Below are 243,681 nucleotides of genomic sequence, written 5' to 3' on the forward strand. Positions count from 1 at the left end.
TATTTTTTTTAAAAAGCCACAAAAATGGAATTGTAGAAAAACACGCTTATTTTGACTGTGGCACCAGGTAAGGAAAAACAAAAAGAAGGAAAATTCTTTTTGAAATTTGTATCATAAGCTGACCCTAAAACTTATTTTTTATTCATCATATTACCTGTGTTGTCTGAAAAACCTCCTGTAAAAAATTTAATGTAAAGTGGTTTGGGGTTGGTCATACCCCCAGGCAACTCTCCAAAGCAAATGCAAATCCTCTCTGAATGAATTCAACCTCAATCCTGGCCTCAAAGACATCCCAGAAATAAAGTTCTCCCCCAAAAGTACCTCATAGTCAAAAATCATAAAACACACAAGAAAACAAGACAATATGAGTAAGAGCTAGTAGTAATGGATTCAAATATTTTAGACCGGTAAGGTAAGATACAAAATAGAAAATGACTATTATTAATATGCCTGAAAATTAAAATAAAAAGTTAAAAGGGAAGCTTGAACATTTTGACAGAGAAATAGAAATTATATAAAATGACGGAGATAATTTGAAAAATAACCAAGGTGCACTTGAACTAGATATATCCTCTTGGACAAATCCTCCATTCTCTCTAAGCCTGGGTGTCCTAATCTGCCAAAAGAAGCTACTAATAACACCTGTTACACTTGCCTCTCAGGGTCTTTCTGAGCCTCTAAGGAAATAATGAAAGTAGGTACCAATGCTACACACAGCCTGAGTGATCTTGGACTTTCTGAGACTTCATTAAATTTCATTCCTAGTTCCATTTTCCTTTCTTTGGGTCAGGAAAAATACTGACCCATTCAATTCAGGCAAGAATAAAGGCTATGAGTAAGGTTTTCAGCAAAAATAGCAAAAAGTTTCAAGTTAAGATGAAATGATTACTCATTAATTTAATGAGAACTATGAAACACTTATTAGGACTAATAACCTGAGTCGGAGTACATAATTCATCTATGAAACTCAATTTGTCAAAAATACAGCAAATGGTTTTTATGAAATTCAGATGGAACCTGGACAGAAGAAGGATGTGGGTCAGTATTAAATGGATAGCCATAGTAAAGTAAGACATTAATGTGAAAGTTATGAAAGTGGAGTGCAAATAAAAGATTTTAAGAATTATAAAGTCTGTATACTATATATGTATACATATATATATATATATAATTTTCCCTTGTCATTTCCTCTATGAAATCAAGAGGTTGGGACAAATTCTGTGATCAATTATTCTTAGAACTTGGTGGAAAATGGAAAGAATCTGGAATCAGTCACCTTGAGTTTCGTTCCAGTTCCCCCACTTAGAAGCTATTTCCCTCTCTCCAAAGAAGGCAGTACCGTTTGCCCCCCTCCCAGTAGCTGGCGAAGTTTTCGAGGACCCGATGTGCTGCTCAGGAAAGACAGGTACAGACGCGGCCCTCATCACCCACCACCGAGTAACTACGGACTGAGCCAAGAAGTTAAAGGAAATGCAGCTCTTCCCAGCTGGAAGACACCTCAGTGAACAGAGAGAAGAGCAACTCTCTTTACCCCAAGTCTATTTCTTGTCCACACCATTTCGAATTTGGTTAAGAGGAAGGCAGGCCGTGGGGGTTGAGGGAATTTGGAAGCGGAAGTCCCCAGCCATTTATGTATCCAGACTTGGTTTATTCACTCCACAAACATTTCTCGGGCGCAGACGGGCTGGGCAGTGGGACGACAAAGAGGAAAGGGCCGGGAGCGCGGCCACCTCGGTTTAGTGCGGAGACACGAGGCGCATCACCGCGGGACAGCGAGGTCGCGCCCGCGCCGGCTCAAGTTTGCGGCGGCCGAGGAGCCCCCACCAGGCCGCACCCATCCCCCTCCCCGCCCGCGGCCGAGTTCGGGACGCGTCGCCACGGCAACCAGCCGGTGGCGGCGCCGCGGGCGGGGAAGGAGCCGCACCAACGGCCGCGGCGGGCGCGCCGCGGGAGGGCCAGGGCGGCGGGTGGCGGCGCCCCTCCGGGCGGGCCCAGTCGGGCAGGCGGCGACCCCAGCAGTCCTGCTCCCCGGCCCTCAAGACCTCTTGCGGAGAGCGTAGGTAACCGGACCCTCCTCCCCGGCCTGCCCTGCCCGGCCTCGCCCCTGACCCTCGCCCTCGCCCCTCGGCCGGGCTGGCCCCGGGCTGGCGGGGGCCGTGGAACCGGGCGGGCGCGGGGACCCCGAAGGGCGGCCGCTGTGCGCGAGGCCGGGTTTGACCCGCGCGCGCGGGTCCGGGCGTGGGCGCGCGACGGGCGGCTGGAGCCCGGGATGGGAGCACGGCCCTTGCAGGATCCATAGCAGAGATTCTCCCTACCTTGGAAGGTCTAGGTTCTAGTTGTGCCGTCCTGGGCAAGTCGCTAAGCTTGTCTCTGCCTCAGTTTCCCTGACGTGAAAGTTAGGGATTGAGAGATTGAAATTTTTTTTTTCCACCTGTTCGTTCTGGTCAAGTTTGTCTTCACCATACTCGCTCCTCGCCCAGCTCCTTGGCTGTGCCCTTCAGTTTCATTCAGGGTTACTCTTAAATTCCTTTTTTTTTGGAGACAGAGTCTCGCTTTGTTGCCCAGGCTAGAGTGAGTGCCGAGGCATCAGCCTAGCTCACAGCAACCTCAAACTCCTGGGCTCAAGCAATCCTGCTGCCTCAGCCTACCGAGTAGCTTCTATGGCTAATTTTTTCTATATATGTTAGTTGGCCAATTAATTTCTTTCTATTTATAGTAGAGACGGGTCTCTTGCTCAGGCTGCTTTCGAACTCCTGACCTTGAGCAATCCGCCCGCCTTGGTCAGCAGAATGCTAGGATTACAGGCGTGAGCCACCGCGCCCCGCCCTTAAATTCCTTTGACTTGGAAGTGATGTGAGCCTCAGCCTTCCTCCTCTTTCTACCACGTTGGGCTGTTTAATTGACAGCCCAATTGTTTAATTGTTTAATTCGGAGGAGTTGAAGTCCTTTTCTATACTTTGTCCAGATTATTTTTTAACTAAAATGGTGTTGCTCAGAAAAACATTTTTTTTTACTTTAGGCAAGTACTAACATCCTGTTTTGTCAAAAAGTGAGCCAGTTCACAGAGAGCCACTTAAGACTTTTAAGATTTCTATTTTAAGTCGATTCTTAGTATTTTTTCTTAAATCTCATGGGATATTCATTCTAACCAAACACAGAAAGGGCCAAAGAAAGAAGGTACTCAAATAAAGGCAGACCTTTAGGAGAGCCACCAGAATAGAAATTTTGAGAACATCTAGCTAGAACTCCTCTTGAATAGGAATTCTATTTTACTCATCCTTTTGTACTGAGCACTTTGCAAAGTACCTACCGGTAGTACCAAGCTGTTGTTCAGTAAGTAGTAAATGGATGTTCATTTCAGTCAGTACCACTTATTTCAACTCATCACTAAGCCAATACATAAGTGCATGAGAACACTTAAAAAAAAAAGCCCAAGTTTCTACATTTTGTAGATCCAAGGGCTACTGTACTCAGAAAAACTCATACTAAATGGTTTTTTCCAATAGCAATATTTTCATGTTTTATAAGTTAATAAATGTAAGCATTTTAGGAATCTAGATTATTTTTCTCCTAACAGATTAAAAATCAAGAAATATAAACTAGATGTAGCAGTTTGTTGACATGGAGAACCAAGCCCATAATGCAATGGGGTAAGTGTTAAGAAATTTCTGTTTAATAAGTGGATACTTAATTATGCCAAAATCTCCCTGATGAAACATGAATTTTCAAATTTGCTATTAATAGAAGGATGTTCCAATTATTTTTGGTGAGACAGGTGGGGACAAATTTCAAGTGACTATAATTAAGAATGTGAGTCTTTCCAACTTCAACTCTGTGAATCTGCACTTAAAAGCTACTATTTTCCATCTTTTAGTGACTCCATCCAGTGTCAGGGTGATGAGTGTCCAGGCCTCCTGTGCTCTTATGTTACTATAGTGCAAGCAACTCTTGGCCAGGTTGCCCCTTTTTTGCTACATCAAGTAACACAAGTTTCCCTCTACTCTTGCCCCTTAAGGGAGAACTCAACACTTAAACACAGCTTCAAAATAGATCCAGCACCACAAAACAGCAGCAGGAACTGGATATTTAACTAAAAATTTCAAAGAGATAAGGAATAGAATTTGTATAGCATTTTCCATGGTAGAAAATGAATCAAATTACAAATATCTGTCTCCAACCATTTCCTGCTACTAGCACCACAAAGGTTTCTCTTCCTATTGCTTCGCCAGCCAACTGGCCACTGGTTGACCCCAGAGATTAGGGGTTGAGAGTTGAATGGGTGGTGCTATATTGCCTAATCTTGATTGTGAATGACTTTGGCACTGGTCACACCCCTCCAGGTGTCTCATTTTCAGTGATCATGCTCAGACTCTGACTTTGATGTCAAGGCTAAAAAAAAAACTGTACACGTCTGGATAATAATAACTATCACTTCTTTAGCTTCTACTCCATACTCCTCCTTATGACAGCCTTGCTAAGTATCATTCTCATTTTACAACTAAGAAAACTGAGTTATGTTTGAGTACAGTCTAAGCTCTTGTAACAAAGAGATTCCAAAATACAGTGGCTTATATAAGACTGAAAGTTATTTCTATTTCATATGCTAGTCCAGAGGTAAGCAGAGCAGGATTGGTATGGCAGCTCAACCATCCTCACTAAATGATCTTCATCTCTGGGAAGGTGATTGTTTCAGCTCCCACCGTAATGACTGTGCTCTGTCATCATGACTCTACTCCTGTCAGACGGAAGGGGAAGGGCAAGAGGAGAGAGTAAGACTTTTCCTTTTAAGACTATGACATGGAAGTGGCAGGTCTCACTTCTCTTCGTTTTCTATCGGCCAGAACATAGTTCCAGAGGTACAGCTAGCAGCAAGAAAGGCTGGGTAATATGGTCTTTAACTGGGCCAGATGAAGCTTAGAAGTTCTACAATAAAGGAAGAAGAATGGATATTGGTGGATAATGAGCAGCCTCAGAAAAGTGAAAAGAGAGACAAAGAAAGCAGGAACTTGCCCCAGAATATACACCTGGTTTTGGAGGAAGTAGGGTTTGAATTCGGATATGCCTGGCTTGTATCCCTGTATTCCTCCCCACGTTAGGAAGTGGATAACCATGAGATGCAGGGAGTGGCCTGACTAGTATCTAGTAGCTGAGTCAGGTTAGGATTCTAGATTGAGCACGTGTTATATTCTTGGTATGACGATGGCACTAAGGGCTAACATGCAGATTGAAGGTCTTGAACCTAAGGCTGGGTACCAGATACCACTTCACTCCTGCAAATCTGAGGCCATGGGGAATGCTATTTTTCTTTATGCATTCTTTTGAGAAGAAGTGCTGAATATATGCCAGACACAGTTCTAAGCCCTGTGGTTCATACAAAGATCATTAAGAAAGATACCTTTCCTTAGAGAACTTAGAATTTAGTTAGGCACTCTAGAGTTTGAGTACAATGTAATTACAAACCAGAACTTAATGAGAATTGCTACAGGTTTCCCTGAGGAAGTACTCCACTCATCACAGCAGTCACGGGATGAGACATTGTCTACCATGGTCTCCAAAACATGGACAGCTCAGATTGGCTTTGCCTCTGTCTGTCTCACATCCTATTGAGAAATATGTAAAAATCTAGACCATGAGTATAATAGAATCTCATGATCCAGGACTTGTTACACAGCTTATCAAATCGTGCCTCCTAAATACACAGAAAGGTTTTATGTAGCAGCCTTCCTTGAACAAATATTTATTTCGAGTCTGCTATGAGCCACTCATTGGTCTAGGGACCAGGAAGATAGCAGTGAACAAAATGGACAAAAACTGTTTCTCAAGGGGCTTATACCTTAGTGGAAGAAACAGATGATAATAAACATGTATCATATGGTGATATAAAGAAAAATGAACCAGGCTAAGGATGAGAGGAATAGAGTGTGAATGGGGTGGTCAAACAGATGCTCTGGCGGCATTTGAGCAGAGATTCTATCTGGGTGGAGAGAGTTATAGAGAGTAGGAACAGAAAGTACAAAGGCCTGAAGTGTGAGCTTTTACACAGAAGTGTAGTGTGAGTGAATCATTATTCTCTGACATCATAGTTATAATAGGGTCTGATTTTAATTTATCTATGATTTCTCCCAATTATAGGTATTTGTATTTGTGCCATAATAATCAATCTAAATTCCTTCTAAAGTCATCTTTATATGTTTTTCCTTTTTGTTTTTAGAGTGAATTTCTAGGACATAATTATAATATATACCATATATTACATATTATGTATTTTATATTGTACATATTATATAATTATAGAAAGAATACATTATCTATTTTATTGGCCTTTTTAAGAGAACTCTCTCTATATTTTGCTTTGCTTTTGTTTTCTTATTCTACTGTTTTTGTTTTCTAATGTCTACTATTACTAATTTGCCCACTTATGATTTATTTTATCTTCTTCCGATTGTTGAGTTGAAAAATTTACTTCAGTAATTTTTGTGATTTCTGGATTTCATGATCTATTTAAATAATAAAAACATTTAAGGCTGAAGTTCCTCCTGAGCACAGCTTTGCTGCTTGCCATAGGGTTAGTGTTCTCACTGTCATTTTCTAAATAATTTGTTATTTAAAATTTGATATCCTTTTTGACTGAAGAGATATTTAGGAAATGTAATTTCTAAGGGTATTACATTGTCTTTTTATTATTACTTTCTAATATTTCTACTAACATGGTCATAAAACATGGCCTATATGATTTTGACTGTCTGTTTCATTAAGATTAATCTTGTGGTCTATTGCATGAACTTTTATAAATGCCCTTTGGGTATTTGAACACAAGTGTATATTCTCTTTTGGTTGAATAAAAAGTTTAACAAGTTATACATATATAACCAAACATTTTAATTGTTATTATTATGTTTACATTGTGTTTTTCAGATACACTATTATCTTGATTTTGTCTATTTGATCTATCAAATTCTAAGAAAGATCTTCATTTTGAATGTAGTTTGTGCAATCCTTCCTTGTATTTCTAACAGTTTTTGCTTTACATATTTCGGTGTTCCATTGCCTAGTATGTTAAGGTTCATGGGAAGTATATGATTTAACATTATAAAAAAATCACAATTATAAGCTAATGTTTTCTGTTTGAATTTGTTGGCTGATATTAATATTACTATCCCTCCTTTTTAAATGTACTTAGTCAATAATATTAATATCTTTATTCACTGCTTATTTTCAGCCTTTTTAAATATCATATTTAGTGTGTCTCTTATAAATAGCATATGGTTAGATTAACAAATATATACCCCAATTGGAGAATCTTTGTCATTAAAAAGAGGATTTTAACAATTATTTTAACAATAATGTAACCTTTTTACTTCCCCAACGTTTGTTAGGCTGATCTAGTTTTTTTTTTTTAATCCTCTCTTTCTCTTGGAGGTTCTACACCCAAGTTTATAAATTATTGATTTATATTTAAAAAATTTTTAATTTGTATTTATCTTTTGGCAACCTGAATTAACCTGAATTTTAACTATCTTTGACTACTCTGAGCCTTTATAACACTTGATGTTTAGTAATGCCTTTGCTTCCCCATTTTCTTATCCCACCTCTAAGCTTTTGTTGAAGTAATCTATATTTCTAATTCCTGATTGCTATTAATTTTATTTTATTCCTCTTTTACTTTAAGAATCCTTTTTTAAACAGCTGTAGGTTTGACTGCATTCCTCATTACTATTATCTGTATACAAAATCTTGCCTGTTCCTGATTTTTTAAAAAATGGATTCATTTTTAATTTGAAATACTTCCTTAGTTAATCTTTTTTATAAAAATGAACATGAATGATATACTTCTTAATTTCTTATGTGTCCACAATAGCCTGTTTTTACTCTCTTACAGGAACTCTGTAACATTAATACTGTTTTCTTAAAGCATTCAAGTGTTGCAGATGGAAAGTCCAATTGTACTCTCATTCTCTCTCTTAGCTTCTTTCTTTCTTTCTTTCTTTTTAATGTCTGGAGGCCTACAAGATTTTCTCTTTATTCTTGGAATTCACAAATTTACCAGGATAATTTTTGAGGTATTAATCCTTTTCAAATAATCCTGCACAGCATTTGGTGTGCACTTTTATGCTAAAGATTCAAATCTCTTCAGCCCAGTAACATTTTCTTCTGTTTTCTTTGATTAATAATTCTCCACTATCTTGTTTCATTCTCATCTCTTGGAATTCCCATGGCTTTTTCTTTTCTCTCATAATTTCCATCATTGTCTGTTTTTTCTCTATGTTCAGGAGGAATTTTTTATGTTTTCTCATTTTCAGTTCAGCAGTGATTTGTTATTTACTGCCTGTTGGTTTGGCAACCATGTTTTTATTTCCAAGAACAATTTTTCTTGTTGTTACTTTTATATAGTAAATCACGTTTGTTTTATTAATGCAACGTACCCTTGACTATTACTAAAAATATGAATTAGAAATGTTTGAATTTATCTCTTGCTTCTTATGTCAACACTTTTCAGTTATCAACTCCAATTTTTTTATTTTATTTTATTTTTTTTGAGACAGAGTCTCACTTTGTTCTCCAGGCTAGAGTGAGTGCCGTGGCGTCAGCCTAGCTCACAGCAACCTCAAACTCCTGGGCTCAAGTGATCCTCCTGCCTCAGCCTCCCAAGTAGCTGGGACTACAGGCATGCGCCACCATGCCCGGCTAATTTTTTCTATGTATATTAGTTGGCCAATTAATTTCTTTCTATTTATAGTAGAGACAGAGTCTCACTTTTGCTCAGGCTGGTTTCGAACTCCTGACCTCGAGCAATCCGCCCACCTCGGCCTCCCAGAGTGCTAGGATTACAGGCCTGAGCCACCACTCCTGGTTTATTTCTTATTTAACTCCAATCAGTCATTCTGTGGGTGTGGCCCTGGTGTGATTCTCCTTGTCCTTCAATTTGTGCCTCTCCTCAAACTGTGTCAACTGCTCCACAGCTCAGCTTTTCTCCCACACTCTGTTACTCCAAAAGTGAAATCAATTAGCTTTTTCAGAGAAATCTGTCCACCAACTACAGTGCAGCTTCAACTCTCTAAGTGCTAAGCATGGCCCCAGCCAATGGGCTATGCAGTTTAATATATTTAAGATTATTAAGGCTTATGTTTAATAAACTTATCTCTGAAGGCCACTTCTAAATAGGAGTTCCACAGATGCATTAAGCAATGCTAGAGTCAATGAGAAACACTCATAGAGTCCCAAAATATGTGAATTCTGGAGTGTTGTTTTAAAAATGTCATTTTCCCTGCATAAGTAGATGCATATGTGATGGATTACTTCTTTAAAATATCTTTTCTAACTGAAAAGAACATTTATCCAGGTCTTTCTTTACTTAGTTACATGTGTATGTAATTTAAAAAGTCATTTGCTTCTTTGTCACTGTTACCAAAAAACAGCAATTTCCTGTTCCCTCCCCAGTTTTCTACTCCCAGAGGCAACCAGTTTCAATTCTGATTTTTTTTTTACTGTTTATCTCCATATCTTCAAATAACATGCTTATAATGCTACTTCTTGATTTTTCAGTTTTAAGCATTATCTATTGACTTCCATAATGGATATTTTAAACGCCTACCACTAACTTGTTTCTACCACAGGCACGCACACTCACACTTCCCAATCTTCCATCCTCCCAATACACTATGATTTTGATTGAATCAATATTCTATTTGCCTTACTATGACTTTACAAGTACTACTCACCTCTGAGCCGTATTGTCTACTGTGATTCCTTTTCCTTTCTGACACATTTTGTTTTTCCTGAAGTTAGTAAATCTGGTATCTTAATTATAAATTCTTTGGCGTTTTCTTCTAAAACTGTTTTTCTGTTTGTATTTGTCCTACCTTGTCCATTGTGTGAGCTGCTTTCCTGGAATGTCTGAGATCCCTGACTGCTTGCTTCTATTTGAGAGTGGTGGATTAACAGCTGGTGGGAAGCTTGTGTGCACATGTGTGTGGCATATAGGCAGCAGTCTTCACTGATCACCAGGCTAGGCAGTTTCCTTGCAGGACCCCATGTCACTCTATTGCAGTCTTTTATCTCAGGCTAATCAGATTCCAGAGACCCCTCTTTCTACGGCCTGGAGGGTATATTATAAATTGGGCTGCTAGCACTCTGGGAGCTGAGAAGGAAGGGGCTGGGGAATGAGACTTGCACTGTTGACTTTAACCCCTCACTTTCCAGTATAGTGGTCCTGTCTGGGATTCTCCCAGTCTCTCTATTTCACCGTCTCCAGAGAATACACTTTGAGTCTAATGCTAGTGAGGCAATCTAGGAGTTGAACCCCTTGTTAGCCATTTCTCCTGGTTTCAGGCTCATGCTCACCCCCTACTTCCAGAAGTACCAGGATGAGTTGCTTCTTGGCTTTCTCTACTGCCAGTTTTCATTATTTTTGTCCTTGTAGGTTTAACTTTCTGAGTTAAAAATATTCCTTTGCTTTATTTTAGTAGTATTTGGGAAGAGAGTAAAATGTGTGTATGTTCGTCCATCTTCAACCAAAAGTCTCACTTTTTTTCTACTGAATCTCTAACCTTTGTTAGAGATTTGATCTCTAATCTCTACCCTTTGTTCTGTAAATTATACCTTGGCCATTGATCTCATTCATAGAATCTTGTCGAATCCAGGACTATTTTCATAGATACATCTGGGGTATCAAGGGCTTGCCTTTTTAATTGCAGGACGTATGGGGCATGGTTATATAGGAATGGCTTCAGGGGCAGAGACAAGACAGATCAGAGTTTGCTTTCATGGAGTCTCTGAGAGTAACATACCAAGACACACTGTTTTCACCTTTCAATGTTATTTCCGTTAGGTTGTATCTTGAAATCAGAAGGTACATTTGGCTATTATTCACTTTTTCCTCTAAAAGCAATTATTAAGTTGTCCTTGCGTCTTATAAAGTGTTACAGAATGAGGGAAATGTTTTTCATATTGCCATACTAAAGCACAAACACATATGGCATAACTATTTATGGGGAAATCCACTAACCAACTCATAGTACAATGGAATAACCATAATCTATACAAATGCTGGAGTGTACAGATGGGCAGCATAGAGCTCGGTGTACTATAGAATTGATACAACAAAATGGCCTTCAAGTTTTCTCTAGAAAAGGAAAATTGCAAATACTTAATGCTAATCTCATAATTCTCAAGTTATATACTATTAATACTTAAAATGGTTCAAGAATAAGAAAAAATTGATGGATCAGCAAAACAGCTGACTCTTAAGGGAAGCTGACCAGATTATCTATAGAGCCTGTGTTCATTTATATGAGAAACTGAGGGTGGGGTATGAGGCATAGCTCATGCAATAGCCCAGGAACCCACGAATATCCAGATCTTGCCTCAAATCACTGATAACCCCAAGGGAGACTTATCACAGCAAAGGGAAGCAAGACATTTTGAGTGGTGATAGTCACGATGCCACCCACCTGAAGAAAAATTAAGCAGATTATGGAAATAGAGAGTTAAAGAATAAATCTGATTAGGTAATCTTTAAAGAAAGAGCTAAGGAAAGTGAGAGATCTAGACATATGGACATCCTGGGGAACGGTATTCCAGACAGAGGGACCACAAAAGCACAGGTTCTGAGGCAGCAGCATACGTGGTGTTTTCAGGGAGAGGAGAGAGGTCGGTGTGGTCAGAAGGGAGGAAGCAAGGATGAAAGTGGTAGGACATGAGATCAGACAGGCAAATAGGGCCAAATCCTGTAGCGCCTTGCAGACCTTAATACAGACTTTGGATTTCACTATGGAAAATGGGAAGTCACTAGAGGACTTTGAGCAAAAGAATGAAATTTTCTGACTTACTGTTTTAAAAGGCTTACTCTAGTTGCTATGGGAAGAATAGACCACAGGAGGGCAAGGTTCGAAGAGAGAGACGAGCTGAGCTGTGGCAGTTAATCCAAGTGGGAGATGACACTGTTTTGGATCAGGTTGGCAGAGATAGATATAGTGACAAATGGGTCTGTTCTGATGAAAAGAACTAACTGTTCTATAGATCATGGATTGAATACGGAGTGTGTGAGAAGATGATGAGCAAAGGATGGTCCAAAGACTTTTGGCCTAACATCTGCAAGGATAGGCATGGCATTATTAACAAGAAATATGAGTGAAAATGCAAACTTTGTTTGAGATGCCTGTTGTATGTCCAAGTGAAGATGTCTGATAATTAGCTATATATACAAGTCTAAATGTATCTTTCTCCTTCTTCACCCTTAGTGTATGGCTTTATTGTTTGTGGTCACTTTATGATTGCAAGATGGCTGAACCATCTCCCATCTCATCTGCCTTTCAGGAATGGAGCAGAGGAAGGGCAATGGGTGAAAACAAAAGAGCATGTGCAGCAGTCTAATTTTGGGTTCCTACAGAAGCCAGCTCTGAGACAAAGATTTGGATATAAATAATTTATTTAAGATATGAAGATATGGTGTATTAGTTTCCCATAACTAATATAACAAATCACTATAAATTTGGTGGCTTAAAACAACCAAAATTTATTCATTCACTCACAGTTCTAGGGATCAGAAACCTGAAATCCAAAATCAGCATCACTGAACCAAAATCACAGTGTCAGCAGGGCTGCACTCCCTCCAGAGGCTCTGGGAGAGAACGTTTTTCTTGCCTCTTCCAGCTTCTGGTGACTGCCAGCATTCCTTGGCTTGTGGCTTTATCACTCTAGTCTTCAAAGCCAGCCCCTTCAAATATCCCTCTTCTCTACCTTCATATTTGCTTCTCTTCTGTGCGTCAAATCTCCCTCTGCCTCTGTCTTAGGGCCAGCCTAGATAATCTACAATAATCTCCCCATCTCAAGATCCTTAACTTATTTCCAAGACCTTTTTTCCAAATGAAGTCACATTTACAGTTTATAGGATTAGGGTGTGATTATCTTTGGGGGCCATTTTTCAACCTGCTGCTAGGGAATGGGGAATTGAAACAAGGAAAGGCAGTTTATCCAACCAGCTACCACTGTGGGTGACTGGAGCTAACTCCTGATGGGAAACCCTGGAACCCAGCATAAATCACATCTCTCAGCCTTCGCCCAGCCAAGGAAAAATAAATATTTATATATTAATCACCAACAGTCATTGGTTGAAGGTTGCTCCTGGGAGGGCTTCAAGTCCCTGTCACTTCTGACCTGTCACAAGGTAGCAAAGAGGACTCCAATGGCGAGGAAAGACAAATCAGCAAAGGAATTCACGTCCTGTCCACAGGAAATCGGGCCATTTGTGCCCTGCCGTGGTCAGCATCAGGGATGTGTAGGTACCGACAGCATCTGCTGCAGCCCTCTTTTAAGTTGCCTCATAGCACCTTCCCCTCACATTTCACAGGATGGATTTTGTTACGTGGCCATGCCTAGCCCCAAGGCAGGCTGGGAAATGTAGTTGTTCCTTCTCTAGTTGGACACATTTCCATTGTGAATATCATCAGAGCTCTCTTACAATGGGAGAAAGGAAGAATGGCTATTAAGTAGGCAACTAGCAGACAAGTGATAAGGATGACTCAGACTGGGGTGTTATCACTGGATATGGTGAGAATTGGTCAGAATTTAGGATGTCTGAATATATTGGACACAGTGCCAATAGGACTTACTGTCATTGTGAGGTTTGAGGGAAACACGAGTCTAGGATCATGAAGGATTTTTATCTGCAGCAACTGATATCATTGGTGCCAATGAAAGACATGGAGTGGACTAGAGTTGGGGCAGGCTTGTGATGCAGGGACTCAAGTGCTCTGTTTTGAACACGTGCAATTTTGACACACTTCTAACCATCCTAGGGAAATGCAGTGTTGAAAAGGTGGCTGCTGTAGAAGCCTGGAGCTCAGAAGCTTAGGCTGCAGATAAGGAAGTAGAATTAACCAGCACAAGCTGACATGAGAAATTTCATTGGAAATTTCTGACCTTCAGGAAGCAGTATCTTCTTTAAAAGTTGTCTAGTGTTGGAAAAACAGATTTTATCAATGTATGCCTAATTCTCCCCTGTTGGGATGTAGTGAAACAGCCAACTCCAGGTTTAAATAGGAAATGGATAAAATGATTCCTCACATGCACCAACACCGTAGTCTCTCAAATAGACCTTATGGCAATAGGGAATTTTAATTGTCCTAGAGACTGGCTTACAGGACCAAGTAATGCATGTGTAGATAAACATTTGTTTATTATTAATTGTATCATATGTTTGTATTAATATGCAGTAAGACTTCAGATACACAAGTTTATGAGGAGAGTGAAGCTATTTGTATTTCTAGATAATTGTAAAGATCACCCTGAAGACAGAAGTTAGTGCCTACTAATATTTCACTGTCGCTGGCTTCTCTCCTCCTTCAGTCTCTGGACCACGAGGTTACTCAGAATGTGAAAAGCTATGACAGAAAAAGTTTATCTATAATGGAGGTATTTTAACAGACCTTCTGCTCTTTTTAGAGCATTAAAAAATGAGATTTTACATTTGTATGTGCCTACAATTCTGACAAAGCATTGATAGGGACTTGGAGTCTTTGGCATTGTTCTTTATTTCCATAAATGTCTTCCTTTTGTGATTATGATGAAGGCTTTAGAACAAAGCCTTTGTTAGGTACATTTAAGCACCCTCTTTTTGGGATAGTGAGGTTTATACTTTATCCAAGTCCCAGCATTAAGCTCATTGCAAATGAGGGAAAAGAATGGACCACACATGAGCCTCCATCTCAATTATGCGGTAAAAATAGGCATTTTAATGCTGCTAAGTCAGCAAATGCTAATGATGACAGTAAATAACATTTTTTGGATAACAAGAAAAGTGCTTGAGGAAAAGCTGTATTTATCTACGATTCAGTAATTAATTTTGAACAAGAATATCCATGAAACTGTGACCTAAGTGTCATAAAGTAATAAATCCTCTGTTTTACTGTTTTAGGAGAGACAGCTGATTAAAGAGCAGATGACATCACAGATGTGTGTACGAAAGTGGGTTCAAGGACTTCTGGAGGCTCTGCCCAGTTTGTCTTGTTTCTGTCTCTGATTGATATAGAGTGTAACATGCAGAATAGGGTGTGAGCCACCATGGAAAAGTTAAATTATATTTAGTATAGCCTATTAGCAAAGGCAAATAAGTATTTAATATATTTTCCAATGAGTTTCATTAAAAGATTTTGAACAAGACCTAATGATTGTGCATCAGCATTTTGGAAACTCATTTTCCTAAACTATTCCATGTCTCATGAAACAGTCCCCTCTCCTCTCTCTGTGCTGCTCTCTCTCCCTTTTTCCCTCCCTTCCTCCCTCCTCTTGTGTGACTTACATATTTGTCTTTTACACCCTCCTTTCTCTCTCCCAAGCTCCAGACTCATTTCTATTCAGATATTTCACATGTCTCAAACTGAATTCACTTCTTTTTTTTTTTTTATAAACCTGTCTCTGCACCTCTATTTTCCAGATTGGTGATAGGTAGGCTCACCCTACATCCCAGTTTGCCCAGAACAATCACTGTTTACACCCAGTGCCCTGACATAATTATTATTAGTGCCCCTTTCACTTTCACAGTTGTCCTGGTTTGGATAACAAGTGATATGGTCATCAGAGCAATCTGTCTGATGAAGGTCTGTCCTTTTAAGAACTGGTACATAAGCCCATATGTTAAAGGCCCTTGGGTTGAATGAAAGCCCACAGGCCACAGGATTGCTCTGGGCCACCTCCATACATGTCCATGTATCTTACTCTGGCTCATTTTACTCTGAATGTGACTCTCTCCTGCCTTCTCAGACCCCTTCCCAATATACCAGCCACTATTACCACTATATCACCAGTTTTCTGTTTTGCTCATTCTTCGCCTCCAAAGTGGATATCCTGATATTTAGACTGTAGGTTCCCAGATGGGTATGTCCCCTGCAGGTCTGTGTGCCTCCTCCCTCTGGCTTAATGAATTGAAGGGTTAATGCAGGAGGCTTTGGCCTGACCCTGGGATCCTTCCTTTGTGAATTGTTCCCAAGGATAAACCCAACAGTAAGGACTAGAGTTTGCCTGTCTTAAGTAGCATATCAGACACAACCCACCCAGTCTCCAAAGCTGGAAGATTCAGAGGATTTTTCTTTTTCTTTTTTAGCTCCTCAGTCAATTTTTCTAAAATTAGGTTAATACCCACTTTATGGGGACATTGTGAGGATCCCTGAGAGGAAGTACAGGAAAGTACTTAGCATAATATTAACATTTGACTAAAGGAAGTAACGAAAATATAAATAATGTTATTGCCCAGCTATGTGAAAGAGGCTAAACAAAGCCCTTTAATTTTATTTTAAAGTTTGCTATATTTAGGAGCAAATATTAATGATAGTGAGACAGCTGAATTGCTGGTAATTATCTGAAAAAAGGGTAGAAGAGAGGCTAGAAGACTGAACAATTGCGTTTCAAAAGGGAATATTAACTTTGACAAAAAGCTGAGTCTGATGTAAAACTGAGTTTGGGTAAATCTTAGGTAAGACTTTGGAAGAGATTATGTGTGGTCTGTGGGCATCCAGAGGAGGAAGCAGTAGCTGTCAGGACTCGGTGGGGAGCCCAGGCCCCCTGCATAGCAGACCAGCCTCACTCAGCTCACAGGGTTAATATGCTGGGGCATCAGGGAAACATAACAGATAGAGTTGTATTAAGGCTTTGGCATGATATTTTACAGGGCTTTCCATGATATTTTTGTGGGAAAGAAAAAATTGCAAGGTTAATTAAATGGATTAGTATTTGATTATAATTTTCAAAAAATCAACAGATCACTGTCACTCTGAAGAGCTTAGTAGGGAATGCCATAGGGATCTGTCCTTTATTTTGTTTTTTATGGCATTTTATTAATGACTTGTATAATATATATATATATATTTCATATATATTTGTACATATTATATATGTATAACATTTTATAAGTATATATGTCATATATATATAAATGATATGTGTGTGTGTGTATATATATATATATATATATATATGAAAAACAGATAATGCTTATCAACCTGCAGCTGACACAAAGCTGGAAGATATAGTGAATGTATTCTCTGGCAAAAACAGGATCTCAAATACAAGCTCAGATGTTACCTCACTTGGGAAGATTTCTGTGGTAGCCCTCACCAAGCCTGTATTCAGCACCCTTCCTTTCTAAGGAGCCTTCGTGTATCCATCAGTCTTTTATTCTGTTTGCCTGCCTGCCTTGCAAGTCTCTATGTACAAGCAATTGATCTTGTGTCTTCATTTTCCCAGCACCTAACACAGTGCTTATATGAATGTTTGCTCCGAGAACAGTGATGATGACCCACATTGAAAGGCTGAAGCTATCAAGCTGAAATTTAATAAGGATAAATACAAAGCCCTACCCTTAGCTCCTCCCCACCCCCCCCCCAAAAAAACGAGCACAAAATAGTGAATAGGGAGCTTACTCATAGCATGCATGAAAAAGAAATAAGGTTGTTAGACAAGAATAAACTCATCTTCAAATGGTGTATCACTGCTTTATTCTTCCCTCTCCCAAATTCAGCTCGTGAAATCTTTGTCTGGTTGAATAAAAGTATAATGGCACCTGAAACAAAGGTTGTGAGAGACTCTGTCTGAAATAATTAGAACATACCTGTGGCATTATGTTAACATTCTGAATGGTACATCTCAAGTTTGAAATCTATAAATAAGAACTGGTTCAAAGGAGAGCCACCAGGATTGTGAAGGGTCTGAAAATCTTACCATAGTTATTCATTTTTTTCATTCATTCAACACATGTATATTAGACATCTAGTATCTTTCAGGAAGTGTACTGGGTACCAAGTCTAGAGTAGAGGAGGAAAACCATCTTTAGAAGCAAAAGAAGGAAATAATATTTGTGAAAATAAACAAAGACCACCCAAATGAGAACAACTGAAGTCTATTTATTCAGAGCTTGCTAACCCAAGGAAGTTATACCTCATCATTTGCTTTTGGCAGAGACTCATAGGCAGGCAAAGGAGTGGGACACCTTTATAATGAAAAAAAGGGGAAGGTTTCAGGTCTGCTGTGACTGGAAGCTGTTGGCATCAGGAAACTGGAGACATAATAACTGGAAGCTGGGCATCCTGTGTGATTGGTTTGGGGAACAGATTTGGCAAGCATATATGGCTTTCTCCAGTTGATCCTGAGTTGGAAGTGGGGGCAAAAATTAGAGAAGCTGGCAGTCAGTTCTGGCCATTCTGAGATGATTGCTGCAGACTTTGTGGTTTGGCTTTCAGGACTGGCTGTTGCAGAAATTGTAGGTCAGTGTCTACTATCATATAGTCTGGCCATCGTCTGTGTATTCAGTCTCTAATATTGAACACTGACAAGAGAAAACTGGAGGTACACTGAAAACTGTATTCAGCATATTGATGACTGTGTTCAGCTACTTTAATGTCTACTGTGTTGAAAAGGCATTTGTTCTGAATAGACTTAATGGATCAAATTAGGACCAGTGGGTGGAACAGTTCTTCAATTATAAAAAAAGAACTTTCTAAAACTCATTGCTATCTAGATACAGTCTCAGACAGTAGTTACATATTATGGAAAGAATTCAGACCTAGGCTGAATGACCTCTTTATAGGGATATTGCAAAACAGTTCACAAACTTCGGCATCCATCAGAATTGTTTGATGTCTTTATTATTGATGCAGAATCTTGAGCTCTGTCCTAGACCTGCTGAATCTGATCAATGGCATATGATAGATGATTCCCTTAAGAAATATTTGCAAAAGGCATACAAATACTAGATGACTAATTGGACTAGATGACTTGCAAGAGTCCTACTATCCTGAGAGTCTAATATTCTAACTTTTGCATAGCATAATTGTAATGAGGAAATAAACCATAATAAACCATTCGTTCATTTAACAATATTGATTGACTAGATTATGTTATGCCCACACTCTACTTTAAGCATGTGTGTGTATATGCATATATATGTATGTGTATATATGTGTGTGTGTGTGTATATACATGCATACATACATACACACACACATACACACATATATAATTTTTTTTTGAGACAGGGTCTTGTTCTTTCACCTAGGCTGGAGTGCAGTGACATGATCACAGCACATTGCAGCCTAGAACTCCTGGGCTCAAGTGATCCTCCCACCTCAGCCTTCTGAGTAGCTAGGACTACCAACTACTACTACTACTACGTGACACGGCATCTGGCTAACCTTTATTATTATTATTATTATTTGTAGAGACAGGATATTGCTATGCCACCCAGGTTAGTCTCAAACTCCTGGCCTCAAGCAATCCTCCCACCTCAGCCTCCCAAAGTGCTGGGATTAAAGGCATAACCCTATATTTTAAATTTCATTAGTATGCTGCATTCCTACATGCCAAGGAGACAGCAATGAAAATAATTCTTTTATTCATTTTTCAAAGATTTATTGAGCATCTACTATGTGCTGGGACACTATGCTAGCCTCTGGTAAAATGGTGATGAATAAGGTTGATAAACTTCTTTTTTTTTTCTAAAGCTTACACCGATATAGTCCTTTTTTTCAGAGCAGAAAAAATAGAACGTATTTACAGCAAAGGATGATTATGTATTATTATGAAAATGGTGTGAAAACACCAGGCCATAGTGCTGTTCTTTCTCCCTATATCATGACTCTGATTAAAATTCAATCAAGTTGGCCGGGCGCGGTGGCTCACGCCTGTAATCCTAGCTCTCTGGGAGGCCGAGGCGGGCGGATTGCTCGAGGTCAGGAGTTCGAAACCAGCCTGAGCAAGAGCGAGACCCCGTCTCTACTATAAAATAGAAAGAAATTAATTGGCCAACTAATATATATAGAAAAAATTAGCCGGGCATGGTGGCGCATGCCTGTAGTCCCAGCTACTCGGGAGGCTGAGGCAGTAGGATTGCTTGAGCCAGGAGATTGAGGTTGCTGTGAGCTAGGCTGAAGCCATGGCACTCACTCTAGCCTAGGCAACAAAGTGAGACTCTGTCTCAAAAAAAACAAAAAACAAACAAAAAAAAATTCAATCAAGTTATTTATAGAGGAATTAGTATACTGCTTTCCTCAGATTTGTTTTAGGTTTTAAGTAAAAATGGAAAGGCTTTGGGCTTTAGTCCAGGAATGCTAACAGAAGACTTCAGAATAGCACTTTGTACCTAAAACCTCTCTGATGTCAAAACTGGTGAATGGCCAGAGGCTGGGAAGGGTAGTGGGGAGAAGGGGATAAAGTGAGGATGGTTAGTAAGTATAAAAATACAGTGGGATAGAATGAATAAAATCTGGTGTTTGGTAGCATAGTAGGGTGACCATAGTTAACAATAATTTATTATGTATTTTTAAGTAACTATTATAAAAGAGTGGAATTGGAATGTTCCTAACACAAAGAAATGATAAATGCTTAAAGTGATAGTATCCCAATTACCCTGATTTGATCATTACACATAGTATGCTGTATCAAATGATCACATGTACCCCATATATATAATATATATATATTATATATATATATATAATCATTATGTAGCCATAATAACAAAAATTTTTTTTAAAGAATTTTTAAAAATACTAGGGAATGTACTGTTTCGTAAACCAAAGCCACATCCCTTGTTCAGGTTGACTCTGAGTATTTTAGAAAGTGATTCTGGAAATCTTGAATTCTTTCTTTCAATGGAGCGAATTTGTACTATATTTTCAAACACATTCTTATTCAAAACACCATGTCTTTTGCTGCGTGGTATATAGGAAGGCACATAAAATAGGAAGCAGCTGCCTAGGATCTAGTTCTGGCTCTTCTGTTAATTAGCTGCATGACTTTGGGCCTCAGTTTTTTCAAAATGCTAAATGATCTTTAATTAGCCCTAAAATTCTGATTTGGTTAAACTAAATGGAGGAAATGTTATCATTTTGCACCTGCCTCTTCCTCTTGCCCTCTTCTCAGCTACACAAATGTATCAGAAGCCTCTTCACCACTATTGAAATGGATGCTGAAACAATCTGCTTTTCTAATCTTGGCATTTGTATGTTATTTAGGCTGAAGTCTGAGGCTTTAATGTTTACCTGCTTCCTCAGTCTGAATGACCGAACTTAAGACAGCTTGCTGTGGAATAATTCAGTTTCTTTGAAAGATAACCCTGTACTGGGAGTACCTAGCAATCTGTCTTCTTAACAGCTTTCAGTCTCTGTAATCCTAGCTGTAACCAAGTGCCCTGTTTCAAACTCAGTAGACCCTCCTAGCCCTAAGATACTGCCACCTATGTGACTAAGAGTATCCCCACTGTCTAAAGACTTACACTGCTCTGCCCAAACTTGCCTGATCAAATTCCTTCCAAAGGGATACCAGCCAGATCCTGCCAAATTCCTCTCCTTGAGGGGCAGCACTGTAGCCCAATTGGTACTCTTGAATCTGGTCCTACCTAGCCCAGGCTTACTCTTCTGTTCCTGAACAGTATGACTGATGTCCCAGTTTGCCTCTGTCAAACCTTCTGAAGTTACGATAGACATAGGTATGTGTGTATCTACATGAAAGAGCATTGATCCTTAAGCTAAGTCCTACTGTTTTTCATAATTAGCATATTCCCTAGAATTAGCCCACTCTAAAAAAATGTTATTTTAAAAAATTAAATATACATATACACTGTTAGCTCTGAAATTAGCTTCTTTAATTTTAAAAAATTAACCTCTAGGTTTTGAACTTCTTCCTATTTAAATAATTGAACAACTTGAGAAATAATGATCAAGCTATGCAGGGCAGTATAATAATTTTTCTTGCCCTCACATTTCACTCATTTGAAATGTATTTTATTTTCCTACAATTGCCAGAACTTCTCCTTGTGAGGCTGAGCTTCAGGAATTAATGGAACAAATTGACATCATGGTAAGCAACAAAAAATTGGATTGGGAAAGAAAGATGCGGGCTTTGGAGACACGATTAGATCTTCGGGATCAAGAGTTGGCAAATGCACAAACGTGTTTGGATCAGAAAGGTCAAGAGGTACAGAATACATGTGTTAATAAATTGTCAATTCACCAGACTCTTATAAATAGTATTTCTTTGGTCAGTTTTTATTATATACTTTTTAACAGGCATCAGCAACAGCATTAATTGCTTGAAATTCAGTCAGCTGATAGTATGCTAAAGGTATTCTATCAAATAAATGACAATCTGTGGATAAGCCTAAATCCATAGATATTCGTTGATGAGAACAGACATATTGTGTCTCTCAGTTCTATACCTGTAATGACACAGATGTGTAAACAGGTGCCTTGTCTGCTTTTTAAGCAAATTATGTATGCCAAATCCTTAAAAATTGCTCTTAGACATTTTTCTTTTTAATATGTTAGTTCTTGTAAAAATGTGACAATTATTCCATAATACCATTAAAGCAGAGATCTTCTTGAAGGCACTGGAGCAAAAAAAGAGAAAAAGTAGAGGTTTTGCCTGAGATGGTTTAGCCTCCCCAAAAGATAATGCAAAGTAAATTCTAAACCTTCATTTACAATGTGATGGTGATAAGGATCTTTTGTTAAATATCCATACTGTCTTAATGTGGACTTTGTTGAATAGTGCTAGCAATGTTTGGTTTTTATGAATTTAATTTTTAATAGCTATTTTAGGAACTGCAGTACAAATATTTATTCTTGGTTTGGTACAGCAGTTTTGTTTGAATTTTGCTTCTCTTTTGTACATTTTCTGATTTCGTCAGACAACATTTAGGAAAAGCAAAATTAAATTTTATTCTTCATGCAGGTGGGGTTACTTCGACAGAAGTTGGACAGTCTGGAAAAATGCAATATAGCAATGACTCAGAATTACGAAGGACAGCTACAAACCCTAAAAGCTCAAGTAAGAAAACTTATTACAGTTTAATAGCTCACATTTTGATATGTTTTGACCTATAAAATTGTGTTAGTTTTATTAAAACCAATTGTTTTTAATGTAAGCAAAAGTTCTTAAATTTTAATTTTATGTTGTTTCCTATGTGTTGATTTTTGTCTCTTCTACTAGATTGTCAGCTCTGTATACCTTCTGTACCTCTCTAACTGCTCATCACAGTACTAGATGCATAGCTTTCTACTTCTCAAGAGACTTTTGATTAATTAGATGATAACCATTAGCTATGTGAGCAACAACAAAAAACAAAATTATCTTTTGTGGTTATTACTACCTAATAGAGATATCCTTTATTCTATGGAAATGTAAAATGTAGAAGTTTAGGTGGGGTGCAGTGGCTCACACCTGTAATCCTAGCACTCTGGGAGGCCAAGGCAGTGGCAGCAGGATCACTTGAGGTCAGGAGTTCAAGACTAGCCTGAGCAAAAAAAGCAAGACCCCGTCTCTACAAAAAAGTAAAAAATTAGCCAGCTACTTGGAATTCTGAAGAAGGAGGATCACTTGATCCCAGGAGTTTGAGGTTGCTGTGAGCTATGGTGATGCCACTGCACTCTAGCAGGGGCAGCAAAGCAAGACTCTGTCTCAAAAATAAAAATAAGATAAAATAAAAACTTTGATGTTATAAAATAAATAACTGAAAGAATAAAACTGGTCTTCAATATTAAATACTTTGTTACTGGTAGGGCTATTTCTTAAATGACAGTGCTTTAAAATAATAAAAAATAACAAGTATTGGTGAGGATATAGAGAAATTGGAGTCTTATGCATTGTGAGTGGGAACGGAAAATGGTGTAGCCATTTTGGAAAACAGTTTGGCTGTTCCTCAGAAAGTTAAACTTAGAGTTACCATATGATCTAGCAGTTCCCCTTCTAGATATATACTTAAGACAAATGAAAAACTATATCTATAAAACTTTTATACAAGTGTTAACAGCAGCATTACTCACATTATCCCAAAGTGGAAGCAACCCAAATATCCATCAGTTGATGAATGGATAAACAAAATGCAGTATAGTCATGCTATGGAGTATTATTCAGGTGAATTTTAGAGTAGGTGAATTATATCTCAATAAAAAAAATATATGAGGAAAAAAAGCAGAAGTGGCTACTTTAATATCAGAAAAAGTAGACACAGTTGTTCATAGCTTCTTTTGTAATCCCCCAAAACTAGAAACAATCAAAATATTTCAATGTGTGAATGGTTAAACAAACTATGGTACGTTCATACTGTAGAATACCACCCAGCACTAAAAACCAGTCAACTATTGATTCACACATGGATCTTAAGGACATAGAGCTGAGTGAAAAAATCAATCTCAAAAGGTCATATACTGTGTGATTCCATTTTATAATATTCTCAAAATGACAAAATTATAGAGATTGAAAGCAAACTAGTAGTTTCCAGAGGTTAGGGGTAAGAGAATGAAGGGACTGAGTATGACTTTAAAGGGATAGCACAAGGGAGATCTTTGTGGTGATGGAATAGTTCTGTATCTTGATTGTGTCTGTGGTCACACAAATCTACACATGTGACAGAATGGCATAGAACTATATGCATGTATTGATCCAATTTTAATTTCCTGGGTTTGAGGTACTCAATAAGATGTAAATACTGGGGAAACTGGGTGAAGAGGACCTGGGACCTCTCTGTAGTAACTTCACAACTTTCCTGTGAATTTACAATTATTTCAAAGCAAAAAAGTATAAACAAAAAATGTTTAAAAATAGGCCAGGCATGGTGGCTCACGCTTGTAATCCTAGCACTCTGGGAGGCTGAGGTGGGTGGATTGTTTGAGCTCAGGAGTTCGAGACCAGCCTGAGCAAGAGCAAGACCCCGTCTCTACTATAAATATAAAGAAATTAGGAAACAACTAAAAATAGAAAAAATTAACCGGCATGGTGGTGCATGCCTGTAGTCCCAGCTCCTGGGGAGGCTGAGGCAGGAGGATCACTTGAGCCCAGGAGTTTGAGGTTGCTGTGAGCTAGGCTGATGTCACGGCACTCTAGCCCGGCAACAGTGAGACTCTGCCTCAAAAAAAAAATTGATACATGACTATAAAAACTTCCTCACAGATGTTGATACAGTGTACTAAGCTGTTTTTAATCAATTTTCTGAAAGTAGAACATGAAATGGAAAAAAAAATACAAAGTTGCAAAAAGAATTATCAATAAGGAAAAAATTAAATCAATTTTGATATTTAAATTTATTTAAACTTATATCCACATGAATAAGTGGTTTGTGTTGTTTGTTTCTTTGAAATTAAGTATATATTGTATTTTCTTAAATAAGTATAAACTGGTTATTTCATAGATCAAGTTACTGAAATTAAAATTGTCAACACAAGATGGCACTAAATAAAAGTAAGAAAAAAAACTTGGATTTTTTTTTTTTTAATTATGAGTTTCACTACAGATGGTTAAAACAAAACTGAACAAACCATTTGTCAAGTGAATCATTGTTTAACTGTGCATTTAATGAAGTCTTGAGTTTACATGAAAGCTGAATTGTGTTCAGCTTCAATAATTTAGCTTTAATAACTGGTTCTGTCTTCACTAATTGGAACATTTAAGCTTTGCTGCACTTTCTAATCATGATTTAAATTTTCAAAGAGGCACACAAGAAAAGAAGTACGGTGAAATCAAGTTAGAAATAACTGGTAATAGTAAAAAGTTAGCATTTTCTATTATTTACAGTTTTCCAAACTAACAAATAGCTTTGAAAAACTGAGGTTACACCAGATGAAACAAAACAAAGTTCGACGAAAAGATTTACCGTACCTCAAAGAAGAAATACCCTTTGAACTGAGCAATTTGAACCAGAAATTGGAGGTGAGATATATTTTCTTAGTTTCTTCATGTGTATTAAAGATTGATTTCCATCATTGTTGTGGGCTGTTTGTCTTTAGTGTACATATAATGGCATGTACAGCTGTGATAATAAACACTATTACAAATCAGCTTCTCATCGAATATATTTTCTTGGTGCACCTTCCCTTCAGGCACTTAGTAAATTAAAGTATCACTTTAATACTTTGATTTATACATCTTTTCAATATATCAGTATTCTGGGGGAGCCAAAAAAATAAAAGAAGAAGAAACTCAAAAAAGTTAAAAGAAAACTGCAGCTGTTGAGTGAAATTGAAGGACACCCCTGGGGTCAGTTAAAGCGAGTATCTAATAAATCTTTTAATGGCCATTTAGCTATTAGGTACTTAAATCCCAATAAAGCCTCATAGCACTTTTCAGAACAGGGCTTAAAGTTTCAGGGTTTTTTCTTTAAAGGCATAGTGACATTCTAATTAAGTTGTCCTTTATCACCCAGAGCTTCTAAAATCTCAGTCTCTAAAAAGGTTCACTGTGTCATGAATGCACTTAGCCTTATCCTCTTAACTTTCCAATCTTGGAAAAAACAAGCCAGCTATTTTTCTTCCCTATGCTTTTGAGCATTCAACCTATAAGTCAGATAACAGCAGAAAGATTCTGCTGTAAATTCCTATTATCTAACCCCAGCTGGGTTCCCAGTACTGCTCAGTTATTATTTTTTAGCTGACCCAAAGTTGACTTTTATGTTATCCCACTTAATTTCTATTCATTCTTCTCAAACTCTAAACCCCAGAGTCCCTCACCCCAGCCAATGATTTCACTTTCTTCTACTTATTGATAGGTAATGGTCCTACACCTTCCAGTCATCCAGGATAGACACCTCTTTGGTTCCTTTCTCTCACTTCTGCAGCCCAGGTCTGCCCCTTCACCTTGTCCAGCGCCTCTCATCTCCTTCTGTCTAGTTGCTGTTGCCCTTTTTTATATGTCATCATCTTACTCTTCAATTAGCAGTCTTTCGGCTTTAAAATATCTTTAACAGCAGGGAAAAAATAAAGCCTGAGGTCACAGTCCTTAAATGAGCTTGTTATAAGAACTTTGTAGGAAGTCAGGTTGTGTCTTTAAAAGTCCTACAAATTTTACATGCTACTGAATAACATACAGTTTTTTTAAATACAAACTTAACTATTGTTAAGTTGGCCCTCTAGGAAAAGACACTATATAGTACTCTCTGGCTCTTGCAATGGTATAACCAGACTGGCTTCAGAAATATACTGGTCTCACAGAAGATGCCCAAAGCTGTGCACTGTAATATACATATATGCTTTCACTGAAAATGCAGAGGTCGAGTCATGATTATCCATTTGACTGGCTTTTCATGGAGAACCACATTCATATAAATTGTTCAAACAAACAAACAAAAAAAGCCTTACATTAATATTAAGTACTTTGTATGTGCACATTTTACATTTAGGGAACTAAATATTTACATGAAATACATTTCATGAAATTATAGTGGAAATAAGTAGCAAATATGTTTTGATATGTTTGTACTTACACAAAAATTTTTAAGCAAACTATGTAGATATAGTTTAACTTATATAATTATGAAAATATTTTAAGTACCTATTTTTACTTTTAACCATCTAAAAAATTAATGTGTAAGAGACAGACTTGTCTAGTTTTAGTCTGCATGTAAACATGTTTTTCATTTGGAGCAAACATTTATACACTGGTATAGTAATGGAGTGGAGAGCAGCATGTGGTAGTGGGAGAACATGGTAGCTTATAACTCAAACAGGCCTTGACAATTCACTTACTTGCCCTGTGACCTTTAGACAAGTTGTTTGCCTCACAGAGATTCCATTTTTTAATCAGCAAATAGGGTTAAAAATACCTTTTAGGTGACACTGTGGTTTGGGGGGAAAATATATATATATATATATATGTATGTATGTATGTATGTATGTATTAGCTGCACATTGAAACATTGAGGGTTTAGGGATGAAAATACATGAGCTCTGGAAGTTGCCTTAAAATACCCCAACAAAAAAGGGTAGAGAAATAGGAGAAGTAAATATGGACTAAGTTGATGGTAGTTGAACGGGGTGAAGTTGAACAAGGTTAGTTTTATTCTCTACTTTTATTTCAGTATGGAAATCTTCATAATAAAAAGTTAAACCATCTTATAGGTGGAGGTCCTTGACGTATAATAATCATTAAGGACCATCTCCCAATATTTAGTGGATGGCTTTTAAAAAATCTAATAAGTAGCTATCACTAGAAACTCTAATTTTAATGACCCTAACCACTCTCAAGCTTTAAGACACAGAAAAGCTTTTCCAGCCTTGGAGACCTTACTATGGAAATCTAGGCAAACCTACAGACTCTCTGAAACCTAAGCTGAAATCTCCAGTCCCTAAAAAAACCCTAATGAAGCTCTCTTGGTCTCTGCGTGGTTCCATACTACTGCATATATTGTACTGACTTGCTAGTCTTGAAACCGATACATCTGTAAGACCAAGGAAATCAGGATTGTTACAGCACCTGCTGATACATTGCACACATTTCTAGCTGTTTTGGGCCTCATTTCTGCCTGTTGTAGCATTGGTAAGCAATTGAGATTAATGTTTCTGCCTCTAAAGCATGCTGGGAAATATTTATTTTCAAGATTATTTGAAGTTATTGAGTAGGTGATGCTAAAATATTTGTATTATCTAAAAGATGTGAACTACTTAAGTCAACTTTGCCCAAAATTTGACTTTTAACTCCAAAGACTCCTTTCTAAATTAAAAGTAAAAAGAATTTTTTTTTGCTTAGTTTGCACTTATTTTGAAATGTTACCTATTTTCTACTAGAGCTTAGTTTTGTAAATGTGTCACTATTACTGAAGACCATGTTTTCATATACCCGATTTTTGTATTGTTGAATGTCAGAATCAAAATCAATAATTTTAAATGGACATCTCCATTTATCCTAGTAAATATAGTCTATTTATCACTAGGCACTATTATATAAGGAAAGTCTTTTCATATTTCTCCAACCTTAATACCATCACTCAATTTCAGCTCACCTTTAATTGCTATAAAAACTTCCTTATTTATGGCCTTCCTTCACTAATTGTCTTAGGACTTATGAATTTATAAAATTAAAATTTCCTCAAATGCTCTTTAAAATCATTTCTTATAGAATATATGAAATGCCATGTTCTCACTGTAAGCAAAATGTATCTTTCATTCTCTAAATTAGCATTTTTTTCAGCATAACCAATCCAGCCATTTCAGCCATCTTCCAAACAATACAAATCACTCTGGCCATATGAATTGTGTTCCAATTTGACATATTATGGGAAATAGTTAAGATAATCACAATATCCTTTGCATGGCTTTTATGTGTCAATATTATTATACTTAACATACTATAAAATTATTTGTATATGCATTTCCCTATTTTACTATATATTCCCTTTTTTTTAAAGTAAACTTTTTAAAATCATGAAATAGTTCCAAATTTCCACTCCACAGGACCTGGTAGATATCAGGTGCTCAGTAAATATTATTGAATTGATGATTGAAAACATCAATACATTCATGCCATGTTTCTATATGCAATAATATATCGTCATATAGTAGCTCTAGAGTTTATTTCCAGCCATGTTGTTTTCTTTACAAAATTCAGTGAGAAATGTTTAAATTCTAGGAAATAATAATGTATCATGTTTTGTTTGTACATTTATGGAATATGAGTGGTACTTGGTACTTTGTCAGGCACTGGGAACATTACAAAAGTAATAAAATAAACAACTCTTATCCTTAAGTTTCTTAAAGCCTGGACAGAAAAGATATAATGGCCAGCCCTAGGCAAAATTGGTAAACAGTGAAGTTTTCTTTGGTTCATATTATTAAGTTATGAACAGATAATCAGGCCCTATAATTGCATTACTTGAGCAAAACCTTGAACTGAGCATGTTTTATCAAGCTACTCCCATCATTTCTTCCCTGACTAAATGAGGTCAGGCCACAAAGGGGACAAAGTCACTGTCTTAATTCAGGTTGCTAAAACAGAATACTTATAGACTGGTTGACTTATACAACAGACATTTATTTCTCACAGTTCTGGAGGCTGAAAGTCCAAGTTCACAGTGCCAGCATGGTCAGATTCAGATTCGGGTGAGGGCCCTCCTGCTGGTACACAGGCGGCTGTCTGCATGTTGTATCCTCACATGGCAGGGAGAAAGAAAGAGAAAGCAAGGTCTCTCATATCTCTTATAAGGGCACTAATCCCATTCATGAGGGCTCCACCCTCATGACCTAATTACCTCTCAGAAGTCCCTACCTTCTAATATCATCACATTGGGGATTAGGTTTCCACATACATGTTTGAGGGGTGACACAAACATTCAGTCCATAGCAATCACTAAATAAGTTCAAGCACCACCCTTTAGAAAACACAAGAGTAAGTTTAGCAACTGAATGTAGAAGATGAAAGAAGGGGTCAGGATATAGAAAGGAAGTACTGGTTGATGCAAAAACATTGTTGGGAACTCTTGATTAGTAATCAGCATTTGTTATCAGAGAGACTTTTCACATTTTTAAATGATTAAGTTATAAATTCCATATTTCCTAGTGAAAATGAGAAGATAGTTAATCCAACAAGAGTGATTTGATACTTGTTTTTGTTTTCCTAATAGGTAAAGAAAGGACTTACTTTTCTTTTCTCAGAATGAAGATGTGCAAATAAAATGAGCACTTTTCATTGTGCTTTAAAATGAATAATATTCTTTATGTTTGTTCCCCCACTTTTTAAAAGGAGTTTAGAGCAAAGTCAAGAGAATGGGACAAGCAAGAGGTACTATATCAGACTCATCTGGTTTCTTTAGATGCTCAACAAAAATTATTATCTGAAAAGTATAATCAATTTCAGGTAAATTATCTAATACTATCCTCTAAATTAGAAGAAAGTAGAGGTTGAATATTTGTATCTTTGCCACCAAGCATATAATCTATTTACAGATGGAAATGCCAACTAAGGTAAAGTAACCAAAGTAGGTCCAACAGTTAGTATCATAACAAGTGCAAGAAAAACCTACAATGGTGAATTTAGTCTACAGGTCTCAAAGAATGGTGCCATTAAAAATTCCATTGTTGTTATATCATTAAATAACACATATTTGCATGCCTATGGGCAAGGGACTTAGGGAGTCTAAGATTGTTTACTTTGCTTTGCATTTCTCTGACCACTTGTAAGACTGAGCATCTTTTCATATATTTCTTAGCCTTTTTCATTTCCTCTTCTGTCAATTGCCTATTCATAAACTTTGCCCATTTTTGTGGTGTTTGTCTTTTTCTTATTGAGTGTAGAAGTTTTTGTACATTAGGAATTGTTAAGTCTGTTATATGCATTGGCAACTTTCCCCCTACAATCCAATTATTTGTTTTATGTTATTTGTTTTTAGTCATGATGACATTTTTCAACTATTGTGCAACTGAATTCATAATTCTCATCTTTTTATAGCTTCTAGATTTTTTTCTTGCTTAATAAGACTTTCCTATTCCTCACCCCCTTCCCTACTTTACATCTTCACTCTGAGGTTATACAGATATATTTTCTCTTTATGCCATCTGAAATTGAGATTTTAGAATCAATACAGGACTGAATTACAAAGGGCCAAACTTCATTATCTAGAATATATTTAAAGATATTTTTACTAATTCATTTCTATCATTCTTGAACTTTATGTAAGCTTAAATACGATACTCTTTATTTAATTTACACAGTTTCATATTTTTCAGAAACAGACAACAAGTTGCCAAACTCAACTAAATGGTCAAAAACAGGGCATCGAAAATAGCAGCTCTGAAATTCCTCGTTTGATATGTGAACCAGATCCCAGTTGTGAAACCAGTGAAAGGGATGAGTTCATTATTGAAAAATTAAAATCAGCTGTGAGTGAAATAGCATTAAGCAGGAATAAGTTACAAGATGAAAATCAGAAGCTCTTACAAGAACTGAAACTGTACCAAAGACAATGCCAGGTGAAGATTTAATTTTTATTTTCCAACTAATATTGTCCATGATTGGTATAAATGGTGACTCAACAGATATTGGGATTAGAAAACTAGTTTTCTATTACATGTATGAATTCAGTTCATATTTCCTTACTTGATGAGTAAATTCAGTAATCTCACAGGTACTTCATCCCACTAGAGTGCATTTTGGTTGTGCAATGGCACAATAATAATGTATTACCAGTGCAGTGTAACAGCAATCACTTACAGACCTCTGTGTATAAAAATTATGGTCCTTTAGCCACACACCACCCTCTTCCCCACTAACTTCTCTGACTCTGTGCCTCTTTCACTCATAAGAATCCTGGGTTCGAAATACAAGAAATCATGAAGGATATAATGATCTAATAACCTCAGCTTATGGGGTGAGTTATAACTGGTAACCTTATTATAATCATTTACCAAACAATAGCCTAGAGTTTGTTTTTAAGTAACTTTCACATTGGCAAATATGACTGATGGTTTTTTCAAGCATTTTTTTCTTAACCCAACAATGTTTTTTGTCTTTTCACTTCTTGCAATTATTAGAAAGGTTATACAGGATTCATCAAAGTTGGTCATTACTAATTTCTTTACTAAATATATATTTCTTATTCATGCATATCCAATTACTTGAGACATTTTATGATTTTATCTCCCATTTTAGATATTCTCTCTCACCTTCAAACATTCCGCATCTTTCTGTCATTTTCTCCATGACAGTTGGCCCATCTTTTCACCCCTCTCTATTCCATCCTCATCCTAAATTACACATTTTGAGGTCACTACGTGGGCAGACTTCTGCTTCCCTGAGATATTCCACCCCAGGACCTTCTGCCACTTAACCTCCCAGCGTCATGTCTTAGTGCTGGGCCAACTCCTCATTCCCCTACCCTGCCACAGTATATATGAGATTAGTCCTTTAACTTCTTTCTCTGCCAGCATTTGTTCTTCTCCTGTGTTCCTCTTTCCCCACGTTTGGAAGGGGGCAGAAAACAAGGCTCCTAGCTTCTCCCATTCAGTGGCATCTCTAAGAGATGTACATCTCCCACATCTCAAACTCCAATTTTGCTTGACAACGGAGGTCTTACTCTAATACAAATTAGAATACAGATGTAAATAAACAAAGCAAGCCAAACTGCAAATACTAAACACTGAGGAAGCCAGAAATTGTCTATAAATAGAAAAGGTATTGATGGTGTTTTCTTCAGCTTTATTATATTACAAATGAGGTTAACCCTTTTTCTTCTGCTCTAGAGGGTATCCAAAGGCTTCTAGTGTTTAGCTTGCCGGTCAGCCTACCCTGTGCTGTAGGAACTGTTTGCATGATTGCTGGTAATGCACTGATGAGGTTCCTACCCTCTCAGAGGCTGCTGCCCATTACTTCCCTGAGTAGAAGACATGCCTTCTGTTTAAAGACAACTTAAACTTATATTTTGCAGCTTTCTTTGTACTGCTGGAATCTGCACCAGGATCGTATTCAATAAATAAGAAAACGATTTTTCTGGGTACTTCCCAGATATTCTCCCCTGGGCTTTCAAGTTATCCTGTGAAGACTGAATAGTTCTCTGCTTTTTTCCTTCTTTTCGTCTTTTTGGCTCTGTTCCCTAGAAATCTACTCTCTGCTCAGGCCTATTTTTCTCTGCTCTGTTTAGTTTGCCTGAAATGTATTTCATTAGCAGGTCCAGTTACACGTTTGGTTCTACCCTTCAGTGAGGTTCAGCGTCTTCACTAACATCAATTCCTTTTATTCCTCCCCCAAATAATTCTATTTGAACCTGTTTACAGTGCCCCAAATCATCCTTTTTTATAGGGTGAGGTTCAGCTTTTGTCTGGCTCACTTACAGAATAGAAATGGCTACTCCTACACCTGTATTCTAGGGGGGAAAAGAGCTTCTGTTCCCTGCTGCTGTTCTTGGCAGCATATGACTTTCTCTGCAATGCTTTTCCTTGATAAACACCCCTTTTCTCCTCCTCAGAATTTTGTCGTTTATACTTTTCCAGGACATAGGATGGAGAATCTTTTTAAAGAAAAAATGTTGCAAATGTAGGAAGTATGTACATCGAAGAACATTAATAAATTAACATTCCCAGTTTGGATCTACCCTCCCTCTAAATAAATGCCTTAAGCCTGTTCTGTACTTACTTATCACAATGACACATTCCTATTGGCGAGAGGAGAGAATGCATGCAACCTGGGAGCCCAGGGGGTAGCAGGAAATGAGAGGACTCAAACCAGCTCCTGGCCAAGGTCACCCTATCCTTTACTGATATTGTTTAGTTGACTTAACCTGCTGACCCAAGTCAACAGGATTTGACTTACCACCCTTCTCACTCTCAAACTCAAAGATTTCTACAAACTTCCAGGGGCTTACATGTACTCCTGAGAAAGCTCTGTGGGTTGCCTGAGCTAAAGAAAGTCCATGTTATCTACTTTAATTTTTCCTTATATATGCATATATTAATGTACTTAATAATTCATTGATGTCCTTAATAATATAATAACAATAAGTAATATAATAAATTATATTAATAATAATAAGTAATATAATAAAATTAAAACTAGCTCTTCATAGAAGTCAATGTAATTGTGAAATATTTTTACTGATATTCATTCTAAAGGTTGCAAAACAACAGCACTAATTGCCTAATTATTATGACTTTCCTTTAAATCAGTGGCTCTCTACTGGGGTGATTTCGCCCCCTGTTGACATTTGTCAATTCTTGGATACATTTTTGGTTGTCACAACAATGGGAAGGAGTGCTATGGGCATCTAGTGGGTGGAGGCTAGAGATGCTGTTAAGTGTCCTACAATGCGCAAGACAACCCCTACAACAAAGAATTACCCAGCGCAAAGTGTCAATAGTGCTAAGGCTGAGAAACCCTTCTTTAAATTTTGAAATGTTATTTTTATTATATTCTTCACCAGTAATTCTCTAACTTTATTTTGTGATGTTTTCCATAGTTAATGATAAATTTTAATGTGACCGATATTCATACTGATTGAGGAAGTTTACCAAAATTATATTTTTACAAATTTTTATTCATTTAAAAAATAATTTAGCTATCCTTAGATATAGGAACATTATTAAATTTAAACTAAGAATCTCCATTTTATATTTTACAAAAAAATTGCATGTATGATAAAACAAACCAAATTATTCTGGAGCATGTTTTATACACAAAAAAAATCTGTTATAGTCACGCTTGAGGCTCTGACTCAAGGGGGGAGGGGGGCATGGGCAATATACGTAACCTTAACACTTGTACCCCCATAATGCACTAAAATTAAAAAAAAGAGAATATAAGACAAAAAAAGTCTGTTATAGTCTTAATAAAAAGATTTTTGAAAAGTAATTTCATTAAGAAAATTTTCTGGCAAATAATTTTTTTTAATTTCAAAATATTTAAGAAGGTACAAATGTTTTTGTTATATGGATACCTTTTATAATGCTTATGTTGGGGCTTTTAATGTGCCCATCACCTGAGTAGTGTTCATGGTCCTCAATGGGTGAGTTTTTTTATGATAGAAGTAGTCTTTTATTCATTTATTTATTTAATTAATTTCAGAATATTATGGGGGTGCAAATGTTTTGGTTACATAAATTGGGTTTGTACCGTTTGGGTCAGTTATAAGTGTGCACACCCCCCACATAGTGTGCACTGTACCTGTTAAATGTGAATTTACCCATCCCCTCCCCCTTCCCACTTGCTTGATTTCTGAGGAATGTTGTTTCTATGTGTGCATGTAAGTGTTGATCAATTAGTTCCAATTTAATGGTGAATACATGTGTTTGTTTTTCCATTCTTGTGATACCTTAATTCAAAAAATGGTCTCCAGCTCCATCCAGGTTAATACAAGAGGTATTAGTTCACCCCAGTGGGTAAATTTTTAGCCTTCTCCTTTCCTTCAAAAAATTTAAGATGTCTAAAAGATAAGATTTCTACTCCCAGGAACACCCTAAGTATTTTTCATCCATTTTGGAAAAAATGCTGAAAATAATGCTTTTACTTAACCTTTTTCCTGTTTTATTTCTGAATTTTACTCGTGTTTCATTCTTCTGTTTAGGATAAATACTAAATAAGAAGATAGCAATTATTTATATTTGGTAGTTGATTTGAAAGTTTAAAAATCACTGCTCCTCTCAAGCCATTAGGCAAATTTCTAACTAAACAGATGGGCCTTAAACACATTTTATAAAATTTATATTTTACTAAGGGGGAATAATTAGAGGTAAATAATACTGTAACCAGTGTATGTATTTAGAAAGAAGTTTCTCTTCTTTCTTTACAGAACTGTCATGACTGAGTGTTTCACATCTTGCACATGAATGGAAAAAGACAACCATTTCAATCTGAAATATTGTTATTTATTGTATATAAAATTCTCTTTAGTTTACTGCACACTTTAGTGCCAGATGCATCTCAATTTTCACATGAATCACATCTTTTCACTTGTCTTTCTACAACCTTGAAATGTGTCAGTGTACATGTTAATTTCATTGCATATCTTTATTTACTATGCTACACTACACTCACATTTTTTAAATGTGCAATATTTCCCATTGGAGGTTAATGACAAAAATAGACTGTTCTGCATTTTTCTAATGTCTATGCTGTAAAATTTAACCTTTTTTGTTTGCTTGTTAATGTGTCATTAAGGTACTAGAGAAACACTGTCCAATAGAAATATAATGCAAGCCACAAATATAATTTAAATTTTTCTAGTAGCCATATTTATAGAAGTAAAGAGAAATGAATGAAATTAATCTATAATAGTAACATATTTTATTCAAGTCCATATATATCCAAAATATACTAACATACAATTAATGTATAAAAAATTATTGACATATTTTACATTTTTTTCATATTAAGTCTTCAAAAATCTGGTGTGTATTTTATGCTTACATACATATCTCAATTTAGATGTTAAGTATTCATCTGAAATACTTGATCCATATTTAGATTTCATAAAATTTTACCACCAAAAAAGTAGATTTACATACTTAAGTTGTTCCAATCAAACTTGAAAGTGTTCCAGTAACTGAATCAAGTACCAAAGAATCATTTTCCTGAATATTTGCACCCAAATTGCCAAATAATTGATTTAACTTTCATGCAAAAGCATACTAATTTCAAAACTATATCTCAGTTAAATAAATTCACTAATTCTTGTGTCAATTTAGTATTATTAACCTTGAATTCAAAGTCAAAAAATAACTTTAAATATATTGATATAGACAAAGCTTTCAAACTTTTCTTTTACTTTTCCAGCCAATTTATATGATGCTCTCAATTATAATTAAAATCTTTTGCATATGCCTTCCTGTATCAAATCATTTTTATTTATTTGTATTATGGAAAGTTTCAGTTTTAGCATATATTCTCATTCCTATATAGCTAGGTCACAAATAAGCATTTTTCCCCTCAATGATGTCTCCAACTGTCATTCTTATAAATACTGTTTTCTAATAGCAGTAAACAAATATTCTATTATTATCACATTTTAAAGAGTTTCATTATGTCCCATACTTTCTATACAATTGTTCTTCTAGGATTTATGAATTTGGGGGTAAGAATTAATGAATAAGAAAACATATGTCTGCATAAAAGTGTATACATTAATTTCATAGCAGCATTATTCATAATAGCCAAAAGAAACAACCCAAATGTCCATCAGCTGATGAATAGATAAAACAAATCTGTTATATCCATATAATGGACTATTATTCAGCCACAAACAGAAATGAACTACTGACATATGCCACAGCATGAATGAACCTTGAAAGCATTAAGCTAAGTGAAAGAAAGCAGTCACAAAAGGCCACATACAGTATGATTCCATTTGTGTGAAACATCCAGAATATGCCCTTCCATAAAGACAGAACATAGACTAGTGGTTACCAGGGGCTGGAGAAAGAGGAAAATAGGGAATAACTGCCAGTGGATATGGGGTTTCTTTTGGAGATGATGAAAATATTCTGGAATGAAGTAATGGTGATGGTTGTAGAACTTTGTGGCTAAACTAAAAACTACTGAATTGTACACTTTAAATGGGTGAATTTATGATATGTGGATTATATTTCACTAAATGTTATTGAATATGTTTATATATTAAGAATTATTTTGAACAAATGATTTTTTTAAAATATCTGAAATGTTTTCTACAACCTTTATTAGCATAGGGATCTCCTGCCCCCAGAACTCTCCACCCTATCTTGACCAATATGCTACAGGTCTGTTTAACTTATTTTGAGTGACACAAATTAGTTTTGCATCTTGAATGTTCTGATTGAACTAGGAGTCAAAAGATCTGGATTTTTCTGTTCCAAATTCTGGCACTTATGAATTATGCAACTTTGAGTGAAGTCTGGTCTTCAGTTTCCTCATCTATAAAAATGGCAATGGATTTGATGACCTGGGCCAGGTGCTCCTAATATATATTAGTTTCCATATATAATAGAGTGTAAGGGACCTGATAATATTGCAGGATTCATCCATTCTTCTCTGCTAGAGAACAGCCAAGAACTACTGCAGGAGATGGCTCACCAGGCCATGGTCACGAACCTCAAATGGGTACTCAGCACTGCCCAGCAATCTTACTGTGTTCCTGCAATCAGCTAACTCTCCCATTCCTGTTGTAAGCTACTTCAAATCATCTCCACTACTCAGCCACAAAAAAATAATGGTGAACTAGCACCTCTTATATTATCCTGGATGGAGCTGGAGCCCATTCTACTAAGCAAAGTATAACAAGAATGGAAAAACAAGCATCATGTGTACTTACCATCAAATTGGTACTAATTGATCAACACTTATGTGCACATATGGTAGTAACATTCATGGGATGTTGGGGAGTGGGGAGGAGGGGATGGGTATATCACAGCTAATGGGTGTGGTTTGTGCTGTGTCGGGGGGATAGGCACAGCTTGTAGCTCTGACTTGGGCAGGCCAAAGGCAATATATGTAACCTAAACATTTGCACCCCCATAATATGCTGAAATTGAAAAATAAAAGGAAAAATATATGGAAGCAGAAATGAAATTAGGGCCTAGAAATTCACAATACCCTGCCTATTTGCCACCAAAATGCAGAGTGGCTTCCATACATTTATATGAAGAATTGACACTCAGGTTGCAATGTCATTCTTAAGGATAATAATAGACATAGAGGACTGACTCTGAAATGGTGTGTGATGTACTTGCATTAATTCACATTTTATGCATTGCACTTTATTCATACTTTTATGTTTAATTCTTTCAAATTTTACATTCAACGTAATCATATTTGTTTGATAACTTGATTTTCTTTGCCATTAGACCGTAAACTTACAGAGGACAGGCTCTGTATTTGTATCCCAAGAGCCCATAATAAGAGCTCAGTAAATATTTGTTGAGTAAATGAATGAAGGAATGGAATTCTGTAAGACAGCAAGCAAAGGATTAAATATCTATTTGTTTAAAATTAGGGTCATTTGTAGATGTTAAATATTTTGAAATGTATCATATATTATCCAAACATGAGCATAGAAACTCTTTTATGTTTTTATTCAGGCCATGGAAGCAGGACTCTCAGAGGTGAAAAGTGAGTTACAGTCACGAGATAATCTCTTGAGAATTATAGAAATGGAACGATTGCAGTTGCACAGAGAATTATTAAAAGTAGGAGAGTGCCAAAATGCTCAAGAAAATAAAAAGAGGTATAATATTTATATTTGATAGTCTGAGAGAACCTGTTCAAAACATGATGTTTAAATGTTTTTATGAGTTTTATATTTGAAACTAGAATAAAAAGTCTATCTTGTACAACATGGTGTTAATTTATGGATATATTAAATATTTAAAATAAAATTCATGGTAATTTTATCTTTAAAGTTAACATCTTCACTTACTTAGAAAGTTTTATCATGTTCTGATTTATGGATACTTCTGCCACAATGAGTCAGAAATTTTCTTAGAAGTTTTATACTTCAGGATATCATAAAAATAATAGTGTAGAGCTGATATTTAGTTATACATATGTAAAGAAATAAGATGTATTCCATATTTTTCAAATGTTTTTGTTTTGATTGCCTATAAACTAATGTTAACTTTTTCACTTGTACATATTATATTTATTTTGGCCTCTACACTCACCACCTTTTCAGTTCCATTAAGGTTCTTGTTAAAACAGATTTTTTTTCCTCTTTTAAAATTAGGTATTGTGTACTCCATAACCACAGAGGAAATGGGATTGCTGAGGATTAATAAATGTTTATGCTTGTGAACAGACAGTTTGCTTTAATAGTTCATTGATGCTCTTTCTCTCATTAGAACTCGAATCTTTCTCAAAATCAGAAAGCTAATGCCAGACCAATGATAGGATTTTTAAAATTGAAGAGCCAAATGGTGAAGGATATTTTATTGAAAGATGATTACATTGTTTTAAAGGCAGTAATTATTTCTTTAAAGTTGTGGGACCTGCTAGCATGTCTTTGAGGTCAATGCTTAACAACAAATGGCAAATTAAGATCCCTAAAAATGACCTATTGCGTGTCTCACCAAAGATGGCAGAATGCCTATTGGCCAGTCAGCATTACTGAGTGCTCTGTGTACAAGCTATAAGTCATCGTCACTGATCATTAATACATCCTATTGGCTATTTATTATGTGTAAAGTGCAGTTTCAGTGTGTTGAGTTGGTGAGAAATGTCTTCATGCAAAGGCAAGAATGTATACACCTGAAAACATAAGAAGTTTCATAGAAAAACACACCTTTCAACCCATGTCTATGCTGGTTTTGTTAAGAGCATTGTAGGTACAAAGTATGATGCACTTACAAGGCCAATGCTGAATTCTAAACATTGTCAACTTTCCTTCAATACATTATTTGATCTAAAATCTTGCACTTATTCACATATTTGGCCAATACAAACTCTTTTATTCTGCCTGTTTGCCATCCTATTTAACTGGTATTTATTTTGGTCTCCAAAGTACATACATCTTTCTTATTTGGAGGGTATCCCTCAGTTCTAGTATTCTGAGATTTGATGAAAAGGTGTGTATTTAACTTTTCATAGCTACTTTTGTAGACTTCTCAGCCTTCATCTTTCTCACTAAAAGTTTCAAATGCTTTTAGTTTGTTCTTATATGAGTGCTGTTCTATCTGTACTATTGTTTTGGTTTCTTTTGTTTGGACTGTGTCTTCTTTACAGTTGTGTTAAGGTGAAGCAGCCCAGACTATTCAGTAGATGCACAGTAATTTTATAGAAATAGGATAGTAATGTTTTTATTCATTTTCAGAAATTTTCTCAATAATGGCAAGATTTTGTTAGCTTTTTCTTTCTTCCTTTCTTAGTTATAGAAGCACCTTTGGTTGACATGTCCTGAGAATTATTAAAGATAGTATCAAAGTGGGGCGCAGCGGCATGCGTCTGTAGTCCCAGCTACTCAGGAGGTGGAAGGATAGCTTAGGCCCAGGAGTTTGAGGCCAGCCTGGGCGACATAGCGAGCCCTCAGCTCTAAAAATAAGTAAACAAATAATTCCAACACTCTTTTTTCTACATGACAAATAATTGATTCTTTATATATTTTATTAGCCTTTAATATAACATGATTATTGTTTTCTTCTTTGCATTTGTCCACATTGGAGATTGACATTTGTTCCAATCACTCACTGAACTTTGCAAGATCACCATGAGGCTTTTAGCATTCATTTCAGCATTCTACTCCCAGAAATTGCTTAGGGAGAATTGAAAAATAGGGAATTTTATTTTTCACTTCTTCCAAATCATAAGAAATAAGAAAAAATTAAGACAAATCCTGGAATGTTTTAGGAGAATTTTGGACAAAGTGGAGAATGTTCACAATATATTACTAAGTGGGAAACAAAAGGAGACTGAAACAAATAATGTGGATAGTATATTCTAACTGTACGGGAAATCTATATTTATTTATACATATATATGCATAGGGGAAAAAGACAATTACTACACACAGAAATGCTGAAGATAGTTTTTCCTCCATGATAACATATAGCAATATATTATATTCTGATGTACTTTGTTGTCTATAGTTAACATATATAACATTCAGAAAAAAGCAGTCTAGCCTAGACATGTGAACCTCAGGGATATCACTATCAATTCATACCTTTTGAAAGATCTTTTATTTTCAGTCACTATATTAGTTATTTCTCCATCATTACTCTGATTTTGGTTTGTTGTTTTAATTGTGTGCTTTAAATTTTTGATGTGTGGAATCTGTTCAAAAGTTTTTTTGAAATCTGAAATTGTACTCACTAACAAATGGGTATATTCCTCAAAACACCATCCTCCACCAGAATAGTCAAGCCTGCTTTTCTGAGAGAAAGCATGCTATTTTCCCAATCTTGTTATCTTTATTTCTGTGTCTTGATGATTTTTATTTTATCGATTTTATTTTACCAATTTTACCAATGTTCATATGAAAGTCAACATTATCTGCTTATACTTCAAACTTCCTGTGGGAATTGTATTTTTTATACCACTTTCTGCTTTTCCCTTTTAGTTTTAATATGTGGTTGCAATTCCATTTTATAAATTGAGGAGCCAAGGAATAGATGTATTTGAGCTCTCTATGGTTAGTCTGTCAGATTTAATCATTTTTTATCTCTTTTATGGAGTGGTTGTTCCCCTTGGACTTCTCATGACATAGTTCCTTTCCACAATGCATTAGCAAGTCGGATATGTTTCCTTCTTTTAAAAGGGCTCCCAAGCTATTTTAATATAGGAAGTCTTTTCTTTTTATCCAAAATTCTTATCTACATATGCAATCCTAGTATTCTACCAATTTTTAATGTCTAATTGAAATTCCATATTAATTGCTTCTTTTTTTTTTCATTAAAATCATTTGCACTCATCAAAGATGTAAAGACTTATGGGATCTGAATGTATTAGAACTTGAAAGTTCTATAACTAGAAATGTTTCCAATAATGATTTATCTCTGATCTATCTCTGCAACCTACAATGGTCTAAATTGACAGTATAGTCATAACAATTTATCAAGTTAAGCTTAATTTTTATTCATTTCATTTTTAATGTGTAGAATTGAAACATCTTACTCACCTTCTATTAAAGAATCAGAAAGGAAAAGGAAAGAGCTGTTTTCAGTGGTCCAAGACCAACCAAATCATGAAAAAGAACTGAATAAGGTATGGAAAATAATGAGCTCCCTTCTTCTGGGTAGATGTGTTTACGTACAAAGTTCTAACAAAAATCTTCCTTCTCATTCTCTTCTTTTTCTTTTTATATTTTTTCCTAAGATGATAATTTACCAAGCTGCTAATTCTGTGTGAGACTATTACAAAACACAAACTTTAGGTTATCACTCTACCGTTGGGAGACCGCTCATGGAATGTGGAGGTCTGGTGGCTCCACGAGACGAGGCTTATATCAAGAAGGTGGAGAGCACAGACTCTGGTGCTCAACCACTTGCGTAAACTTGGGGAAGCTACCTGTACACGTTGTTCTGGAGCCTCCTAGGATGCGGGCAATCAGTGCCTACCTCCTAAGGTTGTGATTAGGATTAAATGAGCTAATAATAGCTGCTACTGAAATAGCACTCACCATGTGCCAGGAACTGTTCGAACAACTTAACAAATCTTTCTTTGTTTATTCCTCACAACCGTCTTGTAAAGTAGGGTTAATATCCCGTTTTTTATGTTTGAGGAAACCAAGGCACAGAGACGTGACCTCCCCCAACGTTGCATAGCTACTAAGTGACAGAGGCCAGATTTGAATCTAGGCAGTCTGGCTCCAGAGTCTGTATCTTGCCCTAAGTTAAAATCCACGGGATAACGCATATAAAGTGCTTAGAACAGAGCCTAGCTCAGAGGAAGCACTTAGTGAGTGTTGGCTACTACTGTTATTGGTTACACCCACATTTTTCATTGTGCCAAGTACTCTGCCAGGAACTAGCAATATAAGGATGAGAAAGACCTAGGCACTGTCCTTAAAGAGCTTGTGGTTCTCAACTCTCATACAAAGAGTATATTCTCGGCCAGGTGCGGTGGCTCACATCCGTAATCCTAGTATTCTGGGAGGCTGAGGCGGGAGCATAGCTTGAGATCAGGAGTTTAAGACCAGCAAGAGCGAGACCGTGTCTCTACTAAAAATATAAAAAAATTAGCCGGGCAACTAAAAATGGAAACAAAAAATTAGCCAAGTGTGGTGGCGAGCACCTGTAGTCCCAGGTACTTGGGAGGCTGAGGCAGGAGGATCGCTTGAGCCCAGGATTTTGAGGTTGCTGTCAGCTAGGCTAATGCTATGGCACTCTAGCCCAGCCAACAGAGACTCTGTCTCAAAATAAATAAATAAATAAATAAATAAAATCCAGTAGTGGCTTTCTGTCCATGAGTCTATCATAACTTTTATCTACCTTTCTGGTCTTTAGGTTTGAGGATCAGACAGAATATTCACATCTATAAAATCTAAGCAATTGTTAAAGATTAAACAAACCTGGGCATGGCTTTGAATTATCAACTAGTACCCTGTATAGTGCTTGACATACGGTAAATGAAAATAATTATTTAGAGAATGAATTACTATTAAAGCTAAGTTCTCCCATAAATATGTAGGGTCATAAATTCAGTTGTTTGTATAAATTCAAGGAACATTTTTTTGAGCATCTAGTAGGAGTATAGCTATTTTGCTAATTTCTGTGGGAAATACAATGATATAAGGGACAGATACTGTCTGCCAAAGAGTTGGCTGTTAGAGAACTAATAGAGGTTTAACATAGAAAAGGTAATATGAATTAATGATCAGTTTTCTTATATTTGGAACACATTAATACTACTAATCCCATGAAACTTATTTTACTGATTTAGAAATAGAACTTTAAAAAACTGGTTTTCACTGGTGAAAAAATAGTGACTACATTATGATAAAGATTGATTAAAGCCACTTAAAGTTTGGTTACACCATTCTGAACTACATGAGTTTAGATAGAATAATAAAATTTTGAGTAATACAAAGAATCTACTGCTTTTGCACAATTGTGACGTGGCGACAGAGAATATGAAGCACAAATCTCTTTATAGGCTCTTGGAGACCACTAGATAGAGCAGTGCTGTGCAGAAAAGGTAACAAATGAATTGTATATAAATAACTGTAGTTTAACAGGAAGTGTATGTGGAGAGCATTTTCATTCTCTTTTAATAAAACTAACAAGAGCCATGTATTATGAATCTTGCAAGTGTTTTATTTCTTTTCTTGTTATCCAGTACAGAACTATTTTTATGCATTTATTTTGTGATAAAACTTGCACTTTTAATAAAGTCAAAGTCACTTGGAACTCAGGTAAATTAATATCACTGAGAAAGAAGTTTTGCAGTACAGTATGTTGTTTTAATCTCTAAACATTGTGAAAATAATAAAAATAATTTACTCTTTTTTCATAGTGTATTAATTTTTTACATTTTAAAATTTCCATTTTAAGATAAATATGTTAAACTATACATGGGGATGCAATCAGCAAAACCAGATTGGGACAAACTCCAGAACAACCCTGTTGTTTCATCAAATAAATTTTAATTGTAAAACTTAGAGACAGAAGAGAATAAAGGAGACTTGTAATATTGTCCTCAGGGTCAGGATACTTGTACTTCAGTCTCTAGTATCCTCTTTATTCTCTTCCCTGTAAGTCTTTTTCTTTTTTTCACCTGTTAAACGATGGAGTTAGACCATGTAACTTCCAAGGTCATGTCCAACTCTGTAACTCTAAAAATGTTAGTAATAAGGATAGAATCAGACGAAGGGTTGGTGACATAAAGCCTGATGATGGATCACGTTTGCTTCTGGACATGTATACTTTCCATGTTAGCTCATCCCACTCTAGGTGTCATCCCTGAAAGCTCAGCTTTTCCCAGTGTGTGAACCATCTTCTAGGGCCATAAGAGGTTGTAGAGCACAGTGGGTAAAGTCACAGGTCTTGGAATCAGACTGCCTTTCACCAGGGACGTGACTGTGAAAAGTTATGCACCTAAATTTTCTAAACTGCAAAATAGAGAGATTATGGTGATTAAATGAGATGATGCATGTAAAGTACTGGGGACACACACAAAAAGAAAGGCTGTAAAAAGATATGTGAGCCAGTCTCAATGGGAAAATCCTATTTAGATGCTAATTCAATTAAATAAACTTAAAGAACATCCATTTTATTTTTGAGACAATTTAAAATTTGAATACTGCCTGGATATTTGATGATATTGAGGAATTGTTAAGTTTTAGAGACCTCATACTGGTATTCTGGCTATGTTTAAAAAAAAAAAAAGAATGAGAGAGAGCCCGTATTCTTTTAGAGATATATACTGAAATGTTTAAAGGTTAAATGAAAAAAATATCAATGTTAAAAGTAAGTGACCTGGGGTAAATGCATATAAAATTCTTTCATGAGTGGCCTCTATTTAACTCTCTAGCCTTATTTCTCATAACATAGTAAGTCCTATTCCAAATTCCTTTTAGTTCACCAAGCGTGCATTACTCTCTCTCATTCCCGTGACCTCATTGTGTTCTCTGCCTGGGAGCCCTTTTCCATCCCTGTCTTCTGACTGGCCTCCATTCATTCTTCAATATTGAGTATTATGACCCATTCTCTGGGGTCCTGACATGACCAGACTGGGTCAACACCCTCCAAGCATATTGCAGACATCAGTTGCTACACTGTGCTAGAATTGTCTGTTTATGTTTTTGTTTCCCCCAATGGATTATGATTTCTTTTGAGATTGATGATTGTGTACTTTACCTCTGAATATCAAGAATTAGAAACAGTGACTGGTTTCTAGAAAGATGCTAAGAGGCTGAACTAAGACAGTGGTAGTAGGAACAAAGAACAGAGGCAAGACTTAAGAGACGTGGAAATAGGATGGATAGAATTTGCGCCTGACTAGATGTGGAGAAATGAGGATGGGTAGGAGCCCAAGAAGATCCAGAGGTTTCTAACATGGAATGCCTGGCCAAGATTAAGAATATAAGAGACTCCCTAGGCTTAAGGGGAGGAGGTGATGTTTTCATAAGTACATTGTTTGAAATTTATTGTAACACGATTCTGAAAAACACAGTGTTTATTCACAAACAATACAGCCTAATTTAGTCAAAAAAAGACCTGAATTCAAAGCCAAGAGTCCTCAGTTCTAGTCTCAGCTCTGCCAGTTATTAGCTTTATGATTTTGAGCAAGTCCTTTAACCTCTTTAAGCCAATTTTTTGCTCCATAAAAAGTACTTGATTATACTTTCTCCATCTTCCTGTCAAAGTAGTTATCCAAGTAGTATCAGTGGAAGGTAATGATTTGCATACAGTAAAAAATAGAAATGAGAAATGAATTTTTGGAATTGGAAGGGAAAAATTAATGAGTCGTTATTATAAGTATCTGTGTTTAATTTAGTATTGATCAGAAAAGGGTCCTGCCAAAGCTTTAGGATATCAGGACTGAACATGGCCAATAAAAGCTTTAAGTTGCTCTATAAATAAAAAGATTCATTAATATTTCTGGTCTCTGTCTGCTGCAGATAAAAAGCCAACTCCAACAGAAGGAAGAGTACCATAGCTCTGAGCAGGAAAGAATGAGGAATGAAATCTCTAACCTAACAGAAGAGCTTCATCAGAAGGAGATCACTATAGCAACTGTCATGAAGAAAGCTGCCCTTCTGGAAAGACAGTTAAAAATGGAATTAGAAATAAAGGAAAAAATGTTAGCAAAACAACAGGTATGCAAACCGGCAGAACAGCACCTGCCCAGGGCACACTTGCTCAGTGGTGATAGTAGCCTTCATTGTGGTGTAATGAAAGCATTGCATTTCTTGGTATTATTTCTGAGACTAGGAACACAGAAATGTTTTATGGCATCACATAAAACCTTTGTGAGATAATGCAAAGTGTCATCAAAAAAGAACTAGGAAAATAAGTGACAGTGCAAGATAATTTCATTAAATCCCATCTTAACATTTTCTTGTAACCCACATTCAGATCACCAACCACAGCATGCTTTGTTCAAAGATTTATTCCTGAGTTTGTTTTCTCTAGTTCCTTTCTATTAACATTTTTACCTCTTAAAAAAAAGTCTTTAATTTCAATTCTTCTTTGATACTTCTCACCCTCTATTTTATGTGTATCTTTTAGTGTTTTAAAAAAATGGTTGTTGAAACATGAAAATTAGTTCATATTTACTAAACATTCACTCAATGCACAGCATGGTAAATGAGGAAAAACAGCAATTGTAACATTCTACTGTTAAAATATTACAAGTAACTCCTTCCTTCCCTGCCCCTTTCCCTCCTTCCTCCCTCCTTCCTATTTATTTTTTCAATTCCCTCAGTCCCTTACTCATGATCAAATTGGTGGCCTACTACTGACAGCACAGGATTTATCTGCCCTTTTACTCTAAATCTAGAGGTTTTGAGAGGACCATTCAATAACTTTCTAGGCATAAAAGGATCACCTTACAAATAGCACAGCTATTTAAATCCTGTGTATTATAAAAACAAAAGATTCAGCCTTTGCCCATCATAAGCCTTAAACTGTCATTAATTTGTATAATACATAGGACAGCAGCACAGATGGGATAATCACATTGGTTATACCTGTATAGGGAAGGATATTATACAGGTGTTAATGGTGATCTGGGTAGTTGGATTATGAATGATTTTTATTTTCACATATACTTAAATATTTTCTAGGCTTTGTCAATGAGCATATAGTTAGTAATTTACAGAATTAAATCTTAAGGCAAGTGTTTTATATAGAAACTATCCCTAGATAAATAAAAGGATACGTACTATATCCAAGTACTGTTTTTTTTTTTTAATTTCCAGAGTATTATGGGGGCATGAACACTTTGGTTACATAAATTGCCTTTGCACTGCCCGAATCAGAGCTACAAATGTGCTGCTCCCCCAGATAGCAAGCACTGCACCCATTAGGTGTGGATTTACCCATCTCCCCCTCCCTCAACGTCCCTAGCACACTAGGAATGTTACTTCCATATGTGCACATTAGTGTTGATCGATTAGTACCAATTTAATGCTGAGTACACGTGGTGTTTGTTTTTCCATTCTTGTGACACTTCACTTAGGAGAATGGGCTCCAGCTCCATCCAGGATAATATAAGAGGCATTAGTTTGTCATTTTTTTATGGCTGAGTAGAACTCCAGGGTATACATATGTCACATTTTATTAATCCACTCATATATTGATGGGCACTTGGGTTGTTTCCACATCTTTGCAATTGTGAATTGTGCTGCTATAAACATTTGCATGCAGATGTCTTTTTTTATAAAATGTCTTTTTTTCCTTTGGGTAGATACCCAGTAGTGGGATACTGGATCAATCCAAGTAGTGTTCAAGTAGAAGAAAAAAATCAATTAGGAAACAAAATGAAGTTGTCACACAAAAAAAGATAGAAATTTGGCAAAGAACAAAATTAAACATGAAAGTCATATATTGCATATTATAAAAATCAGAAGTTAAAGAAATTTAATGAACAGTCTTATCAAGCATATTTTAAAAATTGTGATTTTCTGATGATAAATTGCATACAATAGAAAATAGAAATGAGAAATAGAATTTCTCATTCTAGGAATGAGAAGGAAAAAAGTAAATGAACCATTGTCAGAAGTATCTACTTTTAATTTAGCATTGATCAGAAAAGGAGGGTAAAGTGGGGCCTGCCAAAGACAGGAGACCTGACTAAGAATACCTGATTGATAATGATCATACCCAAGAAGTGTTTTCCTTCACTATACTCAAAAAATATTTGTATTCTGCCAGGCATGGCAACCTGGCGTGGTGGTTAATACTTGTAATCCTAGCACTCTGGGAGGCCAAGGCGGCAGGAATGCTTGAGGTCAGGAGTTCAAGACCAGCTTGAGCAAGAGCAAGAGGAAGACTCCATCTCAACAAGAAATAGAAAAATTAGCTAGACATAGTGGCATGCACCTGTAGTCCCAGCTATTCGGAAGGCTGAGGCAGGAGGGTCACTTGAGCCCTGGAATTGGAGGTTGCAGTAAGCTATGATGATGCCACTGCACTCTAGCTGGGGGCAGCAGAGAGAGACTCTTTGACTAAAGAAAGAAAGAAAAAGAGAGAGAGAGAGAAAGAAAGAAAATATTTGTATCTGTAGAACAAAATTAATTTTAATAGAATTATGAGTTTTATTATAAATTGTACATTTACTTTTTGTATACTAATCTTTCAGGTCTCTGATGTGAAATATAAAGCTGTCAAAACTGAAAACACACATCTAAAAGGAATGATGGGAGATTTAGACCCTGGACGATACATGGTAATAAAGCAAAACCATCCAATAAATTGAACAAAGAGATTACTTAGTTGGTCACGATTTACCTAGATGTTATTTACTGAGCACTGCTACAGGTTAGACATGTAGGAGGAGTTGGGTGGCAAATTATCTTGGACCTCAGTTGCATTTAGCTTTATCCTCAGGCTGGAACATTTGAATTTCTAGTATTCTCCCTTGTTCTTTCTTGGATTGGTCTCAGTTCTGATCATTTCCCCACACATGGCAAACATGCTATTTCCTTGTTTTTTTACTCTTGCTGTTGCCTCTGAAGCCCTACCTCCTACCTGGCCCAATTCAAGTGTCAACCTTCCCCTCAATGAAGCCACCCCTGAAATCCTAGTCAGAATGAATTCTTCCATCCACATGTGGTTTGTGTTTTGGTCTGAATTGTTTTGTAGCTTGTCATTTTCCCAGTGGATGGCAAGTGGGGACCATGTCTTATTAATGTTTGTTTCACCAGCACCTCACAAATCAGGTATAAAGTGTTTGGTGAGTGTTGATTGATTAACACATTAACTGCCATGTGACTTGTATTTAACTCACACTAGTTTTGAGCCCTCGACCAAGTGAAGCATAGTAACTCACACGTCTCTTTACCTTGGGAGCCACATGGTGTGCATGCAACTCACACTGCCATGCTGTAACATACAAATTATGTGATGGATGGCCCCTTGGGTAAAAACCTGCTGTTGGTTCGTGAAAATCTTACTTGTTAAAGTTCTTAATGTTACAATTAATATTGAAAATTTAATCACATATAACTCACCCACAGAAAACAATAAAAAATAACAAATTAAATTAAAAAGGATCATTTTGTTTTTGAGGTTTTTATTCTATTTTTGTAGTAAAACACCATGGCCCCAAGGAAATTTTTTTTTCTAGTGTGGCAGTCAGTGTGTTAAAAAGAGGGATAAATAAATGAATGATTGAGGATAAGAACTTTCAGTTATAACCAGTGGCTCTGCAATTTAAACAGGCTCTCCACCTTAATGAAGTTAATGTGCTTCTCATTTCAATTGTTTGATGTACACAATTGGTTGATTTTTATATAAGAATCTTTATTTTATTTATTGAACAAATGAAATATCCTTGTTACTTGTTTATCATTTATTTGCTCTGAGAGGAAATTCTAAAATAATTTTCCACCACTTGAGGAATAGAGAGGATAAGAGATGAGCATGCCAATGCTTAACCAGGCCTCAGTTTCTTCAGCTATAAAATGAAGGAGTTGAATTAGACACATTCCTTTCTTAAGCTATGATACTACATTTCTGTGATGTTACGTACTTGTTATAATGGTTCATATTTTTGCATCAAAAGAGTAGGCACATTCTGGAAGCATTCTCTCTTCTTCTTTGGGCATGGTTATGGATCCTGTGACTGGAGTATAGATGGGTGAAAAGTAAGGAGTATATGATTTCCCTGTTTACATAACAAAATCTGTGTCACCTAAGACATTTTATTTATAAATGCTGGACACATAAAAAGTTAAATCAGATCCTGCCTCCATTGAGTGTCTCCTTTTTGCTCACAAAATGGTGTGCTTTTTTTTTTCTAATATTAACCCGAATGTTCTTAGGTGTATTAGTATATTCTGAGTCATCAGAGCCCTCACTGAGCCTGCTGCTTTCTGGCTCCTGTAGGCTTTTGTCTTTGTTCATTTATTTGTTTTTCTGTTTGTTTTTTGTTTTTTGTTTGTTTGTTTGTTTTGAGAATAGAACCCACAGCTGTATAAAGAAGAAGCTAATTATCCATACCCCTCGCCCCAATCTCAGTTTGGATTCCAGAGATATCCAGTGCTAACAAACCAGGCTTTATTGTAGCATTTTATAACTTTTTCCTTGCTATGCACACACATGGAGTGGATGGGTTGAGTGTTCTTTTACAGAAATAAATGTATGATATATACATTATTCCCAAACTGCCTTTTGACTGTATATCATGGGTATCTCTACACGTCAGTACATAAACACCCTTTAATTTTCCTAATTTCTTAGAAAAAGTAAATACTAATGTAAAATATACATAATTTTTAATAAATTGAATAACTCACATACTGGTATTTTTAGTACAGTCTTTATTGTTGCTTTCTTTACCCCTCCTCCTTTCTGTCATTCTCCACCCACGTCATACTCCATCCACAAGATAATACATGTTAACTACTCGGGATGTATCATTTTGTACTTTTTCATATATATGTAGTTACATAGTACCTATTTTGGTATTTTATCACTTTTAAAAAATTGGATCCTATTATATGTACTTCTTTGTGTCTTGTTTTCTGTTCACTGAACAATGTCCCTTGGAATCTATCCAAGTCAATTGGTTTCATTACATTTCATTCTTTATAATGGCTTAATAATATTCCATGGTATGTATCAAAATTTATTAAACTATTTTTTCATAATTATTTCAACCATAATTTACTCAAATTTGTTTCCAGATTTTTGCCCACATGAACAATACTGTAAGAAAAATCCTTATACATATATCTTAGAATACCTTCCTAGCAGTGGAATTGCTGATTCATGGTATATGTGTTTTAATTTTAATAGCAACTATCAAATCATAGTTCTATTATCTCTGTATGAGAATACCTTTTTTCTTTTTTCTTTCATTTTTACCAGCAATAGGTATTATTGATTTTTAAAATTTTTGTCAGTCTCATGGTTATAATTTCTCAATAATACTTTAATTTGCATTTCATTGACTACAGGTGAGCATAATTTTGTATATTTATTGGCAATGTATACTAATATGAATTAGATATATCCTTTCCTCATTTTTCTATTGGATTATTTGTCTTTTTCTTGTCAATTTATATCAACACTTTTTAAATTTTGTGGTTTGTAACTTTTTTAATGACATAAATTTGCCATTCCACAAGTTTTAAACTTTTATTTGTCAAACATGTATATCCCTTTGTTTATAGCTTCTGAGTTTCCTCCCTTGAGTAAAGGTTCTCCCAACTTCTAGACATATATATAGCCTCATAGGTTTTTTTCAAGGATTTTTATATTTTTATCCATTTGAATGGTAATTTTTCATATGATGTAAAATAGGAACCCAATTTAAATTTTTATATGAACATTAAGCTCAATTTATCCATTTTCTCCTGATAACTTCCTGTTGGATTCTACTTGGAATTGAAAAGGTTTATATATTAACTTTGAGTGATTTTTATTATAGTGAATTTTTCCATCCAAGAATATGACACAGCTTTCCATTTCTTCATATTTTATGTTTTTCAATAAGATCTTATGATTTTCTTTATATAGGTTCTGTGCCTTTCTTTGAAAATTTATTCTCAGGTATTTTATAATTTTTGTCACCATCATGAATAGAATTATTTTCCTTTTTCCATATATAGGAACTTGTTAATATAGAAAAATCCAAATTATCTTATTAATTCTAGTAGGTTTTTTACTAGAGTTTTCTTAGAGTTTTTTGAGACTCGCAATCATATCAACAAAAATAGTTTTATCTCTTCTTTTCCACTGTTCATATCAGTTGTTTTGTCATACATCATTTGCTAAAACCTCCAAGAAAATATTAAATTATAATAGTGATTCACTGGCAAATGTGCTAGTTACAGATTTTAAATGATATGGTTTTAGAGAGCTTTGCTGTTTAATATATTATTTGTTCTTGATTTATGGGCTTTATTATATCTTTCTATTCCTGTTTTACTTAGAGTTGCTATTAAGGATTTCTGCTGATTTTTATCAGATGCCTTTTCAACATATATGACATCATGTAGGTTTTGTCCTTTAATTTGTTGATGTGTAATAGACTGTGGTTAACAGTTTCCTGCTGTTGATCCACCTTTGAATTCTTGGAATACACTTTTTAAATCATTGCATTAGTTTGGTAGGGATGCCATAACAAAGTACCAAAACCTGGGTGGTTTGAAACAAAAGAAATTGATTTTTCTCATCATTCTGAAGGCTTGAAATCCAAAATCAAGGTGTTTGCAGGACTCCCTCTGGAAGGGAGTTCCCTCTGAACCCTGTAGGAGAGGACTCTGCCTTGCCTCTTCCTAGCTTCTAGTGGTGCCCACAATCTTTGGCATTCCTGAGCTTGTAGATCCATCAGTACACTCTTTTGTCTTCGTATGGCATTCTCTCTGTATCTCTGTTTTGACGTAGGCGTTTTCACCTGGTTCTCACATTATCTTCTCTCCATGAGTGTCTGTTTCTGTGTCCAAATTTCCCCTTTTTTGCAGGACACCAGTTATATTTGATTAGGGCCCACCCTGGTGACCTCAATTTAACTCAGTTAGCTGATAGGATGGCCTGACTACTAAACTATGTAGCAGAGAAAAATAAACTAACCAAAAAAAGAGGAATAAATTCACAGCACATAATTGTCCCTTTAAAGGGAAAGATCACAGCACAACAGTTTCCTTGTTTAATTAATCACCTACAAAGTTTGTTTTCATAGCTTTGAAAATCCCTGAACAGACAACAAGGGTGTGAGCTCTCCACTCCAGCTCTTGCCAGACCACATTTCAAGGACTCTGATAAGCCGGCCTCAGAGAAGAGGAAAAAAAAGGAGAAACAGACACAGCGGCTTCACAGCTGCCTTTCTGCTATCAGCTAACAGCAGTCACTCCTTTTTTCCTTTTACTCTCCACAAAAGCCCTAAACACCTTACCCTCTCTGCCAACACCTCTCCTGTCTTACTCTTGTGTCGTGCCCTTCCCCCTTTGGGAAGAAAAATAAACTTTCTTTCTTTAAAACTATTCTAACCTTTGTGTGGAGAATTCTTTCTGAGCCTGCGCTGTGAGACCCTACCTTAACATTACCTTTTTAAAGACCCTATATCCAAATAAGGTCACATCCTAAGGTACTGGGGTTCAGGACTTCAACATATCTTTTCTGGGGGGACACAATTCAACACATAATTGTCACAGTATAGCAATTTTTTTGTATTACTGGATTCTATGTGATAATATTTTATTTAGAAATTAAGATCTATGTGTATAAATGAGATCTGTATATCGTTCTCTCATTTTCTACTTGTTTTAAAGTTATGCAGGCTTTAAAACATAAATTGGGAGCTTTCTGTCTTTATGAGTGGTCTAGAATAGTTTAAATAATGTTGGAATTTTCCATTCTTTAAAGGTTAGAAAGAATAGCCGTGAAACCATCTGGACCTGGTATATCTTCAATTATCTTTCCAGTCTCTTTTAGGGTACTTAGTATACTCAAAGTCCACTACTTCTTCTTAGGTTATTTTGGTAATTTGTAATTTTCAAGGAAATAGTACCCATTTCAACTTGTTTTGTTGTTACAAAAGGTACTGATGTTCTATAATTCTTTTTATCTCTTCTGTTTTCTGTGTTTATGTTTCCTTGTAATTTAGCACACTCTTTTTTGTTTTAACTCTGACTCACAAGGGGTTTATTTTATTATTATTTAAAATATTAGCTTTTAGATTTATTATTCTTTTCATCCATTTTTCCTAATTTTATTATTTTTAGCTTTTATCAATTTCCTCTTCCTGGTTTGTTTTATTTTATTGCACTTTTTTCCCATTTTCTTAAAATGAAGAAAACATTCTCATATCTTTTATGTACTAAAATCCCATAATTTGAGGTGAGGGGGAAAATCCCATAATTAGATAGCTAATTCTTTCTGAAATAATTAAAATGGATAAATGTTTTAATTATTTAATTGGTGTTGAAATTTTACTTCAGGCAATAAAAAACAAAATATTTACATCATTATTTTTAAGCTTTCTAAAATATGTGATATTTAGATAATATTAAAATAATACTTTCTCCTTTCTAGGTAAAGAAATTACTTATCTTAAGGTTGGTCATTTCTAAGTAAAAACAGCTTTGAGAATTTTTCTACATGGCTAACTATGAAGCTCCCTGCTATTTTTATGTAGAGAAAGAAAGTTTACCCCAGGCCAGGACTAGCAATAGCAACCTGCACTCAATCATCAGCCAGTGTATTCATGGAGCTATGCAACTCCCATTTTCCTTTGATGGGACTAACCACCTGGTATCTCAATTTTCCTGGGTGTCAGTGAGATATGTAGAATAGTAAAAGAACTAGCAAGAGGCTCCTAGCTCTTTATATATATGTATATATATATACATAGATTTTAGTTATCCAGCTAATTTCTATCTTTTTAGTAGAAACAGGGTCTCACTCTTGCTCAGGCTGATCTCGAACTCCTGAGCTCAAACGATCCTCCCGCCTCGGCCTTCCAGAGTGCCAGGATTACAGGCATGAGCCACCACACCTGGCCAAGACTCCTGGCTCCTATTTCCCTAGATTTTGTGCAGAAATTTTACTGCAAGGAAAAACGTGAGCCGTTTTCTTTTATTCTGCTCCTGGGTAGCTGACAAAGAGTCAAGTTTACCATGGTAGTTTTTTTTTTTTCATTCCATATTTGCTTAGTCCTATAATTGTATTATTAATTTTTCTTTAAGAAAGCATTAATAAAATCAGATTTGATCAGAACTCAGAATTTGTGGTAATTTTTAAGAAGACTAATTTGCCATTCACTGTCCATAAAATTTGCTAAACAAAATACTAGCATAAATAACTAGTACCTTCACAATGATTAAAAAATCCATTTGCATACTGAAAATTAACATGCTAACTATAAAATATGATTAAAGCCAATCTTTCCGTAGAAATATTTTGTCAGCCTAATTGTTATTGTTGGGTACACATAAGTAAAAACAAAAACTATACATGAAAAATGTTGTTATTCAGACATTTCAATAATTCAACTGGCCTCATCCTAGTCTGTTGAAGTAAATAAGCAGCAGGAGGTTTTGCCATTTCAAGAATTAAAAAAATGGATTAAAACTATGACACTCTAAAATTTTGAAAGAAACAGGAACTGAGTATATAAAAAGACCCATCAACAAAGCAGAGGTAGGTTTAACTACTGTGTATTTCCACATGATAACCAGCTAGTGGGGGATATATTCCTGAAATCAGTAGAAAAGTGTTTAAGAAAAACATGAAACGAGAGCCCCCCAAAAGGAATATTTAAGGAATATGTCCTTAAATATAAAACATGTAAATACATTATTTGCATAATTCTTTTGGGTCATGCTCACAATACTTATTTAATTATAGTACATTTGTCAAATTGTGGGGTTTTAAAAAATCATACTATCATTCTTAATTACTTTAAGCCAACACTGGATCAAAAATAGTCACAGGTGAAATCTAATTTTATAGAAAAAGCTTAAATAAAATTTTAATTGAGCAGCAGACCATAAAGAATTATATATTTTGCCTGTTAGATGTCTTATTAGGAGTCAAATTTTGAATCTTATCCACAACTTTTTTCAACCAGATCTGCCCATATGAATTTTTTCCTTAAGTGGGGAAAAATTTTGTAAGATTCTGCCTCCTTTCTATTTATTGCAAATCTACTCTAATTTTAGAATAAGAATTTCTTCATCTTTTAAAGCAAAAAACTATGGATTGCTCTTTTATCTGCATTTGTGTCTCTCAAAAAATAAATGTTGAATAATCCTAAAGGCAAGGGCCTAACAAGCAGAGAAATACCTTCATGACCTTTTTTTAAAGAGCACCTTGGTCAATAGACTTAGAAACATATAACCCTTCCTATATTGTTTAGTGGAAAAGTTTACCCTCCTGGAGCATTTCCTTCCATTGAAAAGTGAGACCCTGTTACATATTTTCTAAATTTCCATAATGCATTAGGCAGCAAACAGAAAATGTAGTAAGTGGACTTGGCCTCTGATACAAAACATGAAATAAGTAAACATTTTTAATACCTAATGTGTATGTATTTCCACACATATTTATCAGTATTGATACTAATATGATAGTATATTAATAATTTTCAAGGTGAAATTAGTCAAAAATTTTAGAATATGCAGGATGATTTTATCCGGTGCCAGCCCATGTGAATGGCACTTAAATCCTTAAATTTAGGAACTTCAGAAAGAAAATCCTAACTATAATCATTTATAGTCTTACAGATTTTGAACCATAGATATTTGGAGCTTCAAAAATTATTTTACTCAAGTTATACTTTTTGTGAAAAAAATTACACTTCTGAAAACAGCAAACTGTTGTTTAATCAGCAGCTACACAACTCATGGATGATCAAATTAGAGAATTTAAAAAACTGTGCAGAGTCATTTAAAGCATTTTCATGATCATTTATTATGAGGCTACCTTTTAAAACTTTGAGAAAAGAAAAGTTTAGACACTCTATAGGAAACTTCTTACAGTGGGGTATTTAATTAAAACAGCCTCAAAAATTTTTATTCTTACTTAAATATCTCATTTTGTGATTTAAACATGTTTCATATTCTATTCTGAGGATACACTAAAATTGAGTGGCCTCTATGAGATAGTAAAACATTATAATGAAGCTATATTGCTCAAGACTGTGTGGTACTGGCACAATTTCAATTGTAACATAAGTAGGACAGAATAGACCCCAATCTATGTGGATTTAGTATATAATTTCTTGCATCATCCATGGGTGGAGAAAGGATGTTTTAGTCAATATGTGATTGGAACAATTGCAATAATTGATTGTTAATTTTTAGCCTCCTCTGTCATTTTCTACAAAGTTAATCACAAGGAAACTAAAAAATTAAATGTATAATAATGAAATTATAAAACAAATAGAAAATACAAGTTAATATTTATTAACTTTTAGAATGAAAAAGGAAACTGAAAATAAAAGCAAGGAAGAAGTCACAAAGGAAAAAGACTGATAGATTTAACTGAATAAAAATAAAAAACAAAGCTTTCTGGATAAAATACAACACACTAAAATAAAAATTTAAAAAACACATGAAAAATTTACTTTCAACTAACTTAAGAAACAACATGCTGGGCGTGGTGGCTCACGCCTGTAATCCTAGCACTTTGGGAGGCCGAGGCAGGAGGATTGCTTGAGATCAGGAGTTCAAAACCAACCTGAGCAAGAGCAAGACCCTGTCTCTACTCCAAATAGAAAGAAATTTATTGGCCAACTGATATATATAGAAAAAAATTAGCCGGGCATTGTGACGCATGCCTGTAGTCCCAGCCACTCAGGAGGCTGAGGCAGTAGGATTACTTGAGCCCAGGAGTTTGAGGTTGCTGTGAGCTAGGCTGATGCCATGGCACTCACTCTAGCCTGTGCAACAAAGTGAGTCTCTATCTCAAAAAAAAAAGAAACAATTTAGGATTAGTATACCTAATGTAAAAAAAAAATTATTTTAAATTAGTAAGAAAGACACAAACACCCTAATGGAAAAAATGACCTAAGGACACAAATAGACAATTAACAAAAGATGGGGTAAAAATTGCCAGGAAATTATATATGAAAATATATTCAACTTCACTAATAATCAAATAAATAAAATTACTATTTTTATCTAACAGATTAGCAAATTACACAAATTGGTAATATTAAATGGTTGTGAGTGTGATAAGATAGGCCCTTTAATACATTAGTGGTAGCAATTTATGAGATTGAGAATTTATGAGATTTATAGGGAAACAATGGACACTTTTTATCAAAGTCCTCAAAAACATTCATACAATTTAACCCAGTGGTCCCAGTCCTTAGAATCTATCTAAAGAAATGTAGGCCAAGACTTATGTATAAGGAAAACAACAATGTTATTTATCATTTTGAAAACAAACTAAATATTCAATAATAGAAGAATGGTTAAATGAATTTGTACCTCTACCAAGGCAGACATTAAAAATCTTATTTTTGAAGAATATATAATGTTAAAGGGGAAAAAATAGTCCCTAAAACTTTATTCATTTCATACATTACAATTTTGTAATTATAGGTACAATTCTGTAAGTATGTATATGTTATATTTTATATTGATTATATTTCCTATTGATATTCATACAGTCATGCACTGCATAATGATGTTTCAGTCAACAATGGACCACATATGTGATGGTGGTCTCAAAAGATTATAATACCATCTTTTTACTGTACCTTTCTATGTTTAGAAACACAAATACTTACCATTGTGTTACAATTGCCTACAGTATTCAGTACAGTAATATGTTGGACAGGTTTGTAGCATAGGACCAATAGACTGGCTATTCCATAAAGCCTCTGTGTGTAGTAGGCTATACCATCTCGGTTTATGGAGGTACACTCTGTGATCACAGGATAATGAACTTGCCAACGACACATTTCTCAGAATGTATTCCATCATTAAATGATGCATGGTTGCATATCTATATATTGATTATAATTTTATAAGTATCCATGCATTATAATTATATTGACCTTTTATGCTGTGTATTTTTGTATTGTATTTTCTATTGATAGAAAAGACTAGAAAGATATAAATATAAATGTTAATAATAGTTATCACAAAATATTGGTAGTATGGAGTATTTATTTTGTTCTTAATAACTTATCTTCTATAATGACACATAGAAAATACTATATAATGACATATATAGTATTTTACATGTCCATATATTATTACATGCCTATATATTATTTTATTCAGAAAAAAATATTCTTTTAAAATTGAAATTTATGTTATTTCTAGTTCCATTATTAATCAACGCTAGAAGGTATATCCTATACACACAAAAAAACTTTAAGTCTAGCTAATTTGTTCTAGATACAGAGAGCAATAATGCATAGAGTAAATCTTTTCTGTACTAGAGCATGGGCAATATTTATGCATTGCTTTTATTGCAAATGTGTTCAGCAGCAGCTGTCCTTGAGAATCTGCTTGTTGTGAGGAGGTGAGAGGGCTAGAAGGATCATTTAGGAGGTGAGCAATAGTAGAGCCACATCACTTGGTTCAAATGAAAGGGCCTTTCCAACACAGGTGTCCAAACACACAGAAAATATGCATTACTTACAAGGGACAATTTATTCAATGATAGTTTATTTTATTCTCTAGAGTATGGACTTCACTAACAGGGAACATTCCAGGTATACATCTATTAACAAACTGGAATATGAGAATGAAAGGCTCCGAAGTGATCTTGCAAAACTTCATGTCAGTGGCCAATCAGCATGGACTAATCAAAACACCTATGAAGAAACAGGAAGCTATGCCTATCAAAGCCAAATGAAAATGGAAAAAAATGACGATAGGTATGTGGCTCCATTATATAAGGACATCAGTTTAAAACCATTTAATTGAAATTTATTTTTAAAGAGTTCAAATTTGTTTTTAAAGAGTTCAAACTTTATACACTTTCTCTTCAGTTGTTTAAGATTTACTTTATAGTGATAATGCAGTAGGCTAGATACATTGTTTTATAAGAAATTCTGTGTTGTCAGTGGCTTTCAAAATATAGTAGTGAAATGGGCAGAGTGTTATAGTGGATTTTTGTTTGTTAGTCACTTCAGACAATTCTTGGAAGCTGATATGGTATCCAAAATATACAGGTAAGTAATCTTAACTTATTTTTGATGTCATGGCAACAGAAAAAAACTAGCCTTTAATAGATTAGGTATATTGTTTAAACAAAATAGAAATATAGAAAGATGTCACCTCTCACTTATCTTCAATAGTAGACTTTCTTTCTCTTGGCATTCTAACAGTGGCTGTTGGTCATTTTATAAGGAAGGAATCTATAGAAGTATAAGAGATTTTGTCCAGGTAAAAAGAAGTATATGGACAATCAATATCTCCTATACACATTATCCCAATGCTCTTTAAAAATTGATATATCAACCATAAAAATAGGCTAATTTACTAATTTTTTAAAAAGATTTATGTCTCTTAAAGTCTTTCACTATTTTCCCAAACTTGGAAAATGCTCAACAAAATAAACAAGTGGTGGCAGTGGTGGCAGCAGTGGCCATATAAAAGCCGCATGGGAGGAATGGAAGAGGTGCTGGGCCACAGGCATGGACCAATTCGCTGGTGAATGTGCCCATGAGAAAATCTCTCCAACAAGGTCTAATCTTGATTTGGGTTTAATACATAACAGGCTTTCTCAGGGCCATTAACATGTTAATTTATACCATGAGTTTCCAAGAAGGGGTATCATATGCAGCATTCCCCAAATTTATCTGACACCAGATTTATTAACTTCCATAGTGCTGAGAAATGGTGACTTAATGGGTTCAAACCCAACTTCATTACATTTGCTCAGAAGCTCAAAATACTTATAATGAAAAACCTTATGTATTATTTTTATATGAAAGAATTAATATTTACAACCTTGGAAAATTTGCTTAACCTTGTCACCCTCAATTTCCCATCTGACAAGCAGGGATAATAATTGTACGATTTTATGGAAGATCATAGGAGAAAATCCATGTAAAACAGATAGTTCCATAAATGTCAGCCATTACTAACAAAATTGCTAGTATTTATAATAATATTAATATTTTTCCAACAACTTACAGTGCCTAAAAAGGATATTTTGGTGAATAGACAGACAAAAATGGTTGAATCTGACATTTCCTCAGAGATAGTTCTGTTGGGGGGTGAGGGGTGATGCCAGCTCATCTTTGTAACTAAGCATGCCCAGTTCTACAGGTAGATAAATCCATAAGTCCATGGAAAGTATTTAAAAATATGTCTGTTCAACATCTTGTGGGTCTAGTACAGCTCTCTCCTATTTTCACCACCTCAGTCCTGTATATGTTAGAAAGATGTATTCTAGTTCCATGCAAGAAACAGCAACCATTCAAAAGTGCTAAATTAATAACCCCTCTTCAGGTGGCTAAGTAAGGTAATGAAGGACTGGCTGCCACCCCAGAAGAGCATGGTGGTGGGGTGCTGAGGTGGGGTGGTGGTAGCAGCAGTGGCCATATAAAAGCAGCATAGGGAGGATGGAAGAGGTCCCTGGGCCACAGCCATGGACCAGTTCTCTGTGAATGTGCCCATGAGAAAATCTCTCTACTGGGGTCTAATCTTGATTTGGATATAAGAATATATTTTCTAACATAGAATAAGTAAATATTTTACAAACTGCCTCCCTACTATATGGATTCAGTTCTCCATAGGTCAAATCGTGACTCCCATATACCTTATATAGTTTCCTCTCTGTAAAAGAAAAGCAGGCCCCTAAGGATGCTATAAAGGGTCTTCCTGCCTATGCTAGTCACTGATCTGTGCTGAGCACCCATTGAGTACAGAACACTGTGTCCTATTCTTGCTAGTTGGGAATAACTTCTAAAGCCTTAGATGAAAATGCCAGGTGTTGTTATTTAGACAAAAAGACAGTTACCTTGCCTTTTATTATTTTTAAAAAGTATTTTTATTGTTTGGATTGCCCCCTTTTTTCTCTTTGTTAGGCAGTGCAAAATGTGTTAAAAGTGTCCAACAAAAACAAGACAGTAGGGGACACAGAAAGCAGCATAAGAGGTAAAATGCTCAGCAGGAGATTATCTTAATAAGCAGTTTAGACTGCTATTCCTGCCACAAAGCCTGTGTCCTGCTAGTTTCATTTGTTGAAAGTTTCATTAAATTTGTTTTAATGCCTCATCTGATTTCAGTGTTCTCCAGTGACCTGGTTTTTAAAAGAAACAGCATTTCAAATGTTCTGAATAAATTATTACCATGTACAACTCACTACGGGAAGAGTTGTTGAGATGCAAGGACACTGTGAACTCACCATTGGAGAACTGTAAAGCAGATATCTCTCTATTAAGTTTAGCACATGAAAAATGAAATCATCTTTCTTTCCCTCATAGCACAGCTCAGTGAAATCAAATAGTGAAAGCTATATATGTATATATTTATTAGGCATAAATTAATTTAAAAAACACAAATCATCTTTACATATCAATGGTTAACACAATAAGATCTTATTTAACTCTTTTAGGAAGGAAAAAGCTTTTAGGTGAAGGTATATGAATATAATGTGCTACAAAATGTGTAAGTCCATAGTCTAATTTTAAGATAATTCTTGCTTTTAACTGAGGAAGATTTGTGTAATACATTATAAACATAATCTTTCATTCACTCTGAAGCAACTCAGTTTTGTTGTTTCTCCCTCCCATTCTAAGAGGTAAGTTTTTAATGCTTAATCACTTAAAATGTGAAGCATTGTAGCATATTACAAACCAATAAGATAGTTAACCAGCACTTTAAAGAAATTATGAGTGAGATGTAATTGAATTTGGTGAGGATGTTTTGAATATCATTTTTAAAAATTAGAGTTTTGAAGTTTCAGGATAATTTGCAAGCTAATTTGGAATAGTGGTATCTAGCGCTATTAATATGTAACTAATTTTAATGACAAAGCAATTTTGTAATAAGTGGAGTTTTATCTCTATATAAGATACGTAAAAGTCAATTTATGGTTTTAAAATTTGTATCATGAGCTAGAAAGATTTTAGCAATCACAAACATTGATCATTAAAACAGTTTCAAGTCTAGCTAATAAATTAAGAGTTTCTAATACTAAAAAAACCCACAAAGTCAGCAAGTTTGTCATCACCACTCACCTGATCCCTTGTCAAGGAATCGGTAGTCATCTAGAAGCCAAAAATGAGTTGAGAATGGTTCTCCCATGGTATTTCTCAAGAAGGAGCAAAACCTAGCAGGTTGAACACTTCTTGGCCAGGAAACAATGAGCAGTTCATGGAACCAGGAGTTTGCCAGGAGTGCTGCAAGGTGAGCCTAGGAGAAGGTAAATTAGCATAGTTTGTGAAGGGATCTTGTTCCATGCTAAGGATGTGTGTTAATCCTATGGCCCGGGGTGGTGGGGGGTGAATTTAGTGGAGGGACAGGATTAGATGTACAGGTCAGGCAATGCTGAAAACTATGGGAAATTGACACAAGTCTCAAGTAGGTAGAGTTCTACTCTCCAACAAAGCAACCAGGGTCCTGCTCTCCTGCAAAATTAGGCAGCGGCCTTGAAGTAGGGCATGTGGAAAAGCTAATCGAACAGATCAGCTTGTGAGAGGATATTAAAAGCTTTCTGAAATAATTTTTGAGATAGCTTTTAAATTGATATACATACATTTTATGCAAGGTGGTTTTATGAAGTATTTGAATAGCTATATTCTGGAAGAAGAACTTGTCAGATATAAAGATAATTTAAAACAAAAGTACTTTACTTCGTAATGTAGTCTTTCCTTTCAATCTCTACATTTTATTGATCTTACAATAAAAAAAATGTTCCTACATAAATTCTAGTAATTAATATCATAAAACTGTATCTATACATCCAAAGCAAAATGGATAATTAAGATAATTATTTAGATAATTTAGGACAGTTAATACTTTGCCTGAAATCTCTATATAACCAAGATTACAGAGAAGCATATATTTCTTGAATCGCTTCTATAATTATCTTAATTTTTTCCAGTGTGCCTTGAAGTATAGAGAGTAGCCTCACTCAAATTAAAAGGTTCAGCTAAAGATTATATGCAGATGTACTATGCAATTGTTATAATTCTATTTGAATCGCAAGATGTTTCATCTTATTGTGCACATCATAAACCATGTTATTTCAATTTCATTTGCTGTTCTGTTTCCATGGTAATTATGGTTTGGGAGAATGGGTTAAAAAAAGGATATATTTCAAGATAAGTAAAAATGGAAAACATGTTGTGTTTGTTTTATGTACTAATTTACAGATGCCTCACTTAACTTTTATTGCTATTTGTATGCATAGTTTTAAAATGTTTGCATACATTTGGGGGATGGACTCGCTTGAAGCTCTTACTCGAGTGGGTAGGGGGGCATGGGCAATATATGTAACCTTAAAACTTATACCCCCATAATATGCTAAAATAAAAAAATAAAAAATAAAAATAAATGTTTGCATAATAGGAAACAAGTCTATATAAATTAGATAGTCTTTGGATAAGAACAGAGAAAAATAATGTGACTTTTTTTAATCGTGTCAAAATATGAAGGCATTGAAAATGGTTAATCAATACCCATGGGGAATTTGAATTGTTAGTAAAAATAAATAATTTTAAATTGAAAATATTTTTGTTTTGATGGTCTTTGATGATTTGATTACATCTAAACACCATTTTCATGAAAGATATTTATTTAATCCCAAACAGTCTATACTGTTAGGAACTTTATGTACAATTTTAGGGTAAATTGGTTTGTTTCTTTGTTTTATTATTCATTTGTTTAGTCAGCAATCCAGAATTTAAAATCTCACTGTTACTTTGTTCAGTGTCATCCTCTCCCCTGTATTATAACACAAACAAATTCCATACCACGACTTTTATCCAAATTGTAGGGTTTATAGTCAAGAAAACCTATTTTGGAGTCAAAATCCAAAATTATCATTTCTTTACAATTTATTCTGATTCAAAAAGTAAATGATTAGATACATAATTTAACTTTTTAAGTCTTACTTTCCTCACCTGTGGATAGTTTTCACCTCGTTAGGGTTATTTTGAAGATCAAATTAATTCAAAAATTATAATAATACATATTATTTACTAAGTGTTTACTATGTGCCAGGCATTGTGTTCTAAGTGTTAAATGTCCAACTCTCATAACAACTCTTTTTTATAAGTGAGAAAATTAGAGTCCCAGAGAGATAAAGTCATCTGCTCAACGTACACAATGGATAAGTGAAGGAGCTTAGGCAATGATGTAAATTGAAAATATCTTATAAATTATTATACCCTATAGAAATTAGAGTTACCGTTTTACAAAGACTTGTTTCAACATCAAAAAAAAAAAAAAAGTATAATTCTGTTAAGAAAGCCAGTAAGGTTAAGTGTAACAGAGAATAGAAAAAGAGGATCTATTTAGAACTCTCAAGGGCAGCTGTGTTACTGTTTTGAGATTTTTCTCAAACTGGCTCCATGTTATTTAATTAAATGGCAAAGAGGTATAAAAGTCAAACACAGAAAAGGAAGCAATATAGGCAATAAGGATAGCAAAATATTTTTAACAACTAATGAGTTTTCTGCTTCATTTTTAATCATTCTGTCTTTTAAGTAGAAATTATTCATCAGGAAAGTCATTTTCAAAGAAATACCCAGATATCAAGCCCAAACATATTGTTGTGTTTTCCCCCTATTTAGACATCTGAGAAATTAAAACCCTTAGCTACACAACATGTGTTCCTGGTAGCAACAATAACAACTATCTCTTCTCTTTTAGACTTAGCCAAGATTGTGAGCCAAATAGAAGTGCAACGCCTTCACTGCCATCTCTGACATTTCAAACCAAAGAAATAAGTCCTTTGGTCAGCGATGATGAAGTATTCCCACTGGTGAGTTGCTGGTTGTTAGATTATTTTTTTCCTTTAAGGAGTGATTACTTTATTCTTACACTAATGCCAATATACTGATGTGCATAGTGGTGTTTTTTGTTGTGTTTTTTTTAAATGTGGCTCCATGAATAGAACTCCAAGATGGGTCTGTGAGTCATCTAGCCATACCTATCTAGAGAAGGAAAAGACATCCATAATGTTTCATGAAGTATTCCAGTCAGTGGTTATTAACCTCTCATGCAGGACAGAATTCTTGGTGATGCTTTTTTGAAAAATGCAAGTGCTTGGACCTCACCCCTGGATATTCCGTGAGCTCTCTCAAGGATCTGTACATTTCAAAGAGCTGCAAGTGAACTTTTGTACCTGTTTACAAACATCTTTTAATTAACTCTGACATACATACAGACACATGTACAAATCAGAAATGAACAGCTTGGTGAATTATCACAAAGGGAAGATATCAATGTAGCTACCACCCAGGTGATAAACAGGGCATTACCAACACTCCAGACACCCATTCATGTTCCCTTCCAGTTCCCTACTTCTGTTTCCTCCCAAAGTAACCACTGCCCTGACTTTTAGCATTATCAGTTTCACCCATTTGTAAAGTTTATATATATGGTATAATACTATATGTGTTCTTTTGTGTCTGGCCTCTTGCTCAACATTGTTTCTGAGATTCTTTACCATCCATATTGTTTTTCACGGTGGTAGTTAATTGATTTTTGTTTCTCTATAATAATCTATTGTATTACATATAAATACCACACACAATCATACTAAAATTCATTTATTTATTCTACTGTTGATGGACATTTGAGTCAGTTCCAGTGTGGGGCTATTACAAATAATGCTAAAAACATTCTTGTGTGTGTCTTTTAGTGCACGTGTATACACATTTCCACTGGCTGTATACCTACCGTGGAATACCTGGATCACAGGATGTGGATATGGTTAGCTTTGGGAGGCACTGCCAAACTGTTTTCCTAACTGTTTGAGCCAAAAAATACCCCAAGAAGTAGTATATGAAAAGTCTCCTTGTTCTATATTCTTTTTTAACACTTGGTATTGTAAGTCTTTTTAATTTTAGCCATTATAGCCAATTGCGCAGTAATATCCTATTGTGGCTTTAATTCATGTTTCTCTGGTGACTAATGCAGTTGAGTACCTTTTTGTATATTTATTGGCAATTTTGATATCCTCCTTTGTAAAGTGCCTAATTTTCTGTTGGATTGTCTTTATTATTACTGATTTATAGGAATTCTTTATATTCTGGATATAAGCTCTTTGTTGGTTATATATTGGTCTCACCTCGTATTAATAGAGACTGGAAGTAAGATTTAAGCTATTGTGGTAGAAGGACAAGGTTTAAAACCACTAACTTTTGAAGTTTTGGAGATCTCTATGGCCCCAAAATGCTATTTTGTGTTCATCTCAACATAAAATGCCAACATTTAATATTTAATTTATTAAGTGGAATAAAATTTCATACCAATAAAATAAACTAAATAGACTTTCTTGTAGTTGCAAATATTTTCTCCCACTTTTACTTGCCTCTTCACTTAATGGTATTTTTTGATGAACAAAAGTTCCTAGTTTTAGTAGAATCAAATTTAGTAATCTTTTCTTTTATGGTTAGTGTTTTTGCAGTACTATCTAACACTTACTTTTGCCTATCCTAGGTTATAAAAATATTATCTTGTGTTACAATCTAGAGGCTTTGGTTCTTTACTTTTCATATTTAGATCTATAATCCAACTGGAATTAATATTTGCTCACAATGCAAGGTAAGATTCTCGATCTCTTTTTCCAATGGAAACGTTCAGTTAACCCAGTGGTACTGGAATACATGGTACTGAATTCACAGGTGCTATATTCACAATCATAATGACAGTTTGATTTCCTATTTTCAAATCTTTGTACCTATGCCTTTTATTCTTTTCCTTGCTTATTATACTCACTGTGACCTAAAGAAAATGTTGAGTAGAAGTGGTAAACTTCCTTTTCCCATTCTTAATTACAAAAAGAAAGCTTTCAGGGCCTGGCGCGGTGGCTCACGCCTGTAATCCTAGCACTCTGGGAGGCCGAGGCGGGCGGATTGCTCAAGGTCAGGAGTTCGAAACTAGCCTGACAAGAGTGAGACCCCGTCTCTACTATAAATAGAAAGAAATTAATTGGCCAACTAATACATATAGAAAAAATTAGCCGGGCATGGTGGCGCATGCCTGTAGTCCCAGCTACTCGGGAGGCTGAGACAGCAGGATCACTTGAGCCCAGGAGTTTGAGGTTGCTGTGAGCTAGGCTGACGCTACGGCACTCATTCTAGCCTGGGCAACAAAGCAAGACTCTGTCTCAAAAAAAAAAAAAAAAAAAAAAAGAAAGCTTTCAATATTTCACCATTGTATACTGTATTTCCTGTAGATATTTTATAGATTCCTTTTAAATTATTAAGGAAGTTCCCTTTTATTCTAGATTGCTAGAATTTTTTTCATGAATAGATAGTGGGTTTTATCAAATGCTTTTTCTGCTTCTATTAAAATGACCATAAAATTTTTCTCCTTTTCCTTGTTAATGGTAACGTTTTATCTTGATTTTAGATTGTCAACCCCACTTTTCATTCTAGGAATAAACCTCACTCAATTGCTGGATTTGGTCTGTTAATGTTTGGTCTAGAATTTTTTTCATTCTGTTCATGAGGCAAATTAGCCTATAATTTTCCTTTTCTGTCTTTGTCAGGTTTTGGTATCAGATTATGCTAATCTCATAAAGCAGGTGGGAAGGGTTCTTAATTTCAGTTTTAGTTTTCAGTTCTTGAATTTTCATGGGGCTCTTTTTTATAGTTTCTAGTTCTCTGCTGAAATTTTCTGCTTTGTGGTTTATTAAGCATAATAATCAGGTTTAAAAAGATATGTAGATTTTTCACCTCAGATAGTAGACAGCGATACTCTTAGCAATTGCCTTCACTTGTATTCAAAATATACTATGTAATTCTTCAGTGCCTCTTCATGATATACTAATATTGGATACAGACTACAAATACATAACAGAAAATATGTAAACTGGATGGGGTATCCCGTGGATACTCTTCTGCTTTTCCAAAATCTATCACCTTGTATTGGTAGAGAATGAAAATAAGATTTAAACTATTGTGGTAGAAGGAGAAGCCTTAAGCTATTAACTTTTGAAGTTGTAGAGATCTCTAAAGCCCTGAAATGCTCTTTTGTGTTCATGTCAACATAAAATGCTAACATTCTTTGAATAGAATAAAACTTCATACGAGGTTACAGCAGCATATTTTACTGGTATTTATATCCATCGCTTTCCTCAGCAAGGCATGGTTACTACTTTTATCATCTAAGGAAAAAGGGAATTTCAGTGAAGCATTATTTTCATATTCCTAGGATTTGCAGAATAGCTGTAGAACTATTTAAGTTTAGATCTGGGTTTGGTAGTTGTTTTGTTTTTAAGGGGAAAAAAGATTTTTTAAAAATCTTCATACTAATAAACAAAATGAACTTCCTCATTTAAGTTCTAGGAATCTCTAAGAGAATTTAGCAAACTCTTCACCAACAAAACTTTGACCTTTAAAGACTCAAAGTAAGCATATACTCCAGTCAAACAATAGGAAAGAAAAACTGATGAGCTGCTAAATACTCCAGGGCTCTAATATCTAATGATTTTAGGATTTTAGGATCATTAATTTGTCTCTGTTCAAGTATCACCTCATCAGGGATACCTAAGCAGCCAGCCTACAATAGCACCTCCCTCTGCAGTCTCTTGTCCTGCCTTTTCTTTCATAGCACTTCACCATGAGATGGTTCATTTGTTTGCTTGTGTGTTTGCCTCCCTCCTCTGGAATGTGAGCTCCTGAAAGCAGGGACTTTTTCTATGTTTGTTTATTGTGATAACCCAACACCTAAAACAGTGCCTGGCACTAACAGGCACATAAAAGATATGCAAAAGTACCTGTTGATTTAATTTAATGAACACTGGGCTTCCTTCCACCTCTAAAATTCTACATTACTCCTTTGAGGAATTCCTAACCTCCAGAGTAACCAGGATAGACAATTCTTGACTGTTCTAAGATTGGGCATGGGGAACTTAATCTGTGATGGAGGACTTAAAAGTTCTCTGGGAGACATGGCCCAACCCACTGTTTGCGGTCCAGTGGCTTCCATCCACTGCTACATATTGACTTCCACATCAATAGCATTCCTACCAAGACCACAACTAACCTTGTAGTTACTAATTAAATGCACACTTTTAAGTATTCATCTTCCTTAATTCTTTTTTTCTTGAAACTTTTATATTCTCTGGATTCTATGACACTACGTTCCACTGATTCTCCTGCTCCCTTTCTGTTTACTCTGTCCTAGTCTGTTTCCAGGGTTCTCCCTCCTATACCTGTCCCTTAAATATTAGTGTCATTCATTCATTCATAAAATAAACACGTATTAAGTATCCACTGTATGTCAGGCTCCGTTCTAAATATATCTGTGGATAATATAGGGAAGTCTACAGTATGATGAAAAAAAAGAGGGAACTTCATCAAAGGATGAATGGATAGACAAATTGTGATATATATACACAATGGAGTGTTATTCAGCCATAAAAAGAAGCTGTGCCCCAAAATGCTACAATATGGATGAACCACAAAACATGCAGAGTGAAAGAAGCCAAACACAAAAGGTCATATAATGTATGATTCCATTTATATGAAATAGCCAAATCCATGGAAACAGGATGCAGATTGGTGGTTACCAGGGGCAGCAGGGAAGGGGAAATGGAGAGCAATGGCTTCTCAGGTACAGAGTTTTCTTTGGGGATAATGAAAATATTTTGGGATTAGATAGAGGTGGTGGTTGTACAACACTGTGAATGTACTAAATGTCACTGAACTGTTAATTTTAAAATGGTTAATTTTATTTTATGTGAATTTTACCTCAAAAAAGAAAAAAAATTAGTGACTGGGAATAATGAACAAATAAGAAAATATTAAATAGTGATAAATGCTGTGATAAAAAGAAAAACAGGTAATGTGATGAGAACTGAGGGATTATAGGTTGAGCAGCCAGGAAAATTATCATTGGTGGGGGGGACATTTAAGGTAAGGCCTAAACAATGAAGAAAGAACCAGACTTGCAAAAATCTGAGAGTTTCAGGTGAGGGAATGTTAAGACGGGGACAAGTTTGGGCAGGTTTGAGAACCAGAAAAGGTGTGTGTTTGAAGGGCCCTTCTGGAGCTTACCAGGGAAGAGAGAGAATGGAAGGAAAAAGAACATAGAAACAGGCAGGGGAAGTCCAGATACTTAGGGACCTGAGACCACGGGAAGGAGTTCAGATTCTATTTTAAAGCAATGGGAAGCCATTGTAAGGTTTCAAGTAGGGGAGTACTGATCTGTTTACTCTGTTTAAAATTATTTTATTCTGTTTAGTAATAAACAGATCTGTTTAAAATTTTTTAAAAGATCCTTTTAACTGCTAAATAAAGAATATGTTATACAGGGGCAAGGATGGAAGCAGGGAGAACTATATAAGGCTATTTCAGTGAGAGCTGATGCTGCTGGCTTGGCGCAGGGAGGCAGAGTGACACGCTGGATCCAGGAAATATTCTGCAGAGTACAACGGACTTGACAATGAATCAGATATGGGGCATGAGTGGAAAAGAGGGAGCAAAGATGCCTCCTGGATTTAAGCCTGAGCATTGGGTAGAGACGGGGTTAGGAAAAACCATGATTTCTAGGTTGGACATTTAAGTTTAAAATGTTTATTAGATATCCAAATGTAGATATTAAATAGACAATAGGATGTGTGAATCTGGTATTTGAGGAAGAGGTCAGAGCTGGAAATATAAATATGGGAATAATCAGTGTGTCACTGGTATTTAAGTCTATAGAACTAGATGAGAATACTTAAAGAGTACAAAGGAGAAATTATCCTGAGACAAAGCCTTGAGTCATAGCGTTTAGTGGCCCAATGAGAATCTTCAAGGAGAGGAGGAGAGTCTGGGAACCTGCGGCCTTGGGTCACATGTGGCCTTCTGGATCCTTGAGTGAAGCCCTTTGACCGAATCCAAATTTTATGGAACAAATCCTTTTAATAAAGGAGTTTGTTTTGTGAAGTTTGGATTCGGTTGAGGGGCTGCACTTAGGGATCTTGAGGGCCACATGTGGCCTTGAGACCACAGATTCCCCACCCATGGGTGGGGCTCAAGGAGAGGCTGCGGTCCATTTGCAGAAGCAAAGTCCTTGAGAAGGTAAAAAGAGATAGGACCCGCAGTATAGGTGGAAAGATGAGTGTCTGAAACAGAAGGGTGTCCCGAAATATGACTACAGATGCATATGGATGTGGAATGATGAGAGAGGAGGCCAGGTCATGGGGTAATGAGGACAGTGAACATACTAGGGGAGTGTGGTAGAGTCACCTGGCAGTTCTAACTGACCATTTGACATCTGTGGTCATGCATGTAAAGTGAAACTAGTCCATGTAGTCATTTAGTTCCCTGCTCTCCCCACCCCCAAACCTATCTGTTCCAGCATTCAGCTGCTCGGGTACAGGCATGACCCAGGCATATGGGTCAATTTAGTTAGGGATGGGTTTTACCTGGTAAGTAGGATAGAGACCAGATACAGGGAGGGATGAGCTGCTGAGTGGTTATAATGATGGATGTGGAATATAAGCAATTAGAAGGGAAAGGAGGAAATGAGGAAGAAGATGGATAGTGGAAAGGAGGGAGTCTAAATGAGTCAAAGAAATGCTGGAGTAGGAGCACAAGGCTAAATAGGCTGGAAGGAGAATGGGTGGGTTGCTTTCAATCTCAATTAGTGCAATGCAGTGATCATTCCTGACAAGGTCAAGGACATGGCTATAGGAGTAGGTACCTGAACTGTAGTATTTCCCAGGGCCCCATTTTTAAACTTATTTTTCTTCCTATTTTATTTACATATCTTGAATAATTTCAGTCAATCTCATGGCTTTAATTGCCATCTACAACTTGCAAAACTATATCTCTGATCCAGACCTATCTTCTGAGATCTGGACTGATATATCCTGTCTGTCTACTTGATAGTCTGAGTCCCAAGTCACCTTAACCTCAGCACTATTCAATTCTGAACGCATTTCCTTCATTCATGTACCAACTCAAAATTTTTATTGAAAACACACTCTGGCCCAAAGTATGTGCCAGAACCTGGAGAATCAGAAATAAATAAGACCTTACCCTGATCGGCTTCTTTTATCTTTTTTCCTTTCTCGGTGAATGGCATCAGTGTCACTAGTCACTCAGGCCAGGATCTAGGAAGCCAGCTGTCCGAGGTCAGGTTCCCTAGAACCTGAGATGAGATTCTTATGAAAGTGATGGATTGAGGGAGTATTCTCAGGAGAAGGAGAGTGAAGGAGGCAGGGGAGGAGAGGGGAGGAAAGCTAAGCAAGGGCATGCTCTTAGCTAGAGACTACTGTAGGCTGGTCTCCCAGGGAGCGCAGAACACGAATTGCACCATGAATTGCACCACAGTGTTGGTTCCTCCTGGAGGCAAGAAATCTGGTGTTTTGGCTGCCTGTGTCAGGAGTCATTGCCTCCTGAGGGGAGGGGAGGGGCAGAGAGAAGACTGAAGCCTCCCAGATGGGACAGGAGGCCCCCGTGCAGCCCAGGGTGGTTCTCCAGAGGAGGAGTCAGCTGTGAGCTGTTAGTAGCCAACACCCACAGCCATGGGAGGAGAGATGTACCAACCTGATGCAGGGGTCCAGGTAGGGCTCCAGCATCATCCACTATAGCCCATCTCTTGCACCACTCCATTCTACCTCCTTCCACATTGTTCATTGTTCATTAGGCATAGCTTCTTCAAGATTCTGGCAAGTCATAATTTCTGGGAAATTTTACAGGAAGAAGATCAGTGGGACAAACTGCAGCTCCTGATGCTGTGGTTGGTCCCAAGGTCTATCCTGATGCTTACCATCTCCTCACCCATTTTAGATTCCTCTCTCCTCAGCTAGCTCTTCTGATGCTTCAGGTGGCTCATCTTATGGAGTGAGCCCATGATTACCATGCGCTAATTAGGATGTGGTTTCTGTACTTGCCATTTATGATTAAAACTGGGCATGAGAGCACCAAATGATACCTCAGTGGATCATCTTAGTACCAAACATATTCCTCACTGCCTCTATTATGTAGCAGCATTCTTACCTCTTCACGATGATTAGGGTCAGTTACCTCTGCCAGTCAAGGAACTCTATTCTGCGCATCTGATCTATTGGCATGAAGGAGCCCAAAGGGACCTTGTGGCAGCCAAAGCCCTAAGTGCTCTTGGTGGAAGCATTCTCCCTCTAAGACCCAGAACCTGTAGATGAACAGAGGTACAGAGAAAGGTACAGAGACAGAAAGCACAAATTCTCCAAGTGGATCAACAGAAATAATAGAGAGTGAAGTTGTTCCTACTTCCTCCCATTTGTTCCCAGATCCATGTATTCTACCTGTTGGAAACACAGCACCATATAACAGCCATTGGCTTAAAGTCTACACCACATCCTGAAGAATGGCACCCCATCCTCACAGGGTATGATCTCCAAACTGTGCCGTCAAGAGGCTTTCCCAAAGCTGGGCAGTGCCGTATGTGGTTAGAACCAATGCATACCAGGGTCGTGCCCCAACTGCCATACTTTCCTGTTTGTAAAGCAGGTTCCTTTACTATTCAGTGGGAGCCCACGTCAGCAGATCAGTCACTCTGTGAGCCCTCAGACAGTGAAGGCCCTGCAGGCAGGAAAGGCAGACCCACAGAATGCATATCAATTCTGAAAAGGATAAAGCATTGCCTTTTCCAGGGTATAAGGGACCTGATGTAATCAAATTGCCACCAAGCAGCTGATTGGTCTCCTTGAGGGATGGTGCTATATCAGGAGCTCACCTTTTGTTTCTGTTGCAAGCAGGCCAGACGTTCAACAGCAATGGTAGCTAAATTATCCTTGGTGAAAGAGGAGACCATGCTGTTGGGCCCATTTATGATTTCCACTGGGGTGGACAAGGACAGAGGCTGGATCAAGTCATCCTGTCCACTTCCTAGATGCTCTGTCTCAATCAGGACTCAACAGCATGACAGGAACTGTTTTGCAAATAGTATACATGTTTGGAGTTGCCTATTTTCAAGTGAGAATCATTGGCTTTGCAAATTAGTGAAGCACGTTTTAGGCAGGTTCTGTGGTGACTACATTGTCCCTGCATTTGCAGTTGGACACTACAATAAACATTTCCAGGACTTTTTAATGTAATGGTGCTGTGATGTCTTACTTAGTTCCTTGAGGATTTCATTAGTGCTGACTGCATTACACTGGTAGAGGGAGTTCAGCTCAAGATATATTCTTTCATTAGGAGCTGCAGTGTTTGACAATATGTCAGAGATGAAGCATGCCTGGAAATAGGAAGATTTTAAAAGGCTCTATATTCCTCATCTCACTTTTCTTTCTCTCTTTAGTCTCCCCCAGATATATCCTTCCCAGCTTCTTTGGCTGCACAGCATTTCCTTCTGGAAGAAGAGAAGCGAGCAAAAGAACTTGAAAAACTCCTAAATACACATATTGATGAACTGCAAAGACATACAGAATTTACCCTTAATAAATACACCAAGATAAAACAAAATAGACACATATGACCTTTTAAACTTTTTTTTATTTGCTTCCCAAGAAAAAAAAGCTCTGGCAAAATATTTACAAAGCTGATTAATGAAACTGAGAAATTCTGTTCTGTTTTCTTGAGTAAATAATTTCTGTAAGGCAGCTAGAAAATAGTAAGTATTTTGTTTGATAAAGGTGTTTGCATTTCTGCATTGACATAGTAAATTGTTCTGCTGTAGAGTCACTATAAAATAAACATGACTATTCAAAAAGAGATTTTTTTTCCAGTCTAAGGAATATTTTGGAATTAAATATGCAGTTTTCCCCACTTAATCATGTATACTAAAAACCCATTTCTTCTACAACAATACAAAATAAGAGAAAGGAAGTGCTATATTCTAAATCCAGAGGAATCAAGTGCAGCTCAGTTGTACTAGGTTTGAAAACTTAACATTTTAAATGAAAAAAAATGTTTAAATATTTTGAGCTATGTAAATATCCTAAATATTCTTTTAGAAAAAAATGATATAGCTTTACTGTTTTTACATTCACTTTCATAATGTCTGTTTTAACACAATGAAGGTATATGGAATGTGCAATTTACACATTTAAAATATATGTTCCAAAGATTAATGCTTTCCTGTTAATATTTTTTTTCATGGACAAGATAAAGAAAATATAATATGTTACTGTTGCTATACTCTCCTTTGTAATCACTTCTGTTTTTAACACAATAAAGGAATAAAAAATTCAATGGATTTCAAACATAAATGCCAAATCTGTAATAGATTTATATCTATATCTGCAGTAATAGCATGGTAGTGAACAATAAAATTGAAGTTACAAATATATAATGATAATCTAATATTCTATTCTTTCTTTAAACATTTATATATATAAATAGAACAAGAAAGGATATGAAAAACTCAAGGTAAGTCCCACAGCTTTTATAGCTATTTCTCTTTAAAGAAATAATCTCAACTACTGAAAGATATTTCAAAATGTCTTGAGATAACAAGTGTCATTTTCACGTAAAAAATGTAAAGCATTGTTCATAACCACGTGTATTTGTGTAACTCCTGATGTTTGCAAAACAGGATTCTGTCTTAGTTCAGGCTGCTATAAAAAATAGCATAGACTGGGTGACTTAAACAACAAACATTTCTCACAGGTCTGGAGGCTGGGAAGTCCACAAGGTGCCAGCTGACCTGGTGTCTAGCAACGGCCCACTTCCTGGCTTGTTGACAGCCACCTTCTCACTGTGCGCCAACGTGGCAGAAAGTCATCTCTATCGTGTCTCTTCTAATAAGGGCATTAATCCCGTAAAAGAGGGTTCCACCTTCAAGACCTAATTACCTCCTAAAGGCTTCATCTCCTAATACCATTCACACTGAGGGTTAGGATTTCAACACAGTCATGCATTGCTTAACGATCCGGATACATCCTAAGAAATGTATCCTTAGGGGATTTTGTTGTGTGAACATCATAGAGTGTACTTATATGCCTAGATGGCATGGCCTACTACACCCCTAGGCTATATGGTATAGCCTATTGCTGCTGGGCTATAGACCTGTACAGCATGTGACTACACTCAATACTGAAGCAGTTGTAACACAATAATAAGAATATGTGTATCTAAACATAGAAAAGCTGTAGTAAAATACAGTATTATAATCTTATGGGACCACCATCATATATTCAGCCCATCATTGACTGAAACATTGTTTTGTGGCATGTGACTGTATATGAATTTGGGGGACACAAACATTCAGTCCATAACATCTTCACAGAGCATTATTTTAAACTCACAACAAGCTTGTGAAGTCAGCCAAGCTAATACCCTTGTCCCTGGGAAGCAGAGCTGTAAAACACCCTGGCCTTCTGATTTCTGGCTCCAGCTCTTAATACCTCCCAGTATTGCTTCTTGTGAGCAGCCAGATGGTGAACAGACCTATCTCTGCAGAAGCCATCTTTGATGACAAAACATCAGAGAGGCACAAGGCCTTTAGTGTACCCACAAAGCCCCATGTTATGCTATTTTTACATTATCTAGTAATTTGTAGCCTGGACACAAAGAAAGTAAAGTATTTTTCAGTGATGTCTTTAGAAGATGGACAGAAAAATTATGTTTAGGAAAAGAGCATTGCATAAACAACATATAGCCTTTATCTCAAATAATCATAGTCTGAGCCAACACATCAGGAATTAATGTGGTTCTCAGGGTTTAACCTGACATCTGGCCTTGTCATCATTCTTATCCAGCTAAAAGCTGGGATGTGGGCTTCATGCACATGGACTCAAATTATCATTCTGATTATAGCTGAGATTAGTTCTTACCACGACCACAGGTAATGATAAAGACTGTGAGGGGGGGCCAACCCTAACTTGAAGGAGGAAGTACAGTGAGTACAATATCCTTATTTGGATAAGGAACCTTCTTCAAAATCCATTTTCTCCTGTTGTTTTGTTTTACTTTTTTAATACTAGCATTTGGGGCCCATCTTCTCCAGTTGCAGGCTCTCTTAATGCTAGATACTCAATCAGGATCTATCAGGGTGACACAGGAAGAGGTCACCTTGATGGACCTTTTCAATTCTAAGGTTCTAAAATTCAAATAGGTTTTTTGGGGATGGTCTGGAAATCTAACCATGAAATCTAGACCTTTACTACTATGTGAAAATGAGCTCTGTGTTCCATGCAGCGAATCTACGGTATCAGCAATAGACTAAATGCCAGCCTGGGGGAGATACTCCCTGGGGGACAGCAGCACAGTGGAGCAGAGGGACAGTGATGGGCAGGAGCAGCTAAGCAGGGATCCTGGGGGCCAGTTCAGGACAGGGCTGGCCTGTGTGCTGGATGTATCAGGACAGGCCATCCTGCCTGGGGGCGTGCCACTTGAGACATGAAGGGAAGTTGGGATGTGACAGCACAAAGCAGTGCCTTTGGCTGTGGGCAGGAGGGGAATGGGAATTGGAACTCTCTGTGTTAACAATTCTGCTTGATATTTTACAAAGTTCACAAATTACCCAGGTATGCATTTATATATAAAGCAAAGGGTTTAGAGTCTGTTACTTTTTTTTTTATTTATTTTTATTTATTTTTTATTTCGGCATATTATGGGGGTACAGATTTTAAGGTTTCAATAAATGCCCATTTCCCCCCCTCCCCCCAAAAGTCTGAGTCTCCATCATGACCATCCCCTAGATGGTGCACATCTCACTCATTATGTATGTATATACCCGCCCCCCTCCCCCCTCCCACCTGCCCAATACCCTATTACTGTAGTACCTATGTGTCCACTTAGGTGCTACTCAGTTAATACCAGTTTGCTGGAGAATATATCTGGTGCTTGTTTTTCCATTCTTGGGATACTTCACTTAGTAGTATGGATTCCAGCTCTAACCAGGAAAATATAAGATGTGCTATATCACCATTGTTTCTTAGAGCTGAATAGTACTCCATGGTATACATATACCACATTTTATTAATCCATTCTTGGATTGATGGGCACTTGGGCTGTTTCCACAGCCTTGCAATTATGATTGTGCTGCTATAAACATTCGAGTGCAGGTGTCTTTTTTGTAGAGTGTCATTGGATCATTTGGGTAGATGCCCAGCAATGGGATTGCTGGATCAAATGGTAGATTCACTTGTATCACTTTAAGGTATCTCTATATTGCTTTCCACAGAGGTTGAACTAGTTTGCAGTCCCACCAGCAATGTAGGAGTGTTCCTCTCTCACCGCAACCACGCCAGCATTTATTGTTTGGAGATTTTTTGATAAAGGCCATTCTCACTGGGGTTAAGTGATATCTCATTGTGGTTTTGATTTGCATTTCCCTGATGATTAGAGATGTTGAGCATTTCTTCATATGTTTGTTGGCCATTCTTCTGTCTTCTTTAGAAAAATTTCTGTTCAAGTCCTTTGCCCACTTTTTAATGGGGTTATTTGATTTTTTCTTCCTAATTTTCGTCAGTTCTAAGTATATTCTAGTTATCAGTCCCTTATCGGATGCATAGGATGCAAAAATTTTCTCCCATTCTGTAGGTTGTCTGTTTACTTTCATGACTATTTCTTTGGCTGTGCAGAAGCTTTGTAGTTTGATCATGTCCCATTTATTTATTTTTGTTGCTACTGTGATTGCCTTTGGGGACTTCTTCATAAACTCTTTGCCCAGGCCAATGTCTAGGAGAGTGTTTCCAACTTTTTCCTCTAGAGTTCTAATGGTTTCATACCTTAGGTTTAAGTCTGTTATCCAGCGTGAGTTGGTTTTTGTGAGAGGTGAAAGGTGTGGGTCCTGTTTTAGCCTTCTACAGGTGGCTATCCAGTTTTCCCAGCACCATTTATTGAAGCGAGTCTGTTACTTTTTAAAAGCTTTGCCAATTTGGTAGGTAGGATGATGTACTCTATTGTTATTTGAACAGAAATACCTTTGTTTATAGAGTTGTGCTTTTTTTTTTTATGAGCTTACTGGTCATTCGTATTTTTCTTTTGTGAATTATGTGTTCTTTCACTTACTCAAAAATATTTATTGGTCACTGCTTTTAGTTCCTGGGGAAACAGAGTTAACAAGACAGACAAGTTCCTTTCCCATCTCATGGAGCTCATGATTTAGAGCAGGGGTCCTCAAACTTTTTAAACAGGGGGCCAGTTCACTGTCCCTCAGACTGTTGGAGGGCTGGACTATAGTTTTTAAAAAGCTATGAACAAAGTCCTATGCACACTGCACATATCTTATTTTGAAGTTAAAAATCAAACGGGCAAAAGCACCCGTATGTGGCCCGAGGGCCATAGTTTGAGGACGCCTGATTTAGAGAAAGTAAGCAAACATTAAATATATTTTGTAAATGTTTTTGAAACTTGAAGAAATATGTAGCCTCTGTTTTTAGGAACAGAGTTTGATATGTATGAGTCAGATGTATTTTATTGAGTCTTCTAAACCCTTATGTTTCATTTACTTTGTCTGTCACAGGTGAAAACTAAAGTCTCCATTTACTAATAGATTTCTGCCTATCACTCCTTGTATTTCCTATAGTTTCTGTTAAGAAAAATTTGATCTTCTACATACATATTCATAATTTTTAGATCATTATGAATTATATACTTTATCATCATAAAGTGCCCTTTATCTCTTTTATGCTTTTTACTTCTGTTCAACTTTAATAGTTAAGGTTGTGACTACTGCCTTCTGTTTGACAATTTCATTTTTGTTTATAGGTATAAATATTTAAATATGAATTTTCCTCTGAGCACTCCCTTAATGGTATTTTTTCTAGATGCATCACTAATATAATTTTGCCATCCTTTTATTTTCAACTATTTTGAGTCACTGTACAGTGTATTTTTGTTTTTTTTAAGAGATAAGGCCTCACTCTGTCCCCCAGGCTAGAATGCAGTGCCATCATCTTAGCTCACTGCAACCTCAAATTCCTGGCCTCAAGCAATCCTCCCACCTTACCCTCCCAAGTAGCTGGGACTACTGGCACTCCACCAAGCCCAGATAATTTTTCTACTTTTTGTAGATACAGGGTCTCACTCAGGCTGGTCTTGAACTCCTGGTCTCAAGCAATCCTCTTGCCTCAGCCTTCCAAAGCACTAGGATTACAGGCACGAGCCACCACACCTGGCCTGTAGCTTTTAAAATAAGATGCATATTGGATTATCCTTTATAATCCAATTTAAGTATTTTTCTTTAAATAAGTATATCCAGGCCATTTACACTTACAGATATGGCAGCTATGTTTGGTCTTATTTCTGTCATATCTGTCATTATACTATTTCCACCAATGGTTCCAAATAACTTTCAACATATAGCTTGTGTTTCCTTTGCTCATGTGTGTGTGTTGCTCATTTTAAAAGTTTTGCTTTGTCTTAGTTTTTCCTGTTACCTTTATTTTTGATTTTTTAAATTGACAAATAAAAACTGTGTATAATTATCATGTAAATGTTGTTCTGATATACGTATACATTGTAGAATGGCTAAATGGAGCCAATTAACATATGCATTACCTAACATAGTTGTCATCTTTTTGTGGTGAGAACACTTAAAATCTTACTCTTAGCACTATTAACTGTAGTCTGGTTTATTGTTTATAATCCAACATAATGTCCTCCAGGTTCATCCATGTTGTCACAAATGGCAGGATTTCCAACTTTTTTATGGAAAAATAGTATTTTTCCATCGTATTCCATTGTGTATATATGCTACATTTCCTTTGTCCATTTATCTGCTGATGGACACTTAAGTTGATTCCATATCATGGATTGTGAATGGCATTGCAATGAACATTGGGATACAGGTATCCCTTCAACATACTGATCTCATTTTATTTGGATATATACCCATTAGTGGGATTGCTACTATCATACAGTTCTATTTTTAATTTCTTGAGGAACCTCCACACTAATATCCATAATAGCTGTGCTAATTTACATTCCCACCAACAGTATGCAAGTATTCCATTTTCTCCACATCCTCTCCAACACTTATCTTTTTGATAATAGCCATTCTAAGAGGTGTGAGGCAGTATCTTATTATTGTGGTTTTAATTTACATTTCTTTGATGATTGGTGATGTCGAGCATTTTTTCATATACCTGTTGGCCATTTCTATTTCTTCTTTTGAGAAATGTCTATTCAGATACTTAGCCCATTTTCTAACCGGATTGTTTTCTTACTTTTGGGTTGAGTTCCATATATAGTTTAGATACTAACCCTTTAACAGCTGTATGGTTTGCAGATATTTTTTCCCACTCTCTATCTCTTCACTCTTGATTGTTTCCTTGGCTATGCAGAAACTTTTTAGTTTAATGTAATCCCATGTGTCTATTTTTGTTTTTGTTGCCTGTCTCTTGGGGCTCATATGCAAAAAATCATTGCCCAGACCAATGTCATGAAGTTGCCCCCTATGTTTTCTTCTAGCACTTTTAGTAATCAATCCTCTATTTCTTTAGCTAATATCTACTGACAATATACATAAGCAATGACAAAATAATAGTACACTTTTACTTCCACATTCCTCTCCCTCCACCAAATTAGATGGTTATTTCTATTTATTCTTTCAGTACTTACCCTTACACTTCAAAATATATTATCAGCTTTAAATAATGTTAAATCCTAACAATAAAAGAGCAAGAAATCAGACTGCATATGCCACCTCTTACCTTCTCTTCTCACTTCCAACTTCTGTTAAGCATTTTTGAAACCATAATTTCCACAGTTGATTTTTGTCTTACTCCTATAGCAAATTCTTTTGCTGTAGTTTCTCCATTTCTCTCTTAATTGTTTGGACTCTACCATCTTATAGTTTCTTCATAAAATTCTCATGATTTAGTCCCTAATTTTTCCATGTTTGGAAAGGTTTATGTATTGCCTTCATGCATGTTATATAATCCCTTGCTAGAATATATACTACACAAAGACAGAAATATTTTGTTTTTCTCATTGATGTACTGCCAAGAATAGTACCTAGCATATAGTTGTTGCACTATATTCGTTAAATGAGCAGTATACAAAGGAAAAATACAAGAGCTTTTAGGCCAGGCTTTTTCTTCCTGAGAATTTTGTAGGCACTGCTCTTTGAGACCTAAATGCAAGAAGTGTGAGATCTATCTGATTTCCACACCCACCACATTTTATTTTTGATTTTCATCAATTTGACTCTGAGACGCCTAGGTGTGGTTTTCTTTGTTTACCTTACTTAGAGCTTGTTGAACTTCCTGAATCTTTGAGTTTATATTTTTCATTAAATTTGAAGATTAAGCCAATTTTTATTAATGTTCCATGTGTACTCAAAAAATGTATATTCTCCATTGAAAAGATCTATTTTTATCAGATCAAGCTTACTAATTTTATTATTCAGTTCTTCTAGATCTTTGTTCCTTTCAGCTGCTTAATGCATCAACTTTTAAAAGGGATATCTTAAAAACTCCAACTAAAATTGTGATGTGTTTTTTCCCACAGTTCTGTTGATAGTTGCTTTGTATAATCTGAAGTCATGTTGCTTCAGACGATATCTTTTGTCTTACATCACTAGTATAGGTCACCCTTTGTCCCTCATGGCATGTTCACCTTGTATTTATTTTGCTGATGTTAAAACTGCTGCCATGGCCTTTGCTCACATTTGCCAGCCATATCCTTTCCATCGTTTTTATTTTCAATCATTTGTAAACTTTTGCTTTAAATATGTCTTTGTAGATATTGTTACACCTTTCAAACTCCAGTCTGGGAGGGCTGTATGCGGAGGGGAATGCCAGTGTCTCTGGATGGATGAAATGGACAGGCAGACCTTCCGCAGAGCCGGGAACACAGGTGGAGGCAGAGGTATTGCAAGGTGGAGGAGTCTGCAAAAGTTCATAAAGGGCTTTCTTAATTTACTCCAACCCACACTTGCTGGTGCTTTGGGAGTTAGGTCTGATCCCACATGGCTTAATAGGCTTTCTGAAAGAGCTGAGGTGATCAGCATGTGACCAGTTGTGCCTCATTTCAACTGGAAAAGGAATATTCAAAAGTTGGAGGAACTTTCCTCCTGTGAAAAACAGGTTATCTTATCTTGCCTTAGGATTGTTGGATTAAATTGAAATAGTATGTTTGTAATGCTAAGTCTAGTGCCTGGCACATATTCATAGTTACTGTACAAATCACAGTAGTAGCTCAGTATTTTACTTGTGTTAATTTATTTCTCACACAACCCTATGAGATAGGCACTCTTGCTACTCAACCTTGCAAACGAGGGAGCTGCTGCAGGCCAGGAAACTTGTCCATTCACACAACTGGTGGAAAGTTTCCCTGTGGGGAGAGTTCACAGGCAGACCACCTTTATGGAACAAGGGGGAGTGAATGACAAGGGAAGGAGAGAGAGATGCTTAACCATGACATTACTGAGCATCCAGATGCTCTCTCGGCTGTACATTCCTTAAGTTATTACTCAAAAGCTCATGGGACTAAAGGCCTTTTGAAAATACAGGCTCTTTTACAAAGGACTGGCAGGTGGGGAGATAATACAGATGAACCAACTGAAAATAAGAAAGTCAGAGACATTTGCCTTGTAATGAGAAAATACTCAGAATAGAAGGACTGCCCACTAAATAGCACAAAGACCCATAAGAAAAGATTAGGGACTGACAAGAGTGGGTGAGACAAACCACATGCACAATTGCTCTGCTTCATATCTGAAGCACTGGGGAATGGGGGAACTAGACCCAGAGAATGTGCAAACCCTTCTCCGACTCTAGTACAGATATTCTGGAAGGATTTAGAGGAAGCTACTCATATATTTCCTTGATCCAGAGATTCTGCATCTCCTTTCTAATGTTAAGCAACAGTCTGTGGCAAATACTGTACAGAACACCTAAGTATCCATAGTTCCTAAAAAAAGAAATAGCATTCGAAGTAAGGCAGACATGTTCAGAAGACATGCCATGTGGGACATCTTCCAAGCAGAGCTATAGGGCCTGGATATACATATGAAGATAGACTTCCAAAAAGAAATCTAGAGCCATAATTTCAAAAGACTTCCTTTATTTTCTTACTCTAGCAAGTAAACAATGACATGAGGTCCTTTTGGGGAAGCAGGAAGGACAATGATCTCTTTAATCTTCCTGACCACCCAAGGTGTGTCTCTACCCTCTCCAGTTTGCAGGTGGGTCTGGCTGTAGCTTCCTTCCTGTTGTCTCATGAAGGATGCAGGAAGGATGAGTGCACGCTTCTGTCTGTGAACTGACCAAGAGGGAAGGTCTACTGGTGGCCTCAGAACCAATCAAACTGAACTTGGCCTTCACAGGTTTTGACTCACTGCCAGACAGTCGCAACCCCTGCATTTGTAGAGCACCAGACAGGTCACAAGGAGATGTGCAGGCTCCTTGTAGCTCCTGTCCTCAGACCTCTTGTCCCCAGAGGTTGTGGTTCTGAGTGCTAAGTAAATCTACTTAATTCAGGTAGGTACTTTGTTAACCCTACAATTGCAGGATCTCTGAGATACAAGAGCTCTTATGAGAATCTAGGGTCTGACACACCTATAGGAGGGGCCAGGCCAGTGTCACGCTCTGAGTGGCAGTCTGGGTCTGCATTCTTCGCTCTCAGTCTCATACCCTCAACAACTGCAGTGACGCATCACCAAGATTTCAGCTGGCCAGGCAATGGACAAAAACACAAACACATTTTGGTATCATGATTTTTAAAATACATCAAATGACATATTTTAAACCAATGACAATTGTTTCTATTCCTGTTTCCCACCTAATTTCTCTTTTGGAATATGTTCTTCAAAAAACATGAGGCTTGGTAATGAGGACTTGGCAAGCCAAGAGTCCCAGATCCTACTGCAGCAACCCCAGCATGACTTCCTGTGAAACTCCTAATAAATCATTCAGTTTCGCCTTGAAGCCACTGAATGACTGGAAATAATTTGGAAGCTGGTGTTTCCAATCATTACCAAGTACACCTACATGAGAGTACTGTTTACCCCGAGAACTGTTAAAATTCCACCCAGCAAGTCCACAGTAAATTGGCATCTCATCCCTGCCAGGAGGGGGCTCACATCAAACTCGTGTTAACTTTCAATAGTCCATTTTCATCTGCCTTCACCAAACCTGTCCAGTAGTTGCCTTGTGAAAAATCCAGTTCAAATCCACTAGGCCTCCTGACGGACAACAATGAGGAAAGCAGCGGTGAAAGGAAGAGCCCACGCAACCTGAAGGCTCTATCACAGGGCGGCAAGGAAAGCCTTGGGGAGCCGGCCCCCTTTTTACCTCTTGTGAGGTTCTGAACACACCAACAGGATGGACTGGCCACTTGTGGGGCCTCTACAATGTACAAGGCATGATATGATGCCCTTTCCACATGCCAGTCTATCCTTGGAACACCCCTTTGAAGGTAAAATAAACCTTGATAGATGCGGGCAGCAAACCTAACTGAAGTCATTCGGCTAGAGAGGGGCAGCATTGCGATTCCTGCGTGCCTGTGTTTTCTGAAGCTCATGCTGTTTTCACACTCACACACAAGATCTCTAACACCATAATGTTTTAAGTACTAGGAGCCCACAGAAGAGATGTTTCTATTTGACGGCTACGGGGATGAGGCTCCTCTTCCTCTGAGCAACAGACCAAAGGCTGAGTGGAGTGTCAGATGCCAGCAGGGCAGGCTGCATTCACAGCCGTTTGCCTAAAGACGGCAACCAAGGCTGTTCACCGCCACTGCTACCAGTGAGGACTGTGCAAACACACCTGGCAGCCCATGTATATTTAGACCAGGAGAGTGGAGAGGAGGACATTATTTATGGAAAGGCAACAGATTTCAATGAAGGGCACAGATCTAGAGCCAGATTGTCTGGATTTATTTATTTATTTAAAGAGATAGGACCCTGGTCTGTCGCCCAGGCTGGAGTGCAGTGGTGCAATCATAGCTCACTGCAGCCTTGAACTCCTGGGCTCAAGTGATTCTCCCACCTTAGCCTCCCAAAGTGCTGGGGTTACAGACATGAGCCACTGTGCCTGGTCTAGACTGGCTGGGTTTAAATCCCATCTCCTGTTTCGCTTTGGAACAGTCCAACGTGCGTGTGCACACAAGGGTGTGTGGGTGTGAGGTGGTGCAGACGGAGCGGCAGGAGGGGCTGTGTGCTGGACTTGCTCAGGCTGGTCAACGGGCGCCAGAGGCATGCTGTATATTCTATTTTGGGGTATGTTTAACATTTCCCATAACAAAAGCTTAAAAATAAACCTGGGCCCCTCTGCTTCCTATTTGTGTGATATGGACAAGCCTCCTGACCTGCCTCTGCTCCATTTGTAAAATTGAGTACTAATAGTGCCTACCTCCTAGGGTTGCATGAGAAATAAATGAGTATGTGTAAATACTGAGCTACTATTATTATGTAGACAGTAACCATGAATGTATCCCAGGTACCAGACTTGGCAGACAAATATACTATTGCAACTTAATCCTCCCAACAATCCTGAGGCAAGATAATCTGTTTTTCACAGGAGGAAGGAGACTCCAAGGGGTTCCAGCAGCAAAATCTGCATAAAAACCTAGGTTTGCTCTAAAAGCTTGTTTTTTTCTAGAGGGCTCACTTCCCCTAAAAGTGACTTCATCAGTTATTTACGGACAGGGAAACTGAGACCGGGTGGGCTAGCCTACGACTGTGAGTGGTGGTAGCTGGGAACTAAATGTAGATCAGGCAGTTACAAAACATGCAGACTGGGCTCTTTCTACTAGAGAGGACAGGCTGTCCTTGCACAATCCTCTCAGCCTCTGCCCTGGGAGGAGGGGACTTGCCAGGGGACTTGTGAAGAGCATGGGTGGCCACAGAAACCACCCTCCTCCCTCCAGCCCACATGAATGGGTGCTCAGGGCAGCGTCTTTCCCAGCCCAACAAGCACTGAAGCTCCTAGCAGAACCAGATAAGGGGCAGGAAGACAGAAACCTCACAGGAACTTCATGCTGGCAACCCCCGCATTTGGTAAGTATTCCAGCAAATCTCTTTCCAGGGCCACCCGCATGTGAGTGAGCACGAGGACCACCGTCCTTCCTCTCAACAGCTGCGTCGTCTTCCTGAGACACTCACTCCAAGAGGCCCCAAATCTCCACTAACAGCCCGTGCCATCAGTGAGCGAGCACGTCACGCAGCCACCGAGATTAGAAGAGCGCCGCTCTCCCCACAAATCTCTGTAATCAGCAACGACAGCAGAACAGACACCCCCAGCAGTTACCGTGAATCTGACTTCCAAAACGAGGCTGCTCCGTCAGGGACCGGCACTGCACATGCAGCGCGTCAGGATGAAATGAGGAACCTTTCCAGCCAATTTGTATGGAACACTCGGCTGGCGCGCCGGCAATTTGCATCCTTTCAGCTAAGAACAAACCAAGCCTGCCCTCTATCTCCAGGACCACTCTGGTTGTTGTTTGCACATTCCTATGCATTAAAGTAGAAAAGACTAATATAAAAAGCACTTGTGGTCATGTTCCAATTAGAACTCTTATTTTTGCTAAAACAAGCCAACTAACGCACCCTTTCTGTCCTTCTCTCGAGACTTCTTCAATCTCAAAATGATCCAGTGAAAAAGCATATTTTTACTGGAAGTGCTGAAGGGAGGGGAGGGAACGGAAGAGGGGGGAGCCCCAGGAGTGGTGGGGAGAGGGGGACCTAGGACGGGAGCCCCCTACAGGCAGTACCTCCTGGCAGAACAAGATAAACATCCAGTTTAAGGCTATTATCTCCTTTATTCAAAAAATAAATATTTCACTTTGAATCAACATATTTCAAATCACATTAAGCACAGAGAAGAAATACAGTCCCTTTGGAGAGTGTGAACACATGTAGGAAAGAGTCATGTTCCAACAATGGGGATGAGGTGAGTACTGATTCCAGCTGCTGCATGACCCGGAGATGCCGCCTCTCACCAGGTGGAGCTGCTTATCGATTTTAGGAGAGAAAAAGAAACACGCACTGCTTTGAAGTCTGAAAGGCACATGAAGTGGACCATAAAAGGTATATGGCACATTCACTGATAAAATGTTCCCTATTCCCTCCCAAGAAAAGTGGAGAAATTTTAATCAAGTCAAAGACCAGAGAAGACAGGGTGCTCCTGCTCAGAGCTCAGCATCATGAAAATCTCTGCATGTGAAAGCCATTTTTTGTTCCGCTCCCCCTCCCGCACCTCCTCTCCCTGCCGATGGAGTCCACGCCGGCCGTGGCGCTCACTCGGTGACGGTGGGGCGCGTGGCCACGTACACAAACACCACGATCAGGAGCACGACCACGGCCAGCGTGGGCAGCACCACCGTGGTGATCTGCTGCCGGGCCTCCTGCATGGCTTGCTTCCGCTCCTTCTTGTCCTTGGACGTCTCCTTCTTGGGCTTCCCTTTGAGCTGCCGCATCTTGCTAGGAGGGCGTGTCCAGAGGGCTTCCAGAAAGGGCCACACTCCTCTTGTCAAGGCGTGGAACCTCCTGTAGGGAGAACAACTGTGATCAAGAACGAATGGAGTGAAAGAAAAAGGAAATGACAAAGGCAAATAAAGAAACTAGAAAAAAATATCTGCAACTTAAATGACAAGGGGCTAAGAACAGTGGTCACACTGGGCTTTTAAGTTCCCTCGGGATCAGCCTCTCTAAGTGGCAGGCACTGGGAACAGGGGCACCTGTACAGGGTAGGCTGCAGCCAGGCGGCAGGTGCTGGGAGAGGGGGCCATACAAATACCGTGTTCTGTGTGTGCCACGAGGTGCAAGCACCAACTACACAGCCCCCACCCAAAGGAGTGGAGAGGGAGGTCCTTTCTCCCTTCCAAGGTGCTACCGCCTGCTTCCCTGCTCTAAGTTCCTCATCTCCCCGGCCAGTCTCCAGGCTGGAACCACAGGCAGCCTGCACATGCCGGGCACGAGGCTCCCTTCCTGCCCATGCCCAGGAGAGCCAACTTCTCTCTTCGTTGGTTCCCTGCCCCTTCACCCAAACCCTCCCAAGCACCTGCTTTGTGCGGGGCCCTGCTGGGCAGCGTGGACACCTAAGTCCGACTGACGACGACCGGAGCTGGCGGAGCCCACAGTCCTGCCCACGCGGCCTGGGATCCTCTCGTGGTCAGATGCTCAAGAGGCAGAGGAGAACGGTCAGGGGCTGGGGAGTGGAGAAAAACCCTTGGATGACTACAGAGCAACATCTCTACAAAAGTCTGCTTCTTAGTTTTAAGCAAGAGAAATAGACTTTGGCTGATTTAGACTGAGTTTACTTAAAGTTCTCTGACATCTCACAATAGAAAAGCTAGAGAAACAAACTCAGAAAATGGGCAGGAGAAGGGACGCCGTGCCACTGTTACCAGAGCCTGTGCTCCTAGGGCAAGGATGCCACAGCCTCCTCCTGTGGCAAGGATGCCACAGCCTGTGTCACTGCCTGCTGGCTCTAAAGCAGGAGGTGCTGAGCCACCACGACCGCCCCCGGAAACTACATGTGGCTGCTGCCATCGTCCCCAGGATGAACCCTCCACCGCCCCGGCTTTCTGCATTGCTAGCTCCATGTGCGTGTGACTACCCAAGCCTGGGCCCCGCGTGCCCACAGCCTCCCCACTTCCCTAGCAGGGGGAGTGTTTTCCAAACGCAGCGGAGTGGGGGCTGGGCATGGGGCAGGGATATAACAAAGACGAATATCCATTATAATATGCCGGAGACTAGCACAGTTAGGGACTCTTGGTATACCAACGTTCTGTTCCTCTAACAAAGGGACTTGTATGCCAGATGTTGTATGCCCAGTTTTGTCCTGGGGCACTGGGTAGCCTGTCACCATCGTGATGGGGACGGTGACATTGACACCTGAGTGACTGTGTTAGGTGGCAGACTATGGATTCCCTGTTGGGAGAGGTTTTGTTGATAACTATTGTTTTTAATAAGGGATCTTCATCTTTTACCACTCCCTCTTGTCCATATAGAACCCAAAACCTTTTTTGTGTCATTCACAGTCTGGCAGAGTTTCTTAAGGAATGAGATGATTAGCATTATTGTGCTGGGATGACATACTGCCAGTAAAAGCAAATACTCTGAGCAGCCCCATTTGGGCCAATGTACAATTTCTACCAAGCAATTAGGATTAAGGGGTAAAAAAATACCCACTACTACTTTATTAAGGCCTGACAGTTGTAGGAACCCCCGGCTTTATTCTCCTTTTCAAATCTTTCAAGGACTTTCAGAAAGACCTGGGTTCAAATCCAGGACATACCACTTACTGGCTAAATGGCTTTAGGAAAGTCACTGACTTTGCTAGGCCTCCATGTCATCATCTGAACAATGAGAACAACTTCTGTCTTAAAGGATGACTGTGAGGATCTGAAAAGAAAACGTCTGGGTTACGTGCTGGTGCCCACGCTCCACAGGGCTGTGGTGGAGACAGAACAGGGCTGTGTAACTCGGGGTGGCACCGAGCAGGCACTGGACTCGCGCTGGCTGGCACAGCTGGACTCACCCCAGCAGCCCTGATGGACGGGCAGGCTTTATTACCCCCATTGCAGACAGGAGGAAAACAAAGAGCAAAGCGGGAAAATGTCTTGCCAGTGGTCACTCGGTCTGTAAATAGTACCAAATGGCTTCTAATAGAGCAATGGACAGCACCTCTCATCCAAAGCGGCAAACCACAGCCCCTTCTCTCCCCCACACGGCCTCATAAAATTGTTTAAGAAGAAACGAGCCATTAGCAGCACTCTGACTCGTGGCCACTTCCCCGTGGAGCTAATGACCTGTCAGACCCTGCGCTGCTGTCTCTCCCAGGGCTCTGGCTGTGTGGCCTGCCTTCATCCGGCTCCTCGAGCTGCCGTCTGCACCCTCCCACACATGTGCAGGGGACAAGCGAAGGCACCAGCCTCCACCACGACCAGCTCTCACACCTGTGAGATGCACTCACAAGTTCCTGGAGGCTTCGGAAAAAATCTCAAGTTGCTAGAGACAGTGCGGGTCTGCTCAGGATTTAAAGGACAGACACGCTGGTCTGACTCGTGGGTTCTTGACCAGGCTGCGGTGGGCAGCCTCCCTGCTCGTGTGCACGTGTGGGGCTGGGCAGTGAGAAAGCATTTCTGAGATGACAGCTAAGGAAGGGGGGTCCTCTGGTGAGGACAAAGGCTGGGGAAAGCAGGCAGAGGGCAGAGCAGACTGAGCCACGTAGGGCCAGGCTTCCTGAGGAGGGAGGAACAGGAGGAGGGGACAGGAGGTGACACGGGCAGCAAAGCCAAGTCCTTCAGGGCACTGCAGGGCCTCTGTGAAGAGCTTTATTCCAAGAGCAGCACAAGGCACTAATGGGCTTGGCATAGGGAAGCACAGGTGTCGCACAGCTGCCTCTGGCTGGTCAGAGGGAGAAAAGGGAGTCTCTGGAGCAGCCCGGGGAAGGGGGTGGTAGCCCAGAAATGGGGACAGTCAGTGGTGATGCAGAATGGAGTTATGTTCTGAGGGTACAACCAGCAGGCCCTCGGGACACTGGGCGTGGCAAGTGAGGGGAGGGGAGGCAAAGATGAGCCTAAGGTCTGGAGCCCGAGCCACTGCATGGGTGGTGATCCGGCCTCATGACGGGAGAGGGAAGGGGCATGGGGAAAGCAGGTTCAGGAAAGAACATGACGTGTTCTGCTCACACCTGTGTGCATGTGAGGATGCCTATTAGAAATTGCCATGGAAATATCAAGGAGGCAGCTGGATAAATGAGCCAGGAGCTCGGCCTGGGCTGCAGATCTATATTTGGAAGTCATCAGCTGCCGGACTAGGTGAGATCTCTATGTGCAAGGTGGAGAGAGAAAGGGCCCAGGACTGAGCCCGGGGCACTTGACAGCTACAGGCCAGGAAGAGGAGACACAAGCAAAGGGGACAAGTGAAGAAGACAAAGAGAACCAAGAAAGTCAAGGTCACTGCTGAGAAGACAATTAAGATGAAAATGGAGCAGCAGCTACCGAATGTGGTGAGTGGAGGAGACCAGCCACCTCGAGTAACTCCGGGGAGTGGGAGGCGAGGCTCTGACAGGACCGCTAAAGTGTGGCAGCAAACTGCTTGCTGCTTGTCTGGGGAGGCAGAGGGGACTGTGGTGGAATGTACATGAACACGCTGCTTCCTTCACCTGGGAGATTTGCTGTGGAACGTGCTCAGGGCACAGCTGATGTACTGCCTGGTGCAAGCTCCTCCATCTTTCGGCAACTGTGGTAAACGGTTTGCAGGCCAGCACCCCACAGAGCCCTGGGACAGCCAGGCAGTTTGGAGCCCTGTGGAAGGGCATGTGTGGCCAAAAGGACTTTTCCTTCTTTCAATAATGAGAGAAACCAGAGGATGTTTGAGGGGTCTAACAGAATGGGAGAAAACCTGACGCTGAAAAAAATGGGGTATCTGTAGGAACGAGGTGACAACTCAAATGGACGGACCTGCCTTTGAGAGGCAAAGGAGTACCTTCAGACTCAAGGAGAGGGAAGGCAGGGCCGGGAGGGGTGGCTCTACCCTGTGGCAGCGGGAACAAGTTTCTCCACGAAACCAGAGAGGGCTTCAGCGTGAAGCCTGGGGCATTGGGAGGCAGCCCTGAGGAAAGAGAAGCCACGACACAATCAACTCAGAGGGTGGGAAAGCAATTTGGCAGAGAAACACCTGTCCTGATGTCTCCCCTGCCCATGCCTGCCTCCCTCTGAGGGTGAGGATGGTGTCCCCACGCACTCTGACCTCACCGCTGAACCAGGTGGCCTCGAGGGCCAGGGCGGCTCACACAGACTCTGCCGGGACCTCTGAATTGTGGACTTGCCTCAGAAAGCAGCTGGGACAACTGGCCTCTGTCTCAAGAACCTAAGAAACATGAAGGGACCCTGAAGTTGCACAATCACGCAGATGCAGGCACTGGGAGGAAGGCCAGGTGGGAGACGACAGGCTGAGAGAGGAGACTCTTATCTTCTCAGTCCGGACTCCACCAGGGCTCCTCTCCTGCCGTGTTCCTGCCATGAGGAACGCCTCCCTCGACGTGAGCTGGCTCCAGTGGATCTCTGTGCTTCACACTGAGAAGAGCCCTGGCTAAAACGATTGTTCTGGGTATATGGTAGGAAATCCCAAAGCCTTGCCACTGTCACAAAAGTAGGGGGTGGCAGGGTCAAAGGTCAAACCACACATCTGCCTGCCTCGGAAAACCTGAACAGTCCCATCTTCCCAACCAGCCCCACACATCTTCCTGCCCTTTACCCTCTCTGTGGGCCCTTCGTTGCTCACCAGCCCTAACAGAGAAGAAATAAAAATGAAGCTCACACGGCTCGTCTGGCTCCTTCCCAGCAAGCAGCGCAGGCAGGACGGGAGCTGACGCCACCGGCTGAGTTCCAGCTTTGCGACTGCCACCGCCTCTAGCTCCCCTAATCGGGAGATGGAAACTTCACAAATGCCTGAGTTCCACCGGTTCTAACTGCCCCCACCCCCACCTACATGAGCCCATGGCAACAGGTCAGCACCGGAACATTCCACCTGGTCCCCAGCGTGCCTGGGCAGGAGAGTGGGAGGCAGAGAAAAAAGGAAGGGAGGACACATTCTGTAACACAGAATGTTTTAAGTTTAGGCATTTTTCTCTGATTATAACTTTAAAGTCCTTTCCTAGTGTATGTGTATACAGATATCCATGTATACACACATGCTGATTTAAGTTCTTTATATGTAATTGTATAATCTCCAATTTAGAGATTATAATGTGTGTAGGGTGTTGGATCCTATTAGGGAAACAGCCAGGAGGAGCGGTAGGAAGACAGGTTTGAAACCAGGTTTTGAGCCTCGGCTCTGCCATGTCTGGTTATACGACCTCGGGCAAAGTACCAAATCATGTCCTGACTCTCCTCCTCTGTAAAACGGGTAAGGAACCCTGCTTTGTAGATTTACTGAAAAACAAGAAAGAATGGATCATCTGAAGTACCCAGCGTGTGAACGGGCCATCCCAGATGCTCAGTGAATGGCACACAGCAACCTGCTATCCAGGGAGCTTGCCCATGGAGGGGCACGTGAGGCTGGGAAACACCAGGGAATCCTATCCCTTTTTGGAGGGGACACCATATAACCCATGGGTGATGGAATCAATCCCCCAGTTTTTTCTCTTTCCCCTGAGTTACCAATCAGTTGTTGGCCAGGTTTGTTTAAAAGTTGGAAGGGAGAAGCCTGGCTCCAGCTACCGAGGGAGGCTCAGGATTATGAAGATCATCCCCGGCTCCCGACCCCGAGCTGCTCAGCACGGCAGCTGTTAGCCACACGCGGCTGCTGAGCACTTGGAATGTGGCTGTGGTCCACGTGGGCCATGCTGTGGTATAAAACACACAGGAGATTTTGAAGACCTAATACCAAAAGAAAGAATGTAGAATATCTTATTAAAGGTTTTTTTTTTTTTTAATACTAATTACATGTTGAAATGGTCATATTTTGAATATACTGGGTTAGATAAAATATATTAAGATTGATATCATCTTCATTTTCACTGTAGTTAGCTAAAAAAAAAAAAAAAAAAAAAGATTGATATCATCTGCTTACTGTTTTAATGTGGCTACTAAAAAAGTTTTAAATTCCAGGAGTGGCTGGAATTACATTTTCACTGGACAGCACCATGCTAGTCCCGTCCAATACGGAGCGCATCCCACCCTCCTGTAAGCGCATCACAAGCTCAACCCACAGTGCTGAGCACCCCCTAGGCTTCACAGCCTCTTCCCAGTCCATGTAACTCGCTGCTACCAACTGCGACACCTCCCTGCCAGCTCTGTGCCTTTGCTGACGGGGGACCTCTGCTGGCATGCCCTCTCGTCATCCACCTGCCGCGGTCTCTCTCACCCTCGGTCAACCCTCGTGCCTGGTCTTCACCAGCTTCTCTTGGCAGAAGCAGCAGCTGCGCCCTCAAGTGCTGTCTTGGGACACGCGACAAGCCTTTGCTGCAACGCGGGCTGCCGGCCACTGCCTCGCTGGCTGGCCTGACACCCCGCTTCCCTGGGATTGCAAATGTGCCTTGCTGGTAATGCTACCCCCCACCCCGCCCCGGGCTGGCATGACGCCTTTCACGTAACAGGTGCTCCATACACATCTGCTGGACTGAATATCAAAGCTGGAATATTTTAAGACAAGCAGTTCATCTTAAGCAACTAACCATGGAGTTGGAACAGAAAATTCTGTAATAAACAACTACCATTTATAGATACTTATTTCATTCTCACCACAGTCGTTCAAGATTGGTATTTCTGCCCCCACTTTACATGACCAGACGGAGATTCAGAAAAGTATGCTGATTTGCCCAAGGTCAAAGGTTATACTGAGAACCTGCACGGTCTCAGCTCCAGTGAAAACACTCATTGAGTATTTGATGAATGAACAGCTGAATGAGGATCTGAGCCCAGCGCTGATTCCAAAGCCCACCCACCCTCTGTGTGACCCCACATGCGTCCCAACCACCCCACAAGCAGGGACAGCGGCTGCCGCTTCCTGGGTGCTCACTTCCTGTCGGGCTTGCGCACCAAAGCCCCCCACAGACACGCAGGCCTCCCGGCGGCCGGCAGCCCCACCTTGCAGACATGGGAACTGAGGCTCAGAGCAGGCGTCGGTGGGTCAGTAAGGCGACAGTGCAGCCAGAATTCCAGCCCCGCGCTGTCTGGCTCAGAAGTGCTCCCCCACTGCACACAGCGGCTTCCGGGGCCTGGGCCACCTCCTACCAAGCACCGGACTGACGGGACACAGGTCAGGAGTCTGTGCCTGGTTCCCGGCCCTCAGCTCCGGAGGCTGAGGACACAGGCAGGGCTGGGGGAGGGAACACAGGCCCTCTGGGCTTGTCTCACTGGCAGCAGATAAAGTCTGGTCTCACAGTCAAGCTTGGTGGACTCCTGGAAGGTATGGCTGCACGACCGCCCTGGGCTGGGCAGTCCTGTTGAAAGATGCGCCGTATCTCGCTTAAATTCTCAACACAGGGCCAGGCTGCTCCGAACACGCCCGGGAGAAATGCATCTCTCTCTACCCTTCCCTGTACTGCCCAGGGCCAAAAGCACCAAGGATGTCACAGACTGCTGCAGGGGTGCCCGCTGGGAACAGCCTGCCCCGACCTGAGTCCACGCTAAGTCGCCGTGTACTGTGCCATTACACCCCACCGCACACTGTGCGAGCCCAGACCGGGGCTCGGGCGGCTCACTGCTGGCCTAGTCCCAACCCGTTCTCCTTTGCTAAAGCGCCGAAGCTCTCCTGTCTTCCCAACAGACGGTTTAAGGTGCTACCTAAGAAAAGGACTGCATTTTTCTCCCCAGGAACGCAAATGAGTAAACAACTTATGAGAAGAGTGTGAGGGGGAGCGCTCCACCGTCTCCTCTCACAGCTGTGTCGTTACAGCGGGAAGCATTAGAAAGGCCACGCTGCTTTACGCTACGCGCCTGGGGAAGCTGCCCTGGGTTCAGGGAGACATAAATTCCGCACTTGAGAACCGCAGCTCTGTGGTTCATCAAGTGTGCTCGCTTCGCTTTATGTCCCTGGTATTTAGCCATTAACGGGCCTGCGATCACTTCACTCCAGCCTGCCGCAGAGTGGGGGTGGGGTGGGGGCGGGCAGGCTGCCAGGAGAGTCGTGGGAGATGGGACTCCTGGCACCCGCCGAGCACCTGCTGATGACATAAGCATCTTCCTGAGAACACATACGTGAACAAGCAACGGCGGCCACGCAGGTGCCGGCTCTACTGCCCCGGCTGTTGACAGGGTCAGGGAAGCTCCAGACCTGACAGCCAGTGGAGGGGGGCAGGTGGCAGGAATCTGAGCTACTGACTGATAGAAGCAGACACAGACAGACAGACGGATAGACAGACAGACAGACACACACACACACACACCTCCAAGAGCACAAGGAAGAAGCAAATATGTAATCTGGCGGCAGCAGCATCAGCTGCCCCTAAATAAAAATCCAGGAACACAAAAGAACCTTTGGCTGGGCTGCTGCATAACACAGGCATGAAATGCTAGGACTCTCCACAAATTAGATAAGTAACACTTCTTTGGCACACTGGGGTTTACAAAGCACTTTCCTGTGCACTGCTCGTTTCATCCTCCCAATGACTCTGCATATATATATTGTTGTCCTTTCTTTACGAGAAAAAGCAGCACACAGAGCAATTAAGCGCATATTAAGGTTTCAGTCCCCTCCTGGCAATGATGGGGTCTGTGACCCTGGGCAAGTAACTTAACCTCTTAGACCTCCAATTATGCTACTGTCAAACAGGGATAAAAATACCTATCATTCAAATATTTTTTAAGCATGTTCTGTATGCCAGGGAACGATGTTGGGGATGCAGCTATGAACACAGGTGAAAATGTTGCCTTCAGTAACAGAGTTGTCTTCATTCACAAGGAAGGAGGGGAGACAGGCAACTAAGAGATGAACAGAGCATGTGTCAGAAGATGCTATGTGTCATGGAGAACAAAGACTGGAGGCACAGAGTGACTGACGGGGAAGGCTTTAGGAGAAAGTGACACTGGAGCAGATCGGAGGAAGTGAGGAAGGGACTGTGCCGATTCCAGGCAGGGCAGGGCACGTGCAAAGGCCCTGGGGTGGGCATCCCTGGCACACGAGAAACATGACAGTGGCCAGTGTCATGGCCAGAGCCAGGGAGAGCTGAGGGGTCAGAGTGGGAGCAGCAGAGGGGAGAGGGGGCCACTAAGGATGCTGCTTACATTTTGAAAGAACTCTGTGTGGACAACTGACTGCAAGAGGCAAGGGCTGAGGCAAAGACATCAGTGACTAGGCTCACGAATTACTCAGGTGAGACCTGGTGGCTGGCCCAGGGCAGACGCAGATGTGGTGAAAAGTGGTCAGATGCTGAGTGCACTTTGAAGGTACCACGTTTCCCCGAAAATAAGACAGGGTCTTATATTTATTATTCCTCAAGAAGACACCTAGGGCTTATTTTCAGGGGATGTGTTATTTTCCCCTCAAAGCCTCAGCTTGCAGCACGCACAGGATGGCTGGGACCTGACAGAGGGAGCCGACCTTGTTGGGGTTGCCTGCACCTTTCTGGTCACCTCTGGGATAGTAGCTGTCACGATGAGGCAGATGAGAAGGGCTGCTTGTCTTCTTTACTGCTCCATGATGAAATGCATGGGTTGTGCAGATGCGCTGCGTAGCCACGCCCATCACTAGGTCTTATTTTCGGGGTAGGGCTTATATTGAGCAAATGCCTAGAAATCTTGCTAGGGCTTAGTTTATGGGTAGGTCTTATTTTCGGGGAAACACAGTAGAGGCACACAACTTACAGAATTTTTGGAAACAGTGTGGAAAAGGAAAATGGACTAAAGATTCTTTGGCCTGAGCAACTAGAAGAACAGAGTTGCCATTTAGGGAGGTGGGAAGATGCGAGGGGGTGACTGGGGGTGTGGGGAGAGCGGGAGTCTGAGATCCTACCCGACATCCATAGCAGAGCCAGGAGCGGGCAGCTGGACAGGCGTGGCGCAGGCAGAGCTGCGCTGGAGACAGGACTGTGGGGCTGTGAGTACAGAGAAGGGGCCTGAGGACCCAGCCCAAGTGCAATTCCATGTCTAGGGCTTGGGACATGGTGTCAGGAGGAAACTGGAGACTCCAGAGACTGGGCTCAGGAAGGAAACCAGGAAGAGCGTGGAGTCTTAGAAGGCAAGTGAAGAAAGGGTTTTGAAGTAAGAAAGAGCTGACAGTTTGGTTTGGCCACATGCAGATCCTCAGTGACTTTGAGAGCAGTTTTGATGGAGAGGGGACAGGGGCAAGATTTGAGTAAGTCCGAGAGAGGATGGGAGGAGGGACACGGGAGGCAGTGAACAGGCAGCTCTCCAAGATATTGCAGTAAACGAGAGCACAGAGAAGACACGGAGGCAGCGTGCCTGGGCTGAAATCCCAGTTCTGTCCTTTATCAGCCTGGTGACCTCGGGCAGGTTATTTGCTCCTTCTGTGCCTTAGATTTCTCACCTGGAAAATGGGGCTACTCATCATACCTAGTGAACTGATACGTGAGAACAGCGCCTGGTACATCACATAGAATGGAAGCACTAGCTTTCATCACCATCACCGTTACAGGGAATAATGACAGAATAACCACGCATGAAAAAGTAACTACGGGAAGAAAAGCGTGGGCTCAGGAGGCAGGAGCACGGGAGATGCCGGAAGTCTGAAGAAAGAGAAGACATGAAAGAGCTGCCCAGGAGGGGACGTGTGGGTGAGAGGGTAGCAGTGCAACAGCTGGCAGCACGGGCCACCTGCAGTTAGAGCCACATACCTGGAGAGAAGCAAGCCAGGGTGGAACCAGGTACAGGTGCAGAAGCAGCAGGGATCAGATTTAAACAGGCTTGGGGGTTCATTAGGCCAGTATGACAAAGTGAGAGAGAGACAATGTGAGGATTACATGAGATTACAAAAGGAAAGTGCTTGGCATAGGACCTGGCATCTGCAATCTGACCCCTGTGCAAAGTGCTTAAGTGGCCTGTCCAAGGAATCTCCCCTCTCTCCACACCTGCTCCCAACACAGTGAGTTTAGGACCAGAAAACACTGCTGGATTCTCAAGGCTGCGCTTTCCACCAAGCCACGTCCCTCCCTTTTCAGTCTGAGTTATTATCACATTTCTCAGGCCAAGTTGTGAGACTATTTCTAGGCTCAGAGCTGTCTGGAAACGGAAGCAGCCCACATGTGCACAGGCTGGTCCTCGTATGTTCCTTCCAAGAACCTGCAGCAAAGGAGACTCTTCCAGCCTTGAGGAAACACTGCCTTTCCGGGACCCGCCCTAAGACTGCGCAAAGCTCTCCAGATGCTCACAGCCAACTCCTGTCCCTGAAGATGCAGCGAGGAACGAAGGAAGCAGAGCTTTTGCAAGGATCTTGTTATTTAACACAGGACAGCAGGCGCTGCCCTTCTTTATAAAGGAATTCGAGTTAAATTAGTAGCAATCAGCAACCTCACATGCAGCAACTTTGTTTTTAACCAGCTGACCTGAAGCAAATTCAACCACGGAAAAGACAAAGACGACAACTAAATAAAAATGTAACTTGAAATTCATGTAAAAGGGTCCAAAACAATGGTTATCATGCACAGAAAGACATATATAACAACAGCACACACAACACAAACTGAAATCAAAATTTAACATGTATGTATCATTATACACTCTGATATCTTCTTTTATTTCTTTAAAAAAAAAATGTTGGTTGTGATCCACAAAAGAGATTTCATAATCAATGAGTTGTGACCTGCAGTTGAAAACTACTGGACTAAGGGGACCTACCAGTGAGGGCTGCCTCTCAGGGACACTGAACACATTTAATGGTTAAATCATGGCCCAGGCGAGGTGTGGAAACACCAGCTCCAGAGGTCTGCCCGTCAAATGGGCGTAGGCTGCACGCTGAAGAAGTGCTAGGTTTAGCTCTGGCTCTAGAAGAACCTGAGCCAATGGGCAGAGGTTACAGGGAGCCAGACTGGATGGCCTTTGGGGCAGGGAGCTCTCCATCTCCAGGAGAAACTAGGCTAAGTCTGGAAGATGAACGGGATGCTGTAGAAGGCATTCAGGAATCAGATTAAAGAGACGAACCCAAGAGTTATCGAAGTCTCTTTCCACTGGCAGTCTTCTCCACCTTGATATATGGGCTACTATAAGAATGAAATGGAAGTCATGTGTGTGAAAACGCTCAGAAAAGTTACAAGCTCTTCTAAGCGCTGTCATTCCTTAAATGGCAATTCTTTATCCAAACCTGTAGGTTTCCTCAACTTCATTTGCTATTCAATTAGGTATTTTAAGACACCAGGTACTAAAAGTAAGCATCACTAATTTATCACTTCCTTAATGACAGCTCAACTCTATGACAGCTCAAGACTAAGACAAGGTTGGGGAAGAATTCCTGAAAGCATGCAAGCCAGCAAATTGTGAGCACTGGGTGGTTTAACACATTAACTGCCGGGTGAGTTGCATTTAACTCACACTAGTTTGGAGCCTGGGGCTTTGCAAAGCAAAACCCTGCAGTTGGTTTGTGAAAATCTCCCTTGTTGATAATGTTACAATTAATATTGACAACTGAATTCTGAGAATGTGGATTGCACTGCATACAGTTCATACACAGAAAACAATAAAAAAATAACAATTTTTTCATTAAGTTAGAAAGGATCATTTTGTTTTTGAAGTTTTATTCTATTTTTGTCATAAAGCAGCATGGCCCCAGGGGGGAAAAAAACTTTTTTTCTAGCATGGCAGTCAATGTGTTATAAAAGGCAGTGCTTCCCTAACTTTTCCATCCAAAATATGCAGAGGCAAGTGAATGCCCATCCCTGGAGGCCAGGTCTGGGGCACAGCCAGCACGAGAATAAAATTTCCTTTGTCTCCTCTGTTATCTTAAAATGTCAAGTGATCATGTGTAACATTTGCCTTTCTGTGGCTCTCACTGATCCCGGACCACATCCCCACGCTGCCGGCTCTGCTGCGTCACAAGCCCCCACCTTAGCGGGAAGAAATGAGTCTTTTGTTATCTGTATAACTTCATGGTACAAGTGCAATCTTGTCACAGGCACAGATTGCACAGTGGTGAAGTCAGGGCTTTTAAGGTGTCCACTGTATCCATTAAGTAATTTCTCATCACCCACTCCCTTCTGACCCCCACCTCTGAGTCTCCACTGTCCGTCATCCACACTCTGCCCACGTGTACACATTGTTTAGCTCGCGCTTCTAAGTGAGAACATGCGGTATTTGTCTGTGTCTGCGCCGCGTCACTTGAGATGATGGCCTCCAGTTCCATCCATGTTGCTGCATAAGACGTGATTTCATTCTTTTTCATGGCTGAATAGTGTCCCATAAACAGTACAGAGGTTTCTCAAAGAACTGAAAATAGAACTGCCATTCAAGAAATGAGTTTTGAGGTTACAGAACTTGCCCAGGACCACAAAGCGAGTAAACAGAGGAAAAGGGTCCAGCCCAGGCCAAGAAATGACTTGTGTTTTTTTGTTTTTGTTTTTTTTTTTGAGACAGAGTCTCGCTTTGTTGCCCAGGCTAGAGTGAGTGCCATGGCATCAGCCTAGCTCACAGCAACCTCAATCTCCTGGGCTCAAGCAATCCTTCTGCCTCAGCCTCCCGAGTAGCTGGGACTACAGGCAGGCACCACCATGCCCGGCTAATTATATATATATATATTAGTTGGCCAATTAATTTCTTTCTATTTATAGTAGAGACGGGGTCTTGCTCTTGCTCAGGCTGGTTTCGAACTCCTGACCTTGAGCAATCCGCCCGCCTCAGCCTCCCAGAGTGCTAGGATTACAGGCGTGAGCCACCGCGCCCGGCTAAGAAATGAGTTTTGAGGTTACAGAACTTGCCCAGGACCGCAAAGTGAGTAAGTAGGGGAACAAGGTCCAGCCCAGACAGTCTGGTTCCACAGCCTGCTCTTTACTAAGCCACGCTGAATTCTCCTCCAACAAATATATTTGTTTTAATATCTTTAAATGTTATTTCCTCCAAGTCTTTGGGTAAGACACACCCCTGGAGGAAGATGCAGCACACCTGCCCCCTGGCTGGGCCCCCACTCTGGCATGCTGTGGAACCGCAGAAATGCAACTTAGCCAGAACTCGCCAGCCTGCCCGCACGTGTCAGAGACAGGGCGTGGGCTAACAGCCCCTTCTTACCACAGCCCTCATGCTCTTCTAGGCACGAACTTCATTAACAACCAAGTATCACAAGCGCCAGTTGTTTATAGCATCTTTAAAATGAAAAATTCATCTTTAAGCTGAATTATAGCAAGTTAATTACAGAGCCTGGCTGATGGCAGACATACACAGAGAGAAAGAGCGAGGGACTGACTGAATTTACCAAACAGGAACAGCAACAGCACACAACAAGGACTGCACATCTGGACCCCTTCCTCCAATAAAGAAACTGGGGGCTAGCCCCACCTGGAGGGTGGGGGTTCGGTGTTAGAGAGGCGAGTAAGCTCTATCATCCATTCATTTCTTCAACAAACACTTGCTGAGCACCCGAGAGTGGAAGACTAACCATGCACAGATTCATTCACTCACTTGCCAATTCATTCAGACTCTCCCAGTGCACCAACCACATGCCGCACGCTGATTAACTGTTGGGAACACACAGGTTCATGAACTGACTGGTCCACCTGATCATTCACTGATGCACCAAATACAAGGCAACCTCAACATGCTACCTACTGTCCTGGTGGTGGGGAAAGAATAATGAAAACAAAGTTCCAGGTCTCATGGAACTCACATCCTAATTGAGGGAGACGGACAATAAACAAAAGCATAGGACATCAAGGAGCAAAGTGCTATGAAGACGACAGAGCAGAGTAAGCTGACAGGTGGGGCCATGCTGTAACACAGAGTGTGACAAGCGACAGCCCCTCTGATTAGAGAGCAGAGGCCTGAAGGAAAGGTAGGAGCAAGCCCCGAGAAGAACCCAGGGAAGAGGGTGCCAGGGAGGGACCAGGCCTGGAGGCAGGAGGGGCCCGACAGGATCCGAGGAGCAGCAAGGGGCCAGGGCCATGTGGGAGGAAGAGCACAAGAGCTGAGACATCAGTCCAGAGGGACTCTGCAAACCCACCCCGAACGCCTACAGCCCATCATCTGCGCTTCGCTGCGGGCCTTTCATTCCTGATAAAATTCAAATATTCTGCAAAAGACAGGCAGGAAGCTAAGCTGCTATCAAATATTTACACAGTGGTGTGTCAGTGTTCCCTGGAGTCTCCTAAAAGTTGATTTTGGGTAGGGGAAGGAGAATGACCCCATTAGACAATGAACTTAAGCTGCTGAAGTTGTGTTTGTCACTAGCAAAGTGATAAAAATTTGATCTTTAATTTAGATGCCCTCTTTTTTGCTGAGCCTTAAGCTGACTTTCCAAACTGAACGGTCAATGAGGGTGGGTTCGGCAAAGGGCTCAGAACGTGAAGGCTCTCGACCACTGCAAACGAATTGCACTGATCTTGCCACTGGCCCACGGGCAGGCTCCAGGGTTCTCCAGCTCAGCAGTGGCCACACCAGGTCTGGCCTTGGTCCACTCAGACCACCGTGGGGCCACTGTCAACTAAGGCAAACCCAGCCGCCTAAGTGAGAGAGAGCTCTCCAGGTCAGCTTTCCCTCACTTTCCCCTCGCTGCCCCTCCCTGCTCCTGGTTAGTCGCTTCCTAGGGCCTGATTATCCTCCTGTACTGACTCTAGAACCCAACCCTCAGATAAAGGCTGCACACACACCTCGCCTGCGTGTTCTCCCCACCATTGCTGAGCCCTCACCAACTCTCAGCCACATGCCTTCCCGCCTCCAGCTTCCAGGGTCCCCAAGCTCCAGAGAGAAGGATTTTACAGAAACCAAGGTCTGATCCTGACCCTCCAACTAAAAAGCCTCGTGGTTCCCCACTGCCAACAAAACACGGCACAGACATGACCTGGCCTTCAGCCCCTCCGTGTACTGAGCCCAATCCTGTCCCCTCGCATCACACCAAGCCTGGCAGCTCTGTCTGTCTGCACGTAGTAGGGCAACAGGCTGCACGTATGCCTGCTTCAGAGTCTCCAAGTCTTGGTCTGCTTTATGGACTTGCTGAGTGATACAAGCCTGTTCCTCTCATCGGTGTTACCCAAGCCACAAGTTTGGGGGTCTCCTAGACCAGCCCTTCCCTGCTGTTCCCTGTGTCACACCGTTCTTCCTTATTCTAAACATCTCTCAAACACACTCCCTTCCTTCGTCCCCACAGCCCTCATCTTCATGAGGATTTCTCCAACTGCCTCCTAAACTGTGTTCCCCTGCCTTCACTGTACACGCTCTCAAGCCCCAACTAATGCAAACATTTCTAAATCCTCCTAAAACCACTGCCCGTGGAGGCAGGGCAAAGGATGCCACACTTGCCCATCCCACACATTTTCCCCTTAACAGCAAAAAACAAAGTGGTAATGACAACAGTGAAGAATCATGTAGAAGCAAATGTGGGAGAAAGAAATACATCTTCTTTAGCAAAAGAATATGGATGACGACACATCTAAACCTCATACCTGTTTTAAAGTCTAGTTATCAGAACTCTTAAGTCAAAAAACATTCCTGGCATAAATATGCATCTATCTATAGTGCACAGTGAACCAACCAAATCATGTTAACCTAATTATGAGAAAGCCAAGCTAACACTAATTGATAATTATACATCTAGATTCCCAGCAACTAAAAATTGCCACAAATCCAAGACCTCGCTGAGGTTGCACTGTTAGAGCGCCGTTTCCGCCTTTTCCAAGACTGGCAGGAACTCTAGCCGCCGGAGTGGGACCGCTACTGAGGGAGGCCATGCAGCCAGCCTCTACACCAGGCATCCTCAAACTACGGCCTGCGGGCTGCATGCAGGTGTTTTTGCCCGTTTGTTTTTTTACTTCAAAATAAGATATGTGCGGTGTGCATAGGAATTTGTTCATAGTTTTTTTTTTAAACTATATAGTCCGGCCCTCCAACGGTCTGAGGCACAGTGAATTGGCCTCCTGTTTAAAAAGTAGAGTCTACACAATAGAGTCATCCAGAAACTCCACCAGGACACTAACTTAACACCAGTCACAGTTCGGTTACTTAACAACATCATTTAATTATTGGTAGCTAGCCTGTAGTCATACCTAAAATTTGGAAGTCTGTGGAATTTTCAGTCTCACACTCATAAAAGGACTTGCATGTCTGAATCAGATCACTGCCTTTCAGAAGTCTTAGGTGTGCAGACCACGCCTACGGAGTCTCTATTCTGAAAGACAAATCTGATTCAGTAGTGTAAAATTCTACCACGGTGTTCCACTGCCTTTAAAATAAAATTCAACCCCCTTGGCTCGACCTGGTCCCCAGGGAAGGCCTTGCATGATCTGGCTCCTGCCCACCTTCTAGCACTCACCGCCCCGCCTCCAGCCCCCCGTGCCCTTCATTGCAGGGCCACAGCGACCCTCCTTGTGGCTCTCTGACTTGCCATGCTCTTGCTGACCTCTGGCCCTTCATCTATGAGTTGTCTGAAATGCCCTTTTGCAGACCTCTTTTCTCCCAACCATTCCTTCAGCTTGGCAAAGAAATGCCGAACACCTGGGGTCTCTTCCAAGACCCTCCTCAAGGGTCGCAGGACTTTCTACCCCCCGAGGTGAGTGAAGAAGGCCTGTCGCTGTGCTCCCATGACCTTGGGTGATAAACTCCATCACCGTGCTCATCACACTGTACTAAGACCACCCTGTCTGGTATTCCCATGACAATCTTTGCTGTAACTCATCAGGGGATCCACCAAACTGGCACCTTAAAACATTTCAAATTCAAGATCATAGAAAAATTATCTTAATTTGAAGCTACAGTACACAAAAAATCCAGCTAGGATTTCAGTGTTCCCATGAATGACCTTGAAAGGAAAGCTTGAGGAGAAGGGACAGTTACAGCTGAGATGAAATTCAGGTGTATGCCTTCCCCCACCCACCACCAGAGGAGTAAAGCTCGAGGCCAAGATAAGGAAAACAAATAGGCTTCAGGATAGGAGAATGTGTTTAAAAAGGAAAGCTCTATACTAATACGTAGCTTTGTTTCTTCTTCCGCTGTAGAAAATCAGTCTTTTCTTGTAACAGCCTAGAACCAAGTTCCATTCATGATTTCCTGAGCTAAAATGCTGTCGCACATTTTTATGTGAAAATATTTGGGAGAAAGGGCTACTTGGAGAGTAGCAGGGCTATTGCAATTTTAGTTAATTACTTATTGGCTACTAATTTATTAAGGTTCCAAATGAGACAGTGGTCTACTTCCGTGTTTTAGAAGTTGATATTCTGAGGTTTGGAGGAACAAATCACCCCCTGTTTCATTTCCCAGAATATAAAATCCATTCTAATTATTCCTTTGAGAACCTGACAGTTGCTTTATTGCATTTGGAAAATGGAAGTCATTGCAATCTTTCAAGAAAGTCAAGAAGGAAGGGGAAAAGTGTCTCACAGGCTACAACAATGTGACACCAACAACACTATGGACTCTCTGGCTAGATCTGGGGCCCAAATGGTGCAGTCCCCTGTATGGGCCACACTGGGCCTACCGGCTTCATCCACCAGCAGGGCAAGGTCACTTACGGGTTTCAAGCAAGGGAGTGAGCTGCTAAGACAAGAGTCTGTAAAGATCACTCTGCGTCCAAAGTGATGCTGGAATGGGGGAGGGGAAGCAGAGAAGCCAGTTAAAAGGGACTGGCAGTGCTCTGGGCAAAGGATGGTGCTGGCTTGGACTTAAGAGGTGGGCATGGGGAGAGCACAGTGGATGAATTCAAGATCTCCTGTAGGAGAAGTAGCGTTAGGACTTGGTGATCAGAAGAAAGAGAAAGGTGAATAACGACAGATGACTCCTCCATTTCTGGCTTGAAAGAGTTAACAGCTACATGCCTTAATGACATAGGAGAAGAGAGGTGGTCTGGAAAGGGGCTGGAAAGGAGGCCAAGAGCTAAAATCAACATATTAAGCTTGAGGTGCCCATGAGATGCCAAGTTTCCTAAGTTTGCTATAAAAGGTATAAAGGAGCTCACGGGACCAAACTCAGCCGGGACATGGGAAAGTTGCTTCTATGAGGATCCACGCTAATGCAGATATAGTTTCAGGGCTAAGAAAACACCCACCTTAACAGAAAAATGATGTTTGCATCATGCCACAGCTAGAGTAAAGAATGTGGCCTCATATTTTCTTCAGTTACAAACCTCATAAAAGGTTTGCTGATTTCTTGATACTGACGTTTTCAAGGATTCCCTGTAAAAGGTTGGTGCCTGGTCTTGGGCCTTGACACTCACGCTACAGGGAGAACCATCCTGTTTGGGGGATTCCAGATTAGTCTCCCATAGGAAAATGTTAATCTAAGGTAGTATCAGATGCAGAGGAAGGTCTCACAACAAAAGACCAGAGAGAATGGCCTATTTTAGGAAAACAATGATTCATTAAGATCACATCCTGTTCTTAATATGCCTCCTTCTAGACTAGACCTGGTTTCTTATTATGATGGGTCTATTTTCCAATTTCCCCATCAAAGCACAAATCAAAATGTCACTTGATAATCTGCTTTCTAATTAAAAATTGAGCCATTTAAAAAAAAATCACATTTAACTGAAATAATTCCACATAGCAATAAAGCACTGTGCTCTGCTGCCTGGACTGACAGAAACAATTTGCAATCATTTAAAAGAGGAAGGGAGGGACGGAAAGAACATTAGATACAGCTAGATTAAGCTGATCAAACTCCTGTTAGCGTCTTCCAGCTTACTCAGAGTAAGATGATGCCGCATTAATGTAAACTGATTAAATTTCCTGTATTTAAACAAGCCAAAACAACAATAAAACTTTCAAGACTGACTGGAAGGTCTCAGGAAGAAGGTATCTGCTTTTTCAATGAAGCTGCCTGGCCCTGGGCATGGGGTCAGACTGCATTTCTCAGCAGGAGACCAAGGCTCTCCTCCCCGAAAAGGAACACTGAGGGTGGGCAAGAGATAAGAGTCCCTAGGTTTCCAGCAATTTGCCATGGCTTCCAAAGGGAGGGACCAAGATGGTGTGGGGAGGGAAAAACCGAACTCCATTCACATTGGCTCATGACCTTCAGCAAGACATTGAACTTCGGAGCTTACTTCCTGACTTTGAAAATGAGAAGTTACCATTTGCCCCTGCCTGCTTCCCAGGATTAGAAGGAGAAGAAAACCTGGTGCTGTGTACGAGGCACCCTGCAGAAATGCAGAAAAGCACTCTACAAATGTAAGACAACACTGCTGGTTACTGTTAGGGAGGAAGGGCTGGGACAAGTCTTCCAGGGGGACGGCAACCAACAAAACTGATAAAATTAATAAGAAACATCTTTGTTTTTGTGCAGTAAACAGTTTGAGAAAGGGAATCTGCTGACTTGTTCATTTCAAGCAAAATGGTCTGGGTCAGTGAGGTGGGTTAAGAGACAGTGGTCCATGGGTTGCAGCAGACTGGAGGATCATGGGGAGGAGAGGGTCTGCCATGCAGCAGACAGGAGGGGCCACGACCACACTGAGACCGACCCCCACCCCGGGCAACCCCCATTCAACACCAGCCCCAGAGGCAGATGCAGGCTAGGAGTTGTGCTCCCACGGCCACCGGCTCACGGTGCTGCCTGTCACCTCCCTTCCCTATTCTGGATTATTGCTTTGAACATGGGCCCAAGTCAAAAAGAAGAATCAGATACAAAAATCTTTGCTGTTAGCTTCGTTTCACCAATACCCAAAAAGCGAAGGACAACTAGAGAAGACTAGAAGACGCGTGCTCACAGAACAGAGTCAATTTAAGAGAGATTTGTTCCTAGCACAGGCCTACAAGGGAGGAGGGGGGACATGCAAAGCAGACCCACAAAGGAGCTGACCTCGAGGAGGGAACGTCAGCCAACAAACGTTCATGGAGCAGCTCCTGTGTCGGGGCACAATTCAGGTACGCCCCGAGGAGCTCACTGGGACAACCGGGCGGACGGGCAACTCTCATGACGCGTGGAAGCGGTACGATGGCGGGCGGCGGTCACAGAGCAGCCCTGGACCGGCCAAGAGAGAACGGCAAGGAGGTCAGAGGAAGGGCGCTAACGGTAACAAACGTCAGGAAGGAGGAGAGAGTGTCACGGGGGTTCGGCAGCAGGAGAAACCACTGCCTGCCGGGAGGGAGTCCGAAGGGGCTTCACTTGCAGGGAGACCCGTCTGCTAAAGGCCCTGAGGGGTGCGTGGGAACCTGGCCAGGCAGAGGACGGGTAACCATCACACACTCGGCACATCTGAGGAATGTCGGGGCAGTCCAAGCGTGAGTTTCCCTTATGAGAGAATTTTTTTTTTTTACCTTGTCTTCAACTTCAAGAACTGTGTTTCAATAATTTCAGCAAACTAATTTCCAGTACAGGTGACTTGAGTTACTCCTGTTGAGAAATCAGAAGAAAAGGTATAATAGGCACTTCAAGGAAGAGGGGTTATTCCTCCATAGGCCCCCTTTTTTGGGATATCCTCCCCCACCCCATGCTGAGAGGGTGATCACACGCCCCACCCTAAACTGACAGGCTCAGGGACAGATATTTGTCACTGGCAGCTGCTCTGCTCAAGAGCGAGTGAGCTAGAGACAGACAGACAGACACACACACACACACACACACACACACACATGATCATGATGAAAGATGAGCAGGACCATGCAGCTCTTGAGTTTGAGGGGCTTCCCACACCTATTCCCAGCAGGGGGTCAAGCTTTGCTCCCTGCAGCCCTGTTGGAGATTCCTGCAACAACCTCCGCTAACCTAAGATGGCACGAGAGCACTTCTGTCCCCTGCAGCCAAAAATCACTGATTTAGAGATGAGAGATCCAGGGTTAGGACCAGAAAAAGAAACAAAAGTGGAGGGTGAAGGAATAGAGGCTTCTAAACTAAAGCCTTGGGAAAAATAAGATGAGAGACAGTGACCTGGGCCTCTGAACTGCTGTCCCCAGAGCAAGAGAGAGACATGCGAGGCAGGGAGCACAGCTGACAAGTACTCATAAACTCTCAGTGGCATTCGATGTTCAGATTAAGGGCCAGATCCTGGGGGGAAACGGCTCTAACACGGGCATTACCCATAACAAAGCAAAATGAATAAGAATTTCACTGAAAACATAAAGGTGGGAGGGAGGCTCTGGAAAGCATCTACAGCTGAGTAATAGAACAATGCCTATCATTACTAAGATGAGTATAGTTATCTCAGAGATAAATCTTGGTTTACAATGCCACCTCTTTTTTTATTTTTTTGGTATTAAATAATAAACATTTCTTATGAAGCTCAGCTGGGTGGTTTTTCTTCTGGTCTCGCCTGGTTTACCCATGTGGCTGTCGTCATCTGGTGGCTCAGCTAGATGGTATGAGATGACTTTGCTCCCGTGTAAGTGATTAGTACTGGCTGCCTTTTTATTCTGCTTTAATGAATATAAACATTTTTTTTCCTGAGAGCTTCAAAGAGTTATGCCCAACCTCTATCCTTGCCATCTTTTTTCATTAGTTGAGTTACTTGATCAAGAACTCACCTCCTATGGGGATTCAAGAACCTAGCCTTTACTCACACCCTCTACTAGGGAGCCATGATTTTGGTGAGGTTCACAGACTATGTAAAAGGGCAGGAAGATGGGGAGGCAGAAGTGGAAAGAAGAAGGCAGTCGGTTTTTCAGGGGCCACGAATGCCAAGTTAAGGAGTCTGGACTTTATTTTAGCAGCGGTGAGAGTCAAGGTGACTTTAGTCTTGTCCGTATTCTCTAAGAGATAATTATCATTCCGAAAATATACAGTTAAAATTGGGCTCCAGAAAGAAAATATGACCCAAACCACAAAGACTGAAACGTCAGCTGGAAATTAAGTTGACAGCAAGCCACAACCTCTATCCTTGACAGGGTCCCTTGCTTGCTGCTGCTGGCTCATTAGCTACAGCAAAGGTCCACAAGTTTCCCCTGGGTTCTGGGCTTCTGAGCAGCCTGGCACTCCAGGGGCATCAGCCTTCACTGAGCAGGGTACGAACGATGACAGGGACAGCAGCTGGCCTGCAGAACAGACGAAGGGCAGCCCTCCTGTCTGCTCGCCCGACTCCTGGCCTGCCTGTCGATTCCAGGCAGCAGAGATACCTGTTGCTTTAATCCAGCCCCGCCACTCCTCTCTGCAGGCCCCGGTTTCCTCATCCATAAAACATGGGAGGGAGACTAGACCCGTGGTACTCACAGCATAGTCTGCAAACCAGTGCATTCCTCCAACTCTGCTGCCAGTTCATAACCAAGTAAGTATGAAATTAAGAGTGCTTAGAAGCTGTTATAGCAATATGATAGACACTGCTATATAATCAAGCATATGATCAGTGGAACAGAGCACAGACTGGTGTATGCGTTTCCTGAGGCTGCTACAAGCTTTGCTGTAATGAACTACCACAAACCAGAAGGCTTAAAACAACAGAAATGTATTCTCTCTCAGTTCTGAGAGTCAGAAGTCTGAAAAGAAGGGACAGGCAATGCCACGCCCCCTCTGTAAGCTCCAGGGGAGAATCCGTTCCTTGCCCCTTCCAGCGTATGGTGGCTGTTGGCATTCCTTGGCTTGTGGCCACATCACTGCAATGTCTGCCTCCATCTTCACACTGCCTTCTCCTCTGGTGTCCAGTCCCCCTCTACTTTTCTCTGGTAGGAACATTTCTGATGCACTTAGGGCCTACCAAATAATCCAGGATGATCTCAACTCAAGATCCTTACTTAATCACATCTACAAAACCCCTTTTTTCAATTAAGGCAACATTTACAGGTCCCAGGGATCATGAGATAAGTATGTCTTTGGGGCCACCATTTAGCCCACTACCATGGGCTTGAATTCACGTGGGACTAGCAATGCACGGCATACACTGTATGTTCATGTCAGTTACCAACTGAGGAAAAAACAACAATCATCTTGTGTTTCCAAACAGCCTGAGCAGCAATGGACCACATGACCTCTGATGTAGTAGGTCCCTTTGAGCAGACACACCCCACACTCCTGCTCCTTCCTCTAGAGCACAGAGGCCTGTGCTGGGCAGGACCAGACAGCAAGGGGCCCCACCAGGAGAGGAAAGCAGGCTAGCAGGTGGCAGGGGTGCAAAGTGCAGCTGCAGACTATTCCCTCGGCCCTTCCCCACATGGGTCTCCCAGCCCATCTAGCAGGCAGTGCAGGGGCTGCCGGCTCCCCACTCCATCCTCCTGTCCCTCACATGGCTTTAGTGGCACTGTGATTGAACTGATACATTTTCCGTCCCAATGTGTCTCCTTCGTCCCATCAAATGCTCAGAGTTTTAAATGTTCAAGTTTGAGAACAGAAGCAAAACTGTGTCACTGAAATCCTTGTACACCTAGCACTGCCCTGCTATTGGCATAGCCTCTCCCTCCACACTCCTCCCCTTTAACCTTGAAAACACGCATGAAGTTTCCAGGCTTCGTAACAGAATGGAGAAGGTATACCTGGAGACTTGACGAGGCAAGGATTTCATTTTGCATCTTGCCTTGCCAGAAGACAGCTTACTAAAGAAACCACGATGTTTTGTGTCTCCTTGCTGTTACATTTCAACCGTAAAGGCCAGACTCTGTCAAAATACTTGAGAATGTTTAAAAGCATAATACACAATAACAGGTATGGCCATGGTAAAACAGGCACTTTTCATCACTCAACTAGTGGTAGGAGTATAATAGGCATAGTCTTTCTGGGAAGCAATTTAGCAAATTCGTATTAAGTGGCTTAAAATTGTACACAACCTCTGATGTTGCAATTTCATTCCCAGAACTCTACACGGGGGAATGAATCTGAAGTAGAACGAAATTTAATGCTCAATGATATCTATGACAGTTACATATGAGACAAAAAGAAACAGCCAACAAAAGGAAACGATTAGATAAATTATGGTAGATTCATAAAGAAAATCTTATGCAGCCATCGAAAAAAAATTTTACAAAGAATTGTTAATAAAAATAACAACTACTATAACAGCAGTTAATCCTTACATAGGCCAGGCACTATCCTAAGCTTTTTAGGCATTTTATGTATATTAATCCTTTTAATCCTCATACCAACTCAAGGAGGTAGGTACTGTCATTCCTATTTTACATATCAGAAAGTGGAGGCACCAAGAGTTAAGACACTTGCTCAAGGCCATCATGCTAGTAAAAGATAGCACTGGGATTTGAGCCCACACAGTCTAGCTCCAGAGTCCACACTGTGGGAGGCTGAATAATGGCCCCAAAGATGGCAGGTCCTAACCCTGAAACCTGGAAACGTCACCTTAATATGGGAAAAGGGTCTTTGTAGATGTGATTAAGAATCTTGATGAAAGAGATATCCTTAATTTTTTAGGTAGGGCCTCAATGTGAGTGTCCTTGTAAGAGAGGTAGATTTCTCACACACACATATACACAAGTGATGTGAAAACCAAGGCAGATAATGGAGGGATGGAACCTCGTGCTCAGGAATGCTAGCAACCACCTGGCCACCAGAAGTCAGAAGGGCAAGGAATAGATTCTCTCCTGGAGCTTCCAAACACAGCACAGTCCTGCCTATACCCTTGATTTTAAACTTCTGGCCTCCAGAACAATGAGAAAATAAATTTGTTGTTTCAAGCCACTCAAGTCTGTGGAAATTTATTGTAGCATAATAGGAAACTAATACAAGTCCCTGTTCCGTGCAGCTCTCAACACAAGAAAAAGTATTCATATGTTGCATGGAAAAAGAAATCAAAATCTGTACACAATGATCTTAATTAGGCATATGAAAATATATGCAAATACAAAATATTTGTAGTGATTATCTCTGAATGGTAGAATTGTGAGTAATTTTTAGCATTATGCCTTTTTCTATTTCCCCAAATTTCTACAATTAGTATGAATTATTTTTACGAAGAAAAGAAAGTTATTTTTTAATTAGCAATTCATGATATTTCTGCAACTCTAACTCAATCAAAAGAGATTAGAAATCAAGAGGTCCAAAACCCCAAGAACTTTCCTAATTCAATCTCAGAGCAACACTGGAAAACGCAGCAACCCAGATGGCATTCTCTCTAATGCCAATGCCATGCCAACCCATGGCATTCTCTCTATTTAACCGTCAGTCTCTTGAAAGCCTGTTAGTTTTCAGACTCTGGTGGGAACATGATGCAGCTCAAGAAGTTCCTCGCTGTGAAGCAAGAGGATAACCTGGAAAGGTAAATGTTTTCCTGCCTATCTACCCATGCAAGGGGGCAATGGGAGATTTTTATGCATTTCCAGAGCTCATCTAGCCCAAAGTCTGTGGCCAAACACCAAGAACCAAAAGCATCTGTTAATAAATATGTAAATGTTTGATTCTCTACAGGTGACTTCACAGAATGAAACATCAAATTAAACACTAGCCAAATCTTCTTTAAAAAGTCTTGACTCCAAAGCTATTCTCTTGCAAAACCCTCCCATCATCTGTCCAGGCAGTCACAAGACGACAGGCCAATTTTACTGTATCAACATCATGTCCTTTGATTAAATATATTCATATAAGTAGTGTATTAACATTTTCCCCAACACGTGGGCAGTAATGGTTCAAAACAGAAAATAGGATGGGTTTTTCTGTTTTGCTGTGCATGCAGAACTGAAGACTCATTGGTTCCCAGCTCAGAGCAGGGGTGTAGGAAATGCATGTCGGATGGTATCATTCAATCACCCTATCCAGTGCAGTAAGTTACAGGGTTTGTCCTATAGTCCTAGGTCTTTCTAAACACATTTATGCATTCTTCATTCAGCCCATCAACACAGATAAGCACCTACTATGTGCCAGGCAGTAAGAGAAGGTTGTCTCATACATTAAAAGACCATCCCTTCAACACGCTACACTCTTGGGTGATAGAGTTGGGCAAATGATCAATATCTTTACTGATCTTCATCAGTTGTTTGGGTCACAGAGATGCCAGCAGTAACAGATCACTAAGAGAAAGACCTAAGCAGGCCTAGCAGAACTTTGAAAATGGGCAAAACAAAAAACAAATGATGTAGCACTGTGTACCTTCCTACATACACTCACATAACACTTGCAAGTCCAGTGATTACTTGATGGCTATTGTATCTCTAACTTAATCACCCACTTCATATAAAGAGTATACTAACATTTCCCCAACTGTTTTTTGTTTCACTTGCCATTGTATTTTCACATCTAGCAGTGTCTAACTTTAAGAGGTATTCATTAATTATATGAGGTATAAGTTAAAGCAAGTATGAACATAGGTCATTAATTTCCTCATCTGTAAAAATGAAAAGGCCAGGTTACATGATTATTCCCCAAGGAACCTAATCCTGTGAGTTATGCCAAGAAAAGAAGGCTTACAAGTTATTCGGCTTGGGAAATATTACATTCTGTGGCCTCCCATTCCCTTTAAAGATTCATAATGCACAATATACAATAAGGGATCTTAGAAATCCTGCGATTAAAAACCTGTGTGAGCATTCCTAAATCTAGTTAACTACAGATACCCTTTCATCAAGACTTACTGATATCACAGAGAACCAATGTTCTAAGGAAACCCTAGGAATACTAACCTAAACTCTTTGTTTATTCAAATGCCATTTATTAAGCCCTTGAGATGATGATGATGATGGTGATGAAGATAGCTAACATTCAATGAGTGATTACCTTTGCCAGACACAGTACTTGGTGCTCCTGCCACCAAGATAAATACAAAACCTGGCTCACAGTCTACAGTTTACTAGAAGAGACCACTGCACACATGATTACTACAACCAGTATTAGCTGAATACACACACACCTAATACATGTATACGTATGTGTATATATGCATCCATATGTGTATATGTGTGTATATGCACACACGCACAGGGATGGAGAGGAGGTGCCGGTAAAGATGAGTGTTCCAGGCAGAAAGAGCATGAGCCAAGGTACGGGAAGCAAGAAAGTCTAGTGCATGCCAATGAATGATGAGCAGTTTGGTCTTAGCCAGTGGTTTTCAAAGTGTGGTCCAAGACCCTTTCCAACGGTCCTGCAAAATCAAAACAATCTTCAACTGTGTATACATTTGCACTGATAGTACAAAAGCAGTGCCAGGTAAAACTGCAGGTGACTTAACATCAAGGCAGTGGCATCTTTCTATTTTGTAGTCATTGCATCCTCCACTGCTACGCAATCACAGTTCTTTTTCAAGTCAATTTCACCTAAGAATGTCCTTGGTGAAGCAGCAAAAATTACTAATCTTATTAAATATCAACTCTTGAGTAAACATCCCTAATACCCCATGTGACAAAATGGGAAGCACTTATATAACACTTCTGCTGCTGCAGCCAAAGTATGACGGTTGTCAGGAAGAGAAAAGCACTTCGGTGACTGAACTGCTGTTTTCCGCAGAACACCATTTTTACTTGAAAAAATAACTGACAGAAAAACCACGGTTACTCAGATGTGGGTATTTATAAACATTTTGTCAAAAATGAATATGTTGAGCCTGTTATTTCAAGGAAAACTGGCAGTATTTGTTGCTAAAGAGAAAATTTGAGCTTTGAAGCAGAAATTAAAATTTTATAAAACTTGTATCCACCACTGTGAGTTTTAAAGCATCCCAATACATAAAGACTTTTCAAATGAGACTGTTAGTGACATTAACAAATGTGATACTTAGATATTTTTCTAAGTGGTGACATTAAATGTGATATTTTGGTATTTTCCAATTGACTAATACATGATGTTACAAAATGATGCGTAAAAGAGCCTATCAAAATGCATGATAGGTCACAGACTTTAATGTAACAGAGTATGAAAAGTTCATTGATGTGGTTTCAGATGCCACATTGCCACAAACCTTTAAGAAATTGCTGGTTAAGTTCTGATGTAGTTTCAAAAACTATCCACAATTACTTGAAAAGGCTATTAAACTATTCCTCCCTTTTCCAACTATATATCTGTGCAAGGCTGTGTTTTTTCCATATAGTTCAACCAACACAACATATTGCAACAGAATGAATGCAAAAGCATTTGTAAGACCCCAGCTGTCTTCTATTAGGGCAGACATTAAAAAGATCTGGAATCAAGTAAAACAGTGTCACTGTTCTCACTAAACGTTTTATTTGGGGAATATTTATTTTTCAGTAAAAACTTTACTTATCATGTAATGGGTTTATTGTTATATTTCAACAAGTTCAATAAATATTTTTAATCTTTACAATGTCTAATATAGCAAATACTACTAGATACAATCTATATAAATAAAAGCTCCTTGGGGAATCTCGATAATAGTTAAGATTTATGCAAAGGAGTCCTGAAACCACAAATTTGAGAACGGCCGGTCTAGTCTATTGGGGGCAGGAAGCTGAGGTGTAAAGAGGGCAGCAATGGTCTCCACACCATGAGGGGTGTTCAGAACTGATCCCACAAAAGCCAACGAAGGGTGCCAAACACCATGGTGTGGACAGATTTGCCTTTTAGAAAGAGCAAGGACTCCATAAAAGTGCCCTCTGCTCTGTGAACATGTGATTCTGAAAACAAGTAGGTACAATGGGAAGTCAAACTGCAGGGCATTGAAGATCTATTAATACAATGTAAAAAATGAAATACGCATTTCTGCAAAAGAGAAGGAACAGAAAAATATTAAAATTTAATGACGGCAGTAAGAAGAAAAGCAGGGCCTTGCCAAATAGACTCGCAACCAAATGGAATTCTGCAAATTGAGGGAAATCATCAGTAACAAAGTGCAGGGCTTTAAACTTCTAAAGATGCCAATATCAAGACGCATTTCAGGCAAGTCTGGAAAATAAAAATAAGGGAGTCAGCAAAGAGCAATAAACTGCAGCAGTAAAGACGGAAAATGGATGCAGCCCAGAGAAGACAAACAGAAGCATTTAGAAATAAAAAGAGTAGCGAGGAGAGGAAATCAGCTATTTCCAGAGCATGGACCCGCCCCATCAGCACGCACTCCACCACCCAGGAAGGAACCACCTCCAGAGCCAAGGAGACCCCTTCAGAGCCTGGACAAGTACACCTCCTGCTCAATTATCTCACCTGGGAAAAGTTAGGTTGCACCAATCAAGAACAGAGACCATATAAAATGGACAAAAGACATCTATTAAAACTTGCTCTCAAGGAGTTTTTAAAAAGCCATTCACTGGGTAGTTGTAACTAAAAAATGAGAAAGGCATCCTATGGAGAACTCCAAAGGGAAGTCACAGGCAAGTTTCTCAAACTCACAGGGCCTCAGCTTCCTCTTCTGTAAAACGGGGAGTCCACCACCTATGTGACAAGGTTGGTGGGAGAGAGGGAGCATGTCGTGGACACTGTGGGCACCATTCTGCACAGGGCAGATGCTCAATAAATGAAGGCTGCAATTATCACCAACTGTAGTGACCACTGCAGGGCCAAAGCAGAATCTAGAGATGTCACCGCACTAACCTAGCCCAAAAAGCTCTCCAAGATCAAATATCAAGGTGACACAACTGCCCCCAAGCCCAGCTGCATGCATCACAAAGGCACCGTGTCAAGCATGAGGAGACCCAAGTAAGAAGAGATTTAAAAAAAAAACAAATAAAAAACAAACGGCCACCTCTGGAACAGCCGACACTGCTCTGCCAAGGTCCCTTTCACACACTCTTTATCCCCCATTGTCACCATCAGCACAGATGCACGTGTGTCCGCTGTTACTACCTTCTCCTGACCTGGGTTCCGGGGCTGCCCCACCAGACCACGCTGCCCGCACTCAGGGCATGAGAGCCTGGCTGGGGCAGAGCCCTGGGCATCTGCCCGATTAAAAGGCAAAACCAGAGAAGCCCACTCGGATTTTAACCCACCTATAGAAATAAACATGTCCAACTGAAGAAATGCTTTCTAGCATTCTAATGAGACAAGAAGACAGGAACGACTATTTTAACAGGAATAGTCAATTTAGCCAAAAATGAAGACTCTCCCCTTTCTCTGCCTCCCATAGCTAACAGAATGAGCAGTAAGTATTCATTGAATGGCATGCCAGGTGCTGCCCAGGGACTGAGGATGTGGGCCAGCCTATGTGCCCCTGCCCTAAGTGAACTAGGAACTGCAGCAGGTCCTCCAATAATGTCCTTTCGATCAACACCATTTTGTAACAATGTTGATGAGGGGAAAAAAAATCAATTCGCAGCCCGGGCCACTGTGGACTTTGCACGTTTTCCCCGAGTCTGTGTGGGTTTTCTCCAGGTACTCTGGTTTCCTCTGGCATCCCACAGATGTGCACTCTAGGTGAATTAGCGTGTCTAAACTGTCCCAGTGTGAGTGAGTGTGGGTGCGTGTGGGCACCCAGGGTGGGCTCCTGCCTCACGCCCAGAGCAGCTGGGAGAGGCAACGGTCACCTGAGACCCTGAACTGGAATAAGCAGGTTGGAAAATGGATGAACACAAATTATTGTCAAATAAAAATTCATTAGGTGTAGGACAATCATACAAACGCACGACAACAAACAATATGATACAAAATGCACTCAGCAAGCCCGCTGTATGTGTGATTGTTTTTGAACTGTGTGACAGCAGGAGGTGGCTCCTTACAATTTTCAATTTGCAAATATTTATTCTTTAACTTAACCCACCACCACGGTGACTGCCATCACCCACTGATCCACCAAAACATGGGTAGATGATGATCTTACTTGATCTTATGTTTCTTAAATTTATATATAGCTCCCATTTATTTCAATGTTTAATATTAGAAATGTTTTCGGTCTTCATTTAGAAGTATGGTAATGTTTCTATGCCAGAAATATGCCACAGGAATTTGACTCATTTATATCAATTAATTAGCATTTGGGAAAATTGGTTTTGTTATGTCATTTCACTTAAAATCACAGTTTCTAAGAACTCATCAATGACGTTAAATGATTGATGACTCACTGTACAGTCATGTGCCACATGACGACATTCCTGTCAACAAAGGACTGCATATAAACAGTGGTCTCGTAAGATTACAATGGGGCTGAAAAATTGTCCTACTGCCTAGTGATATCCTAGCCATCACAAAATTGTAGCACAATGCACTACTCATGTGTTTGTGGTGATGCTTGTGTAAACAAGCCGATAGCACTGCCAGTCATATAAAAGTGTACAGTATTGTCCTAGGCCTTCACATTCATCCACCACTCAGTGACTGACCTAAAGCAACTTCTAGTCCTGCAAGCTCCATTCATGGTAGGTGCCCCATACAGGTGTACCACTTTTTATCTTTTATGCCATATTTTTACTGTGCCATTTCCATCCTTAGGTATATTTAGATACACAAACACTTACCATTGTGTTACAGTACTCAGTATGGTAACGTGCTGTACAGGGTTGTAGCCTAGGAGCAATAGGCTACATAGCCTAGGTGTGTAGTAGGCTATACCATCTAGGTTTATGTAAGTACACTCTATGTTTGCACAAGGATGAAATTACCTAATGACACATTTTTCAGAAAGTATCCATCATTAAGCAACACATGACTGTGTATTTTTATGGATATAGTAAAGTCCTATGAACTTGCAGTACAGGGTCATATAAGAGTAGGTCACAAAAGAGCCTACCTAACTCTGAGAGGTCACAGAGCATATGCAAAGGCCCTGAGGTCTTTCAAAGCCAGGCACACCTAGAAGCCAAAAGGCCAGTGGAGCAGGAGTATAGTCAGTGTGGGAAGAGCATGGAGGCCCCTGAGATGCAGAGAGAAACCAGATGACACACAGCCTTGTGACCACACAGATCTATACTCTCCTAAGAGCAGGGGACCCCTCAATAAAGAAGAATCATCCAATTTGCATTTTATAAGGTCATTGTGGCTGTAGTGTGCAAGTCTAGATGAGATAAGAATGGATATATAGGTCTGTGAAACAGAAACTTCCAAACATTTTTTTAAACCACAACCCAGAGAGTAAGACAGTTTACTTTGCAACCCAGTACACATACACACGTGTGCAGGCACGCAGGCAAACCCAGTCTATGAGAGGCAGGCCACCAGCATGGGCTGGAGCCCTGGCATGCTCTGCGAACCTGGACCAGGTTCTCAACTTCTCAAAGCCTCAGTTTCCTCATCTGTAAAACAAGGATCATAGCAATGTACCTACTGTATATGTTGTTGATCAATAAGTCAATATACATAAAGCCCTTAGCAATATTAGCCTTTTTCTGTAAAACTATTATTGTATACAAATACACAAAACAAAACTCAATCTTACTACATGCAACGTACTCTAATGTTTTCCATTCTACTTCTTTTTCTTTTTTTTTTAAATGCTTGGAAAGACCCCCTAAATTTCAGAATCCAGTAACATGGATCATGACCTGCAGTTGGAGAAGATGGCTTGGACTTGGGCAATGGCAATGAGGAGAGAAGCAGAGGACCCGGGGGTGTCAAAGATGCTCTCAAGCCTCTGGGTTGATGATGGTGCCATTTTTGGGATGGGGAACCCAGGAGGAGGAGGTGTTAGTCTGCGGAAGAAGAGGAAGACTAGACTTCTCAGTCTAAACTGTCTCTTTCAGTCTACTTTCTGCCTGGAGGATTTGGGTGGAGGCGACAAAAGGAACCTTCACTCAAACACTTTCCCAAGCAGGGCACTACACAGAGAGATTTCGCATCAGAACCATAGCTACTAATGAAGGATGCATTTGCCCAGACTGTGCTCAGTGAGGTGGACAGCCTTCATGAACCCAGCACAGCAGCAAGTGGCTGACGGAGGACTCAGGGATTTGGGGCTCCTGCCAAATGTCTTTCCCTATCTGACCAATATAAAGCACTAATCATATTTAATTAGAATCCGTTTGCCCATCTGTTCCCTCTACTAACCAAGCTGCTTCAGGGCAGGGACCACCCTGCTTTATCAGCCCCAGTCCTCCCCAGCACACTGCCCTGCGTGCTGCCTGTAGTAGGTGCTCAGCAAACATCTGCTTGATGAAGGGCAGGGACACAACATGGTAAAACTCCCGAGAAGGCTATTTACGGTGCAGAAAATCAAAATTAGGTAGAGGAAGGGGAGGGAGGAAGGGAAACAGAATCTGTCGGGAGAATTCTCATCACTTAAGGATGTGGGCCAACAAAAGGCAAATGGTTCACAGCAAAAATGAGTCTGCAAAGAAAACGTTAAACTCTGGAATGAGCAATAGACATGGATCTTCACTATAATGATCAAAAACACTAAGTATGACTGGGAAGAAATCAGAAAGACAGGAAAAAATAACAGGAAAAATGAGGCTATCCACACATACATGTATCAGTAAAATTTGGTCTCTTCCAAAGGTCACCCCAAATGTTTAACTGTGGACATCACTTCCCTTGCTATGTTTCCCATCAGCTGTATAGCTTCTCTATGAAGCATCCCCATTTCCAATCCCCTGCCATCCTCCAGAGCCCAGCTGCCTTGTATGTCACCTCTTTTTTCTATATGTACGTGACTTCTTTCCCCCTACAGCCAGGAATGGTGTTACACACCTTCTTACACACTCCACTCTCACCCCTTGCTCAGAGGAGACACCCAACAGTGGCTGACTGGCTTTTATATTAACTGATGTTGGCATTACATGCCAAATTCAAATTCATGTTTTCTAGCCTCACACCCTTTAGCTGCAAATGGTTACTGAAGTCACCATTTTTAATCATAACAGTTGCATTTGTCCAGCACCTACCATAATACCAGACAGAGCTAAGGACTTTAAACACATCATGTCCTGTAATCCTCAATCTGATTATTCCCATTTTACAGATGACAACACAGACGCTCAAAGAGGCAACACAGTTTAGTAAGCGGCGATACTGGCATTCAAGCCCAAGGCACTTAACTCCAAAGCCAAATAAATATGCAATCACTCTAAAATGTGAGCACCGTTATCCCTGGCACAGAGACACGAAGAACAGCCCATCTGACTTGGAAAGCCACAGTCTGCTCCCCAGGACATAATTAAGACAAAACTCAGAGAAAGCTTTTTTTTAGGCTTAGAAAGGCCATAATTTATCAAGAGCCATTCATTCATTTTCTACAAATACATAGATCAGGTCAAGCAACTTTGTGATTAAAAAAAAAAAAAAAAGGAACATGCTAACGGCACAGAACATGCTAATGGTATCATTTGTTTCTGAAAGAATATTTAATTTATGAAAAGAAAAGCAAAGATGTTCAGAACAATCGAACCATTCGTGTCGGGGAGTTAATAAAATAATCACGAAATTTTTAACAGCCTCCTTACCTCCTATTACAGTCCTCCCAAGTTTCCATGCACATTATTTTGCTGGATCACCTCAGTTAACTGTGAGGTCATTATTGGTACCCCATTGTACATGAGGGAAAGAAACGAGAGTAAGAGAAGCTCGGAGCGTCGATGAAGGTCACAATGTCTAATATTCGGAACCCTTGGTAATAAGTGACAAAACACCTCTGCAAAAGAAAACTGCAATAAGGAAGAGCAGGCGGGGACTCCCAGACGAACACTCTCCCTCCCTCTGTCTGCAGCTTCCTCCTAGCCCAGGCAGGCCAGCCTTCTCCTCCAGACAGGGTCACCGGAGCTCCAGAGCCCACCTCCCCAGGCGGGAAAAGGCTCTCGGGCCTCCAGTTCGAAAGTTCAGGGAGACTTGATGGCTCCTCGCCTCTCCCCAGCCCTGTCCTGGGCGGTAGGATGGCGGAACGACAGGGCAGACAGCAGCACTCTCCAAAGACACCTATTCATCAAATCCTCTCCCCCTCCACAGTCTGACTCCCCTTTAATACTTGATCTGGCTTGATCCAAAAGCAGTCCTATGCTTTTCCTTTGTAATTCCTACACAGGAGGCTGCTTCACATTCACTTTGGTATAGAACATCCAGACTAGTGTCTATAGAAACAGAGGTGGGGAAAGGCCCCATTTTAACATCTTATTACACGGCTGCAATTACTGCCTTGGATTCTCTTGAGACATGCAGGCCCTCATAACACATTCTTCCTTTCACCTTGAAAAAAAAAATTCAGGGAGAGCCCTCACTGGCCCAGTCAGGTCAAGGGGGACTGGGAACCAAGAACCAAGCCTGGCAGGCCCCAAGAGTAGATGGGAGAGAGGTGGTATCCCAGAAGAAGTGGGGGGCACCAGTCCCAAAAGAAAGAAGAAGAATTGGGCAGATTAAATAAGTAAAAATCCTATATACACACAACTGCTAAGCCCTGCTCTTCAGACCCCAAGTCCAGCGATCTTTCTTCTTTCTACACCACAGCTGCCGTTATTTGGGCACTAAACTGTGAAGTATGGACAGTAAAGAACCACCAGTACATAATAAGGTACTAATTACGCAGTAAAGACGTTTAGTGCGAACAAAATTAGAAAGGAGAGAGATCAACATACCCATTTACATCAGAGCAATATCCTAAAATTAGAGATCTCCACTCCACAATTGCATGCTGACTAAGAAGAAATAACACTATTTCTTTACCAGCGAAAGTCAGACTAGCCTTCCCTGCCTCCTGATAGCCGGGCCATGGAAGCCTCTTCTTAGGTCCAGGTTTTCTTAGTCCTCTGCTCAGCTGCAGGGTCCATTTGGGCCCAGATGATGAGAAAGTCCTTTCTTCCAAGGAAGAGCAGGACTCAGAAACACAAAATAAGTCTAGGAAGGTGAACACAGTAGCTCAGGTTGCTGCAAATGCTGGGGGCTGGCAAAGAGGCAGGCACACCTCAGTGTGTGCTGACGGCTCCTTCGAGAAGCCAGCTCCAGGACGAGACCTCCCAAGGACAGTGCAGCACGGGGAGCCCAGGAAGGAAGTGACAGGGGCCCCTACCCCACTCCTGCCTTGTTAAGACAGCCACAATTCCACTGCTTTTGTTCTTCTCCAATTTAACCAAACTCTTAATTGAGCTCTCGCCGTCTGCCAGGCACTATTCTAAGTGCTTTATAAACATCCTTTGTTGTGGTTGGTAGAAGTCAGCTCTCCCTAGCTTCACTGGCTGCACACGGTTATGGCAACGTCTAAAAGGAATCTAGGGAATAAGGGATTTTAAACATTTTCTCCAAGGTCTGACCTAAACCTAGATGACTGACATCAACTGCAATTTCTCTAGTTCCAGCACTTTGCTTCTCTCCCTGAGCCCACTTCATTCTCTCCGTCCACAGACCAGAGATAAAGGTTAATGTTTATTGAGCACTTATGATGTGCTGAGCACTTTATATCCTTAATCTCACCTGATCCTCACAGCAACCCTAGAGGGTAAGGCTTTAAGCCCTCTTTGCTAAGAGGAAACAGGCTAAGAGAGGGGAGGCAACCTGCCCACAGGCCAAGTGACCGGCCAGATCCCACCCCTGGCTGGCTGCCTCCACGCCCCGGTCATGTACCCGGCACTGGAGCACCTCACTCAAGAACAACTCGTGGCCGGGCGCAGTGGCTCACGTCTGTAATCCTAGCTCTCTGGGAGGCCGAGGCGGGCGGATTGCTCAAGGTCAGGAGTTCGAAACCAGCCTGAGCAAGAGCGAGACCCCCATCTCTACTATAAACAGAAAGAAATTAATTGGCCAACTAATATATATAGAAAAAATTAGCCGGGCATGGTGGTGCATGCCTGTAGTCCCAGCTACTCGGGAGGCTGAGGCAGCAGAATCGCTTGAGCCCAGGAGTTTGAGGTTGCTGTGAGCTAGGCTGACGCCACGGCACTCACTCTAGCCTGGGTAACAAAGTGAGACTCTGTCTCAAAAAAAAAAAGAACAACTTGTGTATGGTCGCACTGGGAAAGCCTTCTTCGGAAAGAACATATGGCCGCCCCTTCAAAAAATATTTTTTATTTAGAGGTGAAGTCCACATAGCTTATATTAGCCATTTTAAAGTGCACAATTAAGTGGCATTTAGACATTCACAATGTTGTGCTACACCACCCCTATATCTAGTCCCCAAACATTTCCATCACCCCAAAAGAAAAGATCAGTACCCACCAAGCAGTCAGTCCCCACACTCTGACACCCAGCCCCTGACAACTACCCATTTACTTTCGGTGTCCCTGAATTTACCTAGAGAGTTCACATAAATCAGGCATCCTCAAACTACGGCTTTTTGCCGCCACTGCCTGTCCTGCTTAGCAGCCGCCTCATCAGGGCCCACAGTGCGCATGTGTGGAATGTGCGCCGCACTCTCCAACGGCCCTCCAACGGTCTGAGGGACAGTGAACTGGCCCCCTGTTTAAAAAGTTTGAGGACCCCTGATATAAATGGAATCGTACAATATGTGGCCTTCTGTGTTCAGGTTCTCTCACCTATGACGTGTTTTTAAGGTTTATTCTGGTTGTAGCACATATCTGTGCTTCATTTCTTTTTATGGCTGAATAATATTCCATTGTGTGGGTACACCACATTTTGTTCCACTTATGGGCACCTGGACTGCTTCTACTTTTTGGCTATCTTTAATAGTGCTGCTATGAACATTCCTGTAAAAAGATTTGTGAGCCTGTTTGTAATTCTTTTGAGTATATACCTAGCATGGCATTGCTGGGTTTTATGGTAATTCTATGTTTAACTTTCTGAGGAACCATGCCCCTTTAAAAAAAAAAATTGCAATTTGAAATTCTACAAAGAAAAGCCAAAAGGGAACTGAAAGCAAAATGCAAAACCACAGTAAAATCAAAGTAGTTTAAAAATCTATTTTTCTAGTCTCACCCCATTTTTGAATAAGTTCGGATCTGGGAAGAAGGAACCCCAAAAGTATACTTCTATTTTTTTAAAAGGCCAAGAACACCACAAAGAGAAAATTAAGATTACACAATTTTACCAAATAATTAGCAAGGGTTGCCATATCTCCGGGATATTTTTAACAACAAATCACACCCCTACCGGGGCTCCACTAGGAACCACATGGCTGGCTATGTCACTTTTCAACCACACGAACTAGTCAAGAGGACAAACACAGGCCATGAACAGGCGTGGCGTTCTGTGATCAGGGAAGACTGGATTCCCTGCCCTGGTTCTCATTTTTAGTAAGACTATTTATCTCTTTGGAAAGATATAAGTCCCAAGTGTCAAAAAACAAAATGCCAGCACTCTTTAAAAAAAACCCATTTTGTGTCCCACCCTTTAAGAGAATATTTCTAATCAGCTCAAAACCATCGGCACACCACTCTAGGCATGACTTGCTAGAAATTTAGTCTGGGACCAAGGGAAAGATACACAGGCCCAAGAACCAACCCAGGACGCACGGGTGCCCTCACCTGGCATTTCAGCAGTTTGTATGAGGCTTACAGTCACCAGTGATCTTAACCGGGAGGACAGAGGCAAGAAGGGAATGATGCAAAGGGGCTGTTCCAGAAGAGGATGCATCAGCACCTTTAAATTAAGTGAAGAAGAAAACAGTTTCTGTGGACAACACAGTAAATTAACTACAATGACAAGACTGACTCTTCTGACAGAAGCAAGACACTGCCGTGACAGGGACGGCTGGCAAATGAGGTAACAGGCAGGTGAGTTGGCAGCACTCACTGGGCAGGTGTTCAATTAGGCAGGAAGCGGGTTGAAAACAACTCAATTAATTCATTGTGCATGCCTGTCCAGGAGAACAAGAAGATAAACCCGAAACATCAATGGCAGGCCAGACACAAACTCCACAGCTCCGCCTTTCGCAAAAGTGGGGGCTGACAAAGATGCACGTGCAAAATATAAAATTACACCGAGATTAGCTCTGGTAAGCTCTTTAAAGTTCAAACTAACATTGAAGACCAGGAAGGAAGAAAAGCAAGAAGGTAGCTTATTATGGGTCAAAAAAGCCCTTCCTTCCTCGTGAATGGCTCTCCTTGGTCAGCCCCAGATACAGGCAGGCCTCAATGCTTGGGCTGGGGAGCGTGACAGGGACAAACACAGACAAGACTCAAAAACCAACAGCAAAGGGATGGGATGGCCCTTATTTGTAATATCCCCTACATGAGAGGCTCTGCCAAGCCAAGACCTAACTCCAATGCAACGGTACAGTCTGAATACACTAGAAAAAAAAAGCATGAAGAGTCACTTGGCAAGCTAGGAAAACGGAGATACAATAAGAATATAAAATGAAGAGAAGAAAAACAAAGGTTACCAGGCCAACATCTGGTAGCGGAGTTATTGGTCCTTACTGGAAAAGGGGACCTCACCATCCTGGAAGTCAGCATCCCATCACTCAGGCCTGATTAAGAAACAAAACACACAGCACGTAGGACACGATGTCCAAGCTAGAGGCATCTGAAGCATTTGGGCAACTCCCCTGTTTCAGAGAAAAGAATACTGAGGTTCAGAGGGGTTCAGCAACATATCCAGGGCTTCTGTTAGCAACAGCAAAGCCAGGTCTATAATCCTGGTCTCCTGGAAGGCCTTCCGCTAATAATATTGATGATCATGATGGTGAAGACGATGATGGCAATAGCTATAATTTGCTGAAGAACTCAGGAACAGAAATCACACCGAGGGCTTCACATGTTGCCCTGTTTTATCCTCTAAACAACCTATAAGGTGGCAGTACTCTTATTAGCCCATTTTACAGATGGGGCACACAGAGGTTAAGGTACTTGCCCAAAGTCACACAGCTTGTTGGAAGCACAGGCAGGGAACCTAGGTCTAGCTAAAAGTTCATGTTCTTAACCACTATACTGACTGTTCCTAAACTATGTTGCTTCCAAAAAAAGAAGAAAATCGTATTTTCAACTAAAGTATAAACCACAAACCTTCTAACAGCTAATTTTTAGTGTCTACCACCTTTTCTTACTAAGAAACAAAAACAATCAGCAGTAAGTTAGGATATAAAGAAAAAAGACTCAAGATTTTCCAGCACGAAAAACAGAACAGACCCAGACTTAAAAATTATGAGTTAATGCCAAAACCAAGTCCCTTTGTTTTGTCCAGTGTCTTGCACCTTCAATCTGCACCATATTTATTTTCATGCAGTTAATTCTAAGTGCACAGTGTTGCTGCTGGGTGCAGTTGCGTGATTTCTGCAATCAGTATTTACCAGATCTTGGAGCTTCCACTAAACCATCGCTGTGCTGGACACAAAACCACCAGTTTAAGCACATACAGTGCTATAGTCAGTTTCAGGAAACTGTTGCTTTTTGATGAAATACAAAGCACCTGGCTTCCTCAAGAAATTTCATTGACGTTCTCAGATTCCGCTATGATATAGCCCCATTTCACTGTGTATGGAAGATGCTGTTTTCTCTAAATTGCAAAACCAGGACATCTCCTTGCATGCCCACATCTGCTCCACTGCAACATTCACTTCCTCTCACTGCCACAAGCAAACCACAGGTTAGAGCGACAAATTCAGCTCAAGACCAACAACGATCACAGCAGTAGAGCTCTAGAAGCGGCCTCCTGCAGTGGACCTGGCTCCAGCTGGTGCCCTGGACCCAACATGAGTCATTTAATCTCTCTTAATATTACTCATAAAACCAAGAGCAGTAGATAATTCTTACTAAGTGCCTATCGGATACAGGCACTATGCTAAAAGCACTTCACTCGATTTATCTCATCTAATCCTCACAACACCTCTGAAATAGGTGCCTTTACCATACCCAGCTTAACGATGGAGAAAGTGAGGCTTAAGGAAGTTACCCAAAGTCACATAACCAAGACTCTGCACACACAGAATTCAAACCCAGCTTTCTCGGACTTTCGAGCCCAAGCTCTTAACTGTCAGATACTTGATATCTTTCTGCTTTCCTCAGTCATAAAGCAAAGGCAAGACCACCTCTCTCATTCCCTTGTAGAGAAAGTATTCTGCAAACTATTTATTCTTCCAGTCTGAATGGTGAACTATAACAAGTTCTCCCAGACAAACCAACTGGTCAGCTAAGCACTCAGCACTGGACTAAGGATGAAAGGAACATAAAAGAGAAGACAGATCTCGCCACCAAGCACTTCACAGTCTGGCTAGCCAATACTGATCTGAACCATAATGTCTCTCTAGGATATCTGGAACACTCACTCACAATAGGAAATGTGTTTCCATCGTGGCCTGGGACACACACACACACACACACACAGCTTTCCCACATGTGATACATTGTTATGTTTAATTCTACTCTATTTCATTTAAAGAAAAAAGTATCAACCCACTAAACTGATTCTGCCACTATGGATTGTGAATGACAGCTTGAAAAGCCCCCACTCTAAGATGCCCCGTTTTAATGCAAATCTAAAAAACAAAACCAAAAAAAGTCAAGAAGTTCTTCCTCAGATCGAATTTAGTTTCTGAGCTGTCAGTTTACTTAAATCTGTATCACTGGATATGTCCTCAGAGCAGATCTGTTAAGAGGCTGGGATGTAGAATTGAGCACACCTGAGTTCACGTGCTGACTCTCCTGCCTATCAGCTCGTGACTTCTCCAGCTCTCGGCCTGTAACAAGAGATACCACCACTCAACGCTTCAGCTTGGTACAAGGCGACTACCTGGTTGGTACCTGGTTCCGTGTTTCTCAACAGAGAGGCTGCAGGCATGGGGTAAGAGAGACAAATCTGGTTGTGTGACATCAACTTACAGAACCGAAGACATTCGGCATCCCTGGACCCACCCAGCTCCCAGAGCCCTGGTGGTTGAGAGGCAATTCTGTAGAATGAACCGCTGCAGTGGATGGACACATTCTGCCCCTCAGCCTTCTTCCACCAAATCCTTCAAATCTTTTATGTAGGTGTCACTTGTGTTCTACATAAAAGTGAAATACATAAAATGCCTACAATATGTAATAGGACATAAGCTGAGTCCCTGCCGTTGCAGAGATTGCTGTCAAGCTGGGCAGGTGGACAGGTATAAACAGGTCAATGTAACTGACTGCACCAGGTCTTATAACAGAAATCTGGGAGACCAAGGAGAGAACACACCATGCTGAGAAGTCCAGTCTTTACGTCTTGCGACTTGCAAGTCTTTTAGTATAAAAAATTACAGCTTACAAATTTTCAGTTTATAATGCATTAAGACTTGAAAACCACCACACCAGGACAAGTGCTGAAGAAAAGAGTCCTTGTGTGCACCCACAGCAATATTAGTACTATCACAACTCCAGGTCTATCCCCCCTAGGAAACTGTAAGTTCCTTGAGGCCTGAAGTAAAGAGAATTGCTCAAGGTCACACAGCAAATATACACAAAATTGGAATCCCCAAAGATCAAAAATCACAGGCATCTTCCTCGTTCTTCTAGAATTTCCCTTATGCTTGTCTAGACTCAAATTTATAAGAACTAAGGTCACACAGCAAATATACACAAAATTGGAATCCCCAAAGATCAAAAATCACAGGCATCTTCTTCGTTCTTCTAGAACTTCCCTTATGCTTGTCTAGACTCAAATTTATAAGAACTAAGGAGGATTCTAGCTGAAATCAGAGTTCTTTATGCTTAGTCCTCTCCCTCTTGTTTCAGGGGAGGTGGTTTGCAGGGGAGATCAGCTAGTAACGCCTATAAAGAGGGAGTTTCTCAGGCCCCAGCTTCTATCCCTGAGACCTGTCATTTCCCCAAGTCATGCTGGTTGAAAAATAAAGACAAATCGTTAACAAACCATTAACTGAGCCCTGAGTGATCTTACATACACTGTCTCATTTATATCTTATCACGGCCTTTTTGATTTTATCATCATGCCCAAATTTATAGGACACAGATTCAGAGAGGTTAAGAAACCAGCCCAAGCTCACAAAGCCAGGAAAAGGCTGGGAGGGAACCTAGGATGGACTCAGGCACTCCCGAGCTGGAACCCCATAGGCACCAGCAAGCCCGAGAGCAGAGAGCATTTGAACACGCCATTCTTTCACTTTCAGAACACCTCCTCAGCTATTTTTTTACCCAACTTGTAAGCTTGTAAGCCAGTGTGAGGTCTGCAACTTCCCTCAAGAATCCCCGTCTGAAAACCAGGGATGACGATGGCTCTCTGGGAGCAGTGGACGAGACGATACCCGGGCAAAGTGCTGGAAATTCTGCCACGCCACAGATAAAAACCTTGGTGGCAGCGTTACTGCCAGGACTCTCTAAGTAGCTTAGCGGGGAATTGTAGAGAAAAAGCACACATGGCTACAAACTTGTGTTTACTCCTCAAAAATGCAGGGAAAGGGGGAAAGGGCATTTATTGAAACCTTAAAATCTGTACCCCCATAATATGCCAAAATAAAAAAAATAAAAATTAAAAAAAAATGCAGGGAAAGCATGGAGTGCTGAAGACGGAGGAATATTCGGGTCAACAGCTGGTGGGCACAGAAGAGGTGGTTCACCCAACACCATCACCACCTACCCGACCCCCAGGACCGCTCCACATCACTGCGCTTACCCACCTAAGGTCTTGGGCATGGATACCTAGAGAAAAATAGTGAAATAGGGAAAAAAATCCAATTAAGAGTAAAAACCCTGAGAACCCTATAGTTCAGCCGCACCAGAGAGACAGCCTGAAACATAACTCCGGTTCCACACCAAAGCTCCTGTGAGCTGGGGGTGCCCACCCCAACAGCCACAGCCGGCCTCTAGCGAGAGGGAGTTCACGCCTTGCCTCAGAGCAGGCCGAGGAGCCAGAGCTGCGGTCCCCGTTCCCAGCGGGGACACCTTCTATCCCCAGGGCTCCTAAGACAAGGGTGCAGTGGCGCAAAAGGCCAGACCCTGGTCAGAAGGCCTTGGGTTTGAATCTCTGGCCCTGCCATCTACACGCTGGGTCTGTGGGCAAATCACTGCGTCACTCTGCTTCTCAGTTTTTTCCTCTGTAAAGCGAAGAAAACAATGCCCGCTTTCTGAGGTTGCTGTGAGGGCTGAATGAGATAGCCTGCATAAAAGGCACAGCACGTAGGCAATCAGCAACCGGAAGCTATGACTAACTTAAAGCAGAGGCCAACTAACAAATGGGTAAAAATTAAATTTGATTCCTTGCAAGAAAAAGGTTTCATGAAGTTAGCGAAGACCAACAATTTTCAGAAAATTCAAGAAAGCAGGATGGAAAAACGCTTCCTAAAGGGTTCTGAAGCCTCCCTACCATAACTCTCCTACAGGAAGAGAGGCCCGAGTGTCTCCCTACCTCCAGCCTCTTCACACTCTATAAATACACCCTACGACCAACCAGAGAGTGCTTCTGCCAACCTCCTGGGCGAAGCAGCCCGACAGGATTTGATCCGGAAATTAAATGTCCATGCAGCCCAGCCATACTCAGTTCAAAATAGACATCCGCGACCTACTTAAGTCTTCGAGTGCCATCCTCAAAGCCAAAAAACAAGTGGATGGGGAGACTGGGCCGCTGACTTCAGCAGAGCCCTGCATGGACCCCGGCTTTCCTGGCAGATGAAACGTGCACTGCAACAGCGATGACTCAAAATTAAATCAGGGTAGCGGGACAGGAAACCCCAGCTTGGAAACAGCTGATTCAAACAGTTGTTAAAAAGCAAAAAGTCAGGGAAGTTATGTCAACAGTTCATCCCCTCTGTCCCCAACAATGCATTTTCATCCATTCGGACTGAGGGTCACACTTCTCAAGATACTGACCTTTCAAGCTAATACTCCCTACCCCTCATAATTGTTTCTTGGGTATATGTATCCTCCTCATGAAACGGGGTTTTTTCAAGAGCTAAGACCCTGTCTTTATCTTGATCTACAGCGTCTTACACAGAATGGGTCCAACAAGAAGCAAGCACCACAAGAAGGTGACCACCACCCACTCCCCCCCAAGCCCCAGGGACAGACTTCTAGGTCCCAGCTCACTCACACGCTTGGCCACGAGACGAGAGAACAGAATAGACAGACTGATACCGGCTATAAAGACATGGAAAACAGACAAGACCAGAAAAGTCACTGCACACTGTCAACCCCCGCAGAGCTATGAAACAATCTCCTAGATTACAATTCATTACACTATGGAGATGTGAGTTTTTTGGGGAGTGAACCCTAGGAACTTGGCAGGGACAAATTCCAATCAACTCCCAGGGCATTCAGTACTGGGGAGTCCTGGTAGACAGGTGAACACTACGCTTCACCGGCTAAGCAGTGGTGGAGGAAACAAGCTAATAGCAAAACCAAAACAAAATAAAGCAAACCTGCTACTCCTCTCATCCAAAACCAACTCCCTCCAATCTCTGGGGTCAGCCCCAGACACGCTTCCCCGGCACCATTATGCACTCAACGTTCCCATCACAGAAACCTCCTATAGAGGGGCCTTTAGTGTCCTCAGCACTTTTCTCCACGTGATGGCATTTAATCATCACCACCATCCTGGGAAGCAGGTAGAAGAGGCATTTTTATCACTCACTTAGAAATGAGGAAACTGATGTCAAAGCATGTCTACACGTGGTAAAATCAGAACTAAAGTACAGATCTTCTAACTCCAAGTTCAATGCCCCTCCGAAATCACCCAGGCCTGACAAAACCACAATATGTGAGCTCTCGGTTGCTACTCTTTCCACTACACCGTACCACGGAACACCTTGTAGAGACAGAATTCCAACACACAACCCTCCCCAGCGCAGCAGCCCACACACTCCAACCTTCTTAACAAAGACAACAGGAGCACAAAAATCATCGACCTGGCAGCACCTGTGTCAGCCACAGCCCCCCGAGGGCAGAGACACTAGTGAAATGGCTTTCCACCGTCAAGCAGTGGGCAGGGGCCACACAGGTAATCATGGACTCCAACTGCCCAAACCACAGGTCCCAGGAACCCGGGGCCCTTCTGAGAGTCAGTCCCGGTTTAATTTAAATCCTGTCTCCGGAGCTTATAGCTGTGTAACCTTAGGCAAAGAGCTTTGTTTATCTGAATCTCAGCTTCCTCTTATAAAATAAAGAGCTCAAAACAGGATCCCACAGTGAATGTACTTAAGGCCACAAAACTGTATGCTTAAAAATGGTTAAAAAGACAAAGTTCATGTTATGCATATTCTACCACAATAACAAAAATTAATTTAACATTTGTACCTTTTTTTAAAAAGAGGATCTTACAGGTTCACAGTGAGGATTAAATAAGATCTCGTAATGGCGAGTTCTTATATTGTCTGGCACATATTAAATCCTAATAAATGGCTGTTTATTATTAATCATAATTTTAATAGTTTTTATTATAAAGACAATACATGCTCGACTTAGAACATAGCAAAAAAGATAAAAATCTCCTATGATGCCAACATGCAGAGATAACCACTGAAATAAAATGTATAGTATTTTTCCTACGCATAGGTATTTCTTCACAAATTGAGAATTTATACAATTTTGTGGTCATGACCCATTCTCTTCTGCCTTACTGGCAATTGCAAAAACAAATCTCACAGCAACATGCAGAAATAAAGGGCCTTTGTTCAAGGCAAGGATAAAAAGTTATGTGAAACTTGAGAAAGGAACAAGAAGATCAGGTCGAGCAACTGCAGACACTTGCCTCCAGAGCCAGAAGGGAGATGTGGCCAAATCCTCCAGCACCTGCTCCTCAACCCATCAAAGCTAACCCAGAGAGTGAGAACTCTGTGGTCTTGCAGGACAGGAAGTGGGCCGTCAGGGAGTGTTGGAACTGGAGCATGTGAGTTTGGGGGGAAGCCCTGTATGTGTCAGGTTGGCTGTGATGCAGAGTGCATGTCACCCTCCAGGAGCGCCCACTGTGACCAGGGAGACAGGTACAAGAGGCTGACCAGAGGGAGTGGGAGGGTCACGAAGAAAGGAAAAAGCCATTCCAATCATTCTGTCAACCCCCCAGGTTAAAGATGGGACCACTGAGACCCAGGGAGACGAGTGACTTAGCCAAGGCAGCAGTAATGAGACCAGAACTTAACGCTCTAGTCCCCGATCTGGGGAGACCAAGCTCTCAGGGCTCTGAGCTAAATCACAGCATGATGAATGCCCTCAGAGCCCAGCAAAGACGCCGGGGCCCACATCCAATACCTCCAGTCCCTCAGCAAGTATTTATTTACTAAGTGCTTGGGGCACGCTGGCAAAGAGACAAAAGCCACCCCTGGACACAGGACGAGGAGGCTGCTTTATGGGGACACGTGGAGCCCGCTCTGGCTCCCACTCTTGGGCAAGGCCTCTCTGCTCTAACTACAAGGCGGAAACAAAGCCGGTGCCACGTGGGTCAAAACTTCCTGCATCACTCCGGCAGAGAAAGGCTGTGCAATTTAAAAGGCAGCTCCTCTAAGGAAGCTCTTTTGATGTGCTGGGGGAAGCACCCCAAAAATAACTGCAGAAGGAGCTACGCTCTCACAAAACATATTCCTACCGCTCACTTCCGTGCCAGGAATAGTCTTCACAACTTTCATTTTGAATGGGTGTGTTTCGTTTGGGCGGGAGGAGAGGAAAGAGTGAGCGGCGCCCCAAAGGCAACTGCTGAAATACTACAGAGCAGCAGCTGCTCCCTGCGCTGGGGAATTCTATTTCCATCTCTGCTTACACATAATTATCTTCCAAAGTGATGCTCCCCAGAGGGGTCACAGCGACAGACAGGGCCTCCCAGATAACCTCCCCAAATGGGTTGCTTCTGGCACTGCCTCAGTAAGTGGAGGCAGGGAGGAGGCCTGATTTCAGGCCCGCCCACAGCCCGCTTCTCTGGAGTCTTCATCCCGCCCTCATCCCGCAAGTGCCAGGCCCCTTCCTTACCTTGGAGGCCCAAGAGGAAATTAAATGTCAATCAGATAAGGAGATTTTCCTTTGGCTCCACGGCCAAGGAGTCTGAAGTTATGACTTTCCCAGTAACCATGCAAACTGAACCAGCACAGGCCTCAGACCGCCAGGCCAGGCCAGGAGGAGTGCCTTCTTTTCAATGACTGACACTCAGACTGCAGGCTCAAGTGCTTTTATGACAAGTTAAGAACAATGTGTGAAGACCTTGCTGGCCAGTTATCAAGCGGGCAGAAGAGAGGGCCCTGGGCCCGTGTAGCAAGGCCACACACACAGCAGCTCCCTCACGCTCTCCACAGGTCCTCTCGGACTCTCCTCCCTGCCCTGTGTTTTCAAGGCCAAATGTGGCCTGCTGACCAGGGAGCTGACTCAACTCTTTTCACGGCGTGGTGACTTTACACACAGAAGGATCCTGGAAGCTGAACGCACTGAGCTTGCACACTGACCTCAGCATTTTCTAAATGTGCCCAGGGCAATGACCACCCGAAGCGCAGGCACTGTGTTCATCAGCAGGCAGGCCTGGGGCTGCAGGGGAATGAGCCCGCAGGTCCACACAGGTGCAAGGCTCCGTGGCTCACACAGCAGGGCAGCCACCCACACTGAGTTTCCTGGCAGTGCCCGCCACCCCCAGCCTCGTCTGTCTACCCTCTCTTTACATTTGTGGCTTATGTGTAGGGAGGTGGGCCAGTGAAAAGGAGAGAGAACAGAAGGGAAAGGCTGGTGGATCAAAGGTCAACAGAGCACTAACATTTTTTTTTAAGACCTGCCTAGAAACAGTTGCTGCAAAATAACCTAGGCACACACACAACGCAGGTATGGCCATCTGAACTTGGAAAAGTCCTCCATGAACTGGTCCACACTACCTGCGTTCCTTTGTGCTCACAGGCACAACAGTGGCTGCCATCTCACTAGAGCAGGGGTCCTCAAACTTTTTAAACAGGGGGCCAGTTCACTGTCCCTCAGGCCATTGGAGAGTGTGCACTGTGGGCCCGGGACCAGTCGGCTGTTAAGCAGGACAGGCAGCAGCGACAAAAACACCTGGAGGGCTGGATAAATGTGCTAGGCGGCCTGCATGTGGCCCTCGGGCCGTAGTTTGAGGACGCCTGCACTAGAGCAAAGGCCACAGTCCAGATGGGCAAGGACCTCGTTGATCCCCTTCCATACGCCCAATCCCTTGGACCATACATCCTCATGGCCTTCCTGTCCCCAGCACACACTGGACTCAAACTGCACTGTCCCTACACCATCCCTAGACCTCAGGGCCTCCTCGTCTGCTGTCCCCTCTGCCGGGGACCCTCTTCCTCCACACATGGGCTCCTCCCCAGAACAAGCCTTGCTCCCTTCCCTCCTCCAGACCAAATGCACACAAGTCCTTCTCAGTGAGGCCCTCCTCAACCACCTTCCAACACCTCCCATCCCCTCTGCTGTTCAGCAAGCATCAGTATCTCACGTAACCGCCGAGGTAGAACGGCCTCCCAAACAGCTCATGTCTACCTAGAACCTCAGAATGTGACTTATTTGGAAATAGAGTTTTTGCAATTAATAATGTTAAGATGAGGGTGACGGTTAGTTTAATGTGTCAACTTGACTGGGCCACGGGTGCCCAGACATTTGGCCAAACATTACTGTGTGTGTTTGAGGGTGTTTCTGGATGACATTAATATCTGAATTGGTAGACTGAGTAAAGCAGACGGCCCTCCCCAATGTGGGTGGCCTCATTTAATCAGATAAAGAATAGAGCAAATAGGATGAAGAAGAAGGAACTCCCCCAGCCTCACTGCTTGAGCAAGGACATGGGTCTTTTCCTGCCTTTGGACTTGAACTGAAAAATCAGCTCTTCTTGGGTCTCAAGTCTGCCAGCTCTCAGACTGGAACACATACCATCAGCTTTCCTGGTTCTCAGGCCTTCAGACTTAAACTGGAACTTACGTCACTGGGTCTCCAGCTCAATCACTGGAGATGTTGGAACTTCTTAGCCTCCATAATCACGTGAGCCAACACCTTATCATAAATCTCTTAAAATACACACAACCCTATTCGTTCTGTTTCTTTGAACAGCTCTAATACAATGAGATCATACTGTTGCACAACGGGTAACACTGATGTACTACAAACTTAAAAATGCTTAACATGGTAAATTTTATATAATTTGCCATGATTAAAAAGATGAGGTCACACTAGAATTGGGTGAGCCCTGATCCAAAGGAGACACAGACTGTAATGGTTAATTTTAAGTGTCAACTAGACTGGATTAAGAGATACCCAGATAGCCTCTAAAACACTGTTGGGGATGGTGTTTCCAAAAGAAACTGGCATTTGAACCAGTGGAGTGAGTCGGGAAGATCCACCCTCACCCAGCGTGCATAGGCACCATCTGATCAGCTGGGGGCCCAGACAGAACAAAAAGGCAGAGGAAAGGCAAAAATTCTCTCTCTCCTGGAGCTGGGACTCCCTTCTCCCGCCCTTGGAGAACTCCAGCCTTTGGACTCCAGCACCTGCACCAGCTCATCCCTCCCACTCCAGGCTCTCAGACCTTCAGCCTTGGACTGAAAGTGACACCATCACCGTCCCTGGTTCTGAGGCTTTCAGACTTGGACTAAGCCACACTACTGGCTATCCCTCCAGGTCTCCGGTTTACAGACGGTCCACCATGGGATTCTGCAGCCTCCATATCCCATAAGCCAATTCCCCTGATAAATCCCCTCTCCTATATCTACCTACACATGTCCTATTGGTTTTGTCTCTACAGAGAACCCTGACTAATACACAGGCCTAGGGAAATGCCACGTGAGGGCAGAGACTGAAGCTACGCTGCCGTAAGTCAAGAACACCAAAGATGGCGGGCAACCTCCAGAAGCCAGGAGAGAAGCATGAACAGATTCCCCTCAGAGCCTCCAGAACCGTGGGCCAGTACATTTCTGTTATTTAAGCCACCTACTTCCCAGCACTCTGTTACAGCAGCCCTAGGAAACTAATAAACATACCATGTATTGTAATCATTCTTATCTGTCACTCTCACTAGAAAATAAGCCCCATGAGCACAGGATTTTGGCTCTTCTTGTTCAGTAAAAAATCCCCAACCCCTACAACAATGTCTGGAACCCAGCAGGCACTCAATAATATTTGCTGAATGAATTCTGAGTGAATGAAAATAAGCTTAGAAGGGAGGCAGGGGTGCTATTCTCATTCCACAGAGGGCAAAACTGAGAGCCAATATTCTAACTTCACTCACAGACAGAAGAGCCAGGACAAGAACTAAATTGGGACCTTGTCTGTTCATTTGATAAATAATACTGAGCGCCACGCTAGTCCCCAGGAAGGCCGCTCCATGCAGTAAAAACTAACCACAACGTGACATGGTGGGAAAGAAAAGGCAGGATCCCGTCTCAGCCCTCCCCTCAATGAGGGCCATGACCTTGAAGAAGCTACCCCAGCCCTTGAGTCTCAGTGTCCTTATCTATGGAGCGAAGGGTCCATTAGAAGCCAAGTCTACCTGCTCTCTAAGAGGTAAGCAAGGCTCATTTTAATTTGTGCTGCTGCAGATAAGCCTTCTTACACCTCTGGAGCCAGGAAGAAGTCTCCATTCTGCTGACTTACATTTAGGGCAGTGCCCTCTACTTCGAAATCTCTCTCATACCACAGCTACCATTATCCCATTTGTATACTTTTCACACACATTATCAGGACTCACGCCATGGGGCTCTGTGTCTGGAATTCTATGGGCCACGTGATCTGCCCAGGTCTGGTCTGTGTCATCACCGGGTGGCTCTGCTCCTCCCAGGCCCACGGGCAACAAGCTCACCCACCAAGTTCACTCCCAAGAGCAAAGTTTCTTTTTCCCCATCTGGAACTCGGCACAGCACCCGGGGTTGCTCTGCAAGTCTTGGTTACGGCCTTCTCCACATTCAGCCTGCAGGCTTCAACTTCTGGTTTGTGCGAACCATCAGCCAACCAATTAGTAGCTTCGAATGAACTTGCCACCATACACAAGCATGCATGCACACACAGTGGTGCAGTGACAGGTGGCCAGAGGAATGAAACCAGCACCGACACCGACCTGGGACTGACGCTGTCAGCAGTGTAAGAACACCTTTGGTGACCTCACCTCACAGGGGCTCAGGAGGAGTAAATGGCAGCCCTTTGTCAAGTGCCCAACACCTGTAGTTCTCCCCCTGCATCTGGCTCTGAGCAATGCATGGCAGTGTGGAGAAGAGGGGAAAGAAACTCAACTCCCCAGAGCACTGAGACCTGGGCCCACTTCTGCTCTGTCCCGGCCAGCTGTGTGGCAGGGTGCAGGCACTTCACCTTTTAGGGCCTCACTCAGCCACCTCCAAACAAATGGAAGAGGTTATACCAGCAATCCCCTGGCCCTTGGTCTATCTAAAAAAATTGAAAAGGCCTTTTTGCATGAGGGGCTCCGGTGTGCACAGCGGAAGCGGTTCAGAGCAGCAGTGTAGGAACAGAATGTACAAACTCACTCTCCAGCCCCAATCTCCCACCTCCACCCCCAGCCCCCACCCTCAATTACCCTAAGCAACCACTAGTCTCCTGACCTCCTCTCTTTAATGTTACCAGATTATGTCCATTTTTATATCTAGCAAATGCAATATGTAGTCATGCAAAACAGGAATAGTTTCTTAAAACTACTGAGTACTTATTAGGTAATGTGCTGAGAGCTTTATAAACATTCTTTTAATCTTCCTAACAATGCCAGGAGGCAGGTGCTAATTATTATTCCTGGTTTACAAGGAGGAAGCTGAGGCCCAGGGAGATAAAATAACTGCTCAAGTTATTATTCAGCCATAAGGAGCAGAATGGGAGCTGGGTGTCAGCACCACCCAAGGCTGCGCCCTCCACCCCGCCCTCTCGCTGGCCCCTTGGAGCAGCAGGTGGAGGACGCTGTGGTCCCGTAAGTTAGGACTTCCCAAACTCCACCGTGCCCACTGGGAAGCCCAGCCATGAAGGCCTCCAGATGCCTCCTCCACCAGCCCGCTGGGCAGGGCCCTCAAATGCCTTCTAAGAAACCCCAGCTTCTCCTTCTCCCCAGAGCACCCTGCTGAGAAACAAACCATCACAATATTCCCCCAGGAAGCCAGGAGAGAAAGAACAATCACCACCCAGCTGGAAGAAAAGACCTGCTGTGCTAGCAATCCCACTTCACCACATTCCCTGAGGCAACAGCGCCGCCGGTTTTCCAGCATACAGTCTTTAAATGTTCTCCCAGTTCAGCTCCCCAGTCTCCAATCCCTGCCTCAGCAGTACAGAACAGACTGGTCTCAACTGATACTTAAGTACCCTTGGTTCCTCAGGGGAGAGGTTTGGAGAAATACTCCAGCAGGTTACACCAAAATTAAAATGTTCTATCACCGTGCCTAGCATCCGGGAGAAATGGAGAGGTGAACCAGGCACTTGCTTCAAAGTGCCACCTGCCACCCTGGGTGGCAAGACCTCATAGCACCCAGGGAAGAAGCAGTGTCCTCCAGGGTTATTACAGACTCAACTCCTCTGAATGTCCTAAGACAGGGCTCCTCAAACTTTTTAAACAGGGAGCCAGTTCACTGTCCCTCAGACCGTTGGAGAGTGCGCACTGTGGGCCCAGGACGAGTCGGCTGCTAAGCAGGACAGGCAGCAGCGGCAAAAACACCCGGTGGCGGGGTGGCGGGCCGGATAAACGTCCTCAGCGGTCGGCATGTGGCCCGAGGGCCAGAGTTTGAGGACGCCTGTCCTAAGATCTCACCACCAAGATCTAGAAGCTAAATGATGAGTCTCACAACCTCAGCGCCCATCAGTGCAACGCCCACTAAACACAGTCCATTTCTTCACCCAGCAGAATGGCAGCTGGTAGTTCAAATTGGCACAGCCCTGAGAGCATAGTATGGATACTGCTATTAACGTTTTAAATTAATTTAACATTTGGCATGCCAATTCCACTCCTAGAGAATTACGTGCATACTAATATGTATGAGGATATACCAGCAAAACCAATGAGTCAGTTTATATGTCCATCAATAGGAGACCGATCCATAAATTATGATATACTCATGCTAGAAAATATTTTGTAGGTAAATAAAAGGCAAACCAAAAGAACAAAGAGGAGCTACAAGCAAGAAAACATCTCCAGGATATATTATGTAAAAAAAACAAACAGTGAAACATATATGATGCAATCCGATTTGTGCTTACAAAAGACAGAAAGCCATATGTATATGTGTCTATACAGGCTGACAGTTTCAGGATATGCACCCAACTGCTAAATCCGGTTCCCTGAGGACCTGGCAGGAATGGCATCTGGGAGGCGAGCTGGGCGAAGGGGACTTGGCATGTCTGCTATGTCCTTCTGCACTATGTGAACGAGAGGGCAGGGTGCAGGAGCAGAATACACTGACATGTCACCTATGTAATTTAATTATAAAGCAACTGAACTGATTAAAAACCACCACGACCGCCACCAGGTTCTCATGCTGACATCAAATTGCTGCACTCATCTGAACAGGTTTCTGTGCTGCTCTCTCAGGTCTTCCCAGGCCTTACAAAGTTCAAGCCACTGATGACAGACCGGATCGGGATCAACAGGGGAGAAGGGAAATGTGGGATTCGAGGAAAACTGCAGTGAAAGCTCTGTGGAAGCTGCACACCTGTCCTACACCGAACCTGCCTTAGTTCTGGGGCCTTCCTCCCTCTCACCCCCATAAGAGGAGAAAAAAGCCAAAACCAGGATTAAGAGAAAACTCATTTTCCCACAGCAGAGAGGCCTCCACTGTCATCAACAGAGCTGCTCCCAGGCAAAGCCAAAGTTTAGCCGGCCTGGCCAAACTCCACCCTCCTGACAAAGGCACCTCCTGCCAGGCCCCTGGGACTGCAGGGACAGCCAAGACTGGCAGCCCTAAAGCCCACCCAGTCGGGTCCCTCCACTTCGGCAAAGAGCCCAGGAATCTTTTCACACTCACTGCTGAAATCCAAACTGAACCAGTATACAAATCAGATGGTTCTGCCAACAAAACAGCAACAACACGGAAAAAGGAGTGATAAATCAATGGTATTCTGGCTAAATATATACTTATTCTTTCTGCTTGCCTTAGCAGGGGCACTGCTGCAGATTTTAAACATTTGATAAATATGTCTTTGCTTCCCAGTGATAATTAAAACAAACACACACCCCCAAACACACACGACTAACACGGAGAAAAGAGAAAAACAACAAAGGGGCTTTGCTTAGGACATAATGTTCAAGAGGTAGGCATGGCAGCTATTATCTGCAGGTGAAAATGCTCTGCTCCCATTAAAACATGTACCCTGTCTGGCAAGGGCTCTTACCGCACAAAACAAACTCACTGGACACTTTGACAGTCCACGGTTAGGGGGCTAGCAAGGGGTGCCCCCAGGACAAGGCAAAGAGGTTCCCTCTTTGGGGGAAAGGAGTAAACAGCAAGCAGAAGGTGGGTGAACTGAGTCGTCCACAGAGACTCACCGGCAGAGACTGAAGGTGCGGGGATGCAGTCGGCACCGACAAAGGTAAACCTGCTGCCTCCTGGCAGCGAGATCACAGCCCAAATAAAGCCAGAACCTGATCAAGTGACCTCCAGCCTGACCAGCGGAAAACAAACTATCTGAAGGGCAAGGATATGACACAATCTGGTAAAACGGAAGCTCAAAGGCAAGTTGATCACCGCGTCTGGCACTGACTAGGGGACCGAGTACAAGACCAGGACGTGCCAACAGCGTGTCCTAAGACAGGATGCGCAGACACCAGCCAACCGTCTCCCTGTGCTGACTCTGGCTCACCTGAGTAAGGCTTGGCTCCCCACAGACTCGGTGACCTTCGGGGGGGGGTGGCCGTGACTCCCCCTGGGGCTGGCCATTATGCTCCTTGCCACTCGTGGTTCCCGGTCAGCCCCTGCCCTGCACATTTGGTGACCACAGGTCAACCGCGCCTGGGACAGATCGACTCTTGGGGATCAGCTGGAACTGAGGACCAACCCGGGTGGGTCTCCTGTGCCAGCAGGAAGAGTGAAGTAGGGACTGCACCCCGGAGAGGCTTCTTCCCTTGGGCACTTTTCGCTTGAGGTTTCAGTGAATGCTCAAACCAGCATTTCCCAAAATGGGGTCAGAGACATCTGACTTCCATCCTCTGAGACACTCCTAGAAAGGTAGGAACGATGAGGCCGGGGTGGGCACAGAGAGGCGAAGGCTCTTTCAGGTAGTACGTACACAGACACCTTTCCCCAGCTCAGCTAAGAGACCAACGGAGGCACTGCTGGTTTCTGCAGAGCTAGTTTTTAGTCTACACAGTTACCATCCCCAACCACCAGCCCTGGGGGCCAGAACTGACTGCAGGGATGGGAAGAAACGAGGAGAGGGAAGGGAACCCTCAGATTTGATTTCTTTCTCTCAACTCCAACATCCAAAGGAACTGAGCTCTGCGGATTCTCACAAGTCCCCTTTTTCTCCACCGCTACTGCCACAGTCTTAATGTCTTAAGTCCAGGCCCTCATCATCTCTCCTACCAATTACTTTAATGGATTCGTTTCTACTAATTTCTACTTGCTCAACTTCACAACTCCACACAGCCCACCAAGCTACCTTTCTAGAATACAGACCTGACCCTCTCCCTTAACGGATCCCCGGCCTACAGGACTGAGTCCCGGCCCTGGGCAGAGTGTACAAGGCCCCCACCTACCTTTTCAGCTGGAAGCACAGGCTCTGGAGTCCCACAGACCACAGCTGCTGACTCTCAGATGAATGGTTCGCTGGCCATGTGAACGCACGTGTTGTTTCTGTACCTATTCCACATCTGTGCGTTGGAAATAGCATGATCAACCTCCCAGAGCTGCTGTGAGGATTAAATCCAAGTTGTAAAGAGCCTAGCTCTCCATGAGTGTTCACAACTCTACCACCCCCAACCTGGGTCCAGGGTCCACTCCCTTCCCCACCTGGCTATGTCTCATTCATTCATTCTTCATAATGAATGAACGAGAATTAACTCCCAAGAAGAGAAAGCACAAGCAAGAGCTAAAAGCTGATGGTCATAAATATAAAAATTAGGCTGCCAAAATATGAAAGATACCAAAATTAGCTCATTATCAAAATAATGTAAGTGGAGAGAAGGAATGGAAAGAAAAGGAAAATATTATTTTGGGAAGGAAATGTTTTTCACATATGATGTTTTGGACCTCATTTGTTCCAAAGATTTAGGATAATGACATTTCAAAAGCTGACAAAGATGACACTTCTATTTTCTTAAGACTATTTCTTAATTAATGTCTTTGGAGAACTAAGAAGTCCTTTTATAGACTGAATGAATCTTAATAAAATTCTCAGAGAAATTCTGGCATCAGTCACAACAAACACCCTCTCGGAATTTAATTTCCTTTCAGCATACAGCTTACTATGGAAACTCACTTATGATGCCACCACTACCAGTCAAAATCTGCCTGGAGCACAAAAACTTCACAGTTCCAAAAGAGAGCCAGACAGGACCAGATGGAAATTGGCCCCATATTTAGACAAATCCAACATCTAACAGAAATGTCCTCCATGCCACACTTTACAACCTTGACCCTCAGCCAGACTCAGCTCCTCCCACTCCTCCCCCACCTTACACTACGGCTCTTCCAGGGCCTCCCTACAGACACAACCCCCCAAATTCACTAACTTTTCCTTGCCCAACAAAACAAATAAAAAAGGTGAGAAGGCCACAAAATGGGCAAAAGGAAAACTAGTTACATCCATTTTCAACCTTCTGTCAAAGACCTTTTCTGGCTTCTGGTTTTTTCAATTCTCTCCTCTTAGATAAGACAATCACAGGCCTTGGAATATTCACTGTGTGTTGGGGGTTGAGGTGGGAAAGCAAAAGCTGGAAGGTTTATAAATACAAAACGGTCCTTCAAAAGCTCCCCCACAACAATTCCTACTGAAAGACTTAATCCCATTATCCCAATCACCTGTGGACAACAGAGAGCAGGGTGTGGATGCCAATCTTTAATGAGCACCCACTGCAATTAATGGGTGTATCTCATTTATTATAAGGCAGATAATATTACTGATTTTTACATATGTGGGAATCAGGCTCAGGCTGGTTAGGTGATGGACTGTTTTTACACCCAGGCCCACCAGACTCCCAGGATTCTTGAACTTAGCACTTCACCACGCTGCTTCCAGTATCTGTAAGTGCTTACATTAAAGTATCCTGGTTGGAGAGCACTTTGCAATTTACGTGTTGCTTTTCTCATATATTATTTCATTTAATCATCACGTCCCTGTAGGATGGCTAGGAATTTCTTTTCCACTGTTACAAAAGCCCATTTAGATTCAAAGATCATCGGTACCTTGTGCAAGACAGCTGTAACACTTAAACAGTTGTATCCTCTCTTGGCTTTAATGTCTTACCTGTAAAATGATGCTCATTCCTACTTCTCAGTGCATGATAAATGGCAGAGGCTCAAATGGTAACTATTGTTAGCATCATAATTTTCATTAATAGCCCTCAGTTAAAGTAAAATTAACACACACACACAAACACTAGATATTTTAAAGACTCAACTTTATTAGTCAAACCTTTACTTGTTGGTAAAATACCACAACCTCAAACTCAGAAATAACCACTAACTGCAGCTTCCAAAAAACCGACAAAAAAAGATTACTGAAAATGATGTGGTCAAAACCAATATCGATTTTAAAAGCAACTAATGGATGATAACAGAAGAATAGGAGCATTGTTATGATAAAATACAAAAAAACCCCACCTTTTCTTCCAGCACCACAGGCTTAATCATTAATGTGCTGCTTGACCTCTGCCACATCATTTCAATTCTGTGATGGCCCTCATCATGGCCAGCTTATAACCTGGAAGTTCTAGTGAGACATTGCCCAAGGGGTCTAGGGAAGAGGGGTGGGGTAGAGAGCTATTTTTAATGTGCTGCATCTCAGAACTACTTGCCTATTTATTATACCCATTTGAAAAGAAATCTGGGAAGTCTAGAAATGCCAGATGCAATAGGAATCAGCTCATCCCTGCTCAAAACAGAATGGAAAAGATGGCATAAGTGTAGTTGTACAAGGATCCCAGCATCAGTCAGACAGAAGACAACCTATAATACTATGGCGATGAGCGATCCTGAAGATGTTCTCCAGGTAAGCTCCAGGAAGACCAATACAACTGCGCATCCACTCCAGGCTTGAAAGTTAAAAAATAAGAACAAATTCGGGTCCACAGGTAAGATATATGTAATGTTTTCTAAGCACCGTTAGCAACCTTATAGTCAAGATAGCTGGACAGCTAAGTACACTAACTGCCTGCATGAGAATGGTATTCATATTGTAAATCTAGTAGCAATTATTGTTAGTTTGTTGTTCTGCTTTTTGCAATCTTTCTTGCTTCTCATGGTTTCCTTTAAATCCATCCCAATTTATTTATAAGAACAGGCTGAGGTTTATTTTACGACTCACAAGGAAAAAAATTTCAGTCTCCCTTTGAAATTTCCTCCTATCTCCTGCGTGACAGATAAGAAAACAGGCCCAGAGGGCAAGAGACTCACCCAGGGTCACCCTTGCTCACATATCTAGGACTAGAACAAGGGCTCAAGAAGCCCAGTATGGATCTCCTGCTGTTTCACTATAGCAAGTGACCTGGCACACTGGTGTCTTAAATACAAAGTTTATTTGGGGGAGGGGGGGCATTATGAGTCATCTCTATTGTCAAGGGACAACACACAGGTTATTCTAATAAATTATCTAGAACTTGTTTGTGAAATAACCAACCTAAGCAGAGAATAAAAGGCCAAGTCCTCTACCCACAAGCCTGAGAGCAGACGTGCTGCTGGGCTTTTTGGGGACCTGCTAGCCCAACCCAGAGGAATCTACTAAGGGGGAACCCTGGACGCGGGCAGTACTGGAGAAGGAAACGGGTGGGTGGGTGGATGCGACTGATCAGAGTTGATTTTTTCGGTCAGCCCGCGGAGATAGTTACGATTTCATGCAGCCCAATCCCACTCACCTTGGAACACCCCTAAATATCTCATCCACTTAGCTGTCCCTGTTCAACTTCCCCAGGACAAAAACCACTGCAGTCTGAGAGGTGAACCTGGCCGACTGGGAGGGGCGGTCCTTGACCCTGGCGGCGGAGGAAGCCAAGCAAAGCTCAGCTCCCCGCCCCCGCCCAGCCCTTACAGGAACTCCCCGTCGGGTCTTCGGACGCCATAGGCGTCCCCAACTCTGGGCCTGACCCCTCTTCCCAGGGTCTGCCCCGACAGAGGCGGGGAGGAGCAGAGCCCAGTCCTCACCGCCCTATCCCGCCGCCGCTAGCCCCGGAGCCCCGACCCCTGGGCTCGCCGCGCCGCATCCCGCCCCGCAGGGACCCCCGCCGGACGTTCCCCCACTCCCCGAGACGCTGAGCGCACCCCTCTCCCCGCCCGCAGAGGATCCGCGTCCGCGAACGGAGCCCTGCCGGCCGCCCCGGCCCGGGCTCCTTGCACCGGGTCCCCGGACCCGGAGTCCGCCCCGCACCCGCACTTCCCGCCCGGCCCACGCGTGCTCGCGCTCCGCCCCAACTTTTCCCGGCCCCGCAGCGGCGGGGACGCCGCGACGGGCGGGCGAGCTCGCGTCCCCTCGGCCCCCGCCCGCCCGCCGGCGCGAGTTGCGCTCGGGACCCGCCGGGCGCCGGGGCCTCGGTCTGCAGCCCGGCGCGGAGGCGGAGCCGGCGTGGCGGGAACCGCGCTGTCCCGCGCCGCCCCGCCGCCGCGCCTCCACCACCTGCCCGCGGGCGCCGGCGCCGCTCACCTCCGCCCGCACCGCCGCCGCCACCACTGCCGGCAATACGTGGCAGTGGCCGCCGCCGCTCGCGCTCCCCGCCTCGCCTCTCCTCTCGGCGCCCGCGCGGGCGGCTCCGGCGCGCCGGACCGCAGCGCCAGGCGCCCTCTGCCGCCGGGAAGCCGAATCCTCCCGCCCTAACCCTAACTCGCCGGCCGCCCCCGCCCGGCCCCGGCCCCCGCCCCGCCGGCCCGCTCCGGCCCGGCCCCCAGCTCGCCACCGGGCGGCGTCCGCAGGGCCGGGAGGCTGTCCCGCGGGCCCGCCCGCCCGCCCGCCTGCTGCTGCCTCCGGGGAGCCTGCCCTGACCACTCCTGCGGCTTCCGCACTGCCGGAGCAAAAGTCACCCCCTGTGGATATATTTCCTGCTTCTTTCAATGCCTCGCCCACGAGATCGCAAAATTGGGGAGAGGGGCGGTCGGGGGCAAGCACGTGTCTGTCGCGTTCCCCGTTCTCTCTCCTGGACCTAGGCTGGCGCCCTGCCTGGAATACTGAAGTGCGCAATAAATACTTGCGGAGACGGCGAACGAGTGAATGAATGAGTAGGGGTTTCCTTACATCACAGGGTAAAGAAATAATAAAAAAAAAAATTAAAAAGAGTGAGTAGAGATTTTTACCGCTGTCTACCCAAGTAGGCTTTTAAACCTCAAGCGGACAGAGATCCTGACCTGGATTTGGTTTTTGTAAATTACACGTGCAGCACACATGCGCAGCTTAGCGTAAATAAATGGATTCACAATTACCCACCTCAGACCAGCACCAAAGCTGCATGAGGCCGACTGCTAAATATTAGTCAGGGGTTTTAGTCAAATACATCTTAGGTTTTAGATCTACCGCTTAAAAGCTGGGCAATCTTGGGAAAGCTAATCTCCCTAGGCCACAGTTAACTCATCTATAAATTAAGAATAATAAAACCTACTTCTTAGAGTTGTTATGAGGATTAATCAAGATCATGCACTGTAAAGCGCTTTACAAGCCCCCTGATGTGTATGGTAGTATGTAAGTGATAGTTATTGTTAGATAGTTGTTAGATATGGTTATTGTTAAATATTATTTTGTCACCTAGATATTATTGATCTAGGTGACAGAAATATGAAAATGTAAAATAATGGCTACCTTTTTGCCTGAAGACAATCTTAAAACCCTTGTATGTGTGGTATAGTCACTTGCCCACGAAGACCAGCCCTGGGAGCAATGCCATTCCTGTCCCTCCTCCCCTCCACCCCCACAATTTAACAGGTCTTTGGTTTTTTAAGAGCTGTAGAACCCATTCTCCTGCAGGTTTTCCACCTGGATTTCTGTGACCAAACTCCTAATTAACAGATGTTTGTTTTATTTATGTCAAGTGACTCACTGGAAGCACCTGCAGTCTACTGCCTCTTCCAGTTTTCTCCCTGACCCTCTCTCAAACATCTTGAAGGACCCTTTTCACTTTTACAAGAAATCTCCCTTCTGCGCCACACAAAAGCAGCAGTGCGGTGCAGTGGCATCTGGGCATCCCAGCCCATCCTCTATGGGGTCTTGAAACTTCAGTCCCTTCGACTGTAGTTGAAGGGACTATAAACTTTTCAACTGTAAACTATGGAGAATAACATCTTATAACATTGGGAAAGATTTCATGATCCAGTCTGTGAGGGAAATCCCTGAAACACAGAGGTGTTTAATAAAAGGCAACTATTGATTAGCTTGTTTAGCAAATATTTAAGGTGAATCTATTTAGCATTCTAGGTGCTAAAAGGGTGAGGGAAACACATGTGTGAGGTAAGGTCCCTGCCCTCAAAGGAGCTTGAGCTCTAGCTTACAAATGTACTCCATACTAGGGCAGAGGGGTTGAGAGGACAAGGAATGCTGCTAAATATGAAATTAGCAAGCCTCAAGGTCCAAATTGGGGCAGTGGTATTGCAGTGTGCCTTGCTTTTATTCATTGTCATTGTAAATGCCGTTTTCCTCTAAATATTATGTACATAACTTCCCAAGACCACTACTAAAAATTAATGAATAATTTTATGAGGCAAGCAGAGCCATTGATAAAGGATTTAGTCCTTTAATAAGGTGACTCCAAATGCTTCCTAATGCTAGTAATAATGTATATATTGTGTCTTTCTGAAAGTGCCATAAATTATAGTTTAAAGTTGCATTTCTTGCAATGCAAGTCCAAGAGGGAGAGTTCACATATTGTTACCCTAATGGTTTCTAATGAATTACACCTGCAGAGGTGTCCTTGGGTAGCCCCCTCCCACATTGACCCTGGGCTTGGCCAGGTGACTCGCTTTAGCCACTGGGACAAGAGCTAGTGTGACACAAGCAGGGGCTTTTGATGAGCACTGTGCCTCGCTACTTGCTCTCTTGGAATGCTGCCCTGAGACTGCTGTGAAGAAACTTGGTCCAACCTCCTTGTAGACAAAAGACCCCAAGGAGAGAAAGGCTTGACATTCCAGCTACCCAACCCACCAGCTGAATTCAGCCACATGAGTGACCCCAGGCAAAGCCAGCCCACAGTAACCTAGCCAACCCAAGAATTGCAAAAAATAAAATGGTTGTTGTTTTAAGTCACTAAGCATTGGGGTGGTTTGTTATACAGTAAGAGATAACTGACACACATACCACTCATAGGCTTTTCTACAGTTACAAGGTCTTGGTGAAATGCACCCAAAAGTCAGTATTCTCACTAGTGTTTTCTGTCATAAAGCATTCAGTGGAAGTCACTATGTCTAAGCTTAGCGGAGCGTCACATCTTATGTAAATACCCTCTTTCAAAGTCTTCACTGAATTGGTTACTGAGCCTAGTACTGTTTAAAATCCTTTTGCACTCAATATAACAATGGGCAGGCAAAATCAGCTTGTAAACTACCAAAATCTTTAAACATCATGACTCCTTAGAACACCAACATCAGATATCATAGAGGTTGGATGTGTTTCTCTCTTCTACTTTATTGTAAGCTCCTTAATGACAATTAAGTTTATTGGCAAGGTTTTAGCATAGATCACAAAACATCAGAAAAGGAAGGGAAGTTAATCTGATCTACCACATTTTATAGATGAGAAAACTGGGGTTAAGAGAGATTATCAGAACTATACAAATTCCCAGGGTCCTAGAGCTATCTCAGAGCAGAAATGAAATGGCCCATTCAAGGTTCTTTATGCAGTTTGTTGAACTCCTCTGCTTTTTCTTGGTGACGTTTGTTGCTATTTAACACATTTATTCTTCCAAGCCTCAAAATATGTCTACAACTTTCTTTGCATTTAGGATAAAATCAAAACTTCTAATGTGACCCCATGGTCCCCCTGAGGTCTGGTGCAGCTTGCCTCTCCGGAGGCATTGGTTCTGCTCTGTTGCTCACTCAACACGGTCTGCCCCACTGGCTTGCTTTCTGTTCCCCAAAGCAGCAAGCTCTTCTCCACTTCAAGCCCTTTGCACATACTGTTCCCTCTACTGACACAAGCCCTTTGTACATACTGTTCCCCCAAATGAAGGGTTTTCATTCATTTTGCTAAATCCTGTTTATCAGAACCCATTAGAGTTCTGTGGTTGCAAGCAACGGAAAGCAATTCGGAGACTAATGTAAACAAAAAAATGTGGTGGACAGATAGGCGGCTCACAGTCTCTTCAGCCAAGTTTCAGAAAGCTCAACAACCGACATAGCTAAGGCATCTAAGGACAAACTAACAGGCACCTGTTTTGTCAAGGCTCAGCCACTGGAAAGATGCACTCCAGTTTTTCTTGCACCACTCCACTCAGGATTCTAGACCCTAGAAGAAAGTCAGCTTGACCTTGCTTGCTTGGTCACATGCCCATCCTCAGCCAGAGGAGAATAGGATACCTTGAATGGAAGTCCCCAAAGATAATAATCAGGGTGTTGTTACCAGAAGGGAAAGTTGATCAAGAATGACAAAAACAATGAACGTTCTCTAGGCGTTGGCTTAAATATCTTCTCAGGGAAGCTTTTCTTAACCACTCCATTTGTTGCACTCAATCATGGCACTCAATTTTTCACCATTCTCATCACATTTTACAGTTACGTATTCATGTGTGTGTGTGTTTCTCTCCTATTCTCCCTCTACTAGAGAAGGTACTGTGCGTGCTTGCCCACTGCTGTATTCTCACCACCTGGCATAGTGCTTGGTGCATAACAGGCTCTCAATAAATACTTATTAAATGAATTAATGAATGAGCAAACAAATGAATGAATAATATAAGCCTTGTGATTCTTCTGAACTGATCCACGTGACGTTAACTTTGTAGGAATGGTGAGAAACGACAAAGAGAATGTGGTGAGTATAGGCTGTGGAAGTATAAGGGCTTCTGCCGGGTCCCTGCGTGAAGCCGTGGAGAGGACAAAGACTCATGCAGGATAAATGTGCGTCACAGATGAGCCATGCTGTGCTGTGCTGTGCTGTTCTTGAGGGATAAATTAATAAGCAATGAAGTAAGAGGGAGGAAGCCTGGAATGGTGAAGTTTGCATGTCTCAGAATATTTGCAGAAGCAAAAAACCTCAACACTGAAATTGGGTCTGTGGCCTGGCTGCAGCTGCTGGGAGCCGAGGTCAGCAATGTATGTTCGTGAAGCTGCTCCCGCGGGCTCAGTGCGTGCCCGGCTGTGCGTTCTCTGCAGCAGAGGGCCCAGACTTACCTGCTGGTGGCTGCGGGCCCACGGAGAGGACTTCCCAACTCAGAGGCAAAATGAAAGTAATAAGAGATATGCATGTAAAGTTAAATGCATGCAATTTTTGCATCGGTGATTATTATACTCAGGATAACTTGGGTGTTGGGTTTTTTGTCTTGTGTTAATCATGTTTTGGCAAAGTAAAAAGTTGACAACCTCAGTCCCCGCCCCCACCCCAATGTTTTCGGTCCATGAAATCTGAAAGCCTCAAAAATCCCCACTTTACAATCTTAGAGATCTGGCCAATCCCTGCAAAGGCTTTAGTTGTTGTTGTTGTGGTGGTGGTGGTAACTGTCGTTGGTTTGGTCATGTAAACCCAGCCTGTTTCCTTTTTTTTTTTTTTTTTTTTTGAGACAAAAAAGAGTCTCACTCTGTTGCCCAGGCAAGAGTGCCGTGGCATCAGTCTGGTTCACAGCAACCTCAAACTCTTGGGCTCGAGCAATCCTTCTGCCTCAGCCTCCCAAGTAGCTGGGACTACAGGCATGCACCACCATGCCCGGCTAATTTTTTCTATATATTTTTAGTTGGCCAATTAATTTCTTTCTATTTATAGTAGAGACAGGGTCTCGCTCTTGCTCAGCCTGGTTTCGAACTTCTGACCTTGAGCTATCCGCCGGCCTCCCAGAGTGCTAGGATTACAGGCGTGAGCCACCATGCCTGGCCAGCCTGTTTCCTTTTCTGCCTCACACCTGCTTGGCAGTCACATTCGCTCCACTGGTTGGAAGAGGCTTCACTGGGAGCCATCTGTGGCCGAGGGTCAGGAGGGAGCTGGGCCTTGGCTCTGTCCTGCCAAGAAGGAAGACTTGGACTTGAGGTCTGGTCAGTGACCATGAGTGTGTGCGTGTGGCGGTGGTGTAGGGTGTGCACACACGTGTGTGTAAACACACACACATGCACGTGTTTACTTACGGCAGGGAGGATCTTCCTTGGGTCACCAACACTATTCTACCTTAGGGGAACTACTTAACCCTATGATGAGATATTGTTCTTAATCCTTGTTTTACAACGAAGAAGACCAAGACTTAGAACATTTAAGTAATTCACCTCAAGCCTGACTAAATCCAAAGCTCAAATAATTAACCTCTTTGGTCATGCTTTAGGTGTTCAATTGGTGTTAGTTGAAGTTAAATCTGATATGAATTCCCAGAAGCCAACATTATGGAAAGACACTTCTAGAACTAGGAAGAGGGTGAAATTTACCTTCCCTAAACTGAGACAGGAAACTCTCTAGCTTCTTGTATTTGAGAAATAATACAGCTTTACATTTCCTGTACATTCACATTTCCACCAGAAGCTGACCTACCCATTTTATACACTTAGCTGGAATTTGAATTCCTCAGAGAAAACTACTGCATATATATCAAGTATTATAATAAAAGTGTCTCATTCTCACTGGTACTAATATCTCATATATCTTTTAAACAAAGACAGAACAAAATTATACCTACTCAACTCTACAGTAAAAAGGTAAGCTTGCTCATTTTCGTAACGCTGTAAAATTCCATAAAAGGAAAAGTTTTAAGATCTCTGCTTGCATTTGTATAAAGGCACTGGAGCACTAATGAAAAGTTCAGCCAAGATCTTCATGCTCGCTGCCTCTGGTTTTCTGAAATTCGAGTCTTCAGCTAAAGGATGGGAAGGAATCCCCGCCCCACTCCTGCTGCCAGCAACCAAAGCATGCTCTCAAGCCGAGAGAGAACACCAGTGGACTCTTTAAACTTAATTTCTTCACAACTTTCTCCCTGCTGGCAAATGTCAAGTTTCTATTTCAGGAGAAATAAGAGCGTCATTAACTTGCCTGTCTTCATGCTCGTCTAACTCCTTTCAGGATTTCAGGTTTTTTTGCTTGGGAAAATAAGACCACACTAAAACCACAAGTCCCCAGAGTCCCATTAAGAGTGGAACTGTCAGCATGCTTAGAACAGATCAGGGGGGCTCCACTTTTATTCCATAGGTTGCAAATAGTCCACTACGGTTTTTAAACTCCAAACTGAAAAATAACACTTCTTAATTACCTTAACCTTCAGACCCATAACCTGCAAGATCTTCATCAGTGACTCATATGCCAGCTGTCCCTTTTGGTCTGGCACATTTTTAACATCAAAAGGTGTTCCTATCAACAGTGTCCTTGTCCCCAACAGAGCTTCATTATTATCAGAAAAAAATAATAAGGTTTCTAGTCTGCACTTAACTCCTGAATCATTCCACATACATTTACTGAGCACCTAGTATGAACAGGCCATGTATTGAATTTTGTGAATACAGAGGCACCAAAGCGTAAAAGACACAGTCCTTTCCCTCCCTAGAGAAGCTCACAGAGCAGTGGAGAGAAAAATAAACATATAATTACAAATTATGTTACACATGCTATAGGGAAAAAAAAACAAAACAAGTTTCTATGAGAAAGTGAGTGTAATAAAGGGAACTAGTTTTAAATTGAGAGGTTGGGGAAGACCTTTCTAGAAATGATCTGAAAGCCAGACCAAAGAGATGAACGGGTATTGGCCCAATGAGGAGCCCACTGGGCACATGGTCCTCCTCCCTCAGGGCTTCTGCACATCTTGGGCAACAACCGGGGCAAGAAGTGCAACTTCTCAGGGCATCATTGCTTTCAGAGAGGAGTCCTGGGGTCCTGTCTCCCCACAGGCACAGACGCAAGGCAGGGACTCCCCAGCTTCTTCCACAGGGACTTCCTTCTCCACCCAACCCACACCCTGCTCTCTGAACCCTTAACTCCTCCGGACTGTCGCACTTAGGTTAGCACGCCAGGTGAGCGTTTTACTGGTTCCTATGCATGTGCAGTCTCTACCCCTACCTGTAAGCTCCTGGAGAGCAGATGGCTCTATCTTATTCTCCTTTTATAATGTTCGTGGTGCCCAGAAGAGAACTTGATTCGTAGCCACTGTTCAATAAACACCTGTTTAGTGGGATTGAATTTTATCTCAACATTTAGTAGTGTGCCAAACATCTGATGTGAAATAAGAGCCAAATTAGACAAAGTAAGTATGCTTTAGAAATTCAGAGATTAAAAGAAAACAGCATGAAGAGCATTGATTTAGAGGCAACTCCTGAAACTTGAAGGAATCCAGCTTGTCTGGCCTTGATTGACTTTGATAAGGCCACAATTCCTTGGTTCTGAGCCCCCTCAACTGTAGGATGCCACACTGACTTAACAATGGCTTGTTTTTGAATGGCGGGAAAGGGCTGCTTTCAATATATATGCATATGTTAATATCAAGAGTCATATCCTGACTTTGGAAACACTAAAATGTTTCCCAAAAAATGTGTCTTACCATAAGAAAAAAAAAATCAGTACTCATCACCGCTTTTCACAAGGCTTAAAGTAAACTTTGTTTTATCTTCTGTCTGCCTCATGTGCACACCTTTTTTTTTTTTTTGTAATAGCACTTCAGATTACTTTTGGGAAATTACTCTTCCTTGTCAGACACAATCAACTGGAATATTCCATCGAGGTGCCCAGCTTTCTTCTAGTGAAGGAAGGGATGGGCACTTGACCCACGCTAGGCCACTCAGACGTATGAACAATGAGCAGAGTGGCAAGAGCCTGGCCACAGATGTAGTTTACTCATTCTAGACGTGGGATGCAGATAAGACTGTCCAGAGCTTCATCTGTTACAAAAAGCTTTTAAAACTACATGGTTCCAGAGTCAGTTTCTATTATTTTATAGCCAAAGAATTCTAAATGAGGCAGTGCCCTTGATTGTTGGTACATCTGAAACTGGAGGTCTTAACCTGGGGTCCATGGACTTGGACATGGTCCATGCATGGGTGTCAGGGGGTCAACAGTCATGACACAATTTTTACATTGGTAGATAAGTGCATTTTTCTGGTGAAGTGGTTTACAGACAGCTTTTATCAGATTCTCAAAGGGCCATGGCTGAAAATGGGTTCGAAATCATCCATCCCAGAGCAAGGATTCTTAACAAGGGTCTGTGGATGAATGTGGATGGGAGAATATTATATCTTTGTTTTCACTAATTTCCACTGATGTTCCCTTAATTATGAATGTAGGCAACAGACCACATTATTAGCAATTTCTGTGAATTTGTCCCCCGTAGAAATCATATATTTTCCTATCACATAGTAATGTTATAGATATCAAAAAATATAATTTACACATTTCACTACTTTAAAATTACAGTGTTATTAGACCCAAGCTAGATCTTATTCAAAGTGTTAATAAAGAAGCATATACATTACTTGATCATCAAATATTTAAAAACTTATTTTCTTGAGACAGTCTCACTCTGTCACCCAGGTTTGAATGCAGTGGCATGATCATAGCTCACTCCAGCCTCAAACTCCTGGACTCAAGCAATCCTCCTGCCTTAACCTCCCAAAGTACTGTGATTAGCCCATGCCTACCCTAATATTTTAAAGCTGCATCTCAACATAATTGTTTTTTTTTAATAATCTGCATGCTTTATTTTATTCAAAACATTATTCTAAGAAGATGTATAAGAGCTTCATCAGATTGCCAAGGGACCCATAATAGAAAAAATTTAATAGCCCCTTTAAGAAAATCTTAGTTGGACTAAGTCTCTTAGCCTTACGTGTGTTGATTTTACAAAGCTGGGTTCTACCTGGTGGTTCCTCTCCTTTCAACAATCTAACATTTAGCTCCCAGCATTGTAACCCCTGAATTCTTCCAAAGCAACAGGCATTGCCTAAAGTCTAGAGAAACACACAAACTTATGTGAACCCATATGACAAAAACAAAAATGCAAAGAAAGAAAGAGAGAGAAATAGAGTGTGTAAATCCATAGAGACAGAAAATGTATTAGTGGCTGCAAGGGGCTGGGAGGAGAAGGAAATAAGGACTAACTGCTTAATGAGGAACTGACAGCTTAATGAGTACCGGGTTTCCTTTTGGGGTGATGAAAATGTTTTGGGGCTATATCAAGGTGATAATGGCACAGCATTGTGCACGTGCTAAATGCCAATGAATTGTATATTGTAAAAGGGCTAATTTTATGTCCTGTGAGATCTATCTCAATAAAACATAAAATCAAATAAGAACTAAACGAATAAATAAGAGGAAACTTCATTACAAATTCACCTGGGAATTATTCAAGGTCCCACTTAGGGGAATAAAGAGAAAATATTGCAAAGTTTAATGGTATTTTGTTGCTTTCCTCTCCCCCCCCCCACAACCCACCCTCTCCTCACGTTGCTCATGTACAGTGCAATTTTAGATCACTTATGAAATTGCTAATGTGTACTTTAGCCTGCGCATTAAATTCTGGTTTGCACTTATGCATATTAAAACATACCACTAAATACTCATCTGACAAGCTATATTTTAAACCTCAAACTAGGTTTTATTAGTGGCTGGATGCATTTTTAATATGCCGACTAAATTTCAGCCACACCGAAGGATGGCTTGCAGTGATGACTCCTAAGGGCGGTAGAGTCTCTCACTTTCCAGCCCACAGAGTCTGCTCCCGCTTGTGGGTCTAGGGATTGGCAGCCCCTACAGCCTGCTGACTCCGGGGAGCTTTCAGGGAAAGATTCTGAACATGACCTCATTGCTTCAAGCGGGTCTGAGAGATCACTAAAAGGCTTCCCAGTCTTGTAGCTCGCCCTGCACCCAGGACCTCAGCATACCCCATCAGAGCTCTGTCCTCGCCAACCGCCGTCACAGCAGGCTTGGTTTAACCTTCCGCAAGCCCCTCTCACACCCTTCTCCATCATTCCTCTCTGCCAGGGTTCTGGAGTTCCTTTTCCTGCTCACAAACCCTGGCGTTTCCCCACGGGCCTGCAGGGCAGTGTCCAAGCACCTCAGCCCAGGATGGAAGAAGCAACATTTTATGAAGTTCTGGACAATCAAAAGCTTTCCATCGAGTATCCCATTTAGCTTTATGAAGAGCACTACAGGGCCGACAATGGTCATTTGGGGGATGAGGAAACTAGGCCAGGGTCAAACACAGTCACACAGCTAGTCAAGCTTGCCTCGCATTTCCCTGCCTCTCTCCTGTGCAGCCCTTTCTCTGCCACTCTGTCCTCTGCTTCAGCCAGGCAGGCCCCTGCTCCTGTCCCCTGACTGCGTCACACCTTGCCCACCTAGAAAGCCTCTCCCCTCCACGTCCCCAATGCTACCCGTTCCTCATGGTTTGGCTCAAGCTTCCCCTTTCTCCAAAAAGCTTTCTCAAACCCCAATTCTCTTTCCTTCCTGTGAATTCCCATTTATTATGCCACTGCTCAGGGAGCACATGCAGGGATAGCATGTGGAGCATGAAAACTAAACAATAAACTCCCTGAGGGCAGGAGCTGCGGCTCCTTCCTCCTCGTATCTGCCGCAGTACTCAATAGGACTGAGAGATCGAAACTGCTTGATTCTCTCAATCAACAGGGATTGATTTTTTCAGGCGAAACCTTGATCCTTTTCCCAGCTTCCGTTCATCTCTTCACCCCTCTCCCCCGGGAGGTCTGACGGGGTTTCCTCCCTGTCCTCCTGTCCAGCCTGCCCCTCGCAGGGAGCCCGGCCTCACCAGGGCTTCTTCCCCGTCACGCCACCTCGCCCGCGCGCAGCCTGCTTCCTTTGTAGCTAGAACATGAAAAGGCCCTTTTTTCTCTTTGACATGTCTAATGACATCATTCTTTTCAGAAAGGGGCTTTGGGAGAAGTCGTGGCAAATGAAGTATGGCACTTATTCAGGGAATGAGCAGGTTGGGCCCTGTCTCCAGGTGTCTGGCAGCTGCTGAGGAGGTAGTATGTGGTTTGTGTTGGCAGGAAGAAGGGGTTCAGTGGCACTAAGCGCCTGCAGGGGCCTTGGGATGGGGCACATGGCTGGAAGGCACAGCTGTCTGCATCATGTGGTTTGAGGGATGCTATAAGACGCCAAGGGTCCCCAACTATGTCCCTTCCAGCGTATAGGGCTTTCTTCTTCTGTGTTTAAAATTCCTATTGTTTTAGTTCTTCTCTAATTTAGATTATGTGGTTAGCTAATATTTTGTAACAAAAAATTTATACTTTCTTCCCTTTTTTCCTACCCCGTCTCTCTCTCCCACAGCTTCCAAAACTGCCTTATTTTTTTCAGAAGAAGGTATGTGGCAGAGAAGAAAACAGGGATGAGTCAGTAAGATCTCTAGCCTTTAGTTTCTAAAGTCCTGTGTTTTTTGAAGACCTAAGGGGGTTCATGAAGGATGTTAAAGAAAGAGAGGATTCTCTGAATAGCTTGAGTGTTTGGAGCAAGGCATTGGCAAGAATGGGGGACCCTCCCAAGACCAGAGATTTCCCCAGGGCAAGGCAGGAGAGAAAGAGTCCGAAAGGTCCAGAGAGGAATGGTTGTGAGCTCACACACTCAAATGCCTTCAAAGGGTCGGGAAGGTATTGTAAATGAATAAATGAGCAAGGTTGGTGGGGAGGTAAGAGGGAAGGATAGGGACTGTGTCCACCCTGCATGCCCTCAGTACATTAATGTTTTTTTTCAAATTTTGAACACTAGGCTGGTGAAAGAAACACATCTCAAGGCATAATTCCACCCATTGGCAATCTCTGAATCTAGCTAGTTGTGATGGTCTTATAAAAGATTTTTGTGCCTCCAAGCATGAAATAAAAACTCCAGAAAGGCACTAGTTCCAAAAGGGCACTGTAAACAATGGGAAACTGTGAACCAATGACCTAGTGACCAAAAAGGCATCTCCCCACATCAGATGCCTGAGGAATGCAAAAGCCCCTGGAACTGCAATTCAATCCCTGGGCTTGGAGTGGGCAGAGGAAGTCCAAAAATGGCTTAGGTTAAGTAGCCATTCCCTAGTCTCCAGCATAATGGGATGGGAGAGATTAAGTTGGTTTTTCAAAAATGTAAAAGGTATGATATTCATATACAAAGTTTCACTTACTGTAACTACAAACATTTGGGTTAATTCAATTCTCTATACACTACTGTGTATCTCCTATATATCACTGTTATGTTTATATGTGTCATTTAACATAGATATTGGACTAAATTGTGCCAGAATGTATCTGTCCCATTTGAGCCTTGGAATAAAATAAGGCCACATCCCTGCATCCAGGGATGGAATCACATACAAAAGAACGGACACTTCTAGTGTTGGTGGTCTTGGAAGAGAACGTAATAAATAAGAAGACAGGACTTAGACTGGGGTAAGGAAAGAATGTCTTCCCTTCTCTGGGTGTGGCTCTCTTGAGCTCAGGCTCCAGGAATTTAGCCAATATTGAATGTCCTCCATGGCGTAGTGGGGAGTAGGGGAGATGAAAAATGACTCTTGCCATTTGGAGTTGGACAGGGAGGCAGATCTGGAGGGCCTTCCCAAGGAGGGGCAGGGGCAGGTAATAAGAATAACCATTTCTGTAGACCAATAATCTTAGGAATCATTCTCTTCTATTAGCCCAAAGCCTTATCTAAGCACAGTTGTTCTGGAAGATATTAAGGGAAGAGAATTGGCCCATCCTATAGAGAGGTAAAGAATTTTGGTACTATCTAAGGTTGTCACAGTGGTAGAAGCAGCAATTAAAGGCACTCCCAAGGAAAAGGTGACCCTAGAAGAAGAAGTGTTAAGGGCATTGTAGGAATCTTTTCTCAACTGCTACTTTGAGGGATCCCAGAGTGTTACTCTGTTAAGCCAGGGGGTAGGTTCCTCAGCACACACTGCTAACTTCTGGGACATGAGTAAGACAGAGACTCTGCACTCCAGCAAAACTGGGCACATTTGTATGGTGGCAGAGCTTGAGTATGATGTGTCATCAAAGAGATTTAGAGTGTTTCCAAAGAATAAGAATCACTTCCCACAGCTGGTGAGAAGAATCGGGGAAGGTTTTGAGAAGAGTTTTTAACAGTTTAGAGAGTAGAACATAGTGGCATAGCTCAGAGGGTGTTCCAAGCGGAGGGAACAAAGACATAGACACCCTTTGCTCAGGAAAGAGTGAGCTATACCATTTGGCTGCATAAAAGAGACATGAAAAGAGCTAAGCTTAGAGAAAAACCTGGAATCACAACCTGGAAGGCCTGACTTGCAAGGAAAGAAGTTTGGTGTTTATCAGAAGATGAAGGGGAGCTGTATAGCTGAGGTTTCTTAGTTGCAAACAACCATTCCAGTTAGTTTAAATAGAAAGTAAATTGACGGGAAGATATTGCAGACTTGTGCTTATAAAATGAATAAGCTCTGGAGTCCTAACGTATGGCTTGGTGACTATAGTTAATAATAACGTACTGTATACTTGCAATTTGCTAAGAGAGAACTCAAGTATTCTCACTACCAAAAAAGGTTACCTATGCCAGGTGATGAATATGTCAATTAGCTTGATTGTCGTCATGACGTCACAGTGTATGCATATATCAAAATATCATGTTGTACACCTTGAATGTACACTGTTTTTATTTGTCAAGTGTACCTCAATAAAGATTTTTAAAAATTGGGTAATTTGGGTAAAAATATAGAGATATTGGGTAACTTACAGGAACTCCCGGAAGGCAGAGAACAAAGCTTAGAGACTGAGCAGCTAAACCACCCTCTGTGCCAATTCCATGAAGACCTACAGTTCTCACCACTGGATATTGAACTCTAGAACCTCATCTCCATCTCCAGAAAATGTATCCCATCTAGCGTGGCTTCCTGGCAGGGCTTTCCTCTGAACCCAAGTCTACCGTAGAGGAGTCTCCCGGCAGAGCCAGGGTCATGTGCTCGTGCTCCAGCCACAAGGGAGGCTGGGAAGGTGAGGTCCTGGCATGTGCCTTGGGAAGACAGGACGCCTACTATGCAAGCTTCCCTGAAGGTAGAAAGGCTTTCAGAAGATGCTAAGGAGCCATAGGGCATAGGAAAGGTCACTACGGTAGCCAGGAAAACTCTTCAATAAGGAGAGTAAACACAATCTAAGCACGAGTTAGGAAGATGAACTAAGGGTGGGGTGGGTAATGCCCATGTGTTTTCTGGGAAGATGGACTCAACTGGGGAAGGGCAAGGAAGGCCAGAACGAGTAGCCTTTATTTAGCTTCTGCAGAGGACTGACTGTCACTCCAGGACACTGTGACAGGTCCGGGGAGTCAGAAGAGCAGGACAGACAAGTTGGGACTAGTGGAGGGGAATAAGCAAGTGTCCACAGTGGGAAGGACTGAGGATGAGTGAGGGAGAGGATGCTGACAGCATCTGACACAGGTCAGCCCAACCAGATCTCCGAGATGGGGCAAGTCCACGCTGGGCCTGGCACTGGGCCATGGAAATCCAGCCCCAACAAGGACAGGCCAAAGTTGCAAGTTTGGACAACTGACTGGTATCAGGTGGAGCCGCAAGGGAGATGAAGGTGCAGCCATCCAAGAGCCACAGGCGGGCAGGCAGTGGAAATGAGTAACATCCACCACAGGCTCTCAGATAGCACAGAGCTCCAGACTGGCCTTCGTGGGAAGGGGAGAGAAGAGGGGAAGGAAGCTGATCTTAAAAGGAAGCAACCCTACAGCACCAGGACTGAGGGCCTGAGCAGTTTCTCCCCAGAGAGATCCAGTTATGGGGTAGGAGCTGAGAATCAGAAACAAGGCAGAAGCACATCCTGTTGCACAAGAAAAACCAAGGTCTTCAAAGAGAGCTGCACCAGATTTTCCTTTGCCTGCTTGCTTTTTATGTTTTATAAAATGCAGGTAACATTAAATTTGCTGTTTTAACCAATTTAAAATGTATAATTCAGTGGCATTAAGTACACTCACAGTGCTGCACACCCATCGCCACGATCTAGGTTCAGAACGTTTTCATCACCCCAAATGGAAACTCCATACCATTAAGCAGTCACTCTCCGTTCCCTTCCCCGCCGGTCCCTGGCAACCACTCATCTGCTTACTGTTTCTATGGATTTGCCTCCTCTGGATACTTCATATAAATAGAATCATGCAATATGTGACCTTTTTTGTCTGGCATCTTTCACTTAGCATAATGTTTTTGAAGTTCATCCTTGTTGTAGCATACGATGGTTAATTTTGTCAATTTGACTGGGCCACGGAGGCCCCCATATTTGGTGGGGAGATTAACATTTGACTTGGTAGATTGCTCAGTGTGAGTGGGCTTCATACGATCCACTGAGGGCCTGACTAGAACAGAAAGGCTGATTAAGGGAGAATTTGTTCTCTCTCTGCATGAACGTTTTCCAGCTGAGACGTTGGTCTCCTCCTGGCTTTGGACTTGGAATATACACCCATTCTCCTGGTTCTCAGACCTTTGGGTTAAGACTGGAACCATATCATTGGCTTCCCTGGCTCTCCAGCTTGCTGACTGCAGATCTTGGGTCTTCTCAGCCTCCCTAATAGCACAAGCCAATTCCTTATAATACCTCTATCTTTGTGTCTCTGTCTCTCTCTCTGTCTCTCTTTCTCTCTCTCTCTATCTCACTCTCTCTCTCTCTCTATATATATATATACACACATATACAAATACATATTAATTATATTTATATTAATATAAATAATTATTTATTTTAATTAATACACGCATTTATACACACATTAATATTAGTGTATTAATTAATATACACATTTATATTAATACACACACACATACACAAATATATATCCTATTGGTCCTGTTTTTCTGAAGAATCCTAATACATAGTTTGTATTAGCACTTTATCCCCCTTTAATGGCTGAATAATATTCCATTGTCTGAATACATCACATTTTTTTATCCACATATCAGTGGGCAGATACTTGGGTTGTTTCTATTATGCACCAGGGTTTTGAATCCTGGTTCCTCCACTTATAATATAGGGTGACTTGGTCAGATCACTTACCCTCTCTCAGCAAAATTGTGAGGATTCGATGACATAAAGCACGTAAGAGCCTGACACAGAGAGGGCAATCAGCAAACAATCATCGAGTTGGTTCCCTCAGCTGGAACTGGGGCCCGGAGCAGATGGGCCCGGCAGCATTGCCAGCTTGCAATGGGTCAGGGCTCCTTAAATCCCCCCTCAAATCAGAACTGGCCCAGAGCCAGGGCAGGGTGAACACCTGCAGGGAGAGGATAAAGGTCTAAGTTCTAAGGGAAGAAATTGGACCCTCCCTCACCCTCCTGCCTCTCATTAGTGCACATGCTTGGGGTATTGGGGGTTCTAAATCAGGGCCCCAAAACATGGCTATGCCTCTGTTTCACAACATCTTAGGCCAATAAATATTGTGAGAAAATGTCTCACATCTAAACCGTTAGAAATATCACACATTTTACAGATATTTGAAAGATAGGCATACACTGCTATCATGCCCTGTCTTAAAAATAAGTACTCTTGGGTTTATTTACAACTTTTATTCAGATGATTCCATAGCATGCACTCACATTATATAAAACTCGTGAAAAAATAACACCTATCATTCCCTCAATCACAATAATTTTAGAAATTTACACTTGCATTCACTTTTCTTTTAATGTTCTGTAAGTGTAAACATCCCTCTCCTAGGTGTCATAAAAGACTACATAGAAAGTGAGTTTAACTGCACAGAGTCTTCCCTGCTGAAGGTACAGGCAGCACTGCTTACTCCACAGTCAGGTAATTCAATAGCTGACCCAGGAACTCTGGCCTGGAAGTCACCGGGCCCTCGGTGCATCCTTCATAGGACCATGAACATGTTCCTCAATTTCCTCGTTTGTACAATTCATTCATTCACCAGCCTGAGTACCACAGTGGGTCAGGCACTGTGCCAGCCTCTAGGGTTGCAGAGATGAATGAGACTTGCATCCCTACCCTCAGAAACCCGTACTCTAGCAAGAAGAGAGCTAACACACTCAATACACTTAATGCTTACTATGTGCCTGGGATTGTTCTTCAACTTTTACATGTATTAGCTCAGTAGATCCTTCCAACAACCTTTTTAGATAAACAGTATTTGCTGTGGTCTGAATGTTTGTGTTATTCCAAATTCAAATGTTGAAATCCAAACCTAAAAGCTTATGGTTTTAGGATGTGGGGCCTCTGGGTGGTAATTAGGTCATGAGGGCTCAGGGATGGGATTAGTGCCCCTGTGGAAGAGGCCCGAGAGAGACTCTCACCTTTTTGGCCTTTGAGAAGGCAAAAGTGAGAAGATGGCCATCAGTGAGGAAGTGGCTCCTCACCAGACATCAACTCTGCTGGCACCTTGATCTTGGACTTCCCGGCCTCCAGAACTGTAGGAAATAAATTTCTGTTGTTTATAAGCCCCCCAGGCTATAATATTTTGTTATAGCAGCTGGATCATTATTATTATCGATACTATTATCTTCATTTTACAGATGAAGAAACTAAAGCAGAGGGCATTTCAGTGACTTAACCCAAAACAAACCTAGTTAAACACAACCCTTAACAACCTGGCTTTGCATATAGTCCACACCATTAATCACCACGTGATTGCATCTTGACATGTATTTACATAATAGACCTCGATGCAAATAACACAGGAGCATAGAGCAGAGCAATTAATTTTATCTGGACAAAGTTAAGGAAGGTATCAGATGTGACTCTGTATCTCAGCCAAGAAAAATGAGTAGGATTTCACCCAGCAGGGATGGGAGAGAGGAACAGAGAGTAGAGATGCCAGCGAGAGCAAACAACTGGAGTTGTGGAGGAACCAGGGACCTGGAAGAGGCCCCAGTGGAAAGAGCAAGGCCATAGAGGTGAAAATGAAGAACAAGGGCACACAAGTCTGTTCTGAATCTCCTTTTCATTCTTAATCCTGCGACATATCTAAAAACTGTACCTGCAATCCTTCATTTAGCAATGCTTATCTGTGTGTTAGCAATCATGCTGGGGTTTAAGGAGGCATATACCTACCTTTCTATCCTACCACCTAAAACAATTTTCCCTTATCCAGTTCTTATAATGCATTGTGTATTTCAATGTGCATATTTTAAATACCTGATGTTACTGAACAAGCACGTTGAATATTCACTCCGTGCATAGCATCCTCTTCATTCTTTCTTACTGCATCACCTGAGTGGAGGGAGGGGCTCAGCTCTTGCCTGCAGCATCTACTTTCTCCAATCCATCCCCTCTTCCATGTGGCATTCATCTGATCATTCTGATTCCCTAAGCCCTGCCCCACGTCCACAGCTTCCTGCACAAAAATCTATCCTCCTTAGCATGGTATTCACCAAATTTTCCCATTGTTTGCAGTCTAACCTTCAGCCTCATCTTCTGCCACCTCCCACCCCTCCATTTTTATCCCATCTATCCCAAGTTCCAGCCCCCACCAAGCTACTCCACTCCAGAGATGACCCACCTGCCGCCTGAATTGTCAGCCTTCCTGGGACACAGACAGCTCTTCACTCTTCCCCGACACCGCTCTCCGCTCTAGCTCTATGCTAGGGCTCGCCTTGTCATCAGCCTCATCTAAAACATTTAGTTTTATTTCCCCAAGGACCACCTGGGCCTGCTTTTCTTACAATCATTTAGCCAACAAATGCGCACACATCTAGTGATCATATGAAAACCAGGTCTGCTAAATTATTAAATATTGACATGAGTAGGAGATCACTACCTACAAGAAATATATGGAGTTTTTTTAAAGCATGTGTTACATTTTTATTTTCTAATTTTTTGGAGAGACAGGATCTCGTTATGTTGTCCAGGCTGGTCTTGAACTCCTGGGCTCCACCTCCCAAAGTGCTGGGATTACAGGCATGAGTTACTACGCCTGGCGAGCATTTATTATTTAATATTCTTAAGAGACACTTATCAATTAATTCACCAAATACATATTGAGCCTCAGTTCCTTGCATACACTAGGCACTGGTGATAGAATAATGAGCAAGACAGTGGCGAAGAAGCCACCAACACAGCTTACAAGACATTCTAGGTGGGGAAATAGACAAACGTGAGAAGAGACCCAAACATGACCATGAAAGGCTCCAATAAGTTCCCATCAGCAAGAACTCATCAGCAGGAAAGGATGCCATAATCAGAAGCCGCTTACATTGGGTAGGGCAGGGCAGCCTCCCAAAGAGGTGACATCTGAGCTGACACCCCATAGATATGCGTAAACCATCTGTGGAGAAGAGCTGGAACAAGAGAATCCAAGGCCAGGCCGAGGGTACAGCAAGTGCAAAGGCCCAGGAGTGGGAAAGGGCCCTGTGAGTATTTGGAACCAAAAGGAGCAAAGCGTGGCTGCTGTGTAATTTACAGAGAAGAGATAGGACTGTCATAAAGATTAAATGAGAGAAAACATGTAAAGTACTTAGTGGATGCTCAGGAAATGCTCTCTATTCATCATCATCATCACATCATTATTATCATCTTATCAGTTTGAAGGGATAGGAGATAGATCATGTAGGGCACTGCAGTCCATGATAAGAAACTTGAGTTTTAATCTGAAAACAATTGCAAATCAATTGGGCTTTTAGCCGGTAAGTGACATAGCCTGATTTGTTGTTTTGGAAGATTCCCTGGCTGTTCCGTGGAGGGGGATGAGGGTAGGGTACAGAGGCGGCAGATGAGTTAGGAGGCCTTTATGATAATCTTGGCAGGAACTTAAGAACATAAAATGTTTAAACATCTATTGCTTATTTTGATCTTGCTACAGTTCCTAAAAATAAAATTCGATGTGTTTTTGAATCTGCTACACACATTTGACAGAAGATGCTTGTATTTTCTGATGCCCATGTTTAGTCATGAACGAATTTATGTTGCTCTCTCAAGAATCCCACTGGCGTGATTTCCAATACCAAGAAACAATTCTCTAATTTTCTGAGCAGCAACTGAGTGTCCTACAGTTGAATTAAATTGTGACACTACTCAGAGTTAGCGTGAGATCCCACAATTTAGGGGCTCAGTCCCACAACACTGCCCCTACTTCAGACACCAGTCACAAGTCCCAGAGCACCTGTACTTCTGACTGGCTATAACTCAGGAGTTCCCATGACCCCTCCTCAGGTTTGATAATTTGCTAGAATGGCTCACAGAACCCAGGAAGTTACCTTACTTACTAGTATTGGGTTTTTTATATAAAGGGTATGACTCAGAAACAGCCAAATAAGAAAGATGCATAGAGGCAAAAAAAAAAAAAAGAGGGTGGCATGTGACATTTCCATGCCCTCTGAGCACCATGATATGTTCACCAACCTGGATACCCTCCAAAACCCATCATTTAGGAGTTTTTATGGAGGTTTCACCATATAGGCGTGATCAATTACTGACTCAATCTCCAGCCCCTGAACTCTCCCCAGAGGTTAAGGATTAGGGGGAAAGTTCCAGTCTTCTCATGAAGGTTTGGTCTTTTTGGTGACCAGCCCCCAACCAGGAGCCCACCAAGAATTACATCATTAGAACAAGAGATGTTCCTCTCACCCCTGTCACTCAAGAAACCCCAAGGGATTTAGGATCTCTGTGTCTGGAACCAAGACAAAGACCACATATATATTTCTGAGCATGCCACACCCATGATTAGACTAATTTAAGTATCTTTTTCTAGAAGAACTCACTTGTTAATTGCAGTTAGAATCAAATATATGAATAAATAAAATATGTTGATAGTCTATAAATAACTGCTAAGATCTGTTAGAATAGCACATTTCATGCCAGATGGACTTTGTTATTTTATAATAACTCACTGACTTCCCTAGGTACTACCTTCATAGGATTATTAGCTCCCAAAGAATGGGCCCTGTGATTTTTTTCTTTGTTTTTGGCATAGTACCTGGCACATAGTAAATGCTCAATAAATGTTTCCCAAATGTTTGAATGAATACTATGGAAACACCTTAGTAAGAAATAGTCCCTTCTCTCAAAGAGCTAGGAATCCATTTGGGAAGAAAATAGAGACATGAATCCTTAAATAGTAATTCTTTTCATAATCCTCACGAGAGAAGTACCAATGTGTGGTTAAAACACCTGGGCTCTGGAGTTAGCCTGGGCTCTAAGCACACTCGCTGTGTGCCCTTTGGTGAGTTATCTCACCTCTCTACAAGTTCATGTCCTTTTCTGCAAAGGGTGGTGTGAGAGGTAGGCAATCCACATAACAAGCTTAGAGCAGTGCCAGGAACAAACAAAAGGCTATGCATTTGAACCCTAAGGAGGATATAATTTTTGTCCTGAGTAATACTGGAGTCAAAGCCAAAGTGTTTTTGTTTGGGTTAATAAGAAACAAGATCAATAATGAGATGATGGAAAGCCTGTGTGATTTGGCATCCTGTGAACCTTGGAGGCTTAACCCCAACCCAGCAGAGCAGTCTCTGGTCTTCAAAAGAACAGCTCGTGTTGGCAGCCCCTGCCGTGACCCCGGGACCTTGGCTGAGCCCTCCTCAGGGCCCCACTGTGGAGTGTTGGCTTGGAAATGAGCCACGGGTTGCCTGTGGCTAAACCATCTCCAAGAAGCCAGCTACTCTGCTTTCAGCTGGAGGGACGTTTCAGTGGCCACTACTGCCAATTTCAGCTGGGCACTGGCCACGTGCTGGCAGCGAAGCTCTGGGAGAATGTGACCTCTTATTTCACTATATTCTGCACAGGCTCATCTCCAGAGCCGGGTTTTGGCTTCCGCTATGGAGCCGGTGCAGAGCAGTGAGGCGGTGGATGCCTCATGGGGCAAGTGATTCATTAGCCAGGGCTCTAACCCAGGTGATTTAGTGTCAAGCAGGCTACCCCTGCCCACGTCCTCTGACCTTGCTCTAGCTGGAACATGGCGCCTCCCAGCACTTTCCCCTTCCTGTCTTGGCGATATCATGGGTTTAAAATGCTGAAAACAAGACTCAGAGCCAATCCACCATTCTTCCCCCTCACTCCCATCCCTCATCCTTTCCAAACTATCGAAGGCATATCACACTTCAAAAAACTGAACCAGAGAAGCCCCGCAGAAAATAAAGGTGATGCGCTAAGGTGCTCAGCCCTTGACACATTGACTTTATTGCCCTCAAATGTTATCTGACACATTTCTAGAGCATGACATTTTTACATAAAACTGAATATGCTTATGGGACTATCTGTTCATTTCCAATGTGGCCCCAAATCTGGTTTAATGACACAATCTGTTGTTCTTCCTCTCAATTGCCTGTTTCTTTTTCTACTTATATAATATATTCATTTAAATTAGAATTGGTCATATATTTTATCTTTATTATAGGGAGGCAGAATATCATGGTGATTAAAATTCATTTGATGGAGTGTCATTGCCTGGAGTGGAATCCTAGCCACTGCACTTATAGCGAGTAACCTGGAGCAAGTTATATAACTTCTCTGTGCCTCAGTTGCCTTCTCTGTAAAAATGGGATAAATGAGGTTTTCATGAAGCACAAACAAGATCACACATGTAAAATACTTAAAGAAGCACCTGAAACACAGGAAGCTTTGGTGAATGTTTGCCAGCAACATTCTAATTCCCAAAGCCTCTAACCGGTTACTCTTATCATTACCTCTTTCCATTCTTTAGCTCTACTGATTACAAATATAACAGACATTTGGTTCATTCATTTATTAAACTCTTTGATAGAAAAGTTAGGTATTTTAATTTATGCTAATTGGCCAGAATTCTCCAGAGAAACAGACCCAATAGGATATATAGAGATATATGTAAGAGGAGATTTATTGTAGAAATTGAGCGTGTGATTACTGGGGCTAAGTCCCACAATCTAGCATCTGTAAGCTGAACAACCAGGAGAGCCAGTAGTGTTATTCAGTCTGAGCCCAAAGGCCTAAGAATTGAGGGGTCGATGGTATAAGTTCCAGTCCAAAGGCCCAAGAACCAGAAGTGTCAATATATAGGTCTGGAGACTATGGACATCCCAGTTTAAGCAAGACAGTCAATGTGCCCTTCCTCTACCTTGTTTTTCTATTCAGGCCCTCAACAGGGTAGATGGTGCCTACTTGCATTGGTGAGCTCAATCTTCTTTACTTAGTCTACTAATTCAAATACCCTCACAGACACACCCCAAAATAATGTTTTACCAGCTATCTGGGTATCCCTTAGCCCAGGCAAGTTGACACAAAATTAACCATCACAATCTTGATAAAAAATAATATTAAATAGTAGAAGTTAATACTTGTTTAGTGTTTTCCATGTGCCAGGCTCTACACTCAGCCATTTATACACATTATCTCATTTAACCTTCATAATTGATGGATTCCAAAAGCCAGACATAGACTAGTGCTGGTGTAGGACTGAAGTTTTTACCAGGCTAAAATAAGGGTATTGGAAAGGATTTTTTAAAAGATATGTCCATTTAAAAGAATTTATCTCTCCCACTTTTTGGGTTAAATACTCTTTCTTTCATGGTGATGGTAGATGACAGTTTCTTTTCTGGAACATTCTTACTTAGGACAATAAAAGGTTGCCGACCACATATTAATCACTAGATTCTGTTTGCGTTGGGCCCATTAAATGCAAAAGTCCAAAATCTGTTCCTCACCACAACTCTGAGGTATAGCGGTTATTATTTCTATTATATGGACAAGAAACCAAGGCTCAGAGAAGTTGCATGACTTGCCCAGGGCCACATAGCTAGGAAAAGGGAGACCCCAGGGTCTTAGGTCTTAAGTTTTTGAGGATCATATTTATTGATTACCTATTGCATACAGGACACATATCTCATTTCATTTTCGGCTGCCTGGAGAAGAGGTGTGATTCCCATTTTACAGAATAATGGGATTTGGAAAAGGTTAAGTATTTGCCAAGGTTCTACAATACGAAAACATGGGAGCAAAACTGGAGCACTGAGCTTTCTGATTCTGACTCCTGTTCTCTATGCCAGACACCCTACAAGAGGCATGCCTGTCACAGATACCTAAAAGCTGCACTGTGCCCTCAAGAGGCTCACAATTTCAGAAAGGAGACACTCAAATGATCTGTCATCATGCCCCAATAAACACTATACTGAGGTGTGTCTAAGGTACTTTGAGAGCACTCAGAAAGGAGAAGATAATTCTGAAGCTTTTGCAAACATTTCTGACAACATTATAATATCTTGCTATATCATTGTTAAAGAAACTTTGGGTTTCACATGGCTGCTTTTTAGGAAGACTTGGCAGAAAAACCTTTTCCATCAATAACATATTTTTTGGTATTATATAATGCTCTGATTAGTTCACTTGGTGAGGATTTTCTGCAATCTTGTAGGCTAACATATTTTATTTTTAAAGTCAAAAAAGATTTTTAATAACAACAACAACAAACCCTGCAGCTTCTATTGTATCCTAAAGCGACAAAACAATTCTCCTTGTGTCTCTCATTGTGCCAGTTTGGGACTTTGAAAAAAGACTAAAAATATCTTGATTTTTCAGCTGATCCCACCTTGCTCTGCATTCAGATTTTTATCTAGTAGTACCTAAATAATAAAATAGGAAATACAAATGCAATAGTAAATGAAATCTCCACCAGAGCAAAAAAAAAAAAAAAAAAAAAAGAAAGAAAGAAAGAAAAGGAAAGAAAAAAGGCTGAATTTTGATTTTCACTTTAATCCCCCAAAAAGGTAAACAAGTAAACAGGTAGCAGGTGAAATGTCTTCAGACCAAATTCTTCCCTCCAAAGTGCACCGTGGAGGCTGAGTCAGACACGCTGAACACAGGGAACTCTCACTGACGTCAGTGCACATTTGAAGAATAGGCTATTAAAGCTGCAGTCAGGCAGGCAGCCCTTGCAGCAAAATTGTGCCCTTGGACTTTGCCTTTGAGGGTTAATGTATCACCATGCTTTCAAAAGTGTGGCCAGCCAGCTGGCTTTCAACATACAGTATTAGGAATTGCCAAGCCCTAACCTATGGGGAGAGATATGTTTCCCAGCCTAACAGGGCACATGCTTCTGCAATTTATAGTGTCCTTGAATCTTGTTCATTCAAAGTAAATGATTCTTGGACCCAAGACTTAAGAGCCTAGGCTTGCATCATCCCCAAATTTTTTTCTTAATCTATTTCCTAGTTGTCTATTCATTCTTTCATTTTATTTTATTTTATTTTATTTTATTTTATTTTATTTTATTTTTATTGAGACAGAATCTCGCTTTGTTGCCCAGGCTAGAGTGAGTGCCGTGGCATCAGCCTAGCTCACAGCAACCTCAAACTCCTGGGCTCAAGCGATCCTTCTGCCTCAGCCTCCCGAGTAGCTGGGACTACAGGCATGCACCACCATGCCCGGCTGATTTTTTCTATATCTATCAGTTGGCCAATTAATTTCTTTCTATTTATAGTAGAGATGGGGGGTCTCGCTCTTGCTCAGGAAAACCATTTGAACTCCTGACCTCAAGCAATCCACCCGCCTCAGCCTCCCAGAGTGCTAGGATTACAGACGTGAGCCACCGCGCCCAGCCTATTCATTCTTTTAAAAATATTTATTGAGGACTTGCTGTGAGCGAGGTCCAGCAACATGGAAGAGCAACCTCAGATATGCATGGTCCAAGCCGGCATAAAACTCAGAGTCGAGCCGAGAATCAGGTGTTAATCAATCGAATCGATGATGCTAGTGAATGTGTGATACAGAAGAGGTACAATCAAACTCAGGAGGGAAATAAGGTTTTTTAAGAGTGAATAATAAAGGAACCTGACCCGGACTGAGGACTGGGAGTGAGAAGGTTGAGGAAGAACTTGTTGAGGAAGAACCTGTGCCTGGAAAGGCACAGGCTGGGCTTCAGGAGGGACTGAGAGAAGGCGGCGTGGCTGGGAGCAGAGGTGACATAGTGAGGCGGGGCTGAGAACCAGGCAGGGCCACAGCAGGCAGGGCCTTGAAGGGCTAGGTAAGGATTTGACCTTTGTCCTAAGAAAGATAGGAGTCTTTTGGGGACCCTGAGCAGGGGATGATGTGATTGGATACGCGTTTTGGAAAGATGGCCAAACAGCAGTGTAGAGAATAGAAGGGGTGGAGGAGGCTATTAGATAGACTGTAGGAAGACCAATTAGAAGACTATTGTGACTGACTATGCCAAATGCTGGTGAGGAGGTGGAGCAACAGAAACTCTCATCCATTGCTGGTGGGAATGCAACATGGTACAGCCACTTTGGAAGATATTTTGGCATTTCCTTACAAAATTCAACACACTCTTACCGTATGATCCTGCAGTTGTGCTCCTTGGTATCTACCCAAAGGAGTTGAATACATATGTCTACACAAAAACCAGCCCACAGATATTTTATAGCAGATTTATTCACAATTGCCAACATTTAGAAATAATCAAGATGTCTTTCCGTAGGTGGATGGATGAACTTGTCATATACCCAGACAATGGAATATTATTCAGCACTAAAAAGAAAAGAGCTATCAAGCCATGAAAAGACATGGAGGAATGTTAAATGCACATTACTAAGCAAAAGAAGCCAATATGAAAAGGCAACATACTGAATGACTCTAACAATATGGCATTCTAAAAACTGCAAAACTATGGAGACAGTAAAAAGATTAGTGGTTGCCAGGGATTGGGGGAAGGGGGAAGGAATGAATAGGCAGAATATGAAAGACTTTTAAGACAGTAAAAATACCCACTATGACACTATAATGGTGGATACATATTGTCCAAACTATAGAATGTACAATACCATGGGTGAATCCTAAGATAAATGTGGACTTTGGGTGATTACAATGAGTCAACTGTAGGTTCATCAGTTGTAACAAATGTACCATCAGAGAGATGCTGATAATGGGACAGGATATGCATGTGTAGGACTGAGGGTACAGGGGAAATCTCTGTACCTCCTCTCAACTTTGCTGTGAACCTAAAACAGTTCTAAAATAATTAAATATTTAAAAATAATGTCTTGGAAAAAAAAAAAGGAAGAAGACCATTGTGCTTGTGGTAGTCCAGCCAAGACGTGACAATATCCTGGCCTGGGGATGGTGACAATTAAACTGGTGAGAAGGAAAGTATATAAGGAAAAGTATATAAGGAAAATGTGACAAGGCTGAAGATGGATTGGATACAGGCATGAAGGAGGAGGTGTTAAGCATGGTGCCTAGGTGTCTAGGTTTTGGAATTAGGCAGATGCTGATACCAATTACAATGATGGGAGACCTACAAGAGGACCAGACAGTGAGGGGAAAGGTCATGATTCAGCCTCAGCCACAGGAAGTTTACAGATACCCAAGTGGAGATGACCCTCTGAGCATGAGACTCACACAAGCTCAGAAATCATCAGTTAGCTGTAGCCATTTGAGATTGGAATGAAATCCTCAAAACCAGGGGAGTATATAGCATTAAAAGAGAACGGGGCTTTGATGTATCTTTAGGAATTCCACTCTATGGCTTTGTAGAAGAAGATGGGCCTTAAAAAGAGCCTGAGTATTTGGGTACACTAAAAGGCCACTATACACCACTCTACAATATATACATGTAATGGAAATCAGTTTGTACCCCCTAAATCTATTACAATTTTTATTTTAAAGAGAAAAAAAGCCTGAGGTAGATTTGCTACAAAATAATTCTCTACCTTATGTGGGCCTAGTCCAAGGCCTTTTATTCACAATTCCTTTAAAAAGAGCCCTCAAAATTGAAAACACTTCAGGCTCCACAAAATCTGGTTGTGCCCTGGCATTCTTAGAGGCAGGAGGAAATTTAGGGAAACTTGCAACACAGAAAACCAACAGAAGGAAGTTTTCATGTAGAAGGTACTATTCCAAAATGTTAAAGGCTGCTGAGTTTCAAAGAAAGATAATGTCTAGAATGTAGATCTGACAGGACTTAAAAGCCATCAGGTAGGTAGGAGGGAAGGACGTGAGGGAGAGTTGAGGATCCCTCCCAGGTTTCCAGCTTGTAGGACAGGGTCAGTGGTGGTGCTGAGGTAGGAATTCAGGAAGAGGAGCAGGATTGCTCCAGCTCTCTCTCAGGGCCACACAGAGCTCCCTTCCAATCACAGAAATCAACCATGATGATCCCACCAAGCCTCAGCCTCCTTTCTTGAAGTGAACCATCACCTTTTCCTTCAACTTTTCTTATTACTTTCCTCTGAACAAGCTCCACATTCAGAAACTGAAGGCTCTCTTCAGCCACAGAGGCTCATTCTGCAGCCCAGTATCTTCATTCTAGAGACGCCATCTTGGTGGTTCTCCATGGGTACTTCCTTTCACAGCCTTGCTACCTTGTCAACTAACCCACCCACTTCCTATTCATATTCTATTTCTAAGCCACATCTCCCCCAACCTATATTTGTGCCATTGGATTTTTTTTAGCGTGTTATGGGGGTACAAGTGTTAAGGTTACATATATTTCCCATGTTCCCCTCCCCCCTCCAGTAAGAGCTTCAAGCGTGTCCATCCCCCAAATGTTGCACATCTTACTCGTTGTGGTTGTATATACCCATCCCCTCATCCCGCCTCCCACCTGCCCGACACCCAATAAATGTTACTCCTATATGTCCACTTAGGTGTTGATCCGTTAATACCAATTTGCTGGTGAGTACATGTGGTGCTGGAAAACCATTCTTGAGATACTTCACTTAGTAGAATGGGTTCCAGCTGTATCCAGGAATATACAAGAGGTGCTATATCACCATTGTTTCTTAAAGCTGAGTCGTATTCCATGGTATACATATACCACATTTGATTAATCCACTTATGAATTGATGGTCACTTGGGTCGTTTCCACAGCTTTGCAATTGTGAATTGTGCTGCTATAAACATTCGGGTGCATGTGTCTTTTTCATAAAGTGACTTTTGATCTTTTGGGTAGATGCCCAGTAGTAGAATTGCTGGATCAAATGGTAGATGTACTTGTAACGCTTTGAGGTATCTCCATATTGCTTTCCACAGAGGTTGAACTAGTTTGCAGTCCCACCAGCAGTGTAGGAGTGTTCCTCTCTCTCCACATCCATGCCAGCATTTGTTGTTTGGGGACTTTTTGATAAAGGCCATTCTCACTAGAGTTAAGTGATATCTCATTGTGGTTTTGATTTGCATTTCCCTGATGATTAGAGATGTTGAACATTTTTTCATATATTTGTTGGCCATTATTCTGTCTTCTTTTGAGAAGTTTCTGTTCATGTCCTTTGCCCATTTTTTGATAGGGTTGTTTGATTTTTTCTTGCTGATTTTCCTGAGTTCTAAATAGATTCTAGTTATCAGCCCTTTATCAGATGTATAGCTTTCAAAAATTGTCTCTCATTCTGTGGGTTGTCTGTTTGCTCTCTTGATGCCGTTGGATTTGTTTTTTAGCCCAAATGCCATGCTTTAGCTTTGTCCATGTTAAATTTCAAATTGGTAGATTTAGTCCATCTCTACAGTTTATTAAAGATGTTTTCCAGCCCTGATTCTTAGTGTATTATCTCTTCAGAGATATATATGTCATATTGTGGCATAGTCTCCTGAACAGTAGCCAAAAGAAGAAATGTCATGTATTGAGATAGGCAGATAATAAGAATCATCACTGCATTATATAACATGTTCTCTGCTTACAGAGTTGGGCTACATCTAATTGAACATTCATGCATGCATACATGCTTTAGCTTACTCATTAAATTAGAGTTATAAGTATTGACATGGATAAATCTAAAAATAGAACATTAAGCCAAAACAAAAATCAAATTGAAGAATATCTGCAGCACTGTATTATTTGTATAAGGTTTTGAAATATGTAAAACAATACTATTAGTTGTTTATGAATTCATACATACGTAGTATAAAATATGCACATAAGTGATAAACACCAAATTTAGGAGAGTGATTCCCTTTAAAAGGAAGAATGGGAATGACATTGGGAAGGGGTCCCAGGAAGCTTCATCTGTATGTACAAGCATTAGATTTACTTTTAAAAACATCTGAAGCAAACAAGAATGAGTATGTGGGAGTTTTTTTATTATTCCCTATAGAGTACTTTTCTAGGTGCTTAAAATATTTCAAAAAAAATACTTAATTTTACAATCTAGTGGGAGAATAATAAGTGATACAAGAGAGGCATTGATAAAAGATTTTGGAAGTATAGGAGAGAAAAAAATTAGTTCCAACGGGAGAATTTATGTTGCTAACCTCATCATCAATAGAAATATGGCCAATGTATGTTTGGTTGTTTTGATTCAATAAATAACTATTAAGCCCCAGCATGTTAGTTGTTAGAGGTACAGGTGTGACTATGGCAGAGTCTATAACATCAAATCATACACAGTCTAGAAAGGGAAACAGATTTTTCAGACACAATGAAGTAATAACCAACCAATGCTATGTGAAGGCTAAGTCAAAGGCTCTGAGACCCCTATGTCTGCCTAGGTAATTGGTAAAATCTTCGCAGAGGAGGAAATAGCTAAGCTAGACCTTAAGCAGTGAATAGGAAGAAAGAGAAAGAAACGCAAAACAAGTGGCAGGAACAGCATACAAAAGCTGTGGAGTTGTAAAAGATCAAAGTGACTAAAGGTGAGCCTTCAGAGGGAACAATTTATGAAATGGCTCTGCACGGTGCATAGAATGCCTGCCTCTTCCCAATAAGTATTTGTTGAAGGAAGGAAGGAATCTGTATCTCAATCTATGGACAAAAGGCAGCCAATGGAAGTATTTCATCAAGGGAGTGACAGGATGTGATTCATTAAGAGGGTGAGAAAGAAGATGTTGGCTGGAGTTGAGTTGGGGAGGGATGTAAGGCAGGAGGCTTTGACACTGGCACGGTGGAGAGATCTGACGACCTGAACTAAGACTGGGTCGTAGAGAGCATGACAGCAGAGACTCACTGGAGAGCAATGTTTGAAGTCGAATCAGGAGAACTTAATAATTGATTCGTTTTCGGGGGTGACAGAAAGGAGGAAGTTGAACACATTTTTAAATCCCAGTGGCCAGCTAAATCAACTTTATAAAAATAGAATTTACATAAAATAAAATGCATCTATTTAAAGTATACAGTTTGATACGTTTGGGCAAATATATATATACCCAAGTAAAAACAACCAAGATATAGAATATTTCCATCATCCAAAAATTCTCTTATGACCTCCACAATCAGTAAAAAACTCCCCCACCTCACTAACCCAGATAACCACTGATATGCTTTCTATCACTATAAATTAGTTTTTTTCTTTTGTAGAATTTCATATAAATCAAAGTGTACAGTATGAACTCTTTTTTGTCTACATGCTTTCACTCAGCATATTTTTGAAATTCATCCATTTTTGTTGTCTGTAGCAATAGTTTATGCCTTTAAATTGCTGAGTAGTGTTCCATTGTGTGGATATACCATGTTTTATTTATTCACTCACCTGTTGATGGATGTTTGAGTTGGTTTCAACTTTGTGCTATTATGAATAAAGCTGTTATGAACATTTATTTACAAGTCTTTGCAGACATATGCTTTAATTTCTCATGGGAAAAGTAGCTAGGAGTGAAACTGCTAGAGCACATGGTTAAGTGTGGGCTTAACCATACAAGAAACTGTCAATCATTTCTCCAAAGTGGTTGTACCATTTCATATTCCCACGAGCAATATATACAAATTCCAGCTGCTCCATATCCTTGCCAACATGAGCATTGTCAGTCTTTTTAATTTTAGACATTCTTGTGGGTATATATATGGAATGGTGTCTCATTGTAGATTTAATTCTTATTTATATGATGACTAATGATGTTAAACATCTATTCATGTGCTTTTCCAGTTGTATATATTCTTTTTTTAATTTTAATTTCTATTTTTTTATTCTTGTTTGCTTCTTTTTTTATTTTCTTTTTTATCCACAAAATCCTCTTAAATCCTATATTCTTTTTAAAAATGTCTATTCAATCTTTTGGTTGCAAGAGTTCTTTATATATCTTGGGAGACTGGGAAAGTAGAGAAGGCATTAACTGAGAAAGGGAGCAGTGGAGAAAGAGCAGTTTTCAAAGATGGAACAATAAGTTCACCATTGAACCCCTTGTGTTTGAAGCACGTACAGGACATTTTGGTTGAGATGCAGGAAGAAAGCCGGAAATGTTTTGCAGAGCCCACAAGAGAGAGATCCACAAATAGGTTGAATTTCAAGATACAGAGGATTACCTAACGGTGTCAAATGTCACAAAAAGATCAAGTAAAATGAAGACTGAAAAAAATGAGCTTCTGTAGAGGTTTTTAAACTGAGGGCAACAACCTTTTAAGAAATCAATTTAGTGGAGCTTGACCAGTATTTTTTAAAAAACTGAAATAGAATGGAAAAATGTATCGCAGGTACTAAGGTTAAGTACAGTTTTGTGAAACTTTTTCTCCGCTATATACGTGCATTATGTACTGGGTCACAGTGTGAAATATATCTTTTACTTTGGATTATGGTAACAGAAAATCTTTGAAGAAAAAAAGGAGGCCACAGACGTCCTCCCCAGTGATATTCTAGAACAGAGAAGCAGCTAAGAACGTGGATTCAGATCTGCCTTCAAGCTCCAGCTTCCTCTTCTTTGTTAGATGTATGGTCTTGAATAAGTTACAGAAACAGAAACTCTCTAATTCTCACTGTCACTTTCCTTAAATATGAATCGGGAATAAGGATAATATTAACCTCAAAGGGCTATTGACAAAGCCCCCTTTATGCACGTTAAGCCCAGGGCCTCTCCCAGGGCAGACACAGCCTGAGCGAGAGGGCTCCGCTGAGCCGAAGGACTCTGGGGTGGATTTCAGCCCTGCGCCCTCTGCTGGGCTGCCTGGGGTAAGACCAAACTGCACAAGCTCCCGCGCTGTGCAGATTAAACGGGACCGTGCTTGCAAAGCGCTCTGCACGATGCCTAGAATACTGCGAGCTCACCATAACCATCGGCTACCGTCTTTATTGGTTATTACTCTTGTTAGGGAAGAAATTAGATCCCAATAGATTAAGGAGACAGAGAGGGTGCATAGGTGCTACCCTTAAAATAACCTACATATTGTGGAAACAACCCAAATGTCCATTAACTGATAAATAAAATGTGCTGTATCCATATAATGGAATATTATTCAGTCATAAAAAGAATGAAGAACTGATAAGTGTGCTACAAACAAGATGAACCTAGCTAAATGAAAGAGGCTAGTCACAAAGGGTCACATACTGAATATAAAATATTCAGAACAGGCAAATCCGTAGAGACGACAAGCAGCCTAGTGATTATGAAGGGCTGGGAGAGGGAGGAGAGTGAGGCATGGGTTTCCTCTTGGGTTGATGGAAATGTTCTAGAACAAGATAGGGGTGACGGCTGTACAACACTGTGAGTGTAATAAATGTACGGGGGTTTAAATGGTAAATTTTATGTGTATTTTATCACAATTTTTTAAAAGCCCTCTTCAGTTTAAGCATGCTTCGCCACAGCCCTTTCACCATCTGCCCAGGATGTCTCAATAAAAAAATAAAGTTTGCTTGGGGAGCACAGTGACAAAGATGAGCTCAAGAGGGTGGTGGCACTGAGGGAAGGTTTTCCTGAGAATGGACAGAGATGAGCTCGTTTGGAGGAGGAAGGAAGCCAGGAGAAAGGAAGGTGACTGAGGAAGAGGAGAGCCATGTCTCCTTCATGGAAAACTTCTGCCAGCCTCCCTGCCGGCTCTCACTTCTGTGCAGCTCTGAAGGCTTCTCAAGGGCCTGTGTTACTTGCTGGAACATTCTCAGGGCCAACCCACGACCATCTCTGTGTTAGAAGGACCCTGAAGGAGTGGAGTGGGCACAAGTGTATCCCTCCTGCCATCATTAGAAGCAGAGTGTATATTGTTGCTGTTCCAAAGAGGAATAATTGGACAGATAATTAATAATAATAACCCCTCATGACTGCCTCTCTGGCAGGTGCTTAGCTATAGCCCCAGGAGCTTAGTAGCTAAATAATTCCTTATTATAAACTGATTTCTCAGTGAATGGTATTATTGCTATTAACAATTAGAGTCAATTTACTATTACATACACTACTGAGTGGAGCAACAATGTGTATAATCTGGAGCACAAGATGATTTTTAAAATGCTTTGCATTGTGTCACAGGTATTCAACTCCCCTTCAATATATTTACTTTCTTGATTATGTCTGACTTAGGATAATTTGAAAGTCATTTTGCATTCCCAGAGGTGGTCATGCAAGCATCTTTCTCGTGGCTCCTTTCTTCCCTCAAACATGCTTAGCTCTCCCCATTCTAATAAATTTTGGCCTTAGACTAAAACCAGGTCTTTAACATTCTATAAGTAACATCATCAAGAGTGGGATATATTAGAATGATCGTGGCAGTAATTAATGATTCTCAGTCTAATCTGCCTTGAAACATTTTGGCAATATTTACTAGTTGATAATATTTAAATCTCCTTGTTAGTTATTCATCTAATAAGTTTTCAGGGCCATGTAGCAGGTGCAGATACAGAAATAAATAAGATCATTGCTCTCAAGAAACCACCAATAGAGTAGAGGAATTTGACATAGAAACAAACATTTGCTCTCAAATTTAATAAGTATAAGGAAAAAGCAATAAACTCAGCTTGAGATCAAGGCCTTCAATGAAAATATACAGGAGCACTATCTAAAAATATTGCCTTCTGTAGCTTTAAGATATTTTATTCACGTAAGTAGTTCCAACCCAATCAGAGATTATAATTCATCTATCTTCAGCGTGCCTCAGATTCTCTCTGTTTAAACAGTTATTGATATTTTTATTTTGTCATTTATTATTACTTTTACTGCATTATTTTTTTTTGCATTTATTGACACATGCCAGTATCTTTCCATCAACCTAAAGGAATGACATAAGTTGAAAAGTGTAACTGCTTATGCTATGCTAGCAAATGTCTCAGGCCCAAAGTTCATAAATGAGAGTTTTTGACCATCTGCAAGAGAACTGATGATCACACCTAGACTTTAGCTGTTGGCTAAGGCAGATCATCTGCAGGACTTTAGACACCATGGTGTATAACATTTGTCCTTTGCTCTGTCTGTCCTCAACCTATCTTTGTGCAGTATAGTCAAGACACTCTAGGTCCAGGACACTGTTAAGGGACTGGTGATTAAGATGCTGGTAGGATGATAAGCGAGCCCAATTTTCCTCTCTTCCAGGCCTCTAGGTAGCTATCACTGCAGCTCAGTATTCTGCATATCTCATTCCCTCTGGCTGGGGAGAAATCTCTTAAATACTGTCCCAGGGGAAGAGTAAAGAAGGAGAAGGTAATTGAATTCTAGGGTTGGAATGGACCTTGAAGGTCATCTCAATTCATATCTCTTGTTCATTTACTCATGTATCAATATTTAATGAGTGCCTACTGTATATCAGGCACTGTTTGTGGTGCTAGAAACAAAATATGCTGTATCGATTGGCTGAGCTATGGAATTTATAGTTTAATAGGGGAGGAAGACAGTAACAAGTCAATAGGTAAGGCAATAACATCTGAAATCAATGTGGGAATAGGTGGGTTGAGGGGTCCAGTGGAATTGAGGGCGAGCAACAAGTAGCAAGCTCTTTAGATAGGATGGTAAGACCAAGTAGAGCCAGACGATTAAGGCCTGATGTTACTGGATTGGGGTTCAGAAATTTTGTCTGGATGAGTGGAAAAACTATAAAAATATCCCACAAGAGTAATATAAGAAGAATCTAAAAGAAGGCTAAATCTGCAGAGAGGTTTGAGCTGGCTTTCACTGGGCATAGAATTTTAGAGATTATCTAGCTGTTAGGGGCTGAATTGTGTCTCCCAAAATTCATATGCTGAAGCCCTCACTCCCAGCACATCAGAATTTGGAGATAGGGCCTTTAAAGAAGTAGTTAAGTTAAAATGAGGCCATGAAGGTGGGCCTTGCTCCAATCTGACTGGTGTCCTTATAAGAAGAGGAGATTAGGACACACAAAAAGATACCAGTGTAGCTGCGCACAGAGAATTGACCATGTGAGGACACAGTGAGAGGATGGCCATCTGCAAACCAAGGAGAGAGGCCTTAGAAGAAGCTAAACTTGCTGTCACCTTGATCTTGGACTCCCAGCCTCCAGAACTGTAAGAAAATAAATTTCTGTTGTCTAAGCCACTCAGCCTATTATATTACAGTATTGTGTAATGGCAGCCTTAGCAAACTAATACACAAGCCCATGATCACTCATATCAGATACTTAATTCATTTACAGAAACTTGTGTCCTGTGCCCCATGCAGACTAACTAAAGCAAAATTGATGTGAGGGAAAAGGGTAGAAATCTGGATTTTATATAAGCACCCCCTCCAAAGAAAAATATAGATTCTCAACTACATCGACGCTTAAGAACGACTAGCATTGAGACCAACTTGTTCGTTTTGGAGATGAGAAAACTGGGGTCCAAAGAAGGAAAACAACATGTGGAGCAGGGCCTGCAAGCCAGTCTCCTAACACAGGGCATGCTGCTCTTTCCTCTGTCCCAGCAGGGGCCTAGACGTGTGCTACTGAGCGTCAGAGCCAGGATCAGAGCAGAGGCAGCCCAGCAGTGCTGATCAGGCAGTTGTAGCTCCAGTAATCTGTCTTGCTGGAACTGAGATTGGGGTGCGTAGGTGTGGCGGGTAATGAAAAGTAGGGCAAGGAGCTCCCAATCTCATACCCGTGCCCAGGCCCTGCCCTTTGCTAATACAGCTCAGTCGCATGGACTCAATAATTTTATAATGAGGTTGCATTATAGCCTCTAAACTCTTCTTGCTTTAGTGGAAGCCTATTTCTTCTTATTTCCCCAGCCTGGCAAAGAAAAATAATTGACCGCTATTTTTTATAATAACCTTTTATATAATTAAAGGTATTGACTGATAAAAATTCAATTTTTTTTCCTTGAACAAACAATCACTTTCTTTAGCCTTTTAGCAAAGCCCATTGCTTGGTGCTTTTATCAATTTGATTGTTTTTCTAGTTTTCCAAACGCATTCCACATTAGGGGACCCCAAACTAGCCATAGTAAAAATTTAATACATGATTTTTAAATAATTACATGAATAAATGAAGGAATGGTTCTCCTTTTGTTCCCATCTTCTCTCTAGGCTATGAGTTTCTGTGGTTAAAAAAGAATCTATACAGATGAAAGGATTCATGCATTTACTCAAAGAAAATTAGTCATGCAAAATGTTAGCTTATGAGAGATGCAGATACATTGTGTTGATCTTAACATAATTACCAGCTTGTGCTGACCTGGTCTCTCATAACCTTATCTGGTTCTTTAGATATTGTGTTCATTTTCTGTTGTCTGATCTTTTACCTCTGTCTTGTTTTTATCACCTTTTATTATAAAGCAATTTTTTCTTTTAAATAATGAGAAGTTGTCATGGAAAACCTCAGTTCTGCTATTTACTTAGCTATATCAGGGGCTCACAGATAGAAAGTAAGGGCTCTTTGGGAACATGAATAGATTTGAGGTACATTAAAGTAGCTATGTAAATAAACAAGGGTCTCAATGAGATCAGGCTGGACTTACATTTAATAACTTACCAACGCATCACTGGATTCTGTTACTCTCCTGCTCAAATATGTGTGCATATATGTATATATGTACACACATACATGTTTAGCTTTGCATGTATCTTGGCATAGATAAGTATTAAATACATGGTAGTAATTAATTATGAGACAGAGGGGAAGAAGAGACCATTTTCCAGCAGCCAGAGCATGCTTTCAGGGATAATGAAAGAATTTGTTAGTGGATGTGTCCGTAAGGGGGAAAATGCTCGATTAGGGGGCATTTTCATGGGCCCTGAGCTATATGGGACTTGAAGGGTGCATCTATCTAAATGCCTGGCCCTTCAGAGCAGGACAGCTGCTAGCTAATATAGCCCAGCAGTCCATCAAATCTCAGTCCCATCAGCTGCCTGGCTGGATCTGTCATTGGTATTGCCAATCACAGGATCCTGGTCTGAGAATCTCAGAGTTGGAAGGGGCTCTAGAAACCACTGCACCCAATATTCCACCCAGATACCATAACAGTACCACCTCATAAGACTGTCACGAGAATTAAATGTATTAATATTTGCCAGGCATTTGGAACAGTGTCTGACACACAGTAAGGCCTTTGTGAGTGTCAGCTAAACACCCTTCATTGAGTGTCAATCAGTCAAGGAACTGGACAGACGTCCTATCTTTAACCCTCTCACCCGCCCTCTCACCTGCCTTTGCTCTATTTCACACAGGAGCAAACTCAGCAAGCTTAAGTGACTGGTCCAATGCACAACGTTAGTAAGTGGTGTTGCTGGGATTCAAACTCAGTTTGATCTCAAGCCCACCTTCCTCTTACTGTTAACTCTGACGCTCCAGTGCCCTTCACAAGAAGTTCTCCCTGGGCTCCAACAGTTCCACAGATGGAGAATTCATCCTTCGGAGAGTAGCCCACACTATATATAAAAACAAGCACAGCTGTTTTTCAAAAAAGAAAAATAAAAAACTTTGTTCATATTGAGCTGAAATTCACCTGCAGTGATTTCTTCTCCTTGGCCTACACAGAGTAAGTTTCTTGTTCCTCCACTCCACAGGCTAAACAATACCTGAGAACAGCTAACACAAGCGATAACAAATCTAGAGCCTGGAATTCACTCATCAAACCAGTTTTCTGTGTGTAGGTGACTAATCTGCAGGTTGAGTCAAAACTGGAAGAGAAAGTTCTGACTGCCAGGCCAATGTGCACATTAGCTTTTGCTGTCTAGATTCTCGGGGACCACTCTGCAGATGGGTAGGCCTGCGAGTGGGGACAGGCAATGGCTGCCGTGGTGCAGTGGAGTGGGGGATGGGGGGAATCCCTGAGAAGACAGTTCCTGCCAGGTTTCATTTTGCCAGAGCCAGGAGCTATAATTACAGTAAGCCCTCGGGCTGCACCAAGGGACTGCCAGTGCTGAGATATTGGAGTCCAGTGGGGCTCAACAGAGGGACCTGCTGACTGTGAGGGAGGCAGCAGCCAGGAAGCGAGCATCAGCCAACAGTCAAAGAGAAGACAGAGAAGGCACCTGTGCAGCTGCCAATAAGATGGTGATTACAAACCCCCGAGCTCTGGAGACTGACGGATTGAATCCCAGACTCAGCTCTGGCACTCAAATAACCGTGTGTCCTTGAGCAAGTTACTTACTAGCTCTTCTTTCCCTCCCCCCACCTTGTCTTCTAGGAAGAAAATTTATTATTATGCTGATAATGTAGTATCTATGCTATCGAGTTGTTTTTAATGATTTACCGAAATGAACATGTATCTGGTATTTAGAAAAGTGCTTAGTATTCCAGAAATGTTCACTAAATAATAGTTGTTATTGCTTGAATGTTCCCCATATATATAATCTTCACAGAAACATTTGAAGCAGATGTTACTAACCCCATTTTATAACATAAGAAACTGAGGGTTAGAAATTTAACTAACTTGCCCAAGGTCACCAAGTTCTAGACAGAGGAGTGAAGATTCAACGTCTCTGAGGTCCTCTTTCACCTACCCCAGTAGCCAGCAAGAAAGCTCACAGCCCTGGAGAAGCAGCCCCAGCAGGTCTGGGGGCCTGGTCTGGAGAAGACAGGGATGTCTTCTCCTGTCCAGGGATCAACAAGAGACAGACAGCATGACACTGGCATGGAGCCAGGGCGTTCAATGAATAGATGAGAAAACCATGATTAAAAGAAGAAGGCATCAAGTTCACTGACCTGGTTGAAACTGTCACGAAAGGGTTGCATGCAGAGCATGCAGTGCAGATGACCAGTCACTTATTCCAGGAAGAAAGCCTTCCACAGCTTCCACCTTCCTAACTCCCTCATCCAGGCGGGAACCGGTCCGGTCCGCATCGACTCAGTCTCCACCCTCAAAATACCCCCGCCTCCACCCCCACCTGCTGTGCCTGTGTCCAAGAGATCCTTAATAAAGTAAAGAGCCTTTTATTCTGCAATCTGAGAAACTTTTAAAGCACATCTGCTTAAAAGGCAGATATCCTGGGGAAAGCAACAAATTGACTTTAAAACTATATACTTTTAGACTATAAGTGTATCTGCCTTGCTTATTGGTAAAACACTAGCCTCTAGCCTTGCACATAAAAGAGTGTGTGTGTATATGTATATATATATATATGTGTGTGTGTATATATGTGTATATGTACATATACATATATATGACAAATAAATATATGACATATTTGACAAATAAATATATGACATACATGACAAATAAATAAATAATTGATAACAAAATATTGTCTGAGAACAGGTTTTCTAGTGTCATTTATTGAGACAGATAGTGCTCAATAAATGTGGAAACTAAATGATGTTGTTACAAGAAGTGCACCTCTTGAAAAGAAAGAAGATCAAATTAGCCAATTTTACAATTTGTGAACTAGTTTTGTTATAATCACTCTTTGCTGTTTGTGTAAGACTTTGTATCTCTGGTTTGCAATTGTGTAGGAAGAGAAAAGAGAGTGATCAGAAAGAAATGGTACACTCGAGTAATGTTATTTAAAAGTAATGAAAACGTGTGTGTGTGAGTGTCTGTATCTTTAAATATTTTTGGAACTAATTAGTAAGAGACAGTTTTAATAGATTGCATAGACCAAATAAATAGGCCTGGCATATTGCGAAGCTTAATACATGTCTGAAAAATTAGGTGAACAGTACTGAATATATATGTATATATGGAACTGAACGTTAAAGGAGAGTTTCAAGGCTGGGCGTGGTGGCTCACGCCTGTAATCCTAGCACTCTGGGAGGCTGAGGTAGGCAGATTGCTCCAGGTCAGGAGTTCGAAACCAGCCTGAGCAAGAGTGAGACCCCCATCTCTACTAAAAATAAAAAGAAATTAATTGGCCAACTAATATATATAGAAAAAATTAGCTGGGCATGGTGGTGCATGCCTGTAATCCCAGCTACTTGGAAGGCTGAGGCAGTAGGATTACTTGAGCCCAGGAGTTTGAGGTTGCTGTGAGCTAGGCTGATGCCACAACACTCACTCTAGCCTGGGCAACAGAGTGAGACTCTGTCTCAAAAAAAAAAAAAAAAAAAAAGAAGAGAGAAAGGGAAACTTTGCTCGGAAGTAGAGACCAGTTCAGGCTAGTCTCTATGCCATTGTGTTGGTGCATTATTTTGGTGCAGTTGAAGAATTTACTTTAGCCGGAGCTGAGAAGTAGATGGGTAAATACTTACATTACTCCGTTTGGTAGCCTCGTCCCTTGTTTTAATCTGTTTTCTTCCTTTTCTTTCTTGTTTCTCTCTGTTCCCATTTCCTTTTATGCTCTGGAATCTATAAAATTGCCTCAGTGATTTTTCTTTGTTTATATGCACAAGATGTGCATTAATGACATGAAGCATTTACTCACTCACAGTTAAACTTTTCTCAAGGGAAATGCCTTGGCTTATGGTTCATTTCTCATGGACACTCCAAAGTTCTTCGTTTCCCTTTCAGCAGAGAAGCGTTTCCCCACGTTGCTTTCTGATTCTGAGAATTGCTAGACTTGTGTGAGTGATTTAAGATCAACTTGGAAATCAGGTATCTGAATATACAATGCATCCTTAATGTCTTAATATAGTAACACTTCAGCTACATCAAGTTGTAGGATGGGCAACCATAATGAGCATGTAAATGATTGTAGGAAGTAATGAATGAAATTTTAAAAAAAGAAAAATGATTTTCTGGCTTTGCCACAAATGAAATATTCCTTATCAATACAATTTAAATGTAATGGAAACTCTATCCCCAAAACATTTTAAGATTTTAAATATTTTCCCAACCTTAATGTAAGTCCATCGAACATACCTTGATACTTGCTTGATTGTTCAGAGTCATATTTTTATGTGTTGTAATATACGCTTGGGGATTATTGAAGCACTTTATTCCCTACATCAAAGACTCTGGATTGGTAGGCATTGAGCTTGGATGTCTGCTAGATCTAATATATTATATCTCCTCTTTCAGTATTGCATTACTAGCAATTATAGCTGCCACTACAAGCACAGTCTCTTTCTAATTACCAGCTGGCTAAGAAACCAGGCATTCAGGTCAGTTAGAATTACATCCAATATAACAGTAAATCCATTCTGAGTGAAGAGTCATGAAGTTCTATTACAAGAAAAGTGTACAAGTTTAAGTTTGCTGATTTGAGCCATCTGTTTTACTTGCTCAGTATTTGATTTTGCTTCAGAGTTTTTGTGTTGTTGTTGTTTTGTTTTGGGGAGTGGGGCAGATTATATTTATTTTTTGGCTTTATTCTAGGTCATCTACTTTGTTTCAGCTAGTTGAGGCTGCTACCTAAGTGAACCCTGATTAGTCTTTGATCGCAAGGATCAAAGGCCAGGCTAGTCGCTACACTGTCTTTCAAGGGAGAATATTTTGGCATTTTAAGAATTAGTTGAAGCCCGGTGCAGTGGCTCATGCCTGTAATCCTGGCACTCTGGGAGGCCAAGGCAGGAGGATCGCTCAAGTTTAGGAGTTCAAAACAAGCCTGAGCAAGAGCAAGACCCCGTCTCTACTAAAAATACAAACCAATTAATTGGCTAACTAAAGATACATAGAAAAAAAAAATTAGCTGAGCATGGTGGTGCATGCCTGTAGTCCCAGCTGCTCAGGAGGCCAAGACAGAAGGATTTCTTGAGCCCAGGAATTTGAGGTCGCTGTGAGCTAGGCTGACGCCACAACACTCTATCCTGGGCAATGGAGTGAGACTCTGTCTCAAAAAAAAAAAAAGAATTAGTCGAATAGAAGATTAGATTATAAGAAACTCTGGACTGGGATTCAGAATTCCTGGCTTCTTATACAAATCCTCTAATTCACTGTCTGGAACATGGCATATACTCAAAAAATATCAATTCCTGTCCCCTAAATCCATGCTCTTATCTCCATCCTCAGAATTTATATGACATTTGGGCCCTATTATTTGTATTTTATTTTCCTCCTTCTTTGGTTAAAAATAAAATGGCTTAAAACACACATAAATTCTCCTTAATTGAGGTGCCACTAAATTTAAACTCATGAAACAGGGAGACAAAGTGTTTTTCTGAAAGGTTACTAAGGTGAACAAAGTTGCAAGAATAATATCAAAGGCTGAAAACTTAAAAATGTGCTAAAGGACAGCACTTTAGAAGTATCAGTTTAACAGCATAGGCCGTCACTATGCTAATTACAAGTCCTTGTCAGCTCTAGTCACACAACTGGCCCTCTAGGAACACCCACCTGGCTAAATGTGTACCTGGTTGGAGTTACTATTTGTATTTAGACGTATTAAAATTGCATTTCTTTGAAAACATTCCATAATTCAGACATTTCTTCTCCCCGGTTAGTCTCAATAAGCAAGGTTTGGCAGAGCAGCCTAGAGAAAGGAATTGAACCAAAGCAATGCTGCCTGTGCACTTGATTCATTTTTCCCTTTCATCTTACAAAAGGAGAGGGATTCTAATCTTTTGATTTGCCTAATGTATTTTGACAGCATGTACTCCCAGCTGCTCTTACAAAGACGCTGAGTCCCAGGACGATCCTCCACTGGAGACATTATTCCTTTCCCCCGTGCCTTTTAAGCTTGGCGTCTTCCACAGATAATTATTCTTATAGAGATGCGGCGGGCTGTATTTTAAGAATTTCTTAGTTCAATCAGCATAATGGGTATACTGCAGGGGAGATGCATTTTAAAGTGTTATTACCAGGTGAGTATTTCCCAAATCCCTAAGTCATAAGGATAGAGACAGCAATTTAGAAAGAGTATAGCAAAAAGTGCATTTCATAAAACGGATTGCGCTTCATGAATTTCAATGTGGCAGGATATTCACTCGGCTGTCCTGCCATTACCAAACAAGATGCTTGTTATAAAAAAGAAATATGCATGACTGTTGAGGATGTTGCCTTATTAATGACTGTGTTCTGCACTCTGTAAAATACTTCACTGGAATGTTGTCACCTGCACTGAAAGATATACACAAACTTTCTTACCTAAATTATCTTGCTGAAGACATTCGGAATATGCTAACTCCACAAAACCCCAAATAAAAAGTCAGTTTAACAAGCTCCCATGTCTTTAAATTTAATGTGGGAGTAAAATACCATAACCCTGACATCTATGGATGATCCTTTTCCAGTGAATGGTAAGATACTTTTCTTTATTTAATTGCTCCAGTGCAGTTAGTTCTAATAAGCCAAAGCTGTGTAAAAAGTCAAGTGACTTATATTTTTAATCTGAGAACATATGATTGGCTTATGGGGCATTGTTAGAAGTAAAAATGCAAGATACTTATCAGGGCAAAGATAATGGGCAGGACTTCTAAGGAAGGGGCCAGGATTTCCTCCGTATGTGTGAACAAAATAGATGTGCCTCCTTTCTAAGACTAAGCATTCCTTCCCCTGACCTCTTCCCCCGAGTTCTACTTTTTCCAGGCTCTTTCAGGATTTAACTCATTTTTTTTTGTTTTGTTTTTGTTTTTTTTTTTTTTTTTTGAGACAGAGTCTCGCTTTGTTGTCCAGGCTAGAGTGAGTGCCGTGGCGTCAGCCTAGCTCACAGCAACCTCAAACTCCTGGGCTCGAGTGATCCTTCTGCCTCAGCCTCCCGAGTAGCTGGGACTACAGGCATGCGCCACGATGCCCGGCTAATTTTTTTTTTTTTATATATATCAGTTGGCCAATTAATTTCTTTCTATTTATAGTAGAGACGGGGTCTCGCTCTTGCTCAGGCTGGTTTTGAACTCCTGACCTTGAGCAATCCTCCCGCCTCGGCCTCCCAAGAGCTAGGATTACAGGCGTGAGCCACAGCGCCCGGCCTTGTTTTTGTTTTTGAGACAGAGTCTCACTCTATTGCCCAGGCTAGAGTGAGTGCCCTGGCGTCAGCCTAGCTCACAGCAACCTCAAACTCCTGAGCTCAAGTAATCCTACTGCCTCAGCCTCCCAAATAGTTGGGACTGCAGGCATGGACCACCATGCCCGGCTAATTTTTCTATATATATTAATTGGCCAATTAATTTCTTTCTATTTATAGTAGAGACAGGGTCTCGCTCTTGCTCAGGCTGGTTTCGAACTCCTGAGCTCGAGCAATCTGCCCGCCTCGGCCTCCCAGAGTGCTAGGATTACAGGCGTGAGCCACCGCTCCCGGCCAACACTTTTTAATATACCTTTAGTCTCTCGTTTTTCCACTGGCTCCTCCCTCACAGCCTAGAATTCTGCTCAAATCTGCCTCAGCTTCAAGACCCCTCACTCATTCTTTCACAATAGCATAAGGTCTATTCCTAAAATATATTCCTGTCCCATAGTATTTATATTGGGTCTGCTTCCCTCCTCGAGCCTTGTCTGATACCCAAGCCTTACCACTGCCTTTATCTTCAACACTCAAACCACTGCCATCATGGCCTAACTGTTCATTCTCCCATCAGTGTACCTTGACCAGAGCTGCCAGACTCATCCTGATCATGATTTTCAAAGGGTGAAGAATATCTATCCACTGCCTCCAAAATAAAATCTGAAGCATGGTCAGGATTCTAACTTTTCAGATTTATCTCCCACATTCTCCCTCCATGAATCTTTCTTTTCTGCCAAATCGATCCATCCACTGTTGCCTGATACTCCTTGTTCTTATCCACTCTACCTATTCCTTGACTTCACTTACCATCTTTCTCCTTCCCTAATTAACTTTTAATTCATTTATTCAAAACCAATACGCGGTGGCTCACACCTGTAATCCTAGTACTCTGGGAGGCCGAGGCGGACGGATTGCTCCAGGTCAGGAGTTCGAAACCAGCCCGAGCAAGAGCGAGACCCCGTCTCTACTATAAATAGAAAGAAATTAATTGGCCAACTAATATATATAGAAAAAATTAGCCAGGCATGGTGGCTCATGCCTGTAGTCCCAGCTACTCAGGGGGCTGAGGCAGGAGGATCGCTTGAGCCCAGGAGTTTGAGGTTGCTGTGAGCTAGGCTGACGCCACGGCACTCACTCTAGCCTGGGCAACAAAGTGAGACTCTGTCTCAAAAAAAAAAAAACAAAAAACAAAACAAAACCAATACACCCTAGAGGAGCTAGTTCAAACCCCACCTCCTCCATAAAGCCTTTTCTGTCCCGGGGAGAAATGGTTGCTGTTTTTATGGAGCCACTTCCCAGAGTAATTAGGGCCTTCTCTTGACACATCCATCACATGTGCCAGAATGCTCATTCTGAAAACACTTTCTCCACTGGACACAAGATGAAACTGTACTACAGAATTTCACTTTTAGTAGAACTTAGTCACTAGTGAAAAGGAAACAAGCACTATATAACTTTGAAATGTATTTTCAAGCCAAATAAAAGGTGTTGTTTATAGGAAGACTTATAACTCCCTATCCTGTAAAGTGAACCGGACACCCTCACCCCTTGCTCAGTGCTGAGGGTGCAGCTAACCCAGCTGCTGAGGTCAGCAGTGCCAGGGCCAGAGGTCAGGCCAGTGTGGTTAGACTGGTGGAGCTGGGATGAGGAGACATCCTGCATGGCCAGGAGATTGCCTACACACGGGGAGGGAGGAAATAATACATTGATGATGATGGGAGAAGGGAAGTCTAGAACACGGCCATGGTGATTGCTTGGAATTGGAAGTATCAATGTGAACTCACATACTGACAAATATAGCAATAGATGTGAGTGTGTGTGTGTGTGTGTGTGTTGCAGATTGGGTTCTCTGGAAGCAAATGCTGAGATGAAGTTTGGAGTGTAAGGTATTTATTAGGGATCAAAACCTGTGGGAGGAAGCAGATTGGACCGAAGGGGCACTAGAACAGTAATACAAGGAGAGCCTTGGCCAGCTCCACTCTGGAGCATGTATAGCCTGTCACAATTGCTTCTCCTTGGGCTGAAGTAACCAAGGTCCTGGTCCCTGATCAGCGATTAGGTGTGAGCTGGCTGCCCCAAGGAAGGGTGATACTGGGCAAGGCAGTTCTCTGAAACAAGTGCTCCCTTGAAGGAGGGTCTGAGAGGTGCATGTCCACGTCCACCACAATATGTGTGGGTGGGTGTGTACCTGTGTGTGTGTGTACATATACTCTCTAGCTCTGGGAAGGCCTAAAAGCAATGAAAAACCCCAGTAGAATGAGCACATCCAGTTCCCAGGTCTTGGTTGCTAAATATCGTTCTCCACAAATTATCTCCCCCTAAAATGCCTATTCATTACTTATTAAATAAGGTATAAAATACTTATTATTTATCGTTACCGTGAAGAAAACCGATTAGTCAGCATCTTACCAAGTGATAAAAGTTAATGTCTCTAGTAGTGGGACAAGTCAGCAAGCTGTGCCTCCCGGAACGATGCACTAAGAAGGGCACGACATCTATTCTGTGGGATTCCTGCCACCAGGGCATACGCTGCATCTAAATATAAGGAAATGTCAGACAAACCCAAACCGAAGGACATTCTGCAAAGTAACTGCCCTGTACTTTTTTTAAAAAAATCAGTCAAAAAACACAAGAAAAGACAGAGGAACAGTCCATGGTGCACTGGAGCCGCCTGGTTCTGAAACCCAATTGTGTACATCTCTTCCCAATTCTGTGGTTCAGTGACACAAAATTGGTAACTTGAATGTCAGAATGGGAATATGCACGCCAAAAATAACAAGCATTTTATGGGGAGATAATCTGAGACTATTTAAATACCCAGTTCCTCCTTAAACTTCTATCTACCAGTTTTAGTATCCGTTGATGATTCTTGCCTGATCAATTATTTCTATGATGGTGGCCAAGTAGTGATTTTTAAAAATTTCACTAACCCTTCTACAATTATTAGTTGTCATCCTACTGTAAGATAAATACTTCTCTTCAATTTCTTCATTTATATTAATATGAACTCATGGGTTCCTATTTTATTCAATGGAAGCCACTACAAATCAGAGCCCCTGGCCCCTAGCCAGGGCCAGCACAGCACTGGAAGAGTTCCCAACTGAAGGAGAGTAAGGGCATATGCCAGCTAAATGCAACACAAGATCCTGGACCCATAAAGGACATTACTGGGGCTATCAGAGAAATCTGAATGGGCTTAAAGGATTAGATGGCAGTATTATATCAGCATTACTTTCCTGATTTTGGTGACTGTATTATGCTTGTGTAGGGGAGTGTCCTTGTTTTTAGGACAGGCACACTTAAGTATTGAGGAGTAGTGAGCCACTGTCATATCTGCAACTCGTTCGCAAAGGTTTTTTAAAAACCTATATGTATGAATGCATATGGAAGGAGAGAGAATGAAAGGCAAATGCGGTAAAATGTTAACATCACATTAGGGAAATAGGGATTACGGAATGGGGTAAAAGGGAATATGAGAGTTCTTTTTATTATTCTTGCCACTTTTCTATAAATTTGAAATTTTTTCAAAAAATTAATAAAGAATTATATATATATTGTTTAATATGAAGAGGGGAGTGAGGAGGGTGGCTAAATTTCCTTTTTTTTTTTGAGACAATCTCACTCTGTTGTCCTGGGTAGAGCACAATGGCATTGTTGTAGCTCACGGCAACCTCAAACTCCTGGGTTCAAGTGATCTTACTGATCCTACTGCCTCAGCCTCCCGAGTAGTTGGGACTACAGGCCCCACCACAATGCCTGACTAATTTTTCTATTTTTAGTAGAGACAGAGTCTCACTCTTGCTTAGGCTGGTCTTGAACTCCTGAGCTCAAGCAATCCTTCTGCCTCGGCCTCCCAGAGTGCTAGGATTACATTGGGGCAAGCCAAGGAATTAGTATTTTAATGGAATGCTTTTAAGTTAGTTATATGGCTCCCTTTCTTTTATGCTAGGAGTTCAGCTCCTTTCATATTCAGCAAAGTTAGAGAAATACCAAAGGGGGAAACCATGAATTTAGTAAGTATTCATTTACAGTACTGTGTAACTAGATGCCATCTCTCCTGGGCTGTTGTCTCCTTCCTCTTGGATCTTTAGAAATTCTTTTCTGTTTTGTTTTAATGAGTAAATATAGGTATGAAGATATTGGTAGTATAGTGTTCTGAACCCTCATTGCCAGATACTAAACATTATTTCTTAAAAATGTTAATTTATTAGCTTTAAAAATTAAGCATTGAACCTCTAATAAATTCTTAAATAATCCAATTTATTTTTATTTATTTATTTTTAACTATTGCGGGTATATAACAGTTGCATATATTTATTTATAGGGTACATGTGATGTTGTGACACAGGCATACAATGTAAATTAATAAAATCAGGATAATAGGAATATCCATTATCTCAAGCATTTATCATTTCTTTGTCTTAGGAACATTACAATTCCACTCTTTTAGTTGTTTTAAAGTATACCCTGCCTGGGCGAGGTGGCTCACATCTGTAATATTAACACTTTGGGAGGCCAAGGCATGAGGGTCACTTGAGGCCAGGAGTTCAAAACAAGCCTGAACAAGAATGAGATTCTGTCTCTACAAAATGTAGAAAAATTAGCTGGGCATGGTGGTGTATACCTGTAGTCCTAGCTACCTTGGAGGCTGAGGTAGAAGGATAGCTCAAGCCAAGGAGTTTGAGGTTGCAGTGAGCTATAATGATGCTATGGCACTCTAGCCCAGATGACAGAGAGACCCTGTCTCAAAAATAAATAAATAAATAATAAAGTATACCCTAACTTATTGTTAATTGTAGTCACTTTGTTATGCTATCAAATATTGTTCATTCTACCTAACTATATTTTTGCACCATTAATAATCCCTACTTTACCCCCTCTTCCCTGCTATACTTCCCAGCCTCTAGTAATCATCATTCTACTCTCTGTCTTCATGAGATCAATTGTTTTTAATATTTGGCTCCCATATATGAGTGAGAACATGTGAGATCTGTCTTTCTGTGCCTGGCTTATTTCACTTAACATAATGTTCTCCAGTTCCACCCATGTTGTTGCAAATGGCAGGATTTTATTCTTTTGTGGCTATATAATATTCCACTGTGTATATGTACCACAGTTTCTTTATCCATTTATCCATTGATAGACACTTAGGTTGATTCCAAATTTTGGCTATTGTGAATACTGCTGCAATAAACATGAAAGTGCAGATATTGTTTCAATATACTGAATCGCCCTTCTTCAGATATATATCTAGCAGTTGGACTGCTGGGTCAGTCCAGATGGTTCCATTAAATATTTTCAGGTTTTTGAGGAACCTCCATACTGTACTCCATTGCAGTTGCACTAATTTACATTCCCATAAACAGTGTACAAAGGTTCCCTTTTTTCCACATTGTCACCAGCATTTGTTATTGCCTGTCTTTTGAATGAAAGCCATTTTAACTGCCGTAAGATGATATCTTATAGTAGTTTTGATTTGTGTTTCTCTGATGACTAATGATGTTGAGCACTTTTTCATATACCTGTTGGCCATTTGTATGTTTTCTTTTGAGAAATGTCTATTTAGATCCTTTGCCCATTTTTAATCAGTTTATTTGATTTTTTCATATTGGGTTGTTGGAGCTCCTTATATATTCTAGTTATTAATCCCTTGTCAGATGGGTTGTTTGCAAATATTTTCTCCCATTCTGTGGGTTGTCTCTTCCCTTTGTTGATTGTTTTCTTTGCTGAGCAGAAGCTTTTTAGCTTGATGTGACTCCATTTGTCCAATTTTGCTTTGGTTACCTGTGCTTTCTTACTCAAGAAGTCCTTGAACAGACTAATGTCCTAAAGCATTCCCCCAACGTTTTCTTTTAGGAGTTTTGTAGTTTCAGGTCTTAGGTTTAAGTCTTTAGTCCATTTTGATTTGATTTTTGTATATGGCAAGAGATAAGGGTCTAGTTTCATTCTTTTGCATATTGATATCCGGTTTTCCCAGCACCATTTATTGAAGAGACTGTCCTTTCCCTGCTGTATGTTCTTGGCACCTTTGTCAAAGATAAGTTCACTATGGATGTGTGGACTTATTTCTCAGTTCTTTATCCTGTTCCATTGGTCTATGTGTCTCTTTTTATAGCAGTACCATGCTTTAAACAATTCAATTTTTTAAAAGTTTCATAAACAATTCAATTTAAAAACAATGAACAAAGATCAAAAGGAGAGACGTTTGTTTCAAAATTACTTCTCTTTCCTTTCCTCTTTCTGGGGGTAAATAAGCACTATGTGTATGTTTAATCTTCTCAAGCAGAATCAGTGTTCCTTGAGGTTACAATTCTTTTGTCCCACACAACAGTTACCTGCAGTATTAACCTTTTACATGGATGATTGGGTTGCTGAATGGGAAAACAGAGTTTACTGCTAATGCTGAAAGAGACAGTGAGACCCTTGGGGACAGTAATCTGAATTTTCACTGTGTTGATCTGAGAGTCAGGATGGAACCGAGTCCTGACAAAAAGCCCATGGTGATCCCATGGGAATAAAGCTCTTCCCTGCCTCTCCCATTGTGGCAAAGCAATTTATACTAGAAGGTAGGAATGCAAAGGGCTGGCTGTGAACTCATTTAGCAACATTTTTCTCTTGGGCTGTTCCGATTTGTTGAATGCTCTCAATCTGACATTTAAGAGTGCCCTGTTGTGTTTCTCTTTAGGGAAGATTAATAATGCCAATCAGGAGTTTCTATGCCTGTTTACTTGTAGTCAGGTAAGTTCCATCTCTCCCTTAGGTTCTAAAAGAAGCGAAAAAGAAAGTTCTGAGCTACTGACATGAAAAATTAACAGGGTCTGCTGCATATTTGTGAGAGAACCACCAGCTCCCTAAGATTAAGGCCTAGGAGGAATGGCTGGGCTGAATACATGCCCTCTGATTCTGGCAGCTTTTTCCCAGCTCATGGGCCTTATACAGATAAGGACAACCACATAGACTTGTGCTTAACCATTGAGGGTGGTGTTTCCAGCAAAAACAAATAAAACTCACACTAACAAATTGTGTGTGAATTATTTTAAACTCATAAATATATATGTATATATATGAAATCAGCTTAATTTTTTTCAGTCTTTAAAATAGTCTTTTCTCTACATTTTTATACTCCCTGGTAACATTGCAAATAAGGTGCTTTTGCAAATGGGCCTTCACATGAATGTCCTGTAGGGAGCAGGAGGAAGCATTTGGGGCTGTCACCCATCATTTCCCAGTCTCAGGCTCTATCTCCTCCCCCACCAAAAGAGTATGTTCAAATTAGTCAACAGTTAAAATTTTTGATTGAGGTATAACTTGTAGACAGTAAAACAATTAAAAATTCTAACTTACTTTAATTATATTAAATGAAAATATGGGCAGACGGGATACATCTAGGTGTACTAAATTTATCCTCCAAAATATCATCGTTCTGGAGTCTCAGAACTTCCCCTTTCCCCAATAATTTATACACATTAATTAGTAATTTCTTGCAAATACAGTGTGCATTAAATTATTGCTTTATGTAAACAAAAAGGCAGAAACGGTCCCTTTCGGTGTACCCTGGGGATTTAATTTTAAATGTTTAATCAGGTGTTCGACATATATTCTGAAGGAGTATAATTTTTAAAAATTCCTGTATTAAAATTGTTCTTCTCTGTCACCTTTTTGTAGCTGGTTATGTTTAGTAACCATTTAAAGGGCCTTTTAATTACATTCTGCCAATCAAAATCTTGGCATGGTGGGCTACGTTGTAGTCCCAGGGAAGACACCAGTCTTTAATCACCATTGCATTGTTTCTAATTTCACTTTCAAAGTACGTTCTCATCTGGGGTGACAAGATGTAAAAAAAAAAAAGAAAAAAATTCTTACATTTCACATTTTGCACATACAATCTGCACAGGACACAATGGTAATCAGCCTATATTGTTTCAATCACAAACCTAACAGTAGTGGGAGATGGGGCTCCTAATGGAAAGAATTAATCAAGGGCTTTTTTGATATTCATGGAAGGGGGAGATCATCTAACTGCAGAGTGGCATCCTTTTGAGAGAGCCCAGCTTCTGGCTGTGAAACCCATTCCCATGCGATTTCCTTCTAACAAGCCAGAAAGCTGCTTTAATCTTTAAACATGAAGCATCGTGCTTACAGTATCAAAGGTAGGCAAGTTCTCCTACTGAGGTTCAAAAGCAGATAATAATAAGAACCCAGTTGCTAATGTCAGGCTGATGTCAGGCCTGAAATCACTTTTCACTTGATTGAGCCATTTTGTCCTCAGGATCACTTTGTTCTGTTCGGCCGATTTCCCTCCAGCCCCTACTGGTGAGCAGCACACCGAGGCTTCCCCAGCGGCTCCTTGTCAGAAGCGGGAACCCCTGTGCAATAGACGCGTTATTTAACATCCTAAATCCACGAGGCCTGGGGACAGCCGGGGAGTTCTCCTCGGTGCTCCCGGAGCACTTGTCTGGCTGCTGTCACTTCCAGCCTGACTCGGGGAGGAACCAACCAGGCAGACAACCGGGGCTCCAGACTTTCCTTTTTTACCTGGAAGGACTAGCAAGATGCTGGGTTTCTTGAAGATTTTCGAGATTCAGTTGTATAATTTGAGGAACCATCCTGTAAAACGTCTCCTACCAAAAACATGATAAGTGAAAAAGAGAAAATAACTCTCACAATGAAGTTCCATTAGATAAGGGCAAAGCTGAGATAAAGGAAATCCAAATAAATACAGCCTCACAGATCACTGTCATCTAATGACGTATCCACGACAACTCCAGATTCCAGGGAATGTCCAGTCTGCAGCTGGGGTGTAATCCAAGTGTTGGGATGTCCCCAAACTCCGACCATCAGTTTCAGGCTCACCTTCATTTCTTTAGCCACCATAGAAATTTTTATTTGTATTGTACCCAGTCTCAGGCTGTCTTTTAGAGCCCAGTCCTGAACCAGTTGTGGAGTTATTTTATTTAACTTTATTATTTTATTTCTTATAGAGATGTGATCTTACTATGTTGTCCAGGCTGGTCTTGAACTCCTGGCCTAAAGCGATCCTCCTGCCTCAGCATCCCAAAGGCTGGGATTACAGGCATGAGTCACCATGCCCACAGTTGTATTCCTTAGACTTGGAGCAGATTCTGGCATAACAAAGGATTTTCCTCTCTGTCCCCTTATATCACTTCACTGTTTGTATAAGTATCCTATGGCTGCTATACAAATTACCACAAATTGGTGGCCAAAAAAACAGAACTTATTCTCTCCTAGTTCGGAGGCTAGAAGTTCAAAATCAAGGTTTCAGCAGGGCTGTGTTCACCCAGAGGCCCTAGGGGAGAATCCGCTCCTTGCCTCTCTGGCTTAGGTGGCTGCTGGCATTCCTTGACTCGTGGCTGCGTCACTCTAATCTCTGCCTCTGTTGCCACCTGACTTTCTCCTTTTTTGTCTGTGTCAGATCGCCCTCTGCATCCCTCTCATAAGCATACAGGTGATTGCATTAGTGCCCACCTGGCTAACAATCCAGCATAATCTCCCCATCTCAAAATCCTTAACTTAATCCCATCTGCAAAGTACTGTTGTGCCACATAAGGTAACATGCATAGGCTCCAAGAAGTAGGACATGGACATCTTTGGGGAGGGGGGCATGAGTCATCCTACCACACTGTTACTGATTGCTGAAACATGACCTTTCCTTGGCCTAAGGTAGGGGCCAAGAGAAGAGAGCCGAGTAGCACATCCCAGTTTCATCTCATAGGGCATCGGAGGCTGGTAGGCCTTCCTTTATTTAAACTACCAAATAAGGTAGAATATTCAGTTTCTGATCACACTGAGAGCCTCCAGATAATAAGGTAAATTATAGAAGGTTTTTCAAGCTGCCTTAAAACTCCCTTTTGGAGGATCCACAAAGAGCTATTGAAATTTGACCTGTGTTTGACTCAAATAAACGTAACACATAAACTAAAAAATTCACAAGCAATGTCTACATCTAAAGGTGCTAGGGAAACTGCATCACATTATTTTACCATCTTTTTGGTCACCCATTCCCATGAGCAAATAAAATAGTTCATTGTGCAGGGCGTCAACAACTTACAGATCAGAAGTTGGTAGCATTTGGGGGAAAAAAAATAAATTTGGTGGCATTCGACTGTTTAGATTTGGCCCATAAGTCTTACTAATATGATTTAACCTAAAATCCATTCTGACCTAAATCACATGGCTTACTGGCCTGTGCCAACCAAATACACTGGGTAATTGTGCAGTATTGGACTTTGCTCTGGTTAGGCATACACATTTAGCTTATCTTATCAAGAGCAGCAATACAGCGATGCAACTTGGAAATGTAGAAAAACCAGACCTCAGCTCCAGCACTGGATTTAATGGGCAATGCATAAGTAATGAGAAAAGCAATATGTGAAAAATAAAAGCAAGGGACCAAGAAACCTTGCCAGTAAGCTGGTGAGACATTGAAAGCTTTCCTTATAAACCTCAACGCCTTCTTGCTCAGCTTGTGACCTAGCCCCATCCTGAGCTGCTTAGCAGTAAAACCTACTCTGTATTAACTCTGAATGCATTCATATTGCAAAATGTCCAGTAATAATGATGTCCCTGAGCTGCTAATTGATTGTGAAATGCTTTAAGAGCATTTATGAGCTTTATGACAGAAGGAAGGTACAATTAGTTATTATTAGATCATGTAATTTATTAACTTTAAGGGCAAACAAAACCTCAATGGCAAGTGTTTCTTCATATTTCCTGGGAGAAAGTCGACTTGTCAAGCCACTGTTCTCTGCCATTAACAATGTCACCTCCTTGCCAGAATGGAATTTGCATATATTGTCACAATATGAAGTTTTCTTATAAATATAGTGGGAAGCAGAGATAAGTGTGATAATTTAGAGGGGATGCTTCATCTAAAATATAGTTGGACCTCATATCTAATAATCAGAATTCAAGTGTAAATGCTTTCTAAGTGTCTTAAATATCATAGAGTTAAAAGCAGAGAGGAAATTATGATTTGACACTATTAGAAGCCCATCAAAAGAATTCCACTTCTGTAATAGAAAAAAAATTTCAAAGCCATAAGGTTACTTTAACCAGAAATATTTAAATGCTACTTACAAAATAATCTTTCTATATGAATTAATACTGATACTATCCCATTTTCTATTCCCAAAAACATCTCCTCATTGAGAAGTCTGATTATCTTCCTTTGAGAATCACCAGCCCATAGCTATAGGCTAGCTACTATTCCAAGCACCCTCTCTAAAAATTGGGGAGCCATCAATTGGAAAATGCCCTTAAGAAACAAACCTAGAAATCAATGTTTTTGGTCTGTTTTAGTTATTCCATTTGTTAGACAGAAAGATAGAAAATTTGCTGAAAGAGTTTCTATATATTCCATCTATTGGGAAATTATCTAGATTCTTGTTTTGTTTTGTTTTTTTGTTTGTTTTGTTTTTTTGTGTTTTTTTTTTTTTGAGACAGAGTCTCACTTTGTTGCCCAGGCTAGAGTGAGTGCTGTGGCATCAGCCTAGCTCACAGCAACCTCAAACTCCTGGGCTCAAGCAATCCTACTGCCTCAGCCTTCTGAGTAGCTGGGACTACAGGCATGAGCCACCATGCCTGGCTAATTTTTTCTACATATATTAGTTGGCCAATTAATTTCTTTCTACTTATAGTAGAGACTGGGTCTCACTCTTGCTCAGAGCTGGTTTTGAACTCCTGAGCTCGAGCAATCCACCCACCTCAGCCTCCCAGAGTGCTAGGATTACAGGCGTGAGCCACTGCACCTGGCCTATCTAGATTCTTTGATTGCCATTGGACAGATAATACCCAACCCTGCCATTCGAAGCTTGGGGATGTGTTGGCTTATATAGTCAGGGAAAGAGTAAGGATGGAGCTGGTCTTAGAGATACCTATATCCAGGAACTCAAATGCTCTGAGGACTCTGTCCAACTTGTCTCTGCTCCTTTCTGCATTCCAGTGTCATTTGCTTTATTAAAAGTGGAATTTCTCCACATGGCAAGGGACAGGGTATAAGCTGCTCTGGGCTTACAACCTCATAGTTGAATGATCCACATGTAGCTAAAACATTCCACGGAAGGGCTGTGGTGGCTTGTTTGAGCCACATGACTATACATAGACCACTCCTGAGGACAAGGGAATGGTATATTATAACTGGCCTAGCCTGAGTGATGTGCCTATAATACCCCCATGGTTATTTATTATTATAAATAAATAAATAAATAAGTAGAGGGAGTATCTTAGCCCTTTTGGGCTACTATAACAAAATACTTCAGACTGGGTAATTTATAAACAACAAATTTATTGTTCACAGTTCTGGAGACTAGAAAGTCCAAGATCAAGGTAGCAGCAGGCTGCATACCTGGTAAGGGCTCGCTCTGTGCCTAAAAATGTACTTTCTTGCTATGATCACACACGGGAGAAGGAGCAGAAGGCTGTCTCAACCCCCTTTTATAAAAGCACTAATCATATGAAGATAGAGCCCTCATGACATAATCAACTCCTAGAGGTCCCACCTCCTACTACCACCACAATGGGGAGTAGGTTTCAACGTGAATTTTGGAGGGACATGAAGATTCAGACCACGGCACGGGGATAGCATCACTACAGGCATAGTCTCAGCCACTAAAAAAGAAATATTTAATGTCATTTCCCACATTTAAAAATTTTCATAGAAGGCATCATTCTGTACATACCCTTCTGCCCTTACTTTTCTTGCTCATTACGACTTTGAGATTTATCCATGTTGCTACATGTAATTCTAGTTTATTCATTTTAACTGCTGAATATTATTATATTATATGAATAAACCAGTTCATTTTTCCACTCCCCTACTGAGGAATAATTTAGCTGTTCTAATTTTTTTTTTTAATATTGTAACAAGTGCTTCAGTGAACAACCTTTTGCATTACTCCTCATGCCTGTGTAGGAGAGTCTCTCTAGACCTGCCCATAACCCATCACCAAAGAACTTCTGGGTTGTAGGCTGAGTGCATCTTCAACTTCACAGAGTTTTAAGAATCCATTTTTTTCAACATGATCTGAGCTTTGGTGTCATATTTAAGAACTCCTTCTCAACACTTAAGGTCCTAAAAATAATCTTATATTCTCTTCACCTGTTTAAATTTGTTTTTGTGTATGATGTGAATTATGAATCTAATTTTGTGCTTTTTCACATGAATGGCTGGCTGTCCAGAACCATTCTTTGAAGAGTCCATTCCTTCTCCACTGATTCATAATCTACCCTGTTGGTACAACCATTTTTCCATATGGCTGAAGCTAACCCTGAGCTCTTTGCACCCTTCTAAATTCTTCAGAATTCTCTTGACTCTCCTAAGCTAAGTGCCTTATTAAGAAAAATTTTTAATTGGGAGTGGCAAGGCTGACAACTTAAAGTAGTAACATATTTGATGGAAGAAGTTTAATTAAAAATTCTTTAGTACTTTTTGTCACAGAGCAGAAAGCAGGCTTGGAAAGAGCCTGAACATAAGGGACCCTCAGATATAGAAAAGAAGCAGGGAGTCTGATGGATATGGCCCAGGCTGGTGAAGAGCCAAGGTAACATACTCTGGAGAGCTGTTGCTTGGGGGAAGTAGAGGCAGCAAGCCCTATTTGGCATCTTTGACAGCTTGCTGCAAGGAACCCCTGCATTGCTGTGTCTCTAACCTTCAGTTACCTGATAGATAAGATGGACATAACAATACCTATCTGAAACTGCCCTTTATAAAATTAATGAAGGGCCACAAGGTGGGAACTGTGGTAGGGGCCTGAACTCTGCAAAGGTAAAGGCAAAGTTAAAAGGTATATATTTCACCAGCCATTGTCACCTAGTTTGCTTTCCTATAATTGCTACTCAGGAGTCACATAGCTGATGGTCATAAAGATTCCTAACTTTCTTAATTACTCCCATAGATAACATCACCCTTGTGCAACCTAAAGCTAGTATTTGAGATATAGTCCAAGCCCTGCATTCCTGTGGATTAGCTGACCCACCTAGACCAGTGACCCATACCAAGGAACTGACTTAACTGGTCTTGTGACCTCCACCCAGGAACGGACTCAGCACAAGAAGACAATTTCTACACCTACCCCTATGGTTCCACCACAAACCCAGCTAATCAGCAGACCAAACTGCCTAGCCCTTTGCCCACCAAACTATCTTTAAAACCCCTTTCTCCCAAATTCTTGGGGAGACAGATTTGAGAACTTCCTCCCATCTGCTCACGTGGCACTTGTGATATCAAGCTCTTTCTCTACTGTAATGCCTGCTGTCTCAGTGTATCGGCTTCCTCTTGAGCAGTGGACAGTGGGCCCTGGGGGATGTGAGCCACGTGGAGAGACAGACTACATGGAGGAGAACAGAGGCAGCCCAGTGGAAAGTCAGCATGAGGTCCCAGCCGTGTGAGAGAAGCCTCCAGAGATCCCCTAGCCCATTCCATCTGCCAGTTGAATGCAGCTGCGTAAGTGAGCCCAGACAGCACCACATGGAGCTGAAGAACTGCCTGGCCAACCCACAGAATTGAGGAAAATAAGAAAGTATTGTTTTAAGATTAAGTTTTGTCATGCCTTGTTACCCAGGAATAGATAACAGAAACAATCATAGATACAACCGCTTAAATATGGTGGTTGTATTTTCCTAAGACTAGACAGCCTATTTAATCCATAAACATTATATATTTGCAATGAGAAATAATAGAAAATTCTACCTGCTCATTCAGAATGCCCAGAAAAGCTAAGGGGGGCTTGCATATTGACATGCAGATAAAGACAAGAATTCCTCATCAGCATCAGATAAGCCAGAAAAGCACTCACAGTCTACCTGAATTCCAATTCTTTGCCCTGGGGCAATCTGGTTTTTAAAAAGAAAAGAAGAGAGAAAGAATTGTTTAAAAAAAAAAAATCCTTCAGTTCCAATCACTTTTCAAACTTAGGCAGAACGACTTTCACAGCTTCAGTCAAGTTTGTCAAAAAGTAATTTTCTACCTAATTTACTTTCGCAGGACACAGATCTTCTCTGAGGCCAGAGAAAAAAATCCCTTTGCGACAAGGGTGAGAATGGAACTTAGATTTCCTCCAAGGCTTCCTTCCTTCTGGCTACTTTGCACGTGTCAGGGGAACCAGGGACAGGCTTTATTTAACCCAGCAGGTGGCCTGAGCAGAAAGCCTGGAGAATCTCTCAGCAGTGGGACCAAGAACTTGCTTGCAATTCCCTGTAGTGGCTGCTCTGTTAGCCCCAGAAACATGGTCAAATGGAAAGAGAAATTCTGGTTTTGGGGGGCTGTTACGCACCTAAGAGTATGAGAAAACCCAGTGTGGCTTCTTGTTTACACAAGGGTCAAATGGAGATGGAACAAACTGAAAACAATTTTAACTTCAAGCTTTGCTAAGTAATTTATGACAATGTGGACAGATAAAAATCTTCCCAGAAAAGGAAAGTGAAGAGGTAAATTTCTGTGGTTTCTAAGTGATCTGTAGTTTTGTGCTTATCTTCTCTTTTTTTTTTTCCTAAATTGTTCCTTTGCCTCGTTATTTCTGTATATAAATGAGAAGATTTTGTATTAGTGAACGGCCCTGAAAGGATGACGCCATTTCCCAGCACGGACACCTCTATTGCCTGGTGTCCCCACCACCAGCACACCCCAGTCTTTTCCTTTGTGCCCCGAATCCAATTGCAGAGCTGTCATAAAACATTAGTGATTTTTAATTACTGAGTCTGATTACAGTGAGAGAAATGATTATGCAGAGAGTAATTTGGTGCATGCACCAGCACTCTCAAACCTTTTCACTGAGTTTTATTTGCATTCCTGGCCTCACCTGGACATGGCGTGTGCTGAGGGGGAAAGTTGAGAAGGTGGCCGAATCCCCTTGCAACCTCTGCGATTAAGATGCAGAAAATAGGCGGTTTTGAGATAGTGGGAAATGTATGATCTTTGCCAGACCCTAACCTCACACTGACCATGGGGAGGCCTATTAAGTCCAAAGCTCAGTCTTGCCACAAAGAGGAAAGTAGGGGACAGAATACTAAGGTTGAGAGGGCGGGGATCGGCCTCCTGAACTGCATCGATATAGCACCTGTTATGGACTGGACTAGACACTTTTAATATACGTAAATTGTCTCCATTAATTCTCACACCAGCCCTATGTGTTAGGAATTCCTGACTGTAGGGCAGAGGAAGGGCAGAGGAATTTGTAGGACAGAGGAAGGGCAGAATTCTTCCAATTGTCGGGAATTTACTTGGGTGGGGCAATGAGCTGACCGCAAACTTTTGCTTCTGGTCATTGCTTGCTTGCTACCCCGCTGTATGGGGAATTATGGGATGAGGTCATTGAAGCACGGGTGACTGGCCCATCAGGCAACGGAGGGCAACCAACCCGCCAATTATTTCAAAAGGCAATAGTGGGCAACCAATCATTTTAAAGGTCAACGCATGATCCATGCGTAGTCAGCTTGTGCGCAGCTTGTGCACCATGGGGGTAAAAGGCATGCCGTTGTTCCGGTCGGGGTCCTTGCCTGCGAGAGTGGCCACTGCATTGGTGCTCTAGGGCGTGGACCCTGGCTAGCCAGAAAATAAACCTCCTCTTGTGTGACTGCATCCTCCATGTCTCTGCTTTTCTGTCCGGTGGGGCTGTGGAAGGTCGGTCCCTAACACTGACCCCATGTTATGAGTGGTCCCTTCTCCTCCACCTCAAACACCCTCCTCCTTAACCAGCCCTGGCTCCCTGCACCTGGTTACCTGCTACTTACCTTTAGGACTGGCTCAGCCGTTACCCACCTCCTCTGGGAATGTTTCCCTTCCTTCCCTCCCCTGGGCCCCCAAACTCCCACAGCAGCCTGCGTTGAACGCTATTACAGCCGGCATGATGTGCTGCGTGGTAATTATTTGTTTACTTTTCTGTCAGCCTCCACTAGACTCCTGGAGGGAGGAATTTCATCTTATTTAGCCTTGTGTCTCTCATACTTAGCACAGCGCCTGGCATGTGATCCGTGCTGAGTTAATATTTGTGGCATGAGCTGAGTGACCTGCCCACAGGAATGCAGTTAGTAAGCGGGGAAGCTTCTGTAGCAATTTAGGCCTGGTGGGCTCTAAAGCCTTCTCATGAGAGCTTCTATTCAAGACTTTTTATTAGGTAGACATTTGTACACCCGTAATATTCTGAAATGTTTTTAAAAAGTAGACACAGTATGAAGAGTATTATTTCAGCAAAAAGAGAAAGAGAGGAAAACTCATTATCTAAGTTTAAATTGATGTTCCAGGTTATGGAGAATCTTCTGGCATCGTTGGAGAAGGACATATTCAGAGATAGGTCGCTGGTGAACACCAGGGTTCATGCTGTAGCACCGTGTGGAATGAATCCTCGTTTGTGGACACCAGAGGGGTTCTGCCACCTTCCCAATCCTTCTGTGGCCCCGCTAGCGCCTCCTGCTGCCTCTCTTCAGAGTACAAAGACTTCAGAACACCGGGAAGAACTGTCAGCCCAAGAATTTAATCTTCTTCCCCAAAGTAAAAACTAAACAAACAACTTTAATTTTCAGGCTTTGGCAAGCTATTCTGAGTATTCAAGAGGTGACCTTTAGTGGTAGATGACCACCATAGGTTCCTTTTGTTTTTTGTTTTTACCAAGAAGGCACAAGAAAAGGAACTTACAGAGATTCACAGAACTCTGCATAACAGTGTAATATTCTACGTCCAACACAGGCAATAGCATTTTCAGTGGATCATGTTGCCATTAGAAATACGTTTCATATCATGGGTATGGATTTAGACTGCCTTGTGTGTGGTGTTAGTGTGGGTGTACAAGGCACCTGGTGGTTATACATAGCATCACCCAGAAGCATGAGGAGCTCCACGGACACCTCGTCCCAGCTAAGAGATCCTGAAGGGGGCAGTTAACCCCATCCTAAACTCCATCCTAAACTCTTCTGTCAATTCCAGACTAGAGCATACACAGGCAGATCTCAGAGATATTGCAGGTTTGCTTCCAGATCACTGCAATAAAGCGAATATCACGCTAAAGCAAGTCACATAAATCTTTTTCGTTTACCAGTGCATATAAAAATTATGTTTACAGCTGGGCGCGGTGGCTCACGCCTGTAATCCTAGCACTCTGAGAGGCCGAGGCGGGCGGATTGCTCCAGGTCAGGAGTTCAAAACCAGCCTGAGCAAGAGTGAGACCCCCGTCTCTACTAAAAATAAAAAGAAATTAATTGGCCAACTAATATACATAGAAAAAATTAGCCGGGCATGGTGGCACATGCCTGTAGTCCCAGCTACTCGGGAGGCTGAAGCAGCAGGATTACTTGAGCCCAGGAGTTTGAGGTTGCTGTGAGCTAGGCTGATGCCACAGCACTCACTCTAGCCTGGGCAACAAAGTGAGACTCTGTCTCAAAAAAAAAAAAAATTATGTTTACACTATACTGTGTTCTATTAAGTGTGCAATAGCCTTATGTCTATAAAAGCAATGTATATAACTTAATTTAAACTTAATTTTAAAATATTTTATTGCTACTTATTGTTAAAAAGTGCTAAGAAGCATTCAGTGAGTTGTATCATTTTGCAGGTGAAGAGTCTGCCTCAGTGTGGATGGCTGCTGACTGATCAGGGTGGAGGTTGCTGAAGGTTGGAGTCGCTGTGGCAATTTCTGAAAGTAAGACAACAAGGAAGTTTGCTGCATCAGTTGACTCTTCTTTTCATGAAAGATTTCTCTGTAGCATGCGATGTTCGATAGCATTGTGCCCACAGTAGAACTTCTTTCAAAATTGGAGTCAATCCTCTCAAAACCTGCTGCTGCTTATCAACTAAGTATGCAATATGCTAAATCCTTTGTTGCCATTTCAACAACGTTCATGACAACTTCACCAGGAGTAATTTCCATCTCAAGAAGCCACTTTCTTTGCTCATCCATTGGAAATCAACTCATCCATTCAAGTTTGATCATGAGATTACAGAAATTCAGTCACATCTCCAGGCTCCACTTCTAATTCTATAATAGTTCTTTTGCTATTTCTACCACATCTGCAGTTACTTCCTCCACTGAAGCCTTGGACCCCTCAAAGTCATCCATAAGGGTTGGAATCAGCCCTGGGGTCCAGGACTCCTCGGCATAGGATATTGAAGTTGAGCTTGAATTAATTCCCTGCTTTGAATGTAAACTTTCTGTGATGATGGAAATATCCCTATATTTGCATAATACAATATAGCAGTGTGATACTGTGAAATATACATTTGGTCTTCAACCCCTTTTCCTGACATACAACTCCTAAAATCCTTAGAATCTCCAAAGTGATGCATTTTGTATGCTTATGAGTTGACTGATGGCTGGCAGCCCCCAAATAGCTTCAGGATGGAGGTTGATCACTGGACTTTCAGCTCACTCCCCAATCTCTGGGGAAGGGAGAGGGGCTGGAGGTGAAGTTGGTTACCAATGGCCAGTGGTTTAATGAATCATGCCTATGTAATGAAGCCTCCATAAAAACCCAAAAGAACAGGGTTCAGAGAGTTCTGGATAGCTGAACACGTGAAGCCTCCTGGACAAGTGTCACACCCAGGGAGGGCACGGAAGCTCCGGAGCTCTTCCCCCATACCTCACCCTGTGTATCTCTTCATCTGTATCCTTTGTAATATCTTTTGAAATAAACCAGTAAACGTGTTTCCCTGAGTTCTATAAGCTGCTCTAGCAAATTAATTGAATCCAAAGAGAGGGTCCTGGAAACCCCAACTTGAAGCCAGTCAGTCAGAAGTTCTGGAAGCCTGGACTTGTGACTGGTGGGAGGAGAGGGCATCTTGTGGGACTGAGTCCTCAGTCTGTGGTTTCTGAGGCTACCTCCAGGTGGATAATGTCAGAATGGAATTGAGCTGGAGTACACCCAGCTAGTGTCCGCTGCAGAATGAACTGCTTGCTTGGTGTGTGTGGCAAACACCCCCACACATTTGGTCACAAAAGTCTTCTATGTCAATTGTTTTTGTTGGCATGAGAGCAGAGGAAAACACTTTGAGTTTGAGCGTGATTCCTCTCAGAAATAGCCACTAGCCACATGTGGATACTGAGCACTTAAAATGTGGCTAATGCGACTGAAGAACTAAATTTTTTAACTGATAAATTGAGTGTATATGTGTATATTAAATACATATGGTGCTTTAAATTTGAATAACCACACGTGGCTAGTGGCTACCATATTGGATAGCACAGGATTCTAGACTGTCAAGTCAGGCAAACTTGAATTCAAATCCTGAATCTGTGTGACCTCACTTCTCTGAGCTCCAGTACCCTAAAATGGGCATAATAAGATCCACTTCACAGAGATAATGGATATAAAGTGTCCAGGAGAAGGCCTGGCACCTAGTAGGTGCTTTTTATGTCACTTGTAATCTCTTGGTTAATGCCTCTAATTCCTGCAGGACTATAAACTTCATGAGGACAGGAACTCTATCCTAGTCACATATGCATCCCTAGCAATTAGCACAGCATACATAGTAAGCACTCAATAAATACGTCTTGAGAGGAAGTAAATAAAGGATGGCAAGCTGAGCTAAAGCAAAGCCAACAAAGGATAATGGGTAGACTCTCATCCCCCTCAGCCCCCAAAAGTGCATTTTTCCTGAATTGCACTTGGGGGTAACACCATCTGTCTGTACTGGCAGATACTACGAGAAACAGTACCATAAAGTTTATGCTAGTGCTGTCATAAAGATGCAGTTGAGGATGTTGCTCACGATGTTAAACAGTGTAATTTTATGAGGACATTCAGAATAATTTTCTGTCTTGATTTAGTAGTTATATTCTGTTTTAGTTCAACTATACAAAGATAAAGTTTTCATGTTCACATTGGCTACCACATTATGTCTGAAAAGTCCAAAAAGATAGGGTAAACTTATTTTTAAACTGTATATTAGTTACTTTTCCAGACAATATACTAACTAACATGGACCTATGCCCAAAATAAATGCACCACAATATGTCAGATTGCCAATCTGAAAAAAAAGTAGTATATAATAAACATACTACCCTATGTTGTGAAAATTTTCTTTTGCCACTCTGTCGTGCATTTATTGTACTTTTTTTCAGGATAACAATTGGACCCACTAATTAAGATCTAGAGGTACTCCATTTACAAAGATGTCTGGAGATTGAGTATATTATTTGAAAATGCAACTGACATATGATATACTAATAAGAGCTGGGTGTGGCGGCTCGTGCCTGTAATCCTAGCAGTTTAGAAGGCTGAAGTGGGAGGACTGCTTAATGCCAGGAGTTCAAGACCAACCTGGGCAACATAGCTGGAACCCCATATCTACAAAAAATTTAAAAATTAGCCAGGTGTCATGGCACGTACCTGTAGTCCCAGCTACTTGGGAGGCTGAGCAAGTGACTGAGCAAGACTCTTGTTTATTTTATTTTATTTTATTGCAGTGATCTTATTGCTGTGATCTTACTGCTGTACTCCAGCCTGGGTGACAGAGCAAGATCTTGTCAGAAAGAGAGAGAGAGAGACAGACAGAAAGACAGACAGACAAGAAAGAAAGAAAGAAAGAAAGAAAGAAAGAAAGAAAGAAAGAAAGAAAGAAAGAAAGAAAGAAAGAAAGAAAGAAAGAGAGAGAGAGAGAGAGAAAGAAAGAGAGAGAGAAAGAAAGAAAGAAAATTAACTACTCAGTAGTTGCCCAGACACCCAATCCAGATAGTTCTGGCTCTGAAACGGATTTTGGAGGGCCTGAATTTGTCATTCATCTCAGTAGATTTTAATTCTGCATTTAGATCAGCAACAACCTCCATCCTGAGTCATGTGTAACGGTGACAACCACTTATAAAAATCCTTAAGGAGTCTAACTCTTGAGTTCAGTTGTGGAACTCAGCCAAGAGGCTTTTTAATGGAAGCACAGACATGGTGGTGTAGCATAATTGCATTGAGTCAAGATCAAATCTGACAACAGGGAAGTCATCTATTAGGGAAAATCATTCAAAGATCACAGCAGAATTGCTTGTTAAAAGCGGTCATAAACTGTAGTGCAAATATTGATGTTTATTAACATTTTTATTATTGTCATTTTAAATGGATGACTTAGCAAATTATTTATCTGTTCTGTGGGCTCCCCCAACTTGACTCTAATGAGTTGGCCTTATAAAATTAGTGAAATCAGGCGGGGTGCAGTGGCTCACGCCTGTAATCCTAGCACTCTGGGAGGCCAAGGCGGGCTGATTGCTTGAGGTCCGGAGTTTGAAACCAGCCTGAGCAAGAGCGAGCCCCCGTCTCTACTATAGATAGAAAGAAATTAATTGGCCAACTAATATATATATAAAAAATTAGCCGGGCATGGTGGCGCATGCCTGTAGTCCCAGCTACTCGGGAGGCTGAGGCAGGAAGATCGCTTGAGCCCAGGAGTTTGAGGTTGCTGTGAGCTAGGCTGATGCCAGGGCACTCACTCTAGCCTGGGCAACAAAGCGAGACTCTGTCTCAAAAAAAAAAAAAAAAAAATTAGTGAAATCAGGCCATGCTGTAAAAGCTGGGGCTAAACAGCCCCGTGAGGGCTTCTCAGCCCAAACAACAGTCAACTTACACTGTATTATTGGGCGGGACAGTGCCACTCAGAATGGGAGAAGGAATGAAGTCACCTTTGGCAAGAATATAAAATTAGATAGTTTTGGAGCAATAGGAGAGAAAAACGCATTAACATTACATTTAGTTTCTCAGTCACCAGTGTAGGTGACACTCTGTCCCCTATATTCCCTTTTTCTTTCTAAGTTGAGCTTTTTCTCCTCTTGGCTCTACAGGACTATTCTCCACGCCCTTTGAACAGAATAAGACGTTCTTTCCATTCCTCTGCCCACTAACCTGGGCATGTCTGCTCCTCTCTCCTCATTTCTCCTAATCGCACTGCCTTTGCCTATTTTATAATAGCAATATCTTGCTTCCCTGTGTTCTGGGCCAAAAGACCAGAAAGCCAATGTCTCTGGTAGGACAGTAGGTGGGGAGGGTGGCTCTTGGCTGCTGCCCAGATCCTGCCTGTACGTCCTGGGAGTTCATGTATCCATGTTCCCTGGCTGGATGCTCCATGCTTGTGAGTAGCTGACAGGCTCATGATTGGACCAGCTATGATAGCCCTGGAAGTTCTCGAAGAGTATAAAAGGGAACATGTAAAGTTAGTTTTCAATGCAGGCTTAAAGGAGACTGGGAATTCTGAAAAGGTGTTTTGTAGACTAGAACATTTAGAATACACTTACATGTATAAGAAACTAGTTACAGTAGTTTCCTCTGGGGAAAGAAACTGGGAGACTGGGACAGGGTGGAAGGACGACTTCACTTTATTTAAATCCTTTTCCACGTTTTGTATTTCATAGTATGTGTAGATTTTCATAAAATTAGGTTTTCAGGGAACTTGGGGGTCATCTAGTTGAAGCTGAGAGGTAAGGCATAATTTTTAAGAAACAGAATCCTTGACAACTGTTCATCTACCTCTCCCCTAGACCTCCCGGAAGTCCTCTCAAATGGAGGCAGCCCATTTGCCCATTCCCCAGGTTTGCCCACAGAATTGGCACAAGAGTGGGCAGCAGGTGGGACTAGTGTTCTTCATGCTGCTTCCAATTCACTGGTCATGCACTGTCATATAAACACTACTCTTTCACTGCTCTTGCCCTCCAAATATTCCATGCTTAATAATATCTGCATTTATTGAGTTTTAATAAGTATATAGCATTGCTAAATGCTCTAAATGCATAAGCTAATTTACTCCCATTTACAGATGTGAAAACTGAAACTAAGAGAAGTGATTACATGGCTGCTGTGTGCTAACACTAAGATTCAAAGCCAGGTGTGTCTAAAGCCCACACTGTTAATTCCAACACAATACTCCTTTTGCTCCCAGTCTCTGTTTCTCATTTCAGTTACTTCCTGTCACCCCATATTCACTGAAGAGTTTTCCACGTGACGTGATATTTCTATCCTCTCCTTACTTTATTTACTGTCATCTGAAGATGAGGGAAGGGACCCAGGAAGTGCAGGTAGTGAAGGTGGAGGAGAATTAAAATCATCAGGAAAAAATAACCATCAGCAATATGCAAGTACCACCTCCTTCCCACACTCTATCACCATCTCCTCCCCACAACACATGAGTGGACACACACACACACATACACACACAAACACGTGCACGTGCGCACACACACACACACACACACACACACACACACACACAGAATCATAAACACCAACACATATACTAAAGCCCTGACAACTATAGATACCATTGCTCAGAATGTTTCTTCTTTTATTTCTAGGACCCTGTGCTTTGGCTTTTTGTTTCTTCTTATATTAGGAACACCACTAAGAGACTCACTGGAAAGAAGAACAGAAAGGACTACCTGGTGAGTGCCTGCATAGTAGACAGAGAAGAATCCTCTCTCACAGGGGAGGCTGTACAGGGTTGGGATCATTATAATCCAGAGTGGAGTGGAATTGGGACACAAAGGCTGGCCAGCAATGGGCTGAAACAGGAAGAGGAGGGGAACCAGGAGCAGGGAGGCTCAGGAGGACAGAAGGAAGAAAGACATGTGTCTTAGTCTGTTCAAGCTGCAATGAAAAATTGCCATAGACTGGGTGGCTGAAACAACAGATGCTCATTCCTCACAGTTCTGGAGGCTGGGAAGTCCAAGGCTTGGTGTCTGCTGAGGGCTTCTTCCTGGTTTTCAGTTGGCCACCTCTTGGCTATGTGCTCACATGGCAGAGAGTGCAGGAAGAGAGAGAGAAAGTGGAAGCAAGCTCTCTCTAGTGTTTCTTCTTACAAGGGCATTAATGTCATTCATGGGGGCTCCACCCTCTTGATCTTATCTAACCCTAGTTACCTCCCCAATGCCCCGCCTCCCACTACTATCACATTGGGGGTTAGGATTGCAACATATCAATTTGGGGGTACGAGAGGGTATAAAAACTTCCAGTCCATAACAAGATCTTTTTTTTTTTCCTTCAAAATTTACAGAGCAATTCTAGAAATGAGAAAGTTAATCATCTCTTTCCTCTTGCCTCCTGGATAATCAATGGCCTGAACATAAATAACTGAATTATTGTCCTGCTCTAGTCCCAATAAGCCATCCTACAGCGAAAAAACAAACTGCGAGCAGAGCCTGCCCTGGGAACAAATACATAGCTCATCTTTGGTTTTCAAACTTGAAAGTGGTCACCACAACCTTCCTAAGGGAAACACGCATGTGCGCACACACACACACACACACACACACACACACACACACAGCCTAAGCAAGAAAATTATGTAGGTAGGTGTCTTGGAATCTTTTAAGTTCCCTACAGCCTGTGTCTCAGGCAAAAAAGATGTTTCAAGTTCTGACAGGGGACTGGCTTGAAAGAGAAACTTTGAAGGATTTAAACAGCTTTCTGAATAAGGCAAAACTCAAACTGTCAAGAAGATTCAGAGTATTTTTCTTATTTTCCCTCACCTTTCTTTTTATTTCTCTCCCCCGTGGCACCCCCCGGTCGTCTCCTTTTTCCACTCTTCCTTCTCTCGTGCTTCACAAAAGCTATTAAACAGAGCAGGCAATAACATTGTTTTAACTATAATCACAGTGTTTGGGGAATTAGAAAAAATAAATGCCAGACCTCATTAGAAGACTGTCAGCCCAGGGAAAAAAAAATCTAACTAAGAGAGGTGGGAGCGGAATCTGGCGCTCTCTGAGCAGCTCATAATCAGGGAGACGCGTCTTCAGGGGATGGTTTCACTTCATCAGCTGGGTTGATGGTAACAGATATTCAAGCACTTTTACTGAGGTTAGCGCCATGAGCACCGGGCCAAGCCTGCAGCAGGTCTCCATAAATATTACCTCAGTAAGATATTTTCTCAGAACATATAAGCAAGGTCTTCAACACTGTGCCACTAGTTTGCAAGCCACTGTGAACCCCTTTGCCAGACACACAGTGGCAAAAAGAACCTGAGTAATTCTTAGGGATGTTCTTTCTATAGGTTTGCACATCTGTGTGGGAAGCTCAGCGGGGACGCTAAAGAACCCTGGATTAGGAGTCAGGCAAAGCAAACAACACGTATTGTGGCAAGCTTGCAGGCTCTGCTCTGGAAGCATTACAGTCTGGCGTAAGATAGCGCATAAAGAAAAAACAGTATACCAGGATCAATGCAACAATAAGGGTAAGCAAATGTATGGCAGAATTTTCTCTGCTTTGATCAGTAGAGACAGCTTTCTAATTACCTGTAGCCTCCACATTCTTCTGCCCTAACCAGCTGCATTCTCTTCTCATCTCTCAGTTCCTACATGCGGCCATGAGCCTACCCAAATGCTGACATCACTCCTGCTGTGATAGCTTGGTAACAAAGATGCTTTGCCTGTGGAAACCCCTAGTCTGCCCCTGGCCCTTGCAGCTAGTGGCCCTTGGTCCCTTTGTGGTTCCCTGGGCTCCTCATTCTTACCTATTTCCGGCCAGAATTCCCACTTACTCCTTAGCCAGGCTTCTGGGATGCCTGACTTCTGTCTGTCCCTGTCCACTGGGATCCCACTCTCATAGGTCTTTGGCTCACCCCCAACCTAGTGATCTGGCCAATGTCAGATGCTCCCTACTGACCCTCCCTCCCGCTGGGCTGATGAAGTGCTGATCTATGTCTTGTTGGGTGGAGGACCAAGACCCAGCATTCTTGCCCCAGTCAAGTCAGTTACATTATAATAATGCAAGAATGGAACAATGGTAGAACTGCCCCTTGCTATGACCTCTTATCCTTGTCTAGGTGAAATTACCCAACCAGTCCCTATAAGGTTCAGAATCCAGAAACAGGTCTCCATGGCTTTATGAGACCAACCAGGAGGTCACCCTAGCAGAGTTAGCCTCTCCCTCTTCCTACATATAAAATTAACCCCACAGAGGAAATCAGCAAATATCACTACCTTCAAGAGCTCCAAAGAGTAGCTTAACCCTCCAAATGTTTGGGAGGTACTGAGAAAATGGATTTATTAAGATCTGGCTCCTGTGTGGCTTGAGTCTGCATGGGAAGGAGCAATGGAGAGCTAACAACGGGGACAGCCATGCCAGCTGCCTTCCCTTTCTCCCGATCTGTACACCAGATGTGAAAACACAGCTCCTATGTCGAGAGGAGGTGGTGCTGAGGAAACATTGTGAGTCTTCCCGCTGCATTAGAAACCTCTAGGATGGAGGCAGCAGCTTACTTATCTTCAGACGCCCTTGCTCGGGTCAGTACCCGGCACGTAGAAACAGCTTGATTGACGTTTAGTGAACAAATGGATAGGACTGTGTTTTACTCCATTTTGAATCTTCCAATTAAGTATCCTTTCAATTAATACTTTCTGAATTGAATCCAGTTCTCATTAACAGAAGTTAGGGGGCCCTTTCTGAAATGTTGGCTTAGGAGACCCCACATTTTTAATTAAAGCAATGATTCTCCTATATAGGCAGCATAATCTTTGGACAAAAAAATTAATCTGGGTCCAACCTTATCTGGATCTTTTCTACAGTTGGTGTCATTGAACTGTGACCCTCAGATATTAGTCTGGCATTTGGAAGTTGGAGTGTTGGATTCAACTAAGGTTAAGAGCAATGAACCAAATGGAATTGACTAAGAATTTCTCATTTGGACAAATTTCAAACGTTGATGTAAAAATTATATTATGTTTCTTTAAACACAGCAGGAATACCAATGGAAAAGAAGATACAAGCCTCTCTCTCTCTCTCTCTCTCTCTCTCTCTCTCTCTCTCTCTCTCTCTCTCTCTTTCTCTCCCAAGAGTAATTTCAAAGCACTTAATTGGAATCTCAAACAACAATGATGACTTGGATATGGCTTTTGAAAGCAGTTACAGTGCCTAAGAGTCACTTTACCTGAGACTGAAATTCATCTACTTCTACACGTCTACTACCTCAGAAAGCGTTGCACATGGACCATTAGTGGAGCCATGACCCAATCTGATAGGAAATCTGTTATATTTCCTTCAAAATACTAATGTGTTCTACCAGAGATCATGCCAGGATTGAGGAGTCAATAAGGCATTTTCTAAACCTCTTAATGATGTCCCAGTTGCAAAGCCATTCTCTGTACTGTTTGGTCGAAATTATCACATTTGCTTGCCAAGACTTGGCTGCTTCCGAATGCAGACTGACTCTGGGTAAAACTGTAAAGGTGTCCACATTTGTCCTTGTGTCCTAACTCAATTCTCTGCATCTTCCCTGCCTCTTCTGTGCCGCCTTGCTTAGCCCAGTCATGCCTTAGATGCCCCAGGCCCACAGGTGAAAGTTCTGCTCCTTTCTCTGTTCACAAGAAAGGTTTGATATAAATTTAAGTGACTAGTTTTCTTATTTCAAAAGTGTTTTTGTGGAATGGAAGTCTTTGTTTTAATTTGGGGTGGACAGGTGGGGAGAGATGTGAGTAGGTTGATATTTGTGCATGTATGTACAGGTTTACATGCCTAAGGATACCCTTATCTGGTACCTTTCAAGTTCAACAAATGTATTCCAAGCACTTTGCAAAGATAAAGCAGTGTGTGGGCAGTGACTGGCAACCTTGACAACACATTGGGATCACCTGGAAGGCTTTTGAAACATACCAGTGTCTGGGCCTTACTCCCACCCAGATAACGAGCATCCCAGCTAGTTTAGAACCACTGGCATGTGAAACACACTTGGGCTTTGGCATTGGCAGATGTAGGTTCAAATCCCAACTCCAATACTTACAAATGGCACAACTTTGAATGCATTACTTAGCTTTGGGATGTTCTAGTGTCTTCCTCTGTAAAATGAGGTAGCTATACCAATCTCACTTTAGTATAGAGTAGTTAAATGACCAGTGGGGTGCCTGATCCCTAGCAGGGGCTCAGTAATTTTGGTTCCTTTTCCCCAGTTGCAGACTTTTGCGTTAGCCGAGAAATCAGAGATTCAAAGAACCAAATACTACAACAATGTCTGGCCCTCCACAAACAGATACATACATTCCTTTTGAAGAAAAAAACCATTTCCTCTGCCAATCCCAAAAATTTCATCCAGAGTAGTGATTTCTTACCTCTGGATATACATTAGAATCACTATCAGAATTTTAAAAAGAAAATAGGAAAAAGGAAAAATGCAGATTGATATTGACTTCACCCCCAAAGATTCTGATTTCATTGACCTAAGATATAGGACCTGGGCATCAGTATTTTTTAAAAGCTAATAATGTGAGTCCAGAATTTAAAATATACTTTTCTAGAACAAAGACATATATATTATTGTGGAAACAACAAAAACAAAGTGGCCAATTTTACAACTCTTAGTGGTGGATTAAAAAAATTAAAAATAAGTTAAAATTAAAATTCAAAGGATTGATTTGCCTCCCAGCTCTGCCACTTACAGTATGACCTCAGACACGTCACATAAATTCTCCAAAATTGAAAATGGAAATAATATTATTTGGCTAAGAGGATAGTCATAAGGATCAAATAAAATAATGTAAATGAAAGTGCTTTTTATTTTTTTATTTATTTTTTTTTTGAGACAGAGTCTCGCTTGTTGACCAGGCTAGAGTGAGTGCCGTGGCATCAGCCTAGCTCACAGCAACCTCAAACTCCTGGGCTCAAGCAATCCTGCTGCCTCAGCCTCCCGAGTAGCTGGGACTACAGGCATGTGCCACCATGCCCGGCTAATTTTTTATATATATATTAGTTGGCCAATTAATTTTTTTTCTATTTATAGTAGAGACGGGGTCTCGCTCTTGCTCAGGCTGGTTTCGAACTCCTGACCTCGAGCAATCCGCCCGCCTCAGCCTCCCAGAGTGCTGGGATTACAGGCGTGAGCCACCGCGCCCAGCGGAAAGTGCTTTTTAGACCATAAAACCCTGCACAATTTTATCTCTTATCATTCTGAAAATAAGAATGTCTTGGTTTAGCTGGTCGATTAGTATACAATTAGTATACAATCCTGAGATTGTCTGATACCTGGGGGTGGGGTGGAGGGTTTGGGCATGGGAATACATAAGGACATAATGTTCACTGCACTAAGACTTTGCCCACTATCTCCATATGGGAAAAGAGAAGGTTTTTCTCTTGACCAAGTATCCATCATGGCCTGGCATGGTGGCTCACGCCTGTAATCCTAGCACTCTGGGAGGCCGAGGCGGGAGGATTGCTCAAGGTCAGGAGTTCAAAACCAGCCTGAGCAAGAGCGACTCCCCATCTCTACTAAAAATAGAAAGAAATGAATTGTGCAACTAAAAATATATAGAAAAAATTAGCCGGGCATGGTGGTGCATGCCTGTAGTCCTAGCTTCTTGGGAGGCTGAGGCAGGAGGATCGCCTGAGCCCAGGAGTTTGAGGTTGCTGTGAGCTAGACAGACGCCACAGCACTCTAGCCTGGGCAACAGAGTGAGACTCTGTCTCAAAAAAAAAAGAAGAAGAAGAAGAATCCATCAAACTGGGCTGGGCGTGGTGGTTCACATCTGTAATCCTAGCACTTTGGGAGGGGAAGGCTGGAAGATGGCTCAAGCTCAGGAGTTTGAGGTTGCAGTGAGCTATGATGATGTCACTGCACTCTAGCCTGGGCAACAGAATGAGACCTTGTCTCAAAAAAAAAAAAAAAAGAATCCATCAAACCTCAAGGCAAATTTCTTACTATCCCAAAGAATAATTTATCTGGTAAGCAAATAGTTATTGGGACTTCTTATTTTTGCAATACAGTTTTTACTTCCCAAATTTGGCTTCCTCCTGCTCCTACAATACTCCCCTACTGACAGGTCTTTGACGTAGGTTAAAATAGTGCATTATTCTAATCACGCAGCTCCTGGGTATCAGGTTTAATTTAGCTGCCTGTGCAGTAGGATGCTGGGATATTTTCAAACCTTTAGCCTCTGGCACGTAAATCACTCTGACCCTCAGCCAAGAAAAGTATTGAGATGTGAGTTAGCCTTGTGTCCACAGATACCACTCATTACTTCTGTAATAAGGAAAAAAAAATAACAAATGTTGCATTTAAAGCCTACTTTAGGACCTGCCACAAAGTAGGGTTTAAATGCAACATTTGTTATTTTTTATTTTTTTCCGCCCTCCCCTCAGTGCTTAAATACTCATTTCAGGTTGTAGCCACATGCCATTCCAAGATTTCTTTAGACAGTGGTTCTCAACTTTGGTTGCACCATTTGGGAGTCTGGGAGAAATCAGAACCTCAGGCCCATTGCAGACTTGCCAATTCAGAATCTACGTTTAACTTGCATTTCCCACAGGTGATTCCTATACACATTAAAGTTTGAAAAGCCCTGTCTGATAAAATCATCTCATCAAAGCCTCCCAAGCCAATATGGCAGTTAGCATACCCCATCTCACAGATGAGGCAACTGAGAGTCAGACGGGAGCAATTACATGATTAGGTCAGGACCACATGGCTAGTTACTGACAAGCCAAGACTGGTCCCAGATCTGCTGGTTCTAAGAGCAGAGCGCTTTCCACCTTACGACAATGGCCCTGATGTAGGGTTGTTTGGGTTTTTTTTAAACTGTCATTGAGGACCCAATGTCTATAATTTATTTTGTGCATTTTCTGCACAAAGCAGCTTCTCGGGGATATTATTCTTAACTGATTAACTGCAAACAGAAGTAAAAGAGAAAAGTTTTGAGAGACACACCATCCAGAAAATGAAGATGACAAAAAGTAAGATTTCTACTGATTAAGGACTCTCACAAGAAAGCCGAAGAAAGGCTTCAATCTGTGGATTTCTGGTAACCCTGGAAACCTGCACCTCCGTAGCACAGGGATAAAAACCCTCAAAGGACTGGGATGAAGATTAGTAACATAATTAGAGAAGACAGATGGAACCCTTTGAGAAATAAATCAATACCCACACAGATGCAGAATACCAAAACAGGAGCCATCCTCCACCGGGGGATGCCCTGCAGCGAAGCACTGTGGCCGTGTCCCAGGTGGGGCAAGCATCAGGGACATTGACCGATGACACCCTCCTGCCATCTTGCACCTTTGCCCTGTCTGATCAAAACTCCAGGCCAGGGGTCCTCAAACTTTCTAAACAGGGGGCCAGTTCACTGTCCCTCAGACCGTTAGAGGGCCGGACTATAGTTTAGAAAAAACTATGAACAAATTCCTATGCACGCTGCACATATCTTATTTTGAGGTAAAAAAACAAACGGGCAAAAACACCCGGATGTGGCCCGCGGGCCGTAGTTTGAGGACACCTGTTCCAGGCACTAGCAGCCCAGGCTGTGCCAGTGGCTGAAGGAGCAACACTACACAAAAGAAAGGCACTGGAATGGATGTGGGTGGACCAATTAGCTGTGTGACCTTAGATAATGCACATAATCTCTCTGAACCTCAGTTTCTACATCATAAAACGGGGGATAATAAACCTGTCTTCTCTCCATCATGGACTTTTGTATATGTTGAGTCCTTTGGTCACATCTGTCTTTCGGGGTTAAGGCCATTAACAAAATTGCATCCCAGAATCTAGCTTCCTACTCGAGACCAGGGGCCCCTTTGGGTAAACTCGGCATTATTTTATGAGGAGGCTGTGGTGGATCTCATTACGTGCATCTTTTTTTAGACCTTACACAGGGAAATCACCCACCTGGCCTTACCTAGGCCATCTTTCTAGTTGAGTAAATTGCCAAACTCTACTCAATACTACAAAATTGAATTTCTGAAAACCCAGCGGCAATCGTTAGAGGTGTTACTTTCCGTGTCAAATTTCCTTCACGTATGGATTTTCATTTCTTTATCACCTTCTGAGCCATGGAAATAAGGTGGCAAGGCTGAAAGAACGACACTGCTCTGGAGTCTGACGCACACAGCTCTTCACGACGCCATGTCGTCCCCGTGCAACCTGGGGACGCTTTTACCCTCTCGGGGCCTCACCTCCTCGGAGGCAGGTCTGGGGCAGCTGCCGAGGTCGCCAGCGGCTGTGAGGCGTGTCTGACTCGGAGTAAGCAGACTTTCCAAGACCGGTGGCTACTCCCTGTTGCATCTTCCAAGCCCCGGATTTCCTCCTTCTTGGTAACAGATAAGTCCCAGGGAGATAGCTTTTGGGGAGGCATCCCTTTCATCAGGCTAGAGTGTCACAGTTGTGCATGTGTGTCTTCTCCCTCCCGCCCCACCGCTCTGGAGACTGTAGTACCTCGAGGGTGAAGATTGTGATGTGCTCCCGTTTGCCACGTAAGTAGTTACCAAACAGGGCCCCGGAGTGTACTAAATGCTCAGTGTACGTTGTTAAAGAAAATCATGAATGAATGAATTCGAAATGGCGAGTCTTACAAAATAACTTACCACTACTCCTCTTTCCACTTCTTTCACCTTAGTGCTCTCTGTTTGTGTGCTCAGTCAGGCCATCATCAAATGAAGGGAATGTGAGTGTGTGTGTGTGTGTGTGTGTGTGTGTGTAGCACCCCGAGGTCTTCAGAAGAGGAGTGTTATGTCAAACAAAATATGTTTTAAAAATCGTATTTTGTTGAAATAAAATAGGGAAGGAGAGATCCTGCCCCTCTGTGGCTAGTTATCGTTCATCCTTCTTTAACTCTGTCATGCCCTGAGGGCTGCAGGAGCGAGCAGATCCTGGCTCTGCTGTGCTGGCAGATTTTTATTGTGTTCAGAGTGTACACAATTTATTAGCAGGAGTTACAGCCACCCAGTGATTTAAATTATACATGAAATCATGATAAAAATTTTAAAAGGCAACCGACCTCCCTGCCTGTGTTCGATTTTGTAGAGTGTGAAATATAACAAGCTTTGGGGTTTGTTCTTGAACAGATTTTTTTTCTTTCCTTACCTGGTCTATCCTCCACACTCTCTCCCAAAGTTTGGGATTGGATCCACAGTTTCCTAGTGGATCTCAATCCAGAACTAGGTGAAAAGTCTTTTCTTACTATCAGCCAAGCCCTCATTTTGAAGTGCTTTGGAAATAAAAGGCAGTTGTCTCCCCAAAAGCCCTTTCAGAAAGTATAAGAAAGCACAGTGCTTTGTAAATTGTGTTCTGTGGCCACCATCCTCGAGAGTCCCTGGGATGGATGAGTTAAAATGTTTGGTTTCTGGGCTCTGCCCTGGATGAGTTGGATCACAATTTCAGGGAGGAAGTTCAAGAATCAATATTTTTAATAAGCTCCCTCGGTAATTCTTCCACACACTAAATCATAAGACTCACTAGTATATTGGTTACAAATGTGGGTTCTAGAGTCAGATGGAACCAAGTGTGAATTCTTATTAGCTATGCGACCTTAAGCAAGTTACTTAACTTCCCTAGACCTCAACACTCACACATCTGAAAAACTACCCCGTAGTTTGTGGGAAAAATAAAATGAAATGAGATTATGTATGTAAAGCGGTGCTTCTCAAACTCCATGTGCATAGAAATCACCTAGGGATCTTGTTAAAATGCAAATTTTGATTCAGAGGATGAGAGTTGGGACCTAAGATTCTGACTTTGTGTAGCAAGCTCTCTAGTAAAGCCATCGCTACTGGTCCTCCACCCACGCTTCGAGTAATTAGCAGGCACACAGTAAGTTCTTAATAATTGGTAGCTCTTCTGCTAATCAGCTGGGTGAAAATGGAAAGAGACAGTGTGCAGTGATTTTTTTTCACCCTCATCATCCATTAAAATCACACGTGGAGTTTTGAAAAATGCAGATGCCAAGCCCGGTACGATGGTGCACAAGTGATCTCAGCTACTTGGGAGACTGAGGTGGGAGGATCACTTGAGCCCAGAAGTTGAAGCCCAGTCGAAGCTGGAGACTCACCTGGACAGCATAGTGAGACACCGTCTCTAAATGTAAATTAAAATGTTAAAAAATGCAGATGCCTAGACTCCTATCTCTGAAGATTCTGATTTGTCATCTTTATGATACGGCCCAGGAATCCATGTTTTTAAAGTGCTACAAGTGAAACAAGATGGAGAACCAATGGATCTAAAGTAATAAATGTCTTGGGTAAAAATTATTTTGTAGCCACTGAGAGGGTGTCCTGTTAGAGCCGGTTTCCTTCGGCCCCAGGAACAGAGAGGCAGAATCACTGAGACTGCAAAGCACAAAGGAGTTTATTGGCTAGCTCGAGCTAGGGTCCAGGTCCCAGAGCGCCAACGCAGTGGCCTCCCTATGAACCAGGACCCCACCCTGGGGTAAAAGTCAAACTTTTATACTTTTCTGCAAGTTATACGTGCTGGGTAAACCTTCCCTCCCTGCCCCCTTAGTCCATTGGTTCCTTTAAAAGTGGCTGATCGTGTCAGCTCCCAATTGGCTCCTTCAAAAGCATTCAGGGAAGGGTGTAGTAGGCGAAGTTTCAGGGAAACCGAAACTTAGGCCTACTCGAGGAAGTGCAGCCTGTCATGGAGTCACTCCTGCTTTCATTCCTGTTTTGCAGTCCAAATGTCCCCACAGTACAAAACTCGTGTTTACCATGACGCTAATCTAAAATGCCTGAGTACTTTGGCCATTGAAAGGGGCGGCCTTGCTGAAATAACAGGAAAATATTTAACGGTGAAATTTCCTAATAACAGCTAAAGATCAATCCTATGAACTCTCTCCCTGCTCTCTCTGCTGGCAGACACCCTGCCGGTTCCTGCTTTCACAACCTCCACAGACAAAAAGGAGATGTAAATCTTTCTGTTTGCATTTGCCAGAAACTGCTTTTAGAATTCCTTATATAGCTTCAAGGTGTTCCTGAGAAGCTTCTGGACAGACAACAGAGGAGCAAACTCCATGCCTTAGTTTCCCTGCCCCAAACCATATCTCAGGGGCAAAATCAAATCTCCTGCTACAAGCCCAACTACATTTCAGGGATAACCAAGTCTCCAGGAGCAGAGAAAATAAGAAAAAAGGACAACCTGACACCTTGCAGCTGCCTCCTGCTAATTACTCCACAGCAGTGCTTCTGTTATCATCTTGCTGCCAAGAAGAAAGAAAAGGATGCAGCCGTTTCTCACAGCAACTTTCTCTTTGCCCCCATAAAATCAGCAAGCCACCTGGCTTCAGGGATGGCACCCCCTTCTCATTCTTTCCTCTCTAACTCTCTCACTGTCTCTCTCCTTCTAAAAGGATAAAATAAACTTTTTAACTTTTTTATATCCTAATTTCTGCATCAGAAACTTTTCTCCACCTGTGCTGTGAGTACCTACCAAGCTTTCCACCCTAACAGTCATCAAAAAAGGAGAAAGAAAATTTTGGCCTTAGACCATAGACTGTTCTGGAGCCTCTAGCAAGTCTAGGGCCAGTCCCCATTGCCTGCTAAGGAAGAAGAGGTTATATGCGGCAAATATCATGGGGGATCCAATTCCATCATTTACCAGCTGTGGGATCTTGGGCATAGTACTTTAACTTCCTGTTCCTCAGATGTCTCATCTATGGCATGGGGATAGTATCTTTCCCTGAGGACTCTACTGATGACAAAAATGATTTAAATAGATAAAGAAAAAAAAGTGTGGTTCATGGACCATCAGTATCGGTATCACCTAAGAGCTTGCTTGGAATGCATATTCTCAGATCTATTGAATAAAAATCTGCATTTTAGCAAGACACCCTCCCCACAGTGATTCCTATGCAAAGTTTGCAAAACACTGCCTTGTGGTATTAAACAAAATATACGAGGAAGGCTTATAAGATGAAATTGTCCTTGTTCTTTAGGGTCTCACAGTCTCATTGGAAAGGAGTAAGCCTTATACATGAACAATTAGAGATGGGTACAAAGCCAGAAAAATCAAGTGCTAAATACTGTGCATACTTTTTCTAGAAAATAGAACTATTTAAAAACAATAGCAACAGCAACAACATTATTTAACACTCTTTCTAGCTCTGGTTATAATAATCAGTGCTCTCCAAATGTTTTCATGATCAAGAAACAAAGAATGATAATTGTACATCAAATTGGAATTAAGGGATGGGGGTTGCTCAAGACCAAAGTCAACTATCTCTGGTACAGCTTCTGAAACTTTCTGGCAAATCACCTGGGCATCTTGTGAAAATGCACATTCTGAGATAAAAGTTCTGAGCTTCTGCATTTCTAACAAGTTCCCAGAAGATGCCCAGGCTGCTAGTCCACAAATAGTGCTTTGAGGAGTAAGGGTGGGAAATTCAGGCCACCAAGGTCCTGTACCAGCAGCCCTAAGGGCCAGGGAGGAATAAATGTCTCAGTATAACTTAAGCCTTCAATGGCACAACGGATGGAAAGAGCTACCCTAACGCATCCCATTTATATGAGACCAGAATGTGTCATTTCTGCACCTGAGGACATCTTTAGTGCCTGATGCACACGGGGGTGAGGGTTGATGGAAACACACTTGCCTTACCTGTGCATATGTACAACACCACTTAGTGGTGATGTTATGTCAGCCAATACTGCTGAGAGAACCAGGGAAATAGCTGTTGGGATATATATTCTGCAAGCTGAGAAACCTGTCTATATAAACCTTTCTGTTTCTCCAGAACCATGTAGTTGCATTCATATATACATGTGTCTCCTTGGAGCAGGACAATATGAGTGCACAGCTTCCAGGAGCTACAGGATGTTCTTTCTCTGGTGCCTGCTTTATGCACAGATGTTTAACAACCATGTCAGCTCACTCTTCTGTGAACTCCCCTGGTAATTGGTTTCACATCATTTTGCCTTGGTACAGCATTCCTACTCCCCACGTCCATGGGACTATATGTCTGATGGCCAGGTAGTGCTATGTTGCCTCCTTCTACCTGAGCTGAATACATGATATAAGACTTTATAAAGACCTTTATCTACAAAAAAAAAAAATGCTTAATTAACATTACCCAGAAAGCCTGACAGGCTCAATATTCAAATATTCATTCACATAGCTATTAATATATTCTTATTGGAAAAATCAAAAACCACAAGAGAAAAATGAATACATTTGGACAAAAATTTTAATTTCTTTTTGGCAAAAAACAGCAAAAATAAGATTAAAAGACAAATGATGGCTGAGCACAGTGGCTCACGCCTACAATCCTTGCACTCTGGGAGGCTGAGGTAGGAGGATTGGATTACTTGAGCTCAGGAGTTCGAGACCAATCTGAGCAATAGTGAGACCCCCATCTCTACAAAAAATAGAGAAAACTAGCTGGGCATGGTAGTACGCACATATAGTCTCAGCTACTCTGGAGGCTGAGGCAGGAGGATCCCTGGAGCCCAGGGGTTTGAGATTGCAGTGAGCTGTGATAATACCACTGCAGTCTACCCAGGGTGGCAGAGCAAGACTCTTGTCTCAAAAAAAAAAAAAAAAGATAAATGGCAAATCGAAGAAAATGGCAATTTAAACAAAGATTTAATACACCAAAGAACAAGTCAATAAGAGAAATAATCATAATAGTAATAAAAATTAAATAAATAAATAAAATAAATATATAAATAAAAATTAATAATATAAATAAAATATAAATTATAAAACATAAAATATAAAATAAAAATATAAATAAAAAATTAATAAAAAAGTGGACAAAACATAATCTAGGATTAGATTCACACAAACAATGCATACACAAATGTTAATACATATATACCTAAAAACATACAAATAATCACAAAATGTAAATTTTAAAAAGAATTTGCCTATCAGATTACTAAAGATGAAAATTATTGACAAAAACACTTTTGTTGAGGGTCAAGCCAAAGGCACTGTCATATACTCTGTTGATGGGAATATAAATTAGTCAATGTGTCAAATAAATCTTTAATATTCATACCCTTGGTGTCAGTAATCCCACTCCTAGAAATCTATTCTAAGGAGATAATTGCGTTAGAAGATAAATATTCCTTCAACAGACATTTATTGAGCCCTTATTTGTGCAAGGCATTGGATTAGGAGTTAGGGACACAGCCAAGAACAAAATAAGGAAGAATCTCTGCCTTCAAGAATCATTCTATACACTGCTGGTGGGAATGTAAATTAGTACAACTTTTATGGAAAACAGTATGGAGATGTCTTAAAGAACTAAAAATAGAATTACCATTCAATCTAGCAATCCCACTGGATATCTACCCAAAGGAAAAGAAATCGTTATATGTAAAAAGCACCTGCACTGGTATGTTCACCGCAGCACTATTCACTATAGCAAAGTCATAGCATCCACCTAAGTGCCCATCAGTGGATGACTGGATAAAGAAAATGTGGCATGTATATATAAATACACACACACACACACACACACACACACACCATGGAATGCTACTCAAGCCATACAAAAGAATGAAATTATGTCTTGCGGCAACATGGATGGAACTGGAGGCCATTATCTTAAGTGAAACAGCTCAGAAACAGAAAGTCAAATATCACATGTTCTCACTTGTAAATGGGAGCTAACCAATGTGTACACGCAGACATAAAGAATGGAATAAGAGATATTGGAAATTCCAAAAGGTGGGAGTCTGGGTGCAGGATGAGGGATGAGAGATTACCTATTATATACGATGTACACTATTCAGATGATGGTTACATTAAAAGTCCAGACTTCACCATTACACAATATATCTGTTGGGGCTCAGAAAACAGAACCCCAAAACAAAGGCCTCAGAGGCAGCCATAGGAGCACAAGTTTTTCTCTGACCTTCTGTCCAGTCTCTCTGCCCCATTCTCCCCAGAGGCTAGCCATAGAAACTAGAATCCCTCTTCCCCAAGGTGGGTCATAAAAGCCAGAACCCCTTTTCCCGAAAGCCAGCCATAAAACCTAAAACTATTTTGTGTAAAAACTGGCCATAAAGTAATCATCTGACATACCTTGTTTGACTATAGGCATTAAAACCCCTATTCCAGAGAGGGCCCTGTCCCAGCCCTGGAAGGAAGGAACGCATGCATAAAGAAGCCAGAAAGAATCTAGACAGACAGGCCTTGCTGGGTTTCCCTGGACTCAATCTATCAGTATTCTTTTTTTTTTTTTTATTTTTCTGAGACAGAGTCTCACTTTGTTGCCCAGGCTAGAGTGAGTGTCATGGTGTTAGTCTAGCTCACAGCAACCTCAAACTCCTGGGCTCAAACAATTCTTCTGCCTCAGCCTCCCAAGTAGCTGGGACTACAGGTATGCACCACCATGCCTGGCTAATTTTTTCTGTATCTATTTGTTGGCCAATGAATTTATTTCTATTTATAGTAGAGATAGGGTCTTGCTCTTGTTCAGGCTGGTTTCGAACTCCTGACCTCAAGCAATCTGCCTGCCTCGGCCTCCCAGAGTGCTAGGATTACAGGCGTGAGCCACTGCGCCCAGCCTCATATTTCTGTTAGTACCTGGCTGTCCATACTTTGTTAAACCTAAACGTAAAAATGGGCAATTTCTCCTGTATCTTTGGGTTTTCATTCTGAAGGCTCCTGTGTATACACATTAAATCAATCTGTATGCCTTTTCTCCTATTAATCAATCTGCCCCATCTCCTGTGATTTTTAAGTGAACCTCTAGGGGGTGAAAGGCCTTGGTCCCTACATATCTATGTAACAAAACTGCACCTGTACCTCCTAAATCTATTTTTAAAAAGAAAAGCATTCCTTATAATCAGGGGAGACAAATGACAAAGTGGGGAGGTTTGGGGTAATGAAAACATTAGGAAAAGTAAAGCAGGGTTAGGGCAATAGAAGATGCAATGGGCTGCTCCTACACGGTGATCAGGAAAGGCCTCTGATAAGGGCACATTTGGGCAGAGACTTGAAGGTGGTAGGAAACAAGGCATAGAGATGCCTGCAAAAAGGCAAGGAGGGAGCAGGGCATGCAAAGCTGGGGAGTGTGTTGCTGCCTAAGGACCAGCCAGGGGGCCAGTGAGCCTGGAGCAGAGGGAGGGAGGGAGGAGGCAGTGGAAGCAGGGGTGGGGTGGAGGGGTGGGAGTGGTCATCTGAGATCACTGTTGATGACACGAGCAGAAGTGGAGGGCCTTGAGCAGAGCAGTGATGGGCTATGACTTCAATCTGTAAAGACTCTCTGGCTGCCCGTGGAGAACAGGGTGGAAATGGGCCAAAGTGGAAGCAGGAAGACCTCTTGGGAAGCCATGAAAGTAATCCAGAGGAGATAGGATATGATTGGGGAGGTGGGTGAAGGTGGTTGAATCCTAGATACAGTTTGAAGATAGAGCCATCAGGATTTCCCAATGGAGCAGACGTGAATTTTAAGAGAAAGAAAGGAGTCAAGGATGGATCTGAGATTTATGGCTGAAAAGTATGATATGTATTGAGATGGGGAAGCCCATGGAAAGAGAATTTCACCATAGGTGAAGTGTGATCAGAGAGAAATCAAGGGCTTTCAACTTGTCAAGTTTGGGATATGACTTAGACATCTAAGTAGAGATGTCACCCAAGCAGTTGGGTTATGAATCTGGAGTGCAGGGAAAGGTCTGGGCTGGAGATACACATTTGGGGGTATGTGTATGGTATTTAGTCCTGAGACTGGACAGGCTGGACAGGATCACCTAAGGAATGATCTTGTAGATAGGGAGGAGAGGAGGTCTGAGAATGAACCCCTGGGATATTCTGAAATTTAGAGGTCAGGAGTATGAGGGACCGAAGAGCAGTAGCCAATAAAACAGGAGAACCTCCGAGAACCTCCGAGACAGTCGTGTCCTGGAAGGCAACTGAAGAATTCCAACAAGTAAAGGAATGATCAGCTTGTCAAGGGCTGCTCACAAATCGAAGAAGATGAAGACAGAGGATAGACCAAGGACTTGACAACACAGAGGTCATGGTGACCTTGAAAAGAACTGTGTGTAGAAGAACATGGATGCAAACCTGATGGAATGGATTTGAGAGAAGAGGAGGAGAGGAAGGAGGCTGGCATGCATAAACAGCTCTTTCAAGCGTTCTAGGTGTGAAGGAAACAGAAAATAGGGCGTAGCAGGAGGTGGAGTGACATCATGGAAGTTTTGTTATTAATGTGAGAGCTATCATCTCACACCTATTTGCTAAAGAAATGGTATGGCAGAGAGGGGAAATGAACAAACAAAAATAGAGGAGACCTGTTTGATTAAGGGAGATGGGATGGAATCCAATTAACAAAAGAGGGAATACCTTGGAAAGAAGCAGACACAAATCATTTATTACACAATTGTTTACAGTGGTGGAGAACTAGAAATTAATGAGAGGTTTATCAGTAGGTACTACATAAGTTATTTAAGGGGTCTAACTACAACAGAATAGAGCACAATCATTAATCATTGTGTTCACTAATAGAAAACAATCATTAAAACCATGATTTTAATGATTAAAATTGATGGTGAAGATTCTATATCTATCTACATGGTAACGTACACACAATAAAAAGAGAAACAAAACAAAAACCAGTAAAGTCAGATCCTGACTAAAAATGCTTAAAAGTGCTTATACACATGAGATGTGAAGGTAGTTTTGCTTTCTTCTTTGTGATACTCTGTATTGATTAATTTTTACAATAAACACATGTAATTTGCTTAAAACTATTTTCTTTAGTTACGGCCACTGCTGTAAGACAGAAAGTACCCCTCCCTGAAGACCTTTTAGAGGCTTTGCAGGGTGATTTATCCTTTAATTTCAGGCCCTTAGCCCATCTCCACTCCCCCACAAACATCTATTCAAATCTCAACTCTGCCACTTCCTAGCCTCTTGCTTTTGAGCAATATATTTAACCTTTCTAAGCCTGTTCCTCCACCTGTAAAATAATTATTATAAAAATTTGCCTCAGAAAGCTGTTGTGAGGATCAAAGAAGATAATATAGGTAAAATGTCTAGCCCAGTGCCTGGCACATAACAGGTTCTGAATACCAGGTAGTTACCGGGGTAAGGCTTCCCTAGGGCAGGCCAAGTATGCTATCACACTTGAAGAAGAGGTAAGAGAGGACTGCTCTTATCCATAGCAATGGTCCTGCCTTAGCTTTTTCCTATTTCTGGCGGCTCTGGTCTCTCTTCCCTTGTCTAACAAATTTGTGAGCACAAGAAAAGAAGAAATTCCCCGAGGCCTGGAGAGTGCCGGCAAACATTCTAAAGTTTGTCTAATCTGCCCTCTAGTGGCAAATATTATAATTTCCACCCCGTTTTTTTTTTTTCCCAGGTGGAGTTGTAAGAAAATGCCCATAAAGAAAGTCATTGGGGTATTCAACTCATCTCCTCCTACTGGTCCTATCACCACTATGTAAATTTAGGATAGTGCCTACAACTAGCCTAATGGTCACTTCCTTTGTGCAAGTTTTGAAGGTCCTTCTTCAAATGCAAACATGTACCTAGGAAGAGTGGTCTGTGAATCCTTTAGCTTGTATCAGCTAAGCCTGAGGAGTGAGTTGCAGAGTAGAGGAGGACCAGGAAAGACTATGGAAAGTTAGCCATAAAGGTGAGCCAGAAAGCAGATCCATGTCAATCCCAAGGGTGGGGAGCAGAAGGCACAAGTGTCAAAAATGTTTTGTCTGCTCCCTCAAAAATCATAATTGTCTATCTTGGAGTAATACCTCAGAACAGAGGTGGCTGTCATAAAACTCAAACATAGGTCTCTGGGGAAAGGAATGCAAAACTTCCTAGCCCAAAGGTGACTCTCTTTAACATGTTAGTATGCATTCATGCTGGTGTCCAGAGCCTTAGATTTTGAGCCCAAAGACAGGGGATAGAGTGTCACTCTTGCCGTTGACAAGGTGTGTCATGGTGAGCAAGCCATTTTAGCCTTTCTGAGCTTGGGTTTTCTCCCGTGTAGAATGGGCATGCTGGTGACAATTCTGCTCACAGTGAAATGCTTGGGAAACCATAGACCATGTAACGCTTTTGTTATTTTAAGTCTCCCTGAGAATGGTGTGTCGTGCCGAGTGCTGAAGATGAAAGAGGGGCATGTACTGAAAAGGGACACCCCGCTTCTGACCTGGGCCTGGAGGCTTGATGACATCAGATAGGTTATGACATTTTTGGCCCTTTGGTAAAGCTGAGGAGGGAATGTGCAGGATGAATAGATCCCCACTGGAGGACTGGGGATAGGGGAATTTCAAAAGTAGAATCCGATAGTGAAGTCTTTGGAGAAAAGATGGAGGGGAGAGAAAGAAAAAGGCAGAGAAAGGAGCCAGGAGCTTGAAACCTGGGAAGTGTTGTTGGAGTTAAGAGATTCAACTCACAGAAATAAGATAAGGGCTTTATCAGAAGGAGAAAGGCCAATATAAACCCAAATATGGAACCTACCAAGATGGTCTTAGTATAACAGAAGGAATGGCCTAAAAAAAAATGGCAAAGAGATTTTCTGTCTTTTTAAAACTCCCCCCACTCCTTTGGGAACTGCAGCCTGGCCTGCATCCCTGAGGCAGGTTAAGTCTTTTGTTAAAACTCCCAGGTGGCACCAGCCCTCAAGGTGGGCAGCTGTCAGAGTTCACAGGCTTTGTCTTTGGCAGAGATGGGAGCATGAGAATAGTTAACCACAGTAGTTTTCCTGAAGCCTAGAACCCTCCCTTTGAAAGCTCTGTATTTCTGCCTGTGTTGGGAAAAATTGGGGATTTTGAGACGAGAAGGTCTGTCATATTTCCTCCTTTGCCAGCAAAGTAGACTCTCTTTCCTTTCTCCTCAAACCATTTGTCCTGGTTCTTCTGATTCGGCCTCATGGACAAGTGGCAGAGCTTTCAGTAATATTAGAGAGATGAAACATGCTGCAGGGCATTCTGGGAGCTCCAGAAAAGGTGGTTCTGTCATGGGTGGTATATGACAAATGGCGATGAGACCATTCTCAACTGATTTGACTTGAAAATTGGATCATTAAGTGCCTCTCGGGAACAAGTCCAATAAAAGGTGGTTCCCCAAGCACATTCTTATAGCCAAAATTTTATCACATCAGGCATATGGGGGGGGGGGAAGTTTCCTACTAGCCGATGAATTAAAGCCCAGAGTTATTTTTGGATCCTATTATAATAATCAGAATAAAGATCATGAAAACAGTCAGTTATTTGTGGGTACCTACCTTCTTTCATTTGTTCATTGTATATTTATTGAGAACTGCTTGTGGTTCAAAGACTGTGCTTTACCTAGCCCTGGAGAGGTGCAAGATAAATTAGACATGGTGGTTTCCTTCAAGGTAGAAGGTGCCATTAATGTTGAGCAGAGAAAGTTAAGGGTACAGAGAGATCATGCATGGCTGGAGGAGAAACACAAACAGCACTGAGCATTGTTCACATAAGAACTCAGTAAATATTTGTTGGGTGATTGGGGTGGAGTGGAATACAAGGGAGTGAGCAGAAAGGAGTGAGAAAGATATCAACTTTAGTGTCAGAAAACCCCAGCTCTGTTGCTTGAACCATGTAACACCAGGCAACTCAAGGGCTCGATAAAATGGTAGGTATTAGAGTTCTTAAGACTACATTAGCCTTGAAAGGTTTTGGATTTGTGGAAATGAAGGGAAGGGCATTTTTATCTCACTACTTACCAGCACATACTCGGCTTGATGCTCTCAGGAATCATCCTTCCCACCCAGAAGCTCACATAAAAAGCAAGCAGCACAGCAGACATGCTGGAAGATGGCAGCAACACTTGCTGTCACACAGCATTAATTCCACCCTAAAAAGGAGCAAGAAATCCCACCTTCTTTGCCCATCCAAAGATACTATGATTTTATACTGCCAAGTTCTGAGTTGGGAATATGTGAATAAATGGAGTTGTTTCATGCACTTCACAATCCTTGCACTAGCTTCAAGAGGAAGTGTTAAGGATTGTGTCCCATGAAAATTCATATGTTGACATCTCAACCCCATAAGGTCATTGCAGATGTAATTAGTTATGATGAGTAGTGTGGGCTCCAAATGCATTATCACTGGTATCATAAAAAGGGGAAATTTGGACAGAGAGACACATATACACACATAGAGAGACTACCATGTGAAGCTAAAGGCAGAGACTGGGGTCTCTCCAAGTCAAGGAAATAGCAGAAGCTAGGAGGCTTAAAACAGATCCTCCTCTAGCACCTTCAGAAGAAAGATGGCCCTACCAACAGATACCTTGATCTCAGACTTCTAGCCTCCAGAATCGTGGGGTGATAAATTTCTGTTGTTTAAGCCACTCAATTTGTAGGACTTTGCTATGGCAGCAAACTGACATGGGAAGTCTTTAAGGTTTTTAAGAAAGGCAAGAGCATGTTTGGGGTAGAAATAAGACTTAAATACTCTCCATGATGAGGGGAAAGACCAAAAGGCTCAGAGTGAAAATGCAGGGAGACAGCTTAAGAGAACCACATGCAGAGATGAGTGTCTGAGGCCAGGGCAGATGTGTGGATGATACTGAAAGGGAGGGAGTCAAAGAGACAAGATTTCCTAAAAAGAATGACTCTGGACAACAACGAGTCATACTGATTCTAGAAGATAAGATCTGGACATAGGAGACTGGTACTGAGAGGTCTGCTATAATTCAATCAGAAAACTAAGATTGAGATTAGGAAATAGCATCAATTGATCCAGTGATTCCAAAAGGTTTAATGTAGCATCAAGCATGTTTACTTCACATTGGGCTTTGTGTAGAGCAGTGCTTCTCAAACTTTAATGTGCGTACAAACTACCGCAGATCTCCTTAAAATACAGGTTCTGGGCCTGGCGTGGTGGCTCCCGCCTTTAATCCTAGCACTCTGGGAGGCCGAGGCCGGTGGATTGCTCGA

At 41.5% G+C, this 243,681-nt stretch overlaps 2 protein-coding genes across 10 annotated transcripts; one reads left to right on the top strand and one right to left on the bottom strand.

The window, feature by feature from the left end:
* Nucleotides 1-1,971: 1,971 nt before the first annotated feature.
* Nucleotides 1,972-87,181, top strand: DEUP1 (deuterosome assembly protein 1). 3 transcript variants are annotated; one of them, XM_076002423.1, is made up of 14 exons: nt 1,972-2,060; nt 3,578-3,650; nt 21,792-21,963; nt 22,720-22,815; nt 25,558-25,692; nt 30,493-30,606; nt 31,476-31,718; nt 39,288-39,433; nt 42,798-42,903; nt 47,261-47,458; nt 49,945-50,031; nt 60,953-61,149; nt 67,103-67,214; nt 87,095-87,181. In XM_076002423.1, exons 2-14 carry the CDS (start codon nt 3,622-3,624, stop codon nt 87,101-87,103), a joined length of 1,644 nt encoding a protein of 547 aa, XP_075858538.1. In that variant the 5' UTR covers nt 1,972-2,060; nt 3,578-3,621; the 3' UTR covers nt 87,104-87,181. The 3 variants fall into 3 exon arrangements, with proteins under 3 accessions (XP_075858538.1, XP_075858537.1, XP_012595100.1); XM_076002422.1 differs by lacking the exon at nt 87,095-87,181 and adding an exon at nt 76,679-77,526; XM_012739646.3 differs by lacking the exons at nt 1,972-2,060; nt 87,095-87,181 and adding an exon at nt 76,679-77,572 and having other exon boundaries at nt 3,575-3,650.
* Nucleotides 87,182-90,013: 2,832 nt separating this feature from the next.
* Nucleotides 90,014-152,185, bottom strand: SMCO4 (single-pass membrane protein with coiled-coil domains 4). Of its 7 annotated transcripts, XM_076002428.1 has the most exons (5): nt 152,007-152,180; nt 112,059-112,134; nt 92,521-92,620; nt 91,275-91,421; nt 90,014-90,760 (listed from the first exon to the last, which is right to left on the bottom strand). In XM_076002428.1, exon 5 carries the CDS (start codon nt 90,688-90,690, stop codon nt 90,511-90,513), a length of 180 nt encoding a protein of 59 aa, XP_075858543.1. In that variant the 5' UTR covers nt 90,691-90,760; nt 91,275-91,421; nt 92,521-92,620; nt 112,059-112,134; nt 152,007-152,180; the 3' UTR covers nt 90,014-90,510. The 7 variants fall into 7 exon arrangements, with proteins under 7 accessions (XP_075858543.1, XP_075858539.1, XP_075858542.1 ...); XM_076002424.1 differs by lacking the exons at nt 91,275-91,421; nt 92,521-92,620 and adding an exon at nt 111,601-111,762 and having other exon boundaries at nt 152,007-152,185; XM_076002427.1 differs by lacking the exon at nt 92,521-92,620.
* Between the last annotated feature and the right edge of the window lie 91,496 nt (nt 152,186-243,681).

This window comes from Microcebus murinus, chromosome 4 (genome assembly GCF_040939455.1).
Source record: "Microcebus murinus isolate Inina chromosome 4, M.murinus_Inina_mat1.0, whole genome shotgun sequence".
Taxonomy (NCBI): domain Eukaryota; kingdom Metazoa; phylum Chordata; class Mammalia; order Primates; family Cheirogaleidae; genus Microcebus; species Microcebus murinus.

Excerpts from the sequence above, each read along its gene's own strand:
- SMCO4 (XM_076002424.1), bottom strand. The coding sequence starts at position 111,716 with ATGAGAGTTGCCCGTCCGCCCGGTTGTCCCAGTGAGCTCCTCGGGGCG. Across the intron at positions 90,761-111,600 it reads GCTGACGTTCCCTCCTCGAG|GAGGTTCCACGCCTTGACAA; the intron begins GTCAGCTCCTTT and ends TTCTCCCTACAG.
- DEUP1 (XM_076002422.1), top strand. The coding sequence starts at position 3,622 with ATGGAGAACCAAGCCCATAATGCAATGGG. Across the intron at positions 25,693-30,492 it reads ATTTGAACCAGAAATTGGAG|GAGTTTAGAGCAAAGTCAAG; the intron begins GTGAGATATATT and ends ACTTTTTAAAAG. Across the intron at positions 47,459-49,944 it reads AAATGTTAGCAAAACAACAG|GTCTCTGATGTGAAATATAA; the intron begins GTATGCAAACCG and ends CTAATCTTTCAG.